Here is a 288,358-nt window from a genome sequence, read left to right on the forward strand (position 1 = left end):
AAATGAAAAGTTATTCCCTATTCATTGACATTGTTAAAATATCAATACTATCAAAAGCTATCTATAGATTCCATGAAATCCCTATCAAAATTCCAATGGCATTTTTTTAAACAGAAGTAGAAAAAACACTTCTAAAATTTATATGGAACCGAAAAGACCTTGAATAACCAAAGAAATCCTGAAAGAACAAAACCAGAGGCATCACACTTCCTAATTTCAAGCTATACTATAAAGCTACAGTCATCAAAACAGTAGACCAATGAAACAGATTTGAGGGCCAAAATATAAAACCAAGCATAGAGTCAACAGATATTTGACAAAGTAGCGAAGAGTACTCAATGAAGAAAATAGTCTCTTCAATAAATGGTACTGGGATAGTTGGATATTCACATGTAAAAGAATGAAACTGTACTCCTATCTTAACCATGCACCACAATTAACTTGAAGTGGACTAAAGACTTAAATGTAAGACCTAAAACCATAAAACCCCTGGAAGAAAACATAGGAATAAAGCTCCTCAATATGGGTCTTGGTAATGATTTTTTTTGGATATGACACAAAGCACAAACAACAAAATCAAATATAAACAAGTGGGACTACATCAAACTAAAAAGCTTCTGTACAAAAAAGGAAATAATCAACAACGTGAGAAGACAACCTACAGAATGAGAAAAAAATATTTGCAAACTATATATCCAATAAGGGGCTAATATTCAAAATATATTTAAAAACTCACATAACTCAATAACAAAAAAAAGCAAAAAACAAACAACCCAACTTAAAAATGGGCAAAGGATCTGAATAGACATTTTTCCAAAGAAGACATACAAATGGCAAACAGGTACATTAAAAGATGCTCAACATCCCTAGTCACTAGGGAAATGCACATTAAAACCACCACACCTGTTAGAATGGCCATCATCAAAAAGACAAAGATAGCAAATGGTGGCGTGAATGTGGAGAAAAGGGAACCCTGTGTACCACTGGTGGGAATATAAATTGGTACAGCCACTATGGAAAATAATATGAAGGATTCTCAAAAATGCCTAAACATCAATACTGTATAATTTAGCAATTCCACTTCTGGGTATATATCCAAAGAAAACAAAAACACTAACGTGAAAATATCTGCACCCCTCTGTTCATAGCAGCATTATATTTACAATAGCCAAGACATGAAAACTACCTAAGCATCCACCAATGGATGAATGGATAAAGTAGTTGTATATATACACAGTGGAATATAAAAATGAGGACATCCTACCATTTGTTACAGTGTGGACAGATCTTGATGGCATTATGCTAAGTGGAATAAATCAGAGAAAGAATACAAATAGTGTATGAACTCATATACAGAATCTTAAAAACATAAAAAACAAAACAAACTCATAGAAAAAGAGGTCAGACTTGGCATTACCAGAGGCTGAGGGTTGGGGGAGGGGAATTGGAGGAAGGTGGTCAAAAGGTAAACGTCCAGTTATAAGAAAAATAAGTACTAGGAATTTAATGTACAACATGATGACTATAGTTAACACTGCTGTATGATATAATACAGGAAGTTGTTAAGAGAGTCATCCTAACAATTATCACAGGAGAATTTTTTTTTTTCTTTATTCTTTCTCTTCTTTTTATTGTATCTACGTGAGATGACAGATGTTAGCTGAATCTATTGTGGTAATCATTTCACAATATATGTAAATCAAACCATGATGCCATGAACCTGGAACTTGTACAGTGGTGTGTGTCAATTAATTCTTAATAAAACTGGGGTAAAAAAGAACAAAACTGAGGTGTCCCTGAGTTAGAAGAAATTCCATCTATGGGCTGCAGTTAGCTCCTGCTTGAGAGTTGCCAGCCTGCTGGCCTGCCCTGCAGATCTCAGACTTTCCAGCCCTCCAATCATGGAAGCCAATTCCTTGATATCTCTCTCTCCCACCGGTTCAGGCAGAAAGAGGGACAAATGACAGCACCAGAATCAGTGAGCATGGCCGCTGTAATAGAAATCAAGTCCAGATTATTAATCAAAATGTTTTGATAATTAGGAATCATCCTCAGTGGCTTAAAATATTTGGGTAGAATATTGTTACCAAACAGAGTTTTGTATGAACCACTGTAAGGCCAGCAGGTCCGGGGAAGGGCCCAGGGAGTCAGACGGAACCCCCCGCCAGGGTGGTTGATGTAGCCGAACCCACGAGTGGCATCAGCCCGGGACCTTCCACCTGCTCAAGAAACAGACCCGGGACTTTCCACTCGGTCCCGGTCTTCCCTCTCCCCGACGGGCGGAACCAACGGCTCTGAGGCTGATGCAACCGACACCTGACATTGCCACGACACCCGAAAGATTACCAAAAAGGGGGGCTGCTTCACACAGCAAGCGCCTCCCCTGCGTCCACCCCTATAAATTTTGTTCGCGCCAGCACCTGGGCGCGACTTCTCTGGCCCCTTTCTCTCGGACCAGTGAACCTCGCCCTGGAGCGTTCCCAAATAAAGCTTGTTTAAGCTCTCCTCCGTTTTTGGTGCCGTTCCTTACATTTGGTGCCGAAACCCGGGAGGGGTACCCAGCCCCACAAATTACCACGGGGCCACCCCTCCCCACCCCCAGGGGACGACTAGGGACCTCTGCTCACCCACCCGATCCGGCAAAGCGGGGTAAGTTCCTCCTTCGTTCCCCTCGACCCCCGGGGTCCCTACCCACCGGACTCCCTGTCCTTAACCGCGGCTGTGTCAGGGACTCCATCCTCCCTCCGAGCCTCGGGCGATTGTGGAGACGTCCCAACCGCCTGACTGCTCTCCGATCCGCCGTGACCGACCAGAGATGTCTCTCTCTTTCTCTGTTCACCCGGGGAAAGACCGGAGGTCATGGGGACTTCAGAATCCAAACCAGATTCCAAGGCACCCCTGGGGTGTCTCCTGGCCAACTTTACAAAACTCGGCTTTTCTCAAGATCTCCGCCGCAGGCGGCTCATAGTTTATTCCACCGAGGCCTGGCCACAGTACGCTCTAGACAATCAATCTAAATGGTCTCCTGAAGGGACTTTCGACTTCAACATCCTTTGGGATTTAGATAACTACTGCCGCAGGACAGGTGAATGGTCCGAGGTCCCCTACGTCCAGGCCTTCTGGTATTTACACTCCCGCCCTTCCCTCTGCATCGATTGTTCCACTTCCCAGATCCTTCTTGCCAAACAGACATCTCCTATATCCAAGCCCCTAATTTCGTTTGACGATGACCCCTCTCCACTAGCCGACCCACCCGAATCTCTCGCCTCTCCCCCCTCCAGAGCTCCTCTCCAACCCCCACCCTATCCTGGACCGGCCCCTCTCCCTCCTGAGCCCACCCCAGTGCCCCCGACCGTTGCCCCGCTTCCCCCGGCAACCTCTCCCTTGGCTTCCCCTTTCCCTGCTTCCTCCCCCTCCACCTCTCTCTCCTGCCCCTCTCCTCGCCTATCAGCTCACACACCCGCTCTCACCACCATGACTCCCAAGACCCAAACCTTCTCTGTCCCTTAAGAGAGGTGGCCGGAGCGGAAGGATTAGTTAGGGTTCATGTTCCCTTTTCCCTCCAAGATCTCTCTCAATAGAAAAGTGATTAGGCTCCTTTTCTGCCGACTCCTCCCGCTACATCAAAGAATTTCCCTACCTCTCTCAAGCTTACAATCTAACCTGGCACGACATCTTTGTGATCCTATCTTCTACTCTGACCCCCGACGAGAGGGAAAGAATTCAAGCTGCTGCCCGAAACCACGCAGATCAGGTCCACCTCACTGATAACTCTTCGCCCGCCAGAGCCACTGCCGTTCCTGGCACTGATCCGGGCTGCAGTTATCAGGACGGCCAAGACGGTCACCGCAAACGCCATCTAATGATCCAATGCCTTTTGGCTGGTATGCAGGCTGCCTCCCACAAGATTGTCAACTTCGAAAAGCTAAAAGAGATAACCCAAGAGCCCAGTGAAAATCCAGCCGTCTTCCTCAACTGCCTTACAGAGGCCCTAACTCTCTACACCCGCTTGGACCCTGACAACCCCGCAGGCACAACGGTCTTGTCCACCCACTTTATCACCCAATCAGCCCCTGATATCAGAAAAAAACTTAAGCGGGCAGAGGACGGCCCCCAGACTCCTATCCGAGACCTGATAAAAATGGCTTTTAAAGTCTACAATGCCCGTGAAGATTTGGCAGTCCAGCCGACAGGCTCGGATGCACCAAAAGGTGGCCCTCCAGACCCAAGCCCTCGTAGCCGCCCTGCGGCCGGCCATCTCCCTTGGACAACATCCATGGGACCCGCCAAAGGCAACCCCACTAGGGGCCTGCTTCAAATGTGGAAAAGAAGGGCACTGGGCTCGCCAATGTCCCAATCCCCGGCCTCCTTCCAAGCCCTGCCCTGGCTGTGGGCTAACAGGCCATCGGAAGAGTGACTGCCCTATGGCCGGCGCTCCCTCAGCGCCTCCACGCGGAGGGCGAACTGACCCGACGGTTCTACCACTCGAACTCCTGGGATTGGCTGATGACTGACATCACCCAGACTCGAAGACTCCCATCACCCTCGCCGAGCCCAGGGTGGCGCTACAGGTAGCGGGTAAGTCCATCTCATTCCTGGTGGACACGGGGGCTACCTATTCAGTCTTGCCTACATATTCCGAGCCAGTTTTTCCTTCCCAGATCTCAGTTATGGGCATCGACAGTAAGCCGTCCTTCCCGCTCCAGACCGGCCCCCTCTCATGTTACATCGAGAGGTTCCCTTTCACTCATTCTTTCTTAGTCATACCGTCCTGCCCGGTTCCTCTGCTAGGTTGTGATGTTCTCTTCCAATTAGGGGCCTCTCTCCAACCTGCCAGACTTGATCCTAAGGCCTCCTCCTCTCAACTCCTGCTCCCCCTCCTCGGTCTGGCAGTGGAGCCCCCTCCCTCCGCTCTTCCTCCTCCCATCTCCCCCAACCAGATAGACCCCCAGGTCTGGGATACATGGAGACCCATAATAGCGACACACCACCCCCCTGTCCTAATCCGTCATAAAGACCCCTCCAAGTTTCCATCCAGGCCCCAATTCCCCATCTCTGAGACTCATCTAAGGGGCTTACAGCCTATTATCACCAGACTCTTAGACCAAGGGCTCCTCGTCCCCATGGACTCTCCCTGCAACACCCCCATCCTGCCTGTCTGCAAGGCCTCAGGAGATTACCGCCTGGTCCAGGACCTCCGACTGATCAATGAGGCAATAATTCCCCTCCACCCAGTTGTGCCAAACCCATACACTTTGCTCTCCCATATTCCCCCGTCCACCACCCATTTTATGGTCCTAGATCTCAAAGACGCCTTCTTTTCTATCCCTCTACACCCTGATTCCTACTTCCTTTTTGCTTTCACCTGGACAGATCCGGATACCCAGGCTTCCCGCCACCTTACATAGACGGTTCTTCCCCAGGGCTTCCGTGACAGCCCCCACCTCTTTGGCCAGGCTCTGGCGTGGGACCTCGCTTCCTGCCCTCTCACCCCCAGTATAGTCCTCCAATACGTGGATGACCTCCTCCTCTATAGCCCATCTCTCAGCCTCTCAAAACAACACACTGCTGACCTCCTCAGCTCTCGCGGCTATTGGGTCTCTCCAACCAAGGCCCAACTGTCTACACCCTCAGTAACCTACCTGGGAGTCCACCTTACCCCCACAACAAAGAGCCTGACAGCCGACCGCACCCAGGCCATCCGCGACCTCCAACCTCCAGAGACAGCTGACCAGATTCTCTCCTTCCTGGGCCTAATAGGATTTTTCCAACACTGGATCCCTAACTTTGCTCTTCTTGCTAAACCCCTATATTTAGCTGCTAAAGAAACCCCCCAAGGACCCCTTACCTCTCCCTCCACTGTTCGACGGGCCTTTCTCACCCTCAGAGACACCCTGATATCCTCCCCTCCCCTTTCTCTGCCTAACCCCAACCATCCTTTCCACCTCTTTGTAGATGAATGGACTGGAATAGCTACTGGACTCCTTGCCCAACCCATAGGGCCTTCCTATCGCTCCGTGGCCTACCTCTCCAAACAACTTGACCCAACCATTCAGGGATGGCAACCATGCCTCTGGGCTTTGGCAGCAGCAGCCGAGCTGACCAAACACTCAAACTGACCCTGGCCCGCCCACTGACTGTATTTTCCTCCCACCGACTGGCCAACCTCTTCGGCCATAAGTCTTTCTCTCTCTCTTGGGCCCCTCCTGCATCCAGGAATTCCACCTGCTATTCATTGAAAACCCTGCTATCTCCCTCGACCTCTCCCTGCCACCCCCCCCCCCAAACCCGGCCTCCCTCTTGCCTATCTCCGATACCGGGACCTCCCCTTCCCACTCCTGCCCCCAAGTCATAGAGGCCCTCAGCCCGCCGAGGGAGGGACTCTTTGATACACCACTGTTAAACCCGGACCGCACCCTCTTCGTAGATGGCAGCTCAATACTCGGCCCCGACAGACGCCGCTGGGCGGCCTACGCGGTAGTAACCATCTCAACCATTATCGAGGCCAACCGCCTCCCAGAATGGACAACCTCTCAAAGGGCTGAACTGATTGCACTCACATGGGCCCTCGATCTCTCTAAGGGCCGAAGGGTCAATATCTATATAGATTCTAAATATGCCTTCCTGATTGTGCACAGCCATTCAACTCTTTGGAGGGAGCGTGGATTTTTGACCAAGGGTTCCCCGGTGGTCAATGCTTCCCTCATTGCAAAACTCCTGGATGCCCTCCAGCTGCCTGAGGAGGTGGCAGTCATCCACTGCAGGGGCCACCAGTCTCCCTCTAACCCAATAGCACAAGGTAACTCAAAGGCCGACTCCGTGGCCCGCGAGCTCACCAAAGAGGCCCCTCCAGCTCTGATCTTGTTCCTCACCACCTCAATCCAACCCACATAAGACCCCCATGAAGATACAGCTCTACTATCCAAAGGGGACCACAAGGCCGAAAAAGGATGGATTTTTATGGACAACAAAGTTGCCCTCCCTTCAGCCCAAGCGGCCAGCCTCCTATCAGACGTCCACAAGTCCCTATACATTGGCCCGAAGGCAATGTTCCGTTTCCTAGATCCCCTCTTTTACATGCCTGGACTCAGAGATGCCATCTCAAAAACTCACGTGGCTTGCCAGACTTGCATGTCCGTCTCTCCACAAGGAGGCCTATGGTCCCGTATCCCTACTCACCAGATGGGCAGACACCAACCTGGCGAGGACTGGCAGATTGACTTCACCCACATGCCCCACTGTAAACGCTTCTGATATTTGCTCACTCTCGTTGACACCTTTCCAGGTTGGATTGAGGCCTTCCCAGTGGCCCGAGAAACGGCGGATATGGTCGCCACCATCCTTCTCCAACATATCATCCCCTGATTTGGCCTGCCGATCTCCATCCAGTCGGACAACGGACCCGCCTTCGTCTCTCAGGTGGTTCAACAGGTATCCGAGGCTCTTCAGATCACCTGCAGACTCCACATCCCCTACCACCCCCAGCCATCCGGTAAGATTGAGCGTGCCAACGGAATCTTGAAAGACCACCTCACCAAGCTGTCCCTTGAGGTCCATATCTCGTGGCCCAACCTGCTCCCCCTTGCCCTCACCCAAATCCAAGCCTCACCTCGGACCCCTACTGGTCTCAGTCCATTAGAACTGCTCTATGGCCGCCCTTTTCTCCTCCATAACCTACCAACCCAAAACCCACCCCTAGCTTCCTACCTCCCCTACCTGTCTCTGCTTTGCCACCTTCTCTGTGAACATGCTGACCACAACCTGCCGACGGTCACTGCCTCTGAAACTTCCTCTCTCCCTCTACAACCCGGTGATAGCATCCTCCTCAAAGAATTACACCCCCAATCTCTCAAGCCACGGTGGACAGGCCCCCATACGGTGATCCTCACCACTCCCACGGCAGCTAAACTCTTGGGACACCCCTCCTGGTACCATGTCTCCCGCCTTAAAATGGCCCCAACTTCAGAGACTTGGACAGCCCTACCGCTGGGTCCCACGAGACTACGGCTTGCCCGTCACCCTGTCTCTCCTCCTGCTGCTCCTCCTGCCACCCAGGACTCACCAGATGTCCCTATGGCACTTCCATGTCCACGGGACATGGCAAGCTAAAGGTCAGACCCACGCCCGAATCCTGGGCACGGGAGACTGCCAACCAGATGGGTGCCAGGCCCTGGTAACAGTCCAGATCCCCATCTCTAACATAGAAGGTGTTCCCCTGGGATGGTCCACCCCCACTGTCTGCTTCACTTACGATCAGAACTGAGACTACTGCCAATGGTGGGATGAGACCTATGGGGGGGTGCCCCTATCACTCATGTAACATCCATGTGGCAAAACTAGATACCAGGAGCTCGCTCCGACAATCCCACCTGCTCACCACAAATCGCAAGGGTCAATTATTCATCAACATCAAAGATCCCTGGGACACAAGATGGTAAAAGGGGTACAAGGAAAAATCTACCGGTGGGCAACTGATGCCTACCCCGTGGGCTCTATCAGGGTCTTCCGCCCATACGTCAGAGTGATCCCCGAAATTATCCAGCACTTGAGCGAGCAGGCCACCATGGTCCAGGAGATGGAACAGGCCCTAGAATGCCAACTACCCCACCCTGACCACAAGACGGACCCTTTTTCTTGGTTGGCCCTCATCTGCCAGGGGGTGCAAATGCTTAATCACACCAGGATAGGCAACATCTCTGACTGCTTTCTATGTGCCTCACTTGGCAGACCACCATTAACTGCTGTCCCACTCTACCAGCCCTTCACCTCTACCCTCCTCAATTCCTCCCAAAACTTACCTTTTCCCCCTTTAAGAGTCCCCATATTTCTTGATTTAGAAAAAAAGAACCTCACAATTTGCTATGGCAGCCGCCCAAACTTAACTAATGATGCACTCCCTTGCAATTCATCCCTCCCTGTAACCATGCCAATGGGGGCCCCACCAGGCTTGTTCTTTTGGTGTAATGGCTCGCTTACAAAAGAGGTCAACTCTTCCTCCCCCTTCCCATGTATCCCCATCACCCTTGTTCCACAACTCACATTATATGGCCAAGCCGAATTTCTCTCACTTACCACACAACTTTTTGGCCGACAAAAAAGGGCCATCTTTCTCCCTATGGTCGCAGTCATTTCCCTCACCTCCTCTCCCGTTGCTGCGGGCATCGGGGGAGGAGCCCTAACACACAGTGTCTCAACATCCCGCGACCTAGAACAGAAACTCCAGCTAGCCATCTAGGCTTCTGCCGCCTCCATCACCTCCCTCCAGTGCCAGATCACCTCAGTAGCCCGAGTTGCCCTCCAAAATCGATGCACCCTGGACCTTCTGACAGCCGACAAAGGAGGTACCTGCCTCTTCCTACAGGAAGAGTGCTGCTACTACATCAATGAGACAGGGGTCGTTGAAGACAATGTAGATGCTCTCCGATGCTTAAAAGAAGAACTCCAACGCAGGCAGCGACAATCCACCTCCCCCATCCCCGACTGGTGGCGGTCCACCCTCTATACCTGGCTGACACCAATCCTAGGCCCCTTAATCCTTATCTGCATCCTATTCATGCTTGCCCCGTTTCTTCAGGTTTCTCCGCAGTCGCATACAAGAAGTCTCTCGGGTGGCAGTGAATCAGATGCTCCTCCACCCATATACCTTACTACCCACAGAACCCCCCGCTGCCGCCCTCCCCTAACCTCCAGACCGTTGGCCACCCGACTCCCTTCCAGCGCCCCCGTACAGCAGGAAGTAGCCAGAGACCAAACGTCGCCCCATTACACCAAAGAAGTCGGGATGTAAGGCCAGCAGGTCCGGGGAAGGGCCCAGGGAGTCAGACGGAACCCCCGCCAGGGTGGTTGATGCAGCCGAACCCACGAGTGGCATCAGCCTGGGACTTTCCACCTGCTCAGGAAACAGACCCGGGACTTTCCACTCGGCCCCGGTCTTCCCTCTCCTCGAGGGGCGGAACCAACGGCTCTGAGGCTGATGCAAGCGACACCTGACATTGCCACGACACCTGAAAGATTATCAAAAAAGGGGGCTGCTTCACACAGCAAGCGCCTCCCCTGCGTCCACCCCTATAAATTTTGTTCGCGCCGCACCCGGGCACGACTTCTCTGGCCCCTTTCTCTCGGACAAGTGAACCTCGCCCGGGAGCGTTCCCAAATAAAGCTTGTTTAAGCTCTCCTCCGTTTTTGGTGCTGTTCCTTACAACCACCACCAAAAAACCTATCAAACTATAGGTCTGACCTGTGTACACCTAACTTGAATCACTATCATTATAATGAAGTGTCACTGCCTCTCACCCACTTCCCAGACCTGTTTTATCTAGACTGGCCTATCTAAGGCCTTTGACTCAAGAGATAATGTGTCCCTTTTCACACATACTTGTCACAAGGATGTAATATGAGGTTTCTTGGGCCTCCCTCCAAAGGTGCTGCACCTCTTTACTAGAGTTACAGTCAACTAGGAAAGGGCACTGGCTCTGGGAGTCTGAACACCAGCATGAGACAAGACAGGCTGAGGGCACGGGATCAGGAGATAAATGGAATTTCATTCTAAGTCCATATCAGAATAGGCTTAGTGAGTTTGCAGATACACTCTGAGTTTATTTTCCTTGTTTCTGAATGCACTGTTGGTATATACATAAACTGCAACTACATGCAATCCCACTATTGGCTCCCTGACCAATGGAGTGAAGGCTACTAAAATAGAAAGGGCATATTTGAAACCTCTGAAGTAATCCTTACCCATAAAACACAAGACTGAATCTTTGGAGAAATTTCAGAAATGAGTACCAACGTCAAGTCTTGAGAAGATACTGGGGTGCTGTTATGGGTTAAATTGTGCTCCCCTCCAAAAGTTATGTTGCCATCCCGGCCCACAGTATCTCAGAATGTGACCTTATTTGGGAATAGGGTTGCTGCAGAGGTAATCAGTTAAATTAAGATGAGATCAGACTGGTGTAGGGTGGGTCCTTAATCCAATATGACTGGTGTCTTTATAAGAAGAGAAGAGAGACAGAGAAGAGAATGCCATGTTAAGACACAGATACTCACAGAGGGATGTGATGAAGGGGTCAGGGACTGACATGATGTAGCTGCAAGCTAAGGAATGCCAAGGATTGATGGGCACCACCAGAAGCCAGGAAGAGGCAAAAAAGATTCTCCTCTCTGCAGATATCTGAGGAAGCATTGTCCTCCGACAACTTGATTTTGGACTCCTAGCCACGAAGACTGTGAGACAATAAATTTTCTGTTGTTTTTAGACATGCAGTTTATGGTACTTTGTTACAGCAGCCCTAGGAAACTCATATAGACGTTATCTGTTTCCCATCTTCATTTAACTTCCGTTTCATCACTGAAAAAGTTAGATGGGTGTTGAAGAATGACATCGCAATATGTTAACAGATCAGGTGGGAACCTTAATCAGAACTGACTAATCAGACATGCCTTGACTGAAGAAAATCAACAAAGCCTCTAGTAATTGGTATGAAGTTACTGAGAAGGCAGAAGATTTTTTTGAGTAATAATAAACCAAGTCTATCAGAATCAATTTTCTTTCACTTGGCAGAGCCGACAGTATTTTTTACAATTTTAGTTCATCTCTATGTTACCTTTCTAATTCTCTATCATATCTAGGTCCATAGGGATTTTCATCATCTCACATTTCCACAGAACATTACCTGTCCACTACATTAAAGACATCATATCTACTGGACCTGATGAGGATAATTCACGTAATATCAGGAAGGAAAATGCATGCAAGGTAATGGGCAATAAACCCCAAGAAAATTCAAGGACATGCCAGTTCAGGGAAATTTCTGGATGTCTGTTTTTCAGGCATGTTACAGCCTTAAAGGAATGACAATTGCTGCACTTTGTCCTACGAACCACAGAGAAAAAGTTAAACATTTAGTGAGCCTCTTTGATTTTTGGATGCAACATAAATCATATTTGGATGTGCTGCTCTGACCATTTACCAAGTAACCTGTACATCTTTAAATATAACCTAGAGAAGGCTCCGCAGCTGTCCGAGGTTGCGTTACAAGAGCTCTATCACCTGCGCCTTCACACCCAGCTGATCTAATGGTGCTTAAATTTCCCATGGGCTAGTTGAATGCTAAAGGGAGCCTGCCACAAACCTCCATGAGTGTTTCAGAGTTCTGAGCAATAAAATTCTCCCTTCAGCAACTACTCTCCATTTGAGACATAGCTCTGGATTGTTGTGGGTCCTAGTAGAGACTGAAGAAGTCAGTCACCATAGAGCCAGTAACCAGGAACTTGAACTACCCCTCTTACACTGAGCGTCATCCACTCCCCTAAGCCATATCTGGGCATGTGCAGCAGCACTGCACTAGCCACTGGAAGGGGTATATATGAGACTGGGCTTGAGTAGCTCCTAGTGGCCCAAGAAATTTGCATAAGCAGGTGATTGATACAGCACACTTCAACCTAATGCACTGATTTCTCTCCCTCAACCCACATTTTTGGTTTCATGAGAAAGCTCCCTGTGACAGGTTGACGGAAGAATAAAACGGCACCTGCTTTACTGATGTTCTCTTAAAAGATCTGGAAGATTTGTCCCTTTATTGTGATTTCCCCTGGCAGAGTTCTCCTGGCACGTGAGTTGTTTATGTTTGAAATACAGCAGAATCCCTTCTTTTTTTTTTTAAACCTGTATTTTTTTCTAATCTTTCTTGGAGTATAATTGCTTTACAATGGTGTATTAGTTTCTGCTTTATAACAAATTGAATCAGCTATACATATACATATATCCCCATATCTCCTCCCTCTTGCCTCTCCCTCCCACCCTCCCTAGAGCTCTAATTTGAGCCATAAAACACGCGTATTAACTGACTGGTAATTAACTTCTGCTCTAAAGATATTTTGATTTTGTTTTATTTCTTTAATCAAAGATGGGATAGCTGAAGTGGTGGTGCTGGGATTTGACAAATTCACAGGCAACTCTCAAGGCTGAAGGAGTCAGGGCCACATGGGAGAATACCAAGCTAAAAATAAAAGTCTAAAATCAAAATGTGAAACGAAAATCATTAATAGAAAATAGAGAAGGATGCAGAAGTCAAGATAAGTGCCACAGATGTTCTAACACATAAGGTCAGCAGAGCAGGTTTGTAGTTGTCTTGAGGGTACAATAAAGGGAGCTTTATGACAAGTAAAGTAGGTAGAGTTAATTGGGGGAGGGAGGGGGATATATGGAAAGAACCTATCAGGGAGATTTTTCAGAAGAGACCAGGCAGACAAGTATTTGAAATTTGGGGTTAGGTTGGATGTTATTGACAATGTTTTATCTAGTAAAGAGAATACACACACTAAGTATTTAAACCTTCACTAAACAACCGAGCTTTTAAACATTTTCTTTAAAAACTAGGAATTCTTATTTGGAATTCTAATATTTAAAATATATAAAAGCAAAGACACTGATTGGATGGGAGACATGCTGGAAGCTGACAGTTCCCTCGCCTTGGTCTCCTTCCTACCGTTAAGCTGCCACTGGTTTAAAAACCATCAGTGTTTATGCAAGTTTTTACTGAGAACAAAATCACTGCTGCACTTTTTTTAAAAACAGCAATTAATTAAAATGGAAGACAACCTAAGTTTTCCCCCAAAATGTATTTGAAAGTTATAAAAATGGTAGCTATAAATTCTTGTCCTATATCTTTGACAACTTTTACATTTATAGAAGTCTCATTTTCTTGCAGTCTCAAAATAGTCTCAGTGTGATTCTAGAAGCACAGGGTAATGTAAATGCTTGAAATAGGGATAAAATATTTGTTTACCAACTGTGTCTGGGCCCCATGGGGACTTAACAGTCTTATCCTACACCTACCTTGAAGTGGGAATTAACATTTCAGTAAAACCTATAGTAGTTTCTAAGGCTTTGTGAAATCAAATTTGCTTTGGGGGATTCAATAAAGATTTTGTAGAAAAAAGGAGGAGAGCGTTGTATTTGCATGCCACACAAAAATACTCAATATAATTCCCTTAGACATCTGAGTTCTATCTCCAAAGTTCTAATGCATCTAAAGTCATGTCATTTCCCTCTCACCATTCCAGAACCCAACGTTCACAGCTCTCTTCGCTTTGGTTTTTCCCCACCACTCCTATCCTCAGGTCTTGCTATAATCCTTCCCTTACTTCTTCCCCTAGGTACAGAGCAATTGAACAGCATTCCCAGCCTCACCATTTGCTCAGCAAAGAATACAATCTCCCCATACTCCATTCCTCTGAGAAGTCAGTAAATAGCTGATTATTTTTCTGTCATTTTTTCTTTCATATTTTTAACTCACTTAGCTTCAGATAACTGGTGGAATAAATCCCCCCCTGACAACCAGTTATATATTTTTCCTATCTCCTTCATTAATTCTATATTTCCTAGCCCTACCTCTACCTAGGGCCTCTCCATGGCATATTATGGCAAACTCTCTAATATTGTATAGGCTAGACTGGAAAGGCTAGATTAAGTTGTAGTAACAAAGAAATCCAAAATCTTGGTGACAGAAAAAAAAATCTAAATATATGTCTTGCTTTTTCTATTTACCTATCGTGCCTTTCCACCACACTCCAGAACCTAGTCTGATGAAGCAAACACCATCTCAAACATTGCTGGTCACAGTGACAGAGGGAAAGAGAGCTCTGGGGGGCAGGTGGCGGGTGGGGGGGGATGGTCTCGCAGCAATAATTGAATGCATAGGCTAAGATGGGATCTATTTCTTATAACTCATGGCCCACCCAACAAAGGAGCCAAAAAGCACGTTATTCTATACACCCAGAAGGTAGGAAGCCAGAAATAATTGCAGTCATCACTAATGATTACCACACTGTGTTAATAACATCTCAACCCACCTCTCATTTTTCTACCCCACAAATGCAGAGCTATAGTTCTAAGGTTTTGACACTATTTGTGCCCTGCCCACTTATTTTATTTCTTGCAAAAACAGCTCATTCTACTCTGCCATCTGTACTGCCTCCTTTTTCTCTTTTTAATCTCCACTTTCCTTTTTCTAAGTATTCTCAACAAAATATTTTGTCCATGCTATAGAGGAGCTGGAGGATGAAATGTGGAATTTTGCCAAATTCACTCTAAAATGTGGTTTGAAAGCTTTCCTGCGTGAGAACTGTCAGAAAATAATCAGCAGATTCTCAGTCTCTTCAATTATCCCAAGAAATGATAAAAGCTAGCCATAGATTTGTGGTGGATAGAAACCAAAATTAATTTTTGTCACTTGCATCATTTTAGTCTATATGTGAGGGGGCAGCAGTAATCCACGACTGGGTTATAACTGATTCTTAAAATTTTCTCCTATTTAGATTTGAGGTGATATGTGGCTGGTATTATAATTTATTCTTTTTCATCAGAATATCCAATACTGATTTGCACATAGTAGGTGGTTCCAAACTGTTACTTATATTGTACAATAAGACCCTGATTCCTGCTTAGGAATGTTTAAATAGGCCAGTAGAAGCAAGGACCACTTTTCTTTCTGCAAAGACCCCTTATTGATTATAATTACTGTTAATACTCTATATAATCCACTTTCATATACAATTTTACACTTAATTCTCACAACAATTTTACAAGTATCCATTATCTTCCCTAATTTGAAAGCGGAGGAACACGTCCTCAGAAAGATTAAATTACTTTCCCAGTTGTAAGTGACAACTTAGTTGTCAGGGAAATCTGCAACAGGAACTCATATTTTCTGAATATAAATCCATTTTTTTCCATTGATAATCTATTATAACTCTTGAAGCCAGATGTATTAGTTAGGATCAGGTTTGGCTGCATATACCAACAACAACAGAACGAGACCAAAGTTCTTTTCCTTTTGCCTCTACATGGAGGTGGGCAGACTAGAGCCGCTGTGGTGACCCTATGGAATCATCAGGGACCAGGCTTCAGTCTTTCTTCCTCACCGCCTAGCACATGGCTGCCACCCTCAGTATCAGTTTATGTTCCAAGAGGACAGTTGGTTTCCAGGGTTTCCAGCCATCACCTCCCTGTTGAGGGTTATGCAGAGAATTGCAGACGGTGCTAAAAATGAGTGTTTCCCAAACGAGTCAGCTCTTTTTAAGCAATGTTCTCTGAAGTCCCGCACAAAACTTCCATCTACGTGTCATTGGTCGGGACTTAGCATATGACCACATCTCACTCTAAGGGTGGCTGGGAAATCTGGGGAATATAGTCTTTAGTTCTGAGAGGCAATGAACTCAAGGTAAAACTCAGGGATCTGTCACCAAGGAGAAGGGGAAGAATGGATATTGTATAGAACAATGGCAATCTCAGCCAGTTCGGTACCTGATTTCAATCTGAATTATCTCTCCATCTCCAACCTCCAGTAAATAATTAACCAAGAGACTTACCATGAAATTGATAGTACTGTATTTTATCATTGTGAGGTGTACTCTTCCACCAACACCTTTTCACATGATGTGACTTACTATAATCAATAAAATCAGTGAGAATTTTGATTACCATTACTTGTCACCTGTCCTAACAGCCAGATTCTGTTTGCCTTAGTTTGTCAGAGATGCTGCAGAGATGCTGCCTACATATAGGCTTGCAAGAGTCCCAGGACCTGAGCCTCTCCTGAGGAAGGACAGTGCTCCATGCCCTGCCATGCTTGGACTCAACACATTTATTCATTAAGTTATTATTCTTTCATTTACTCAATAATTCAAAAATATTTCTTGAGTACCTAAAGCCAAGTATTGTACTGGGCCCTGAGGACACACCAGAGAACCATGCCTTTGTTTTAATGGGTATTGCACTCTTCTGGGGACAATGTGACAGAGACAACAAATTATACAAAAATATATATACCAGAAGTGCTAAGTGCAAAGAAAAATAGAACAGGGTATGGGATAAGGGGTGTGCCTGTGGGGAGTGGGGGACATTTTAGAATTTATAGTCAAAGAAAGTCCATGATAGGTGATACTTGAGTGGCTACTTAATTGAAGCAGAGTGCCGATGTGCATACCCAGAGGAAGGACATGCCAGGCAGTGTGGGATTTAGGATTAAGCTACTCTCTCAGACCCCATATTTGATCCAGTGACCCTGTGATTTAAAAAAAAAAAAAGAGCTATCAGACCATGAAAATACATGGAAGAAACTTACATGCATATAGCTAAGTAGCCAGTCTGAAAAGGCTATCCAATGTGTGATTTCAATATATGACGTTCTTGAGAAGGTAAAACTACAGAGACAGTAAAAGATCAACAGATAGATAACAGGGGTCTGTGAGGAAGGAGGGATGAATGAGTGGAACACAGGGGATTTTTAGGGCAGTGAAACCATTCTGTATGATACTGAAATGGTGAACACATAGTATTATGGATTTATCAAAACCCACAGAATGTACAACAGAATGAACCCTAATGTGAACTATGGACTTCAGGTAATAATAATGTGTTGATATTGGTTCATCAATGGTAACATACCACACTAATGCAAGATGTTAATAATAGGAGTGTGTGTGCATGCAAGATAGAGAGGGAGAGAGAAGTGGGTGGGAGAAAGGGAGTATATGGGGTATCTGTTCTTTCTGCAGTTTTTCTGTAAATTCAAAATTCTCTAACAAATAGTGTCTTTTTTAAAAAGGGAAGAATGCATAACGGGATGAGAAGAATTTGTGACTGCTTTTGCAATCTACCACAGCATCAAAGACCATCTGCCAAACCTTACCCTCCAGATTCACTTCCTAATTCATCTACCCAGCCTCCTGGTCCAACGACCTACCAACCCCCAACCCAGTCCCTGATACAACTGCATTTCTATACCCAGGTGCATTTTCTGATGTTCTTCCCTTAGCTGGGGGGGCTCTGAACTCCTCTTCTCTGTGTATTAAAGTTCTGTTCATTTCTTAACCAGACTCTCTTACTTTCTCCATGAATCTTGTCAGTATCCTTTAGTCAAAAAGAATCCATTCTTCCTTTGCATTCCAGCAACACCCTGCAAGTACCTTATTACTGATCCCGGTTGGCCTTATATTATGCTGTTTTTTAATCTGTTTTCCTTGAAAGCCAGTTCCTTGTCTTAATTTTCTTTGATTCAACTATAATGGTAAACACAGTGCAAGGCACATAACTGGAATGGAGTGAATGTTGACTGGAAACTGTAATTAAATGTAGAAGAGATGTGATAGTTTAGTCATGAAGGTCCTGTTTTCTTGGCTTTTTTCTTAGTTTGGATTTCCTGGTCCTCTTTCACTGCTAATGACCAAATGCCATTTTATTTGTAAAATATAAAGAACAGTATGGAGAGAAAGTTATTAAATTACACAAATGATAAAAATAGCAAATGATTTCATGTAAAGTATGTGGTGGAAAGGGAAATTGGATCTATTGCATATAAAGAATATCACATTTAACTTATGGGCTGTGGTGAAGGAAAATACATATAAATTATTAGCTATTACAGCCAGTAGATTCCTACTGTAATTGACAATGCTAACATTATAAACATAGACAGAGTTTCACAAGAATGAATTTGGTATTCAATACTGTACCATTTGGGGGTACATTTTTCTTTATTACTTTGACAGGCGGAAACAACAGGAATTTGAGTTGCTGATTTTAATTGATAAGCAGATTGCCTCTTGCCAACTATTGAGCTCTAATGGCCTAAGGTCTGTTCATTTTTTCAACATCATTTCTGTGCAATTGAAATAAAATGATCAATTTGTCTTTTAAGCACAGCATCTGTGTTTCGAGGGCATGTTGAGAATGGAAGTAAAAATTGATTTTGTGGACGAGTCTCAGAGGGGTACTGGCTCTTTCCCTTCAGGAAAGTTCTCATCTCTGAGTAGAAGGCAGCTGCTAGAATTAGGGCACAAGTGGCAGATATGGGTAGGTTTAGTACACAACCTATGGAGCAGTTTTAAACTGGTAACAACTGACATAAGTGAGAGCTAATCTAATGCTACATTAGCTGAGAAAAACAAGTGAGCAATACTTACTCAGTGTTACACACCTGGAAGGGAAAGAAGACCATGACCCGAACTATACGTGGGCTCTACCGCTGCCACTATGAGGGACAAGTAGGGCTGGGATAGGAACCAAGGAGGGAGAATCTCAATTGACAGGAAACTCTATCTTCTCCAAAACTAGATAATGGCTTCACATAATTCCCTAGGTTTTGTAATATACACTTATCAATACAAATGCTTGCATGGATGTGCTGAGTGCTGTTTATTTAGAAAATGGTGCTCAGAAATGTATGTATTCTAAAGTGTATATGTAGGACTAAGATAACACCTGAAGAAATAATCTTTAGTAGTCAGAAAGAATCTTAGGTTAATGCATGTAGCCCAGAATGGAGGGGAAAAAATAAGCAAGACCATGATATGCATAAACCCAACTGACCATCAATATCCTACATGACAAGCAAGACATGCCTAGTTGGAAAAGCTCCATAGATTCACCGACACCCCAAATTTTGATTAAAAAGATAGCCTCCTGTTGTTTAGTTTTCAGTGAGTGATGGAGCCTAGAGTTCATCAGATCCATTCCACTGCTGTGAACACTAGCCTAAGCAGTCATCTCTATCCCTCCCCCTTCCAACACACACACACACACACACACACACACACACACACACACACACACACACCTTCAGACTCAAAGGGGAGGAATGACAAAGTTCATTTATCAAATCATAATAAAAAATATTTAACTCATTTGGATGTTTTGATTATTAAATGAGCCAAACTTTATAAAATGCCTTGCACATGGAAATTTCATAAAAATTGCTACTGCTGTTACTACTGCTGCTGCTACTGTCTGGCTCTGAGGCAACACATAATCTAGGTATTAACAATTATGCATAATGAGTCAGTTGTGATATAACGTAAAGAGCTGATCTTGGAATCACATCAGCCTGGCTTTGAAACCACTTACTAACAACCGAGAGTTTGGCTTATTTACTCAACTTCCCTGAATCTCCACTTCTTCCTCTGTAAATGGAGCAGTAACATTTACCTCAGGATTGTTGTAAGGAATTAATGTATAATAACTAGGAAGTAGGTGGCGATTGATAAATGTCAACGTCTTCTGAGATTTCCTCCTAAACATTTCCTGTGAGAGTCTCCACTCCAGACATGAGGATGCAGCACGGGAATAAGTGGGTTGTACACCCGATATTCTTTCCAACACTGAGTGATTGATGGAAACCTGTTATCTCTTTCTGAGCAGCAGCTGCTGTTGACTGCCACACAAGTGCCCCCGGAAACATGCTGTTAGCAGATAGTGATGCTTTATTGCCCATAGTCAGCTGATCATTTCTCTGGAGGAGCGAAAATCCCAAATACAGTGTGTGAACCAATGTGGCCAAACTATTCAGAATTTGGTCCCGGATGGATACAAGAGTGATCACATCCTTAACTACCCCATTTCCAGCAACTTTGCATGCTTACAAAGCACTGAAAGCCCATTCATTATAAGTGCCCACCTACAATGCCCCAGTTTATATGTTTATCTTGAAAGCCAATTATATTCCTAAGTTTGTTTTGCAACTTTTCTCCCAGGAAATTTCTAGCCATTCTCTAGAATTAAGCTGTTGTATGACTTTTTAATCTCCTTCCAGAATCCTTCCCCGCTCTATTTGGCACCTAGAAGTTGGCCATGAGATTCGAAGTGAATACTAATGTGAATCCTGTACTAGCCCTTCTGCAAAGAGGCAGAGTAAACTTGGAGGCAAGGGCTTTACAGTATGATACAATCCTTATTATCTCCCTGTATGGGACCTCTATTAGTTAAGCCTCACTTCTCTCAATTGTGAAATGGAGAGAATGCATTCTGGTAAAGAATGGTTGATGCTTAAGTGAATGCATGAAAGGAAAATGCCTAGCAGGTAGTTGATACTCAACTTTTTAATGGGTCTTCCATTTTTATACAGATTTGTTCAATCTACCTTCTTAATCCCCCTTGTTAAAAACTTACTCTGAACCTCTTGCCCATTTCAACTCAGCCCTGTCACAACTTGAGAGAAGCAATCTGTGAGCAAGTAGCTGCAGCAATGCCTTAGTGCTTCAATCCCAAAGCTTCAGTGCTTGGTGATGGCTTGGGAAGGATGGTGCCTTCCTTGGAAGAAGTGACACTATGGTTCCACCTTCTGTGAGACCACAGGCAGCCTGACAGACAAGAACATTTCCTGGGCTCCCACTGGGCTCAAAGCACCTGATTAGGTTCAGTGAGGGATGACAAAGGAAGGAGAAGATGGGCCTCCTGCCTGGGTGCTCCCTCCACTAACTGCTTAGAAGCCTGAGAGAAGCCGGGGAGTCAAGGTTAGCTGGAAGATGTCACACCACAGTGCCCTCTACTCAAGGAGAGCTCATTTTGAGTTGGCAAGTATTCTATCTGTTAGCACAGAAAATATTCATTCCTGGCGTAAGGGAATTGGGAGTTAACCAGATCCAGGGCACCCAGGAGGCCTTGTAAATCACAGAGACGCTGAACAACCTCAAAACTCTGCTGAGAACACTGAGACCATGTATTCCAGTCACAAAGGAGCACAGAAAATTTTTGTAAACCAAGGGAAGGTAGATGCTGTGGGATTGCTTCGCAGAGAGGACAAAATCTAGGACAGCAGCTACAATAAAGCCACGGCTAAGCCACAGTCCTCCTGGTGTCTATCTTTACTCAGTCCTTCTTAAAATTTCTGATTTGTCTTTTGTGGATATTGCCTGATCAAAAGGAAAATCTCTTGTTTGACCAGAGAAGGGCTGGGAATGGCAGGGGAGGTGTGCAGAGGCCAGGCGGGAGCTTGTTTATCTCTATGGTGGATCCGTCCCTCCTTCGGAAGAGCGGGCTGCTCTACCCCGAGATAATGGGGAGCATAATGCCCCGCCATCTCATTTCTGAAATTCAAACTTGCAAGGGCGGATTCATGCGTTTGCGTTTAGGAGAAAACCCAAGGCCTCCCACATAGTCGTGGGCTTTGTTCACACGTTTTTCTTCTGAGAGTTTCACTCTCCCCCGGGATAACTAGATTCTCATAGAAACTAAACTGAAGTGCAAGATTAATCCAGGTTGGTTACGTGCCAGCTGTTTTCTACAAACCTTTGAAGGTGGATTTGTGACAGACATTTCTAATTATTTATAATGACACTTATTACTATGGCTCTTTTCTCCTAACGACTTTGTGATTTCAGCATGCTCTAGAAGGCCAGAGTTATTCATCACAGCTTATTTATTTAAAAATTGAGGTGAGGTGAATATGGAAATAAGCAATCTAAAACTTTCTTTTAAAATACATTTTATACATCTTTCCATTATTAACATTTTTATATTGCCAAGAGTGCTTATTTTCCTGTTCCAATTCAGTTATATATATATATTTTTTCAAGACAAATTTCAAAGTTGTAGCTTAAAACAATTTAAAACAATCAAAGTCAATAATGCTTAAAAGCAACTTTAGTATAGGAGAAAAACTCCAGATTTGAGACAAAACGCTACGTTTAGTTTAGCTGTACCACTTTAGAAAATGTTACTTAACCTTTCCAGCCTCAGTGTCTTTAGGTATAAAACAAGGATGAAGATGTCTACTTGACTGAAGTGTGGTTATGAGAGTTGAATGTGATTAATTAAGTGCACAAAAGCTACCAGGTGAAAGAGTTTGATAATTAGTGTTTTCCTGGGTAAATATCATATAGAGACCAATGTTCACAGAACTGAAGAATAGCTTTGAACAGAGGTTCATATTTGAGGATCATGGATAAAGGTTCAAAGATGGGCTTCTTCAGGAAGCCCATGAATACCCTGAAAACAATGTGCAAAACTTCTGGGCATCTGTGTATGTTAGGATTCTGGGTTGTGACAGAAACTGAACCCATACCAGCTTATTTTATCAAGAAAGTACAGGTAGAAGCCTGGGTAGCTTGGGAACAGGTGGAATCAGGGCTTGGAATACAGCCAAGGTGCTCCACCTAGTGGCTCTCTTTCTTCTGCAGATGGGCATTATCTGTAAGCAGATAGGGTGAGGGATCCTGGAGAAAGACAACCAGGCATGACTTTCTTGACACAAGCCATTTTGGCCTAAACTGTTTTGTGATCTAAGCCTGGCCATTATGCTTGCCCTAGAACAGGTCTCAGTAACTAATGTTCTTAAGGGAAGTAAGGGAATGCAGGAACGAGAGAAGTAAAAGCAGTCAAGAAACTATAGTTCAGCAATAAAAAAGAGTCCTAGTTCCTCCTTAAGGGATCTACATAACAATCTGATACAAGTCTGAGTTCTGCAGGAACTAAGCCCCCCACCCAGCTGGAGGATGGAATGATGATGTTGACTCTCCTGACTTCAATCAACTAAAGCCTGGACTCTGGCAACGGTTGCCCCAATGTTACGGTGAATTCTTCTCTGCTCAAGCCCCTTCATGAGTATGCATGTTCCCTTAGCTTAGAACTTCCCCAATTTTGCAGTTCGGGGAGACACTGCTTTGGGAAAGACCCCTGGTGTTCTCCTTACTCGCTGCAGGTAATGATAAATCCTTCCTTCTCCCCACCTTTGGCTTGGTTTTGTCTTTCAGCTCAACACCCACCAAGAGGCGAACCTAGTTTTGTTTAACATATTCACTTTTACACAGGTGACCAGCTTCTTGAAAACACATTGAGGGGCATGGATTCAGACGATTACATCACCCATACTACAGAGGAATTGGTTCTCTCTCTTCCCAAGTTAAGAAGTCTCAGGAAAGGACCCTGATCCTTCTGTCTTGATCGGAACATCACGGTGGCCAGGAGGCAGGGAATTTAAGATGCTAGTGGGGACCACTTGCATGACAGAGTAGGAAAAAAAAACATTTCCTATGAGAAAAGGGGGCTTGAGTGTGGCTCTAGGGAGACAAAATTCACATAAATGGACTATTTTGTGGGACTTCTTTATCAGATTTTCAAATGTTTTCATTCACCGTAGAAGAACCACACATCTGCAGATTTGAGAATTAGGAGGTTGTTTCTTTTTGTGGATATATGTCGTGGCAGATATTTCTTAAAGAAACCCAATGTTTCTGTGAATATGTAAAAAGTTTTCACTTAACTGCAGTCCTATGATTTAAAAATTAATGCAAAGTTATTTATTCATAACCTTCACATAAATTAATATTCCAACTGAAGTGCACAGAAGACTCCAATTAAGTTTAATAATTCTCAGTGGGCATCTTAGGTTCCATAAAAATGGCTAATATCTGTAACTTGCTGTCAATTTAACTCAACAAATATTTGAATACTTATTATGCATAAGATTTGAGCTTAGATAATGTTAAAAGAGAGCTGACCACTTGAGGAAAACATCCTTAGTATCTGTGATGATTAATTTTACGTGTCAACTTGTCTAGGCTATGGTGTCCAACTGTTTATCAAACGCCAGTCTTGACGTTGCTGTGAAGGTATTTTTAGATGTGATGAACACTGAAATCAGACGAGTAAAGCAGGTCAGTTTCCATACTGTGCGTGGAGACTAATCAGCTGAAGGCCTTAAAAGCAAAGACAGGTTTCCCAAAGTGGCAATTTGGCCTCAAGACCGCAGCATAAGAACCTTGCCTAAGTTTCCAGCCAGCAGACTTCCAGACTGCAGATTTTGGACTGAACAATGTAACAACAGCGCTGCCTGGAATATCCAGCCTGCTCTACAGATTTCAGACTTGCAAGTCCCCACAATCATGTGAACCAATTCCTTAAACTAAGGCAGAGTCTCTCTCTCTCCTATTGGTTTCGCTTCTCGAGACTCTTGGCTAATACAGTATCCCTAAAATATAAAGGGTATCTATAATTTAGAAGAAAAAGCCAACAACCCAAGAATAAAATGAGCAGAAGAAGCAGACCTTCCGCAAGTTCACCTACCTTGGCGTGAACCTCGACCACCTGCTTGGCCAAGTCCTACCAGCAGCTCGGGCGGCGGGGCGGCGGGGCGGCGGGGCGGCGGGGCTGCGGAACCAGCCTGCGGAGGAAGCCTACTCCCGCCTAAAGCGGCTGCGCAAGACCAAGACCAAGACCGAGACGCCGCCCACGAGAAGCCGGACGTGGTAGAGCTGCACCTGAGGATCATAATCGTCCTGCCTGAGATGGTGCGTAGCATGGGAGGGGCGTCTACAACCGCAAGAGCTTCAACCAGGTGGAAATCAAGCCTGAGATGATGGCACCTACTTGAGCCAGTTCTCCACCGCCTACAGGCCCGTGAAGTACAGTGGGCCCGGCATCAGGACCACCCACTTCCCGTGCTTCTTCCCCCTCAAGTAGCCTGACAGCCAATAAAGGAACAGCCTTCTCAAAAAAAAAAAAAAAAAAAAGTGTTCTGTGACTGTTTCACATAAAAAGAAATACAAAAGATACTTAATGTTGCTCAAAATTAGGGATGTCACATTAACAGTAAGTTAAAATATCTATCTTACATATCAGAATGACAAAACGTCAAATACTTTCTTATTAAAAAACAAATGAACTCAATTGTTGATTATGTAACCACACAGAGATGAAAGTTATTTCAGGTTAAAAAAATAACTTCAAGTGATTACTTTTAGTAGTAAATACATCGTTATTTTAAAACTACAAAAGGTGTGTTTAAGATAAAACTAGGTACTTACATTAAGGTAGTTAAGGGAGGGGTTTTCATCATGAGAAAACGGAGAAAGCATACACATGTAAAGTAAAACAAGTTAAATATAAACCTACAGTCTTAAATTTGAATTGGAAACATTTTTTTTTCTCTTAAAAAAACCCCTACATTTCCTGACTCTGTCCACAGAAAAGGCCTAGTAGCAATGAGAAGTTGTGTGGTTTGTAAATAATTTTCCACTAAAATATTCTAGGACTCTTGGTGAAACAACTGTTTATAGCCAGACCTGGGGTACTCATATCGAGAGAAAACAGAAACCAAACGGAAAGGACTCTCTCCCTAATGGTCTGAAATAAGATAATGTGAGCATCAAAAATAATAATAATAATAACGCCAACCATAGATTGAAACACACACAATATATAAAAACCCATTAGCTCATTAATAGTCTTAAGAAAAAAATATTCCTTGGTTACCATTTGGAGTTCATAAGACCCAATGTCATTTCTCTAAAAACTGACATCAGTTCTTCCTTTCCTGTACACACTTTATTTTAGGGTAACTAAGTAATTAATGTGTGAAGTTCTTTATAGAAGAATCTTTTCTAATATATGCTGAAAGAATTAGAAAATCATTATTTGCAACCTCTAGGTTATCAATGGAACTGGGAAAAGATCATTAATGGATATTCAACCATTTGCTAAAGGTTAATAGGGAACTTCATAAGAAGTACCCTGCATCCCCAACTGTAATCATCATTAAAGTGAGACTAACACTTAAGTGTTGGTGATGATGTGGAAAAGTTACTACCCTTGTGCACTACTGGTTGGCATGTAAAATGATACAACTGTTGTGGCAAACGGTGTGGCAGTTCCTCAAAAATTTAACAATAAAATTACCATATGGTGCAGCAATCGCACTTCTGGATATAAAGCCCCCCAAAATTGAAATCAGGGTCTTGAAGAGATATCTGTACACCCATGTTCATAGCAGCATTATTCACAATAGCTAAAATGTGGAAGCAACTTAAGTGTCCACTGAAGGATGAATGGATGAGCAAATTGCAGTGTATACACACAATGGAATACTATTCATGCTTAAAAAGGAAGGAATTCTGCTACAAGATGGATAAAACTTGAGGATATAATGCTAAGTGAAATAATCCATTCACAGAAAGACAAATATTGTATGATTCCTCTTGTACTTAGGATAGTCAAAATCATAAAGACAGAAAGTATAATGGTGGTAGCCAGGGGCTGGGGGAAGGGAGAGTGGGGAGTTATTTTTTAATAGTTTTAAAGTTTTAGTTTCACAAGATGAAAAAAGTTGCAGGGATGGATAGTGTTGATGGTTGCATAACAATGTGAGTGAATAAATACTACTGAACTGTACACTTAAAAATGGTTGTGCTGGTACATTTTATGTTATGTGCGTTTACCACAATATTTTTTTTAAAGTGAGACTACCAGGTGTGTGCGTCCTGACGTGATACAAAAGGAACTACGTATTACAACCTATAAGAGATGTTTGCCTAGATAACTGCAACTAAATCTCCTAAAGCATCCACATTTAACCACCTGCTTACACGGAGTACAGAGTGACAAATGAGTTGAATTTGGAATGGTAAGCAGAACTTTGAAGTTTGACAGGAGGCGGGAGGGTTGAGAGGAAAGCATTAAAAGTAGGGATCAAACCACAGGAACAAAGGAGCAGCAAGCAGTTCCTGTGGGAAATAGGCATTGAGCTGCTTTCTGAAGACCTTGAATGTCTGACTGAGAAGTGAGAAGACACAAACAAATAAAAATAATGGCAGTCACTTGTGAATGCTTTCTAGGGACCAGACACTGGGCTTCTTGTGCTCATTTATTTCTCACCACAATCTTTTATGAGAGGCATTATTTTCATTGGTTTACAAATGAAGAACCTGGGGCTTATGAAAGGTTAAATAACTTGCCCAAGGACACCCAACACTTACAAAGAAGGGTTCAAAGGTTCAACATGATCGCTTTCTTGACTGTAGAATACAAAATTCATTGAAGAAAGTATTGCTTATACCTCTCTAGCTAATGCAAATCACTCTTTGTGATTTGTCCTTGGCTTACTTATTTAGCACATACTATATTTAATTGATTCAAAATGCCATCAATTGCAAGACTCACAATTATTTCATGTACCAAGAAAAATGCCATCAATTAAAATAAAATACCGTGTTTTATCATTTACAATTTTTATTTGCTACCTATTGAAGGAATCCCTATGGTATTATTTAGACATTTATTTTGAATCATATATCACTTTTATCGTACATAAAATCAACAATATTAGCAAACTATGCTGGCTAAGAATTCCTAAAATTTCTTACCATTCATGACTTTTTCACATTGCTTTTCAATTCAGTCAGCAAGGTCTCTGTTCTTCCACATATTTTCCTTTGTGCCATCAAGACCCAAGATATAATCAAAGTCCACTGGTGTTGGGCTCTTAAGTCAGTTTTGCCATGATATAGAGGTAGTCTACTTTTGAGTTCCATTTGGAACTTAACCCATTTTTTTCATGTCCTTCCCTCCTCCTCCTGCAATTGTTTATATCCTACGGGTTAAAAGTGTTTTTGATTTTCCTCCAATGTACTGAAATTTAATTTTGCAAGTTTTGAGGCTGAAATTTTCATATTTTCTTATAAAATGACAACTATGTCATGATTGGTGCCAGGCAAAATAAGGCGTGCATTGGGCATAACTTGTATCTTGATTACAGAGGTGTTAAAATGTGACAAAGAAAAATGCAGGCCTTAGGATTGCTAAATATAGTAGTTAAAAATAACATATTTGCTTAAACATTATGAGATGTGGAGACAGAATTAGAGTAGCTAGCTGGGAGACTGCCTGGGTTTAAATTCTCTTCTTCAGTTACTTACTTCCTGTGGGTCCAGGGGCAGTCTCCCTCTCTCCCTACCTTCTCCCCGTCTTCCCTTCCTTCTTTCTTGCTCATATTTATTGAACGTCTGTCATGAACTAGACATTAGTATAGGTGTTTGGAAGTCATTAGAAAATAAAATAAGGATTACACCCTTATCCATTTTGATTCTAGTCTTAAGGAAGAGAAGTCTTAAGAAAAACATTTTAGATGTGGACTACCACAAGTAAGTCAACAAAGTCAAAATAAAAATGTGTTTTTTCCTACTATCAATTTAGACTCTTCAAAAATTACTTTTCTGATCTTCAAATTCTTTATTTGCATATTACATGAATAAATTGTGTATGTGTGCATATTTGTATGTGTACGTTACTCTTTAAAATCAAAATACGGATGGAGCTATTTCTACAGGATGTCATGTATTCTTCAAGGTGAAGAAGAAAAACTTCTGCCTAAAATGATGATCAGTGAAACGCAAAAAAGGTAACAGCATGGAAAATGAAACATAAATGAGGTTTATAAAATTATCTTGGTTATATTTCTCTACGGTGTTGTCTGCAGCCCAGATGACCCTCTCATTTAGCACATGAGTTCTTGGTTAACTAAGTTACCTCAGGAGTTACTTTACTGTTGTTCATGTGTGTTATGAATTCTATTTTTCCTCCCTTAAATCCATGGAGAATATATATCATCCCAAATGCACACTGTCATTTTGAATTTGAAATATTTCCTTGGACGCTTCATAAAGGAACAAATCTATTATTTTGTACAGGGAATATTTTTTCCTTTGCTTGACATCACAGGCTAAAGAGCAAGCATATCATCTTCAGCAATTTAAATTTAAGTGAATCAATGGGCTAACACTGATTTGTCTCTGTTCCTTCACAGCCACATACAGTAGTTTGCGTTCATTAAATTAGTAATAAAGGAATTAAAATTGCTAGCTTCTAAGGGAGGGACATGTCAGTGGTATTAAATGTTGCACTTGGAATGATTGTCCTTGCATGTTAATTATTAGCTGCCTGAGATGCAGAGGAAGCTCAAGGAAATGACACTCTAACCACGTGTTATCTTAATTTGGGAAAAGTTCCTTTAAAGGATGAATTGCATTGCAATGGGTTTTCTAATCAGACCATGCACTAATTTAGAATCAATGACCTCTAATCTTTTAAATCCACTATCACTGGCAGTAATTGGGCGGCTTCTTCTGTAAGGCTGTTTACAAGTTACCTATCTGGACACAACAAAAGATGGATTTGTTTACAAATTCGAATTTGTAATTGTGTGTGCTAGAAAGCTCATCTCTTTAGTTGCAGTGGTGATCAGATCATTTGTGGCATCGTGTTATTGGTGTATGCGCAGCCTTGCGAAAGAGGAGAAAGAGGAAGAAAGAATAAGAAAGAAATGACCACTAATGTGGTTCTTATCAATTGCCTAATTTCTTTCGGCAGCCTAACCGCTGCCACTTTTGGACTGCACCGTGCAGATGACCATTTTTCCTTTGTTAAGCCTAGGTATACAAGCAATAATGGGGCAAGATTAGCAAAATTGTTTGGTTGCTGTAGCGTCCATTCAATGACTTTCGGTCTAAAGGACAAGACACCTCAGCAGAAAAGTTTTCTTTTTGAGTTCCTTACCCCTGGTTGGAAACTTGGGCAGGACTTATGGCTTTTTGGTTCACTGAGAGATAATAGACAGTTTTGTAATTACTTGAAATCACAAAACACAGTCTCAATTCAATCTTCATTGTGAAGTAAGGCTTTCATTTTCCATTTTGCTCTAACTAAAGCTTGACCACAGAAGTGCAGTGTGAATGCTTTTTCCCCCATTCTCACCACACCCTTGCTTTGTATCTGTAGCTTCGACTCTGAACCTGGAGTATGGGAAAGGAGGTGGGAAAAGGCTTAGGGAGGTAGGCTTCAAGGTCTCTGGCCTTGGAGGATATTTAAACCTGTGTCTTCTGATTATTTAATTTTTTTCCCTCCAACATAGCATAGTGGGTCACAGTTGCAATAGACTAAGAAACAAAGGAAGCAGGTAACTAACCTGATTGAATTGGAAGACTTGATGTCACCCCAAACTTCACTCCATCAATCTTAGCTACACTGGGTCACCTAAGTCCATGTGGCTGTAAACTGCAGTAGACAAGGACAAAGTAAGATGAACACACATACAACATCCAATATCTCCTATACAGCAGGTGCTGCGGTCCTTTTGACTATGTCAAACCTTGACATTGCCATCGAGCCTGCTGACAGCGGCACAGACCTGACTTGAAGCTAGAATGAGGACAGTTCTGTATGTGTGGAGACCATTTCCAAGAGTAACTACAAACAGGTAGGCCAGCGTTTGCCCAAGAGCTAATCTATTGGACCAGATACCACCAGCAAGTCAGCAGTTCTCAGAGACTTTGTTTTCCCAATGTGGGAAAAGATACTGCTTGTTGTTTTCATATTTAACAAACATATCTATTTCTTTGCTTACTGCCTCCATCTCTGTAACCTATACTTGGTTGAACTGGGCTTCCCTGCCCTTCAGAAATCTCCAATTTGCACTCAATAGTCCACGTGGAGTCATTTTCTTCTTAACATGTGCATTTTATTCTTTAAAGGACAACAGGCTCCAATGTAATTAGTATTCCTGACATTTTACAAAGGAGGCAACTGAGGCTCAGGGGTTTGGTGTTGTGCTCCAGGCCTTACTGCTAATAAGTTACAGATCCACAGATCCTACATTCATTTAGGAGTCCATTCAAGGTCTGCTTGTTTTTAAAGACTATAATTTTTCCATTAAGCCAATAAGTACATCTGTCCCTCAAGAATGCCCTGTGCCATTTGGGGAACACAAAAAGCAAAGTAACCATCTCTCCCTTCACACCATCGCCACCATAACTTCATCTAGGATGTGGTGGATAGTCAGGTCTGCTGGATCTGTGAAGGATTTGGTGAGGGTACGTACATATGTACATATGTATATGTAGGTCTGTTTAATAACGCCCTCCCAATTATTTGTTATTTATATAGTCCTATCCATATTTTCCTCTCCTTACATTGAACCTTCCTGCTGAGCAGTTTTATGTCTTCAGAACTTGTGCCTGAAATGTGAAAACACGAGGAAAAGGTTAATGAAAGTAGTGAGAAAACTTTTTGGATATCTTTCAGGATGTTGCCTGTGATCTTTTAGATTCATATTCCGATTTACTGCCTGGATACCTGAGTGCTTACTGATCAGTATGATTGTCCAAATGACCAATGACATGAATTAATGAAAACTTAATTAGGCCTTCTGAGCTAAGAATATTTTTTAAGAGACTCTGACATTTGGTGAGAAATGTGGTGTCAGCAGAATATCTAGCCTGAATATAATTTCTAATTTGGGGAAAAGTATTGGCATGTAATTATGTGAGCATATAGAGAGAGCAATTATATGAACCTGCCTTGAGTGCTGAACTTTGGAACAATGAAAAGGGACAAATGTGGGCCAGAGACAGACAGAACACATAATGTGCCCAGTCTGCGCAGAAACTTGTATACAGGCTTAAAATTTATATGCTTAAGATCTCTAAATAGCTACCTGAATTATAAGAATTATAATAATTCTTATGTGTTGATGCCAAAGAGTATTTAGTACCATACAGAGGGATTCGAGGTCCTGGGGGAGGGGTGAATGTTGGTCCCAGAAAGGTCAGAGAGGAGGGAAGCATTTCAGAAGCATAAAAATCTAATCATTGGGGTTTTAATAAAATGTCTCTGATTTTTTGAGGAAGGAATCTTCTTGATATTATCCTGACCTAATAAGCCATCCAGGAACTCAGAGTTGCCTCTGAAGAGGTGTACCAGTTCGTTACTGTCACATAACAACAATCTCAAAGCTCAGTGGCTTAAAACAACCCTCATTTATTACTGTAACGCCTGTGTCTGTGGGTCACAGCTGATGTGGGCTGTGCTCAGGTGATCTTGGCTGGGCTTGCTCATGTGACTGTGGGCTGGGTAGGAGCTCTGCCCTGGCCTGGGCTTGTCTGAGGCACCTTACCTGGTGCAGATCTGCTCCATGGGTCCTCAACCTCCCCCTGGCATTAACAGGCTTGCCTTGGCTCATCCTTCTCATGGTGATGACAAGAGGGCAAGAAGAAACATGGTAGGCCACTTGAGATCTAGACTCAGAGCTAGAAAATGGTCGCTGGTCACTTCTACACAATCTTATGGGCCAAAGCAAACCATAGGGCTGAGTCTAGTGTCAAGGGGTGGGAAAATATGCTCTGACCCTTTTCTGGGAAGAGCTACAAAGTCACATGCAAAGGGTATGAAGACAGGGAAGGGTAAATAATCAGGATAATGCATATTATAATATAATATGCATTATATATATAATATATAATGCATATAATGCATATTAGCTACTAATGCAACAGATGGACCATAAAAGAAACAGAAACAGGATGCTTGCAAAAGCATTTAATTTTAGGAAACGTCTTCTGAAACATACAAAGGGGAATGGAAGGAAAGGACTTATCCTATCGTATAGCTGTAGTTGCTTCTTCTAAGAAGAAAATATGAACCAAGGACAAGATCAAAGGCTGTACAAACTGTTGTGATATGCTTCATCACACAAAGTCATCTTTTAGCAAAAGATCAGTTAACTGCAATTATAAATACAAGTGCTTTAAATCTGGAAACTCGAGCTGATCGGGAAACCAAATCATAACTGAACGCTCCCTGTGCTCATCAAAGTTTCCAAACGTCTGCTGCTCTGTTCTTCTCTTCCATGTCTAAATTGGAATATAAATTATTTTGGTAAAGCCCATTTGACTTTGCTCCCAACCACATGGTTTCCCCATTGGATCAAATGTCCAGAAAAATCATTTTAAAGAAGAAACTGAGAAGTTGATTTCCACCCCAGCCTATACACATACATATCCTACTTCCACTAGTAAGAGTGGGGAATAATGGAGCCGACCCAACAAGAAGTGTCTACTGCCAGTTTCTCTTTGGTGCAATGCAAGAGTCACGGGGCAACGATGCTGAGGGGATCAATGTAAATTTCACTTCACTGATGTTGCAGAAACACCATAAATACTACAGCATTACTATTTTTAAATCTGTACAACCCTTTGAATTGAACACTAATTTCATATATTGCTATTGTCATCAGGACAACAAAAAATATAGTGAGTCCTTGGTGATAACTATAAAGTACGTATTTCATATTTTAATGACTTTATTATATTCAAGAAAAATTAAACTTAAAAAATGAAAGTAATCACTACATGCAGCTTTTAAATTGCATTTCTCTGAAAACAGATTATCTGTTAGGAATATGGAGGAAGGTCTATTTGTTGTTTTTGTGGTGTTGCCAGTGTGACAAAAACCCATCATCTTTCAAGTAGCTTAATACGCAACTATTATATATGAAGAACAAAGCTCTCTAAATTAAGAAAAGTCACAGACGATTATTCCTGTAAATGAACCTGAAAATATTTGAAAAAATCATCTTTCCTTTTGGAATCAGACTCAACAATAGGTAATGTCTATTTGTCTGTCAATGCAAATACTATCTTAAAGCTTTTGGTGGCCATTCTAATCAAGGTAAGAAAAAGGAACTTAGTTGTTACTGCCAACAATGTAGAAGCCCAGAATTTCTGGGTAAATTGGGTTTTTACTAACAGTTTAGCATGTAAGGAACGACTCTGATGCTTAAACATAAAACTTTTCTTATCAGAACCATTCCATTTCCTTAATAAGCCATCCCAGGGAGAGTCCCATGAATCAATTTTCCAGCAGTAAATACATCTCATTTCACTAATAACATGATTTTTTCACCGATGAGAATTCAAAGAATTTTTCAGGGTTGCCCAAATTTCAACTATTATTTCTGTGGAAGTGAACATCTCGGTATATGAATCGAGCCATCAATTTAAACTTCTAACTGAAGCTCAATTTATGTTGGCCTAGCTGGGAAAACATAATCAGAAAGAAAATATGTATAGAAAAAGTTGAGATGACATTTTGATTATTTATCTCACAAATAGTCCAAATTGAGCTGCTGTCAGCTTCTGAAGGCATGTTTTGTCAAATGCTATACCTTCTGGAGACCATAGCCTGTGCTCTCTGATAATACACATTTTCTTAAAGAATGTAATAATTTATGTTGAGCCTCTAGATGTTGAGGACCTCATTTATTTCTTGGTAGTATAGAATTTATGTAATTAGGTTTACTCATACAAATTTCATTGCAACTATTGAGTCTAACATGTGCTATTATACATTTTGTTACAATTATGAATGCCTCCCATCAAAGTACCATGAATATTTTTACCCTGTAGCTGCTTCCTATTTGACAAATATTTTGTAGCTCTTCAAACAATTCCTTTTCTGATGAGCAAATCCTATATCCTCCCTTACAGGTTTATGGGGTAAAGTAGCCCATAATGTGTGTGTGTGTGTGTGTGTGTGTGTGTGTGTGGGGTGTGTGTGTGTGTCTGTGTGTGCATGTGTATGCATGTGTGCGTGTAAACACCTATAAATGTAATTGAATATCTTTGAATTCACTCAGCTGCTTGGCCATCACAAGGTAAAACCTTTTCCTGAGCTAGTTAATAAAAAGAGACAAGACAGGTAACTTGAGAATGCCATCTGCCTTTGCAGTCTTATGCTTGTGTGTTCATTTTCCAATGAATATTTGTGCATTTGAGGAGCATTTATAAGAAAAAATGAGAGATGGATATTTGCTGAAGAAAAAGAAATTGGATTGGAACAGGTAAAGAGGGGGAAAAAATGAACTCCAGTATTCTGACTTCATGTTTCTAGTGTTTTTAAAATACCTTTTATTCAGAAGCTTAGATAAGAAATATACATTCTATGTTTAACTGAAGTAATTTTTATTGTTAAAGTATGATACTTGTAAAGCCAAATCTACTGCATTTTTAAAAATAGTACACTTAATTCCTTAGACATGTAATAAAAAACTAACATTTATATAATTTATTGTTTTCAAAGCAGTTTTCACGTATTTCTTATCATAATACTCTGAATATGAATGGCATTAGTTACTAGGGGGAACAAGTAGGTTATTCAATGCAAATCTATCTTTTGGCACTTTCCCCAAGCATAGATTAGATGTATATTCAATACAACAGGGATGATAAACAATGTAGTGAATAGAACTTAAACTTGGTCATCTTGAGCACCGGTCCTAGGTTAGTCACTCCTGGTGTCTGTGATTGTAAACAAACTTATTTACATTGTCTTCATGTGTAAGATAGGGACAGCACCTCCTGTAGCAGAATGGTGGGTGGATTCAAACAAAGCAGTGTAAATAAAACACCAATATAGTCCAGGTCTCACAATAAGTGACTAGTATCTGAGAGCAGTATGTGTGTTTAACATGTAACGTGATATATATATATATATATATATAGTGTATGTGTGTGTGTGTGTGTGAGATTTATATATATATATGTGGGGGAGGTATTTAAGTGTGATGTGATTGATATATATATGTCACATCACATTTTTAAATACAGAAGTGTTTTAATCATATATATAATGCCTAATACTCCAAATACAGTTAAAATATTATAATATTTGCCTATTAAGTGATTTGAATATCTTGGAATAATCCTTTATAGATGGTATAACCAGTTCATGTATCAATTAATGTTTTTCAATTTTACATATTCTAAAAAGGAAGATTTCTTTATTAAAGAAGTGTGGGAATTATAGTAGACTGGGGTGAGCATGACCTTTAGAATCAGATCGGTTTGATACCTGACTTATCTTCTTAGAAGCTAAACGTACTTGGGAGTTATGGAATCTCTCTAAACCTTAATTTTCTGCTGTGAAACGGGGGATATTTAATACAATTTATAACCGTTCAGGATTAAAAAAGATAATGTATAGATGGCCCAAGCACACAGTATGAGCTCAATAAATATTAATTACTTTCTCTGACGCACGTAGCTGGCTTTACCTTACTTGGAGGGGGAAGCATTTCTAGGTTCATGCCTAGGTAACTCCAGATGGTATGCTGAACAGGCAAGGGTCCTCTTAAGTGAGTTCCCAGGACAGCCACGTGGGAGGCCCACAATAAGTGTGACTCTATGGCTGAAAAGGGAGATATACGCATTATAGAAATCACCCCTTGTGAAATCGGGGACTAGCTGAAGTGGCTTACCTGACATCATAGGAGGGCATGGACAATTTTATTTTGCTGAATTACTTCTCCAGGGAGATGGGGAGTCACAATGAGTTTTCCACTCTTTAATAAAGACAACTACTTTCTATGCATGAACATCCTAGTTTAGACAAGAGGCAGACAGCTGTGAGAGATATGTGAAGACATATTTCAGTTTTATTATCTTTTAGGCATAGACAGGTATGTTAATCCATTTCCACATACAAGTCCTGTAATCACAGATAGGGAGTGAACCTTGAACTGGCAAAACCTGTCTCCTGTTGCCAAAGAGTTAAGTTTGGAAAGATGAAACCTCAAAGGTTGAGGATTGTGCATTATATTCCTTCCCAGCCTTGCTGTGCTTATGGCTGCAGTTGCACACATAAGCTTTCCATTTTATCCAGGCATTGATTCACTGGTAACAATGTTGTCTCTTATTTCCCCAGGCAAACTTTCTGCTTTCAGTCCAAAGCTCAGAGTTTCCCATGTTCTGCTCTCTAGGTTCTGACAGCTGTTTTTGGACTTAGTTAACCATAGACGCCAAGAAATAATTGCAGTAAAAACCTCTCTTTCTATTGTTGCATTGCTTCTTTATGCAAATGTCTCTTAGGAATTAAACTTTGAACCTTTGATCTCTCACACCAAAAGATAAAAAGAAAAAATATTTATATGCAAATAAGTTCATTTTAGTGTTCATGGTTTATTGTGGAAAGCAGGTGTTTAAAAATTTTAGAATTTTTTTAACAAAATTCTAAAGATAAAAGAAAAAAAATCACAGTATTTACAGAGATAACAGAATGGCGTAGCCATGCAAAACAAATAACTTTGGTTTTTCCCCTTTCACTTTGGTTTAAATATTGACCAAGATTCAATTTTTTCCTGCCAAATAAAACTTCAATAAATCAAAGTTTAGAGGCAAAATAACATATTTTCTTTTTTCCCATAATATTTTATACAGCATCGAGTCTAATAGGATATTTTATGTATTTAATTCATACCAATACACTATAGGAAGCTTTTATTAAACTGAGTCACTATTGCTCAGACAGCAAATGGTTTACAAATGTACAACAACATGTGTTTCTAAATAATGCAGAAGTGGCAAAGTATTTATTCCTAATCTTCATCTGACTTTAATCTTCAATTTATTTTTCATTGCCTTCCTAGTTTTTTATTGCATCATTCTAAAAAACGAACACCAGTTTTCCTTTCCTCCAAAAGAACACAGTTCTATACCTGGAAATCTGATGTTCATTTTTCTTCAATAAAGTTATGTAAATCCATGACAAAAATGGCCATGCCGTGTTCTCCCAGAAACCAGGCTTCTGCTTGAAAGAGCAAAGTTTAAAAGTCTAGTCCCAAGTAGCTATTGGCCCATATCCAGCCTACTTCAAAAAGTTTCCATTTACACTACCACCCTATAAATTTCCTCCAGCATAAAACATGTTTATAAAGTTACAAATTTGAATGTAACTAAAGGTATATAGACATTTTATTATTATACTTTTTGATGTACTGCTTGATAAATTATGTACCAGTTAAAAACACTAAATGATCTCAAGGTGCATTCAATATCTGTAGCGTAGTTAACAAAAACACACGAAAAAAATATATATTCTATATTCTGTGGAAAATAACACAGCTTTGATAATGATCACTGTTAAAAATCTCCAATTCTGACTGACATCTTTTTTTTTTTTAAAGGAAATAGGTATAATTTTAAGGCAGTGGATAACCCAAAGGATTTAATTCCAATTTTCAATTACAGTGATTTACATAGTGACTTATGAAAATGGGAATGTTATCCATGATATTTTCAAACTGTCTCTCATTCATTGATTTGTTTTCTTATTTTGACAGAAAATAATTTACTAGCAGGTGTCTCTAAAGGTAAATGCTACCCAAATTCTACGTGATGTTTTTTTCAGAATAGGCAAAATTGTCAGTTTGGGAGCACCATTATTATGTGTGTGCCCGTATGTGCGTGTGATTTCCTTGAGAGTCAGCTGGTGGCACGTACACAGAAGTAGTTCATCTGGTGCTTATCAACCTCACTATTTGCCTCCTCTTCCCTAGTAATAAAAATCAGTTTTTGATTAGGGCAACGTGTGTCCCTAATCTTCACAAGCTGCCACCTTTGGGATTTAGGTGCTTGTGAGAGAGTCTGGGGGCATTACTGATAGCAATCAGAATCAGAAATGTACCTGCTCAGATTATCCATATAAACAATTGAAATAAAAGAATCACATTATACACCAGATTAACAGCAACTCCCAGAACAAAGCTTACAGTGTATAAAAATAGCTACGTAAAAAATTTACATAAAAGGCAAACCAAAAAGGAATTCTCAGTGCAGACATTTACAGAAAAGAAAATCAAACCAACACAACATATGACCTATTATCATGGCTGCCAAAACTTGTTGTTATTGTTTGTAATTTCATTTCATTGTTTTATTTGAGATAATTCTCTAAAATCCTGTGACAGCTTGGTAGAATGAACTGCTTAACACTTGAACCATGAATTGCCGTCAATGTCTTTGTATATGTCTTAAATACAATCCACGTTCATGCTTCAATTGGTCTATATAGTTTTCTTTTCTCTGAAATGATGGAAAAAACCACAATTCAGATAAGTTACCATAGCAATCACTTTTCACAATCAACATATGCTTTGTACTGAAAGTGATACTTCATAAGAGCTTTTTTTTTTTTCATAAGAGCTTTTTATAAAGCTCCACTGTCCCGGAACCTAACTGTTATCCCAGGTATTGCTGCAGCTCTTCAACTAATAATCTTTTTGAATTGTTGAAAGTATTTTTGTGAAAACTGCTTAATTCTTATGAAAATTATAAGGTTTTTCAGGAAAATATTTCATTCTGTTTCTCTTCAGGTTAACAAACTCACTTATCCCTTCAAATCACACTCCATTTTGTGGGCTTTGTCCTCAAGCTCAATTTTCCTTTGAGAATTTACTCTATCTGATTTTGAAGAAAAAAGACGGCAAACTACATTTACAGAGGATTGAGGAACGAATCCTAGAGAAGCAGAAATAAGAATCAGGTGGGAATGCTGTGTACTTGGTCTCCAGTGGAAGGCAGGATAAGGGAAGGAATTCAGATCTCACTCCTTTCACCCAATCATTTTGAGATTCTGGTTTCCAGATTATAAAAATGTCTTATTTCAATCATTCTTATTTTTCTTTCCTGTGTGCATTCTTCTAATTGCAATTCTTTCCCTTGCTCCCCATCTCCTCTATGGGATTAATTTAGGTGACCTACTCGAATCATAACTTGCGGTTTATTTATAATGAACCAAAGTTTTACTATGGCTGTTGGGGATTTTTATATATTTGAGTAAACTACAGTAACACTATTCTCAAGGACACAAAAAAGAATTTGTCCAAATGGCTTCTCTGTTTGACTGGCTCAAGAGAACATAAATAAAAAGTTCAAATTGAAAGTGGCAATACCATGGAAACATACCTCTTTTGGAGATTATCTTAAAAATCACACTCATATAGCTATTATATATTGATGTATGCAATATATATGCATGCATATATATTATATTGATATATATGTAATACACACATACATATATGCACATATAGATACATACACACATATATAATATATACACTATTTGGGAAAGTGTGTGTGTGTACGCACACACAAATTTGTTAGTCTGTTCATTAGAATGATTTGAGAGATGGCTGTATAAATATGCTGACACTTTTAAGTATATTAAATCCTTGGATTAAAATTTTTATATTTTAAAATTATTCTCATAATTGCTTTTAAAAATAAAGTATGAGAATTTCTTCTCATCTAATCAAAATATCAATTTATAAAATTAAGATTTTTGCACTCAGCAAAATTTTTGGCATTAGAATAAAAAATGCTCATTGAATGTTAAAATCTCAAAATTGGTTTCAATTATTCTGAGGATAATTATTTTTATTCAGAGGATGGGGAATCCGTTGAGATTCCATATTTCTGAGAATACCTTTCTGAGTAACCAAAGTTTCCTTTTGAAAAACTCTCTTCCTGTTTGAAAGCTGTAATTATAAGGTATCTTAATGTCAAGGCTTTCCCTTTCATCTCTAGGATGTTTCATACTTTCCTGGGAATTATTTCTATAAACCTCAAACAGCCTACCCACCTGGACAACAAGTGGAACAGTTTCTCTCTTAGGCTTCTGTTTTGTGATTGTTTTCTTCTAACTTTTTGTTTTCTTCCAGATTACCAAGATCCTTGTTTACATGTTTTGATGCAGTTCTATGAGAGAATTAAACATTATCACATTGACACACACATATTTAATCTTTCTTATTTTTAATTTTAGGGTTCACATTAATGTATCTTTGAAAAGCAAATGTTATACATCTAATACAGGTAAGCCCCTAGGACAAACAATTCCACATCTGTGAGCCTTGACTGGTAACAGAACACATTCCACTGAAATTACCTTGGTTGTAGGGTTGCATTAAATGTATGCTAAGAGAAAAAGAAGTCAGTTATTTTGAACACAGACTATACATACTTAGTTGCATCATGTTTTTGGCTGGGTTGATTTTCTTTCTACTTTCCGGGAAGTAATTATTATCATTTGATAGTCAAAATTTTCATTCTGGGAAAATACATCCTGCAAAAATTTTCTGAAGAAGTTTCATTAGGGGCTTTCAGTTTCTGCATTCCCTATTATGCATCCATGTTGAACCAATGTCCTGTATCCTAGCAGAAGATAAGGCAACTCCAGTGTCGTGGTTCTCAAACTGTGGCCCCAGACTAGCAGTATCAGCACCCCCTGGGAACGTGACAGAAGTGAAAATTCTGAGGCCCCACCATAGAAGCATGTAAAAGAAACTCTGGGGATGGGGCCCGCAATCTATGATAAACAAGACCTCCTAGTGGTCCGGCTGCATGTAGCTTGAGAACCACTGCCCTAGTGGCTTCCAGGGTTACACACGACTACTAGATTCTCTCTTTTAAGAGCTGAAATCAGGTTTTCTTAAACACACAGCTAAATTCCTTGGTTTTGTGACCACTTGAGAGAAATCATAACTATTTCCAAGAGTGTACTATTTCCTTACCTCCTTCCTCCCTCCCTCCCCTCTCTCTTCCTTCCTTCCATTCCTCCTTTATTCCCTCTCTCCTCGTTATAAGCACATCAGGGGAATCACAGTGATATGGTACTTCAAATTATTACTGCTATATAATTCCTAGTAATACTTCTACTTTTATATAAAAATTATATAGTACCAGACGTGTCTCTTGGTTAAGGAAGCTAGGGTAGAAAACTCCATTTTTCCCTAAAAGTATTTCTATGCTTTAAATAGAACTCCTTAACTCATTTGCTAAGAATCACAACTTAATAGTGCGATAGTGTTAAGAGTGTCATAGTGTTAATAGTGTGTAACTGTGTACGATTTATGTCCAAGTGAGATAAAGACATATGGCTCATTCATACTGAGACATTCATTATATTTAGCCTAAATTTAATTTAATTTGTGATTTTAAAATTCTTAATTTAGCTTAAACTACAGCCTTCTAAATTGATTCATAAGCAGGAGAGCAACCACAAACTCTGCCAATATGATTGAGTCCTATAATATGTGACAGTATATATATATATATATATATGAATTTACATGTATAAAATAAAGGTATATATGCCATCTACATTATATATATCACATTATATATATATATATATATATATATATATATATATATACATACCACAGATCTTTTGAGGTCTAGTCTCTTTTGCTAATAAGTTACTTAACTAGTAACGAATAAAATCTTAGTAACCTCAATAATATCCACACAAGATAATGTACCTATCATAAGAGTACAGTTCAATGAATTTTCAAAAACTGGGTGCATGAATGTAACTAGTACCTAGTTCAAGAAATAAAATAGTTGCAGATGAAGAAATCCCCAATTATACTCCCTTCCAGTCACTTCTACTTCTCCAAAGGTTACTATAATCCTGATATCTCACAGAATGGTTTTACCTGGTTTTATAATTTGTTATAAATGGAATCATACCACATGCATTCATTTGTCTGCCTTTTATTTAAACTCAACTTTATGTTTGTGACATTCATATATAATGCTGCATGTGGTTGTAGGTTGTTTATTTTCATTGCTGTATAGCTTGTTATTGGGCTTATTTATCTATTTTACTGGTGACAGACATTCTTGCTCTTTATTCTTTCTGGGATTTCATTTATACATAAATTAGATCTTTTGTGTGTGTCCCACATGTCTCTCATTTTCTTGTGTATCTTATCTATTCTTTTTCCTCTCTGTGCTTCAACTTGGATGTTTTCTATTGATCTGTATTCCAGTTTACTTCTCTTATGTTCTGCTGTGGCCAGTCTGCTTTTAAATTTATCCACCAAAGACCTATTTTTTTATTAAAAGGTCAAGTCTTTTATTTATATATTTATTTATGGCTGCATTGGGTCTTCGTTGCTGTGCACGGGCTTTCTCTAGCTGTGGCAAGCAGGGGCCACTCTTCGCTGCAGTGCACGGGCTCTAGGCGTGTGGGCCCTAGCAGCTGTGGCACGCGGGGGCTCAGTAGTTGTGGCTCGTGGGCTCTAGAATGCAGGCTCAGAAGCTGTGGCGCGTGGGCCCAGTTGCTCCGTGGCATGTGGGATGCTCCCAGACCAGGGCTCCAACCTGGCTCCCCTGCATTGGCAGGCAGATTCCTAACCACTGTGCCACCAGGGAAGTCCCCAAAGACCTATTTTTTAATATTATCTGAAGTCCCAATAGACCTATTTTTTAATAGTACCTTTTTCAAGTCTAAAATGTCAATTTGATTTTTAAATATTTTAAAGTACATTTCTATTTTCTATTCCATTCATCTCCTTTGGCCATCTTTTCTTCCCCTTTCAATATCTTATTTATAGTTATTTTAATATCCTTGCCTGTTAACTACAATACCCAAATAATGCATAGATCTGCTTGTCTATTTTTCCTCTTGATTATTGATTATATTTTCTTGACTCTTTGCATATCTAGTCCTTTTATTTTTGCATGACACCATATATAAAATAACAGAAGAGACTACATATGATGCTATTTTCCATCACATAAGGTCCCCCCTTTACTGCAGATAGGTGAACAGATAGGGTCTGAAGCTCAGTTGCAGTTTTAGTAAGACTCAGTCTACATCTGGTTTGTCCCTACTCCTAAGTTATGGACCTCTCAAGTTTCTGATTGAGACTCTGGCATGTTTTGTTTTCTTCAGATCTTAAACACAGAGAGATCCAGCTCTTCCATTCAGTGAGTCTCTACCTAGACCTCCAGCCATCTGTCCCATGACACTTCAAATGTGGCCAGTCTCTTTAGTCTCCCTGAGTTGAGTGTAAGCTCCTTGATAATAAGGACCATGTTTTATTATATCTTACTGTCTGATTATGGTAGGCATCCAAAAGATATTTTTTTTACTGCATGGAACTAACTGACTTTATTACAGTTTATATCTAATCCCTTTTACTGCTCCTGATGATATTAGTGTTCAGCAATATGAAGTCAATACTGACCCAGCTGCTTTTTTACAGATAGGTAAAATAGAGAAAATATTACATTGAAATGACAGAACTTGAGTGACGTCTTACTCCAATGTTTTCAGGTAAAACTGAACAAAATTATATGCATAAACATGTACCTTGATTATTCTAATAGCACCTTGCTATATATTCTAATATATACTAATAACTGTAATTTCTATAAATCAGTAAGATATCGTGGCAATCAAGGAAAACTACATGACTCTCGAAACCTTTTTCTTTTATTCTCCTTGCGTCCTCTCACCTCCCTGACTTTTCCTTCATTCCTTTTCTCTCTACTTTTCTTTTCACTCCCTCTCTTTCTCTTTTATTCTTTCAAAATCACTTCATTAAATAATATTCTTTCCTCCAAAGTAAAAATTCCAACTTGCAGGGAGCCAGTAGAGAGAGAGACAAATAAAAGAGTCAGTGTTGTATAAGTATAAAAATAAAATAAAATAAATTTAGCAATGTAATAAATCAATTTTGTAATTGTGGTTTTTTTCAACCTACTTTGACCAGTATGGGAAGAAGGAAGTTATAATAAGTTTGAGGATATAATATTTTCACAACTTAAAAATAAATCATGGACCAGTCCCTCCCATCAGGAAACATGCACAAGCCGCTTAGATAGCCTCATCCACCAGAGGGCAGACAGCAGAAGCAAGAACTACAATCCTGCAGCCTGTGGAACAAAAATGACATTCTCAGAAAGACAGACAAGATGAAAAGGCAGAGGGCTATTTACCAGATGAAGGAACAAGATAAAACCCCAGAAAAACAACTAAATGAAGTGGAGATAGGAAACTTTCCAGAAAAAGAATTCAGAATAATGATAGTGAAGATGATCCAGGACCTTGGAAAAAGAATGGAGGCAAAGATCAGGAAGATGCAGGAAATGCTTAACAAAGACCTAGAAGAATGAAAGAACAAACAGAGATGAACAATACAATAAATGAAATGAAAACTACACCAGAAGGACTCAATAGCAGAATAACTGAAGCAGAAGAACAGATAAGTGACCTGGAAGACAGAATGGTAGAATTCACTGCTGTGGAACAGAATAAAGAAAACAGAATGAAAAGAAATAAAGACAGCCTAAGTGACCTCTGACACAACATTAAACGCAACAACATTCGCATTATAGGGGTCCCAGAAGGAGAAGAGAGAGAGAAAGGACCAGAGAAAATATTTGAAGAGATTATAGTCGAAAACTTCCCTAACATGGGAAAGGAAATAGCGACCTAAGTCCAGGAAGCACAGAGAGTCCCATACAGGATAAACCCAAGGAGAAACACACCAAGACACATAGTAATCAAATTGGCAGAAATTAAAGACAAAAAAAATTATTGAAAGCAGCAAGGGAAAAACAACAAATAACATACAAGGGAACTCCCATAAGGTTAACAGCTGATTTCTCAGCAGAAACTCTACAAGCCAGAAGGGAGTGGCATGATATACTTAAAGTGATGAAAGGGAAGAACCTACAACCATGATTACTCTACCCAGCAAGGATCTCATTCAGATTCAATGGAGAAACCAAAAGCTTTACAGACAAGCAAAAGCTAAGAGAATTCAGTACCACCAAAACAGCTCTATAACAAATGCTAAAGGAACTTCTCTAAGTGGGAAACACTAGAGAAGAAAAGGACCTACAAAAACAAACCCAAAACAATTAAGAAAATGGTCATAGAAACATACATATCGATAATTACCTTAAACGTGAATGGATTAAATGCTCCAAGCAAAAGACACAGGCTTGCTGCATGGACACAAAAACCAGACCCATATATATGCTGTCTACAAGAGACCCACTTCAGACCTAGGGCCACATACAGACTGAAAGTGAGGGGATGGAAAAAGATATTCCATGCAAATGGAAATCAAAAGAAAGCTGGAGTAGCAATACTCATATCAGATAAAATAGACTTTAGAATAAAGAATGTTACAAGAGACAAGGAAGGACACTACAAAATGATCAAGGGATCAATCCAACAAAAAGATAACAATTATAAATATATATGCACCCAACATAGGAGCACCTCAATACATAAGGCAACTGCTAAGAGCTATAAAAGAGGAAATTGACAGCAACACAATAATAGTGGGGAACTTTAACACCTCACTTACACCAATGAACAGATCATCCAAAATGAAAATAAATAAGGAAACAGAGGTTTAAGTGACACAATAGACCAGATAGATTTAATTGATATTTATAGGACATTCCATCCAAAAATAGCAGATTACATTTCCTTCTCAAGTGCGCACAGAACATTCTCCAGGATAGATCACATCTTGGGTCACAAATCAAGCCTCAGTAAATTTAAGAAAATTAAAATCATATCAAGCATATTTTCTGACCACAATGCTATGAGATTAGAAATGAATTACAGAGAAAACAACATAAAAAACACAAACACATGGAGGCTAAACAATACATTACTAAATAACAAAGAGATCACTGAAGAAATCAAAGAGGAACTCAAAATATACCTAGAGACAAAAGACAATGAAAACACAATGATCCAAATCCTATGGAATGCAGCAACAGCAGTTCTAAGAGGGAAGTTTATAGCTATAAAAGCGTACCTCAAGAAACAAGAAAAATCTCGAATAAAATATCTAATCTTACACCTAAAGGAAGTAGAGAAAGAACAAACAAAACCCAAAGTTAGCAGAAGGAAAGAAACCATAAATATCAGAGCAGAAATAAATGAAATAGAAACAAAGAAAGCAATAGGAAAGATCAATAAAAGTAAAAGCTGCTTCTTTGAGAGGATAAACAAAAGTGATTAACCATTAGCCAGATGCATCAAGAAAAAGAGGGAGAGGACTTAAATCAATAAAATTAGAAATGAAAAAGGAGAAATTACAACAGACACTGCAGAAATACAAAGCATCCAAAGAGACTACTACAAGCAACTCTATGCCAATAAAATGGACAACTTGGAAGAAATGGACAAATTCTTAGAAAGGTGTAACCTTCCAGACTGAACCAGGAGGAAATAGAAAATATGAACAGACCAATCACAAGTAATGAAATTGACACTGTGATTAAAAATCTTCCAACAAACAGAAGTCCAGGACCAGATGGCTCCACAGGTGAATTCTATCAAACACTTAGTGAAGAGCTAACACTCATCCTTCTCAACTCTTCCAAAAAATTGCAGAGGAAGGAAAATTCTCAAACTCATTCTATGAGGCCACCATCACCCTGATACCAAAACCAGACGAAGGTACTACAAAAAAAGAAAATTACAGACCAATATCACTGATGAATATAGATGGAAAAATTCTCAACAAAATACTAGAAAACAGAATCCAACAACACATTAAAAAGATCATACACCATGATCAGGTGGGATTTATCCCAGGGATGCAAGGATTCTTCAATATATGCAAATCAATCAATGTGATACACCATATTCACAGATTGAAGAATAAAAACCATATGATCACCTCAATAGATGCAGGAAAAGCTTTTGACAAAATTCAACACCCATTTGTGATAAACAGTCTCCAGAAAGTGGGCATAGAGGGAACCTACCTCAACATAATAAAGGCCATGTACGACAAACCCACAGCAAACGTCACTCTCAATGGTGAAAAATTGAAAGCATTTCCTCTAAGATCAGGAACAAGACAAGGATGTCCACTCTCACCACTATTATTCAACATAGTTTTGGAAGTCCAAGCCATGGCAATCAGAGAAGAAAAAGAAATAAAATGAATAGAAATTGGAAAAGAAGAAGTAAAACTGTCACTGTTCACAGATGACATGATAATATACACAGAGAATCCTAAAGATGCCACCAGAAAAGTACTAGAGCTAATCAATGAAATTGGTAAAGTTGCAGGATACAAAATTAATGCACAGAAATCTCTTGCATTCCTATACACTAATGATGAAAAATCTGAAAGAGGAATTAAGGAAAAACTCCCATTTACCACTGCAACTAAAAGAATAAAATATCTAGGAATAAACCTACCCAGGGAGACAAAGACCTGTATGCAGAAAACTACAAGACACTGATGAAAGAAATTAAAGATGATACCAACAGACGGAGAGATATACCATATTCTTGGATTGGAAGAATCAATATTGTGAAAGTGACTATACTACCCAAAGCAATCTACAGATTCAATGCAATCCATATCAAATTACCAATGGCATTTTTTATGGAACTAGAACAAATAATCTTAAAATTTGTATGGAAACACAAAAGACCCTGAATAGCCAAAGCAGTCTTGAGAGAAAAAAATGGAGCTGGAGAAATCAGACTCCCTGACTTTGGACTATACTACAAAGCTACAGTAATCAAGACAATATGGTACTGGCACAAAAACAGAAACATAGATCAATGGAACAAGATAGGAAGCCCACAGATAAACCCACGCACCTATGGCCAACTAATCTATGACAACGGAGGCAAGGATATACAATGGAGAAAAGACAGTCTCTTCAATAAGTGGTGCTGGTAAAACTGGACAGTTACATGTAAGAGAATGAAATTAGAACACTCCCTAACACCGTACATAAAAAGAAACTCAAAATGGATTAGAGACCTAAATGTAAGACCAGACACTATAAAACTCTTAGAGGAAAACATAGGAAGAACACTCTTTGACATAAATCATGGCAAGATCTTTTTTGATCCACCTCCTAATGTAATGGAAATAAAAACAAAAATAAACAAATCAACGTAATGAATCTTCAAAGCTTTTGCACAGCAAAGGAAACCATAAACAAGAAGAAAAGACAACCCTCAGAATGGGAGAAAATATTTGCAAATGAATCATCGGACAAAGGATTAATCTCCAAAATATATATATAGCTCATGCAACTCAATATTAAAAACACAGACAACCCAATCCAAAAATGGGCAGAAGACCTAAATAGATATTTTTCCAAAGAAGACATACAGATGGCCTAGAAGCACATGAAAAGCTGCTCAATGTCACTAATTATTAGAGAATTGCAAATCAAAACTACAATGAGGTATCACCTCACACCAGTTAGAATGGACATCATCAGAAAATCTACAAACAACAAATGCTGGAGAGGGTGTGGAGAAAAGGGAACCCTCTTGCACTGTTGGTGGGAATGTAAATTGATACAGTCACTAAGGAGAACAGTATGGAGGTTCCTTAATAAACTAGAAATAGAATCACCATATGACCCAGTAATGCCACTACTGGGCATATATCCAGAGAAAACCATAATTCAAAAAGACACATGCACCCCAAATATTCACTGCAGCAGTATTTACAATAGCCAGGTCATGGAAGCAACCTAAATGCCCACCTACAGACGAATGGATAAAGAAGATGTGGTACATATATACAATGGAATATTACTCAGCCATAAAAGGTATGAAATTGGGTCATTTGTTGAGATGTGGATGGATCTACAGACTGTCATACAGAGTGAAGTAAGTCAGAAAGAGAAAAACAAATATCGTATATTAACGCATATATGTGGAACCTAGAGAAATGGTACAGATGAACCGGTTTGCAGGGCAGAAATTGAGACACAGATGTAGAGAACAAACCTATGGACACCAAGGGGGGAAAGTGGCGTGGGAGTGGGGGTGGGAGTGTGATGTATCGGGTGATTGGGATTGTCACGTATACACTGATGTGTATAAAATTGATGACTAATAAGAACCTGCTGTATAAAAATAAATAAAACAAAATTCAAAAATTATAAACAAACAAATAAATAAATAAAATAAAATAAAGCATGGACTATAAGAAGCTCTTGTAATAGTAATGATTAAAAAAGCAACCCACTTCTATTTTGTCAATCCTTACATTAACATAACTCTCAGGAAAATACAGAATAAGCTATATGGCTATACTTGAGAGTAACAAGAAGAAATTAGAAACTGAAGGAAAGTTGACCCCTATACTGGGTGACCTCTACTTTTGCATAAGCTTTCCTCTGAGGGCATCTCCCATTTGCAGAGGCATAGGCTAACTGGAACTAAACCTTGAAATCAAGGGTAATAAAATCTCAAAAAAGGAGAGAGCCAAAGAGTGGTGAGGAGCCCAGATTTGTGTGTAAACTACAAAAATGATCTCTAAACTGCATGTGTGGAAGAAATTTCATGTAGCCCAGAAGAAAGCAACACCTGGAAAGCTTAAAAACCTGACATAGATTTTAGCTGTTACCCATACAGAGGAAACAGAGTTTGTAGTTGAACCTCACCAAGCCAGGAGTTATTGGCAATCATGTCAATCTTTCTATTGAAATCCCAGAAAAACTTAGTAAAGACTATGTGTCAAGATTCAGCATTCACCCTAAGACAGATGTGAAATATAAAATGTAACAGTAACTGTGGCATGATCAAGGAAATCAGCCAGTAATCTAATTCTCTGCCAGGAAAAACAATCCATATCCTTTAGCCTATACAGTAGAACCTAGGATCTCTACAACATATCACCAAACAAAGCATAGTTATGAATAAGAAGTTACCACACATAAAAATGAAGAGTAAAATAATGTAACACAAAGTCCAGAGAATGTCCTTGGATAATAGAGACTGGAAATAACAGTTAAGAACTTTAAATCAGTATTACATAACATGTTCAATGACTTAAAGAAAAGTGTGGTAACAATGAGAGAACAGATAGAAATCTCAGTACTGAAAATGTAAACGAAAGTAATTCTACAACTTAAAACCACAATATTGGAAATTAACAATTCACTAAATTATCTTATCACCAGATTGGTGGTGCAGAATAAAGACTCAGTGAACGTAAGGACAAAAAATATAAATTATATATTCTAAAAAATTGAGAGAAAAATAATAGAAATAAAAGAAGCAGATCCTCAGTGACCTGTGGGACAATAGTGAGCAATCTAACAAATGTGTAATTGGAGTCCCAGTAGGAGAAGCAAAAGAGAATTGCGGCATAAAATATATTTGAAGAAACAATGAAAAATATTCCTAGATTTGTTGATGTCCATTAGCTTGCATCCAAAATGGTCAGCAGCTCCCAAGGAGGAATGATAAAAAGAAAAACACATCTAATTACATCATACTGAAAGTAATTGAAAGCAAATATAAAGACAATGATTTGAAAGTAGCCATAGAAAATTTGTTCAGGGGAACAATGACATGAAAAGCAGCTGATGTCTCATCAAGAAAACAATGCATAACAAAGTTAATTCAACATCTTTAAAATGCTGGAAAAAAACCCTCAAACTAGAATTTTATATCTAGTAAAAATATATTTTAATCAAAAGCAAAATAAAGACATGTTAAATTGAATAAAAGAAAACTAGGAAAAATTATCACTAGCAGACCTGTGCTAAAAGAAGTATTAAAGAAAGTTCTTTGGTTGAAGGAAAATGATACTAGATGGAAACTCAGATATATAAGAAAGAATGAATATAGATTGTATATGTGCTAAAATATAAAATACTATTAAAATTTTTTTACAAAGACAACCAACTATTTAATGCTATATATATAGTATTATATATGACCTTTGAAAAATTGTATTTTCATTTAACCTCTTCCATCTTTTTTGCTCTTGTTGTCATATCCATTACAACTGCATACATTATAATCCTCACACTACAATTATATGGAGGAGGATAAATGAAGTTATAATGTTTTGGGGTTTTAGACTATTACATAAGTTGACTGTTATAAACTGAGTTCTTATTGAAATTCCTAGAGCAACCACAATAAAAGAATACAAAGACAGAGAGTTAAAAGGCCAGTAGATAAATTAAAATGTAATACCAAAACTTATTGGAGTGTCTCAAAAGGAGGCAGGAAAAGAGAAACAGAGGACAACTAGAAAACAAATAGGGAGCTGGTGGTCTTAAATGTAAATATATCAATAATTAAGTAAAATGTGACTTGGCTAAATCCTCCAATTATAAAGTAAAAATTGTCAGACTATAATAAACAATCAAGACTCAACTACATGCTGTATACAAGGGGTTAAGATTTTTTCTGAAAGGTCCGGATAGTAAATATCTTAGTCTTGCAGGCCACATGGATTTGTTTCAACTCTTCTGGGTTTGCAGCGTAAAACAACACAGGTAACATGTAAAGAAATGGGCACGGCTGTGCTACCATAAAACTTTATGAAATTAAGCAGCGGCCTGGGAGTCATAGTTTGATCAGTCTCTCTGTACATGAGATGCACTTTAAATATTAAGAGATAACTGAAAATAAAAGGGTAGAAAAAGATACACATGTACACTGTAAGCATATGAAAACAGTATGGCTATATTAATATCTGGCAATGTAAAATTCAACACAAGGAATATTACAACCATAATGAGAGACATTTAATAATTATAACAGGTTCAATACATAAGCAGGTCACAACAATTGTTAGTGTATGTTCCTAATGAAAGCCTAAAACAAAAAGGGACAGAACTAAAGGGAGAAATAGCCAAATATACAATATTAGAGAATTTAACAGATCTTTCTCAGTAGCTGATAGGGTAAATGGACTAAAATTCAGTAAGCATGATCATAATGAAATAACTAGTACTGGGCTAGCTCTAGTACTGGAAGTGTATGCTTGTAACCTTCTTATCAATGCATTATATGTGAAGTGATTTCATATAATCTGAAAAAAATCTATAAGAATAAGGGGATTTAAACAAACTATTATCTACTTTAACATAATATACTATAGAACACTCTACCCATCAGCCACCATATAAGTATTTTCAAGTGTTGAGTAGCATCCACCTGGAAATACTGCATGCCTGCATGCTAGGCCAAAACAAAAACAAAAACAAAAACAAAAAAACCCTCAATGCATTCAAAAGACTAAAAGCATACAGACTAGGCTGTCTGAACAAAAGGGAATTAGATGAGAAACGTTTTGAAGTTAATAGAGTTCTAGTTACATGGCTCCAAAGTAGAAACCACAAGAGGAATATATTTTGAACTGAGTAAATATGAAAATATAACATACTGAAATTCGTGGAATGCAGCTAACCCGTTGCTGAGAGGGAGATTAAAATTTTAAAAGCTTAAGTTATAAAAAAAGAAATGCTAACATCAGTGATCTAAATTTTTCATTTACTTCATGAAATTAGAGAAAGAAGAGCAAGTCAAACCCTAAATAACTAGAAGAAAGAAAATAGTAATGACAAGAGCAAAAAAAAATTTAAATTGAAAATAAGCAATAGAAACAAAAACAAAGCAAAAAGTTAGTTATTTGAAATCATCAAGAAAATTGAAAGCTCCCTAAAAAGACGATACATGATATGTGATATATGATAAAGGAACAAAACATAAATTAAGAAAATTACAGAACAATATTCCTCATGAATGTAGACAAAAAAATCCTTAATGAAACATTGGCAAATAGTATCCATCAATATATATATAAATTATGATACATCATAATAGAGTGGGATTTTTTCCAGGAATGCAAGATTGGCTTAACATTCAATCATCAATCAATGTAACTTACCATTGTATCAGAATAAAAAATATGAGAAAACAATATGATTATTTTTAGAAATAATATAGATATAGATAGAATATAATATAGATGTAGATATAGAAATGGCATTTGAGAAAATTCAACAATGATTTGCGATAGAAACTCTTAGTAATCTAAGAATATTAAAAAATTTCTTCAACCTGTTAAAGGACATTGTGTTGGAAGGAATTTGGCCTTGCCCAAAGAGAGGTTTGGCCTTCGTGCTCAGTTCCTGAGAGATAATCTCTAAACAGTTAGAATTTTCTCAGTGATAGGAGTGGCTTTCTTATTTGTGGGGGGCTTCTTGGATCACACCTGATAGTTTATGCTGAGGAGATGTCTCAGGGCAGGGCCATCAACACCCAATCATATTGGGGTGGAGACTGGCCACACCTGAAAGAACAATCATACAGTTTAGGATGGGGGCTTTGGGCCATTTGATATCAGCCTGACATCTGGGGAAGGGAGAGGCTGGAGATTGAGTTCAACCACATGGATAATTAATCAATCAATCATGCCCATGTAATGAAGTCTCAACAAAAACTTTGGACACCAAAGTTCAGGTGAGCTTCTCAGATCAGCAATACTCCATGCTTTCGCCACTCATTGAGGCCAGTAGAGTAACAGGTCCCTGAGGACAAAGGAAACTTCACATTTAGAATCCTCCCAGACTCTGCCCTGCACTTCTCTTCTCTTAGTCAATTTTAATGTATCCTTTACTTGTAATGAATATAACCATGAGTTCTGTGAGTATTCTAGCAAATTATGAAACCTGAGGGTGGTTTTGCAAAACCCCAAGCTTGAGTTGATAGCAGAAATGAGGGTAGTCTTATGTGAACTCTTCTCTCTAACTATGTATTTGGACCCTAACTCCTTGCAGCTGGAGTCAGAAGTCTTGGGCAGACATGGCAGTCTGGAGGACACTACCCTTAACTAACTCTGAGTAGGCAAATATGAAAAACGTACAGCTAATATCATACATAATGGCAAATACTGAACAATTCAATCTCTAAGACTGAGAATATGTAAAGATGTCTGCTCTCCACATTTCTATTCAACATTGTATTGAAAGTCTCTATGAGGGCAAAATAAATAAATAAATAAAAAGCATATGAAATGGAAGAAAAGAAGTAACATTATTTCTGTTTGCAGATAAAATGATTGTTTACATAGAAATCTTAAGGAATTCACAGAACAACTAACAGAACAAGTGAATTTAGGAAGATGGTTGTATGCATTTCAACAGCAAAAATTAATTATATTTCTACATACTAATATAAAAATGGAAAATGAAACTCACAGAATAATTGCATGTATAATAGCTGCAAAGTACATAAAACGTAAGAATGAACTTTATAAGACATATCAAATGTCTACATTAAAATTTATAAAATATTGCTAAGAAAAAAAGGAAAATATTTAAGTAAATAGAGATATATAGGATGGTCATGTTTGGAAGACTAAATATTTTTAAGATGTTAAGTATACCCAAACTTATCTAGAAATTCAAAGCAACCATAGTCTCACGAAGCTTTAAAAATTGGTGGGGGGGAGGTAGAAAGCAACAAGTTGCTCAAGTTTATATGGAAACACAAAGATATAAAATTACTAGCAGAAGCAGAACATCAAAGTTGAAGGACTATTATGATGATGAGGATGAAGATGAGGATGACAAATATGCCAAGGCCAAAAGGAAGTTTTTTTAACCAATGGTGCTAGAATGACTTGATATGCTATATATATATATAGCATAAAACAAGCAAATAAACAAACTTTATCTTGCACCACACACAAAATAGCAGATATATACTCAAATGTAAAACTATAAAATTTCTAGAAAAAGACATAGAAAAATATCTTTGCCACTTTGGAATAAGCAAAGATTTTGTAGAGTGGACACGAAAAGCAGTAAATATAATGGGAAAAAATTGGTAAGTTGTTATTCACCAAAATTAAAAAGTGCTCGTCAAAAGACAGCATTAAGAAAAGAATAATCAAGCCACAGACTTCGACAACATATTTACAATATATAACAAAGGTTTTTGATATAGAATATGTAAAGAACCCTTACAGAGCAATTACATAAGAGAAATAACAATAAAATCATAGGCAAAAGATTTGAATAGTCGCTGTACAAAAGAAGCTCACCAATAAGTACATGGAGCTTAAAATCATTAGGTCTCAGGGAAATGCAAGTTAAACCCAAAATTAGTTATCATTTCACACCTCCTAGAATGGCTAAAATTAAACAGAACACCACCACCAAATTTATGCCAAGATGTAAAAGAACTGAAACTTTATATATTGCTGGTGGGGCTGCAAATAGGACAACTACTTTGAGAAAGCTATTTGGCAATTTCTCATGAACAAGTATCTACCCTACAGCCTAGCAGTTCCATTTCTAGGTACTTGCCCAAGAGAATGAAAACATATGCCCACGAAAAATGCTTATATAGAAAGTTGGTTTTAGCCATATTATTCATGACAGCCCATACTGGCTTGAAACTATCCAAGTGTCCATAGATAAGAGAATGGATTAAAATAATGTGATATATTCTAACAACGGACCACTACTCAGCAATTCTAAACAAGTAAATCATTAATACATGTATTGATATCTCAGAAACACTGCGTTAAATGAGAGAAGCCAGATACGAGTACGTTCTGTATAGTTCCATTTATATTAGGTTCCAGATTAAGAAAACGTAATCTCTGGTGATAACAATCAGCATAGTGGTTGCCTAAGGGAAAAAGGATGGCAGGGCTGGACAGGAAGGAATTCCAAGGGAACTTTCTGAGGTGATGGGATGCTCTATATCGTGACTGGAGTAATGGTTGCAAAGGTGTATAAATTTATCAAAATAGATTTAATTGCATATTTAACGTAAGCGAGTTTTACCTTAATATAAAAACATTATACCGCGAAAAGCTAAAGCATGATCCTTATGACCAGGGATTGAAAGAACCAGACAAAAAGTACAATGAGAATCTGGGTACCTTTTCCATTTCCAATACTATTTACTTTCTAGGTGGATTTAGTATTTGTCTAGGGATGAAAAGTTGTTTCTGTGATTTTACCAAATTCTATGAAATAAAAGAAGGAGGTATTCAGAGGAAGGGAGTGACTAGAATTCCCTCGAAGGAATTCTGTGGTATTCAGGGCAAATCATAATATCTCTCAGCATATCTGTCAGGGAAAATCAGGCTAAGAATCACGGCTCTCAGACTGGCATTACAAAAAAGCGTTTGTTAAGAGCAACATGAAACATATTTGTAGAATAAGAGCTGAGTAACTTCAAACTGATATTTTTCTTATTTTAAAGTTACAAAACAAAAGTAAAAACAATCTCCCTTCTTTTCTTAATCTCACTCTCCAAAATCATAACTGCTAACACTCTTATAATGCCTTAATGTGCCAGGCACTGTTCTAAGTGCTGCATAGGTATTAAATTATTTTAGCCTTAGGATATCTCTGTTTTACATTGAGACTAATAAACTTGCCTGTGGTCAAAGAGCTAGTAAGTAGCAAAACCAGGATTCAAGCTCCAGCAGTCTGGCTTCCCAGCGGGTGTGCCAAGTTATACAAATAAGCTAAGTGTTAACCACTGTGAAATGTACTAAATAGAAATAAGATAGTGTTGCTGCTGGGGGAAGGGGTATTCACTGAGTCTATGTATATAAGATTTACTTGGAATTTTTAATGAATTTCTCCATTTTTGTTACTGAGAGTCCACTCTCTCTTGCAGGGAAAAGCCTCTACAAATTATTCCGATTACTTTTGGGCTCAGTTTTGAGATTGATGTGGTAAAAATAATATAATTTTATGGAAGTGTCCTTTTTAATTTGGGGAAATTTCAGAGATTTGAAAGCAGGTTAGATTTCCATCTACTACTGGAAGAGAACAAAAACTTATTTAAAACATTCCCTTTAGCAATATTTTCAGTCAACATTTTTTTTTTCAGTCAACTGATTTGAGGTTAAGGCATTTATAAAGAACGAGCACTTGGGTTAAAATAAAAATTGTTATAGTTATTTGCCTTAAATGTTCTCAATCAGTCAGCTTTTTTTATAACTTTAAAATGAGATAAAATTTAAATAATAGAATCACAACAAATTAATATTGGAAGACTCTCTAATTAGTGAGGCAGAGAGAAGAGTCTTGACCTTGGGGTCAGTGAGTCTGGGTTCTCATCCTCATGTGTCAAGTCTTAGCTGCAAGTCCCTGGACAAGTCCCTCCTCTTAAGATGCTTGCTCTTCTGTAAATAGGGGACAATAGGATCTACTCACAGGGCTGGTGTGAGGATAAATGTATAGTGTATGTGAAAGCTCCCAGCAGGTGACAGGGACTCACAAAACTGATGGTGAGTAATGGACAGCTGCCCAGGCCACATAGCTACTGAGTGGCCAAAGGGAGTTCAGTCCTCCCTCTCAACTCCCCTTCTGTGTTATTTCTGTAAGTGCAGGGCTATTAAGGGTTCAAGTTGCTTTTAAATAACTTTTTAGAAGATTCTTAAACATTTTGGTGAGATTTTCCCCAGTACCACAAACTTGTTTCTAGATCTCCTTGAAAGGAAGTAGGGAACTAATCTAGTGGTGTCTTCTAAGTGTGCCTTTATTTTTTTTTATTTTTTATTTTTTTTCGGTACGCGGGCCTCTCACCGCTGCGGCCTCTCCCGTTACGGAGCACAGGCTCCGGACGCGCATGCTCAGCGGCCACGGCTCACGGGTCCAGCCGCTCCATGGCATGTGGGATCTTCCCGGACCGGGGCACGAACCCGTGCTCCCTGCATCGGCAGGCGGACTCTCAACCACTGCGCCACCAGGGAAGCCCAGTGTGCCTTTATTTTAATGCTTCAGAGTTGCTAAGAGACTGGATGGAGGTGTTACTAATGCTACAGTAGAAATCATATTGCAATATATAAATGTATCAAATCAACATGTGGTACACCTTAGATTTATACATTGTTATACATCAATTATATCTCAGCTAACAAATAGGTTAGAGGGGGATGAAGGAGATAGGAAAAGTGAAGGAGGATAGGAGTTGCACACATAACCAGTACATCACAATCTTGGAATGTGGTGTCATTTGAAAAGATACATAAAGTGTTATAACAGAAATGTATATTTGGAAAATAAAAACAATACCCATGTAAAATAATTCACACATGAAAGAGTTCATAAGACTTTAGGTTTCCCAAGTGTAAGCATATGTATAACAAATTTGAAAACTCAGAGGCAACATGAGGAATTATTATCACTTCCTTGTTTAGAGGGGCCTTTTCTGTGATTTCTAATTTGTAGCATGCCTGGGACACAGCACAGAAGGGCACCAGGACTATGGGTATTTAAGACTGGGACCCTGGCGATGTGGAATTGCCACTTTCAGCAAACCGGTCGTTGATACCTGTGCAGGTAATTAGGATCATACCCATGAGAATAGTTATTTTTCTTTCTTCCCTGGTCACAGCTCTCAGCAAAGTAAGTTTCCTCCTGGGCCAAGCTTAATAAAGAGCTACAGGAGGAGAGGAGGGCTCTAACCACTGCATCTTAGAAAGACAGTTGTCAGCAATTTCTGGGTTTGAAGAAGGAAACAAAGAAGAATAAATAGTTGAACTTATTACAAGTTTCAATTTGATATCCTTAGCATTTCTAAGACTCTCCAAAGAAACTCTCCATTAAAATAGATTTCCTAATGTCCTCAGTGAAAAACAGAAAATGGCTTTCACTTGGGCAATAGTAAATATGGGAACCACCATTATGTAAAGTATCAGTAGATCAAAATAAATGTAACAGTACTGAATATGCATGAAAGCAGGATGCCACTGGCATGTATTCAGCATCATCGTTCAAAGTGTTTCCTTTAGGTGGGTAATGTGCTAACACAGCCTGGGCAGAGGCAGATGCTTGAGGAACAGGATTTCCCTTCACCTTTGAAACAATAATTAAACCAAACACATGAAATTAAAAAAAAATAAAGTGAAATGCATACATACAGACAGCTAGAAGAGATAAAAATTGAAAACATTATGTTTTGATGCTATCTCTTTCCTCTGGAAATGTTTCAGTTCACATGTAGTAGGAGAGGGCAGGGCCATGAATGGTTCTGCCCTTTGGGTGGCCAATGACCTTGTGATTGACTAAAGGGGGACTCCAGCATTTCCACATTATCTTATTTCCCCTCTAGTCTCCCCTGTTATTTATGCTTTGATAGAATAATTTCTTCCTTCTTTTGGCTGCCTGCCAGGCTATGGGTAGGGAAGGAAAAAGAAACGAAAACTTGGATTAGCTTGACGTCTAATACAAGGTGAGAGGCCACATCAGCCCTGCACTTGAGAGCACACCCTTCCACCCCTAGCACTATATTAAATGCCAGCAGGCAATCAAAGTCAGAGACGAAGTTTCAATTCCAAAGAAGTCCTGGTGAGGCAGCAAAATATATTTCAAAGTTTATATGGGTTATGGAATAAGATATTGCATGTGTTATCTTAGGCAGATTACACTCACTGAGCCTTAGATACTATGAAATATGGTTACCTTATTAAATTTACCTCATAAAAATTTGAGGATTTGAGTAAAAGTACAAAAAGAGAAGAAGATGCTTACATAGTAATAAATGAGGAAAGTCACTCAAAATGTGCTATAAATGGTCCTTCAGCATTATATTTTCAACTTATTCAGCAGGGAGTCTGAATAAGTTCCCTCATGGGAACATATATTTGATTTTAGACAGAGTATTGATTGGAAATAGAATTCAGTTAAAATCAACTTTCTTGCAAGATCCTGTTCCATATATTAAGAGATACTAATAAGAAGGGTTTTAGAAAGCCTTAATTTAACAGTATTTCTTGAAGTTTGGGGGTTATAGGCAGTCTTCTTTAGTCTTTTGCCAATTTAGGACTTTTTTTTTTTTTTTTCTAAGACAGTAGTAGAATAGTAAAGCATTGTAAAAGGCAAAACTGACAAAAGATATTTGTGATTTTTAGACTTCCATATTGCCTACATATTGTACAAAAACTTCATGAAAATAGTCATGAGTTCCACAGTTGCAAAAGATAAATCTCTTGGTAAACTTCCAGTATTCACACAGTGTGCATTTTGAGATTACAAATGTCTGGTTACTGCTTACTTCCAGTTTAGTGATAAGAAGTATGGTGGTGGTCAAGGGTCTCTTAAATGCAACCAACCTGGAAATTATGGTTTTAATACAGTTCTGAATAAGTTTGTGGCTACATCATGCTACCTTACATTTTTCCTTTATCTTTGACTCTTAATTTTTCATTAGTTCTTGTAATATAAGATATGCAGGAGAGAATTTCGAACTCAAATAGTAACATTCAACTTCCTGCAGATATAAAAACAATGTTCAGAGAACAGGATGGAGAGAAAGGGAGTAAATAATTTAAAAAGTCATTGAATTATCTCTAGGTCTTTAATGTTTCCTATCTGTTAAACAACTAGATATGAACTGGGTTTAGTCAATTAATACCTTTTGCCTGGAACTGTCAGTTAATACCCTACATACACAGGAAATGATTGGAGTCCTCCATTCTCACTATCAAAATATCTCAAATTAAAAAAAAAAATTCCAGTGAGAAGTTATATGAATCAAAACAGCAGAGGAATCATGAACCCTTATTCTGCAATGAATATACCATATCACAGTGTCAAGCACAACTGCTAAGCATATCCTTTCCATATTTAAAATAGATATAAAAATATGTATCTCATATTAATGGAATGGGGAGTGCATGTTATTTGAGTAGCCACTAGGTATGTTAACAAATGTATTCTTAAATTCTACTTGGGTATAAAAGATTGTTTCCCTCATTTCTCTCTTCACTGGCTTTTTAAATTGCAAATGCAAAGAACTAATATAATTGTGGCTCAAAGTTGTTTGCAATAATGGGTGACTCACTAAGATTGTTGATGGTATTATTTTGCAGGATGGTAAACACAAGGGTATATTTCTTTAGGTATCTGCGGAAAAATTATGGACCATATCTTTATTAAAAATCTCTCATATCCACGTAAACTGGTGATGAATTAAGCTAAGACAGAAATGAAACTCTCATATTGATTTGTAAAGGTGAAGTTATCTAGAAGAAAAAAAAAGAGAGTATAGTAGACCCAAAAATAGACTTAGCAATTCTTACCCTGAAGCACTTACTCTGGACACAGATGTTAACAATAACTCATATAGCAAAAGTGCTTGCTTATCTCAGAGGGCAGTAGAAAGAATAACTAGTTAGAAATGTGAAGCACTTAGCAAATCTGAAAAGTTCTGCAAATTCTTAATAAAAACATTTTGATGCTTGGGGTGAGAATTGAAATTTATTATTTTGATTACCAATAATACTGACACTAGAAAAGTTGGTGCACTTTTCAATTAAATAACAGTTATTTAGACAAATGTTCATGTCAGATGGTAAAATAAGCACTTAATTTAATGAAGTACTTTAAAGGAAATGCATGAAGTCTTAACCCTTAACCTAAAGACACTATGAAGCTAAATGTCCAGCATTTTTTTACCCATGATTTTAATTTTGGGTTACCGTATGGTAATGACAAATGACATAACAAAAAAAACAAAACACACACACACACACACACACACACAATTTTTTTCTATTCATAGAAGGACAAACAGGGTATGATGAGACATTGGCAATCAGAATAGGATGATTAAGGACGCTGGGGGAGCTCCAAGAACTTAACATTCATTTGAACATAATGTAGAGGACTGCTGTTATTTTTCAACTCAATTCCAGGATACAGAGAAATTTTATTTTCATTCTTTTAAGAAATAAAATTACTTTGGAGTGCATCAGAAACCCTAAATAAATAAAACAAAATACCCTAGAGGCCAAGCTGTTAGATTTGTGAGCACCTCACTGTGGATTATAAAGGTAGGATAAGATTTTGATAGTCAGGAAACACACACTGAAGGAGAATTTCTGTAAGATAGATACGACCTCTGGGCAACTGTTTGCACTTCCTTTCTTTTACGTAGTACAGGCAATCTTCTAAATTTTCCATGGAAATCATGGGCACAAAGCAACATGAAGTGTTTGTAGGTAAAATTTTCGCTGAGAAAAAAACCCACATTTGTTATCAAGTGATAGTGCAGACTGTTCAAGATTGAGGACTGAAGTGCCAAGATTAGAACTGACTGTGCCCGAGTGTGAGTGGACATGTATATCAACTACAACACACAACAGCAATGTGTTTCTGCCTTATGTGACTGAAAAAGAGAAAAAGTAAGGCATAACAAGAGAAAATAAGAACTAGTAATTAAGCACAAAGATTCTAAAATATCACTGCCTTAAATCGAATATAATTATCCCTTACAACTGTGTAATATCAAGCAAGTCATTTAACCATTCTTTGCCTTAGTTTTTTCCAATGTAAAATATGTATAATAAGAGTACCTACTTCAGAGATGGATTGTGAGAACGAAATATAACTCAGTACATGCTCACATTATGTGACTTTAAAAATTCTGAGCCACTGCCTCCATTTGATGGCAGCTCCATTCAAATGTTACTTCACTGACATTTGTATCTTTACAGGGTGAGATCATGGATCTGATTGAGTCTGTTTTTTCTTTTGATTTTCTTTTAAGTTAACTTACCTGAGTTGTTGAAAGGGGTTATATCAAGACATCAAGAAAATATAAAATAAAGTCTAAAGTTGCCACTAGCTATACATATCCCCTTGCAAAATTCAATTTCCTCATTTATTAGATACAGGAGTTTGAAACCCATGTTTGAAACCAGGGGTACACCACATAATCACCAATGGAACTTTTAAAAACTGCAATGCTAGAATTGCATCTCTGACCAGTTGCATCTGAACCTAGGGTCAGAGCTGGGGCAATGAGGAATACTAGGTATGTGTGTATGTTAAGAATCTTCATTGGTCAACCGGATTTTCATTATAAACCACTGTTAGAAGATTTGTGAGGTTGATACCATATGTATTATTTCATGACTCTAATAATCTTTAAACATCATCTAAATCATTTTTAAAGTAATCTTGGTACTTTGTCTAATCATTGTTTTAAAACTCAAGACAACATAATGATGACTTTTTCCCTGAATTAGATTCTTCTACGGAACAAAGTGACCTAAGTAGCATAGAGAAGTAGTGACAACAAGATGGCTCTACCTCACCAACACTTGCACTGCTGGCCAGACCTGTCACTGCAAAGACACCCGGCTGTCCCTGCAGGATGTACTAACCGCTTTTACTTAATCTCCAGCAACCTCAGCCAAACAGTTTAGAATGGCTGACTTTTAGGCACTACGTGCTTTTTAAAAATCTACCTAAGCATTGAAAAAAAATCAGATAATTGAATTCAGACTACTGACGGAGAAAAATAAGGGGACACAGGTGAAATCACTCCAAGCCATGTCCCCAGTCTTGGTAATATAGTCACAGTGAGCTGAAGACAAAATATGATCAGCCTGATTTGGGGGATATGTCTTTCCTATTATAGAAATTACATGCCCAGCTGAAATGAGCATAATGAACACACTATTTTCTCCCAGTGAAAGTCAATGAACAATGAAGATCTTTTTTCTACAACTTACTTTGATTTCTTCATGTACAGCCAATAGACGACACCAGCAACTAGGGCAGCGAGGAGGAGACCAACAACGATTCCCACAATTAGTTTTGCCTGGTCATTCACCTTTTCTTTGTTTTCATCTACAACAAAAAAGAAAAGCCCATGCAATTACAGACAATGCCAAGCATTTGTGAAAATACATCAATCTAGTTATTCTTATTAAAAATGACTGAGGCTCACTACTAAGAGTAACATGCAAACTTGTGCTTTTAAAGGATTAAAATTTTAGCATTCTTACTCTCTTGTCTCATTTGCTATTTTAATTCAAGTCAAAATTGTGACAGCTAAGAAAATTACTTATACAATGACACTTCATAAATCTTGAGCAGATAGTCAAGGAAGAAGAGTCGGCAGCATAGTACCTACCACTTATCTCGTCTGCCTCATCGTGTTCTGGAATACTTACTGAAATGAAAAATGTTAATATGAAATTAAAAACAAAATTTGTTGATATATGAAAGTCACCTTTACCATTATAGTATGATGTAAAAATACTCAAAGATAAAATATCTACTCTACAGCTAAGGGTAGAAAAAAATTTACACTTAATAGAGTGTGAACTTCCCTACAAAGAAATTCATCTTGTTTTAAAGAAAGGCGAGTAGTTAAAACTGCAAAGGTATTAATCTACCACAGATAACTTCACAACTGACAAGCTATAGTATCGATCTGAAATCCATATTAATTTCCCCACTATCTACCACCTTTTAATAGGACTTCTTTTTTAAGAGAAACAAGTTGCAGTGTATGAAATCTTCAATGTAGTGTTTCTCAACTTTTTTCCAATTTTCTGACCTCAATGGAGGAGAATTCATTTTCATTCTCTAGTGTCAGGGATTTGCCACTAGAGACATTCTCAAAGTGGTAGGGGTGGAGGTTAAAACTGGGGACGTGGGCTTCCCTGGTGGCGCAGTGGTTGAGAGTCCACCTGCCGATGCAGGGGACACGGGTTCGTGCCCCGGTCTGGGAGGATCCCACATGTCGCGGAGCGGCTGGGCCTGTGAGCCATGGCCGCTAAGCCTGCGCGTCCGGAGCCTGTGCTCCGCAACGGGATAGGCCACAACAGTGAGAGGCCCGTGTACCGCAAAAAAAAAAAAAAAAAACACAAAAAAACAAAACTGGGGACGTCTCAGAGGTGAAGGGGCAATGTATGTGATGCTTGTAAAAGCCCTCCAAATGACTCTGATAGTGCCGTGCTCCTGGCCCATGTTAAGGATTGCCACTGTGGTGGATTATCATCTAATATTAGACTAAATAAATATCCTTCTATGCACATGGGCTTGCATCAGAACTTCCAGTGATGTTTGTTAAAATGCAGATTCCTAGACCCCTCCTCATACATACTATATTGGAATTTCTCGGTGCTCAGTGAACTTGAAAATGACGGTATTAGATGTTGATCAAACCACTGCAAGGTCTAGAAAACCACTATTCGATGGGTTAGAATAAAAAGAGAGACTTGTGTTCAGGAAGAAAGGATAAGTTCTCTTTGTAGGTAGGACAAATCAGTACTCACTGAATTGAATTCAGAGAAGTCAGTACTCCTATTTTAGAGTTATGTTCGTTTGGTTCTTTTCTCCTGTCAATCCAAAAGGCTTTTAAATTCCAGTCATATTCTGTTAAGGACCATTATCTTTAGATAATTATTTTCTCCTAGCTCCAGCTAATTCCTAGCTAGTATATCTCTATCCTGCTAATGTCACATACAGGATTCCAACTGACTGAAGAATGAAGGTTTGGAGGGTCAGTTAGCATCTTGTCCAGAACTGAGCCTCATTCTAAGCCAGCCCTGTTTTAAGACTGACATGGCAAAAAAAGAATTACAGAATTGAAGATGAGAGATAATTTCAAATTAAATAAAGAAGCTGCTACTGGTATGTTTCCATTACCTTGATTTCAGCATTGACAGATTTTTTTTTGTCACTTTCTCTGAGATAATCTCATTTGTTTGTTTTTGTAACCTATGATTCAAATATGATATTCAAAAGCATCAATTTTTGAAACTAGATTTCAGGAATTCTGATATCAGTTTTACTACCAACTTGCTGAATGACTTTAAGCATATGGCATCCCTGTGCAAAATAAGAATAGGATAAATACTACAAAGAATTGAAATGCAAAATAATAGATTAAGGGGAATTAAAAAATTACCAAAATTAAAATTGTTACAGAAATGTTTTCAGATAATCTTTGAATTATCTGTACTCTGAACACAGAACATGGATTAAGAGCAACTTAGTCCTTATCCTCTGTTGATCTTGGAAATATTCCTGTACAAGATAAAGTGTCTGACCCATAAAACATGAAATGATTTAACTGCCAAGACAAGGATTGTACAAGAATGGATACCAGGAAAAAAGAAAAAAGAAGAACCTTATGATGATGATATCAAATGCAAAATAAATAAATAAAACTTACCATAATGCAGCACAGGAAGATGGAATTGAAGATTTTAAACTAATGAAGAATAACTTCAAATTTTCTTACATTTTTAATGCCAGAAAGGAAATACTCACTAGCAGAGACATTCAAGGAGTTTACTGTTCTCTCCAGCTGGTTTTCTGCTGTGCAAGTTAATGTAACATTCTCTTCAGGGGAAATGATAATTTTACTATAATACCTGCCATTGATATAAGGAGATTCCTCTGTCTGGAAAAAGAAAAGGAAAATGGATTTAGAAATGGAAATGAATTAAAAACATGAGAAAGAGTAATACTGAATGAAATGGCATAGGTATGGTGTTCTGTCGTGTTATCCGGCATTCAAGGGTACATGTAAGGTCATAGATAAGACCAGTTTAGGTTTATAACCACAGAATGGAGGAAAAAGAGTAGCGAATCCATACCTGGATTTCTGTTTATGCTTCTATTATTAATTCTAATAATTAAATCAATTAAACTCTTCTTTTTCAATAGATGCTCAGGTTAGTCATTATTTTGACATGATAGTACCTGTCTCAAAATAATTAGTTAGAGATTAACTCATCACCAATTTTCTCCTAATAAACATGAATTTAATTCTATTTGTAAACTATGTCATTGTTCTTCACTACAGGGGTGAATCCCTTTACCTTAAGCCATGATATCTAAGTGCATATGTATGTATGGTTTTCTCATGGGAAAAAGACTATTTTTTTCCTCAATTTTCTTGAGCTAAATACAGAGGATAGGTTATTTTTTCAGTGACTGGTAAGTTCATTTGGTTTTTGTGAGGTATTAATGAGGATCATCACTGCCATTTAATTCCTTCAAACATAAGAGAAAATTCACTTTAATCTCTTCCCCAGGACATGACTCCTAAGTCCAACTCCACTAAAGCAAGCATGTACTTGTATTCTTTTCTGGGACATATTATACACACCACATCCTGTATTGTTCTCTATGTGCTTTCTCCTCAACTACATCTTAAAGGCCTTGAGGACAGGAGAGAGCTTCATGCTTAGAGACATCATGGAGCCCCTGGGGTAGGGTTGGGGCACAAGTACAGTAGTTGTAAAATAATAGATTCACCATGTGATTGAGGAGGGAACAAATAAAAAAATATGGATGTATCAGCACAAACCTAGGACAAGAAAAATAACATATCACCTAGTGGGTCAGAATCAGTCCTTCTTGACAATGAAGAATGGCATCATTATTTTTATCCTCATAGTAAGTTCATCTGCTTTTTTTCCATTTCCCACTAGTATTTTTCACATAACTTTCTCACTGAGTCTTTGTTTTTATTATGTTTATCTCTACAATACATTTGCTTATTTCTAGGATGGCCTTTTAAATCTTTGTATCTTTTTATTCATCAAATATTTACCAGATGCTTATTTTTCTATTTTCTTTGTTTGCATTACCCAGTACCAAAAGTTATTTTTGCTGTAATTATTACTAAATTGAACTAGAAAGAAAAAAGAATAGAAAAGAAACAGTCATTTTTTATGCCAAAAAATAGATGAGTACATTGTCAGCAATTCAGGTCTTTTTTCTGAAATCAAGAGCCTTTTTGTCCTCCTCAGGCATGTTCTCTTGCTTGTGTGTCCGCATCACACTTAACCAAATCAGGAGGCATCTGCTTGTGTCCACTCCTTTGGGGACCTTCCATACTTGAGCTATGCAAATTTATATCCATCACCCATAGGTGAAAGAGCCAAAATTCACCTTGCTCTGCAAAACTACATTGCATAAGCTGGACCAGCTGCCCAACTTCCCCAGACAGAGAAAGAATGGACATTTTAACTTTATATTGAAACTCTGGTTTATGCATGCCTTCTCAGATTTCAACTGGGTCTGAAGCTGGGAAGAAGGCAGCACAGAAGATTCAAACAATCAAATGGCACATCTGGGTATTCCTGAAGAGTCTTTAGGTGGCTGCACTGAGAAGACGGACATGAAGACTGTCTTAGAGAAAATGGAATTAACAAGTATGTCAGTAACTCAAGCTAACTGGCAATTTAATGGAATTACAGCTCTGAACTGTTAGTGATAGACCATGTTCTCATCTTGTGTGTGTGTGTGTGTGTGTGTGTGTGTGTGTGTGTGTGTGTCAAAGAAAATTAATGGTAGTGTTCATAAGTTCTTAGCCCTTTACTACTACCAACTAAAATGGTGTGACAAAGGTACAAATATTACTGTTTATTTTATGAATACTTTATGAATATTTTTGTTCAGCAGGAACCAACCTAGACACTATATATTTAGCTGGCCTTACTCTGGCCCTGGCACACGCAAATCAGACCATATGTTCACAGTATACTATGTTCTTCACCACAACCCAGGGCCCAGTTTCAAGAAGAAATAACACTTAATGTGTATAAGTAAGTAAAGTATTAAGTGAGGCCACTTATACTCAGATGTGGAAGTTCATGATGCAGGAAAGCATATACGTTAGTGCTTTAATCACCCAAGTTTCAGGAATTAATGATCATGGAACAACACTTAATTTATTTCCTTTTAAAAACAGATATTGACCACAACAAAATGATTCTTCCATTCTCCATGGCCCTATGATTTTAAATTTCTCTTTGAGTTATGGTCTTCCTTTGGGAAAATTAAGAAGTTAGCAAAAGCTTCTTCTGAAAATATACTGCAAATTTCATGTTGATAACAAGCTAGCCTACAGTTTAGGTACCTAAATAAAACCGCACATTGGGCCAAGTTCAGCACATAACAAGAAGACAAATACTTGCTTGGTTTATGACGCTTCCACTGCCAGTAATTGTCCACTGTATAGCTGGCTTCGGAAAACCTTCCACATGGCAGATTATTGTTTTAGACAGTCCACTGGGGTCAGTTTTCTTTGTCATTTTGATTTGAGGTTTTCCTAAAATGTCATTACACTTAAAATAAGATGTTGAACTGAGATCATAAAAGAAAGAGATATTAAATTCTCAAAGAAAAATTTAAATTGGTGCTCACGTATTTTATTACCTTCTACAATCAGAGTCAATGACTCTCTTTTCTTTAGTCCTTCAACCTCTTGCAGAGCAGTCTCACAGACATAGTTTCCAGCATCTTGATAATGGAGACTAGAAAATGATGGGCTAGATCGAAGCCTGATGTTATCCTGATTAAATAAAAAGTTAATTATGTCACATGGTACAATTATAACTCTCCATGTATTTATTACATAATAATGAAGCCCAAAATTATACTTCTGGGTCTAATGAAAATGAAAGCTTCTTTTTTTAACTTCAAATTCTTTCAAAAATAGATTTCCTTTTTCCTCTGTACTTTTAGAGTTAGACATATCAGAGTTTTATGTCAGACTCTTCTATTTACTGAATTTATAATTTGGAACAAGTTCATAAACTTCTGAGACTTGGTTTCCTTATTTGTAAAATGGGGTAGTAATCTTACCATATTGAATTGTTATGAGGACTTAATTATATGCATAATATAATGTGTTTACATTAAGGAGAATTCTCAGTTGATAGTAGCTACTCCTTATAGTAAATGTAGATGAATTTGAATTGACAGATATTGGAGACTTGTGCTACATCATCAATGATGGATATAAATACCTGAAAGTCATTTTATAGGAGACAGTTTTCAAGACAGGGGATCCATTACACAGCCATGGCAGTTATGACAAAAATGATTTTTAAAGAAACCTTTAATAACAGATTACTATCCTAATTCCTATGAACAAAGGAAATGCAACATTTAATTTTGAAAATCATTTTATAGACAGAAAATAATGCTATTTACCAGAAATTGAAATGCTCCTAAGAAGACAACTAAACACAATCTTAAGATTATGTGGTATTTGTTCACTACGAATTTTTTTCCATTTCCATCAACTAACCAATGGCCAGGCAATATTGATCGGCACTACTGACATGAGGTATTTAATCAACAGCAGTGACTGCAGCTGATGTGGAAACTGGTTTAGCCAAGTAAACTTAGTTTCTCCAGTCCTGTAGTAAAACACACACTGAGTGTTCATATGCCTAGAACTTCTCTAGTCCTTTGACCATTAACTACTACTAATACCTCATGCTAAATATGCATTTTAACTATCTGAGTAAATAAGAAGTTGTGATGAGGTTGTGTTTAAGAGAAAGTGAAATAAGAAACTGAGCTTTAAGAGTAAGATAAGAAGTAACAGAGGATCCAGCATGAAAAGAGATAAGAAAGCAATAGAAAATAATTAACATTTTCATCAAGAAGAAACTTGAGCAATAAATTTCCCACAATTTTTTTGACAAAGATAATTCTTGCCAACCCCTATTTTAAGTGGTTTGTATGTGTTTTGTCAACACATCACTGGTTAAGTGCTTCTGTTATATGCCATGTTCTAGTAATAAATGGACTGGGTGTTCAGATACACTAGCCAAGGATTCGAGTGGAGGGAACATAGTTACAACCTTTCCCTTTGGTGATAACCTTGTCTCAAATCACCAATTACCAATTCTACTTTCTCACTCTAAAAAGATAATACCAATGGTTGGGTCCCCAGGTAATGGCCTACATTTCAGACAATTACAAGAATATAACTACTCAGGAAATACAGACAAAGCTCCTAGTATGTTCCAGGTGTTCTACTATGGCCCAGGGGTGAAAAGAGATCTCTGCCTTCAAGGAGCTACTAATTCATGGAACCCACATTCAGACACTTAAGGTCAGTTTCAGCAGAAAGGCAGAAGGTTATGTGACTAGAGTGCAGTATTTATGCTGGGTAAGGCCTGAGCTCGTCTCCACTCTGTCACCTGTGGCTCTTTGATTTCTCCTGCTTCAACTTCTTTTGAATAATGTGGGCAAATAATCATTTTCCTACATATTTCACATGGTTGTTGTAAACACACTGTTTATAATGTTGTGGATTAAAACACATTGGAAGCTGTTAATCCCTAAAGTGTATAACTGTATATGTGTGTGTAACCATGTGCATGTGTGTATGTGTATAATTACTCAGTTGGTACACATAATTAAATTAATGCCCCAAACTAAGTTTCAGAGAATCAATTATGGATGCCATAGTGATGCTGAGTACCTCTAAAAAAGTTTATTGTGGTATGATTTGTATTATATAGAGAGAAACAGAGTATGAGTGTGGGTGTATAAACATATTGTATAAATATATAAGAGAAGCCTAAAAAGAAATCAGTTCAAACAGTGGAATATTACCAAGGAATATTACTTACTTTCATCCATACCACAGTTGCGTTCTTACTAGCAGATATTGTGCATGACACAGGCAGAGCATCGCCAATCTGCTTGGTCACTTCCCCACTTGGGTTTAAGGACAAATCCAAATCTGTGAAGCAGAAAGTATGCTTGAAATGCAACTCCAGAAAGATAGTCAAAATATTTTTTGAGAAAAAAATAGATGAAAGAAAAAGAAATCCTTCTAACTGCACTTGAAATTCAGAAGTGATTTATGTGACTGAAATAACTGAACTGTAGCATAATCAGTCTAGCTTTTCAAGCCAGCTTTGAGATCAGTTTGGACAAGTGAACGGTCAATCTAATTGATTATGCATTTATTTGCAGTTAACATGATTGATGTTTTGACTGCATGTAAGTGCTCACCTGGGGCCTATCACCTTTAGAAAAAAATTCTTAAATCACTTCTGGAAGAAAATAAAGAAAGATGATGACTAAGTAAATATTATAAAAAGAGTTGATAAGGCACACCATTGGAAAATCAAGTATATTTAGACAGCAGGTGATAAACTAAAAAACCATTAGGTGTCTACGTGTTTCTTCAGAGAGAATTGACTATAATGGTTAGATATTTTTCAAAAATGCTATCCCGTTTCTCATGTAGTTGAAATTTTAAATAAGATTTATTATTAGGTACACTGTCAGCAGATACCATTTTTTAAAAACAGAGTATAAATACATCTAAGGAAGTAAAATCTTTCAGATGGAAAGTAATTTCTATAAAAATCTTACTGTCATGGTATGATCTGTATGAGGAAAATCCAGTTCAAAAGAACATTTATTGTAGATACTATGCAGATACTATGTAGATACTATACTACAACTACTATGTTCCAAGCACTGACAGGAGATACTGAGATGAATAATGAGCTGACAATTTACAGTTTGAGGTAGAGGTAATATGCACTCAACTATGTGATGACACTACACGGCAGCATGAAATCAGCACCTAGTGGCAAACGTGCTATAGATTAGGAGCTCAAGAAATATTTGCTGAAAAACTAGAGTAAGGGCTACAGACAGAGGTACAAGCGAAGACTTATGGGAGTGGAGAACAGAACCAACTTGGCTTTCAAAGCAGTAGTAAAGGCATTGCATGGAGGCAGTATCTGTTTGTGGCCCCTGATGGTTGAGAAGGGCTTTGATAAGCAGAGATGTTGGGAAAACTTCTGCCACATAAGCAAAGGCAAAGAGGTGAGAGAGCTTGGCAGATTTTACAGTGGTGAGTAAACTGGTATGAATGGTTATAACACATGGAAGGTAAACCTATACAAGTAATTAAGGCCAGACTAAGGACTGTGCTTGCCATGCTAAGAGTTGGGACTTTATCCTATGGCAGTGGGATTTGCTATTGCATCCTGTGCTTCTCCTTGGTTTTACATGTTATAATTGTAATTTATTGACTGTTTACAGCATTATTTTCAACACTTGTTTCGCCTGCTAGGCTGTAAGCATCTTTGGGATAGGGACCGTGACTTGAGTTGTCACTGTGTATCTACAGTGTCTGCCACATTGTAGGCCCTCAAAAACTATTGTTGAATGAATGAAGGGAAGAAGCATGTTTCTCATTAATATTAAAATAGGCATTATCACATAGAAAAGTGGAGTTTCCTCAGAATATTTGGTTGAATTATATTTAGATGAAAATTCAATTCAGGGCAAGTTAAAGCTTTTTCTTAGCTGGACAGTTAACTTGCCAGTGAGAAGATAAAAGAAGTGATTTTAAAGGATGATGATGGACTTTGAAAGCTTGGATGAAGAATCTATATGTGCGTGAATTGGCAGAGGACTAGTAAGTGCTTCAACAGCAACTATAGATCTGTGGGCTAAAAGCCTGATGAGAGGTCTGTTCTGCTAATATGTGCAAGTACTGGTTGGTGCTTCTCTATCTACTCCCTTTAGTCATCTATGGAAAGGAAACAAATCTTTTTTGAAAGCAAACAATTTAGAATAAATGGGCAAAAATAAGATTTTTATGTTTTCATTTCATGTAATTTAGAGTAAAATCTTGATTTACTTGCAATGCTATTTTAGCTTTTTCTTTTTAATAGATTTTATTGGAGTATAATTGCTTCACGATACTGTGCTAGTTTCTGCTGTACAACAACGTGAATCAGCCATATAAATACATATATTCCCATATCCCCTCCCTCTTGCGTCTCCCTCCCACTCTCCCTATCCCACCCCTCTAGGTCGCAGCAAAACACCGAGCTGATCTCCCTGTGCTATGCTGCTGCTTCCCACTAGCTATCTATTTTACCCTTGGTAGTGTATATATGTTGATGCTACTCTCACTTCACCCCAGCTTCCCATGTCCTACCCCTCCCACATTCCTTGTCCTCAAGTCCATTTTCTATGTCTACGTCTTTATTCCTGCCCTGCCACTAGGTTCATCAGTACCATTTTTTTTTTTTTTAGCTTCCATATATATATGTTAGCATATGGTATTTTAGCTTTTCAGAGCAACACAGGCCTTAGAGCCCAGTGTTAAAGCCTACCTTCCAAAAGCAAAATGTATTTAAATCCAATTAAATGCACTGAAATTCAATTAAACTGTTACATGCTTTTGTTTACTTTCTTTTTAATCGCAGCTAATCATTGAGGTATTATGTAGCCGCAGCACAGCCTTTTGCCTAAACCTTCTGCCATCTATCCTTCTCTGCCTGATATACAGGTGATATAAATGAGAGATCTCTTTCTTTAGCGTCCTGAGTAGCTAGCATCTCTTAAACATAAGCAGGGAGCTCCCCCGGTGGCGCAATGGTTGAGAGTCCACCTGCCGATGCAGGGGGCACGGGTTCGTGCCCCAGTCCGGGAAGATCCCATGTGCCGCGGAGCGGCTGGGCCCGTGAGCCATGGCCGCTGAGCCTGCGCGTCCGGAGCCTGTGCTCCACAATGGGAGAGGCCACAGCAGTGAGAGGCCCACGTACCCAAAAAAAAAAAAAAAAAAAAAACCCAAAAAACACAAGCAGATTGTACCATCACTAAGCACTGGAGGTTATTGGTTATTGGCCCAAAGATTTCATGAACAATGATATCAGAAAGTTATTCCACAGGCAATTTTATCTGCTGGTTATATTCCCTCACTTCACTTCTTTTCCCCTATGGAAAAAACTGGATAAATGTCCTCAGAGAAAAAGTAGCACAGTTGTTATCCTGACAGGTCACTGTTTTCTCTCTAACTAGCCCCTGATGGCAGACACATTCAGATATGTTCAACATGAAAATGGAGCAAACAGAGAAGTAGCTTAGCTGTGAATATTTCTTAACAGTCCACTGTAACCACAGGGCTCCCCAGGGTGTGCTCCCAACATCAGACACTCAAAAGCAACCATCTGGTTACTCTATTCCCCGATGTACCTCCTTCAAACTTCTAGCTCCTATCCTGCGTGTTTTCCAAGCGTTATGGGTGGAGTAATAGATTTAGAACCATTTCCTCAGAACAGTTTCTAATATCTCTTTCAATTCTGAAACAAAGAAACACTCATATTCAGTGGGATTGTAGTGGATCATGTCTAGAGAAACCTTACTGTAATGGATCATGTCTAGAGGTGCTGTTGGGTGCAAAGGACTTATTAGAAAATTTGGCTTATATTTCCAAGCAAGACTGACATTTGCCCAAAGCACTCTGTGTATTCTAGTGTCACCAGGGAGCAGTTCAAATTAGTTTCCCATTTCTACAATGCATAGGGTACATCAATAATACAGACTGTCAGGAGTTACAAAATGAAGAACTCAAGTGAAGCACCTGTTTTCTATGCATATTTATTTTTTTCTATCTACTGGAGTAAATATAACTTTTGGAGTATCTGAAGTATAAAAGTGGGTTAAAAGTTCTGGGTGATTTCGAAGTGGTTCTGTCTCTAGAAAATTTCTGTTGCTTGGGCTTGGGTGTTAAGAGTACTCTGTAATTTTAAAAAGATACTTAACCTACACTTTTCTTGGCCAAATGCAAACCTTGTAAACTTCGAGAATATCCAAATATTTTCTTAAGATATAAAATAATTTATTTCTTTAAGATGCATGTGAATATTTTATTAATACCACAAACTGAAGACATTTAGAAAGAAGATGGAGGTTTATCACTGCCAAAAGTTGCAATTATTAGATCCATTCAAGATTTCAATATTGTAGGGCAAATCTGGACCAAAGTTGGGTTCACGCTGATGCTCTTTAGTAAGTCTATTGAAACCACATTATTTAAGAAAAATGTAGCTGCAATTTATTTGAAGAGGTAGCAAAGTTAGACTATGAGAGGCCTTTAAAGTGAAGCTGGTAATGAAGAATAAGGTGACTTACAGTGAACTGTGATGGCTGTTGAAGCAATCATGCTCTTTTTGTCTATCAGGGAGCATTTATAGTCTCCTGTTGCATTGCGCCTCACATCTGCCAATGTGTAAGTATTTGAACTTCGTATTCCTTCGGGCTGTCCCTTTTGATAGAGGCAAAATGTCAGATGATTACACTTGGTAGCTACAATAAGAACAGTTATATTTCTTGATTAAAATGACATTTTCTCAGATAAGAAAAAAAAAGGAATGTATTTCTTCGATTGGACAAATGAGAGTAGAGTTTGTATTATCTGAATCCTGGAAAAATAACTGGTCATTTCGTTCTAAGGAAATTGAGAAGCTAATTTACATTGTATTGATGACATCTATTTTATTGACAGCATGGCTTGTGTTTGTTAAGGCAGATTTTTAAAAAATGTCTAATACTTTATTTTTACATTTATCCCTTGCTTAATCTGACAAAAAGATCTGCAGCTTAAAAGAAAACATAACATATAATCCAAATTAGGAAGGAAGGAAGGGAGGGAGGGAGGGAGGAAGAAAGAGAGGGGGAAAAGAAATTTTAAAAAGAGAAAAGAAAAAGAAAAGAATTAATAACTAAGAATTTTAAAAATATATAGATGAATTAGGAGGATATAGTAACAAAAAAGATAATTGTTGTTAAAACTAAGACACAAATTTGGCTCTGTCATCCCTAAAAAATCAAGGTAAAAACATAATTAGTTTCAATTTTTCATTTGTGCTTTAGACAAAAACAATGTGTCAGTTTATTAAGATAAACAGAATTTTCCGTCAACATTTAAGTAGAAAGGAAATCACTTATACTTGTCTTCTGAGTAATATAGTAGATGATACTCTTAAACATTACTGAACAATGCAGTGGGTGACATTTGTGAACAGATCCCTGCAGTAAATGCAGTACAGAGTTGTATATGGCTTCTCCCAGTGGAAGATTATGTCAAACGCCAACTTGGGAAGGCTGTGGGAGAGCCAGCAAGTGTCCTCAGACAGAGCTCTCTCCTAGTCTGGCTCCATAGCATCTAGAACACATCCAAATTATCCTCTAGATATCATTTCTTTCAGCTGTGATACTGATAAGAGTTGAGAAAATGGCTGTATAAGACCACATACAGTGGCAAGATACAGCCCATTGCTTTATTCTATCAAGCTAAATATAACGTGCAACAGAAGTGTCCCTATATCAGAAATTCAGGGACGTGTTCATGAATGCACTGTGTATAGATTCAGAATCCACATCAGACCATTTGCTGTCATCATTCTTCATTTTATATTTGTTTGCTTCTGAAGAGCAGATTCGTATAGTTTATTTGGATAATGAGACCTTGAGTTTCTACCATTACAGTTTCCTATGATCAGATTTTTTCCTCTTTGTCCCTGATTTCCCTTAACAGTGAATTAAAAAAAGTCAAGAGCACTGGCAGATGCCAAAAAACCTTTTAAAGGACATTCCACAGGTGTCCCTTGACTCCAAGAATAACATCCTTGCCTCACTCACACTGCCCAAGAATATACAACTCTTAACGTCAGCCAGCTGCCAAACAACAGGACAGAATGATGGTGGTCTCACTCAAGTAATAATTCTGAAGCACTTACTGGTAAGTAAAACAAAAACTCCTCAGGAGGAGGGTTACCATTTCCCAAGCATTTAAGAGTGATGTTGTCCCCTTCTTTGATGGCATTTTTTGATGGAAGCACTTGTATTGTCACCTGCTCTGTAGGATCTGCAAGAGTCACAGACACAAGTTAACCATTTCATCAAGTACCAAATTACTCAGTACATACAATGAAAATGACTAAATTATACACAATTTTCTCAAGAAGCTAGTAATGGTAATTGCTTAAATGTATCTTTTTATAGAAGGATTGAAGTTAATAGCTACTTGACAAGTACTAATCTTGGTTAGAGCAAACTACAAAGAGACCCTGTTACATAAAAATCAATTTCTTCTTAGCAAAATGTCTTTACCTGAGGTAGGAATGACCATAATTATTTTATGTGTAAAAGACCAGTAGGAACAATCTCACTGTATAATCTCATTATAAGGACATATAACTATATTATATGTATCTTACAGTTTGGAAAGACTGGAGCAGCTAGCAAAGGAGCTAAAACTATTAGTCCCTCCCCCACACTTATTACACAATAATACCTTATATTAAATAAAAAGGGACATGAGCCAAACAATACCAGCAAGATTTTTGGCATGCCGGAGAGTAGATCTGCTTTCAAAAAGATAAATCCATGAACTGAGGGAGACCCTTAACACAATCAACAGAACTGTGAATGTATTGTAATTTTTTTCTGTTCATTGGAGCCAAGATGCAACTTTCATTCCATTTCGGTCATTTTTATGGTGAAAATAGGGCTAAAGCGTATTCTTTAGTTGAAGCTACTGCTCAACAGTAGAATGCTAAAGAAATTAAAAGCTGAATACACAGTGGACCATATCCAGCTAATAGGAAAGAAAAGGAGGTGGTGTTGGCAGTTATAAATGACCCACTTTCTAATGTATCCACTTGTTATGTAGCTGATGATACAATGAACAATGAATTTTGAAATCATATAATGCAAAGGTTTATTTTAGAGAACCTCTTCCACAAGGCTTAATAACTACTGAGGCATGTGTCTATATTTCCAAACCGGCAGCACCAGAAATTATCTATGGAGACTTATTTTGCTATTAGCTAATAAAATGAGACGAATAAGTGGTAGATTTTGAGGCTTTTTTCTATCTCTTGCAGTCATTTACTTACCTTTCTAAGATTAAAGTGCAGCAAAAACAACCTAGAAGGATTGTTATAGATTGCTTCTCTGACTTTTTCCCATGCTTGGGCATCTCTGAATATTTGCCCAGAATGTTCTGAGGCTAATCAAAGATTGGTTTAATATACTTGTTCATTTTTCTGAATTTGCCTGAGGTAGTTCCCTGACCAGCAGTTCTCAGTTAAGTCAGAAAGTAAATAAAGTTTGTCCTCCACTGGCCTTCCATTTCTAGGCCTCCCTCACTCGTTTTCATGGCCCTTCTCTGACTAGCTTGGTCTGTAGCACGTCACTGCAGCACATCTCTGACCAAAGCTGATGCCAGAACAGCTAGGAATCATAATCGGTCTGACTTCATGCTCTATTTTAAAACCCCCCTTCTCTGTGTCCCCTTTGCAATAGGCTCTGCTCTGTACTAGAGAGTTGAAGAACTACACTGAGATCAGAGGTTAATGTAACACATTTGAGTTTTAACAGTAGCCTTCTGGTTGCCCACTATTTTTGTTGCGTCCAACAAAATTAAAGCTCTCTTGCTCTCCCTTTGACTTTCAGTTTGACTCTATTAGTAAATCATCAGTCTGCCAGTTACTCTGGCTTTCTCCTTTGCCCTCTCTTATCCACTCAATCACCCATTCTTAATGATTAATCCTTATATTTTGCATCTGATTCTCCCCTTCTATTCCCACACTTCTCTAGCACAGGCTCTAATTAATCTACACCTGAAACATTGCCTTCAAATTCATTTGGTCCTTCACTGTGAGCCTTTCTCTTTTCTACATCTTTATATATATATTTTTTTCTCTAAATAAGTTTTTGAAGTAGTGCTTTGAATATTACAATGATATTTAAAATTCTTCACGCATTCCCAATATGTAAAAATTGAAATAAAAATGTCTTAAACTGGTATCCACAATTGCCTTGAACTTAGTTCAGGTAAGACTCTTATAGCTCACTACTCCATAAATACCCTTACGTAATGATCAAAAGAGTCTACTCAATTTTTCTTTCTCCCTTCTCCCCATTTATCCTCTGTCCACTCATTTATTCACTCATTTGGGTAATATTTGTTTTGTGCAGGCACTAAGTGCAAGAGTTACAAAGTCAAAAACAGCAATTCCCTGCCCTCAATGAAGTTTCAGTTTATTTATGATGACACCAAACTTATCCATTAAGACTGTAACAACACAAAAACTGCCTAAGATGTATAAACATAGTAATCACTGGTAGCTTACAGATCCGCCAGACTGGGAAGCTTCCTGTAGGAATTGACCCTGGAGCTGGGTTTTGAAGAATAAGGAGGTGTTTGCTGGATAACAAAGGTAAGATAGTGACAGCATATGGATAGGAATGTACATAGTATTCTACAGGAGGAATCCGGAAAATAGAACAGACTACAGAAAGTAGTTAAATGATGAAGGTTGAGACATGTCAGGACCATGGTTATAGGGGACTCAAGGCATTTTGAAATTGGGAGTTTAAAGATTAACCTGAGAGATCTGGGGAGTCGCTGAAGAGTTTTAACCACAGTAGTGACATGTTCACATTTGTGTTTTAGAAAGATATTTCTGGCAGGAGCTTGCAGGGCAGTTTGGCGTGAACAGACAGGAATACTATTTTAGAAGTTGTTACAAAAATACCAGCAATGAGGAATAGTGGCATAATCTTAGGCAGTGTCAGAAGGCAGAATCAGACATACAAAGATGAAAGAGCTAGATTCTATAAAACTTCTGACTGGATTCTATAAAAATTACTGACTGGATAGGGTAAAGGAGTGGACCAGCGCGTCTTTCTCAGGCTTCCTCAAGATGAACTGATCAAATTTCTTTTTCTTGAATGTACTCTTCTGTACTTTCCATTTAGCTCCTCCTTCACTTCTCTAAAGTCACCCTAGAGCAGTGGCTCTCCAGCTGTGGTCCTCAGATGATTACCATTAGCATCACCAAGGAACTTGTTAGAAATGCACAGTATTGGGCCCCTCTCCACAACTACTGGATGAGAAGCTATAAAGCCAGGTCCTGTAACTTGTTTACTAACAAGTCCTCCAGGTGATTCTGATGCATATCCTGAAGTTTTGGAATCACTATCCTTGGGCACCTGAGCTTTCAGGACTGTCCACTAAGTCCCTGTGGCACTTACCACTTGCAACTTTGCATTGACAATTTCCTTCTGATGTACATGTCTTACTTACCTATTGGAATAGTGAACTCCTTGAATGTCAGGACTATATATTAAACACTTTTGGGTCTTTGCCATGAAGCCCAGCACTGCATACATTGTGCCTTCTCAAAAGCTGTGCCCAGTGCTCCCCACACAGCCAGCCACAGTAAAATCATTTCCTTGTTCCTCATCCAAGGACTTTTCTGCCCATCTATCTGCCCATGCCTGACACTCACATACATTCTGTTGTTTCTTAAGCCAATTTCCCGATCCTTTTCACTCATCTTGCTGTTCTTTCCTATCTTGTACTCCTGTACTTACACCAAGATAGTTTATTTCCAACTGAATATCTTTGAACAGAGTTCTGCTTCCACATACAGAAACAATAGTTTGATTTTAGATAAGCTGTACAGGATGAAATCCTTTCAATCCTTGCTTTTAAATCAAGTTGAAGTTTATTTACAAAGTTTAAGGCAAAACAACCCATTATGTTTAGGGCATGTGGAACTTCAGTTCTGTTCTTCCATAAGGTTCTGCACTTCATGGAGCCAAAATAAAAATGTAGCTGAGATAAAACTCTTTGAAGGTTCAGTGGGCATTTCTACCCTTTCTCTCAAATAGACATAGAAGTACTAGGTTATTCTACAACATAAGGCAGTATTATGAGAATTTCTGATTCACTAAAAAGTAATAATAAAGTTTTCTTGCATCTTTCCCCAAAATCTATCTCTAGCCTATGCTTATGAAGTAATAATGATTATATCGTAATAATGAAGATAGTATTTAATAATGAGCATTTAATGTGCTATATATTGTGCTGTTTTAGGTTTTTGATTTTACTTAATCTCCATAATAACACCATGAGTTAAGTATTACATTAATATTTTTCCTATTTCAAAATAGGAAAACTGAGATCTAGAGTAGTTAAGCTTCTTTTCTAGAAATACAAACTAACAGCACTGGGACTGGATTGCCAGCATCTTTGCTCTTAATCATATTATCTTGGCTCCTGTCTTACAGGAAAGAGCACAGCATTGGAGAAAAGGATTCTAATCCACTTGCCACAGCTAAGTTAGGGCAAGTCTCTAGGTCTCACTTTACTGCTAGCTAAAATAATGGACTTACAGCAGATGATCAAGAAAGTTCCTTTGTAGTCTAATATTCAAATCTATTAAGTTAACCAAAACATGTTGGAATTCAAAATCCTATTTAACTTTTATGCAATTGATCTCATTATTAAAATAAATTTCTTTATTAAAATGGAAATTCCATATTAAAAAAAACCAATCAGTCATAAGCTTCTATTCATCTGCCATTCATTCAGAAAACCATCAGATGGCATTCTGAACTCCTCCAAAATCTAAGGCTGTGCGTCAGGGCTGAGGACTACCAGAAGAAATCAGACTAAGTTAGAGATCTTGTGTTTAAGGAACTTAGTGTCTAGTGGAATACAGAAGAGATGATTATAAATAACAAAGTAGAGAGTGAAAGATATCATAGATGGATAAGCATTTATTCTATAGGTCTTGCAAAGAGGAAGAGATTATTTGGGTACCATGGAATGGGGATGGGGGTTTGGAAGTAGATTCCAAAGAGCTTTTGGATTGGGACTTAAAATAGCATTGGAATATTTTTTCTAATACATAAAAATTGCATAATTTTATATTGAGTTACTTACAGTAAATATCAAAGACTGCTTGTTCAGAGTAAACTGTTTTCTGGCCAGATGGTCCATAATACGTCACAGAGCAGGTGAATGGCATTTGAATGTCAGCCTTGGTTGTCTTGTACTCCAGGGATGAAGTCATGATATAGAGCTGAGTCACTGGGTCCATTTGCTTTTTAAAAATTATGACCACCGCTGAAGAAAATAAAGAACATTAATGATAGGATCTTTCACCTGAAAATCACAGTCCTTAATTAACTGTCACAGCAACTTTAAGAAGTGGTTTTGTCCTTCTTACTGTATTTAACAGGAGGGAAAATTGACATGTAGTGAGGTAGATGTCTTTTCAAAAACATGAATCAGAGACATAGACAGAAATAGAATCCTGGAATTCTATCTCCCACTCACTTTAATTAACTTTTAGAACATGCCATATAGAGAAATAATTTTCTCTGCTCTTGATTCTTCTGCACAAGGCCTAAAATGATGTTTTAAAAATCCCTTCTGATTTAATGGATACTTAAAGTAACAAAGTATAGAGTAATAGATCAAAAGAGGGCAATGCACTTAGACTCAGGATAGTCTAAGGAATGCTTAGACAAGAGAAAGGCAAAACATGTCATCTGAATTTATTGCCCATTTCTTACCCACCTCCTTCAAGGGGTTGCAGAACTTTTCCATTCCTGTACCACGTGATGTTGCCATCCGGATAACTGTCTTTTGAAATGCACTCACCCAACTGCAAAATAAAGAGGAAATATTACAACCTTGGTTCCATCAGTGGTTGTCCATTTGAAAGCCCCTGACTCCTCAAGGGATGCAGAGCTACTCCAATGATTTCCTGACCAATTAATTTTCCAAGCCTTGACTAAGGACTGAATGAATGCACTCTTGTATAAAAACAATGTTTTGTGCTTAAAATTATGGTCTTGCCCATTTTAAAATGTGCAATAGATGCTGCCACCATTAATGAAATCACATTCATTTAAAAGCATTACCCAATTCATTTTGACAGTATTCAGTTTTAACATTAACTAAATAACATAACTATATGAACATTGGCTATTACCATGGTTCATAGATCTGTGTATTCAAGAATCATTAATGGTGTTAAAATGAGGCTGCCTCTCCAGCTTCATGCTACATTTATTTCAGATGACATATACTTACCACGATCTATAATCCCCACCACTTTATTTCACATGTGTTCTTAATATTTAGTGTTGTATTATGCAGTCAAATTCATTCTGATTCAAAGAATTCTGAACTTGCTTTTTCCCCCAGCCAAGGAAAATTTGGCTATTTTAGTTAGTGAAAATGAGATTATGAATCAAGTGATGTGTTCATATATGGAACTCCAGTTTTGTCCCTCCTTCAATACAGACTTCCTTCAAACCTCTGCTACAGTGATTGTTTAAATCTGATCTTATCCCTTAACTTCAACTTTTCAATAGTTTAATTTGTCAATAAGATAGAGACCAAGCACTATACATGACAGAAGGCTTGTCATAATCCAGCTTGTCTTTAACTCTCGAGATTTATCTCTTGTTGCACTCTCTCGCCCACTGGCTAAGCACCCAAAATTCCAGCAACGCAAATAATGTGTTTCCCAAACATGCCATTTTCTTTAACATGGTATTATTTCATATTGTTGGAAAGCCCTTTTTACCTTTGGTCTGGAGAAAATCTACTCATGTGTCATTACTTCATTAAACACCCATTTCGTTCAAACAAGAAAGACTTATGCCTCTTTTTATTCTCATCTCCCTCTCCTCCCTTCAGAAATGACCACGCCTTCCTCTGTGTCTCCTCTCTACGTTGTGTAGACTTTCTGCCTGGCACCTGGAACACTGTCAGCTGTCAGCTCCACTGAGCAAAGTCTATCTTATTTGTCCTGGCATCTGAGGCCAGGAGAAGGCATTCAACACTAGGCTAAGGAAAGGCAATTCATCAAAAACAAGTTCTTACCTTTTTAAGCTGCTCTGTTTCAAGAAATGGGGCTTTGCTTACAATTTCGGGTTTAGATGGTTGCTCTAAAGTTAAGTAGAGAAAGATTTTAAGTGCATGTGGGAGAAGAAAATGAACTTTTGTGGTTTGGTTTATAGAAAAATAATTCATTTACTCAAAGTAGAAAAATAAGCAACAAAATAAAAAATAGATTTCTCATATAATCTATAATTAAGAAATCTGGTTAATTTACCCCTTCCAACTATTTGCTTTATTATATTAAATATTATTTTAAGTGCTTATTATTCCTGTGAATAAAATATTGGTAATGTTTTCTGGATGCTTTATAAACAGTGAGTACGGTTTAGATTGTAAACAGAGGTTAATAAACTAAGGAGGATATGTTATCTGCAATTGGTTACCATGTGCACTTTCTACTTAATAATTTCCATCTCCTTAGATGAAAACCTGAGCCCACATGAATCTAAATCACAGGGGTGCCTATTTAAAATGCAGATTTCTAGGCTCTACCTGGCCAAATAAATCAGCGTATCTGGGGAAAATCTTATAAACCTACTTTTTAAACAAGTTCCATTGGGGATTCTTGGGCACAGTGGAGTTTAAGAATCACTGCTCTAAAATCATGGGAAATGCAAAGTGGCTAAGGGATGTAGAAGCCCAAGTTTCCTGTGTATCTCACACCTTGTCTTTTAAATGAAGTTATATTATGAAACTATAAATGTGAGAAAATCTTTCAAATTTGGAACCTGAGATAATGGACAGAAGCGTTTTAAATATAGGAAGCTCTGTAAGCATAAATTCTAATAGAGGCTTTGGGAAAAATTGATTACAAATTGCAGCAAGAAGGTATTATTTAAACTTATTTTATTCTTAGCTATCAGTTATCTATCATTGATGGATTTTTAGACTTTTTAATTAGCTAACAATTAGTCTATAGAAAATGGATATTGTCTCATTGTCATTGATTTTTGTGAGTCTCATGGAGAACTAACTATTCTATTTTCAAAGAAATAGACAAAAACAACCAGCTATTCTCTCTTCTATAGTCTTATTGTCTACCACCTCTATCCTTTTAATTTTGATTACCAAACTAAACTAAATTGCTTTTGTATAATTATTACTCAATTTGGAATTCAGTTATCGACATGTTACCTACGCAGACCATTATAGAAAACAAGGATGAAGACAAAAAGTCAGCAAGATGGGTATCACCAAGATTGTATGCAAAAATAATGTAGGCTTCTTCAGGTTAACATCCTGAGTTAATTTTCCCTTTGCATTTGTTTTATATTAGAAATTAGAATAATTAATAATAATGGTGAATCTGCCTATCTGTTGAGCTTACACTTTAATTATAAGAGGCTTATTTACTATTAATTCTAGAAGTATAATTCTCTTAATACAATTTTCTGAAGAGCGATTATCTATATTCTAAATGCACAGATTGGAAAGAAAATATAAGAAAGATAATAAAATGGAAAAAAGAAACATAGAAAAATAGGAAAGCATAACAGACAATTATATTAACACAAACAAGAAGTGGCACCTGGCTACCTGATTGTTAGGAATGTGACCAAAAATATAAAAAACTGACAAAATATAAAAAACTGATCCAGCAATTTCACTCCTGGCATATATTCAAAGAAAAGAAAAACTCTAATTCATAAAGATTCATGTACTCCTATGTTTTTAGCAGCATTATTTACAATACACAAGATACGGGAGAAACCTAAGTGTCCATCACACATAAAGAAGATGTTACATGTGTGTATACACACACACACACACACACACACACACACACACACACACACACCCCTAATGGAATACTAGTCAGCCATATAAAATACTGAAATTTTGCCATTTGCAACAACATGAATGGACCTGGAGGGTATTTATGTTTAGTGAAATAAGTCTGACAGAAAAAGAGAAATACTGTATGTTATCACTAATATGTGGAATACAAAAAATAAAACAAATGAATGAATATAACAAAACAGAAACACATTCACTGATATATAGAACAAACTAGTGGTTACCAGTGGGGAAAGGAAAAGGGGTAGGGACAAGATATGTGCAGGGGGTTAAGAGGTAAAAATCACCATGTATAAAATTAATAAGTAACAGGTATATATTGTGAAGCACAGGGAAATATAGGCATTATTTTGTAATAACTTTAAATGGAGTATAATCTATAAAAATATTGAATCACTATGTTGTACACCTGAAACTAATATAATATTGTAAATCAAGTATACTTCAATTTAAAAAATGTTTTTCAATTAGAAAAAATAAATTATAAAAATCAAAACGACATAAATAGCTGTTCCTGGGAAACGTGGTAGGGGATTAAAGCCTTCTCCAATACACATCAGTAAGTCTTGGTTTTACCATTATCTTAATGTAACATCATTAATGTTCATAATTACAACTCTGAGTTATTGATAAAACCTTAAATTATGTTCAGAATTCAATGTTTTATGGCAAATGTCTAATACCTTTGAGAGAGGGCTACATCCAAAATATTTAAACAGAACAAAAATCTTGGAGCTTGAGTAAATGTAAGTTCTCTGGGAACTAAAATCAGTTATTCAGTGACACCTCTCTGAAAGCTCAAGAGAGGTAAGATATTAAATTAATTTTTGTGGTTGATCAAGTGTCAAGATTAACAAGAAAAAAAGAGCAAATAGTTTTTTGTTTCCTCAGTACTATCTACACCTGGAATATATAGAGAGATTTGAAAAAATCTTCCAAAAAATTAGGCTCTTAATAGAAAATGAGGATGGGCAGTTTTGTTAAGTTGTGCTAATTTCTAGTTCACCAAAATCAGATACCATTTCAGTTGGAACATACTTCCTCTAATGTCAAATATATTCCTCTACTTTGACTTATAAACCCCATATAACCATAAATACTGATGTGTTACAATTGTTGGTCTTTTCCAACAATGGCCATGTGTGCTTTGTTTCCATAAACACTTTCTAAAATTTATTCTTATTTCAATAAAATAAAACTGCAGCAAACCCAGGAAAACCTGATGAAAGTATGCTTAAAATTTAGTCGTCTTTGTACTGTCATTCACTTTTCCATTTAGAAGAGAGAGTCACAGGGGGTATTGAGAAAGTAATGGTAATACCTATTGCATTTCTCTGAGTTATTTTCTCAAACTTTTGTTTCAGACCCTCTATATTAAATACATATTTTGTATGTAACTTTCTCTTATATTAGCTTGTAACAATCGATGAGTATTAGTTAGAAGACCATAAAAGAGGATGTGTACTATTTTAGCAAAATTGCATATTGATTCCGAAGTGTTTTAAAAAAACTTTATGTGAATTATGTCTTAATACGATTCAAGGATTCATAACTAAGTATAGAATTGAAAGAGAAAGTCATACCACAAATTTATTTGCATTAGTAAAATAATTTTGTCAAGAGTTTCACAGCCAGGTGAGGATGGAGTGATGAATGCAAAACTGCTCTATATCACCCAAATGCATGAGTGTTATTCTCAATAACCTCACACAGAGGATGTGGCTCAATTGGATATGGGAGGAGAGCAAGAAAAGGCAGGTGCACTGGTTACATTGAGTCAAGGGTGCTTCTCTCAGTACTTTGTCAGCAATCAACTCTTGATGTACTTTAAGTAAATCACTGTGAGCATGAAATCATAGTTTATTTTCCTTATGAGATGGGAAAAGGTATTTTTTATATTTAAAGAATCAAAATGAAATATACAGTGTAGATCTCATTTGTTAAAAAGGTATCTTTTGCTTCCTTCATTCTGAAAAAATAAAAATGACTTGCAGTTGAAAGTTGAATAACTTTCACAGGGAGGGTGGGAGGAGGGATGCTCAGTTTTGATAAAACATTGAGAACAGTGTCCCAATGAAAGCTCAAATAACTGTGATGTCAACCATCACTAGAAGAGCTGGTTGGTCCAGGTGGAAGTCGCGGGAACAATCTTCCTTTTAATACCACACACACCAGTGCAGAAGATTAGGCTGGATTGTGGTTTTCAAATGCTTTTTAGTACACAAGCCCTTCTCCCTTTTTTCCCCCTGAACAAAATATCATGAAAAAACTTTGAAATATTGAGTGGGCGAATTATAGCTGATCAAGTAGAAGCAGCTCCTCACCCACCTCAGCCCTATTCATTAGCACGTTAAGAGGATCCTAGGAACAGAGTGGGAAAACCACCTCCTAATCCAAAGTACTTATTTACTGATGATGAGGGAATCGAAGCCCCTGCCCTGACTGGTGAAGTCACTTGCCCAAGGTCAGAAATTAGCAGCACATCTAACAAAGCCAGATCTCCTGATGACCAGTTCAGTGATTTTTCCATTGTACCACTGACAGCCATTTGGCTCTCTGGGCAAGCATTCAACCTCTAAGATCTACTCTTGGTTTTATTACTACTCTTGGTTTTATTAACTTCAAATGTGCATTAAATGCAAACAGTTTGATTTTGATGCCATTCAACTACTAACCAACCAAACAAACAAAAATGCCTCATTAGTGGTGACAAAGCATGGGACTTACTTGGATCTGGTCTGCTTTATGGGCATGACTTCTTGCATCTGAGATATAGATTAAAACTGAATAAACAAACTTACATCAGAAGTAATAAAGTCATCAGTCATGGCCTCTAGTTTGAATAAAAACAGTTTGTGCTCATCAGGAAGACACCGCAGCAAACTGATCTGGGATTAGCTCACGTTAACCACACTCATTGTGTGGTACACAGTGCATGTTGCTAGGTGCTAGGTGACTCGACAGAAGGAAACAGAGGACTGATTGATGAGCCTAGTAACTCTTAAGTGATTGCAATATATACATGTGTAGAATGAAAGCCTCCATGTCACAGCTGCTATTTGCTTCACAAATAATGATCCAGTGTAAATTCATTATTTTTTAAAAAGCAAAGCCCTTATATGCTCTTGCAAACTCTTTCTTTATCATGAGCTGTGCTGTTTATTTAATTGGACTTGGAGGGTCCCACAGTTTCTAGTATAAAACCCCATTTTCAAAAGTGTGTAACTGGTCTATTTAAATTCTCTCTGGCCCAGAGCCTGGAATGCAAATTCTGTTTCTGAGAATCACTTTGTTTTCAACAACATTCAAAAGAGAAGCGGGTAGGGGGAGCTGATGGTATGCAGGGTGTAAGTTTGTTTTTATAGCCATAGAAATCCTCTGTATTCCAAAACAGCTTACAAATTTTATCAAATTAGGCCAAATGAACTTTTATGGCATTTAAAAAATTATATTCTGAAAATTGTCACAAATGTTTCTTCGAAATGGAACAACCTGAATTTTCTCAACTTTCTTGTAGACTGTCTTGATATTTGGTAATTTTAACATAATAACAAAGAAACATGTCAATGACAAATCAATACACATAACTTTAAAATGCTGTGACTTAATCTCTGTACCTACTGCAGTACATTCTTGTGTACTTATATTTACGATGTCATGGCCTAATAAAAAGATCTTGGTTGCTCTCTAGAAAAAGTGTTTTTAGCAGCACACCATCCATCTTCCTAATAACATCAAAGTGAAATAAAAGACAAGAAAGAAAAAATACATGGGACTTTGGCAAATACAGGATGGAGATTATCCGGGGTGTTTAATGGAAGGGGGCATAACTGGGAAACGCTTGGTACTTCGTTTGATCCATAAAATGATTGAGTTGAGTGGATGATTTCTGGAAAGTGCCTTCTAAGCTGAAAGGTAATAAACTGAAACATGTACCATGCTTTTACAAGGTTCTTCGGGAGAACAAAGGTCTCCTTGATAGTATAAGCACTCTTTGAATCCTTGTCATGAGTCCATAGGAGCACTGAAGTCCATATAAATGCTTAAGGGACAGTCCTACTTAGTTGTATAGGCTATTACGAGAGAAACAGGAAAAATCCACGGTTAATTGCTGTAGTAGCAAGGCCCTCTGGGTTTCTTTCTTCCCTGTTTATTTTAATAATTTCTAGGTGCTGTCAAGTTATCAGAAAGCAGAGGAAAAAACTGAAAAGTGAGACCTTCTTCCCTAATTAAAAAAGACTGGCATTCTGAAACTTTCGAGACCTATTTTTCTCCCTGTAATTTCTAAGATATTAGGATGTAATGAAGGTGGGATATTTTATTAGAATATTAAAAGATAAAAAGTTTTAATTAGAACTTCTCAAGTCATTCATTTGCATAGCTAGTTGTACACGCACATTAACTATATATTATCATGAGGAAAAGTAACCTCCAGGAATTATTCCAAGTTTCTTCTACAACCTTTTCTTGTTCCAACCCTCCTCTACTTTTTCCCCTTGGTGGATTCCATGTACACATTTAGAGTGGGGTGAGCTTCTTTATTTTAGGGCAATTTTCTAAACCGCTTGAACAGTCTCAAGAAGTAAATCAACAAGCATTAAGCATTAAAGGTCAAAATGTGTGTGTGTACACACACATGTATACACATATATAGAAAACTTAGGTCTCCTGTTTGTATTTTATTGTTTTTACATATCAAATGGCAACTTTTACATGGTTTAGCCAAATGCATATATATGTAAGCATGATATGCATGAATATGTGCATGTATTATATATCTATGTATCAATATTTATCACAGAACATTGATTTGTACGTCAGTGAAAGTAAAGGATCACATGTCAGTTTTCATTTAGCAGTACTTCCTATCACAGAAAATTTTACCCAACAAAACAACAGAATAGTCTTTTATTTCCTCATTGTAAAGCTCCTATTTGCATTTCAGGTTTTTTGTTTTCCTCACTGACAGCAGGCACGAGCAGAATGAAGATCTCTAGAAGTCCTCTTACATAGATGCCTACTGTGGAGACACTACAGAGAGTTCAGTCTTCTTTCTAAAGAACATTTTCTAGTACCAGCCATCAAGCCCACTTAGCAGTTACACTGTAGACTACTTACTGAACACCTTGACTACTGTAGGTGCCTCAAACACGTTGTCCTCAGTTACGAGCATGCACACAAATCTCTTTTCATCACTGATCTTTGCGTTACTGATAGAGAGAGTGTAGTTTTCTGAGAGGTTCAGTCTGTCTTTGTATTCTGGTACATCGTCGTACTGCACACTTTTCTTTGTAGAGGACCTGAAGGCAATAAATACTGGGGAGCCATCAGGCTTTTCCTAAAAATTGAAATAACAATACATTTTTTAAAAACAGGCATATTTAGATGTTTCAGGATTACAGCCAGAACAACAAAATTTTCTTGGCCGTATTATTCCACCAAAATTTGTAGTTTGGTCCAAGAAGAATAATTTTAGGTAAGTGCCTCATATAAATCTTTGGTTATAGAAAATTACTCTTCATAAGAAGAGAAGCTGTTAAGTTCTTTTACAGGTATCAATTTAAATATACAAAAATGAAAGGACAGAACTTTAGGAATCCAAGCTTTTCTTGCATCTGGAGGACAGAATTAGTAACTGTTTTGAAAATGACAAGGGTTGGCCTTATGTCTAATGTAAAAGAAAAAATATAGATGAAAACAAATATATAAGTATTATGTTACAAAAGGATTTTCAGCTAACTATCAGAGCAAGCATACACTTGAGCTGCAAACACTCATTTAGAAATCCTGGGCAATTATCTTTAGATGTTCATTACTTTAATCCACATACTTTCTGTGTCCACACTTTTCAGTTTCAGTCAGAACTGGCATAGCTAACCTTTACACCTAACATAGCTTAATGAGTCTTCATAGAGGAACAGTATTTGCCCTTGTGCAATGATCATGTCCATTAAGCAACAGAATTAGATTAATCACTAAAACCCATAGTTTTGCTATCTGAATCTTAAAACTTAGCTCGAAGGGTTTTCATATAAAATCTGGCATATACAATTATGCCAAGAGCACTGAGACATAATTCATTTCTTTCTCTGCTCCCACAAACATTCTCTTACCTACTAACAATAATCTAAAATAAGGGCCAATCCCTCTTCTACTTACCTCACAAGGCCTTTGAGAAAATAAAATATGATAAAACATTCTAAAATGCATGACAAATTTCAAGGTGCTATAAGGAGTAACATTTTAAAAATTATTAATATTTACTAATGTTATGGACTAAATTTATATGCCTAAGCAATGTGGGATTAGTGGAGGTGGACCCCTGAGAGGTGTTGAAGTTTAGATGAGGTCATGGGGATGGTACCCTCATGATGGGATTAGTGCCCTTATAAGAAGAGGAAGAAACATGAGAGCTCTCTCTCTCAATGAGAACACAAAGAAGAGGTTTTGTGAGCACATAGCAAGTGGCAGCTGTCAGCAAATCAGGAAGAGGGCCCTCTGCAAGAGGTGAATCAGCTGGCACCTTGATTTTGGACTGTCCAGCCTCCAGAACTGTGAGAAATAAAAAACTGTTGTTTAAACTATCCAGTCTGTGGTATTTTGTTATAACAGCCCAAGCTGACTAAGACAATTACTAAGCTAATCTTGGAGTCCAAAAGGTTTAGCTGGTTGAATATCTGAATACATCAGTAATATTCTCCTTAAATCTTTCAATTTTGCCACAGGCTTACAATGCAAATCCTTGTACTAAATCATTCCTTCATTAAGAAAAATATGTTAGACCAGTTAGACCAGTATCTTAAATTTCTATATTCACTTATGCAAGAAATAATAGTTATTAAATTTCGAGCACTTAACTGTATGCCAGTGTACTTCCTTTGGGCTTTCCATGCATTAATGGATTTAATATTCATAACAACCCTGTAAATTACACATAATATTGTCTTCATTTTTAGACAATGGAGACAGAGATTGGTTAAATAACTGGTCCGTTGCCCCAGCCAGTGTATCTCAGCAGGGCCAAGACTGGAGCTCCACAGCCTGGCTCCATTATAACTACACTATATCATTCTCGACAGCCGTTAGATGCCTCTTCTGTACCAGGCACAGAGGCAGATGCTGGTGAAGAGGTGGTGGGAGTGAGGTAAGGCAGGGTGCACAGGGAGCTATGATCTCCCTTCACAGGGAGATTACGGTGCAGTAAGAGAGAAACTAATCCATCTTTCCTCTGTGTTTGCTCCCTTTTACTCTTTCCAAATCTGCTCTTTGTCTTTTAGTTACATTAAATTAGAGGTTGTATAGTATGTCTGCGAATCAGGACTGCTTTTAGAGCATATGGTACTTCAAATGTATCTCATCAGTTTATTACTGAAGGTTTTTGTTTCATTAACAATTAGAAAATTGCCATTATTATTTGTTTTCATTGCTATTGTGCTATTTCCTGGGCATCAGAAATGTCTATAATCACAGAAGTTTTCACCACTGTATTCCATTTATTTTAGCATTAAGTTTGACTCAATGGTGAATGAGGTGGTAGTCTCCCAGACCCTTGGAATTTTAGGGGTGCTAATAGACTTTGTCCTCATAGGCCTTAACTTCATATTTCCATGTTTATAGGGAGCCAGAAATAGTTAAAAATTACCCAGTGTGAGCTGGATAACAGGAGGAGGGATCAGGGAAGTGCTATGCTGCCTCACCTCCTTCTTTTGCCTTCACCTGACCTTCACACAGTGTGTTTAGAGCTTAGTAGCCCCACACTCATAACAACTTACACTTTTCGTGCAATTACCATGTGCCAAGTACTAGGTAAGTATTCTGATATGAGTTACTTCATGTAACCTTCACAACACTATAAGGAATATTATTATTATTTCATTTTTTTTCTATGAGAAAATGGGGATTAATTCACTCATCCAGAATCCCACAGCCAACACATGGTAGAACATGTCAGTCTGACTTCACAACCATATTTTAAAAGATTGTGTTATACTACCCCTGGGGTGCAACTTACGTACATTTCTATTCTGCACAACATTTGTTCTTGCAGATATCTGAGAGGAAAAGTTGTGTGGTTCAATAAACTTAAGAAATGAATGAACTCAGACAATTCATCATGTATCTTAATATAGGAAAGGCTCTGAGAAGTACTGCAGTAAAAAAACTTTTCAAAAATTATTGGACCATCACAAGAACTAAAGTAATATAGAAGTGTGATTGGATTTGAAGTAATTCAGAAGCGTAAGATGCTTTCAGGAATATATCAACCAATTAATTCTGCTTTTTTTAATGTGTGTAAGAATAATACATAATAAAAATCTATGCCCAAAGTCAAAAAAAAAAAATTGGACCATCAAATCCTTTTCCTATTCAAATACCTTTTAACATTTCATGGACCTAGGGAAAATTTGCCAGTTGTGTTCAATGAAACATATGTCCTCTTTTTAAGCTTGCAAACCATTGTGAGTCTCATGTGATCTAGCCCTGGGAAATTGTGCCACACAGACACCTTTTGTTGGTCTTGGTAATTGAAATTGAGATATTTTACCAAAGTTACCTAGCCTTTCCACATCACCTACCAGGATGTCTACCCTTCATTTCCAGACCCATCGGTACCTTGATACCTGAGAAAATATGATTTTGCTACCTGCAAAAAATGAGTAAAATCAGCAATGTTAAATTTTAAAAGGACCTACCACTTCGACTGAGTTCTAAGACCAAGTACCAGTAACAGGCTTCTAATACTGATGACTAATTTTCAGTGAACATTTGAATGCTCTGGCTTCTGGTGCATCTTGCCTTTGCAGTAACCACACCAAACAAAACATGAGTGTGTAGAGAAAGGCTGCCATCTTCCACTAAGCTCTGTCCTATACTCCACTGATTTTACCCTGGAACTCTGCCTTTCCTTCTGCCTCAAACACTTCAGGGTGAATCTTTCAGACTAATTTGAGCCAAGAATTACCTGTTTATGGGCTTTATTTTAAAATAGCATTTGTTATGTAAGACTTAGGGATTATTCTTTTGAAATATTCGACACATTAATTTCACCTTTTTACATTTATATCCACAGTTGAATATTGTCATTACGTTAACTTGAAATTCACATCTACTCACAGAAGGAATTTTATTTCAAAATCTAGAGGCAATTAACCAAGTCCAAGGTAGGTCACACTTACATATTTCCATTTGCCAAACATGAGATTCTGAGGTACACTGAGTCGGCAAGGCATGACAATGGTATCTCCATATGCTGAGTTTACAGTATACCATCCAAGACCTTTAGAAAAAAAGGAACACAAGAGAAAGAAGAGTTTAAATGTTTTCTTGAAATAAAGTAAATAACTTCAGTTCAAGATGCATTTCTTTCCATGGCTCATAGGCCCAGCTGCTCCGCGGCATGTGGGATCTTCCCAGACCGGGGCACGAACCCGTGTCCCCTGCATCGGCAGGCGGACTCTCAACCACTGCGCCACCAGGGAAGCCCCAAGATGCATTTCTTAATGAAGGTTATGTATTATAATTTTATCTTAAATGACATACAACAAAGTATGTAGTTAGAACATATTTCCTATAAATATCAACAGCTCTTATTTAGCTACTAAGGCTTCAAATGTCACATAGTTCAAATCTATAAACCTCTCAGTTTAGCGAGGAATAGATAAGTAGTATATGCCCAAGGAACAGTGTGGAATCTGAGGGTTTATTTTCACCTTCACTATATTTCATAAGAAAAAACTTCACTATATTTCATAGAAATGTGGGACTATACAAAGAGATTAACATGCTTAAAATTCTCAAAACTAGCTTTAAATATGTTTGTGTTTTTCATTTGAAAATATTGTTAAGCTTAAATTTGGAAAAATTTAAAAACTATTAAAAACTAAGAACTAATACATATAAGACCACAACTGAATCTTAAATATAAGTGGCAAAATGAGCATGAAAATGGCCTGCTTTACAGTATTAATGGTTAAAATACTAGTTTTCATTCTAATTATACATAAAATATTAACAGGAAAAGAATTTGTAAGGAATTCCCTGGCACTCCAGTGGTTAGGACTCCACGCTTTCACTACTGAGGGTGCGGGTTCAATCCCTGGTCGGGGAATTAAGAACCTGAAAACTGGGGCTCCCCTGGTGGCGCAGTGGTTGAGAGTCCGCCTGCCGCTGCAGGGGACACGGGTTCGTGCCCCGGTCTGGGAAGATCCCACATGCCGCAGAGTGGCTAGGCCAGTGAGCCATGGCCACTGAGCCTGCGCTCTGGAGCCTGTGCTCCGCAACAGGAAAGGCCACAACGGTGAGAGGCCCGCGTACTGCAAAAGAAAAAGAAAAAAAGAACCTGCAAACTGCGTGGCAGCCAAAAAAAAAAGAAAAGTATTTGTAGTATGAAATTTCTTCATGAAGTGATTACACTGCTTTTTGGGTAGACAATCCAAAAGCAATAGTTTGCTACTAAGGTAAAGAAAACTTCCTGGTCTTATTTAATTCTTTATTGAAAAGAATGTGACGATCAATTATTAAATTATCAACAATACCCACGTTTTTGCATATGTATGTAACATACTATTCAAATCTGTATATATTTATGAAGTTTAAAGAAACATAGGCATTTAACTTGGCAATTGTATAGTACTTAGGAAATATATCAGATCCTTTTACCTTATTTTGTTTACAACTATCTTTAAAGTTAGATACATTTACAATTAAATACCTGTTAAGATATGTCATAGTTGGATACAGAGTGTTAAGGGGCTAACTTTATTTTAAACTGAAAAGAAAAAGAAATGATATTTTGTCCACCAGGTGGTGCTAAAGTGCAAAGCTAAGGCAATTTACAACACATGAATAAGACCATCTTATGACTTTCTGAAGAAACAAGATACGGTGGATACTATCTCTCTCTGTTACCCATCAACCACAACATATAAAAATTTCATATAGGGATAAAAATCATTAACCTTAGTAAAGAAAGAAAAGGTAATAAAATTCCTATTTTAAAATTCTGTCAATTGAGGAATCTACTTTCCTCTAAAGCAATTTTGCTCCAGTGAACAAAAGCATTACAAAGAACACAAATTTCATGTAAATATACTGCACAACTACTTTCCAGCATTTTTAACATTGTTAAAATAAAGAATACAAAGTATAAGCCATGAGAATGTGTTTTTAACTTGCTATTAGAGACAAAATTTTACTAAAATTTTTATTACATTCTGTTTTATAATGAAAAATTACCGGGTGGGAGGGAGGGGGACACAAGAGGGAAGAGATACGGGATGTGTGTATATGTATAACTGACTCACTTCGTTATAAAGCAGAAACTAACACACCATTGTAAAGTAATTATACTCCAATAAAGATGTTTTAAAAATTACAATTTTTCCATCAATAATGTTTAATTGTTTAGTGTCCACCATACTTTAAATTCCTTTTTACTATAAATCATTGAAGAGCATAAGACTATAAGGTCTCTTCAGCCTTGTTAAAATAAAACTTGTGAGGATTTAGATATGTGGTGGCAGACAGGCAAAGTGATGACAGTTAAGAAATTGCTTTATTTCACAATATAGTACTTGTTTTCTACAATACTTTGGATATTAAATGTGGAACTTATATCATGTATTTTAGGATCTGTTCATGCAGGTTTGCCAAACCATGGAAACCATTTTGTGATTTAATATTTTGTTTTTTTCATCAATATATAGCAAGACAATTGAATATGTAATGACTCTAAAATAATGTGAATCTCTTCTTAAATTATGGTAAGACATGCACCTTTAATTATCTACTATAATTATAAAAACACACCTTCTTTTGACAACTGACACTGCTCCCGTGGTTGGTCAAGGAGTGAAAACAGTTTACACAGCTTAGGTACCAATGAGGTGGATCCTTCTCTAGGCACAGGGAAATAAAAAATTCCTTTTCCAAAAAATGTAATGATTTGCTCTTTCTTACAGACCAGTTTTCTTTTCTCTTCTCTAAAGAACATTAATATACACCAAATTTTATAATTTTATATTTTATAATTGATTTAAAAAATTTATAATTGATTTTAAAGCTGTATGAATTTCAAGTATATAATGTATTAGCATGATGAAAGCACAATCACAGCAGGAAGAGAACCATATATATATATATTTTAACATCTTTATTGGAGTATAATTGCTTTACAATGGTGTGTTAGTTTCAAGTTATACATATGTTCCCACATATCATCCCTCTAGCGTCTCCCTGTCTCCCCCCCTCCCACCCTCCCTATCCCACCCCTCTAGGTGGTCACAAAGCACCAAGCTGATCTCCCTGTGCTATGCGGCTGCTTCCCACTAGCTATCTATTTTATGTTTAGTAGTGTATATAAGTCCATGCCACTCTCTCACTTTGTCAAAACTTACCCTTCCTCCTCCCAATATCCTCAAGTCCATTCTCTAGGAGGTCTGTGTCTTTATTCCTGTCTTGCCCCTAGGTTCTTCATGACCATTTTTTTTTCTTAGATTCCATATATATGTGTTAGCATATGGTATTTGTTTTTCTCTTTCTGACTTACTTCACTCTGTATGACAGACTCTAGGTCCATCCACCTCACTACAAATAACTCAATTTCGTTTCTTTTTATGGCTGAGTAATATTCCATTGTATATATGTGCCACATCTGCTTTATCCATTCATCTGCCGATGGACACTTAGCTTGCTTCCAGGTCCAGGCTATTGTAAATAGAGCCGCACTGAACATTTTGGTACATGACTCTTTGAATTATGGTTTTCTCAGGGTATATGCCCAGTAGTGGGATTGCTGGGTCGTATGGTAGTTCTATTTGTAGTTTTTTAAGGAACCTCCATACTGTTCTCCATAGTGGCTGTATCAATTTACATTCCCACCAACAGTGCAAGAGGGTTCCCTTTTCTCCACACCCTCTCCAGCATTTATTGTTTCTAGATTTTTTGATGATGACTGTTCTGACTGGTGTGAGGTGATATCTCATTGTAGTTTTGATTTGCATTTCTCTAATGATTAATGATGTTGAGCATTCTTTCATGTGTTTGTTGGCAATCTGTATATCTTCTTTGGATAAATATCTATTTAGGCCCATTTTTGGGTGGGTTGTTTGTTTTTTTGATATTGAGCTGCTTGTAAACTTTGGAGATTAATCCTTTGTCAGTTGCTTCATTTACAAATATTTTCTCCCATTCTGAGGGTTGTCTTTTGGTCTTGTTTATGGTTTCCTTTGCTGTGCAAAAGCTTTGAAGCTTCATTAGGTTCCATTTGTTTATTTTTGTTTTTATTTCCATTACTCCAGGAGGTGAATGAAAAAAGATATTGCTGGGATTTATGTCAAAGAGTGTTCTTCTTATGTTTTCCTATAAGAGTTTTATAATGTCTGGTCTTACATTTAGGTCTCTAATCCAGTTTTAGTTTATTTTTGTGTATGGTGTTCAGGAGTGTTCTAATTTCATACTTTTACATGTAGCTGTCCAGTTTTCCCAGCACCACTTATTGAAGTGGCTGTCTTTTCTCCACTGTATATTCTTGCCTCCTTTATCAAAGATAAGGTGACCATATGTGTGTGGGTTTATCTCTGGGTTTTCTATCCTGTTCCGTTGATCTATATTTCTGTTTTTGTGCCAGTACCAGACTGTCTTGATTACTGTAGCTTTGTAGTATAGTCTGAAGTCAGGGAGCCTGATTCCTCCAGCTCCATTTTTCTTTCTCAAGATTGCTTTGGCTATTTGGGGTCTTCTGTGTTTCCATACAAATTGTGAAATTTTTTGTTCTAGTTCTGTGAAAAATGCTGGTGGTAGTTTGATAGGGATTGCATTGAATCTGTAGATTGCTTTGGGTAGTAGAGTCATTTTCACAATGATGATTCTTCTAATCCAAGAACATGATATATCTCTCCATCTATTTGTATCATCTTTAATTTCTCTCATCAGTGTCTTATAATTTTCTGCATACAGGTCTTTCGTCTCCTTAGGTAGGTTTATTCCTAGATATTTTATTCTTTTTGTTGCAATGTTAAATGGGAGTGTTTTCTTAATTTTACTTTCAGATTTTTCATCATTAGTGTATAGGAATGCAAGAGATTTCTGTGCATTAATTTTGTATCGGGCTACTTTACCAAATTCATTAATTAGCTCTAGTAGTTTTCTGGTAGTAGCATCTTTAGGATTCTCTATGTATAGTATCATGTCATCTGCAAACAGTGACAGCTTTACTTCTTCTTTTCTGATTTGGATTCCTTTTATTTCTTTTTCTTCTCTGATTGCTGTGGCTAAAACTTCCAAAACTATGTTGAATAAGAGTGGTGTCTTGTTCCTGATCTTAGTGGAAATGCTTTCAGTTTTTCACCATTTAGGATGATGTTGGCTGTGGGTTTGTCATATATGGCCTTTATTATGTTGAGGAAAGTTCCCTCTATGCCTACTTTCTGGATGGTTTTTATCATAAATGGGTGTTGAATTTTGTCGAAAGCTTTCTCTGCATCGATTGAGATGATTGTATGGGTTTTTCTCCTTCAATCTGTTAATATGGTGTATCACATTGATTGATTTGCGTATATTGAAGAATCCTTGCATCCCTGGGATAAACCCCACTTGGTCATAGTGTATGATCCTTTGAATGTGCTGTTGGATTCTGTCTGCTAGTATTTTTTTGAGGATTTTTGCATCTATGTTCATCAGTGATATTGGCCTGTAGTTTTCTTTCTTTGTGACATCCTTGTCTGGTTTTGGTATCAGGGTGATGGTGGCCTCGTAGAAAGAGTTTGGGAGTGTTCCTCCCTCTGCTATATTTTGGAAGAGTTTGAGAAGGATAGGTGTTAGCTCTTCTCTAAATGTTTGATAGAATTCGCCTGTGAAGCCATCTGGTCCTGGGCTTTTGTTTGTTGGAAGATTTTTAATCACAGTTTCATTTCAGTGCTTGCAATTGGTCTGTTTGTATTTTCTATTTCTTCCTGGGTCAGTCTCAGAAGGCTGTGCATTTCTAAAAATTTAGAACCATATATTTTTAATCACTGTATCCCAGGGACAATGTCTGGCATTTACTGGGCATCTAATAAGATGAGTTTTCATTTGAATCTTGTGCCATCCTTTCCATTTTGGTTATCAAATTAGCATCCTTAAAAACCAGAGAGGAGTTGACCACACTGGAACTTTGAGAATTCTTTTTCCTACCAAATACTGCAAAGTCTGTCATACACTGTCTTCGATGTGTAAGGAACATGGATTCGGGCTTGGATGGCCCTCTCTTACTTGAAGAGAAACAAACACAAAGCCAACATTCTTACGAGTTTATGGATTAAACTACAGGAGAGGACATTTCTTCCTTCCCTTTCAAGAGAAATTAAGGATGGTTCGTGCTATGTGATCTGTAAATGACACTAAGAAGTGACTTTTTCCTTACTTGTGATGAGCACAAAGCAAAGAGTTGTTTTTAAAAAATATTTGAAAATTCATGGATTGAGTCTTGTAGTGACAGCTCGATATCCAAAATTATCCAGGACCGGACTCTTCAGAGCACAGCAAATGCAAGGGAAATAAGAGATCTGATAAGAATGAGGGCAGTGGGTAAAAAGGCAATAGTTACAGATAGAAGCCCTGGTCCACAGACTGAGGGCAGAATGCAGGATAATCATTTGCATTATCACTTGTGGCATTAGGAGCCACAGTCATGATGATTTTAGAAATAATTTTCAAGTTTGTTATAATCATCAACTTTCCTCTTCAGGTAAGAGTATAAGGGCTCCAGGTTCATCTGATAGAAAGACTAAGGCTTACACATGTGGGAGGGCTAATATCTCTAACCCCCTAGGGATAAAGTAGCTGCAAAGACTACTGTGATTTGGTGATGAATTAGCATCCTGGTTTCTAGAGACGTCTCAGTCTTTGAGATGAAGTGCCAGGGAGACCCAAAGCACCTGTCAACACAAATAATTCTGTTTATACTTTTCATAGAAACAAGAGATTTTTATCTTTGAATTGCCAAGTCTGAATTAAATTTAACCTACTAGAATTCCCCTGCAATTCTCTCCCTGTAATATCAGTTGGTTAAATTATTCATGGTTTTGTAGCATAGAGATTATTGGATACAATTGCAAATACAGAATGCCTATGATGTCCTTCCTCAAAGAGGCAAAATATAAAATATAGAAGGAAGTGTGTGTGTGCACAATGGTGTGTATTTCTGTGCTATACATGTTATGTCTATGTGTATATTGTATGTCATAAGATACTTTAACCTGGGCTAAATCACCTTTTGTATTAAATGTGTTTTAAAATTTTAACATAGTGTTATGAATTATTATCACTGTTGCTATCAAAATGTCCTGACATAAAGTAAAACATAAATATGTTTGGTAGTGTATATATGTCAATGCTACTCTCTCACTTTGTCCCAGCTTCCCCTTCCCCGTGCCCTGTAAAATAGATAGCTAGTGGGAAGCAGCTGCATAGCACAGAGATATGAGCTAGGTGCTTTGTGACCACCTAGAGGGGTGGGATAGGGAGTGGGGGAGGGAGATGCAAGAGGGAGGGCACATGGGGATATATGTATACATATAGCTGATTCACTTTGTTACACATCAGAAGCTAACACAACATTGTAAAGCAACTATACTCCAATAAAGATGTTTAAAAAAAAATACGTGTTATATTTGAGAAGCAGTGTGTAATAATTTAATGATTCTTATGAAGAGTTATTAGCTAAAGATAAAGAACAATAGAACCTAGAAAGGCTATACAGGAGAATTCAGTGGGAATAAAATGAGATAAGCACAGCATAAGAAAAATCTCTTGACCAAATAATTCTCACATGTAGAATTCTCAGGCAAGTGATCATAAAGTACAAGATAATTATTGTTACACATTTTACATAGCAAATAATTTAAAGAGGCACTGAAACAGACTGGCAACCTTTTGAAGTTAGGTGAACACTTTATATTTCTAATTAAAATAATAAAACTGTAATAATTTTGGCAATATTGATGAGAATTCCTTTTTCTGTATAAAGTAATTCTTAAGGACTATCAAGGTCAGAGTAATCATTCTCTTTGCATTGCTGACAGCTAGACATTTGAGTTGAGGTCACTTAAACATCAGAATCTGCTACCATGTTTCAAGCAGAAGTACAGCAAATAATATATAACAATATAGGACCAGAATTCATCAGAGTCTACTTTACATGCTGTAATTTAGCATGGTTAATTATTTTTTATTGCACTAATACTTTAAAAGCATCATCATCCTTGAAAGCTTTTTCTCTTTTTAGCTCTGTATCCCTGTTAGGTGCCATAGAAGGGTTAATCACATTATAATTGGCTCAGAGCTTACAAAATAAAAACTAAATTCCAGTTCTACAGAAATTTTAGAGATATATTTGTGCAAATGAATTGTTGTGGAGGAAGTGGGTAAAAATGAGAGTTATCCTTAGAAATTACGTTCATATTTACTTGACTGATTTTGACAGATAAACATGCTAGTGTCCTTGTTTGCTTTATTAATGAATTAAGATACGTATAACTCTAATTAAAACATGTAGTGTTTCTCAGTCTCATTACTATTGACATTTTGGGCTGAATAAATCTTGATTGTGGGGCACTGTCCTATGTACGTTTAGCAATATCCCTGTCTCTGCCCATTGGATGCCAGTAGCACCTTCTCCTCATTATGACAACAAGAAAATCCTCAGACATGACAAATATCCCCCGGGAGGAAAAATTGCCCCCTGAAATCCTATCTAGTTGAGAACTACTGATTTAGACCTTCACTCATTTAATAAAACTGTGGTTTCCAATAAAGGGATCATTGTTGTAAAATAGAATCTTAGTGTAGGACTAAATAATCACTGAATATGAATGAAGGGATGGAGGAAGCAATGGCACATAGTAACATTGGTTATTATCAAATTTGTTTTCCTCACAGAAACATATTATATTAAACTATAATAGGAGGATTGATTTCTAACTTTGAAATATTGGGATCCAATCCAATCTAAGAAATTACAAAAAATATACTGTTTTAGCAAATCTACTTCATATCCTATAATCAAGCACAAATTATACCTACTATATATGCTTTCTAAAGTGTACATATCATATATATTTTATTTGATATGATAAAATATCATAGTTCTACTGACAGAGAATAAAGCTGATGCCTTTAAAAAGTCTTCCAAACCTTATTTTATGATTCAATGACACAAAGTTATCTTATCTCATAATTCTTCCCATAAATTTATTATATGAAACAAGAGCTTAAAATTTTTGTCAAGGTCGTGTAATATATAACAAGTAAGATTTGTTTGTGTTTGTCTGTGTGCGTGTGTGTGGTACAAGGGTCTATAATTCCCAAGTAACTTGGACTGCATGGCAGGTGGGAGAAGACATCTGAGGGAATCGAATGTCATTTCGAGAAATACTGAAAACAGTTATTCTATTCCCTCCCCCCCCTTTTTTTTTTTTTTGTGGTATGCGGGCCTCTCACTGTTGTGGCCTCTCCCATTGTGGAGCACAGGCTCCGCACGCACAGGCTCAGCGGCCATGGCTCATGCGCCCAGCCGCTCCGTGACATGTGGGATCTTCCTGGACTGGGGCACAAACCCGTGTCCCCTGCATCAGCAGGCAGACTCTCAACCACTGTGCCACCAGAAAAGCCCCTCTATCCCCTTTTTCATTTTCAATTTCTCTTTATAAACTTGGGTACTTGGGGGTCAAGTTGGGTTTTTGCTGAATCAGAGGTAGGAATACATTTGTTCAAACTTTACTTTCTACCTTGCCTTTCACAAGTGTTATATATTATAATGTAGGTATAATTGTGTAATGCCTACATATAAGAAAAAGAGTAATTCTTCTTTTCTCTTTCTCTCATCAGTTCCTATAATTTTATAAATGCATTATATTATATCTTTTAGATAAATGTTATTCCACTGTGGAATAACATTTTGATGGAAAAAAACATCTTACCAAATTATTATTGCTAGTACTCAGGAATATGTTTTAATATATGTGTTCTTTATATTACTTCCAAGTTTGGCATGTTACTTGGAAGTGCTCAAAATATTTATCTTTTTTAGTGATGTATAGGTCAATGTAATAATCCATATTATGCCATAGAAGGGAGATCTATAAAAACAATACAATTTTTAAAATACAGTACCAGTATTTGCCGTGCTGAAAATTATCTTCTCAATTTACCACATGCCGCATTATACTCTAAGCATAGAATGATCTATGAGGCTGGATAAGTTACAATTCTTCTCAATTAGTTTAGGCTTTACCCCATCTCTGCTTCACTTTTTATCACTGTTCCTTGGGACCATCTGCTCTGGCTCAATTCCTACATTTCTTTCAAGGCCTATCTCAAAAATCATCTATTCATACATTCGAACATGCATCAAGTATTTACTGAACACCTATTATAGGCAGAGTGCTAGATGTTCTTTGTGAGGGAAATATATAAATAAGATACTGAGGCCTACTCCTGAAGGAACATGATGGAATTTGTATGAGCTGCTTATTAGGTAGAGAAAGTGGTATGGCAAAGCAGAGAAGGGAATCACAGCAAAAAGCTTGAGGGTATTGGTTTAGGATTCTTGGAGGAAATTTCATCTGCTCTGAACACTGAATTTCTATAAATGGGAAGATGAGAACTACTTCACCAGTCTGTCATAGCCAGGGACCAACCAGGCAGAGGCACTGAGTGATACTTGGTTTCCTCTCTTACGGCAAACTCCATTTTTTTTTTTTAAACATCTTTATTGGAGTATAATTGCTTTACAATGGTGTGTTCATTTCTGCTTTTTAACAAAGTGAATTAGCTATACATATACATATATCCCCATATCTCCTCCCTCTTGCATCCCCCTCTCACCCTCCCTATCCCACACCTCCAGGTGGTCACAAAGCACTGAGCTGATCTCCCTGTGCTATGCGGCTGCTTCCCACTAGCTACCTATTTTACATTTGGTAATGTATATATGTCCATGCCACTCTCTCACTTCGTCCCAGCTTCCCTTTCCCCTTCCCCATGTCAAGTCCATTCTCTATGTCTGCGTCTTTATTCCTGTCCTGCCCCTAGGTTCTTTAGAACCATTTTTTAGATTCCATATATATGTGTTAGCATATGGTATTTGTTTTCCTCTTTCTGACTTACTTCACTCTGTAGGACAGACTCTAGGTCTATCCACTTCACTACAAGTAACTCAATTTCGTTTCTTTTTATGGCTGAGTAATATTACATTGTATATGTGTGCCACATCTTTTTTATCCATTCATCTGTCAATATAGACACTTAGGCTGCATGTCCAGGCTATTGTAAATAGAGCTGCAATGAACACTGTGGTACATGACTCTTTGAATTATGGTTTTCTCAGGGTATATGCCCAATAGTGGGATTACTGGGTCGTATGGTAGTTCTATTTGTAGTTTTTTAAGGAATCTCCATACTGTTCTCCATAGTGGCTCTATCAACTTACATTCCCACCAACAGTGCAAGAGGGTTCCCTTTTCTCCACACCCTCTCCAGCATTTATTGTTTGTAGATTTTTTGATGATGGCCATTCTGACTGGTGTGAGGTGATATCTCATTGTGGTTTTGATTTGCATTTCTCTAATGATTAGTGATGTTGAGCATTCTTTCATGTGTTTGTTGGCAATGTGTATTTCTTCTTTGGAGAAATGCCTATTTAGGTCTTCTGCCCATTTTTGGATTGGGTGGTTTGTTTTTTTGATATTGAGCTGCATGAGCTGCTTGTAAACTTTGGAGATTAATCCTTTGTCAGTTGCTTCATTTGCAAATATTTTCTCCCATTCTGAGAGTTGTCTTTTGGTCTTGTTTATGGTTTCCTTTGCTGTGCAAAAGCTTTTAAGTTTCATTAGGTCCCATTTATTTTTGTTTTTATTTCCATTTCTCTAGGAGGTGGGTCAAAAAGGATCTTGCTGTGATTTATGTCATAGAGTGTTCTGCCTATGTTTTCCTCTAAGAGTTTGATAGCTTCTGGCCTTACATTTAGGTCTTTAATCCATTTTGAGTTTATTTTTGTGTATGGTGTTAGGGAGTGTTCTAATTTCATTCTTTTACATGTAGCTGTCCAGTTTTCCCAGCACCACTTATTGAAGAGGCTGTGTTTTTTCCATTGTATATTCTTGCCTCCTTTATCAAAAATAAGGTGACCATATGTGCATCGGTTTATCTCTGGGCTTTCTATCCTGTTCCATTGGTCTATATTTCTGTTTTTGTGCCAGTACCAGACTGTCTTGATTACTGTAGCTTTGTAGTATAGTCTGAAGTCAGGAAGCCTTATTCCTCCAGCTCCGTTTTTTTTTCTCAAGATTGCTGCGGCTATTCAGGGTCTTTTGTGTTTCCATACAAATTGTGAACATTTTTGTTCTAGTTCTGTGAAAAATGCCATTGGTAGTTTTCCATTTTTTATTATAGAAATTTCTACAGATTAGATCTTTTATCTTCATAAGGAACATGTCTTAAGACTGGCAGTTTTCCCAAATTCATAAATGCACATAAAATTTTCCTAATAAAATGCAATAAACTGTAACACCTTTTTACTTTTTCTTTACTTTCATCATCAACACTAGCATTGGATTCCATTTGGGGTCACTTTTTTTTTTTTTTTTTTTTGAGGTACACAGGCCTCTCACTGTGGCCTTTCCCATTGTGGAGCACAGGCTCCGGACACGCAGGCTCAGCAGCCATGGCTCACGGGCCCAGCCGCTCCGCGGCATGTGGGATCTTCCCAGATGGGGGCACGAAACCATGTCCCCTGCATCGGCAGGCGGACTCTCAACCACTGCGCCACCAGGGAAGCCCTGGGGTCACTTTTAAATTATAAGCAAAAACTTTATTTAGAGATGATTTAAAAGTAACAGAAATGATTTAATTTGTGGACCCTTATTTTTATTTTTTGAGAAATGCCTCGTGAATTTTACATCAGCAAATGTACAGATTTTACTGTGCTTGTTAGAATTGCTTAACTTAGGATCCATGAATGGACATTAGGGCATCTATGAATGCTCTAAGTTATTTTAAAAACTCCCATATTGTTGTACACTGAAACATCTGTTTTTAAAGAAAGAGAATTCAAAGCTTTCATCAGGTTGTCAAAGGTAACCTTGAATTAAAACATAAAATGTTTAAGTTTCATTCTAAATTGAAGAGAAGTTGTGGAAGTACAATTTGATGGTATCTATCAAATTTTAAAATGTTAATACCCTTTGATCCAGTAATTCTACCACTGAGATTCTATCCTACAATTAGTTTCTGCACAAGTGCAGGACTGTATATAAAGATAACGGCATTAATTTGAATACTAAAAAACTGGAGGAACCTAAATGTTCATTAATGCAAAAATATAAACTGGAGTGTGTATCCACACAATGCTCTACACAAACCCACTGAAGAGAAATGAAAGCCAAATACATTGTTTCCTTTTTTCTATATATATTTCAGTGTTTATAATTTTTTATCATTCATTCATTGGCTACTGAGTGCCCACTTTGTGCCTAGTGCTGTTCTAGGGTGGGCTATCCAAATTGATAAAAGGAAAAATCCCTGCTCTCATGGAGCTTAAATTCTAGACATTTATATTTATTCATGTATTTTAAAGTTTAATTTCTTTCCAAAAAGAGGGAAATTATCAGTTTAATTTATCCACTATGTTGCAACCTATTTGAAGGAAAAGCCTACATTTCGCTCATTTTGAAATTCACTGCAGCACCATGAAGGTTGCAGGTGCTCAACAACAATGCATAAAATAAAGTCCCACTGCAGTACACTGAAAGGAACTCTATCAGATCATATTCTCACGGCCCATATTCTTTAGTCTGCATTTAACATTCCAGAAAACCATATACTATTCTTCGAAATTCTAAGGAATCCAGGATGGTGGGGAGGGGTGGCACTGTGGTGATTAAAAATCAATACCTTAACATTGTTCCCTGCCAAGAAGCTATTTTTGCCTTAAAAATATTTTTAATGGAATATAACATAAATGCAAAATAGTGTACTGATCTAGATTTACATTTGAAATGTCACTAAAAGCATCAGGATTTAGGGTTTCTTTGGCAACTCTCCTCACATTCTTTGTTCTGAGGATGAGACTGGGATTTCCAAAAATTTGTCCCACAGGGGAGCTCTGTGTCACCAAGTCCTCATTCCTCAGTGATGAGTTTTTGACTGGGCTATGGGGTCTCTGTCAACAAGCCAAGACACTGGTCTTTTCTTAGGGATAAACTCAAATAAAAACACTTCATGCTCTGTGTGTGTGGGTGGCAGGGGGTGGGGCAGGGAGACTACACTGAACCAGAAATTTCAAATTTGTATATGAAAAGAACAGTATTCTACATTTTATTTTAAAATAGATTTTCATAGTGAAGGAGACTAAACAAGAGAATGTTTAAACATATTTTCCTTTATATTCTACAGTTTACTCATTGTAAAAATTAAAAACATTTATGTATTAATAATTTATGTAACTTGAAGTGCACAAAGTTGACTCTTTTCTACTATCATGCTTCTCTCCTAATTATCTAGGACTTGATGCTGTGTCTTTAAGGAGAGTCCACTCAGACAATTGATACAATGAAAAGAATCAGTAAAATATTATTTTCCTTTTGTTTCTCTCCCCCAATTCAATTTCTTGATTAGTTCTTGCATTGTCTCTAACCAGATCCTGAGGAACCTGGATCATTTGGAACCAGCTTAACCAAAGAGGTAGGTAGAAGAAACCCATATTTGAATACTCCCCCAGGTTAAAATACTGCAAAGGAAAGATGAATACATTTATGCTCCACATTTAATTAAGAGTATCAGTTCTATCTGAATGGTGAAAAATTACATTTTCCCCTGCATTTTGCCACAGAAGTTGTACTGAAATTGTGAATATGATTTAATTATTTTAGCAAAGACAATAGCTGTACTGTATTCATGAAACCACTATCAACAGGAAAGCAGGCGCAACGATTCACAAATGACTTTTAACTGCATCATCTGAACTAATGGAAACTTTTTGGAATTTAGCTAGAGTCTGTCTTCAGAAAGAGTTCATAGTTATTGTGACATTATTAAATTTGTTTTCTGCAAATAATTTAATGCCATGACAACGAAAAGACCTCTTGATTTGAGATAATCAAAGCTGTCCTTGAAAACACTCCCCAACCCCCAAACAACAAATTCCTAATAGCTTTGATATTCCTCAAAATGCCTTAGAAAAAATATATCACAAAGATTTTTAGCCAATAAGATCATCGTTGTTTTCACAGAGAGCTTCTGTTAATAACAGCTTGTGCTAAATTGTATTGCTTTAGCATTTAAAGTAATCAACAGCATTAGAGAATTTTATCTTATAATTGAGGTAGTGAATTACCAGGGATAGCAAATAAATTGTCAGGGCTCCTCAATGAGCAGAGTAGTAAACTCTTGCTTCTGAATTGGTTGAGTGATCTTGTCCAGTATGCCTGCTTCCGGAATATTCCCCGTTAAGTATTTAACTAGGTACCAAAAAATGTTTACATGGGTTGAAATAGCTTTTTGGTCTTTTCTTCACATGAATCCCAATTAGCATTGCCTATGTCTCCTGAGGATATAGATTTGTACAATAAAACATAGTAAGTAATAAAGGTTAAAAAGATATTTAGTAGGTTTTCCCACATATTTGGTGCAGATTGCTGGCTGATTTCCAAGACTTAGATTTGTGAAATTCCAGGCTTTTAATTGACAACTCCCCACAGGGGTTGTAATATAAGTTAAGGTCATAGGAAGAAAATGATGGCTTTCTATGGCATTTTCCCTTTTTTAAGAACCAAACTCAGCTTACTATGAAATCTAGTTTTCTAGTTCTGAGGGGGAAGGAGAAATAGAAACATTCGTCCAATATAATTTTTGAAAGAGATTAAGAACACAGGAAAGATAAACTTTTCCTTAAAAAATTTAAAAGTAAAACAAATAGTTGCATAACAGGAAACAGAATAACCTCTTATATGAAAATGAAATAATCTTCCAGCCTTAAGAGATTTTGTGTTGCCTCAAGGACCAGGTAAGCATAGAAACCGGTACCCATTGTAGCTTGTCCACAGTGGGAGCTCAATGGTGTTGCTCTGAAATGCATGAACTTAGACAATACTGTCATCTATTAATATTAACTTTTCATAGATGCCACTTTCCCTGGCAGTCATTATTTTTAATTGATGAGTGGGAGGAAAAGTGGGAAGGAGAACAAGATAATTTAGGAAGGCAGTGAGTAGGAATAAGAAATATAGGAAGCTGTATTGAAAGGTAGTTTTATCATTTCTAAGGATGTCAGAATGGAGGAATGCTTTTAAAGATCTTTTAAGATCTGGACCTGAATATGCTTCTAGCTTTGAAACTCTCCCTTACTCCCAAGGATTTTAACTTGCTGAATACTTTGTCTTACACCCTCAGAGGCCCATCGTAACTTTAAAATGTGCCATATCTTTGCTCTGATTTAGGAAATGGTTTAATAATCTGCAGGATTTCTGGAAGACTAGCCATCATGGACAAAGTGGCAAAAAATAAAAACCAAAAAGCAACAACAACAACAAAAAAACATCTAGAAAGGGAGAACAAGTTCTTAGAGCAGGAAAATGGCTCTTCTGCATTCAGTTGGTTTTCTGTGCTTGTTAAGGTTTGCATCATATCTCACCTGCCTGTTTCACATCTTCATATTCTTATATAAGCATCAACTAAATAAATGCTTTCTCTTTATTATTCAAGCAAAAAAATGTTTGTGAAGCGTGATGGACATTAAAATGTACCTCACAGACCCCCCAAATGCTGGGAATGTAACTTACAAGGACCCCAACTGCTGCACTCTAATCCATCACCAAGTTTGTTTTGAGGCCACACTTTCCAGGAGTTGTTCCCAGCTCAGGACTGAGCACAGCAGGGATACTAAGGCAGACAAGGTTCTTCCCTGAGGGCTGGCTATGGCTCAAGGACTCCCTGCCAAACCTTCTTTAGGCTGCAGGACAGTCTAGGACGTGTCCATCCAACCTTCCATCCCTTTCTCTTTTCCTCTGACCATTTTTGGGGGGGGCTGCACCATGCAATATGCAGGATCTTAGTTCCTCGACCAGGGATCGAACTCGCGCTCCCTGCAGTAGAAGAGCAGAGTCTTAAACACTGGACCGCCAGGGAAGTCCCTCTTTTCCTTTGAAAAGAATTATAATGCCATCTGACATTTCTTCCAGCCCACTAGCTCCTCCTCCATTGTTTTCTCACACTGATGTTTCCCCTAATACAATCCTGGCATGTTAATCCATTCTGGTATAATATCTGCTTCTCAGAAGATCCTAACACATGACTGAAATTAGAATATAACGATATTGACCCTCCAGCATCAGTAGACTACTGGATTCCAGAAAATCCAGATCGCAATAGAGATGTAGTGAAGAAAAGAAAAACCCTACAGCTTGATTTAGTAAGGGGTTAGCCAAATTAAAAGTAAAAATACACTAGAACAATAATAGTAATAATAATGGACATTTTATGGTGCTTATAGTTTGCAATACTCTTTTATGTACATTGTACATTTTTGCATTTGAGTCTCACAAAAGACCTGTATGATGAGCAAATAAATGTGTGCGGTGAACAGATATTATGATGCTTCCTTTGACTGATAGAACACTGTTCGCCCTGCAAAGCCAAGAGACTAAACTAACATCACCAAGCCAGTACGTAGTGGAGCCAGAGCTCAAAATTAATTCTCAACTCAAGTCCAATACTCAAAATGATGACATGTTCTTATTTCATTTTAAATTGTGGTTAAGTTAGGAATGTTGTTTGAAAAGTATTAAAATGTTTTCCATATTTAGTATTAAATAAAATTTCCATATTTAACATTAAAAAACCTATAGATCAGGAGGACTAGAAAGAAAATAAACTATTAAGTTTGATCACCTCTTTCTCAGTGGGATGTAATGTAGCAACTGAGCATTTATTGCCAGGAAATATACAAAGTCCTGTCTACGATAGCTCATCTGATTCTCAAAACACAGTAGAAAACTGCAAATATCTGAGGAGGTAGGCATCTTTCAGATAAGGAATCAGAGGTATAATAAGGCTCTTTAATGTAGACAAGGCACACAGTTGACAGGCAGAGTAGCACTTTATGCATTTCAAACACCCAGCACTGTAGAGATAATACAGTAGACTACCAAGAAAAAATTATTGGATGAATAAAATGAAGGTTAGGATTCAAATCAAGTCCTTCTAACTTCAAAACCTATACCTTTCCTCTCCATCAAAAATACTTTTCACAATTACAAGTTTTAGGTGAGTTGAAAATGTAAGTTCGCAAGAAAACCTGAACATGAATGTTTATAGTAGCTTTATTCATAATTGTCAAAATTTGGAAGCAACCAAGATGTCCTTCAGTATGTGAATGGATAAACCAACTGTGGTACAGCCATACAATGGAATATTCAGCAATAACAAGAAATGAGCTATCAAGCCATGAAAAGATAAAGGAAACTTAAATGCACACTAAGTGAAAGAAGCCAATCTGATTAATATTCTGTATCAATGAATCAATTCTGTATGACTCCAACTATAGGATAATATAGAAAAGGCAAAACTCTGGAGACAGTCAAAAGAGGGGTTGCCAGGGGTTTGATGGGAGGAAGGATGGGACAGATAGGCAGAGCACAGAGAATGTTTTGGGTAGTGAAATTATTCTGATACTATAATGGTGGATACAAATAATTATACATTTGTCAAAACCCATAAAATATATAACACAAAGAGAAAAACCTATATAACTTATAGATTTTACTTAATAATGTAGCAATATTGACTCCTCAATTGTAACAAATGTGCAACACTTATGCAAGATGTTAATAATAGGGAAACAGGGATGGCGAGTGTTGAAGGAGTATATGGGAACTCTCTACTTTCCATTCAACTTTCTTATAAACCTAAAACAGATAAAAAATATTCTATTAATTAAAAAAACTGATACACATGGTTTCTTCAGCCTATGGAATGCATTCTCTATTTAGACAATCTAATCTAAATTCTCTTGGTTAAGATGGAAGGAAGGACATAAAATCTTCAAGGGCAAAGCTTTGCATTTACCAGCAAAGGTAATCTCCCCAGGCAGATCTCTGCAGGTGCTGACAATTCCAAGACCTCTGCTGAACGGTGTCCTGGGTGGCCGTGCTGCAGTCCAGCAATTGCTGTTTTATGATTATGTTTCCCACATATTCCCAATCCTACTGAGGTGCTAATACATTGGTTCATCTTTCCATTTAAAAGAGACAATGTCTTTGACAATTTGTTCATGGTTACTGCTCAGGAAGATAATGACACTCAAAATTTCCCTAAACTGCATATTATAATATTACCTCTTTGGCTCTGCTATTTTTAACAGCTTTTAAAGACAATAGTGTCATTAAGGTTAAAAAAAGTTCACCATCCCTACACATTAAAAGAATTCCATGTTACAGAGATGAGCTGTAAGAGTGTTAGCAAGCCTTCAGATTGTATTATGCCTTTTGTTTATGAATCTCATTTAAGTTCTATAACTGAAAAACTCCTAAAGCTTCCCCCCACAGGAAGAAATTACTTAAAAAACAAACAAACCGAATAGAAAAGATTGAGATGCTTAGACTGTGTCCCTGTCTGAAAATCTAATGGCAATTTTCAAGTTAATTCCCCCTTAAGAGTTCTACCAAAACATGCTGTAAGTGTGCATTCTTCAGCCACAATTCTATCACTCTGTGTATATAGAATAGATGATAAACAAGTCTCTGGAATCAACTTTAAAACGTTTTCTTCTTTATCATTTTTGAATTTCCAGCAGCCTCAACATACAAATATGATTATTGGTGCATGTTCAATCTTTCTGTATATATTAAATACTTTCCAGGTAATCAGTATGATTTTAGAGTGTGTTATTCAGAAATCCATTGATTCTTAAACCTCTAATTTTAAAAACTGGAAGCTATACTACAGAGTAAATTTCCAACCCAACATTTTACTTAACAGTCACCTGGAAGTGTGCTATTTATTCTAAAACCTTTATAGCTAAGACAATTTATAATGATGTACATGGGAAAGCCAGTGCAATCTACTGAAAATGTAAAATTGCACGTGCCTGAAGAATAGTCGATAGTAAATATGGGTTAAACATTTATCCAATATTGTTGATGTAATTGAGAAACTGTAAAAGATATATGCTAAACTCCAAGAGCCATAGGATGTATCTCAGTATAAGTTTTTAATTACTGATCTGTGCTGTATTTTCCTTAATTTTTCTAAGAGTTTTTTTCTATAAGCTTTTGAAAATAAAATTTCCCTTAACCCAAAAGATTCTATTTCATAGTAATTTAAATACATTGTGCCATAAAGCAATCGGTTGGCTACAGTATGTCAGATACTATATTCCTGTTTGGCACACAAACATAAATAAGTTATCTACTCAAAGGAGATTAAAATCTAGAAGAAGAGGCAACAGATGAGACTGCATGGGTATGATTCCAGCCCTGCTACTAATAAGGTAAGTGACCTCCAGAGTTACTTGACCTTTACGTGCTCATGTTTCCCAACCATTAAATGGAAGATAACAGCAGTATCAACCTCAAAGGGCTATTGTGAATATTAAATACATTAATATGTATAAGCTGCTTAAAAGAATACTTTTCATACAACAAATGCTCAATAAATGTTAGCTATTATGAAAAGATGCTCAACGTCATTAATCGTTAGGGAAATACAAATCAAAACCACAAGATAGGGCTTCCCTGGTGGCGCAGTGGTTGAGAGTCCGCCTGCCGATGCAGGGGACACTGGTTCGTGCCCCGGTCTGGGAAGATCCCACATGCCGCGGAGCGACTAGGCCCGTGAGCCATGGCTGCTGAGCCTGCGCGTCTGGAGCCTGTGCTCCGCAACGGGAGAGGCCACGGCAGTGAGAGGCCCGCGTACCGCAAAAACAAAAAACAAAAACAAAAAAAAAACCCACACAAGGTATCACCTCACGCCTGTTAGGATGGCTCTTACTAAAACAGTCAAAAGGTAAGTGTTGGTGAGGATGTGGAGAAAAGGGAGTCCTTCCTTCTACACTGTTGAGGGGAATGTAGATTGGTACAGCCATCATGGTACAGTACAAATAAGAACAGAACTACCATATGATCCAGCAACCCCATTTCTGTGTATATACCCAAGGAAACAAAGTCACTATATCTAAGTTACATTACACTCTCATGGTCACTGCAGCATTATTCACAGTAGCCAAGATATGCAAACAACTTAAAGGTCCATCAACCAAGAAAATGTGATATAGGTACATGAACACACACACACGCACACATAATGGAATGTTATTCAACCTTAAAAAAGAAGAAAATAAGGAAATTCTGCCATTTGTGACAACATGGACGAACCTAGACATTACACTGAGTGAAATGACAGACGCAGAGAGACAAGTACTGCATAATCTCACTTGTATGTGGAATACATATACATATATATATATATATATATATATATATATATTTTTTTTTTTTAAAGCCCAACACATAGAAACGGAGAGTAGAATGTGGTTGTCAGGGCTTGGGGAAGGGGAGATGGGGAGATATTGGTCAAAGGGTACTAACTTTCAGTTAAAAGATGAGTAAGTTCTGGCAACCTAATGTACAGGTGAATATAATTAATAGTAATGTATTGTACGCCTGAAATTTGCTCAAAGAGTAGATCTCAAAGTTCTCATCATCCCCCCCCCACCAACACACAAAGGGAAACTATGTGAAGTGGTGGATACACTGATTAGCTTGAATGTGGTCATCACAATGCATATGTATATCAAAGCATCACATTGCACACTTTGAATATATACAATTTTTATCTGTCAATAGTATCTCAGTAAAACTCAAAAAATGTTAGCTATTATATCTCTCTTTTATTTAGTGGAATTAAAGAGATTATGTGCCATATGTTGTAGGAGCAGAGGAGAGATTAATGGATAGACTGAAGAAGGCTTTACCCCAAAAGGACATTCACAATGACCTTCACAGACATGGATTTCTTCAAGTGAAAAGGAGAATGAAGGAAAGTCCACGCAGATGAAAGGCTGGGAGCAAGAGGCATGATCTCGTTCAGGCAGTGTGGCTGAGACTTAGGGTATGTGAGAAGCAATGGAAGGAAACATAGCTGGGAAGGTAGCTTTGGGAGTGGTACTTGGAAAGCCCTTAAATAACCGCTTAAAGAATTTGGGTTTTATCCTGTAAGGAATGTGGAAGCAATGAAAGGTTTTTGGTGTATTTTAAGGATGGCAGTGAAGTGGTCAGATTTCTGCTGTTGAAAATTATCTTTAGCAGTAGTGTGGAGGATGACCAACTGGATAAGGGACTAGGGGAGAATAACCTTGTTAGAAAGTTAAAATGTTAGAAGGTCATGTAATCATAGCAAAATAGGGCCAGGGAATGAAGAAGAGAAAGCACAGTGAAGAGGAGACATTTCCAAAGTGGAGTCTACGTGAGCTCCAGTAAGTGTGACACATCATGAGACTACAAAGTTCACATTTCCCAACCTAGCTGAGTACACTGTTCACGGGAAGAAAAGCTAATACTTCGTCTCTGTAGAAGCACATCATGCACTGTGTGTGAAATCACACACTCACCAGGCAAATAGGAGAGCAGCCTTTTAGTGTTAACTCTTTGGAAAAAACTTGAGACTAAATAAGCAGAACAGTCCAAAGCAAATATTAACTCTGGTGGTGTTAGGTGCCTGGATTTCTAAACGCAAATTATTAATGTAACATGCATTTTGGTTTTAACACATGCAAGCCCTTTTTGGTTATCACTGCAAAATACAGAAAGAAAAAAGCCCAAGGTGCTGGAACTTAAATAGTCCTAAAGAAATCTTGCTGCTTTTTAAAGACTTTGTGCTTACCAATTAGCGCTTTGATGAAAAAAGCACAAAAATGGAACGTAAAAGAAAAAGACCTACACTATTGTGCTTTTTAGACACCACTAATTTTTCTCTTTTAGAGCAGTTTCTGAATTCATTTGGGACTCCAGAAGTGTTTCTGCAAGCACAGATGAGTGGATCAAGGACCTCATAAAGCTCTGATATGAAGTACAAAGCCATTGCCATTATACTATTATTGTTTAAACATTCCAATTCAAGTGATAGTGTGACCAAAGATGGTTACCAAAGACTCTTCCTGCTAACTTTAGTTAACAGTAAATTTCAGTCTTGACTTGATGTACAATGTCCCTCCCACAAAGGGAAAGGGTGGAAAATATTACTTATATATCTTTCAAATAGCTCTTTCCAAAGTCGCTGGTAGCTGGGAGTTAGCAGCCTCTGCTGTTGTCTTTCTTTCCCTGCTGTACAAAAGGGTAATTGAGCAATCTGTGCTCTGGTCTGCCGGGAAGTCAATCCATCCAACTAACCTGCACCTGCCTGGCTAATGTCCTTTCTCTTATTCAGGATTCAGTTGCTTTTGTGCGCTCTCCTTAAATGCCCTGACTTTAGGAAATGATTTCCAAAATTATGGCCTCAAGACCCCAGGATCATGGACTGTCAAGTCCATCCAGTGTTTCATTCTTAAAATGTCTGCCATTGACGTTATGTAGATGATAAGAAAACTTTATTAAAAATTCAGTATAAAATATCAGTTCTGCAACTCATAGTTGAAAGAACTCTGGCGTAGGAGTCTAGGAACGTGAGTTCTTGTCTCATACTTACCTCAAAATCACTGAGAACTTGCTTTCCTGGGCCTCCATTTATTCATGTATAATATGATATAAAACAAGGCTTAAATATTCTAGGATTAACATTCCCCTATATGGGAAAAGCATACAGTTAATTTTCAGCTGGGATTTGAAGCCATATTACTTTTGTGTCTGGACTGGCAAAATCTTAAAGAAAAAAGAGAACATGTCAGATTTCTTATTTTTGCTGCATAACTTAATTTGCTGTTGGAGTTTCCAATGAATATTTTGGGAACTTGACACTGAACAAAGTTTGGTTTTGGTTTCTAACTCTGTATGAATTGATGGGTGTTTTTAGATGTAGCTTGAGTTTGCTTTAGATTGGTTACCACTATCACTTAAGAATTATTAAAAACTTTTATTACATTGCCTCAGCACGTGATATGTTTTAAGTATTGACATATACCATGTTTTGTATCTCTCTAATAGTACTATCATAATAAGCTCATGAGGTTAGAAACAGTGTTTCAGAAAATTCTGAACTAAGCATAGAATAATTTTGTTTAAATATGGAGCGAAATGAATTAATATTATTTTATCTTAATTACTTCCATTATGGATAATAAAAAATTAACTGCCTTTCAAAATTAGAGTAGTACTTCATAGATTCAGTATTATTTAGATATAATTTTCTAGGTAATTGAAATCTAACACCTTATGTACCATACAGCTTTTAAAGTTTTAATTCTTTTAGATGGATAACATTTGTACAACATTGCATATTGTCTTGACTTCAAATCAAATTATATGATAATACCTAACATTTATACAGTGCTTAAAAATGCACTTTCCAAGAACATCATCTCTTAAACCAAATATCATTCAGAATATAAATGAACTTTCTTGTGATAATTCAGTTATTTCTACAAGCATATACTGTGCTATAATTCAGAGAGGATCTTGGGAACTACTGAAATGACTAAACCTATTTGCCAGTATACTAAAGAGCACAGCCCAACAGGATTTGGACATCACTATGTTTGTCTGAAATTATTTATCTTTTCTCTCACTATTCCTGTCAGTTGTCACTCTTGCTAATGATAACAGCTCACATTTGCACGGTACTTGAGAGCCTACAAAGCACTTTCCCATACATTGCTCCATTCTGTGATTGCCTCCTAGTCCCTTTCCAATTTGCCACCAAAGTGCCAGGCCTTTGAAAACAAGATAATCAGACTTAAAAAGAGATTCTATTTAAAGAGTAAACAACCTCTGAGTGAGGGTCCCAAGGAGTTTCCTAAAAAATAAGGTTTAGATCATGGACAACAGCATTTATTTTGGCTGCTCAGAACCTATGTGTTTCCCACAGATTCTTGGCTGGGCTCTGAATGGTTGAGGTTGGCGGATAAGAAGCCTCTGGCTCTACAAAATATTTCTGCTATTGCACTTTACAATGAATTGTCTAGTGATTTAAAAACACTGCATATTGGAATGAGAAATAACCTTGGAGATTACTTACTGCAGGTTACTCATCATATAACTAAGGAGGCTGAAGACCAGAGAATTTTTAGTGCTAAAGGCAGAACTGACTTAAGGAAACAATCCTTCTGACTCTCAATCAATGTCCTCTCTATTAACACGACACCATGCATTTGTTCTAAATGACCTTGGTATTTTTAAGATACTGAGTTTTTGGAAGTTTGGCACAATTGATATGATGAAGATAATATATTTTCAAGTGTATGTACTATGACATGCACTGAAGCATGTAATAGAAAGACTGCCTTTCCCGCTATTAAACTGTAAATATTTTATCAGTATTTTCTCCATAGTTTCAAAAGTTGAAGAGAAAACATTTTAAAAGAGATACTGATTTTTTAAAAATGTTATCTGACTACTCCCCCAACATACAAACCCTGTATCTTGAAAATACGAAATCCTAAAAGAAAAGAAAAAAAAAAGGAAGGAGAGAGGGAAGGAAGGAAAAAAGAAAGAAGGAAAGGAGGGAGGAAGGAGGAAAGGAAGGTGAAGAGCTGGGGAAACTGAAATCATTCTTTGCATATTAATATTAAGGAAGTTTAGCAATTTTTGTGTTTCAATAATTTTCTCCTATCCTAATATTAACTATAATTAGTTTGTGGTTAAATCAGCATAGGTATTTCAATTACCTTTGTGGCAGCAGGGCTAAATTGGTCACTTCTAAGTGATGGTGTGTGAAAAAACTTATTACTATTCCCCCTAAATTCTTCACTTTCAACTAACCAACACAATTAATACCAAACATTTTGGTGTTCAAGTGAATGACAGCTTTGACTTAATATGTAATTCTTCTTAGGGGTTGAGAGTAGGAGGAAAACAGTTGCCTAATACAAGCTAGTCCATGCTCTTGTTTGTCAAATGACCACACTGGAATAGAAGAAAAATGGAACAAGCACTTTTAAGATTATAGTATTTCATCTCAATAAAAAAATGCATAATGAAATAAAAGTAGTCTATATATCTCACTGTAGAAAAGCCAGATTTTTAGGTTTTTATTACCTAACAATTTTGCACCATGTTTATACTTAACGACAACAAAAAATGAAGTACACTTTTCCCCTTAGTTAGGAGAAATTGGCTTTGAATATTTGCAGATTTATTCTCATGACAAATTTATGATGATTCACATATTTAGCTTTGGGAGTAGAATTCTAGGGAAGAAATTCTACTATCAATTAATGTGGAAACTGTGCTGGTAAATCAAGTATAACATCTAAGAAATAAATTGGAGGATTTTAATTGGTCGATATGCGCCCTAAACAAAACCTATAATGAGGACCCTGAGTAGACTGTGTGAGTGAAGCCAATCCACAGCACCCTGACCTTCTTCAAAGAGGCTCTCAAAACAAAGTGGTTGTTAGGTAACATAATTTGAAATAAAAAACAGGAGATGCCATATTAATTTAAAGAACCAGTGTTCATCAGTACAGCAATTCTAAAATTCCTATTTTAAAAAGCAGCTCTCCTGGGGATTCCTAGAGTTAAGTGGAGATGCAGCAGTGAAGAATGTAGCCATATTTGAACTGAGATGATTTGGGTAAGCTGTTCTCTCGAGAAATCACATCAGCTTCCCACCAGAGGATCCTGAGGATATGTGTTTGCTTCTGCCTGCTATCCCTGCCAAAGTTTACCCTATTTAATCATGTGTTTACAGATGTAGAGAAGAAACATATGGACACCAAGGGGGGAAAGCGGGGGCAGGGGTTTGTGGTGGGATGAATTGGGAAATTGGGATTGACATATATACACTAATATGTATAAAATAGATAACTAATAAGAACCTGTTGTATATATGTATAAAAAAAGGTGCATTGTGAAAAAAAAATCGTGTTTAAACATGATAGGCTAATTACATCAAAAAACCACCTCACCACTCCCAATGGATTTTAACCAATGAATAGAAATTAATTGGTATGTAGAAGGATAGACATGAACTAATTTATAGAATACATATTTAAGGCAAAAAATATTTCTTTTCTCTAGAAAGATAGGAGGCTTTTCTGTGCATGGTTGGAAATCAAAACCATGTTAATGTTATATGAGTTTTTTTGGCTGGGAATTTGGGAAAGAATTAATAAAACATATCTTATCACTGGGCCTATTGACTAAACTGGTAATATTATAGTATGAAGAAAAAACTGCATAACTTCTAAATTCTTTTTTTAGCTATAATTTAACATTCTAGTCTGATCTTTTGTCTTAACTGGTAACTCACTTATCAATTTTTGGTTTCCTCTTACCTAAGGTCTTTTACTCTTAGAAGGTATGAAATACAAGCACATTTTAAATCATATTCTAGCTCTTAGATATTGAAGATATGAGATCTCCACTCTAAATGGCTATGAAAATTCTACTTTGCTCGGATATTTACAGTGATTTAAACATCATTTCTATTCAACTGGTACATTTTAACCACTTTCATGAACTCACAAATAATTTTGTGACAATATACTATTGTAATTTATTGCCATTCATTTGCTTTTAAAAAAGGTGAGATAGGTTGTGCCCTTCCTATTGCTAAACATATACATTATTTTGAATATATATCAATAAAATTTTAAAAACTCCAAAAAACATTAGTATTTATATAACATATTGAAGAAATTGTTTCACTTTGTTTTAGAGCAGTTTGTGATGAACCACACCTTCACTAATGGAACAAAGTTACCATCTAATGTCACATTGACCAGATGACAGCAAGACAGATAAACACATACTATATATTATACTAATAAGCAGATAGATAGTTAAGGCACCACACACACACACACACACACACACACACACACACACACACACACAGCAGGCTGATAAACATAACATGCTGGTAAAAAGGTTACCAAACTTAAGAGAAACTGCATTGTGATTCTTCTCTATTTAGTATGGAGACCTAAGACCAGAGTACACTATTCACACATTTAATATTTAGAAAACTTCTCAGTAATGCTGATGTTTCACATTTAGTCTGCCTGGTCAGAAAGTACAGAATAGTGAAGCAGAATATTACAGAGCATGGCGGAAAAGCCCAGAGGTTTGCTATTCAAATGTTCTAGTTTGAACCCTAGCACCATGACTTCCTAGATGTATAGTCTTTAATATATTGTTTATCCTCTATGCCGCTCTACTTCACAAACTGTAAAATGGGAATAATTGTACCTGTCTTCCAGCATTAAGTAGATAATGAATGTAAGACAACAATCACTCCACACATGGTGGGTGCTTCACAAAGGATAGCCCAATTTTCACTTTCAAACAATAAGAGCCAAGGAAATCCTGTTTGGCAACATATGAGTTCAGTGACCACATCTTCCAAGTGAAAAATTGAGACACAAGTCTGCCAAGAATGAATGCATTTTTGGTGACAGCAGGACAGAATATTTGAAACTGGAAATGTCACTGCAAAACCTTGATGGGTATTTATCATGCTATGAGAAATGTAGCCATCAGGACAGCATCCAAGAACATTCATTTTTAAAGGAATTTTATTTAACAAACTTTGGTGTTTTTACTTTAAAAAGAAAGGAGACTTACTAGAGCACAACACCCCAAAAGTCATTATCTCTGAAAAAAGATACCTGCATTATACTTTTCATGTTCTTATAAATTGTAGTGGTGTCCACTCCTGATATATTACATATAGGTTCAAATACAAAGACAAAGAGAACTTAAAGGAAGTTCCTTATCATTTAGGTTAGCTGGGGAATGCTCTTCCTCCTTCTCTACCTCCTCTATCTATTTAGTGTCTAGAGAGAAATCACTTCTTATCTTCAATACATTCTGTGACCTTTTAAAAGTCCCCCTTTCCTAGTGAGAATGAGTCAATGTTGCTTAAAGATAAATAAAAAGAAAACATTCTCATGGTTTTCTGGGTTTAGGTGGGAAGTACACTTTATTTGAATTTTTTCCTTAATGGATACCATAAAACTTTCAGTTCTTCATTGACTCAATTCAAAAATAGAGTAGAGGACTTTTCTTCTTTAGCTACTAAGAATAGTTAGAAGGAGGTAATAGGTGAAAGAGGAGACGTAAAAGGCCTATTCATTTCATATTTGAGGGCTAGTCTTTACTGCACTTCTTCACTGCTCCCTCTTGTCTCTTCCTTACACTTCTGTAATAAACACACACATGGACATTTTTTTTTTTTATAAAACCACATGGCAAACAAGCCAGAAAACTTTATTTTCAATTTACATAGCAAATAATTAAATATTTTAATATGTAAGAAGCTCTTACAAATTAATAAGGGAAAGACAAGGGCTAGACTAGGAAATTTACAAAAAAATAAATCCAAAGTCATTCAACATATAACACAGAACATAAATTAAAATAAAACACTATTTTTCACTTATAAGATAGGCAGAAATGAAATATATATACAGAATTCGACTTGGTATAGGGAAATAGCATTCTCAGATCTTTTCTGAAAGGCATTTATAAATATAGTATTTTCAAAACACCAAAATGAGCACATTTCCTTAACCAAGCAATTCCATGAAAGAAAATTTATCTTAAGGAAAAAATATGACAAGCTTGTAAAATGTTTGTACAATGATAGTCCATGTAGCACTGTTAAAAGCAACAAAATAAATTCATATAATAAATTACATATATATTTTAAAATAGCTACTATTTATGAAGCATATATGAGCTAATTATATTACCTCATTTAGTTTTCACAAGAATTCTGAGAACTATTATTCCCATTTTTATCTGCAGATGAGAAAATTGAAGTTCAGAAAAATAATGAGATTTGCTCAGCTCAACAATCTAGTAAGTGGCAGATACAGAATTAGAACAAAGTTGGTCAACTCCAAAAGTCAATGTTCTTTAATTTAGATTATATACCATATGACCCAGCAATCCCACTAGTAGGCATATACCCCGAGGAAACCATAATTCAAAAAACACATGCACCCCAATGTTCATTGCAGCACTATTTACAATAGACAGGTCATGGAGACAATCTAAATGTCCATCGACAGATGAATGGATAAAGAAGATGTGGTACATATATACAATGGAATATTAGCCATAAAAAGGAACAAAATTGGGACATTTGTAAAGATGTGGATGGACCTACAGACTGCCATACGGAGTAAAGTAAGTCAGAAAGAGAAAAACAAATATCGTATATTAACACATATATGTGGAATCTAAAAAAAATGGTATAGATGATCTTATTTGCAAAGCAGAAACAGAGACAGAGACACAGAGAACAAACATATGTATACCAAGGGGGAAGGAGGGGTGGAATGAATTGGGAGATGACATATATACACTACTGATACATGTATAAAATAGATAATTAATGAGAACCTACTGTAAAGCACAGGGAGCTCTACTCAATGCTCTGCGGTGACCTAAATGGGAAGGAAATCCAAAAAAGAGGGGATATATGTATACATAGAGCTGATTCACTTTTCTGTACAGTAGAAACTAACACAACATTGTAAAGCAACTATACTCCAGTAAAAATTTTTAAAAAAATAGAAGACTGATTACAAGAGTAACTGGTTTTGACCTTATTTAATTACAGTGATTCTAGAATCTCATAAGTATAATGCCAGTTATTACTTCTAGATATACTTTATCATGTTGATGATACAGTCATTCATGTCTAATTTGTCATGAAATGCTTAAATAAAGAATGTTTTAAAATATTTTCTTTCACACACACACATTTTAAATAATTGGACAACCAGAATATCTAACCTCACTGAGTACGGTGAAAAGTAATCTCTTCAGAAACAATCTCTTGTAGTAATAATAAATTACCCCACAACTTTACCTAAGATTGTCTTATCTACCTCAATCACCCTGTTCTACCTAAGATTGTCTTATCTACCTCAATCACCCTGTTCTGTTAATGTTCTTAACACCAAGAATGTCAAAAGACCTTGCAGAAAATGGAGAATGAGAGGGGGCATGCAGAATGATGTCTGCAAAGTCTAACAAAACTGAAGACAATCAGGTAGGTAGAAAATATATATTTCCTCTTCAGTGACTGAGGAGGACAGAAAGCTTTATTAAAAACTCTGTTTGGATGATAGTGTGTAAAACATTAATTTTTCATCTCCTTTCCCTCCATCCTTAGCCCATATTTCCTGCTTTCTTTGCACACACAAAATAAGAAGCAAAGCTCTTTGTAAATTCTTGGAACAGAATTGACTTTTTCTTAAAGGCTATCAATCCATATTGAATGACATTAAGACAATAATACGAAATGTTGTTAGGTAATGAAGATATACTAGCAGCGTCACGCCTCTATCTAAACTAAAAGAATAGGCTAAGAAATCATTCACCTGATTTGCAAAGTCTAGATATATCCCTCTATGTGACAAACATTATTTAATGTTAAAAAACGCATTGTATTGTTGCAATTTGTTGTCATGATGTGCAATGTTTCACATGTAGAAAAACTTTTCTGATCATATTTCTCTTTTCACAGTTCCCATAAGTTTTTCTTTTAAAAATTAATTAATTCGTTAATTAATTAACTTTTTGGTTGCATTGGGTCTTCATTGCTGCACGCAGGCTTTCTCTAGCTGCCCTGAGCAGGGGACTACTCTTTGTTGTGGTGAGCAGGCTTCTCATTGTGGTGGCTTCTCTTGCTGCAGAGCACGAGCTCTAGATGCGTGGGCTTCAGTAGTTGTGGTGCATAGGCTCAGTAGTTATGGCTTGCGGACTCTAGAGCGCAGGCTCAGTAGTTGTGGCGCACGGGCTTAGTTGCTCCGTGGCATGTGGGGTCTTCCCGGACCAGGGATTGAACCCGTGTCCCCTGCACTGGCAGGCGGATTCTTAACCACTGCACCACCAGGGAAGTCCCAAGTTTTTCTGATAGAAAAAGTAATTGGGTAATTTCAAAATCCACATATTTTAAAGAAAGATATTGCCATTTCTCATTTTTTACAGAACTAGAACAAAAAATCTTAAAATCTGTATGGAGACACAAAAGAGCCCGAAAAGCCAAAGCAGTCTTGAGGGAAAAAAACGGAGCTGGAAGAATCAGATTCCCTGACTTCAGACTATACTATAAATCAAGACAATATGGTACTGGCACAAAAACAGAAACATAGATCAATGGAACAAGATAGAAAGCCCAGAGATAAACCCACACATCTATGATCAACTAATCTATGACAAGGGAGGCAAGGATATACAATGGAGAAAAGACAGTCTCTTCAATAAGTGGTGCTGGGAAAACTGGAGAGCTACATGTAAAAGAATGAAATTAGAACACTCCCTAACACCATATACAAAAGTAAACTCAAAATGGATTAGAGACCTAAATGTAAGACCAGACACTATAAAACTCTTAGAGGAAAACATAGGAAGAACACTCTTTGACATAAATCACACAAGATCTTTTTTGATCCACCTCCTAGAGTAATGGAAATAAAAAAACAAAAATAAACAAATGGGACCTAACAAAACTTAAAAGCTTTTGCACAGCAAAGGAAACCATAAACAAGATGAAAAGACAACCCTCAGAATGGGAGAAAATATTTGCAAACAAATCAATGGACAAAGGATTAATCTCCAAAATATATAAACAGCTCATGCAGCTCAATATTAAAAAAACAAACAACCCAATCCAAAAATGGGCAGAAGACCTAAATAGACATTTCTCCAAAGAAGACATACAGATGGCCAAGAAGCACATGAAAAGCTGCTCAACATCACTAATTATTAGAGAAATGCAAATCAAAACTACAATGAGGTATCACCTCACACCAGTCAGAATGGGCATCATCAGAAAATCTACAAACAACAAATGCTGGAGAGGGTGTGGAGAAAAGGGAACCCTCTTGCACTGTTCGTGGGAATGTAAATTGATACAGCCACTATGGAGAACAGACAGTATGGAGGCTCCTTATAAAACTAAAAATAGAATTACCATATGATCCAGCATTCCCACCACTGGGCATATACCCAGAGAAAACCATAATTCAAAAAGACACATGCACCTCAATGTTCATTGCAGCACTATTTACAATAGCCAGGTCATGGAAGCAACCTATATGCCTATCGACAGACGAATAGATAAATAGATATAGATAATAGATAATAGATAAATAGATAATAGATAAATAGATATACAATGGGATATTAGATAAATAGATAAATAGATATACAATGGGATATTATTCAGCCATAAAGAGGAACGAAATTGGGTCATTTGTGGAGACGTGGATGGATCTAGAGACTGTCATATGGAGTAAAGTAAGTCAGAAAGAGAAAAACAAATATCGTATATTAACGCATATATGTGGAGCGTAGAAAAATGGTACAGATGAACCGGTTTGCAGGGCAGAAATAGAGACACAGATGTAGAGAACAAACGTACGGACACCAAAGGGGGAAAGCCGCGGGGGGGTGGGGATGGTGGTGGGATGAATTGGGCGATTGGGACTGACATGTATACACTGATGTGTATAAAATTGATGACTAATAAGAACCTGCTGTATAAAAAAATAAATAAAATTAAATTAAAAAAAAAAGATATTGCCGTTTCTAATAAGCATTTTAAACCTACCACGAATGGAAGTATTTAGGCTTTGAGAACAGTCAGTTGTTGAAAGTTAACAAAAAGCAAGAGCAAGAAAGCAGAAATAATTTAGTTCTCATTTGTAAAAAGTTTATATGCATTGCTCATAAAACGTACTCTGTAAATCTATGATTTTCCATGCCCTTAACAGTTTATTTATCTTTAGGTAGAATCATCAACCCATTCTCAGCTAATCATTTGTTTGCTGTCAAAGGTAGTCAATGGCACTTTGATCTTGTTTGCTAATTTTAGACATAAACTGATCCTAAGCTCTTGCTGGACTATGTAAAATGTATCCCACCCTGCTTGCATACTTTGACTACAACCTCAGGTTCTACAAAAACAAATTTTTATTCATGTTGCTTTTTTCTTTTTTACAAGTTTGGCACCTCACTCTTCCATTGCCAAAGTTTGAGTCTGTCATTTTTTTTTTTTTTTAACCAGGACTCTATCTTTCACAGATTCTCTTTCTGTCTACACCCATCATCATGTTTTTCTTTTCCTTGGTAAAACAAAACAAGTTTCATTCTCCCCCTCTTCACACCAAAATGTCCTTCTTGTACTGCAGTTCATATCAAAGGATTCTTCTTACAGAGAGTCTGAGATAACTGCCAACCCCTAAGTGGCCTCAAGGGCTTGCAGAACCAAAGAAGAAGAAACCAAAGGGCTAAGATACCTTTGGTTCTCCAGCTTCCTGATGTGGAATGCCGTGGTGCAGTGCCAAAGAGACCTCATACCTCTCAGGAGTTTGAGCTCATCACATCAGATGTCACTCAGACACAGAAGAAGTGGTATTTCGGTGAAGAACATATAGAATGTTCAAAGTTGCCAGGCAAAATAATCTCTCCCAACTTGAATGAGTAAGGAGGGAGTTTGGAAAGCTTTTGAAAGAAGGGGGAAAGAAGCATTAATGCATCAAAGAGAAGAGGGGCATCTGGGAGTAGCAATAAGAATAAAAGAGAAGATAAATAGATGGGGGGGCATCATAAAAGTGAAGAGAAAGTGTTGCTTCCTGGCAAACTGACATGGAACATATTTTTTTAAATAGAGACCTAACCTTTTTTCCTTTTTCTCAGATAAATGAGTTTAGCTGCTTAGGGTGAAAAGGAAAAAAGAAAGAAGGAAAGAAGGAAGGAATGAAGGAAGGAAGGCAGGAAGAAAGGAAGGAAGGAAGGAAGGGAGGGAGGGAGGGAGGGAGGGAGGGAGGGAGGAGGGAGGGGGAGGGAGGGAGAAGGGAGTAAGGAAGCTCCATCATTAAATAAAAGATTCTTTGCTACATTCTAGAATATGTCAGACTAGTGATGATATGCTTTATTCTTCCCTTATAAAATACTATCAAAATCATTCTGATTACAAGAAAAGTAAAGTTAATGACTTTAGAAAGAGAAATGAAACTAATTTTACACAATGAACACAGTGATTTTTTTCTAAAGGACCCCAAATCCTCACAGAGGTATCCTCACTGGCCCATTTTTCCAGCAGGCAACTGGTAAAGAAAAACTGGTTTCATTCTACAGTAGGAGAAATAAAACAGGAAACCATTACTTGGTTTTATATATAAAGGCATTTTAAATACATCATCTTTAGTTGAACAAAATAGTCCTGGGGTCAAATGCTGGCTTCAACATTTATAAGCTTTAAGCTTGAGAAGATATTCAAACACCTTAAACCTCAATTTCCTCATGTATAAACTGAGGATAATGATAGTCTTTATTTCTTAGGGTTGTGAGGCCAGGATGAATTAATTTAAATTACTGTAGCAGAGAGCCTCATACATCAGAATTTTTTTTTATTGCTGCTGTAACAAATTATCACAAACATAGTGGCTAAAAAATAAGAATTTATTATCTTACAGTTTCTGGAGGTCAGAAGTCTGACCCGGGTCTCACTGGGCTAATATCAAGGTGTCAGCAGGGTTATGTTCCCTTCTGGAGGCTCTGTGGGAGCATCCATTTCCTTGCCTTCTGTTGCCTTGTAGAAGATGTGTGCAACACATTCCTCGTCTTATAGCCCCATTCCTCCATCCTCAAAGCCAGCAACATTGCATGTTTTTCTCACTGCAGCAGCAAAGCTTTTCTGCTTTTAAGAACTCATGTAATTAGGTTGGGATACCTGGACAATCCAGGATAATCTCCTCCTCATCTAAGTGTTCTTAACATTAATTACATCAGCAGTGTCCCTTCTGCTATGTAAAGAAATATATTCATGGCTTCCAGGGAACAGAAGGTGGACATGTTTGGTTGGGGTCAGGTCATTATCCTGCTTACCACAGCCTGGTACTTCAGAATGTGCTCCATAAATGTAATTAGTTTATTATTTTTATCATTATCATTACTATTTTATTGGCATTATCATGATCATACGCCTATAGATTCTCGTAACTTAGGTATCATGAGTGACACTGACCTCCCACACACATCCACACCACTCATTTCTCAGTTGAAGAATTAGAGACCAAGAGAGAGGAAATGATTTACCCAAGGCCATCCAGCCAGTTGATGCTGATTTTCCTCAGTTCATAGTCCCTGACTCAACATAGTGCTTCCCCCGTATTACCCTGCTGAGAACAGTAATCTAAAATATACACTTAATATTTATGCCTAATTTGAAGTTTATTTGCATAGAATAAAATGTCAAAAATGTCAAATTAAATTCTTAATTTGCATAACCAAGAACATAAATCAAAACAATAATTATTCTACTTTTCATAGAATGCTCTTAAGAAATATTAGGGAGAATGCTTATAATTGCTAAACTTCACTGAAGTCAGGTTAGAATTTCGATTTGGAAAAAGTGACTTTTTAGAGCACATATATTCTATCTCGAAGACTCTCCTCTTCCTTGTTTGTTTTTTCTTGTATCTTTCTTTCCTTTCCCCTTTTTGTTCCCATAGTTCTGAATGAATATGCTGTTTGTTCAGCAGAAAAAATTAACACCTCAAGAAGACAACAAATTATTTCATTTCTAATTACAGTGACACCTCTTTTATATATCTTTCTCTGGAGAATAAAATGTTCTGGATGAGAAAATTTTCAAGATAACTAAAATATACCCATTTAATTATAAAATTATATTAACAAAACAGGCTTTGACATTTTGGGTGGCAACTTCTCTAAAATGCACTGAACACTCCACTGATTTATCCATCAAACTTGGTAGCAGGCTGAGCATAACCTATCCTATTTTAGATGACATGAGGATCAAAACTATTGTCCTGTATTTAAGAGAATGAATTCCCTGGGAGGTACCATGTAGTCTGAGTGTGTTGGACCATCAACTAAATGCCTTCTGGATTGCTGTGTTTTTCTAGATTCTGATTCTTCAATCTCCTTCATCACTGTCAACCATCAATTCTTTAGTGTGTCTGGTTTAAGGATTTTCCCTTCCTTTTCTTGCTTCTTCTAAACTATCTTCCACTAGCATGAACTAAATCATAAGAGAGAATCAGACAACTGAGATATAAAATCCAGCAGCCTTAAATATTCACACAAGAACCTACACAGTTGACTCCTAGTTTTTTTCATTAGCTAAGTCCTGGCAGCAATTTCTTCTTCTTGCGTCAGGATAGATACAGAGCTAGTTCTAGATGAATATTACTGTAATAATTGCCAAAATATGACGTATGAATAAATATGGTATACATGGATTTGCCTTCTTTCACCTCAAACCATCAGAATATAACATGTACTGGGATATGAAAAAAAATGTGCTACTTATTGATATCACATGGGAGTTGGCTAGGAATAAGAAGCTCAGCATCATCCCCACCTTCAAGAGCTACTGAATCAGGGGCTTCCCTGGTGGCTCAGTGGTTGAGAGTCCGCCTGCCGATGCAGGGGACATGGGTTCGTGCCCTGGTCCGGGAAAATCCCACATGCCGCGGAGTGGCTGGGCCCGTGAGCCATGGCCGCTGAGCCTGCGCGTCCGGAGCCTGTGCTCCGCAATGGGAGAGGCCACAATAGTGAGAGGCCCGCGTACCGAAAAGATCTACTGAATCAGAATTTTGACAATATCCCCATGAGATCTTTATGCACATTAAATTTGAGAAGCACTGATTTAGAACATAATACTCTCCAACAATAGGCTCTCCAATGATGGAGTTTCATTACTACCACCTGAGAAATTAGGATTTTCTGTTCTTAGAACTCAATTTTTCCCTTTGATACTCTTCAGTCTACCTTCATGAAGTATTTTCATTATTTAACATACCCTTAGCAAAATGTTATCTTCAAGAAAAAAATCTGAGTTCAAATAAATTTGTTGCAGATAAATAAATACATTATTCAATTCATTTAGAGCCATGAATCTTAGATTTTTAGATCCTTGAGGAACATTATAGATTACCAGGTTCAATCTAATCCCCTCAATTTGCACAAAAGAAAACTGAAGTCCAGAGAGATGAAGTGAGTTGGTTTAACATGTTTTCAAGTATTAACATGCTTTTTACTCTGCTTTTTACTCTATCTTAATCACAGATCCACTCATTCAATTATGTCCACTCAATTCCCTTTTGCTTCTCTGTTTTTTAAATTTGCTTTCTGTTGAAATTCACGTACTCACTCTTTTTCCACACATCAGTGTCAAAGCTGTTTAATGGGTTTATCCTCCCTTAGATTCCTCTCTACATATCTTTATCAAGACTTATAGTAGGAGTCCCACTTATTTATGGAACACACTTAGTTCAATTATTGCTACCGGGCCTGTGCCTAAATTAAAGCTTTATTCATTTTCTGCTGGAGTTCTCCTGGTCTCCATTTCTGCCTGGATTGACCTTTGCATTCAGGTCGGTGGCATTCTCTGCAAGCTCCTTAAATTTTGCTGGCTCAGCCTAGGAACTCTTCTTAAAGTAGTAATTTAATCTTCCCCCACAACATCATCAGTTCTCAGGAGCAAGTCTTGCTCTCTACCCTGTAAAGTCTTTAGTCTGGGGTTAGGATAAAAAACTCAACTCCACCTCCCTCTCTGACCTCATAACTCTTAACAATAAGTACTAAAGTTAGTCATGGCAAAGGCATGATTGTGGGAGATTATGATCTCTGGTGAAAGAAACTATTATTAAGAGCTCTTTTATTTCCGGCCTCCCTTTCTTGGGATCTGTTATAGCTCTTGGATTACTTGTCCTCTTTGCGTTATTTTTCTCTTATTCTTTCTGTGTAGCTAATAGGGGAACATGGGACAGGAACACTTCATTTTCTTCTCACAAGCCTATGACATAAACCAGAAAAAAGGGAAGAGGAGTTGACCTCAAAATTAGATTTTAATCTAGGTCTTACTTAGATATACACTCCATTAGGTAGAAGTTCAGCCCAGCTAGCCAAGAGCACAGATTACACATGGCTTCAAGTTTAGACCCTAATGGGTAATAAAAAGATATAATTTACCTAGAATCTCCCCTCACACATAAATCTCCATGAGGATCTGGGAGATGGATGCAAGGGGAAGAAAAGAATGGGAGGAGACCTTCTGATTAAAAATGTCAATGGGCCCCAGACAATTTTGTATAGTTAGATTTTTTAAAAAATAGTTATTCTACCTCTAAAATGTATGCTTTTGAATCTTAGCTGATTTCCCCAAATGAACGCTTTCCTTTTTATAGGGCTTACAGATAAAACTCTTGCAAAACTAGGCAAAAATCCTCTTCCTTCATTGGTAACCTATTTTGAATCTGAGCCTAGTACAGCAACTAACTAAATAAATACGTTAGTACTCTGCTCAGAGAGATAGCATAAGAATAATTCACTGTTAAAAATAACCTAATTTTTAATTCAGGTGTTTATTTTAAAAATATAATTCATCCATTTTAAAGTTAGACCTCATGCTAACCAATCTAAAAATTAATGTTGAAAGATAAATGAAGCTATTTCCTAAAGTATTTCTCATCTATATTTTTAGGAATGCCTTTGGATTGGTTAACTATCAGAAGCTGACCTTCCTAAATGCCCATATCTAGCAAATTAATTTAACAGTCTGTATATGCATCCTGTTTTGTAGTAAATTACTAGTAAACAACCACTGTAATTATAACAGGTACATACTCACTAAGATGCATAAGATGAGAATTCAAAATGATGTAGAACACATTCTCTCCTTATTAAAAACAAATGCTAATTCCCCATAATATGGACTTTGTCATGCAATTTGCTCTCTTTCTACTGGCCTCTCCCTTAAAGAAGAATTACTGAGTTACAGTTAAGTATAATATAAAGACACAATTGAAGTTTGTTGAATGCCTACTTGGAACATTTAACAACAGACTATTATTAACTGATATAACAGTCTTACTCATAAAATTGCACTTTATGTGAAAATTCAGTAAGTGCCACAACATCTCAAATAACTTGAGTACAGTAAGCATCCTCTATGCATGAAAGCATTTTTAAAGAATCAAGCTGAGCTTTAGAAGTATCTATCACAGTTTTAAGATCTTCATTCAATAAATTGGACTGGTGTCTCTCCTAGTAGGGCTATCGTTGTAATGACACTGCCCAGCAGAATGCTGTTTTCTAATGCATAGGAAGATCAATGCTTTCATCTAAAAACATTAAATTTAGAAAGGTTCAAAGTTGCTACATATAGATTAACTCTTTTAATGCTTTAGTTAAAGGTTATTGAAACAACTGTTTAATGCAAAAAGTATTGTAAGCAGTAACTTTCTAATAAGAAATCTGATCTTGCTATTTTGGTAGCTGGTAAAACATCAAGAGGAACAAGGCCTTGCTTGACACAGATTGTAAGAATTATTCTTTTTAGTAAATTGGTATAATTTGCGCTAATCTGTCTAACAGAGTCAAAGCTTAAATTTGCATGTCATTTTTTGGATTCATATAAATTTGTGCTTTTCTTAAATTGTCTTTACAAGTTGTTAATTAACATTTACCATTAGAGTACTCAGTGATAAATCAAATACTAGGTTCAAAATATGAATTAGCCCTTTTTGAGGTTAAAAATGACCACAGGTAGGTAATTTCATATTGTTTAACCTAAAACTAAGGTTGGTAGATACATAATTTCATTAATACCATGATTATTATTCAATAACCCAGATGGTTGGTCTACACTACATATTTATTGAATGAGTAAATAAATAGTGAATAGTTGACATAACTCCTTCATCTATCAGTCATCTTATAGACCTAATACTTAAATCCAACTTTCTGGGTTAAACCATATTGATTTAATGGGTCTTCTGCATTCCAGGAAGCATAGAAGCAGGTGAATTTCTTCTATATTTTTTTGTTTATAGGCAATGCTTTTATCTCTACCTCTCTCTTCTCTTCTTCTCTTTCTTCTTCCTCTCCTTCCCTACCTCCCTCTCTCTCTCTCTCACACACACACACACACACACACACACACACACACACACACACACACACACTGTAGTCCTGCTGTCTGGCATCTCCAAAACAATCCTAGACTATCTACCAGGATTCCTTTCAGGACTGTAACTGCAAGATTTCTTTCAAATATAAATCAGTGAAGTACTCAAGGCAAAACGCAAGGGCATTTTTGGACCAGAAGCAGTCAAAAAATGTGTCAGCATTGATGCCAGCAATTTGGATGGACCATTCACAGGTTTCTTTTCATACTGCATTAGATATGCAATATTCGATTTTGCAAGAATATCTACTTTTATTTTTGTCTTCATATGTAAAGCAGAGTTTATTTTTGTAACTCAACATTTGATCATTAAACACTGGACAATGAATAACATATTGTTATACATTTTAATTTTTGAGCAAATATTTATGGGACATTTGGTAAATACTGAGCATGCTTTTGAGATTTCTACTATTTTCCAAAGAAATCCTTCCTGATTTTAAGTTTGTTTATGGGCTTAGTGAAAAGTATTTGCTTTCCTAAAGTATGAGCATGTACTGGGTCACTAGCTTCCAAACTGTTTCTGTAGTTGAGTGAAGTTTTCATTTTGGTGGCACATTTCCATGACAGCTGTTTATCCCACATGTTTATATTGAAAGAATATTAATCTGAGCACCTGGGGGTAATTAGCATCAGGTACAAATGTCTTTGGATGTTGATGATTCCTCTTCTCCCCTCTCTCTATTGTCTGAAACCTGATGTTATTAGGTACTAATATCTTTGGGTCTTTGTGGTACTGATAACACCCTAAAAGTCATCCACATTGACTTTGGTTAAGAAAGCTTGAGTTTTGGTAAAAAATTCTTCAGTTAACTGTGTATAACTCAACAAATAGATCTTTCTTTTTTTCCGCATGGAGGTATGTATTAATATTGACTTGGTAATAATAATGTGACTCACTGATCTTTGTTCATCTGGAATCATTTAGATTTAACAACTTTTTCTTTGAGGCCTGGGTGTGACAATCATATAAGATGTCATTTGGATTAAGCTTGTGAGGGAAAACATTGCCAATGCCCTGATTATTGATATTCTCGATTTGGTCTCCCAATTGGTATATAATGAAAGTAATTCATCCAGTAGAGCAAACACAGCAAAAGTTGCTCTTGAACTGTCCTATTTGTACGACTTCAACATTTTCTTCCATCATTGATCTTCTGATATATGATATGAATTTGACATATGATGGCTCTATTTGTCTACTTTTATCCCCTGGGAAATAGCTTCTGGTCAAGAATGCTTACCTGCTTATTTCCAATACTGAATGTAAAATATTGGCTCCAGAAGGATCATTTTATTGAGTTTCTAAATTTTACAAATAAAGGAAAAAGATATATAGACACATTGAGACTTGTTTAAGAACCCTCAGCTTGTTAGAAAGCACTTGTAACTTAATTGGGTTTTGTAAAACCCCAGACAGCCTAAGCTCTGATGTTCAGAGTAAAGCAAACTATAAATCTGATAAAAATTGTTATCACATGTACTTCATTTCACCCCCTTTCACCCCAGTGTAACTTGTGGTCACGTGTGTCCTATAATACATATTCTTTGTTTGGCGTCCATGGTATCTTGCTCTCCTGCTACTCTTCTATCCTCTCTGAGTAATTCTTCTTTCTCTGCCTGCCTGGCTGTTTAAGTTATATCAACTGCATCCAGTTGCCGGGATTTCTCGGTTTGTATATTCAGCCCTGACCATACTTCTGTGATCCAGACCCATCTTTGCAATTGCTCACAAGTCTTCTTCAACTGAATGTTTTACATCTTATTAAACTTAATATGGCCCAAACGGAACCAATTATTTTCTTACTCTCCTCACTCTATCATTCAAAGGCAAGAAATTTTTCTCCTGTATTTTCTACTTGGTTACTAATTCAACAATCTATACAGGCAATCAAATTGGGCAGGTGGGTGTCACTCTAGATTTCTCTACCACCCTGAGTTCCCCACACCTAATCAAACACAAAGCCCCCCTAACATCTTATATGGATGTCTGTCATCTGTCTCCTCTTCACTCTCCCCGTTCTACCGCAATTCACTGTAAGGCCTAACACACAGTAGGTGCTCTATAAATTTTTATGGATGAATGAATAGAACAAGAATGAGCAAATGAATGATGACTTGGACATAGTTTCTATCCTCATTTAGCTCACTGTCTAGCAAATGGAGAGAAACAAAGAGACATGTATGTGATGCATGCTATGTTCCAAGGAAAGTCATACATAAGAGGTACTTTACCTAAGCTGGGGCTCGAGGAAGTCTTTCTGAAGAATGAAAACCTAGGTAATGAATAAATTTATTTACTCATTTATAATCTACTTAGTTTTCCACTAATCTCTTCAGATTGAGTAGCAGGAGAAATTCGGATGGTGACAAAGGGAAACTCAGTGGTTTCCATAAAGACCAGTTTAGCTTTTCTACTCCCCAGGTAGCCATGACCGCTTAGATGTTCTTGGGTACAATTTTTCCTTAAAGACCTCCTATCTCTGTTTTACAAAATTAATGACTCACAGAGAAAGACTTGGCCCCTGATTTTAGTCACAAATCATGAAACATGAGGCTCTGATTAACTAGCAGATTATATTGTTCTGTAAACTTAAATGAATTCTTATATTTTAATATAAAGTATAGGTTAAATAAATATACTGATAAAGCTATAGGATAAGATTCAGTCTCAACCTTCTTGTGAGGTGAGCTCCATGGGTTGGTCTCAGCTATGTGGTGACACTCCAAATTAACAGGTATTTCTAGTGCTCTTTACTAGATTTATTTGCTCTGAGGTGGACAAACTATGTATTAATAATAATAATAGTAATAATTCAAATTTTCCTAATATATTCTCTAGAAAAAATTCTCCTTGAAAATTTAGAAAATTTCTTCCCATATAATATGGATTAATATTAGTAGTAAATGGTCAAGTTTCAAGCAGTATTTCCTGGCTCTACTTTAAAATTTGTTTTCCATTAAATTTTCTTTTCAGGGTTAATTAGTCTACAGTTATGAAACTTATCAAATAATAGCCTTGTTTACTCTCTAACCAGACATGATGCAGTAAATAGTGAAGAGGCCAATAGATTTAATTCTCATTTTGAATTTAAACATACAAATTATCTTCAATGAATTGGTCAAGCAGCTCAAAGAACACCCTTACAATTTTATAAAGAAAAGACTAAGAATACCTAAACAACAAAGGGAAAACATAGCTTTATTTTATTTTTTTCCATCAAGAAAACCTCTCATTCCTAAATTTGTGGAAGTCTATCTCTTAATTCACTTTATAAAATATGTAGAGAAATTTAACAAACAAAATATTCCCCTATTTGGTTCCTTTTGGTAAAGGCACCATTTAAAACCTGTATTTAATGCCACATAGCCAAAAGAATCTTCTGAAAGAAAAACACTGGAGGTTATCATGCTCCCTGATTTAAAACTGTAAAATACAAAATTATAGTAATCAAAACAGTATAGTATTACTAGAAAAACAGACACATAGATTAATGGAACAAAATAAAGAGCTCATAAATAAACTCACACATATATATTGAATTAATTTAAAACAAAGGAGGCAAGAACATATAATGGGGAAAGGACAGTCTCTTCAATAAATGATGTTGGGAAAACTAGAAAGATTCATGCAAAAAATAAAAATGGACCACCATCTTATACCATATACAAAAATTAACTCAAAATGGATTAAAGACTTAAATGAAGACCTGAAACCATAAAACTCCTAGAAGAAAACAAAGGTGGTAAGCTCTTTGATGTCAGTCTTAGCAATGTTTTTTGGGATCCAACTCCAAAAGGCAAGGGAAACAAAAACAAAAATAAACAAATGGGACTACATCAAACAAAAAAACTTCTGCATGGTGAGGGAAACCATCAACAAAATGAAAAGGAGAGCCTACTGAATGGGAGAAGATGTTTGCAAATCATAATCTGATAAGGGGTTAATATCTAAAATATATATAGAACTCATACAACTCAATAACAACAACAACAAAAAAACCAAATAATCCAATTAAAAATGAGTAGAGGATCTGAATAGGCATTTTTCCAAAGAAGACATACAGATGACCAAGAGGTGCATGAAAAACATCACTCATTGCCAGGGAAACGCAAATCAAAACCACAGTGAGATATAACCTCAGACCTGTCAGAATGGCTATTATCAAAAAGACAAGATATAACAAGTGTTGGCAACAATGTAGAGAAAAGGGAACCCTTATACACTGTTGGTAGGATTATAAATTGGTGCAGTAACTATGGAAAACAGTATAGTGGTTCCTCAAACAATTAAAAATAGAACTACCATATGGTCCAGCAATTCCACTTCTGGGTATTTTTCCAAAGAAAACAACAAAATAAACAATTTGAAAAGATATAGCATCCCCATATTTTCATTGCAGCATTATTTACAGTAGGCAAGATATGGAAGCAACCTAAATGTCTGTGTATAGATGAATGGATAAAAAAGATGTGGTGTATACATTCAATGGAATACTAGCCATAAAGAAGAATGAAATCTTGCCATCTGTGACAACATGGAAGGAACTTGAGGGTATTATGCTAGGCGAAACAAGTCAGAGAAAGACAAATACTGCATGATTTCACTAATATGTGGAATCTAAAAAACAAAACAAACAAACACAACAAAACAGAAACAGACTCATAGATACAGAGAACAGATTGGTGATTGCCAGAGGGGAAAGGGGTGGAGGAGGCAAAATAGGTGAAGGGGATTAAGAAGTACAAACTTCCAGTTATAAAATAAATAAGTCATGGGCATATAATGTACAGCATAGGAAATATAGTCAATAATATTGTGTTAATTTTGTAAGGTGACATATGGCTACTAGACTTATTGTGGTGACCACTTCACAATGTATACAAATGTTGAATTACTATGCTGTACACCTGAAACTAATTAATATTGTGTGTCAACCATACCTCAAGGGAAGACCAAAGCATTTTACATTAAGTCAACTGAAAAGGGAAAAATAATAAAATAAAATAAAATCTGTATTTAGTCTGGACTACTTGTAGAATTAGCTCTTGAAAAAGATAAAAAAAACTACTGATGCAGAATTACACACCACATTTTACCATCATTTCCCTCACTTTTTCTTTCTTTTAATGCCAAACATTACATTTTAACTTAGTGACTTATATAACCTGTGCTATGAACATTCTGGCTTTTAGAAAGTAAAGGCATCACTTTCATCAGTGAAAAATGAAATTTGCATTGTTTCCCAGTATGGGAAGACGAATAGCACTAAGCTATGCATAATGTAAGTCGGCCCTGGTTCCCCTTGCAGTCACTGAATAACATTGAAAAGGTGGATTATGGACTACAGTTATGTGCTCAGATTTTGGTTTGAGAAAACAAAATATTTTTATATGTCTTACATAAGTGCCAAGTCTGATGGCATTTGCTTTATTAGTCCCATTAAACAACCTGAGCTCACCAATTTTCTCTTAGCTTTCTGGTTAAAAAATACATTCTGCTTTCCACTATCATGACTGCTGATGGTTCTGTTCTTATAAATAGTGTTCGAAAAAAAAATCAAAACTTCTTATCTCCCAAGGTTGTGCTACTTTCAGCCTCTCTGGGGGTCAACAGATAGGGCAGTGAGAGAAGTTATGCACTGTCACAGGCTGAACAAAATCTCATCAATCAGAGAACAGGATTTCACTCTCTGGTGCCTTCTTTTCACTAGAGTGGAAGCAAAGGAAAGAATCCCCAAGCAAGCAATTCTGTTGAATTACTGTGTAAGACTAGGGGAATGAATGACAGTGCTTGTATCTTGAGTAAGCAGTTTCTAACATGAATAAATTGTTCTCAGAAAATACATTGTATCTGAAATTTTATTTCATAAACACAAGAGGCTCAAAGTAATAGCACATAAAAGTTTAAAAAATCTGAAGTCAAGCTTTATTCTATGTACGGAGAAAAGTTCTCATTCTAACAACAACCTTTTTTGCTACATGTTAGTCTAGCATGCCCCTTCAAAAACCTCAGATGTCTGGTCATGCTGAAGCCATGCTTTGGAGGGATTTGGATCTGAGCTCTATGATTTTCTGTTAAGTCAATGGCTCTGAATTCTGCTCCCTTCTCAAACCACCTCTTAGGAACTATTTCAAAAACTTCACAGTATGCACACACACACACACACACACACACACACACACACACACACACACACTCTCCAGCAACACGAGGTTTAAAAAACACTAGCTAGACCAGAAATTGGAGGCCAATGAATGAATAAACTTTTAAATTATTCTCACTTCCACTATTTTTCCCAGATATCTTTGTTTGCTAATGGATTATGCCAAAATGTGTATTTCATACTGTTAGGATAGGTAGTAAGGAATACAGAGATGCTACATTCCAGATTGTGCCTGGTATGGGGTAGGAGTAGATTAGCCACAACTGAGTGTAATCTCCATATTATATGATCTGTTCAAAACTTTGCAAATACAGACATTAGGTGTAATTACATTTTATGGGACTAATTCACACTACCTAAATTCATAAAGAATGGCTACTTAATTCAAGTACAAAGAAATAGTTTCAAAACAGATATATGTAAAAAAAGATTGACCATGCTAATAGTAAACATAAGAAACATATAACATGGATATTTTATATCAGATAAAATAGATCCAAACAAAGAGTATTACTAATATAAAAGAAGCTTTTCAGAATGATAAAAGAATTAGGAAGATACAGCCATCATAAATGTATATGAACCTAATAACAGAAGTACATGAAAGCAAAAACATATAGAAGTAAAGGGGAAAATAAATAATTCTACAATCATAGTTGGAGATTTTTAACATCCTCTCAGCAACTGATAGAACAAGTAGTCACAAAAACACAGTACAAATGTAGATAATCTAAACAACATGATCAAGCACCTTTAACCTGTTGATATTTATATAATATAACCCAGTAAATGCAAAGTACATGATCTTTTCAAGTACACATAGTATGTACTCAAGATAGACATATGTTGGGCCATAAAACAGCTCTCTCACATATGAAAGGATTAAAATCATAAAAATATTTTCTCTGATCATTATGGAATTAAATTAGAATCAACAACAAAATATCTAGAAAAAAAATTTGTTACTTAAAGTGCCAAGCTTTTGTTACTTATGAAATATAATTATGAAGACAATAACCTTCCAAAACAATAGATATGATGTATTACTCTAGTATACTCAGTTGTTCATAGAACTGAAGAGATGAAAAAGTGCTCAGAGGTAAGCAAAAGTCTGGGATCTTACTTCTAAATGTCTTCAAAATATTTAGATACATGTTGTCAGTGAGCTAGTTAGTGAAAGTTTTTCAGAACTTACGTGTTTTTGTTTAAGACCTTAAAAGGAAGGAATATGAATGTAAAAAATAATTATGAAATTGGGTATTTTTTTTGCTACACTTCCAAAAGCACTTTAATTTTGCAAAACTCATTAATCAGTCTTTTTTATTCAGTACTTTTCACTGATTGTATCTATTTGTTATTATACAGTTAACCTGGAAAATAAACCTCTGTTAAATATGTATAGTATGTTTACAATAAAAGAAGAAAATGTTTGTAAAATATTGATTCCACAATTTAAAATACAGTAATGGAAAAATCTGCAACCTGAACAAACAACAGGAAAAGTTTTAATTCAATTCTTTGTGAATAACAGAAAACTTTAAAAAATCTTAATAAAGCTCTAAACATTTATTTTTATTTGACTTATATAATCAAACATTTATTTTGTATTGTTTTAGTTTTTAAAGCACTTACGTTTTCAAATCTAATTAGAGAAGAAAATTTTCACTCATTACGTATTTATTAACTTGATAATTATTTTTAAAATACCCTCTGTACATGTGAAGCATCATGCCAAAAGTTAGGCATGTAATCATATTCTCTGTCCTAATAAAGTTTATATTCTAGTGGGGAAGTTAGAAAGCAAATAAGAATACAAAAATAGCTAACTAATTATAATTGTGCTATGAAATTAAAGCAAATAGTGATATCAAAGCATGTAGTAGATATCCTCAAGTGACAGAAAATGGAACTGAGCTTTGAAGAATGAACAAAAGTTAATTAATCAATGGAGAGAGTTTTAGATAGAGGGAGGAATAAGTGAGGCTTGAATCAGAAAGGGGAAAATGTGTTTGAAGGACCCTAGGAAAAGCCTGTTAGTGAAGCACAGAGAGAAAGGAAGATGGTCTCCAGGTAAGGCAGGCAAGGTTAGCTGAGCCTGGCAGACCAAGTAAATTACTTTTTTCTCATGTTGCAATGGATAGCCATTTAATGCACTTTAGACGGGGGATTTAAAATGGAAAGGGATAGCAGATATTCTGAATTTGGAGAGTCAAAAGAGAATAGTAAACAACAGTTCTTAGGTTTCTAGCCTAAGCAACTAAGCAGATGGTGATGCCACTTGCTGAGATGGGAAAGACAGAAAAGGTAGAAATCTGTGGAAGAATTATAGAGTACTTGTTGGGACAGACTGAATTTTAGTGGAGGTGCTGTAAGATATTCAGAGGAAGAATTCACGTATACAGCTCAACATAGAATGGACATCAGAGAAGTGTTTTGGTTTAGAGGTGTAAATTTGAGGATCATTAGCACAGAGATGACAATGAATGCTATGATTATAAATGAGAACATTTAGAGAAAGAGAAGAGAATTACTACAGAAATATGCCATCAGAGGCTCATGGAGCTCCACCATTTAAAGGTTAGGTAGATGAGAATGAGCGATCAAAGGAAAGAACGAGTGTTGTGTAGTGCGGTGAAGGGCAAGAAAATAGTGTCTGGAGGAAGGAATCATGATTAGCTTGTGGTGTACCAGAGAAGCCATATAAAATAAAGAATCAAAAATCCCATCACTTTAGCAACATGGGCCACTGTTGATCTTACAAGGAATCACTTTTTTGCTAGAGGGCTGAAGCCTGAAGGAAAATTAGACCCTGAGGAGAAAGTCATGCGTTGTTAAAAAGGAAGTTTGGTTGTTAAAAAAGAAGAAAGAGAAAGAAGGTGGTGGTTTGAAGAATGAAGAAAACGGGGGATATAGAAATACATTTTTTAACATGGCAAAATTTTGAGCATGGTAATGATGGCAAGGATCCAGTTCACTGGGAGAGAGTATAGACAAAAGAGAGTGTGAAGGCTTCCCTGGTGGCGCGGTGGTTGAGAGTCCGCCTGCCGATGCAGGGGACACGGGTTCGTGCCCCAGTCCGGGAAGATCCCACGTGCCGCGGAGCGGCTGGGCCCGTGAGCCATGGCCGCTGAGCCTGCGCGTCCGGAGCCTGTGCTCCGCAACGGGAGAGGCCACAACAGTGAGAGGCCCGCGTACCGCAAAAAAAAAAAAAAAAAAAATAGAGAGTGTGAAGTTCCTGAGAAACTGGGAGAAGCTATGACAGATATGGGTTAAGTTTTCAGAGTTAGTCCAATAATCAGAGACAACATTTTAGAAGAGTTTTCTCTTAGACTTATTCAAATAATCTGATATTTTACTGAGCATAAAATTTATAACATAGTTATATTTGATGCTGAGAAACTTTACTGCCAAATTATGTGTGTGATTGTCTTCTTTATTTAAAACTTATGCCCCAGTTAATGAAAAGTTATAGATATGTCTTATCTACTCAGTAAAGACTATTTTAAAGGGAAATGCTAACTTAACCAGCAAATTAGTTTCAGGAAAGTACACTACTGAAACAGATGAACAGAACACATACTGCAAGTTAGTGTTTTATTTCTATAGATTTACCTGAGTGATTTCCCCTCAGAGCAACCAGAGTGTTTTTAAAATCTCATTTAAAATTTTTCTAGCATACAGGCCAACCTCACATGAAAGATGTTATATAGTTATCTGTACCATTTTAAAATGTATTCATTGGGCTTCCCTAGTGGCGCAGTGGTTCAGAGTCCGCCTGCCTGCGTGTCCAGAGCCTGTGCTCCGCAACGGGAGAGGCCACAGCAGTGAGAGGCCCACGTACCGCAAAAAAAAAAAAAGTATTCATTGAGGAAACTATAAACTTAAAACTTTCTGCGTTAATAGACTTTGCTTAATGGTTTAAATTCAAAATCCAGGCTTCAAAACAAATGCCCTCTGCCTACTGACAATGTAAGCAAACACCATCAAGAGAAAATAGGTTAGAAAGTTCACTGCCAGATATTTAGCCACAGCAGGGGGATAAGTAGATGAGTTTGGCTGTATCTACAAGAACATGGCAGTTGTTAGATAATCAGATATTATTTGCTCTAATTGAGCTATTGTGGGGATGATCTTCAATGGGCCAGTTGAATCAATGCACTGGCTGGAACCTGTAAAGCATTTTATATGTGACACAAATAAAAACTGGGAAGGCAAAGGAGACTGAAAAACAATAATTCTTATAAATATATTATAATGGTAAGTGAAACATTATTGTTTATAATTAAAAATTATAGTATGTCTACTGCCAATGATATCAATGTTCTTCATTGTCAAGGTAGCAGATCGGTATCACTTACTCCCAGATATGAAGAGAAAGTGACTAACTTTTGAATATAAATGATAAAGCTCCTTTTACCCCTTTTTTTAAAATAAGGAGAGGCTTAAATCTGAATATTTTTCATTTGTCATTGAAAGCAGAGCTACCTATAAAATTAGACCAATTATGAATGAAGGTACATATGGTTGCTATAAGTCTCTTAGGTATTAATCTTATGTTTTGGGACAACTTAAACTGAACACCCTCTCACAGAACAAGAGAAAATATACTGTCATAAAATTTTCCAAATAATACTTCAATCTAGTCTAAGAATTGCAGTATGGAACAAACTGGAGCACATACATAAACACACGAAGCTGCTTCATGAACACCACAGAGAGAAACTGACATGCAGATTGCATTCCAACAGTTCTATTTAGTGTCTAATTACATCTTTAATTCAAAAACATGGGAGGGCAAGCAACAGAACAGCATCAAAATTTTGTAACAAGGTCTACATAATTTATTTGACATTGTTGGAAAAATAGCATATGTTTTGGGTAATTGCCAAAACCTCAAAGGATACTTTTCCAACTTCTGACAGTGAAACAGAATGCTACAAACTCTAACCATTACCTGTGGTACTGATAGAATCACAGGTACATAACCACTGCGATGGATTTGATAGTTAAGTTGTCATTGACCCTTAAAAGCATGGTTTCAAACTTGAATGTAACTTTTTGAATAACTGAGTATAATAGACATTTGAAGACAACCACTTTCGCTTTTTAAAGAAAAATTGTCTTGTTCCTCATTGTTATCAGGAGCCCACATTGGCTAGTGGCTTTATTAACCTAAATACCTCTCCAGGACTTCAGAGGGAGAGGATGGGGTAGGAGATGGAATGTGCCATGAAACTGTGGGTAGGAGTAATATACATATATTCCTTAGTCATAGTGCTTTTTGGTGAGAAAATGTAAGCATATAAGAAAGAAATCTGCTAACCTTTTAACAAGACAGTAATCAAGCTTTTTCAGCCAAGATGTTCTTAGAAAAGACATTGTTTCTTCCCATAAGTTTCTTTTTCATATAAGTTTTTTCCTTTTCTCAACAGTTTGGCCAGAGTAAATTTAAATTCTGGCTTCCAAAAGAGAATGATTTAATCATCAAACAGAAAAGAATCTTATTCCCCAGGCTATCAAATTTAATCTCTCCCACACTAATAAAATCTTCCAAGCAATACTCAAATTAAATGAAGATAAACCAATAAATTAACCTACATGTATAAGAATAAATGGGCCTCCTATTTCTCCTATTTTCTTCCTTCTCCTTTCCCCAGCCTCATTCTTTTTGGGGAGGTGATATTGAGAAGAAGGACAGGAAATTAGTGTAAAGGTAAATGTAGCATTTCACAGAGCAGCTTGGAGATTTGAAATATTCCTTATACGCTAACAGTACAAAGCTCGGAAAATGGGACATTCTGACTAATTAGATTTTCTCATGAACTTAAAGTAAACTAGGGTGGAAAAACATGTTTTTAAAATTTCAATCCTTCTTTAAAATCTTTTGAAAGTGATTTAATCCCCTTCTTGGCTTATTAAGTATAATCTATGGAGGAGAATGAACATATTTGATGAGTTAGATTGTATGAATCAGAATCATCATTATGAATAATAATTCTCATTGTATATTTCTGGGATGATGTAGGAGTTTGGATAGATTATACAAAATCTTCAAGAAATGCCATAGAAGGTTCTCTTCTGAATAAATCCTGTTTATCACTTTCTCTTTTTTTCTCTTTTCTCTTTCATTCAAATCTGAGTGTTATAAAATTCTGAAAAAGTGACAACTATAGTTAACCGTATTTATAAAAACTTTAACTTTAAATGTACAAATAATTTTCAATTGTCAAAATATGAATTATTTTAATTATATTTTAACCCCTATGCACTTGCTTTCTAACTTCCACTGACATGGTTGATTGACTAATTTTTTGACACAAATACATTCATTATTTACTGTGGCAAAGAAGAACCTGGAATAATGGTTCTTTTTAGTTATAAATTAATTGTGTAAGTTCTTTCTCATCCTGGTAAAGATATGAAGAACTTTTAAGGTGGGAGAGATTATATACCTTCTTAATATGGAGTGCACAGAAGATAGAATGTTAATCCAAAGGAGAGGACAGGAAACTGCATAGTAATCCAGGTTTTTTTAAGAATAATTTTCAGTTTATCTATTTATTAAATAATATTATGAACCTACTATGTAAAAAGCACCCTTGAATTTTGCTACCTAGTTCCCACCTTATAAGACTTTAGAGAACAATTGATAAAAGGATGACTTTCAATTTGGGTAAAAATTGTAGGCAGAAATTAAATCTATAATTTGCTGAGTACTTACCACATTAAAGTGTCAGCCACATTAAAATACTATATATATATATATATGTATATATAATGTTATACATAGTATAATATACATATATATAACACAAAACCACACACATACAACATATCATAGTGTCCCTGGGGTTAAGAGTTATTATTTCTGTGTTTATAGATGTAAAAACCTAGGCTCAGTGAGGTTAAGTAAGCCAGAGAGTTTATGAATTTATGTTTCAATATGAGATGGAAATCACACTGTCAGCTGGAACAGTAATGGTATATATTTTCTGCACACACCTTATTTATTTGGTCTGCAGGCAAAATCCTATAAAACCAGGAAACTTATCTGAATTTACCCAGTGCCATTCTCTATTTCTAAGTTCAACTGTCAACTACTCTCTGCTTTCTGCTTACTTTTGGTCTCTCTTCAGTGTCTTCAAGTTATATAAATAACAGTAAGACCCATAGTCTCACTGGCTTAACAAAACCAGAGTTTGGAGCTAATAGCATCTGAAGAGTGAGGGGGGAAATCTTGGAAAAGAAAGAGCTGGAGAGAGGCAGGGGAAAAATACTGTAGATAAACCCTGCCTAATATCTAGCAGAGTCCTGAACTACATATGAGCAGTGAAGATTCTAAGAAACCCAATTAAGGCTAAAAGATCTGAAAAAAATGTCAACTACTTCCCCAAGCTTGGAACAAAACTTGGAATTCATTGCCTCACAAAACAAACAAACAAACAATGAAACAAAAATCACTCTTTGGGAGAATATAACAGAACCCAGAGTCTCCACAACATATTATTCACAAGTCCAGTACACAATCCAGAATTATCACACATATAAAGAAATAGAATGGAAATAAAAACAAAAATAAACAAATGGGACCTAATGAAACTTCAAAGCTTATGCACAGCAAAGGAAACCATAAACCAGATGAAAAGACAACCCTCAGAATGGAAGAAAATATTTGCAAGTGAAGCAACCGAAAAAGGATTAATCTCCAAAATTTACAAGCAGCTCATGCAGCTCAATATTAAAAAAAAAAACAACCCAATCCAAAAATGGGCAGAAGACCTAAATAGATATTTCTCCAAAGAAGATATTCAGATTGCCAACAAATACATGAAAGAACGCTCAACATCATTAATCATTAGAGAAATGCAAATCAAAACTACAATGAGATATCATCTCACACCGGTCAGAATGGCCATCATCAAAAAATCTAGAAACAGTAAATGCTGGAGAGGGTGTGGAGAAAAGGGAACCCTCTTGCACTGTTGGTGGGAATGTAAATTGATAGAGCCACTATGGAGAACAGTATGGAGGTTCCTTAAGAAACTAAAAATAGAACTACCATACGACCCAGCAATCCCACTACTGGGCATATACCCTGAGAAAACCATAATTCAAAAAGAGTCATGTACCACAATGTTCATTGCAGCTCTATTTACAATAGCCCGGACATGCAACCTAAGTGTCTCTCGACAGATGAATGGGTAAAGAAGATGTGGCACATGTATACAATGGAATATTACTCAGCCATAAAAATAAATGAAATTGAGTTATTTGTAGTGAAGTGGATGGACCTAGAGTCTGTCATACAGAGTGAAGTAAGTCAGAAAGAGAAAAACAAATACCATATGCTAACACATATATATGGAATCTAAGAAAAAAAAAAAAGGTCATGAAGAATCTAGGGGCAAGACAGGAATAAAGACACAGACCTACTAGAGAATGGACTTGCAGATATGGGGAAGGGTAAGGGTAAGCTGTGACAAAGTGAGAGAGTGGCATGGACATATATACACTACCAAACGTAAAACAGATAGCTAGTGGGAAGCAGCCGCATAGCACAGGGAGATCAGCTTGGTGTTTTGTGACCACCTATAGGGGTGGGATAGGGAGGGAAGAGATATGGGAACATATGTATATGTATAACTGATTCACTTTGTTATAAAGCACAAACTAACACACCATTGTAAAGCAATTATATTCCAATAAAGATGTTAAAAAAAATAGGATAATGTGATTCACATGTACTGAAATGACAATCAAAGAGAACTGGCCATTGTGTGACCCAGATGCTCAAATTAGCAGGCAAGGACTTTAAAGCAGCTATTATAAGTACACTCAAAGACATTTACTAAAAAAAAAAAAAAAAAAAAATCAGTAAACAAATAGGAAATGACACCAAGAAATAAAAAGAAACCAGATAAAATTTTAGAACTGAATGCAATATCTGAAAATGCAATATCTGAAATAAGAGGTTGGAGTGGACATATAGCATTCATTTAGATAAATAACAATGTTTTCAGACATGCCAGCTTCACATTCTAAGTATGAACTCACAATAAAACTGAACTGAATATTATTTTATGTGCTCTTGGTCACTGTCTATGGCTCTGTTCAGCCCTGTTAGTAAGAAATTCTTTTTCAGAAAAGGAATAGAGATGGCAGAGTAAATTATATCAGCAACCTGTCACATGCATTGCCCACCACAGACATGGAACCACAGCCTTCTTCCAGTGGACATGCCTGTTCATGGATTGATTTTCCTGCAATGCTGACAGGATGCAAAAAACATTCATATTTTCTATTACTCTATAAAAAATAACATAAAGAAATGGTTTCTGGTCAAGTTTACAGATATAGTCTGTAAAAAATAAAGAGTTCACTATATGATATTGCTTAGGAAGGGTATACAGTAGTCAAAGCTATGTCATTAGATCTCTTAGCATTACTATCTAACTAACCAACAGTTGATCAACGAAACTTCTTACTAACTTGCTTTTATTAAGTGGAAATTAGCAAGGTATTTTATTACATATTTTATAGTTATCCTAGTCTGTAGCAGTGTCAGAGAAAGAGAGCAGTAAAGCCAAGAGTTTAGTAAAAGGCTGTCTTACTATTCCTTGGACAAACTTCAGGTACATGTTCAGTTTGAACCAGACACTTTCCTTCTCCTAAAACAAATTTGTTCTCCTATTACACCATATACATGGCTCAATGATGAAATTAGCCCATTCTATTTTAATTGTCCTTTTCTTGCCTATATCTTCATCATAGTCAAACTTCTTGAGAGAGGGTATAAATTACTGCTACTTTCTCATGTGGCAATAGGCAACCACATGGAAAGAGTCACAAAAACTTGATTCCTACTTCCAGACCTCAACAAAACTGAAAGATTTAAAGTGAGAGATGAAAAAATGATAAAAAAAAGTTTTACAAGTTGTCTGAGGCAGTGGTGGACAGATGTATAAGATTACAAGAAGCACAGTGCTATTTTGCAAAATGAGATCCCTCATTTTTATTGTTCATAAGTGTAATTTTTACTGGGTATACTGCAGGCACCAAATAAGTTTTCTCACTTCAAACTCAGGGTTTGAAAATCATCTGATATTTAAGCTGATAAGAACCAACATAAATCTATAGAAATGACAACCTAATCACTCCTGATAAATTTAAGGTATCTCCAAACCTCACTAAAGATCCTGAAGTATTTTCCTAATCAAAAATGCATCATAAAAGATTAGGAGTTAAATTAGCTAAGAAAGTCATCTTCTAGGAAAGACCATACTATTGGAAGTATGCAACTAATAAGGAATATTGAAGAATGAGAGGTTTATAGTAAAATGTTTTCTGTATGTCTCTTATACTCTCTACAGAAGAGGTTTTTTAAGGCTAAAGTCCAATATTAGTTATCTACCCAGAAATATTCCTAGGTTGAAGAAGATCAATTCATTAAGCCTGTACTAGATGAAAATGTCACTCTCTGTATAATTCTATGTTTATAAAATAGCTATTTAATCTGTAGATTGACTTTCTGAAGGAATCTACCTACTAGTGCACCAAACTTTCATTAGATAAACATTTCTTTGCTCAACAGGAATGAAGAAAAATAAAGTAATATTTATTTAGCCCATAATACATTCCAGAGAAGTTCCTACACACTTTTCATGTATAGACTATGTAATTCTCAGCAGAGTCCTGAATAAGTATTATATTCATTTTACAAATAGGAAAATTAAATTCAGAGGGATTAAATTATATATCCAAAGTTACACAGCTGTTAAATGGTGAGGTTGAGAATTAAACCCCATTATACATGGTTCCAAAGTCCATGCTCTTTCTTTTCCACTGTGAATTGATAAAATGCCATTTTGCTCCATAAATCAGTTTCTGATGAGCTTGCTTAGTGCAAATCACTTCTGCACAGCCTACTCACTTACCCTATGCGGTACTGATAAAATCAAAAGTCATATATTCAGCGGAATATTACTCAGCCATAAAAAGGAATGAAACTGAGTTATTTGTAGTGAGGTGGATGGACCTAGAGTCTGTCATACAGAGTGAAGTAAGTCAGAAAGAGAAAAACAAATACCGTATGCTAACACATATATATGGAATCTAAAAAAAAAGAAAATGGTCGGAAAAACCTAGGGGAAGGATGGGAATAAAGATGCAAACCTACTAGAGAATGGACTTGAGGATATGGGGAGGGGGAAGGGTAAGCTGGGACAAAGTGAGAGAGTGGCATGGACATATATACATTACCAAATGTAAAATAGGTAGCTAGTGGGAAGCAGCCGCATAGCACAGGGAGATCAGCTTGGTGCTTTGTGACCACCTAGAGGGGTGGGATAGGGAGGGTGGGAGGGAGGGAGATGCAAGAGGAAAGAGATATGGGGACATATGTATATGTATAACTGATTCACTTTGTTATAAAGCAGAAACCAACACACCGTTGTAAAGCAATTATACTCTAATTAAGATGTTAAAAAAATACAAAAAAAAAAAAAGTGTAACTCATTTAAACAGTTGAGACTAGACCCTGGGTCTCCTGGTGGAAAAATCCAACAGCCAGGTTTGTAGCATCTGAGACTAGAAGTCAAATACCTGCTTGCTCATTTGACCTGGATCTAGATAGAATCAATTCAGCTCATTTGTCACTAATTAATATGTGCTGAAACAATGTTCTAAACATTCAGAGTTTATAACCTTTCCATTCTGCATGTCTCAGAGATACCAAAGTACAGTAACCTCTTTTTTTTTTTTTTTTTTTTTTTGCGGTACGCGGGCTTCTCACTGCTGTGGCCTCTTCCGTTGCGGAGCACAGGCTCCGGACGCGCAGGCTCAGCGGCCATGGCTCACGGGCCCAGCCGCTCCGCGGCACGTGGGATCCTCCCGGACCGGGGCACGAACCCATGTCCCCTGCATCGGCAGGCGGACTCTCAACCACTGCGCCACCAGGGAAGCCCTACAGTAACCTCTTGATTAAGCTGGATGGACAAGTTAACCTTTGAGCTACATCCTGGCACATGAAAAGAAAAAGAATGGCTTTGATAACTAATGAAGTTGGGAAGAGAAGGATTTTTTTAAATAAAAAAAGAACAAATGGATATAAGAAGAGGACTTAAACCTTCATATACAGGAGCAGAATCTTCAGAACATATGCAGCCTTAATAAATGAGTAACCAAACCATAAACAAGATGAAAAGACAACTCTCAGAATGGGAGAAGCTATTTGCAAATGAAACAACTAACAAAGGACTAATCTCCAAAATTTACAAGCAGCTCATGTAGCTCAATATCAAAAAAGCAAACAACCCAATCCAAAAATGGGCAGAAGACCTAAATAGATATTTCTCCAAAGAAGATATACAGATTGCCAAAAAACACATGAAAGAATGCTCAATATCATTAATCATTAGAGAAATGCAAATCAAAACTACAATGAGGTATCACCTCACACCAGTCAGAACGGCCATCACCAAAAAATCTGCAAACAATAAATGCTGGAGAGGGTGTGGAGAAAAGGGAGCCCTCTTGCACTGTTGGTGGGAATGTAAATTGATAGAGCCACTATGGAGAACAGTATGGACATTCCTTAAAAAACTAAAAATAGAACTACCATACTACCCAGTAATCCCACTACTGGGTATATACCCTGCGAAAACCATAATTCAAAAAGAGTGATGTACCACAGTGTTCGTTGCAACTTTACAATAGCCAGGACATGGAAGCAACCTAAGTGTCCATCGACAGATGAAGGGATAAAGAAGATGTGGCACATATATACAATGGAATATTACTCAGCCATAAAAAGAAACGAAATTGAGTTATTTGCAGTGAGGTGGATGGACCTAGAGTCTGTCATAGAGAGTGATTTAAGTCAGAAAGAGAAAAACAAATACTGTATTCTAACACATATATATGGAATCAAAAAAAAAAAAAAAGCTTCTGAAGAACCTGGGGGCAGGACAGGAATAATGATAGAGATGTAGAGAATGGACTTGAGGACACAGGGAGGGGGAAGGGTAAGCTGGGACGAAGTGAGAGAGTAACATTGACACATATACACTACCAAATGTAAGACAGATAGCTAGTGGGAAGCAGCGCATAGCACAGGGAGATCAGCACCGTGTTTTGTGACCTCCTAGAGGGGTGGGATAGGGAGGGTGGGAAGGAGATGCAAGAGGGAGGAGATGTGGGGATATATGTATATGTATAGCTGATTCACTTTGTTATAAAGCAGAAACTAACACACCATTGTAAAGCAATTATACTCCAATAAAAATGTTTAAAAATAAATTAAAATGAATAACCATTAAATAAAAAGGTGAAGATGCTTTAAAGCATTAAAGAATGCTTTTGCCTGATCTCTGGCCCCTGACTGCTGAAATGGCTGTGATTTGCACTTAAGAGCATCATCACCCTGGCCTACTCATCCATGCTTTCTTGGAGAACATTCAAGATGACCAGAAAGGTACTTATTAGGTGTAGATAGCACTGGAAATTATGGGAATCTGGACCTACAAGGGCATGAGCTCCCTGCCAAATATTAAAGAGTTAAGAAAGTATAATCACAAAGCATGGATAGGGGAATTCCCTGGCAGTTCAGTGGTTAGGACTCTGTGCTTCCACTGCAGGCGGCCTGGATTCAATGTCTGGTCCAGGGACTAAATCCCAAAAGCCGTGTGGGGTGGCCAAAAAATTTTTAAAAATTAAATAAATAAATAAAGCAGGGATAATGAAACAGTTATCGTCACATTCTTTGAGTTAGAAATCAAGGACCAAAAAATAAATGGTGGAAGAAATTTTTAAAAAGTAGATATTAGGGACTATTTTCAATAAAAGATGAATGCAAAATTAATGTTGTGGCATTGATTTGATTGTTAGAGAAACCATTGTAGAGTTGGGGTTTGAAGGACAACAACTGTCCTTGCGGTATTTTTCCTGGTGTTTAAAGTCAAAACCTATTTACCTCTTTGGTAATAAGCACTGGTCTAACTCTAGTCCAGTTTAACCTGAGACACAGATTTTTTTTGAAAGATTAAAAGGTACAAAAATTCCATGTTTGGAGTAAGGATTTCATTAACAAATGCGTTTTAATGCTTACCTATAATAACAAAATGAAAAATCTCCTACATCTGCTAAAGGATTATCAACCATGTTGTGTTTAAATAAACACATTGTCTCTTTAAAGCTGGAAAAAGAAATCAGGTATAAACTGGAGATAGTTACTTTCAGATATTATGCTAAAAGTGGTCACAAGCTCTTCAAACCACAAACCACAAATAACCAGCGGGTGTAAGTGCCTTACTCATAATAACTGCATTCTCTTCATTTTCTTTTTGTTTTACCAATTTTTTTCTCTATGTATTTTTTACTACGCTCTAATTATCATTACACTTTTGATCATCTGCTGAACCCATCTTGCCCATAATCAATCTTGGCTAAATTATGTCTTCTGATTCCCCTGAACCTACTCCAGCTCAGAATTTGCTGGAAAAAGTCATGTAACAGTGTTGACTGACATCATTATGAATTTATGTTTACATATCTTGTTACCTCCAGTTCAGAAAAGATATGTTTTTACTCTTTCAAAATCACGTCATTACTTATGCCCTCTCTCTTGAATCCTCTAGCTCTTTCTCTACACAAGGTCTTTCCCTGAGCCCATGAACAATGTAAACAAGTCTCTTCTATCTTGACAAAAACCTTCCTTGCCCCTTCTAACTATTAAGTGTTACTATTTTTTTCATTATCAAAATTTCTAAGTATATATCATATAATTTCATTTATAAGAAACTCAAGAACAGACAAAACTAATCTATGATGATAGAAATTGTAACTGATTGTCTCTGGGCAGGGGTAGGGGAGATTGACTGGAAAGGGTCATGAGGGAATTAGCTGGGGTAACAGAGATGTTCTATTTGGTTACGTTAGCTGAATGCATTGTCAAAACTCATTGAACTGTACAATTAAGATCTAAATTCAAATTACATCTCAAAAACATGTTCAGAAAGTGTAGCATGTATTATCATATTTCCTCCACCAAACTAGTCACATACTTTCATCTCTTATTAGCTATTTCTATCACAATATTATTTTGTAGCTACTTTTCCAATGACAACCACAGTCAGTCCTCATATTAAAACCCCATTAATCAGCAAATGTAGTCACCTATCTGGGAAGGATTATTTCTTGATAAGACTATTTTCTTTCTTTTGATGATAAAATACATTTTCCTATAAAACAGAAAATATACTACATTATTCCATGGGCATCCAATGCAATAAAATTTATTTGTCCCAGTGTGCTTACAGTTAAGAAGGAGAAAATATAGAGAAAAAACTAGGCACCTCACCTGAAGACCCTTGAAATCTCTTTGTAGACTGAGATTTGCCTGTCTTGAATAATCAAAAGTAACAACAATTTAGAAAAATTTCCTTTCTAAAATGCTCACTACTTTTTTTTTACTAACTAAAAACTCTGTATACAGAAACTTTATGTTTGGGAACCAGGATTATGAATAATATAAACAATGCAAACTTACTAATTATTTTCAATTATTGTTCTATTACGTTGCATTTCATGAGTCAAATATTCCTCTAAGTAGAAGCTTTCAGTGAAAATTTTGGTGAAAACTTCTGAATTTACCAACACTCTATAATGCACTTGGACAAGAAAATAAACATACTTAACTGTCTAAGACATAACTGTCTGTCTCTGTTCTATGCATTACCTTGCACTGACATGGAGGTTGACAGATTGGCTCTTTGAGAGCAGCAGATATTTTACAGGCACTAACTATGGCAAAAGAAACTGCACATTTTGTTAGCTTACTTTAGTCTTGCTTGTGGTGAACAAATATCTGTGCATTATAAAAAACCTTCCTTAGGAAGGATGCAAATTTTATAAATTGCCAATCATCCAGATAAAGTAATCTGCAGTCCCTGGGAAACTGCTATTCCTTCTATTGACTAAGTGACTTCAGGGAAAATACTTCAGTAACAGAACAAAATCTCCCCAATTCCTAAATAGCTTCATCTCTTCTCTGAATCCATGGCCTCAATATTCCACAGTTATATATTATAACACATTCACTATGAAAAATGTAGTCAACAAAGGATTTTTTTAGAGTAATTGCAAATTTTAAAATTTCAAGAGAATTAGTTTAGCCTTGTGATGCAGGTGGTACTCATTGAGTAATCCTCTTTTTCTCAAAACCCTCCAAACTCCCAATTCTTGTAAATAGCAAATCAAAAAACTTAACAAGAAATTTTAATTTTTTTATCAAAATGCCTTAAGAAAGTGTGTCAAGTTGTTCATTGTTAGAAAATTCTGTTTTTAAAGCTATGTCACTTAAAGGTTGCTGCACATTTACCTTCTCAGCATATAGACTTACTGGACACAGAAATAGACAAATTAGGAAATATATTTGTGAAGATAAAAATTCCATCAGAGCAGGCAGTAAAAGGTACACAAGAGAGCCACCATTAAAGACACAACCACCCTAATAGCTGCTGCCCGAGATAATGTTGTGCTGACACAGTAGAAACAGGACTGAGGAAGGTGAAATATTACTGAAATTCAAATGCTGGGATGTTCCTTTTGGGTATATAGTTTTTAATCAAAATTATTAAGCGATATTGATTTGTATCCCTTTTCATGATTGAAATATGGTTTTCTGAAAGGTATGCAACAAAATAAGGTTAAACTGCATGTAGTATGTCAGCTATGAAGGAGTAGCTTTTAAAAATAATATCCAAGATACAGATTTAAGATGGCCATGCTGACACTTTATTTTTCTTGTACATATGGATCTGATCTCTCTCAATTTTCAAGTTAAATTTAGAGAGTGCACAGCTAATATTCTGTGTGTCTTGGAAGAGTGCCAGGATAAGAAGACTGTGAGAAACGGATAGAGAGGTTAGGCCAGCAATATAGCATTTTTGAGCTGAATGTCACTATGCAATACAAGCTTTGTAAGTACATATTTTATATTAAACTACCTAGACTTTCATGCTTTTGGAATGGTTTCCAACTGTTTGATCGTGTTTTAAGAGTAATACTGAGTTTGAAACATCAACATAGACTTTTGCTTTAGCTTTATGTTCTGCAATTTATTTTGCTATGGGCAATGAACAATTGAATAAAGCTTTCCCCGGCCCAGTACTTACTCATATTCATTGATTAACAATGTAATTACTCTTTAAACACATTACATTTTACACTGTTAAATATGGGTCTTTTGATATATATGTCAATCTATAAAATTAATATATATGTCAATCTATATTTTAGAAAGTACAAAGGTATTTGCTGAAGCTAGAAAGCCAAGTATCTTTATATTTATACATGTATATTGTTTTTTCATAAAATGAAATGTTATATATAATGAAAGATTTTTGGGGGGACATACCAGTATTGCTCCCACCCTCCAAAATAGTTGTTCTTTCTCTTTTAGGCTCTCTACCTATCTCTCTGCAAATCTATGTGGCACCTTCTCAAAGTGCATGAGAGGTGAGGAAGCAAAGTATAAAAATATCACTTATACTGATTTTAATATTTGTCCCGATGATAAATATTCATTTTGATGGCTGTCGAATGGAATTTATTCATTAACTGACCAAACTGTTGTTTTAGTTTGACTATCCACTTCTAATTTTTTATAAACTTTTGATGAACATGATATTGTTTTATACCCATTTGCTTCTAGAAATATTTGACATACTATAGAATTTCATATTCAAAATATTATTTTTGATTATATTTTCACAGGATTATGAAAATTCTCAAATAATTCCACTTTCTTCTAGAATAATTAAAGTGTATCTAGTGTGACTGTCCATGTAATCAATTTGTAATAAGGTTGGTTTGACCTGTGTCCATACATATGGGAGAGCATGTATTAACAGGAACTGTCATCTAGAGCCTGAACTAGTGCTTGGCACAGAGTAGGTATTCAATAAATATTTAGTTTCTTAATGAATACCTCTATTTCATCCTAAATCAAGATAGGCGGTGACAGAGCATGGAGGAGAAAACAATGGACTAGGGGTTAGAAGAAATGGTTTTAGTCCTTTCTTTGTTCTCACTTAGTATAAGCTATTCACTGTCTTCCCAAATTATCATCTCTAGGCTTCATACTACTTTTGTTTGGAATGCTTGCCTCCCCTGCTTACTGTGACAAATAGCCACTCATTATTTAAGTTTCAGATAACATCACACTCCTTCACATAATTCTGGTTTAACCACAGCCAACATTGAGCTCTCCCCTTCTACACTTATAAATTTGTCAACTGACGCCTCATTTTATTTAATTTAACATCTAATTATGTAATGGCTTATACTTCTTTTGAATTTCTTAACACGTTGTGAGTCTTACTTCCCCAGTAAGACTCAAATCCAGAGGTCTCAAACTTGTAGCTCAATTGTCCCATATACGTGTTTTATTTGACCATCACAAAATTTCAGTGTTTAGCTAGTTGCAGATATTCATTTGAGAATGCATGACAAAAAAATAGTTTTCTAGTTTCTCTTGGAAAAATACAAAGTATGGTCCCACTGGGCCTGCTTTCTCGTTTGGCAGTGACCAACCAGAGCTGAATAGCTATTGCCCATTTAGTGCAGGCACATATTCCCATTAATCCCCACGTAACTTGAACCTGTGGGATATATGAGATTTTAACCCCTGATGATACTTCATCCTAATGTACCCACTCCAACACCCCCACAAACAGCTCCCCCTACCACACTCCAAACTTACTTGAAGTCTCTACCTAGGTATCTCTTAGGCATTTCATATTCAAAATGTTTAAATTTTTAAAAATTATCTAAATTGTCAAGTTATCTTCCTGTTTTCTATGTATCCATACAGCAAGATTCAATTAAAAAATGGTGTTAAACCTACTTCTTATTTCCCATCTTCACTAACGGCACGTTGAGCAACTAGAAATCGAAAAGCCATTTTGACTTCTACATTTCGTTATCCAGTGATTTCCCAAGTTCTGTCAGATTTACTGGCAGAGAGAGCAGTTAGGGTGGTGGAGGGGGACTCATTTTCTTCTCTCCACTCCTATTGCCTCTGCCCTCAGAGTCTGCATTTAGTGAAATGATGCTCCTTGCTCTGTGAGCGTACCTGTCCTTAAACTTAACAGAGCCACACTAAGAGACTCCATTTAGCTTTGATTTCAGATTCCAGAAACCAAAGTCAACTTATAGTCAATAGTAAAAGAGTTGTTTTAGAGCTCAAATTTACTTTCATGGAGCTTGCAAAATGGCACTTCGAAACATTTACAATGATCTAAGAGACGATTGGTGAAATGTTTTGGCACCAGCAAGTCTGGCATGCAGCTCTCAAGACAAGTGGCATTTCAACCTATATCCTACTTGACTTTATTAGAAGCACTGTATGTGAGAGAAACAGGAAATCTGCACAGCACTTTTAAAGCAATGCAGTGAATTATAAATTAATGAAGGTTTAGTATGGGAAGGGAATAACATCTGCAGAGGAGCGGATTTCATAAAGACAAAAGGGAAGAACGTTTCCCTTAATAAAACATACCCTTTCTGCATGTACAATCAATTCTCAATTAGTCATACCAGAGAGAGTATCCACCACAGACTGTCAAACTACCTCACTTTAACTGCTTCCTTCCCCCCACACTGTTTTCTGATTCTGCCTCCTCTCACCCACGATACTCCTTGAATTAATATTTCCAACAGTTTTCTTCAATCTGTTTCTGCCATCAAAAAATCCAATTTTCTTTTTATTTTGATGGAGTCTCTATTGCATGATATAGCTTTTCCTCCCACAGTTTCCTGGCCCTTCTCTGCCCAAGCCTAATGCTTAGTCAATCAGAGTGGTAGCAAGCCAGAAGAGAACAGGAACTCAGAGAAGAAATGATTTCCCTAGGAAGTTCTCCAATTCCTTCTTTATACCCCTTTAATGAGCATACAGCAATGAAGTCATCATTTTGGAAGTTCAAACAGACTACAGAGAAATATGTTGGAGTGCTTTCAAAATTCAATTCAACAATTATGGATTGAGTACTTACTTACTATGTGCAAAGGCTTTTACTAAGTACATGGGAGAAAAGAACTCACTGCCCTACAGGGCCTTACTGTCTAACTGGAAGGGAAAGCAGAAGATAATTTTACAAATAACCAAGACATACAACAGGGCTTGTATCACAGTAGCACCATCAATGTATTGCCCATCTGAAGCAGGGAGGTGGCCATTCAGTAACTTCTTCAGTAGACATTAACCAAACATTCACTATTTGTTAGATGTCCTGTAAAGCTCTGGGAATACCAAGATGAACAAGATAATACCCGTCTTTACAGTCTATTAGGAAAGTAATGCAAGGAAACAGTTACAAACTTCAAGATTAAAATGTTCACTTAAGTGCTAGCTAGAAAAACATGGCTATATGGGCACCAAAGAGAAAGTTTCTATCCCTGCCCAGTAATGGGCAGGAGTGCCAAGAAGGTTTTCACAGAGAAGGAGATGCGTCTTGAAGGGTGAAGAGAGAAAGGAACTTCACACTGAAGCACCAGGATGTGCAGAAGCTTGGAAGTGTGAGAGAACGTTCTGCATTCTAGAAGAGTTCATAGTTCTGAATGGTGAGTGTACTCACAGGATCTGACCAGGGGGTGCTAGGAGATGAATCAAGGAAGAAATACGATCCTGGAAAGCTTTTACATGTAAAGCACCCAGTACAGTGCATAGTGTGTCAAAATTTTGTGTGAATGAATAAGTGAATAAGGAGTTTGGCTTTTATTCTAAGGATGTTGCATATGTATAGAAGGATTTGCATTTGGGAAAAGTCTCCAAAAGGTGAATGTGATGGTTGGAATGGAGGGGCTAAGATGAAAGGTACAGAGACCAGACAGGACATTCCTGCAGTCATCCTTATAAGATGATATGAGCCCCCAATAAAGGGAGAGTTGACAAACTGGAGCAGAGCTATTTCAGAAGTTAAATGGCATAGCTTGTGGAATAACTGGATATGAAGAGGTAAGAGAGAGCTCAAACATGAAAATGTTTTTCACATTTGTAGTTTGGATAATTGAATAGCCTTTGGTGACCTTCGTATAGATAGGGAATCTGAAAGAAAAGCAGGTTTAGTATCCACCTAAGCTACTACATGCTTAGCGGAAATTCCTCAGGTACCTATTTGAGGTTCATCTTATTTTATTTAGATAAGTTAAAAATAAGCCTAGGGAATTCCCTGGTGGTCCAGTGGTTAAGACTCACCGCTTCCACTGCAGGGGGGCACGGGCTCAATCCCTGTCAACCCCTGGTCAGGGAAGATGCCGCAAGGCGCAGCCAAAAAAAATTAAAAAATTAAAAAAATTAAGCCTACATATCTAGTTTACCAATTCATCTTAAGCTAGAAACTGAAATTTTTGAGTAGGTAGGTTTCAAAGAGCAGTAAGAAGTGATAGCCAATAGCTTAATTAGAGAAAGAGACAAAAAAACAAAAAACCTTAAAAACAAACAAACAAACAAAAAACCACACCAACTAGAGCAGTCTTTATTTCTGGCATGCTTAATGACATTTAACATTTCTCTACATGCTGAAGTAGAATTCTGCCTTGGCCCACATATGCCTGGGTTTCTGTACAAAAGACAATGGTACACCCAGTTTCACTAACTGGTGAAGCACACAGCTCCTCATTTAAAGGAGCAGCATAGGACCACTGCTTTCAAGGTACTTTCCAGGGAGAGTAACCTTGAACTTAATACTGCTTAATACATAGTAGTCCTGCCTTATCTTCAGTTTTGACTTCCTTGGTTCAGTTACTCTTGGTCAAGGGCAGTCCAAAAATCTTAAATGGAAAATTCCAGAAATAATTCATACATTTTTTAAATTGCCGGCTGTTCTGAGTAGAATGATGAAATCTCGTGCCGTCGGCTCCATCCCAAGTGGGACGTGAATCATCTTGTTGTCCAGTGCATCCAGCCCGTTAGTCACTTAGTAGTTGGTCCCTTAGTAGTCATCTGAGTTATCAGATCAACTGCTGAGCTATCACAGTGCTTGTGTTCAAGTAACCCTTATTTTACCTAATAATAGCCCCAAAGTATAACAGTAGTAATGCTGGCAATTCAGATATGCCAAAGAGAAGCCACAAAGTGCTTCCTTTAAGCAAAAAGGTGAATTGATAGGAAAGAAAAAAATTGTATGTTGTGGTTGCTAAGATCTATGATAAGAAGGAACCTTCTATCCGTGAAATCGTAAAGAATGAAAGAGAAATGCATGCTAGTTTTGCTGTAGCACCTCAGCCTGTAAAAGTTGCAGTCACAGTGCAGGATACGTGCTTAGTTGAGATGGAAAAAACATTCAATCTGTACAATAAGATATTTTCAGAGAGAGAGAGAGAGAGACCACATTCACATAACTTTTATTACAGTAAATGGTTATAATTGTTCTATTTTATTATTGTTGTTAATCTCTTACTATCCCTAATTTATACATTAAACTATCATATGCATGTATGTATAGGAAAAAACATAGTATATACAGGGTGCTGTATATTGGCGGTTTCAGGCATCCACTGAGGGACTACTGTATATCAAGCATTTGGGTGAAATAACTTCTTAAGATTGTATAATGATTCTTAATCCAACCATTCCTCTAAAATTTATCTCCAAGTTGAGTCCCCTAATTGCAGATGTGTTGGTTCAGCTATAAAGTTGTTGTTGTTTTTCTGAACTGCATGTACAATAAGGAAGATTAAAAGAAATAGCTCTAAGAAAGTAGCCTTTTATCTTTATAATGAGTATATTGTTTAGGAAGTTCTTTAGTACAATACCAGTACCCTTTCATTCATTCAAGATATAGTTATTGATTATCTGTAATTTTCCAGACACTGCTAGGTTTTGTATAAAATATAATGAATAACACAGAGCCACTGCTATTAAGAAGCTTTCAAAACCATGGTGCAGAAAGATGATTAAACAAATAATTATAATACACTGTTTTAAGTGCAATGATACTGATATGTCTCAAATGACCGTATTACAAAGGAGGGGTACCTAACAATGTCATTCTAGGAATGCATCACGGATTTCTGAGCAGTGTTTTGAGTAAGTCAGTGAGGAGTGGTAAGACACGCCAGGTAGAATTAGAGAGCATATGGGAACACATGGAAACACCAGAAAGTTTTTCTCAGTACCAGAAATAGTTCTGATTCTTCTGCACATCTGAACATGAGAACTTGCAGTACATGTGACATATCCCTGTTTTTGGTGGCTGTTACTCACTTGTGCCTTCCTCTAACAAATAAACAGCACTTCCTAACACACACTTTGTACTAATATCATCCCCAGCCTCACTTTATTGGTTTTACTTAATTCATTTGTGTCTTGATTGCCTCGTTTTCTTAAAATTATTTAAGACCTTAAAAATGTATTATTTTGTAAGGACCATTAAGCCCTTTAGCATAAGATGGGGTATAGATAAATAAATAACTCTAATGGGGGTCATGATAATAGTAACGTCATTTAGAACAAAGGCAAATAATCCCAAACACCTGAGTGCATCGGTGTGTAACTGATATTCATGATGTTCACCTCTAAATCATTAAGAAAGGTTTAAACTTTATATGTTCTATATAATAAGGCACATTAGTTTTGAATACTCAGATCATTTAAAAATGGTTAATTTTACATATTTGTGTGAATATTTGTGTAAATATTTGTGTGAATACACTTACAAACCTTTAGATTTGTAAACTTACAAACTTACAAACCTTTAGATTTAGAGAGAAAACATGCCTAACTGGAATCGTTTTTCCCTGAAGTCTATATTAAGCAGAAGCTTTCATATGTTTGACTTAGAAACACTTTTAATATAATGTAGCTAAAAATCTACCTATGGACTCTGCTGTACTCATTTAAGAAGAAGCATATCACCTTTCTGTACTTGAATGAGTTTGAGCTGACTATATATCCACATGTAAAATACAAACAGGAGTCCAGGGAAAACCCATTTAGTTGCTTTATAAGTCTCATTCAAGCTTGGATAAACACTTATTACACAAGCTATGAATATGCTTTTGCTGAAAATGCATAGAAAAACAGCAGGTAATGATGCTTTGTACCTAATATAACACTGAAATTGTTTGTAAGGGCTCAATTTAGTGAATAACTTACCAGTACCTATTTGCATTTTGCCATTGGCAATTTATAACTTTTTAAGTCATTCAATTTACACTTTCATGTTTTTTATGTGTATCATATCTACATTGCCTTTTCTATATTTTGAACTTATCATCTCTAATACATGTTTTCTTACAGAAATCAAAACTTGGGTAAAATATCACTGTACAGCTAACAAAGCTTATGAATAACATTTAACTTAAATATCTTAAAAAACAGGGGTCTGCCTTAACCTCTTACAGTAACTGAACAAGTGTTTGTTATTACATGGTGTCATTCATTCAACAAATTTTAATGAGCACCTACTGTGTGCCAGCACCATTCCAGGTGCTATCTAGCAGTAAACAATGAGGAAGAGTGTATTCAGAATTTCTCTTTCTAATGGGATATCACTGGAAATTACTAGTTAATAAATGAAGGAGCCAGGACGGAAATACAAGCTGACTCATGGTCCACCTTCCAAGCCTTTGGGATACTCAGCTTCCCATGTTAAAAAATGAAGTTAATACAGAGGAAAGCATGTAGAGAGATAAGGAGAGACAATATCCTATGACATGTTTTAGTACCTGAATCCAGCCAGACCTAAAGTCATCTGTACCCTGTACTTCCTAGCACTCCAAGCCAATAAATTCTCTTTTTAGCTTAAAATAGTTTGTTTACTGTTAGTTGCCACTAAATGAAACCTAGCTAATAGATAATTTCTTGGATAATTCTGTGATTAGTCTCTATGAATATGAATAAGAAACGTATTATTTGATTATAGAATTAGTTGATGAAAGCAAGACACTTGTCCTGATCCTGATAGAATTTTCAGAATTACATTAAAAATATTATAAATATAATGTTATCTCCCTTTCAATAGGGCAGGTGTGTGCTCTTGAGCAAGTCATTTAATCTTCCAGTGCCTCAGTTTTCTCATGTGTATAATGGGTAAGATAATAGCACATAGGAATGATTTGAAGATAAGATTAAATGAAATAATACACGTTTTATATAAAAATTAAAATTGTACCTGACAAATGAAAAAGTACTGAAGTATAATACAAATATTATTATTACTATTAATCTTCTCAAAGGGGCTTATGGCACCCACACAATTAAAGAATCACTACCCTATACTTTCATGACTATTTTATTTTAGAAGTTATGTGGGATAACCATGATTGAGTCAAAGTATTTTAAATCCTTTTTGTAATGCTAAATGGGTCTATGTGAGGTGGTGTTGGGAGACGACAGTTGGCCCTGGGCATTGAGAAGATGAAGAGGAATGATATGAAATCTGCATACCAATTTTGGTAGAACTTCTACCAAAATGCCTCTGCTTCTGCAGGGCAAAAAGGAATGACGCTGAGGGATAATATGGAGTCTCAGTCAATATCAGGAAGGAAAGAATGAAAGATAAGAGAGATTCCAAGCATGGAAAACAGATAAGGAGATGAAAATACTGTGACCCTGTGATTTAATTGGTGGAGTATCTCAACCACTACTTGGAGTGGCTACTCTATGTTGTATGTGAAGCACCTTCAAACTAGTAAATTTGTTGTAAATATTCATGGTACTGTAATTGGAACTATTAGTAGCATTTAGGAAGCGATAACTAGTGCCCAGAAGGCAGTAAACATGTGGAACACTTTCTTCTTCAAAGACACAAGGACCTATCATACTTTATTTGTTAATATCAGATGTGGTAGTGTAGCATAATAGACTAGTTTGGGTTCAACCAGCAGCATTTTTAAATTCATCGTTTGGAAAAAAAAAATGAGAAAACAATCCCTTTGATAAAAGTAGTATACTTCCATCGAGGTATACAAACAATGCCATCATTCTTTTGGTGATTTTCTTCCTCTATTTCTCATTAGTTTCATCCAATTAAAATTTTTGACAAACGTAAATCTTATAAGGATGATTGGTTTGATTAACCTAATAAAGAAAAAAAGTCAGCCACTTATCAACTTTCACCTGACATTGACATAAAGTCTTTACATGGCACAGTTCCTGGGTTTTGTCATTTGAAATGGGGCGAGGGATAGCTAGAAGAATGAATAGAGTTGCAGTGCAACAGATTAATTAAGCAGCTCTCAGGAACGATATTGAGACGTAACTGATTAATTGAACACTGAAACCATCTAATCAAATAGCAGACACAATAAATATGTTTCTTCAGAGATAAATTATGCCCTGATTATCATATTCATTTATAGAGTTGAATTAACTCTTTATGTACTTTTTAAGCTTTGCTTAGCTGGAAATATTCACCTGCTGCAGATTCCCTTTCAGGTTACTCTAAAAACGCCTGGTGAACATGCCTGTATTCCTTCAAGATGTGAGCAGTTTATTCATTAAATATTCAGGCTTTCTGTTCACAAAAAAGGTAAAAAAAATCCACTGAGTCATTATTATTATTCCACACAACCTGCAGTCAGACAAAGCATACAATAGTATTGAAGATGAGTCAGTAAGAACCTATTTTATGCTGAGCCCAGTGCTTAATAAGGGAGAACATAGTTGTGAAAACATTAAAGCCAAAGATCCACCAAGCCATTTACATATGAAAATATATCTTTTGAGATGTGAAAACAGGATTATTATTTTTTTTATATGCACCTATGGAAGAGACGGTCACTTTACAGCTATGAAGTTTCAGTAAAATAAAGCATGGGTCTTAAATCAGGGCAACTGGGGAAAGATAAATTCACAGAGCGTAAAGCAGTTCATTTGTATTTAAACTGTCTTCCCTTTTGCTTATACTGAAGCCCTGCCCCCTATTTTTGGCCCCCCGGGCAGGATCCAGTTGTCACAGCTGTGCAGCTCAATGAATAGCAAGAGTCTGCTCCCTGTGCTTGTGGATGCTCCTCATCAAAGGGGGTCTGTCACCCTCTAGTCCAGAGGCGAGTTCCCTGCCAGCCTGGAGGAACCGAGCTTCATGGGGGAAGGGCAGAAAATCCCAGAGATAAGAAACATGGCCTTGTCAGTGTCTGAGCCCTGGCAGCATCTAGTCCTAAAGCAAAGTCCTGTTTGAATTCCTGTGTCAATGATTTTCTAACAGAAATTCAAGCTCCACCCAAGGGAGAGCTCTCCAGGAGAGAGGTCTTGTGAATGCCTCTGCTGCCACAGATGTCATGTGGAAAATTGGATGGAGCCATGGTTACTCATCTCTCTGAGTTGGAATTGGCTAAGAAGGCAGTATCACGTGTAGAGGCAAGATGTCACAGAGCTGTTGGCTGAAAAGGGATTCAGAAGATTACTGGAATTGTTTATTTTAATGAAACTAAAGAAGTACAAGTGACATTTTTCCTTTAGCTTAAAAGAATTTCATTGTATCAGTGGTGAATAATCTTATACTGCCTAATATTTTATGCATATATATGTATTTTATGCATATACAGATGAAGATTGCTTAAAATTGATCAGAAAGAGCAGGTCTCTCTCTGTGTATGTCTCACTTCCTCTCTATTTTTTATTATTTATTTACCACATTTCTACTGTTTATAAAATCCTAAAGTTCAGAGTTCTGTAAACAGAAAGAAATAATATGTAAAATATACTTCATATATATGATAATTATTTTGAATTGATCAGAAAAAGAAAGTCTCTAAATTGGAACTGAAATGCTTTCAGGAAGTTACTGAAATACTTACAGTTCAGCTTCAGATGACCTTTAAATAACTAACCTCTCCTCTAAAATTAAAGTGTCTCCTATACCATTAGAACTTCACAATCACAACTCCTTTTTGTTAGTGGTAGTGGTGTCTATATACCAAGAGTTCATGTAAAACACATCCAATTGCAGAAATCTAGAAATCTATATGAAAAATAATAATCAGGACAATCAAACATCTTTCTCATGTTTTTGGTCTTCTCCTTAGAACATTATAAAGAGAAAAAGAAGTACATCTTTTCATTCTATTCATGTGTTTATTGGTAACAATGCTATGAAGGAAGACTGAACCCCATTCCACTGCCAAACACCAGCATTATCTGATAACAAAAGCAGAACACTTGTCGTAAACATGCTAGAGCTTAGAGGATTATATGTTTTAAAATTATAAACATAAACTTGTCTTCCTTTTAATAAGACAGGTGGTGATTTACCTTTAAAAATATATTCAACCTCTTTAAATTCTGAAATTCACTCCTGCACTGAAATTGCAACCCTTTTACATCTTTCCCTCTTAGCTAATCCTTCCAAATTTTATTTTTTAATTTTTTTAGGATGAAAAATATTTTATTCAATAACTTAGCTGAAGAAGCATTAATCCTTCCAAATTTTAAAGGTAAAAAAAATTACCTGTTCATGTATTACTTAACATTTATTGTATTTAAATATGTGGCAATTGTGTGATGAGTGACTTAATTTATATATATCTTCAGTGTTAATTTCTCCAATTATTTTTGTTGTTGTTGCTCTTTAAGTTCATTATAAATATTATTATTGTCTTACAGACTAAGATGAATGACGGTCGCAAAAATAATTTGTTACATATATCATACATCAAATAAACTGTTAGCTGTTTCCTAGATGTACTTGCAATGTATGAGTTATATATATGTATATATGTATACATACATATATATATATATATATATATATAAAAACTTCTTTCTAGGGTAGCTTTCAATATTCTCAAAGGAAAGGTCATTGTTCATATTTGTTAAGATCTGCATCAGTGATTACTTACCTGACTACTTGTCTTTAAAAAAAAAAAAAAGATAAAAGAGCAGAAAGATAAAAAGCATAATGAATACTTTTTAAAAGTATGTGTAAACAAAAATAATATTACCAAGCATTTTGGTTCTAATTATGAAGATGAATACCTTGCACACTGGAGGGACCTGATTTAGATAGTCACTGCATTTTTAATTATTTTTTCATCTTCAGAACAAATTTTAAGATGTGTTTTGTGGCTTTTTGAATTTACTTTATTATATTTGGTCAATATTGTTGTTTACTTAAAGAAAAATCCCAAATAAACAATCTAACGTAACTATTAAGGGAAGAAATTGAAATCTGAACAGACCAATCACTAGTAATGAAATTGAATCAGTAATCAATAAACTCCCACCAAACAAAAGTCCAGAACAAGATGGCTTCACAGGTGAATTGTACCAAACATTTAAAGAAGAGATAATACCTATCCTCAAACCATTCCCAAAAAGTCGAAAAGGAAGGAATGTTTCCAAACACATTCTATGAGGGCAGATTTACCTTGATACCATAACCAGATAAAGACACTACAAAAAAAGAAAATTACAGTCCAATATCCCTGATGAACATACACGTAAAAATCCTCAACAAAATATTAGCCAATCGAATTCAACAATACATTAAAAGGATTATATAACATTATCAAGTGGGATTTATTCCAGGGATGGTTCAATATTTGCAAATCAATCACATGATAGACCACATTAACAAAATGAAGGATTAAAAATCATATGATCATCTCAATAAGTGGAGACAAAGCATTTGAGAAAATTCAACATCCATTTATGATAAAAATTGAACAAAGTGTGACATACACCACTTTATTATGTTGGACATACACCAACATAATAAAGACCATGTATGATGAACCCTCTAAGATGAGGAACAAGACAAGAAGGTCCATTATCACCAGTTTTAATCAAGATAGTACTGGAAATCCTAGCCACAGCAATCAAACACACACACACACACACACACACAAGAAAGAAAAAAAGAAAGAAAAAAGAAAAATAAAGAGATAAAAGCCATCCAAATTGGAAAGAAAGAACAAAACTGTCACTATTTGCAGATGACATTATGCTATATTTAGAAAACCCTAAAGATTTTACCAAAAACCTATTAGAGCTAATAAATGAATTCAGTAAAGTTGCAGGATAAAAAATCAATATACAGGAATATGCTGCATTCCTCCACATTAATAATGAACTATCAGACAGAGAAGTTAAGAAAACAATTGCATAAGAAAATAAAATACCCATGAATAAATTTAACCAAGGAGGTGAAAGACCTACTCTGAAAAATATAAGACATTGTAGAAAAAATTGAAGCTGACACAAATAAATGGAAAGATATACCATGCTTATGAATCAGAAGAATTAATATCATTAAAATGTCCATACTACCCAAAGAAATCTACAGATTCAATTTAGTCCCTATCAAAATACTCATGACATTTTTACATAGAACTAGAACAAATAATCATAAAATTGTATGAAACTCCAAGATCCCTAAGAGCCAAAGCAATCTTAAGAAAGAACAAACCTGGATGTATTATGCTCCCTGATTTCAAAGTATACTACAAAGCTAAGTAACCAAAACTATGGTACTGGCATAAAAACAGGCACAAAGACCAATGTAACAGAATAGAGAGCCCAGAAGTAAACCTACACTTATGTATTCAATTAATTTATGACAAAGGAGCAAAGAATATACCATCAGGAAGAGAGAGTCTCTTCAATCAATGGTATTGGGAAAACTGGACAGCTACATGCAAAAGAACGAAATTGGACAACTTTCTCACTTGTAAAATATGTAAAAATAAACTCAAAATGGATTAAAGACTTAAATGTAAGACCTGAAACCATAAAACTCCTCCAAAAAGACATAGACAGTGTACTCTTTGACACTGGCATTACCAATATCTTTTTGGATCTGCCTCCTAAGGCAAGGGCAACAAAAGCAAAAATAAACAAATGGGACCACATCAAATTAAAAAGCTTTTGCACAGCAAAGGAAACCATCAACAAAATGAAAAGGCAGCCTACTGAATGGGAGACGATGTTTCAAATCATATATCTGATAAGGGGTTAATGTCCAAAATATATAAGAACTCACACAGCTCAATATCAAAAAAACAAACAATCCAAATAAAAAATGGACAGAAGACCTGAATAGACATTTTTCTAAGGAAGACATAACAATAGCCAACAGACACATGAAAAGATGCTCAACATCAGTAATCATCAGGGAAATGCAAATCAATACCACAGTGAGCTATCACCTCATACCTGTCAGAATGGCTATTACCAAAAAAACAAAAATCAAGTGTTGGCTAGGATATGTGTTGTTGGTAGGATTGAATATTGGTATACCTACTATGGAAAACAGCATGGAGGTTCCTCAAAAAATTAAAAATAACACTACCATATGATCCAGCAATTCCACTTCTGGATATTTTCCCAAAGGAAAAAACCACTAATTCAAAAAGGTATCTGCATCACTAGTTTCACTACAGCATTATTTACAATACCCAAGATATGAAAACAAAATGGAATATTACTCAGCCATAAAAAAGAGTGAAATCTTACCATCTGCAACAACATGGATAGACCTAGAAAATACTACACTGAGTGATATATGTCAGACAGAGAAAGACAAATACTGTATAATTTCACTTATATGTGGAATCTAACAAACAAAACAAAAAATGAGCAAAACATAAGCAGACTCATAGATACAAAGAACAAACTGGTGTTCGCCAGAGGAGAGGGAGGTGGGGAGTTGGGTGAAATAGATGATGAGGAATTGAGGAACAAATTTCTAGTTATAAAATAAATAAGTCACGAGGATGTAATGTACAGTATTGGGAATACAGTAAATAGTACTGCAATAACTTGTATGGTGACAGAATGTTACTAGACTTGTAGTGATCAATTAATAATGTATATAAATGTTGAATCACTATGTTCTACACCTGAAACTAATATAATGTTGTATGTCAACTTATACTTCAATTAAGATAAATTGCAATAACATTGTAAAAGTAAATATAACTACCTTTTATTTTCGAATGCATTCTAAAAAGCAGCATTCCTTGCTCTGTGATGAACAAATCATGCTGTTCTTACAATCATTTTCTTTAAAGGCCCTTTAAGAAACGAGTAGTGGTTTCATTTTATTTAAAAGGGATAAAATTAGTTCAGCACTTAGACTGTACTATACAATTATCCCAGATTCTTTTTATCATATTGGGAGCTTTATTAAAAGTTCAGTCTGTTTTTGGCATCATGACAGCAGTCCTCCAAAACTGGGTATAGATTGAATGAAAGTAGGCATTAAAGAAACATTTGATTTATCTTTCTAATACTGTGAAAGTAGGAGTTTTGAATTCAGTTCAGAGTATGAAAGCTATAACTGGCCTGATTTGAAATTATGTATGTCAGCAAGTTTATATGCAGAACCGTTTGAAACTTGTCTAAGCCTATTTTAATAACAAAGATGTTTCATTCTACATTTGTCCAGTGTTTAAGATCCAAGCCTCCATATATATATTATATATATATATATATATATATATATATAAAATTATAGTTTCAAGAGAAATCATTTTAAATTAGATATATCATATATTTTCTAGTTTAAAAAGCTTATTATTTTTGAAAAACCTCAGCTATGGTTTTAATTAATGAATTATTGAATTTTATTGTATACCTCTTACTATTATTCAATGTCTTTTAGATAGCCATGATTTAATTAATGGTTCTCAACATTTTTTCAGATTTTAGGAAGCTCATTTGCACAATATCCTTTACCCAGAAACACTGCAAGTCGACAGAATAATTTTCATCACAGTAGAAATGGGGGAAACAGGGAGGAGGCATTTCAAATCTAGAGAAAGCTGGGGAGGTAGGGATGCAGTTTGAAAAAAATACCTCTAAGGATCATGATTTAAACCCCATGAAATTATGTTTGTCCTCATACAAAAATTAATGATTAAATGAATAATCTTTTGATTTCATTTTCCAAATAATACATACTAACATTTTAATAGTATACTTGATATCTTAGAAAGGGTGCATTCAAAAGAGAAATAAGAAAAAAAATCTTTAAGTTGAAATAACTCTTTTTATGAAAAAGAAGTATTCTACTTCTTTTAATAATGTTTTGATATATTAAATGCTTCTTCCATCTGAGAACTTAGAATTTACTCATTTTCACAAAAGTATCTCTTTCTTTAAAAAAAAAATCTTTTTTCCCCTTCAGACATTTGATATTTTTCTTATTTATCCTACGGAGCAAAGTGAAAAGATATTTTCATTATTCCCTTGCAGTGGAAATAAGTTTCAATTTAAAATAAATTTTAAAAGTTACTTGGCTCACATCATTCAATGTTTTAACACACTTTGAAACCAATAAATATCATTAAGCTCATGGTATCTCTGAGAGTTAGGATGGCCCTATGTGTACCCTGGTACCTTAAACCCAGGAGACAAAAGGAGGTATAAAGGCCAAAGATAGGTTGGTTCTGGTCATAATCTAGTCCTAATTAACAATATAAAATCTCACTCAGTCTCAAATCCAGTATCGACCCATTTTCAATCTTCTATTCTTCCCAATACTTTCACAAATATATACAGAGAAAAAGAACATACATTGGTGTATATTAAATCCCCTTGGTTATTTTTAAAAGCGGATAATAAAAAATCTTCACCTGTAGTAAATAATGAAAATTGAGGCTTGACTATGAAGTATCGAAGCTTGAAAATACTGAATAGGTTCTAAATGCCATCCCAAAAGAACAACAGCAATAACCTTCATGTAATGGCAACACCCTTGGAATAAAAGTATTGCCACTCAGGGTGACTCCTTAGAAATATGCAGTATTCATTTAGATATTTAAGTAGAGCTGGATTTCTTTAAATACCAATCTTGTTAACTCATTATTTTATAGTCATACCTCAAAATTGAAAAGAAATGCTAAGCCCTTCTTTTATGAAACTTACAATATAATAAGGATTGGAGCCTGTTACAGGGAAAAGAAAGAAGTTTTACAGAAGCTTAGATAACGTGTAGGAAAAACAGATATTTGAAGGTGAGTTGTGAAGGGGCTGGAATACTATGTCATTTATTGATCACAGGATTTATAAGAGGCAACTCGGGAAGGATGCATATTCAAGGTCAGCTGCACCTTTATATATAAGTTCACACATTAACTGATGAGCTACAACTCCGTATGTTTCCTACTGAAAATCTGTGAAGGCTTTCTCTTTCAATTGATTAAAAGCAAAGGAAAGTTGACAGGGGAACTAATGAGCTATACATAATGAATAAGGTAGCAATGTTCTCTTCTAGTCAATCTTTTTATAAAAATGGGAACAGAAACTTGATTCTATGCATTTCCATAGAGGCTGATCTGTGAACTTCGGCCACTGTAGCTACTATTAGTTACCATAATTAAACGATATGTATAAACATGAAAAACAAAACCAATTATCTGGTTCTGGGCTAAAAAATGGTGAGCCCACAAGAAAAGTCAGATTTAGAACTTACATTTTCTTTGTTTGGTCACAAAGTACATTGGGCCATTGGCAAATGGTCAAATGATATTTGGGCTTCTATTCATAATCCAGTGATTATGGTTGATGTACAGAACAAAGTCATAAATTCAGGTCTTATTATTTTACATTAGCTCAGGCCTCAGCAGCTTAGAACAAATGCTCTTGAAAGGATTTTCTAACTCACACAAAGACCCTAAGTGAAATTTTTAAAAAGAGGAAGTTTCTTTTCCATGCCCTCATTCTATTCCTCCAAGCAGATTAGAAACTCACACCTCTCCTCTACTGCCTGAAATAATATCCTGGGGCAGAAGATCTGAGATAGCATAAACAGAAAAGCAATTTGTTTGCTTATCTGATGGAGGTAATTTATGTAGAAGTGTGAATCGACTTAAATTTCCTGCCTGACTTGCTTTTAAAAAAGGGATTATTAACATAAATGAATCTTGATTACTGACAGGAGGTGGTAGGCTCAGTGCTCTTTGCTAACGTCTTCCCTAGGGCATGTTGGAGATAAGAGGTCAGTAACTTGGCAGTCCTTTAAAGACTGCACCAACTTTTATTTTAGTTGAAAGTCTCTTATTTGATGGCCTCTGAACGAAGTACTGAAAGCAAGGACATAAATGAGACACTCCAGTCCCCGACCTTGAGAAGTTCTAACTTGAGGAAGTTGTCTCCCAGCACCATCTCTCCTCCTCTCATTCCATCACAACCACAAAAAATTAAGCAAAATAAAATAGGTATGAAAAGACTCTGTGCTACTCCAGAATAGGCAGCAGGATAATCAATAAATATTTTGCTTTTTAGTTTTAGAATTGTTCAACAAATGGTTTATTTATTTTTCCTATCAAAAGTGCTACCTCTTAGAAGGAGTTTCCCTTTCCTGTTTCATGTTCTCTTGACTTTCCTGCCCCAAGGTTGACTTAGGAGTTGATTTAGGTGCTATTCCTTGTGCATCCACAGCTAAACTACTCCAAGATGTTTTCTCTCATTCTGAATTTGTTTTCTCCTTGATCACTTTAATCTGCATCGATAAGTAGAGTTCCTTGCAAACACTAAATGGCCTTTACATATTTTGAATGAATGATATACAACTAATATTTTTCCCATAGGAAGGAAATAATACTGTGTATCTAAACCATCTTTAGAATGAAAGTTTACCCAGTGTGAGACCATAACTTCATATTCTTTCAGATGCAAGATAATAAGTCAAATGCTGCAGTCTAACAAAGAAATTGTCTTAATTTGTATTAAGTTGGAAGTAGGAAGAATTTAAAATAACCATTAGTGAAAGAAAATTATTCAAGTTTTACTGAAACTTTGACTCAGTAAACTGATGAAAATTGACTCTGAGGCATTGACGTTTGATATTATCTTCACAAAGGCACCACCAGAGGAAAAGTACATCTTCTAAATTTTGTCATTCTTACCTGTTTTTTTAAAAAAAAATTTACAAATGAAACTGAAGGACAGCACTTCAATCAACCATGACAGTATTTTCTGACAGAATTTATTTTAAAAATTTCTCCTATTAAGATTAAATATTCTAGAATGATTTTACATTGTTTACAGTGCCAATGACCAATTATTAAAAAATGACTTATAAATTATTTATCGTTATAAATCATAAGGTAAAAGAAAATTACAGTGTGTCTCACTTGGTATTTTGAACTTTTAAAGTTAAACAGGGGGAATAACTACCATCTTTATGATTAACAGTGCTATAGGTTGAGGGCTTTCATTCAAAATATTGATTTATGCCCTGAACTAAATAAGTAATGAAGTGAGAGAAGAGAAATAGCATGCACATTCAGAAATTATTCAATATAATGCACAGTTTTGAAAACAAAACTGCAAAGATGCTGAAATAAAATAATTTTCTTTTCTAGAATACAGAATAGTGTCACACAAAAATTTATTTTTAAGTTTTCCCAAAAAGCCTTGAATGTTAATGCTAAAAAGTAAAATGAAATTCACTTTTATTCATTTCTTTCCATCATTTAAAAAAAAGAATTAGAAAAAAATGATATTATCTATATAAACTTTATCTAGTTTTTCTTTTATTTATATTACTTTCATCATCATTTAATCCTGGAAACCTTACATTTCTTATTTACTTTTTAGACAGTAATAATTAATATGCATTTTTCTTATGATGATATAGCAGAGCAAGGAAAAGTAAAGAATACAAACAAAAAGAGAGTGGAAATGTTCTACAAATTCTGCTAGGGACTTTCACATGCCTAGTTTTATTTTAAGATAAATTCAAAATCAAGAAGGAGAATTGCTGTCATGCACAAAAACAGGACCTATGATTTAAGATAAAATAAAGTTATAATATTAGAATAATTATTTATTAACACTTTAAATTTTATTTTTGATGATATTCACAGAGCAGAACTGAACTGTAAAAATATTCCTTTAACCACACTTTTCCTCCTATGTTATAGCCAATAACAACAATGACAACAACAACAAAATGGCAAGTTTTGCAGCCACAGGGATTCTGCTCTCTATGAAGCAACTATACTTATTACTTTGACCTTCAGCCAGGAAGACTCCTTCAGGAAATATAAAATAGACCACAGAAATTACTCACTCAGCCTTGGGATTTGGATTCATTCTATGCTCTGAATACTTGTATCCTGATCTTACTGCACCTGACCTTTTAGATTCTAGATTAACCCTTGCTCCAACTTTCCATCTTAAAATACAACAAGCTCAGATTCTGCACTGAACCCAGATTCTTCACAACCCCAATTCCTATTCATTTGTGTTACTTATTTTATGTCTTTCTTTCCAACAGAATCACAAACTCATTTTAGAAAGAGACTGTTTCTTTACCCAGATCATAGTAAGTATAATTTGTTGAGTGCTTACCATGTGGAAGGTGAATTTCATAATTTTCTATATATATAACAAAAAAAAAAAAACCAAAAAGATCCCAAGCATATAAGGTGTTTTTGTTTAGTTTCATTTTACAGTTGACCCTTGAACAACATGGGTTTGAACTGCATGGATCCACTTACACACAGATATTTTTCAGCAATAAATACTACCATACTATATGGTCCGTGGTTGGTTGAATCCAAGGATGCTGAGGAACCTCGGATATGGAGAGCAGACTATAAATTACAGGCAGATTAACCACTGCATTATCCAAGGGTAAATTGTGTTTTGTTTTGCCATTTTTATCAATAATGAAACTGAAGCACATGTCAATTGCATAAGGCTCTCAGATAATCTAAATGACTGATCTGGGATTCCATTCCAGTCTGCATCATCACCATTACAGGACTTTGCATTCAGTACATGTTTATAATTTAAATAATTAAATAAAATCTCTGAGACCTATTTACTCTGAGCTAATGATTCTAAAATTCTTTGACTTCTGACTCTTAGTATAATCCTCTACCTTTTAGCCTAATTCCCTTACTTGTTACCGTAGGTACTAACAACCACAGAGACATAGTTTCTGCTTTCAATCTTTGGTTACTCACTGTCTAGGACCCTCCATTCATCTCACCCTTGCCTGAAGAGCAAACACTTTCACCTATTTTGTAATTGTCGTATAACATCCCAATCCCATATACCTTGGTCAGGAGTATAACATTATTTCTATATATTTTTCTATACAGTATCTTTAACAACATGAATGGTTCATTGTAGGAACAGCAATTTGACATTTTTCTCTTTAATCTACACTTGCCAGATAGTTAAGGATTGATGGAAAATCCAAGTACTGAGAATTTCAAGAAAATAATAATGCCTATTATATTTAATGAAATGTTTATGTAATAATTAAAATTTATCGTCATATAATTTTGATATCTATTCCACAATGAAATTTTTTTGTTGTTGTTACGCGGTCCTCTCACTGTTGTGGCCTCTCCCGTTGTGGAGAACAGGCTCCAGACGCGCAGGCCCAGTGGCCATGGCTCACGGGCCCAGCCACTCCGCGGCATGTGGGATCTTTCCGGACTGGAGCACGAACCCGTGTCCCTTGCATCGGCAGGCGGACTCTCAACCACTGCGCCACCAGGGAAGCCCCCACAATGAAATATTTTTTTAACGTTTATATATTAAATACTCCCTAGTATATACTGAATAAATGTTATTGAATTATAGATTTTTTTCATGTTTTTCTAAGAAATTCAAAATTTGATTAACATTTTAAAATTACATGTGCCCATCACATATAAAAATAAAAAAATAAAATGCCAAAGAGTCATAATGTTGAATAAACACACTACGTCAAAAATAAGTAAGAGTTATGTAAAAAGCAAGCATGATAAATTAATCCTAAATTAGTATATAGTCTCCGAAAAATTAGGGGTTCTCTATCAGGCCCAAGAGCAAAAGACCATTAACTGGAATATCAAGCTTCATACCATAAGGAGGATCACATTCTCTTTAAAGAATATGACAGGGGCTTCCCTGGTGGCGCAGTGGCTGAGAGTCCGCCTGCCGATGCAGGGGACACGGCTTTGTGCCCCGGTCCGGGAAGATTCCACATGCTGCAGAGCAGCTGGGCCCGTGAGCCATGGCCTTTGGGCCTAAGTGTCCGGAGCCTGTGCTCCACAACGGGAGAGGCCACAATAGTGAGAGGCCCGCATACCGCAAAAAAAAAAGAATATGACAGAGTAAATATTTAGAAAACATGTTAGGAATGGGCAACAGACGCCAAATTCATGTCTTAAAGATGACTTTGCGTTATATAAGGAGTTGTGCAGAATCATGTATTCACAAATAGGGTTTGAGTTTAGGCTACAACTTTTCTTTTAATATTGAAATGTGGCCTAAATTTAAAATTGATAAAAATATAAATTTTCCAGCTCTGAGAGCTTAGGAATCTCTTCACATGCATGGCTGTAAAAATAGGCTGCTTCCAATTTATATACAATGGTTTAAGTACGGCATTTTGTATTCATTTGTAATTTGAAAAGGAATTCATAACATTGTAATGAATTTTGGGGTAGATTTTAAAAGGAAAACTTTTCACGCTAACTTACATCCTTTTTCCTCTTTCGGAGGAAAAAAAGTGTTAAATCAGATTCAGGAAGAGCCTCTTATCCCAGGAAGATGGTTTACTATTAGGACAGTTGTTTCTTTAATATTATAGCTAACTAGAGTTTCCTACCAGATACATACCAAAGGTTCATGTAGTAGAGTTGAATTAATTTAAATGTCCTTATGCATTAAACTTTTCTTTCTTATTAACTGTTGTGGATGAAGTGTTCTAATATTTTAACACATAAGAACCAGCTAGCACTTCTTTTGCAAAACACCTAGGAGTTTTAAAAATCATTTTGCTTTTATTACTTTAGAAAAGAAAAAAAAAGAATCCTTGAAAAGAAAAGAAAAAAGAGAATCCTTCCAGGTAATATCAAGAATGCTAAGGAATAGTCTTTAAAAATTTTCCTTGCCTCAAGATATCTGGGGAGGCTGAGGGGTAGAAGGGATAGGAAAATAAAAACTAATTTTATCTTTGCCATGAAGTCATATATTATCATGGAAACAGGAGTCAGAAATTGGAAAAAGCTTTCTAAAGGACAGCTAATGAGCTCCCCAAAAGGTATATGAAAAAGAATCTTTTTACGAATGAAATTAAGTAAAGATTACTATAATGTATGACATATTGCAGGTTTAAAAATCCTGTTGTTAAGTTTTCAGAGGTTTGTTTCTATTATAGGCAATAATCAACTGTAAGGAGAATAAAACAAAATCCTTAGCATTTGTCCTCAAAATTACAGTGGGTGGAAGTGAGAAATGAATTAATCATGCAAACCCCATCTTGAACCAAACTTGAATCCAAATAGTTCCCATACCATGAAGTATATTGCACCAGTTACTATGGACTAAATGTTTATGTTCCCCTGAATTTACATGTTGAAGTCCTAACCCCAATATGATGGTATTAGGAGGTGGGGCCTTTGGGAGGTGATTAGGTCATGAGGGTAGAGCACTCATGAATGAGATTAGTGTCCTTATAAAAGAAACCCCAGAGAATTCCCTTGTCCCTTCCACCATGTGAGGACCTGAGAAAATGACCATTTATAAACCAGGAAGTGGGCTCTCATCTGACACTAAACCTGCTGGTGCCTTGATCTAGGACTTCCCAGTCTCCAGAACTATGAGTAATATATTTCTATTGTTTTTAAGCCACCCAGCCTATGTTATTCTGTTATAGGAGCCAGAACAGACTGAAACACAATATTTTGCTAGAGGTCAACACATATTCTGTCTCTCCCACCAGAGTAAATAACATAAGAATAAGGATTTTTGTTTGCTTTGTCCATTTCTGTGTTCTAAGTATATGGGACACGTAGCAACACTCAAAATATAGTTGTTGAAAGAGTGGTACTTTACTTTCTGACTTTGCTTCCTTTCTGATTCCTTATTGGAGTGGCTATCTATTGCTTGAGCCTGCCCAGCAGTCATTCTCTCTTCTGAGAACAGCACCCTGATTGCCATTACATCATCACTCCTCCCCAGATCCTAGCCTATGCAATTCAGGCAGGTTGACATTGTTTCCACCTCCACCCCTGGCAAGTTCCAGGTATGAGAACACACTTAATTTGGACAATAGGGAGAGTCCATCCCATTGAGCCAAATATATGGTTCAGATGGCATGTGACCTCTAGGTGGTGACTCAGGCCAAGGTAACTCAGGTGAAGAACTTTTACTGGGACAATTAAGGAAGAGAAGCTTTTTACATTGAAGTTGCTGAGTGGAAGAATTGTGATACTGGCCATCCTAACCACACACACCATGGCAAGAAGTTGTTCAAATGAAGTCAAGACAAAAGAAAACCATGCCAAGAGATGGTAAGATGTGTATGTTGGCATCATACAAGCTCTGGATTCTAGGCCTGAAGCCAGTACTATCCCACTATTTTGAAGTTATGTGACCCAGTAAATTTCATTTTTATAAATGTAGTTTGAGATAGATTCCTACTTGCTACTGAGTCATAACCTCCAACACCATTGTATTAATTACTTAAAGCTTTATACATGGAAGAAATGAACAGCACCATGCTGATGCTAGATCATATAATAACCATGGGAGGAAAATAGTGATAGTCATATGGTGTATTCTTAGAAATGTCTAGCAGTGCTTGTGTTCTTTTTTTAATTTACTCATATTAAATTTTGGAAGGAGAAAGAATAGCATTTATTTTTCCATCAACAGCTCTAGATGGTGTGTTTTTCCTTGTGTGACTTGCCACTGGTTGCTTCAGCTCGGCTGACTACAGAACTGAAGTAAGATAATTAATCTTTTTTTTTTGTCAATAGCACACAACCATAAGCATGGTTTAAAAACAGAGAAAGAACAGTCCATATTTTAGAAGGAGTTACAATTTACTAAATCATATAGAGGCCTAAAATGGCTTGAGGAATCAACATACATGCCCTCATTTCACAGTTGAAGAAAGGGGTTGGCCTAATGTCGTATCATTGCCTTGTAGCAGAGGCAACAACTATACCACAGCAAACCATACTAAGATTTTACTTATTTTCACACTGTAATTTCTTTCCAGAGACTTGCTTTTAAATCACAAAACATAAAGAGTTTAAAATATTTAGTTAGGCTTAGAATTCTATTCACACGTAGAAAACTTGTTCACAATTTCTACATACATGTATTATCATTGGGCAGAATTTCATACTGTACACTACTAAATAAGAGCTCATTAAACAGTAATTTCATTAGCACCCTCAAAATTCCAATATAAACTTATATGAGTTAAGAAATAAACAGTTTCATTTCTAGAGAATTAGTTATCTTATAGGTCAATGGATCTTAATTTACCTAATGCTACTTTAGTGTCCTGACAAATTTAATTCATCTCTACTTACCAATAAGAACAGGTCTATGAATTACTTTAGTAATTGCCCAAGAGGATAAAAAGGCCAACGTAGAATATGTTTACATATATTAAGATATGAAATTTTTTCGTGAAAGAAACTCAAAATCTGAGACAAAATATTCTCCATATTATATTTTCAAAATAAGGACAAACCATTTAAAATTAAAATCCAATTTAAAATAAATAGACCCTTTATGTAACATCCTAAATGGGAAAAGAATTTGAAAAAGAATAGATACATGTATATGTAAAATTGAATCACTTTGCTGTACATTTGAAACTAACACAACATTGTTAACTATACTCCAGTATAAAATTTAAAAAAATAAACAAATAAACAGTTATTAACAAAGCTAACTTTCCACATTTCAGTCTCATTTACCATGAACTATAGAAAACTAAGACAATTGGTTAAGATAAAATCTTATGCATTTGAAATTTTTCCCAAAATCGTACTGTTTTTCTTAACGTTTTCTCACTTCAATATCAATCATGAAAGCAATTTATAGTCATATAAAATTAACCATAGTATGTGACAAATAAAAAGTGCTTTGAAGTTCCTGGATGAAAGGCTTTGTGTTAATGCAACACATTATTAATCCCATAAATACCAAAGAATTTAAAAGAGAAAGTCATTTCACAGGGAAAATAGGTTTTGAAGTTGATATGAATCATAAGGAATTCTTAATATCAACAGCACCTTAGTCTTATATTTTAAGATCAGTTGATTGATAATTATTGAGACCCTCCATATATCCCCGTTGGTGGGACAATGAAGTAAGTGACTTTAGGGGAAGGAAATATGAGTACAAAGAAACACCTCTATCGCTCTTAATTAATCACCCAGTCTTCTTCCCGGCAACAGCCCCAGGAGCACTTTTCTGCAGTGGGATAAAGAGTAATTGGTAGATTCACTCTGACCATCTCATCATATGTCTATCATGAAACTTAAAGACACTGTTTATAATCCAGTTACAGGGTGTCAGCTTGTCTCAGAGTGTGCATACATTTCTTACTGTGATGGAAGTAATAAGCTCTGTTTAGAAACCTCCTCAGCACCCTCCAAAGAAGGTAGACGAGGAATTTGGTAGCTTAGACATAACTTATTCACAGATTCTATGCAAAACAATATTCAGGATCGTGCAGTGAAAAACTGCTTTGCTGGAACATCAGAATGTTTCATTGAACCAGGGGAAGCTCTGATTTGAAAACTGCACATGGAACATCTATTTATTGACTGAGCCTGTATCCTTCACTGACACTGGCATTGAGGACCTGGCATCAACTAGGATATCCTGTGACAAGCATCTGGCAATAGCAGAAGAATCAAACTAAGAACAGTTCTTAGAAATGTATCTAAAATACTAGCCTGATTATTATAGCTATAAGCAAGAGTTTTCATTGTCTCTGGAAGGAGGAAAAATTGATACTTAAACTGAAGTTTAATATTTACAATCCTGTTTACTTTCCTATATGGCCATTTCTCAAAGCTCAAAGTGTTCTGAACAAAGTTCTCCAGTTTAATTTATGTGTGTGTGTGTGTGTATATTAGTGGGGCAAATTGGTTACATTAAACTGGTTAATGCACATGTTCCTGTTAAGTTTCAGAGAATGTGATTAGAATGACAGTGTATATATAAAACCTTGTAACATACTGGTTTATACCGTTGATTTGTTTTGCTCAGACTCTGCAGGAGGATTTTCTTTCTAGCATGCATTTTCCAATGCCTACTTTTGAACGAGGTTTGGTACATGTCAGATAATCTAAACCTGAGAATAATAAATGCATGTACCCCGGCAAGTGACTGAAAACTTTTTTTAAAGGTAGTATTGGGAAGTAAGGTATTAAATAAATGTAGGAGTGTATACCAGTGATATCCAAATATTACTAATGATCTTATGTGTAAAGCACTGTACTAAGTTTGACATTTTATATATCATTAAATTTTCATTGAAAAACATGATAGACACTATACTTCCTTTTTACAAATAAGGAAACTGAGGCTCGCAGAGGTTAAAAACCCCAGCTAAACCAATTTTTCAAAACAAAAAATCAAGATTTCAATGCAGATCTCCTTGGATCTGAAACTTTTATCTTTTTCTCTATAAAGGGCTACCTCAAACATAAGCAGCTTTCTAAGAGAAGTGTAATAGAAACTGCTTCTTTTAGGATTGTCTTTAGCATATAAGATGTAAACATAAAAGTTAATGTTTAATTACATCTCACACATTATTTTCACATGTTCTGAGAAAAAAGATACTTATTTCAGTTTGTTTCAATTTTCCTACAGAAAAAAATAGGATTTGATATGCATGAATCTTAAAGGCATATTTTATTTCAAACAAACCCTAAAACAACAAATATTCAAGTTATATATTTTGCAGTTGTCAATAACTCTATTTGAAAGAGCATTTCCATGGAGACCTCTTTAGAAGTATCAGTTTATCCTTTCCTGAATATTCACTAAGAATAGATTATTCATATGTCTAATTCTAGCATAAATATATATGGAGGAGATTTATAGGCTTAGCTAATTCTTTCATTTTGCAGACCTGTTCATTATTACACTTCAAATTTTGCTGCATGAACTTCTCATTCATATTGAAAATACATCCCTATTAAAAAGCTTTTGTTCAGTAAGATTTTATTATAATCCAAGATGTGTGCAGAATTGAAAAGTAAATTACTATCTTATACTTTTAAATGATTTGGTCCTCAGTTTTGGAAAGAACAGCTTTTCAAATATGACAGTTCATGATAATGCTGCACTTCCATTTACTGTCATAATTTATAACAAAAACAGGGTGGAAACATTTCAAAAACAATCAACACACAGCTCGGAGAGCTTAGACACTTTCCCTTACATAGTTAGGCATGGTAGATTGATTGCTTTAATGGCCCTATTCTTTACCCCTTCTTGTATATGCCATATTTGCCATGTGACCGTTTAGTTCCTCTTGCTAAGGAAGCACAACCTCTTTCCCCTCTTCTTAAATTTGGGGTCACCTTGTGTCTTGCTTTGGCCACCATAATGATAGCAAATGTGATGCAAGCAGAGTCTTCAGAAAAGTACTTACACATTTCTGCTCACTCTTGCCCAGAACATGCTCAGGCTGGCCTCCTTCATGAAGAGAGACGATCTTGGACTGGAGCTAATTTGCCCCAGTTATGCTACCTGAGGCATAACTAGCGCTAGCTGATTCCCCCTGACCACTCTCCCACCCTCTGACACCTACAAATACATGTAACAGAGAACCCAGCCAAAATCAGCCAAACTCAGCCCAGATAGGCTGAACCCCACAGACTCACAAACTATATAAATGTTTATTGTTGTCTGCTGCTATGTTTTGGTGGTTGTTTATAATGCCACATTAAGGCAGCAATATCTAAATTATATACTCTGTCTACTCTCATTTTTTTTTCTTTCTAAGGGTATAAGTGGGTAACTGCAATTAAGGATTAAGTTTACCTTAATAAAGTACATTTTCTATTTCTTAATCAGGAAATAGCCCATGAGCATATTTCTACATTTAGATTTGCATTAAATTACCATTCATTGAGTATCTACTATGTTTCTGGCACTGTGCTAAGAACTCCAAATATAAATAAATAGTTCAAAAGATATGTCTGGAACAGTTAGAGCAACAAAATAAGCAAAGTAGTAAAGGAATATAATTGAAAGCATAAAATAAATATCCATGAGCACATACTGATATAAATGATTAAATAAATAAATAAGGGAGAATAGATAAATATCCCATGCAGAATAATTCCAAGTTATTTAGGTAGATACTTCACCCTTAAGGAGGCAGAGCATAAATACCCACTCCTTAAGTGAGGCTTGCACAGTGACTTCGTTCCAAAAGCAATGGTATAGAAAGAGGGAAAAAGAGTAACTTTACTGGGCAGAAACCTGACAAACACCAACTCAGCCAGGTGTTCAAGATTAACGACAGCAGTTGTTAATCACGTTGATAGTATGGACCTCTGATATAATGGGATGAGAATTGCATTTTGCCTCTGTGGTTTCCCTCCTCAGAGCCTAATACTCCAATCCCAAAATTATCATAAGCAAAACATCAGACAAATCCCAATAAGGAATATTCTACTAAATACCTGACCACAGTACTCCTCAAAACTGTTAAGATGAATCAAAAGGAGAGGGTGGGATCTGAGCAACTGTCATAGTCTAGAAGACCTTAAAGAGGCATGATGAATGAATGGAGGGTGGTATTCTAATAATATTAGGTAAAAACTAAGAAATACTGAATAAAGTATGAATTTTAATTGATAATTATTATTGGTTTAATTATGACAAATGTACCATACTATTGGTAAGATGTTAAGAATAGGGGAAACTGGGGGCTTCCCTGGTGGCACAGTGGTTGAGAGTCCGCCTGCCGATGCAGGGGACACAGGTTTATGCCCCGGTCCGGGAAGATCCCATATGCCGTGGAGCGGCTGGGCCCGTGAGCCATGGCCGCTAAGCCTGCGCGTCCTGAGCCTGTGCTCCACAATGGAAGAGGCCACAACACTGAGAGGACCGCGTACCGAAAAAAAAAAAAAAAAAAAAGAAATGGGGGAAACTGGTTATGGAGTATATGGGAACTCTGTGCTATTTTCACAACTTTTCTATAAATCCAAAATAGTCTGAAATTAAACTTTTATTAAAACTATAGTGTCCCTGAAAACAATTAGTATATTTTTAATTAATTATTTATTTATTTATTTTTGCGGTACGCGGGCCTCTCACTGTTGTGGCCTCTCCCGTTGCGGAGCACAGGCTCCGGACGCGCAGGCTCAGCGGCCATGGCTCACGGGCCCAGCCGCTCCGCGGCATGTGGGATCTTCCCGGACCAGGACACGAACCCATGTTCCCTGCATCGGCAGGCGGACTCTCAACCACTGCGTCACCAGGGAAGCCCAGTATGTTTTTTATTTTTAATGAATCATTCACTGCTCTACTGTACAGACTGAAAGTTTTGATTGATTATATACAATGTTTTTACTTATGTATTACTGATTTGTTTTCTCTTTTATTACCTAGTTAGGTTCTGTCGAAATTTCAGGCATAGTTTCTTTTAAAAATCTCAAAAATTGTAATTTCCCAAACGGTGCTATAGAGATATGAATTTTAACAGATTGCTAATTTACTATAAATTATTAGTAAACAAATAGTATCTCATTCTGAAAGATAAATTTTGTAAGTTAAAATAATTTTAATTCCAAAATGAATTTAAATTAACAGATTGCACATTATTTTAACATAATTTTGAAAGTTAAATGTAAATTGCATAATCAATTAATTTTCACTATCATTTTCTAAAATTATTGTCAAATATCACTTCTTGTCACAGTCTTTCTGGAGAAGATTAATGGTAGGATCACAGAGATACCAGCTGTTTAAATATTCTTTTTATTTACAATGCTAGCTTAATAAGTAACCAACCTGCTTAGCAACTATAACCTTTTTTCAGCTGGAGAACTTTCATGGAGATCCCCTACATATATGGAACATTATTATTTTTTAATGCTAGGCCATTATCCTTAATAATTTAATGGTATGAGACAAATGTCCAGTGCAGTGACAAAAATAACGACTAGCTCATATCTTTGGTGGCTTTAAAGAAATGAAGGATATCCAATGGGCTTTGGTAAACAGGTCTAAAAGATAGAGGAAGCAAGTGTAGAAGACATTTAATAAAACATGCCTCTCATTTTTAGTTGTTTTGTTTGGTTTCTTGGGAATGTCTGTTTGACAGTGAACTGCAGTGTATTTGCTTCAGGCAGATGCTTTTGTTCTTTTCATCTACTGACATGGCAACCAAGAGAAGGATGGTGGGAAGAATGGTTGACACCTAATATTAAGTTTTAAAGAGCAAAATAGACTTTTTGCAGACAGGATTATAGTGTGAAACAATTTAAGATGTTGGTGTTTTTTTTGGTTTTTTTGGCTGTGCCACATGGGGCACCTCAGTTCCCTGATGAGGGATAGAACTCGCGCTCCCTGCATTGGAAGCAAGGAGTCTTAACCACTGGACCACCAGGGAAGTCCCAAGATGTTGGTTTAATGTTTATTATCTGAAGTTGGGCATGAAATGGAAGCATAGATTCAGATTCCAACCAAAGGTTAGAATGCAATCATATTATGTTTGATTTTTTTCTGTAACTAAAAATATCAACATAAATGCATTGAGAATGTTTCGCTTTTGTCCAGTGTGAAGGTTATATTGAGGATAAATGGAGAAATGTAAGTCACTAAGTCATAAAGATTAAAGATTCATTTCTTCCTTTCTTAAGGGTCTTGTCATGCCAATTCCCTTCTGGAGGCCAACTCCAGAGCACTCTGGCACTGGCTTGTTTTTTTTTGCATGCCCTCACAAACACACTTTAGTTTTAATAAATACTTTTGGTTAACTGTTTCAGAAACTAATAGTATTAATCTACCTTTGCTTTGTATAATGGTCCACACAACAACTACCATGTCTCCACAGGAAAGAGAAATAGTGGAATTATTAAGAGACATATAAATGCAGTGTTTTATGAATTACCTTTTAAAAGTAGCAATTCTGAAATATTTATTAAAAGTCAGGACTGTAATATCTACTCCTTGTAATTTGCTCAATATCCAATTCCATCATTAATGAGATTAGCAGAAAATTTTAAATGGTGTTTGTGTATACATTCCTAGTATTTATAATACATGCATTGTATGTAGTATTCCAAAAATTATGTGTAGAGTACTCAATCTCTTCCAGTGCCAGAAAACATGAATATCACAATATTTTGGAAAGAAGAACCTTTAGAGAAATTTTTTCCTTTCAAATCAAGAAAAGAAAGTGGCTCAAGAATATAAGGGTGAAAAATCGATAGAAAAATACTCTGATGTCCCTGGTTTTCTTTTTAGAGTTTATTGTTTCCAGGTTCATTAAACCTTAAGAGAAACATTGTGTGAAAAGGGCCTTTTAGCCCTGGAAATCTTTTGGTCAAAAAAGTTAAGCATCTAATTCTAAGGTTGTCTGATAATATTTATACAGTCATGGGGAGTTTACAAAGGATATGAGTAGAGTGATCCCAAGAGCACATAGCAACCCATGGCCTTTCTAGGCATTCAAATATTTAGTTCAGATGCTTCAAGATTACAAATGAAGGATTTAAAAATATTTTTCTTTCTTTTTCAAAATTCTTTTGTGTATGGGGCAGGGGAGATAAAGTATATCTTACCTCAATCCAGCTTTTGATTTGTCTATCATTTTATTTTAATATATATTATAGGTTGTCTCTAATCTTAAAATTCTTTGTCTGGAAACTTCCTTTGTTTATCATTTGTAAACATTTTCCAAAGGAAAGAACTTTGTACACATGGTGGTTAAATTTTCAGGAGAACCCACAGAAGCAAAATAAGGGTTGACAAAGAGCTGGAGAGAAGACAAGGAAAAGAGTTAAAAAGCACACGTGAGTTAGGTTACACTGAACCAAATTGAAGTCCAGGCTATATCTAAGAATCTAGTCAATTCTATGCACTCTCTCTGTCCAAACCCTCAAAGACACCCCAAACTAATAATTTCATGGAGTAAAGAACATTGTGAAGCTCATTTAAGGAACCTCCCTCCCAGAAGCTTAGGATTTAAGAGGCTTTGCTCTAAGTAAGGTGTCAGACAAGGCAGGGAAATAGAAGAAGAATGGTGGATACTGAGGGAGACCAGAGTTTTCCTGTCTCCAGGTTCCTCTTTCTTTCCTTCACCACTTAAAGTCAATCTTCAGCCTACGATGATGAAACAGTAGGGACAGAGGGCAAGAAGTGGCAGCAATGGAAGTTTTAAGACAATCTAAATTTGAGTTTGCCCTTCTCCCCGCACACCCTCTTTTTTTTTTTCTGCCTCCCAGCTTTTCCTCTCCCTTCTCCTCTAGCTCTTTATTACAGATGAAAGAAAGACACAATAACAACAAGGGCAGTGGAAGTTTATCAGGAAAAGGAGAAGCATAGCCAATGGGAGTCCTCTGGTAAAAGAGTGAGAAAGATTACCTTGGCCAGCCATTCTGCTCTCCTAGTTACCCTGGCTCCCCTCTCTCCACATATTCTATCCCTCCTGTGTTTACTTTCTTTCCATTTCCATACTGTATAAGGAACTACTAAGAACTAGAGATGGTTCTTTTGGAAAGTATGGGCAGTGGTGAAGGAAAGAGAATGATTTCCTTTTTTTCTCCTTCCTTTCCCACTCCTTAAGGATTTCTTCTAAGACAGGACAATCCCACCTGGCATTGAGGAAGGCAGCAGAATCTCCATGTCTCTCCAGAAGGAATGACTGTTCAAATGTAAGAGAAATATCTCAATAGTATATAAATACAAAACTACCCATATTGCTAAATTGTGATTTGTTTAAATCAATAATGGAAACATTAAAAAAATAAGTTTACAAAAGTCTTTCTAGTGATTCTTTTTTGTTGTAAATTCTAGCCATGTTTATAATATCCAGGAAGAATACATATATATGCAAATTTACATTTTGCATTTGAAGCAAGTAGTAAGTCTACATTGGCTAGACCTCCTTTAACATATCCAAGGTCAGCTACATTCTTGAGAGAAACCCTTTTCAAAAACAGACAATGCTATACACTCTTAAACTTTGTTTGCCAAACTATAACTTTGTTATAGTCTTTCCTCCATTTTGTGTTAATCCTAAAAGTAACCAAAAGGATAGAAATCATCATCTTCATCCCAGCAGAGATGTCTGGAGATTGAATCTAAGTCTTACTGAATTCTGGCTTAAGAATTTTATGGTATTTTGCCCAATGAGATCCAAAGTCTAATTCAGAAGAATCCTAGTTGCTTAAGCAGTAACAATCTGCGTAACTGGAAAGCAACTGAACCTTTTTCTTCATGTCAGAATACTGAGGGGTTGCTTTTTAAAAAATACTTTTAAGTATTTTTGACTTCTAAGATAATATTGAAAGAACTTAGGTGCCAAGAACCTTCAAAATTAGAATGGATATAGAAATATTATTTTGATTTGACACCAACCCTAAAATGAGGAACAAGTGTGTAACCTAAAATAAGCAAGAAAGCTCCTACAAAAATAGCAAAGTAGAGTTTAGTTTTGCTATGATCATAAGGCCAACATTCCCTTCTACTGGAGGAATAGGTCTCCTATGAAAATAAATAAGTGAAATCTTCCAAGGATCTCATTTTTGAAAGAAAGACTTCTCATTTTCTAAGAAATGAACAAATCGGCAACCACGTAGCAACTAGGTAAAGTCTATTGCTCACGTTCTGAAAGAATATTTTGCCACTCCAATAATCATGTGATGGATACTCCCACTCTACAGAATCCACCCCACTTTACAGTAAAATGTATCAAAACTATGACAGCAAAAATGCCTACTAGTTGCAGTATTAATCTTTTTACCATGTACCTACCAGTGGCTATTTAATTTACGCCTAATTATAAGGTACTGAATGGTACATTTAAAATATAAGCTTACAGCTAATCAGAAGCTACTTAAAAACTTTACACTATAATTTTCTGTGCTTGCTCTCCTCTACAGTTTTACAGGAATAATTTGTGATTTTTACAGTGTAATCTATTTAATTTTTATGATAAATTATTCTTTAAATCATTTCTGGAGAACAAAGATCAGTTCTCTAGAATCAAAAGTGTTCAGCAGAAGCCCTAAAAGAACAAGATTCCTCTAAAGGAGGCTCCTCCTTTGACAACTTGAGAGGGTCGCCTCTGGAAGAAGAGAAAATTCCTCAAGCCTAGCTAGATAATTATATACCAGGAAAAAAAAAAGAAAGGCAAAGCAAATGGAACAATTGTGTCACCAAACATACAGCACAGCCTTTACGCAAGTAGACAGTAATCTTTCCAGAGAGATTAGCCCTTACACTGAAAAAATTATAGAAGTATTTAATAGTCATGAAGCACAGAACAAGACTGCAAAGGTTCTGAATTTTAGCACTCATTCTTCTACTTATGGTTAAAATAACTTGAGGCATCTTTGAGCCCCATTCTCCCTATCTCTAGAATGAGACTCAAAATAGCTGAACATGGTGCCACCCACAGGTTGGAGGCAGTACAGTGAAATTAAGAGTAAAGACCATGTGAAACACCCGAGTTCAAGTTCTAGTTCTTCCACTTTACTTTATGGTACTTAACACCATGGAAGATACATAGGAGGTGCTCAGTTTTGATTTGTTCATCCTAAGTGAATGAAGCCAGACTCCCAGGTTAGAAAGTAAGCTGCTTTTTCCTCTTCTTCACCTATCATGGTCAGTCTATCACAAAGCATTTGTTTCTTTGAAATAACTATAGTGTTCTGAACATGATTTCATTGTTTTGATGTCACTTTAGTCTGGCTGGGACTTCACATCAAGATTCCTGCAAGGTCATCCTCACTTCTCTTGCTAATCTTGTCTTTTTCCAAAGAAATTTGTCTTTTCTGTCACCTATAGACATTTCCAAATGTTCTCAGTGCCTTTAAATACCTGCGTTTAAAAAAATCCCAAATTACAATGGCTCTCATTTAAGATATTCTCTAAACTGGCCTCACAACTATTTAATATTATTATTTAATGTTATTTACCTATAACTCTAAAATAAGCAAAGTTAATTCTTCAGCATAATCATAAAAATTCTCATTCCTATACCAACATGTTCTGCTCTGAAATTCCCTCTCATCCTCAGCATAGTAAAAATAACATGATTTTTTAATTCAAAAAATTCTAAGTGTTAATGTGAATTCTGATACTTGACTAGATGGCTCCTTGTAAAATGGGATAAAGTACTCAATAGGCTTTTGTGAGGATTAAATGAGATAATAATAGCTAATAATAGATATAATTTATTGAGATCATACTGTGGCTCATGCCCCATTCTATACCTTTTACATGTATTTATACATTTGATACTTGCAATAACCCTATGAAGTAGATAAGACACTATTTCTCATACATAAGGAAATTGTAGCATGGAAAACTAAAGCAATTTTCTAGTAAAGAGTGTGTGGCTTCTGAGCTGGCATGTTTAACTTCTAAAAAACATGTGTATCCATAGTAGTAGTGTACCTGGTATATGCACCAAAAATGTTAGTAAATGAATAATCTGAAATTTTAATAAAAATGTATTTCTTCGAAAAATACTAGTTGTATTTCCCCCAAACTATTCAAATAAGGGTAGCTTATTTGACTCAAGATAAAATAGTTGCCATGAATCAAAGTTACTGTATATATAATTAGACCCTTATAAACTCTATTTTTCCTCTATGAAAAGTGCATGAACTCTTACCTACAGGATCAAGGTTTATTAAAGTGTTGATTGCTTTAGACTTAAATACTAAGAGACATTTTCTTTATATTATACAATTAGAACAGTATTAATTTATAGAATAAAATGACATGTGTGTATATAATTTTCTAGTTAAATGTGTGAAAATACTACTACCAACTAATTTGGCTAATACCGAACTAATACAAATCTTAGCCATTAGTGAAACAAGCATAGTCCTGGAAAGCGTTAGAATTAGTACAGAACTTAAGAATACCTGATTGTATGTTGCTGTTTTTTTTTTTTCTTCTGAAAGAAAAGATGTAAAAAAATGCCCAGCAAATGTGATTATCACCCACACCTACAAAAATAATTCCATATTGAAATCCTAGGATAACTGATTCAGCTTAATGTCTTTATTAAATCTTTAGTCCTGTTTGTCCTCCCCTGAAAGAATCTGTATGCAAGTGAGACTCCACAAACAACGCTAACAGTTACTTGTTGCAATATTTATTTTTTTATAGGCCGTGAAGAAAGTACATCACATATTTTTATTGCATAGTGGGGAGGGGGTAGATTTAGTAAAGAACCAAGGATATTAAAGAACTGAGGATATTACAATGTTTGTAATACATTATTGCAATAAAGTTGTTACTCTAAAGACTTTCTGATTCCCTGTCTATAATACAGAAATGAAGGTCTTGTACAAAATTTCCATTTTATCTAGCTTTATCAAAAATGCACTAGTGGCCAGTTGTTTCATTGCTAACAGTACAAACTTACATTGGAAGATTACAGTAAAATTATATGACTTACTTATATCCTATGTTCCAAAATGGGATGGCTACCATATTTTCAAACAAAACTAGTATAACTGTTAGTTATGAGTCTAATAATTTCTGAAAAGTATGTTCAGTTGTTGAACTATGTCATTCCCTAGAGTCATGACTACACTTGTTCTTTCTATTAGTGCTTTCTGCACTTGAGCATTTTGTTTCCCACTGACTCTTTACGAAGTGGCTAGAGAAAAAAAAAGTTTATCTGGCAAAATTTCGTAATTATCAATGACTAACACTGGTTGTTTGAAAAGCTGTCTATCTTATTATTGTTCAATATTCTGCTCTATAATATACCAAAGAAATCCAATACTGTATCATGATGATAACACCCAGCATGTTGCACACACTAAGTGACTGCCGCAGTATGCAACAATACTGGAAAAAAAGGCACTATTTTCTCCATTTATAACTTGTGGTCTGGAAGAGCACATGTTTTTGCCCAATGCTACAAAATATCTCAGAGGAATGCAAAATTTTAGAAACATTAATTCATTAACTGGTGTCCATAAGGTGCATTGATTCAAATGAAAGGAGGAAAGTCAACAAATTTTCTGCCAGAGTGTATTACCAGTACCACTGAAAAAATCACAGAATTACTAGTTGTCTTAAAGTACTGTCACCTTGGAGAGGCCAAAATTATTCAAAACTAAGTAGAAGTGGAGTAAAATGTTTTTAACTTCATGAAGGTTTTGACTCAAGAGTGAACAAAGATCTCCTAGGAATTTTTTCAACTAGATCACTTCTTTGGAGCTCTAATTAATTGCCACAGATTGGGTAAAGTTGTGAACCTAGGATTTCTATCGATGACAAGTCTTAATCCATGTTTTAGGGTGGCACTTTTCTGTCAGAAACCATCTCCTTCTTGATCCTTCATTAGGATAGGGGAGGCTAAGGAAAAGAACAGATACTATTAAAAGTGATCTATTTGTTCTTCTATTTTAAAAATAGTGAGAAGTAATTCTTCAAGTTACCAATTTGATTGGCTTCTTATGATAAAAATTTATTATTGAGATCTGATATTTTCAATGTTATACTCAACACAGAGACTCAATTTTTATGGACCTGAAAAAGAAACATAGCACAGATATTATTCTTTTTTTCTATCAATTCCATAATTTGTTTCCTCATCATGGATTCTCTTCTTACATTTAATTCAATCAGCCATAACGTTAGCAGTGATTCGTAACTGTGTAAACAGAGCCATTTGCTCACTCTCTCTGAAGCTATTTCTTCCTCTCTGAAATAAAGCTAACAACTCACCTCAGAGGGTTATTGCTACTATTAAGGGAGATACTATAAGCAGAACACCTCTTATCTAAAATTGTTTTAACTTGAGTCTGAGGATTATAACCAAAGATTTTCTAAATCATTTGCTCACAGGTTGCCAATCCTGAAAAAATTGCTCCAGATTAAAGTTACTACTAATTCATCATTCATTTCCTAGCTTAAAATGCAACCAAATTGTGTATGAAACCCCTGAATCTTTTACTCCATACTCCCACAGAGATGACAAATCTCTGTCCTTTTTCCTTCCTCTCTTCTGCACAGACACCTTCCACACCTCCACCAAAATATATTGCTCACTCATTTATGTTCCCATAGCAATATCTCCATTACAGTCCCCATCCCAGTGCATTATAGCTAGTTATGAATATGCTTGTCATTTTGGCTGCACTGTGAGTACATCTAGGGAAAGTACCTGGTACCTGCTGGAACATGATCGCTGAACTGAATGGCCCAGGAGCAGCATTAAGAAATAAATACTCTATGAGCTAAGGAAGATAGTACTAAAATTATTATTTGATGGGACACATAAGTTTTAAAAGTCAAATATATAATTCCAAATACTCTCATCTATCAAATCAATTCATTCAGCTCCCTGAAAGTTCAGTCTCTAGTTAGTTGATTTTGGCTGATGTTTAGCTGCAATATTTCTTCAAAGCAAACATTCTTAGAGCTAAATTTGGATTCTTTTATAGTGGAGAGCAGCGTGTGGAAACTGTCCTTGAATTTCGCAAAGTTAAAATGGTCTTCTCAACGTTTTGCAATATAGAACTCTGAGACTATAATAAAGGGCATCACATGTCTAGGCACTGAACACTTTTGGAGCACCTTTTTTTTTTTTTTTTTTTTTAAGAAAAGCAAGTTTTGTCTAAGCTGCTGCAAGTGTTCTATACATGGCAAGTTGGAAAGGAGAAAGCTGCTCCTTCTCGAGCAAAAAAAGGGCGGGCTTCTCATTTTTCACATTCGGGTCCTGAGTATCTTCGCTCCTTGTAACTATTTTCTAGGCTGTGTGCTACTTGTGGAATGAAGGAACTTCAGGGACTCTTACCAAGCACAACCCTGAATCAACTCCTATCCAGTTCTTCCTAAAGTACAATTCAGAGGTCTGGAATTTGGGAGAGGCTACACAGAGATGTGTGAACTCTCCCTTTCTCTTGGCTTTTTAGGCTTTCTCTCTATTATACTGGTTTTCATCCTTTCAGAGGTAAATGCCTTTTTGAGAAACCAAGAAAAGCAATGAAAATTCTCCTCAGAAGAATGCATGTGAGCAGATACTGCAGCCTGTCTGTGGAATCCACATCAAGAACCCCTGTACTTATGTTGAGTCATTATCACCAGAACAACATGTATGCATCATATCAGTTTAGGCGTCCACAAGCATGACTTAAATTGAGTTACATGTCAAGGAATTGTTCTGAACTTTTATTATTGAGAACCAATATAAAAATGACCACTTGAAGATCGTGTGTGTGTGTGTGTGTGTGTGTGTGTGTGTGTGCGTGTGTGTATGAAGAAGAAGAGAGTAAGAGAGGAGAACGTCTAACAGTGACTCTACAATGTTAGGTAAGTCAACTGTCTATGGTAAAATTGGAGCACATACACTTTAGGGAATTTTTTAAAGTAGTTAATATTTGCTAATCTTTCTCACTTTAAAATATGAAGTAATATTTGTGATTCTTCAAAAATTCCAAAAAATTTTTTGTATTTGTGCTTATATATGTAAGCCCCATCCACCTTCCATATACATATTCAGATGGCTAAAACAGTAAACCTACATCTGTGCCAGCCACACAGTAGGCATGCAACAAATGCTCATTTGGGGAAATAAAGTTGAATTCTACCTTCACTATGTGACCATCACAATGTGAACTATGTGATACTACATTTACTTGCATGTCATTATTATTTATTCATTCTGCAGGGAAATTAAATTTTTCATAACCACCTGTTTATGTGGACCACCACATACTGTTAAATCTCAGATCAGTAGCAGGTACTTCAACTGGAAAAATAAGACTCCTTTGGGACCACTCATAATTTCTAGTATGCTACATTTTAAGACATTCCCTATAGGAAATTTTATTACCATCTACTTTAAGGCCTAACAAAATTTGGCACTTTATATTCATTTTCATTCTTTATCTCTGGACCCTCCCTGTCAAAATTACCTTTAAAACATCACAGAGTTACTGCATTCACTGTGATGTGGTTTGGGGCACCACTTTTATCATTTCTCAAAGCGAATGTAATATAGCTCTCTTGACTTATTACCTCATTTTTCCATTAGTGCTCTAGAACCATTAGTATTTTCCCTGACTCCTGTTTTTTGTTTTCATTTTTATTAGTTTTGTCTTTAATAGTCCAAACTTAACTGTTAGACACTACTTTCTCAAATGCAGCAATGAAAAGAAGTGGTACCAATCTGAATGTGACTCAGAAATCAAGTTGCCTCCTGAACTTAAACACTTTCCAGATTTCTTCCCTAAGTTAAGTTTCTTTGGCCTCACTGTATCCTTTAAGGAAGTAAATGACAATTCAAAATGTGATTTTGTAATGTAATTAATTCTTTTACATTATTGAGAAAAAGGAGGACAATTTACTATTCTGTATGTATAAGAAGTATATAATGATTTTCTACCTTATAGCATCCTCTTTTAGAGGACTATAAAAATCAGAGGTCCTGTAGATGCACGGGAATTGGGGGGAAAGAGAAATGATCTTAAAATAAAGCAGAATGTATCAACTGTTCAAGGAAACACAGAAATGGAAATTGATAAGGAACTTTATTTGTAAGCAGGCAAGAAGATGGTATTAATGAGCAGGTAGACGATGATACATAAGAAAGGAATGGAAATGTTTTAGGATTTGGTATAAAAAAAAACAGAACTCAGGAAAAATTCCATTTGTAACAAGTTGCACTTTTTTTCTGGAGTGAATATTTGGGAGACTCAAGAAGCTAAAGATATAATCGAATACCTAAAATATCAAACGCTAGCTTTTGTCCTATATGCACTTTTTGTAACACTGCACTCCTTGTTTGTATTTTGGTTATAGCTTTTTAATGCTAAAACCCTCCAAATTCTGAGGCAGATGAACCTTAATACATCAAATTAACTTAGTAGCAAAACCAGACCAAACCAACCAAACAACAAAAAACACACATACGTCAGAAGAAAAACAATCCAGTTCTCAACCATCACAATCCATGGTTTTAGAAAAGTTTACTCTATGAAGTGAATCTGAACTGTCATTACTGTTTTAAATCTCATCGTAGTGCAGACTGATTTAATGAAGCACATTTGCTTGACTGCAGAATCAAGGAGAAACGGTGTCATACTCAACCTCTCAGATGTTTCTTAGTGGAGAATTAGCTTCAAAGCTTTTTGAGCATTTAAATTCTGGCTCTAAAGATAACCAACACACACAGTGCCCCATGTGAGAAAAGGAAATCTAATTTCTAAATGGACAGCTGGTGAAGATTGTATTTTAATGTTCTTAAAACTGAAGGAGTCACTTCTTCAACCCCTTTATTCTGTTTTACCTTTAAAAACCAAGTAAGAGACATTTTCAAAACACACAAGATTTGCATTAAAGCTTATACTTGAAGAATTTAAAGACCTCTGTAAGAAGAATGAGCCCAGCCATATATCATAGGAGGAAATGAAAATGAAATACATTTATTCACTCAGGGTGAGTCAGCACCAATGCACCACATAATCAGACCACTCAAATTAATCAGCAAAAGGACAATTCCTTTTCTTCTGGTAGTTCTAACCATAGCATCATGTCCTCAACTTACAGCAAAGAAAATAATACTCACTCCTGAAGAAAAAAAGGGGGGAATAATAATTCCTCCATTCCCAAAGACACAAAAATGGCTCATCATCAATCATTTAAAGAATACTGACAAAAAGAAGGAACGAATTTTGCTCTGCATGTCCTAGGAGAATATACAATAAAAGGGCATGAATGCTTCACACTAATCAAAATTACTGCTACTACTTCAAAAAGAAAAGAAAAAGAAAAAACTCTAAACATAAATGGAAAAAAAGAAGTAACATTTATAGAAAATACACTATATTAAGTGCTTTACATATGTTACCTTATTTAACTTTCCTAATCATCATGAGGAGAGTATAATTATCTCCCATCTTCCTGATTTAAAACAAACAAAAAACCCCACAAAACCTGAGACTAAACAATTTGTTCAAGGTAATAGAGTCAGCAAGTGGTCAAGCTGGGATTTGAGTCCAAGTCTGAATGGTTAGCCAAAGACTATTATCTTCTCACTATAGTTCATTTCTTTCAAGTATTCACTAAATATCTATTCATCTATGTTATGTACTTGGGCCAAAATGGTGAAAAAATGGAATTGCCATGGTCCTCAAGGAGCTTAAGAATTAGCTGGAGAACACCTTGCCTGGAATGAGTAAACACAATGCAATGAATGTAGTGTAAAATCTAGAGGATTTAATAATAGATCAGCAGGGGGTGGAGTGGGGAGGGAGGGAAACATCAGGAAAGCTTTGGGGAAAAGTTCCCAGAACTAAAGGGTAAGCGTTAAGCAGGAGAAGCAGGAGCTTTAGATGCAGAGGAAGTGGTGTGTGTAAAGGCCTTGGGTGGGAGTAAGGCAGGGGGACTCTTGGGGAATAAAAGAAGTTCAGTAAAGCTGAAGCTTGGGGACAGAGGAGATGAATGTCACTAGCCCATTGTGTTGTACTTTTCCCATAGTTCATATCAAGGATTTTGGATCTTTTATAAGAGGTTATAAGGTGCCACTGAAATATTTTAAGCAGGGGATGACACGATCGGATTTGGATTTTCTAAAAATCTCTCCAGCAGTAATATGAGAATAGACTGTAGAGTTTACAAAAGGAATGTGGGGAAATTAGTTAGAAAGCTATTGTAGTAGCTCAAGGAAGAAATGAACTACGAATAAAAAATTTCTTTCTTATAGAAGTGGAGAAAAGTTATTGAGACAGATATCTAGAAGTAAAATCAACAGAATTTGTTGATTGACTGTGGCATATGACAGATGGAGAGGTGCCAAGGATAATTCAGAATACTGGTCTAAAAATTGGTTGAATGGTGGTGCTGCTTATCAAGACTGGGAACACAGAACAAGGGGCAATAAGGAGCAATTTCATAAAAATAACATTATTACTATATCAATAATAGGAATGATGATAACCAACGGTTGAACTTTTAACTGCACAGCAGAAACTGTGCTAAGTGCCTTATATGTACTTTCTATTTTCTCCAACTCTGCCCCTGAAGTTGTTATTCTTATTATCTCAATTTTATAAGTGAAAAAATTAAGAACTAAAAAGTTTGGTAACTTACCCAGCTAGTATGCAACAATGCCAACTGGATAGGGTGTAAGAAAAAAGTGTTAAAGAGGGATTAAATGCTATATTTGGAAAAAGATAACTTAAGACATTGTTGAAGTCTCCTCTTAGTTGTCTAAATGTCCTAAGGGGATGTCCTAATGAATTTATTCTCCAATGGAAATCATTGGTCAGAAAAATCTATACTACATGCTTGAAAGAGAGAGAGCAAGGTCAAGATGAGAATGACAGATGGAGCAAAGAATCAGGAGCCACATAGAAGCTAATAGAAAGGGCCAAATTTGGAAACAAGCAGGATTGTTGGGAGACTACCCCAAATAGCGTTACCCAGCACATCTGCCTTTTCTGTTGGCAGGAAGATAGTGCATGAGAGTGCCTAGTTGTCACAGAGATGCAATAAAGAATATCAATAGAAGGGCTCCCCTGGTGGCGCAGTGGTTGAGAGTCCGCTTGCCGATGCAGGGGGCACGGGTTCGTGCCCCGGTCCGGGAAGATCCCACATGCTGCAGAGCGGCTGGGCCCGTGAGCCATGGCCGCTGAGCCTGCGCGTCCGGAGCCTGTGCTCCACAGCAGGAGAGGCCACAACAGTGAGAGGCCCGCGTACCACAAAAAAAAAAAAATCAATAGGAAAATATACTAAAAACAAAATAAAATATACTTACTTTAGGCTCCTAAATCTGAGTTATTTTCACTATATTCTAACTATACAACCTACCGAAAAACAGTAAAACCTATGGAATGAATGTTCTCTGATGTTCATTTGTGGTGGCATCAAGGAAAAGTTGGTAAAAGTATAATACTTTTACCATTGGTAAAAGTATAATGCTTTTACCATTGGTAAAAGTATAATGAAGCTATATCTTTTGACATAAAATTGTAGGGATGATTTAAGAAGAAAGAGAGCAAAGACAAAAATCTTGGTGGAAAAAATACAACACATAACTCTATCAGTAATAACTAAAAGGTTTGACACTCAAGTAAAAGTAATTTATATATGGCCACTTTGATTCAACATACTCGCTTATTCATGTTGTTTCCAGAAGAGAACCAATAAATGTTTCCATGGTTGGCATTTATGTGGCCGTGGGACTGATCAGCAGGTTGTTTTCTGAAGGGACTATCTATAAGCTGTCATACGTCGGTGGGCAGAAATGTTCACTTCCTTGCAAAAGCTGGTCTTGGGTGATCACTTATTTGGAGATTTCTACTAACCTTTCACTTTACAAAATTTCTGCCTTTTAAAAATGTACTTCGAAAGCATAGGCCTAGAGACACCTATAAGATTTATTTGTTTCGGGAAAACCATATGTTCCATAGTTCTTCTTTCTAAAGAACTTTATCTCAACTAATCAGTCCTTAAAACCTCTCTGAGACCAAAGTGATGAAGGCAAGTAATTCATGTTTACTGAGAAATAGCAAATTTAGGCATCTTGCCCAGAGTAAATGGGCATCCATCAACTATTCCGACACACTCTCTAAAGAGGACTCTGCAACATTTTCAGGCTACTAGCCTGACAATGCATGCAAAACAGTACTCTACAGAGAAGCCAAAGCTTTCTAAGCTGGCACGGATCTTGCTTGTGCTTTGTCTAATATATCTCTTGAGTCAGCTCTATCAGTTCTGCTCTTACTGCTGTGGATCAGATCCAGTTTGTCTCTTGCTCTTACCTGCATCATAGCTTCCTAAATGCTCTCCCTCTTTTCAAACTCTCTCTCTCTGCAAACATATCTTAAATACTATCATCAGACTTGCCTTTCTCAAATGCAAATTGGGTCTTTTCATTCCCCCAGTCAAAAAAGCTTTTAATGTGTTTACAAAATAAGCTCCACAACCCTTAGCTTAGAATTCAAATCCTTCTTCAGTTTAATTACAACTTTAGTTTTTGAACTTTATCTCCCATTACACTCTGACTCTTAGTCCATGTCTTACAAATAAACACACACACACACACACACACACACACACACACACACACGCTCACCCTATATTCCCTGAACATGCTCTGAGCTTCCTCAAATTTGAGTTTCTTTGCTCAAGCTGTTTTCAAAAGACTCAGACTTCATAGCAGCCTTCCCCCCGCTTTGTAGGTCAGCTACATAAAGAAGATACCCAATTCATCCCAGTTTGAACAAATCTATATTTCTCTTCCAAATTCATAGTACTCTGAAAGTGCATCTCTTCAAACACTTTCACTGCTTATCTTAAACTCTGCATTTTTGTGCATCACTGGATTTTAAATAGCAGAGCTTTATCTAGCTACTTACATGTATTCCCCGCTATCAGCATTGGGCATGATGTTTTACATATAGTGGGCATTGCATTTGCTAACTGAACTGAATTATGTTTGATAAATGACATCATAGCACATGTCCATTTTAGGCCTAAGTAAAGAAAACTATGTTCTAAACCATTTTCTTCCATTCAGTGAGTGCAAAACTTCATTCAAAATATTCCACATTCTATTTCTAATTACTTTTCATTTGTGTTTCTTTAATAAAAAGAGATTGTAACTAAAAGGAAGCCTACAATGATCAAACACATGTTGCAATAAAAAGGAGCTGTGGACACATTACTCATCCAGTATTAAGCCTGCTGTATATAAAACATAGAGATTCTTGACATGGTTATATCAATAATTCCAAACAACTTATATCAGTCCTCTCATTTTACATATGAGAAGGTCAGAGATGGAATAGGTGACTTATGCTGTGCCTAGCCATTAGGTTCCAGAGCAGGAAATAGAAGTCAGGTATATTTTACTATAGAGTCTAGACATGTTCTAGGCTACAGTACAAATTCCCACGTCTACAAGATTGAAATTATGTGCAAACATGTATAGTGGAGATGGAGAAACTATTTTTCATCCTGGTTTGTACAGCAAATTTATACAGAAATTCAACACCAGAAAGAACTACTAAGCAAATATACCTTTTCTCTAAATGTCCAACCTGTAATACTTAACCTAAAATATATGGTGTTATTATCAGATATATTTTAAATCATATGATAATTTAAAAATATAATCTTCATGGACATATTAAATACCAGTTACTGTGCCATGCATTTAATTCACTAATTAATTTAATCTTCACAAGAACACTAAGGTAAATACTATCATTATACACATCTTACAGATGAAGAAACAGAAACTCGGAGATGGTATTAATCTATCCAAGGTCACAATGCTAGCTAGTGGTAGGACATTGATTTAGAACCAGACCTGCTGGAATAGCAAAATGTATTTCCTAACTATATTCACAAGTTTATATAATCCAGGCAAAACGTAAGCCTCTGAAAATGTTAAATTTAGATAAACTTTTCATTATTGTTTATCATATGATAAGGAGTTTACATGCACGAGATTTATGATCATTTACTTCAAAATGTTTCCTTAGAGAAATTCTAATTAATATCCTAGTTAATACACCCCTTGGTTCTTATTGAGTATTTAATATAAAATATCAAACAGTGGATCAACATTAACTTATATTTCATATTTTTATTCACATGTTCTTGTAGTATTTTCCAAAATTAGTAGGCTAGGGAAATTTTTTCTTAAACTAGACAAAACCATCATTTGTTTTCTGTTCATGTTGACTTGTGGTGCTATATCTAAGTCATTTTTCTTCTGAAGAACATATCACTTAGATTGTAAATCATCTCATGTGTAAAAGAAACAGTATGGCAATTAAAAAAATATGATTCTGAATTAAAATTTGAGCATTTCCCAAACACAAAAGTGCAATACAAGATTAATAACTTGCATGAAAAGAAGTGTCTATGGATCACTAATTTTACTGCTTTTAAGTACAAAATCACTCTACTTTGTTTTACCTCTAACAGTGTTACTGTGAGAGGGATATATTTGTTTAAATTTTGTGTACCACATTACAAATTAATTATAATTATACAATTTAAACATCATCTACCATTTCAGTTAACAACGAGAATAAAGCATACTTGTTTCTAATGCTTTTTGACCTTTTTTTTTTAAACTATATTCTTCAAGGTTGTTAAAGTGGAAATGCTGAAGAAAACTGATGTCCTAATTATTTGGATACATTGATCTCTTTCTCCCCTTATGAGTACTATTCTGAGATACCAAAAATTTAAGAATTACTTTATAAAATCAGAGGTCTGAAAAGGACTCTAGAAGTTTATCCCTTCTTTCTCCAAGTTTTATTCATGTCATTCTATACTTATGCTATTAGTCCTGACATTAAATATCTCCAAGGGAAAAGATTTCATTTCCTCCTTCAGCAATTTGCTTCAGCTCATAAAATGCCCTAACCACTATGAGATTTTTTTTCCCTTTTTCCAATTTACAATATAAATTTTTATATGCGATTGAATCATTTCTTATACTTTTCATCTTTAGGATAAACACATTCTGCTGCTTCACTTTAAGTTATATTTCGCTCCTAGGTTCTGAGACCCCAAGCACACAGGACTGTAGAGCTTTCTATATATTCTGCTCTCTAGCATCAGAAACTGTCCATGTCAGTAGTCACCTGAGGACTTCTGTTGCTTTAAAGGCAGCATTGCTAAGAAGCTCCTGTTCTGCTCTGTTCAGATGATAACCAGCATCTCTAAGCTTTGAACACTGCGTACCAATTTGCCCTTAGTCCCTTTGCTGATTTTGATGAATAATGTTCTCATAGATAATATCCTGTAAAATGGGAATAGCTCATGTTTTAAGGGCTATTTTGAGAATTAAATGAGTTAAAACACATGAAGAGCTTAGAACAGTGCTTGGCACATAGTTAATAAATGTCAGTTGTTGCTCCTGATACCACTGATACTGTTTTAATTACTCCTATTACTTACTATTGCTGCTGTTGCTACTACTACTACTGCTACCACTACTATTATTATAATTATACTAATAATTATTACTAAGTAATAATACTATTACTCTTTTACTACTACTACTATTGCTACTACTATTACTTCTTTGATACTGCTTCTACTGCTATTATACCCTGACAGATGTACTTTCTTCTACCATGTGGGGCATCCAGAGTGAGCTTTAGGAGGCTAGACATCACCTCCTCCCAACTCCCAGCTCCTCTTAATTGTACAGTTGAGCTGGGCTCTCCCTGATCACATGGCTTCTAACACAATTATTATCCACAGGTGACAAAGACACTACAGCAAATTTATAGAGATCAGGGCCTCTAGGTTTTCTGGCCCTTCATCCTTCCTGAGAGCTTTCTGAAAGTCTGTCATTTTGTAAGATCTGCATTAATGTTCTTCTATTAACATGAATAACTGAGAGTTTGCCTAACAGAAATATCTTTCAATATTATATGATGTTTATCAACTCCATTAATGGGTTATGACGTTTTGCACACGAGTATGTAGAAAATTATAAGGATAAACCAAAAATTAAATTTCTTAAAAAGATCTATAATGGGAAATATTACTTCTTCTCATAAGTTGATGTCAAAGGGAATTTTGAAAATAATTAAAAATAATGGGCTTCCCTGGTGGCGCAGTGGTTGAGAGTCCGCCTGCCCATGCAGGGGACACGGGTTCGTGCCCCGGTCTGGGAGGATCCCACATGCCGCGGAGCGGCTGGGCCCGTGAGCCATGGCCGCTGAGCCTGCGCGTCCGGAGCCTGTCCTCCGCAACGGGAGAGGCCACAACAGTGAGAGGCCCGCGTAACGCATAAAAAAAAAAAAAAATAAAATAAAATAATTTTTTCAAAACAATTTGTATTTTCAAAATGCCACACAATCATTTTTAGTGTTCATTCCTCAAACAACTCCCCATGTGGAAGTATGGCATCATCAAACATATTTTCACAGATGAAGAGTCTAAACTGTGGATATGAAGCCATTTAAGGATGCATCAAAATGTGATTAGATTTCACAATCTCTGAGTTGCTAGCATGCTGTTAAGTCTATTGAAGCACAGCCTGCCTCAGAAAGGTAACAGAATAAATGAGTTAGCATTTAGATTTTCAAGTAAACCAACAAAGATCATCAACCAAGTAAATGAAGCCTATTTCCATGGAGTTAAAAATAAGATTGGGGTACACAAACACATATACACCATAAACAAACACACAGACACACACAGACACACACAAAGAAGAAATGGACATTAACTCCTCTGCCCTGATTTGCTTTAAACCCACTCTAATTCTCTGATAGATTTAAGGAAGCCATCACAGCAGACACTACCTCCTTCCCTCCAACGTAAGACAACTTGTCTTTGTGACTTCTAACACAGCCTGTCCAACCTGACTTTCCCATTGTGCTAATTCTGGGTGACCCAGATTGGTGATCTTGGAGACTGAAACTGCAAATGGATGGTTGTTCAGATGGCCCTGTTATAGCATCAAAGGTGACTGTGAGGATAAAATAAAGCCAGTAGTTTAAAGTTACAAGTAGCAAATTCAAATTCATGTAGGTGTTATTATATTAAATATAGACCAATCTGGCCTATATTCATTGTAATCATATAGCTCCTGTTGGCAAGGTATAGCACAGTAAACCATTTATTTGGGGGACAAGAAATTCCTATTACTATGACAAAGTGTCTAGAATTGGCACATTTCTTGACAGAAATTTCCATTGAGTATAAATGAAACCACTAGATTATCTAAGAGTAAATTGTTTCACTTGTTTTCTGTATAAGCCACATACTTGAAGTATTATTTAAGTACTTCAGAAATATTATTTTTATTATTCTCTTTGCTTGGTGTTTGTCATTATTGATTATCCCAAAATTACATAGTCGTTGCTGTTTCTCTTCTCTGTTTTTCTCTCTCAAGCAGTGGTTCTCAATCATGGCTGCACATTAGAATCAATTCCGAAGTTTTTTTACTTAATTGCCTGTGGTGAGACTCAGTTATTGGTATTTTTTAAAACTCCCAAGATGATCCTATGGTGCAGTCAGGGTTGAAAACCACCGATCTTGGTGCATTTACTTTGTTTCAGAGCATCGAATCATTATCTAATAATGATTAAAGGCAGGGGTCACTGAAAGGATAATAGTATGGGAATGGCAACTTTACATAACTTCTTCTACAGAGTACCCTGTGAAAGAACTGAAATTATTAGTTTTTTAGACACACTTTTTAAGTTCTATGAAAGCAGGGACTATATCTATCTTGGCTACTACTGTATTTACAGGTGTAGTTCCTTATTAATAACATAATAAACACTTGATAAAAACTTACTGAATAAATGAATGAACAAACAATCATACTGATAAAACCATGAATTTACTGGGAAGGAAAACATATTTCTTATGACAAAATTCTCTGAATATGATCTCTGGAAGATTCTGTCTAGCTCCTCTACTGTGTTGCTCCTGCATCACAGTTCCTTAAAAAGCTTCTCAAGTAGCTGTATATAGAACTCAGCAGGGTTTACATGTCTCAATGGCGCTCCATCAAATACAAGATATAAATTCCAGGGAGACAGCTATTATGCTTTTAACGTCAATTGTTTGAAAACAGAAGTAGTGACAACATATAAAATTTGTATATAAGAATAAAGGTGTTTGTTAATAAGTCAGAGACAGAAAGTAGGCAATGGTAGTGAGGGATGCAGTAAGGGAATTTAAAACAATGTTTGCTACTTTTTAAGAACAGTTTTTATACAAAGAGATGCAGGCTGTCTACTAAACAAGTTAATTTTAGCCAGCGGGTAAAAATACTCTGTATTCTCAGGCCAATGGCAACTCTGCTGAAAGAGAGCCAAAGTTTTCCAAACAGAGTGACCCTTGTTGTCTTTGTGTGAACTGACCAGCTTTTTTGGATTTTCCAGGGAGGGCAGGTTTTCACAGTTTGGGTGGTCAGAAAATTCCAACCTGCAAGACTGGACCGAAAAACACAAAACTATCATGATAGATAGAACCTTAAACAATTATGAGATAGAGACATTAACATTAATAACAATAACTAGGCATAGCCTTTTGCTTATTTCATTTACTGTTTTTCATTATATTGAAATTTGATAAGGAAATCTAAAGAGTTGCAGACAATAATTCTACTTAGGTCTAATATGTGTATATATGTGCAATACTATGTTTATTGAGCTAAATATTTAAAATATAGCTAAATATTTCTTGTTAGATATTCTGAATTGTTTTAACTAGTTATTAGGCACATGGATAATAATTAAATTAATATTCTTACACAGTGTTATATATTAGTTATCTTTTCAAATTTATAAAATTTAAAAGGGAAGATGAGTCTTGTAAATGTAGCAACGACTATCCTAAGCCTCAGAAAAATAACAGATATGCAATTTCCTCTGAAGTTAAAATGTATATAACAAAAATAGTCAGGTTAGCAAGTATTTACTAAAATGTGTTAGGCACTATAATGGATACAGAAATAAGGCGACCAGTATCCATACTTTATCTGAATAATTCCTATAAAATCTGAGGTGCATTTATTTTTGAAATGGAAAAGACCACCAAATTCAAGTAACATTTTTAAAATATAAAAGTTTATTGCTATCCGTATTTTAAGGTAGTTTCAAATATACCTTATAAGAAATTCACATTTGGGGCTGTGCTTCTATGTACTTTGGGTAAACTGCCCCAACTCACTTAAGATTCCCAAGGGAAAGGGCTGAGACTCAGAACAAAATAAAGGAAGTGTAAAGGTAATCAAAAAAAAAAAAAAAAAAAAGGCTTATGAGGGCTAGAGGCCCTTTTCTTTTGCTGCTCTTGGCAGAAGGAACAAAGTGAAAGGCAATCTTCAGTGCTAAGAAAAATGCAGACATGAATTAATGGTGATTAAAAATTAGTAAATACTACCAGCTTCTTTATAAATATCTCTCCTAAATGTGCTATATTTAATGGTTTAGGATACAAAAGATATGACCAAAGCAAAAGCCATAAAAAAGGCTTTCATACTAGGAAAATAATTTATACAACAAACACAAGTGTAGTCATTCCAGCTGGCATGTGCTATCCATCTTAATTGCAATAAATGAACCACTGGCCATCACTTTTAAAAGACTATGGAAATCTGGAAGCTTACCAAAAGATCAGAAAGAAAAGCTTTATGTTAAAATAAAGTGATGATTAAATTGGAAATCAAGCCATAATGCTGATGATACATTTTTATTGGGATAAACTAGGTAGCTTTGTCTTTGAAAACTGTATCTATCTGACCTTGTAAATTTCTTGATTATTTGATAAGCAACTATACAATCTGTGGGCTATCCAAACACCAGACTGCATTTACAGAAAGCATATTTACTACTGAAAATAACTACAAAGTGGGTCCTGCAGTGGGCGTGGGTCAGCAGAAGGTAGGCTAATTGGAGACTGGGTAGATAGACAACATTGCCTTCCTCTGGCACAGCCATTCTCAAAATGTGGTTCCAGGACCAGCAGTATCAGCAACATAAGGGAACTTAGAAATGCAAATTCTGGACCCCACATCAGAAGTGCTGAATTGGAAACTCTAGGCACTGGACCCAACAATCTATGTTTTAGCAAGCTAACCAGGTCACTCTGATGCATGTCCAAGTTTGAGAACCACAGTTCCAATGAAATGAAAGCTCCATGGGACCATATTGTGTTTGCTGCTGTATCCCCACTGCCCAACCTAGCACAATGGCTAGCCCATGGCCAGCACTCAAATGTTTGTTGATTGAATTCATTAAAAATAGAAACCTTTTTTCTGAAAGAAAGTAGATTTTAAAAGATATCCCAAACTATCATTTTAGGTATTTCTAGTGCTAGCAAATACATAATTTCATTTATAGAACAGAAGTTAAGCTTTTTTAAAAGCTTCATTAAAATGGATATGTTCTTATTCAAATTTAGTCAATAGTAGTTGGAAAACAAAATGTTCTTTAAAAAGTTATTGTGACAATCATTACATAAATAGTTTTGAATTTGTGAATGGGTAGTTAGTTGGTTTTTTGTTGGTGTTGTTGGGGGGAGGATTATTTGAGGAGGGATTGGTCTTGAAAAATAAATCTATTACCTATTATTCTCCATAACTGGCAAAAATTATTTTTTAAATTTAGTCATCCATTTAAACTTTTAGCTATCACTTCTTGTTACTCAACATAACAATATATTAACTCTAGCACTTTGGATAGGTTCAGTTCATATATACATGTGTAAAATTTGCAAAAATTATCCTTTATTTTTCAAATTAGTGTTTACAGAGAATGAACAAAAATAAAAACTTGAAAATAATAGTAAGGATTGCATCTGTAAACTCTAAACTTATATTGCCAGTTAAATAAAGGAACAGATACCAAGAGGATAATTTATGAGCCTCAAGGGGCAGAATAATGGCCATCATCATTTCACAAGGTACAATTTTAGGACGCATTTTTATTGTATTTTTGTTTGAATTATAAACTTTACTAGAAAGTGGGAAATTGGGCAAAGTAATACATTTTAACTCTAGCACACCATTTGATATAGCCTCACAAAAATATGTTACTTCAAAAAATTGATTCAATCCATCTGCAATAGGAAATCTGTCACCATGATCTGAAAACTTGCTGAAAGCCAACAAATAGAAAGTCAACAAACAATTTAATGCCTAAAGATATACATTCCCTTTTTATAAAAATTACTATTTCACATGCTGGTGTATAACAAGAGAACTATAGAACTGCTACAAAATGAATCCAGAGGCCATGACCTTTGGAAAGGAATGATAACCTGTAAGGGAACAATCTCTTCTGAATTTCTTCTGCGGGGTTAGCTATTCCAATAACTGCTGACAACAGGAGCATCCAGGACAGGGGAAAAGAACAAAAGAAACAGAGGACCAGGCAGTGAAGAAAGCAATGGTTCTATCATATTTTAACTCGTAGGGAGTAGATATCACTGTAGAATGTCAAAAACTTTATTAAGTCCACTACAGATCTACTTTTAAAATTCAACTGGTATTAACGCCTTTATCCATATTTTGTTTTCACCTTTGAGGAAGAAGCCCAAGTTCCTAAGTACTCTTCTCCCATTTCTTGGCTTCTCCTCCTCCAACTTTAACAGTTTGCTCAATCAATCCCCATTTGCTTCCCAGTTTAGTTCTGCCCCTTTGGCTTGCTCCTTCTTTTCTGTTGACCCACATACATATTTAGAACTCTTCTTTTCCAAATATTCTCAAGAGGATCAAACCTCTTATCTCCTTGACCTCCTATTTCTCTCCATTCTCTGTCTGCATTGTACTCCAATGATTTGTGTAGCTGCTCTGTCCTGTTACATCTTTTGATACAGAAACTGTATCTTATTCATCTTTATTCAACACAATAGCTATATGCAATGGCATGCTCATAATGGATGTCCAATAAACATTAGGTTAGTTAAATTAAATTAAAAGTGCTGTAGTAAGCAAGTATTATTTTGCCTGCCCAGTCCCTTCTGTTACCACATGCCCAGTTTTCACGAAACTGCACAGAAACCTGTCAACTTCCCCTCCTCCAACCTTAGTTGACTGATCCAAAGTCAGTATCTGATCCAAGCTGAGCCAAAAAGAATCCTTTCCATGCTAATTTGGAACTGAAACTAGGCAAACCATGATGGTTAGTTTATTGAGTAGAGGAGAACTAAATCCAGGAGATAGACTAGCCTTCAGCATTAGAATCAAAACAGGATAGTCTGTAGAAAGAGAGAAGGCACACAAAGATAAACAAGAACTGAGAAATGAAGACCGAGAACTGACAGCATTCATGCCCTTGATTCTATTTAGTTCCCACGTTCTAAGTCCTAGTTGTATCATCTCCCTTTGTTATAGAGGTTTTTTTTTTTTTGTACCCTCATTATAAATCCCCTTTTTTGCTTAAGCTAGATCAAGTAGACCACTGTCACTACCATAAAAGATCCTAAGCAACACAGGTACCAGAATCAGGTCATATTTAGTTAATTACTTTTGACTTAGTAAGAGAAAGCATATTTTCAGGGTAAATAATCTAAAATAGAAATCCAATGTGGAAAAGTCACTTGAAATCAGATAGAATATATAACATGAGTATACAGAGTAAGAAAGTAAGAAAAAACATCTACATGTGAGAAGTAGGAGTCTATTTGTTGTTTTGGATATCTACATTTCTGTATTTTCTCCAAGGACAAAAAGCTCTAGATACCTATTTTACTATACAGGATGAAGGTGACAATATGTGGAACATCACTATGAAAAAGTTCCATTGAATATGATTCAACATAAAATGTAAAAGCATACTCTGTTGTGGTCACTAAATATTTTTTTTAATGGAGAGCTATAAAAGAGTCCAAAGTAATTGTTAAAAAATTTCAATAGCACAAATCCCTTGTCAGTAAGTTGGTAGGAAGGTCACTTGATTAAAATTTAAATCACAGATACTGATTGTTAACTTATGATAAGCTTTAGGTGCAATTCTGTGGCATGAGATGCATGCTTTATTTACCACACTTCCAGTTTATAACCTTATGAAAAACTCTATATGAACCTGGTTATTATTACCTACCCTGCGTTTTTTCACCAATTATAAAACTACTCCTACTTTCCATATTAATGGAAAGGATAACAACATAAAGCAAAACCTTATAAGGCCACTATGATGGATTCAGAAAAAGTAAAGGCAATCTCTGTAAGCTACTGAATTATTAAATAATTTTCCAAAATATAGTTATTGGCCTGCCACACTTTATGTATGGCTGCAGTTAATCTTAAAATGAAAAAAAAAATCATTTTCCAGACTAAATAAGTTTGCTCATGACAATAAATTCATGAGACCCATAGGCCATAGAGCTGCGTAGTTCTAAGTGCAAACAATGTAACTCTGAAATAAGGAAAATAATAATTTTCTGGAGTACTTTGTGGAATATGCTTCATATCTTGCATTTTCTTAAAAAACAGTGATAACTTAGTAAAAATCGTCTGGGACAAAGGTCTGTTTTACAAAGTCAGCCTAGGTTGAAGGAGTTAATGGAAACCTTTGAGGCTTAGTAAATATAAATGGTAGCAAGGAAGCAAAGAAATGTTGATTGACAGGCCATGTGCCTCTTCAAGATGGAAAAGCCCAAGCATCCGGGAGTGAGAGTGGTAGCTGGCTGGCCAGGCCTGTGGTGTCTACAGCAGCCAACTGGAAATGTCTCAAGATGCCTGTGTTTCCCTCCTTGCTCATATGTCCAATTTAGGTACTGTCATCTCAGACAGATGCATACAGGCAGTGAGTCAGGTGTTGGACTACACGGAAAAGGAAAAGAGGAACTAAATACACTCAACCCACTGCCCCAAACTATTCTGTACTTTCTTAGTGGTTCAGTGATCTAAGAATTAATTTTAATTCTTTCAGCTTTAGGTGTTTTACACGCTGTTACCATACTCAGGGAAAGTGCTGTAGGACTCTGGCTACTGATGTGGCATTCTTGAGGAAATGGACTAGAACTATATTTTAAAAACACACAAAGCCTTTTTGTTTGTTCCTGTAGCTATGGGATTATTATGGCAATTTGAGGGGATTCATAATGCCTTTCATATACTATTCATTCCAGCTCATAAATTGAAAGCACCTTTACTTAAATCAGCCTCGCTTCAATACTTGACAAGTGAGGTCAGTTATAGTAGTCCGGAATTGTTGATTACCTACAGGCAGGTGTTCATTATATTTTTCAATTAAAAAAACAAGAACCTTTTACTACCTGTCTTAATTTTAGTATCTTATTCTTTCAGTTGTTTCTTTTAAAACATGTTTACATGTGTTTTAAAGTCTAATCTCTTTTGAATTAGCTCTTGACTAGCTGTGAAATAAATGTCAGATACAAAGGAGGGCCTAGAAATCAGACCAATTTGGATTTCTAAATACCAGAATACAATCTAAAAGTAAAACACCATTATTAGACTGCCAGTATGGAAAAGAATCATTTTATGAGTGATGTTTCTGAAAAATGCCAGAGATAACAGCTATAGGGAGATTGTGGCCAAGTGGTGTCTCTTTGATTCAAGTGAGTTATAAACATGTTTTGTATTAATCTATACTTGAAAAGAATCATCCTTTATTGTTGCAAAGATTGCTAGGAGGGTTAACTCTACCTCACAGAATTTAGCCCTGCTAAATTCCTCCAATGAAGAGATAAGATTTAATATTCTTCCATTCCTCTAAGTAGTCCTTAAATTAGAATAACAAAAATGTTTTACTTGCAGATATTTATGCTTCGAAATTTTCTATGATTGATAAAATTAGTTTGGCAATACAAATTTTCTCTATTCTGTGTAGTAAAGTTATATCTTTGATAATCCCTGAGGCCTCTAGCTTCCATTTATGAGATGCTAAGTATTCAGCATACCAGGCAAAAAATAATAAAAAAATACAATTATAACTGGCTACTTCCCCAAATTTAAAATTAGTCATAATTTAAGTAAGCTTAAAATTAAAAACTGGATGATATAAATTCCAAATTATGAAGAAATCTTATATGCAGCTTCAAAGAAATGAACTGTAGCCTTCCTTTGCAGGCTGTTTTGCTCTTCTGTTGTTGTATTTTTATTTTTAATGCAGAAATATAGTTCTAGATGATGCCAGAAATCAAATAATCCTAAATTTGGAAAATATGTTTCATTTGCATAATATATTTAATGTAATATATTTTATTTGTCAATGTGATTAAAGTAATGTTTCCTAAGCACTGCTTCTCCAAGTGTAAAGTCACACACCAGATTAAACAATGTTAAACAAATTTCTTTACATCAGGCATTAGCAAAGTTTATTCATATTCTGAATTTTAAGAGTGCGTATAAATGTGCACCATTTCACAAATGAATTTGATCATGGCCTAATTGTTGGCATCATTAAGAGTCTGAGAAACATTTCTCCAGGACTACGATGCCACAAGCTTCTAAAGTTATCCATTTCATAAAACATGGTTCAACAACGTTGGTGTCAGAAAATTATTACTGATACAAAATTTAAATTCTTCTTGTATGTTTTCTTCTCATGCTTACTTTCTTGTCTACACAGGTGTGAATTCGTTAACTATATGTCTGAACAATCTTTTAGTAGGCATCATTTAGGCTTACATTTGTATTTGCAAATCACTTCAAAATGCCAGTCAACAAGCAAACTCTGCAATCTTGTCTTAAATTGATTTAAACTTAAATGTGGACTACTATTTTGTAAAATGTGAATAAAAATGAAGGGTCATTTTAATTCCAATATATTTGTAGGTTTACTGTAATAAATCAGAAAACTTTCATGGGCCTAAAGAAGAGAAAGAGAAGCAAGAAACATGCAAAAATGAGTATAACTGTTATTCTAAAATTTTATAATCATGGATAGCACTATATGCAATGAAATGTTCTAATTTCTCAATTCAAAATAAATACATTACTACTTGAGTAGATGTATCTCTTCTACAGTTTTGGTAGTAGCACTATTGTTATAATGATCTTTGTGCTAGTAGTTTATTTAAAAATAATACACAAATTATAAATATTCAAATCACATAAAAGAATATGCACTTAAAAAAAATGGCTTCCCTTCTATCTCATATCCCCAGCCCTCTCTTTCAGAGACAGTCATTACTAAATGTTCTTGTATATTTTTCAGAAAAAAATAGCTATGTGTATACAGGCATGTTAAATTTTTGTCTGTTTAAAGACATATTCCACTTTCATGCAAACAAGCATATCATATACATTGTTCTGTCACCACATTTTTCTTACTATCCTTATATTTTTAATAAAAAAGGATAAATAAAATTATAGTGGGATAATTTTCCACTTTACATGAAAATTTTTTCCTCTTATCTGTTATATTTGAATATGTGTCATATTTAAACTTTTTCATGGAAGGTACGGTATATTAAAACATTATTTAAGATGTTGATAATAATGGCAGTATTAACAGTAATAGCTAACATTTCTGAAGCCTGTACTCCTTGCCATTCAATTTGCTAATTACTTTACAAAGATTATCTCATTTAGTTCTTTCAACAAAACTCTGATATAATTATTATTATTCCTTTCAATTTACAGATAAGTAAACTGACCTAGAGACATTACATAACTTGCCCACTTGAGTAGCTTGTTTCAGTTATTCATTCTTTCTCTTTTCTTTCACAAAACCCTTAATATAACCATTCAATTTATAGTCTTTATATCTTGATTGTAAAGTCTCAGGATTTTGAGCCTCCAAGAGCTAAAAGATCCACAGGGTGTGGCTAGACTCATTTGGAATCTATTGCAATAATTATTAAGTTCAAAATCTACCCATTTTATCTTTTAAAAGAAAAAGAAAGAAAAGTCTGGTCTCTTAAACTAAGTTTCCTAGAAGGATATTTCTACAATCAAATATTAAGCTAAGGTGTAGATCCAACATCCCAACACTCAAAAATCATAGACAATTTGAACCAGAAGGGATCTTAAATTACAGTTTATATCACTTTACAGATAAGAAAAATGAAGTATTTATCACCAAATTTATTATCCTTTCATAGTGATGTCTACATTGAAAGAGATATCAGAAACATCTCTGCCTTGAGTATGGAATACATATAAAACATTCCAGACAGACAATTGGCTATAACATTTTCTAACACTATCAGCGATAGCGGTCTCTCAGTAGTTCTCAAAAGCAGCAAATTCAAAGTCAAGGAACTAGCTTTTTCTTTCAGCTGCTGAATCCTGTTTTGTGATTATTGGTGTGGAACAGCTGTCTGTGAAGACAGGAAATCATGGATCAGTGTTTTCACAACAGCTATTAATTCACAATTTACACCTTCCTTCTCCAGACGTTAACTCTTCCTCACAGAACCTGTATTGTATAAGGTTTAATCAAGTTTATTGTTTTTCTCTGAACCAAATCCAATTTCTCTAAATCTTTATTTAAAATATTGAGACCAAAATGAAATATAATAGTGTATTCTCATGAAGTATGTTCAGTGTTGAACAGGGGAGAAGTTGTATCCCTCCTTGTCTATCATAATTTCACACACTGTTAATGCTTGTCTGTACTGTATTCTTTATTTCTATGACTTGTTATTTTATTTATGGTCCACTGTGACTGGGAATCTCAATCTGCAAAATGTTACATGTCTAGCCCTTAATTGAGCATGCTGGTGAGAACAAAAGAAGAACAAATAATACCAAAAGATACAATGCAAAGATCCTTTTTATTTGGCAATGGAATTAAATCACACAACACATAATCACATGGAAGGAAATCCACCCAGTTCTGGCCTAATATCATCATTGAACAAGCAAAGAAATAAAGAACAAATATATGAAGTGACTAACCAAAATCCCAGGGCTGCTGACAAAGGCAGAACCAAAACTTGGGGCTCATATTCCCGCTCCAATCTTCTACATCACTCTGCCATTGACCATGGGCAGTCAAGCCCCACAGAGTAGGAAAGCTCCTGGTCACTGTTATTAATGCCACAATGATCCTGGTTACTGTTATTGATTCAACAATGATAAACCAACACTCACTATTAAATGTTTTCTAGCTTAATTACTAAATAATAAAGTTAGTGGAGTGTATGAACTGTTTGCATGGGGCCTGTTTTCTTCTTTTTCATTTTATTTTATTATTTGTGAAGCAACTATGTTTAACAGTGTACTTATGTGGTTAACAAGTACACACTGGTTCTGCTGTGAGAATCAATGTTATTTTTTTTAAACTTAGTAGTACATTCCGTATCCTGCAAACATCTAAAGAGAAAAAGCTAACAGGTTGTGCAATATTTCCAGAGGGCAAAGTAAATAACCAACAAAAAAGTAAAGGATGATCTTATGTTTGATGCGTTTCTGGGCTTTGTTTGACGGTTTCTTAGGGTTTTTTGAGGGAGGTGGGGAGGATCATTTATTATTTTTATTTCCTCCTACCATTCCTATAGCAAACTCATTTGGAAGCTCAGCCTGTCTGACTACTAAATACTGCTGTGGAAAATGTAATTACTCCTCAGCTATTCTATTTCTCTTATGGAGAAATCTCTAAATTTCTATCTAGAAAATGATCTGAGGTGAAAAAAGAAGATAAAACTCAAAACTTATCAATTTGAAATAGCATTAACACTTAATATGATATTAACCAGAGTGAGATTAAAACTACTGGGAAAATAATGTTTATTAGATAACTTCTTCATACTACCTTTGATATTTGTTTTCATGTTCAAGGATTAAGCTCAGAAAGATAGCATTTTAAACATTGTAGACCGTGCTTGAAAAAGGCATACAGTGATACCAGTTATTTGGTAGTTCCTGAATTGGGCTTTGTGTCCCAACAGGTATGCTTCTCATAAATACGCCTAACTCGATAGGAAATAATAAACACCTTCCACATAGTTTTAATTTTAAAAAATCCACAACTCACTAAGAAAGAAACTAAACATATATATTTACTTTAATATGATGATAGGCCAAGTTTAGGCTCTCAGGAAGTGGGGTCTGATGTCCAGGGGTAAAGGTCACAGGGAAAAGGGGTAGGAAGGTAGGATGTAGGGAAAAGTCGTGCAAAATCTAAGCATGGGTAATAATGTCCCTAGCCAATGAGAATGGATTTGTTTGGGCTCTCTCTTTATGAATAAACCAAGACAGGGAAGCTGTAAGTAGAACCAAATCTTCAGTTTATTATGACCTTGAATATTTCTATTCAGTTGGCCCACGCATGAACCATTGCGTAGTTGATTCCAAACAGATGTAGAGGCACCTGTTCTAACCAAACACGTTTCACTGGTTCAGTTTTGTCTTCCCAACTCTGGTTTTCTAAAATCCATTTCTTCTTCCTTCAGATTTGTTCACCCATCAGACTCCCCTGTCCAGAACTTGACTAGTCACCCACTCATCTCTCTGTTATACTCATTTCTCTAATTTTAACTTCCTCTGCACACTTGGGAAGTAAACTCTTTATTCCAGCCCAGCCCCACTCTTTGAAATAGAATCCCAATGCTCAAGTCTTATCTCAGGCCCACTGATCTCTAGGTTTGGAGCAGATCATTCAATACTATATTAATAGTATACGTTCCATCCATCTCTTGGGGGGAGTAGTTTCAAAAACACTGTCTTACTAGATTCTCACTGGTTCAGGGAACTGAATCTGTACAGATAAGCCTTTAGCACTCACCAAAAATCTGAGTATACACAAATACGCTCAGTTGGAAACTGACAGATGTATATTTGTATAATTTCACTATTAAATGATATGCCTTAGACTGTTCAGAATTACTCAACTTTGATAAAGAATGATGAATTCACATTCTGCTATTGTAGAATTTGATAAGCACTGATAAATTTGGTCAATAAGTATCTGGATTTCAATAGAGATTTACATCAAAATTTCTCTGTAAGAAGTTTCTTTCCAGCCATTGTTCTCCCCTCTCCAAGGTAAAAAATTAAGTGATTTTTAGTTATTGAGAAGAGAGATTCAAATTTGGAATTATTAGAGTGTATTATCAACTCCATGCAGAGCCAAAAATAAAAATTATTTTATAGTATGATGTTACTGGTCCATGTAAGCAATCTGTGGTTATCTCTTTTTAAACAGCAATTTCTCTTTCATGCTAGCATTCAGGTTTTGTCTTTCATTTCTCTCTGTAGAGAGGTCCACTCATTCCCTCCTGTACCTTCCTCAGTAGTACAAGCTGCCCACTTAGGTATCACATGTCCTCTACAGCATATACAGAACACTCAACGTTTCCTGTAATTACACCCATTATAGTAAAATTTAACTTTTTAAACCTATTCACATAGAATAAAATAAGGCTCGTTGATGAAGAAAATTATTTCATTGTATTAACCTTAGATTCTGCTTCCATGGAAAAGTGAAATCGCTATTATTTTTATATTGTCTGACATGTCTGTGGGAAGATTATTTTGTTGGATCACAATATCATTAATGTGAAATCTGTATTAGAACCCAAGAATCCATGCAGTATTTGTCATAGAAATGGGTAACATTTTTTCAAGTAGAAGAGATAAAAAATAATAATTTTCATGTAGACTACTTGATTAATCCAGACTCTTAACAGGTCACTGGTATGGCCCAACCAGTTTTGTATATTTAAAGAAAGAGAAAGTCTCATTTACTTGGCTTTATTTGATAATACCTTTGCTCTGATTACTTTTTGATACATATGCTATACTGCATTCAAAGTCTTATATTGTAAAGGCTGAAAGTGAGAGTATTTTGTAATTCAAAAAATAGAATAAAAAGTACAGTTTTTACATTTAAAATTGATTATACAAATATATTGGTCATTCTTTTGTAAAGTACTACTGTGCATAGAGCACAGCAGGTATACAATACATGGGAGCTATTAGTGACAACATGTTGCATTTATATTGGCTTATCTGGACAAGTAACTTTTACAACATATTAGAAAAATATTAGAATTTCTCTGTGGGAATTCAGGACTTGACCATCAGACCATAGAAGTGAAAATTTACTAACAATGTTTTCTATGGGGAATAAAACCATAGGGAAGTTAAAATTCAGAACAACTGGGAAGGATCCAAAGTAAAGTAAAAATAAAATAAAATAAAATAAAGGCTTATTTAAAAAAAGACTTTAATTAAAAAGATTATAAGGATTTAGATTATTTTGCCCAGAGAAAAGATGTCAGTTTCAAGAGCACAAGGTTTATTTTTCAGTAAAAACAAAATCTTTCAATTTTTTCTTAGGTTTGTGTCTGAATTCTTTTAATTCGTCAATAAAAAAATCCTTCTGCAAAAGTAACACTAGATTTTCTCTGAATTATCTCTGATATTTTACTGTTAACAGCATTCAAGGCATGGTCCACAATACACACATATTTTCTGTGGTACAAATATATTCAATATTGCCTGTGTGATTGATCAACTTCTCATGAAATCTTTTCTATACTATTTTTGCCATATTCAGGAAAATGCCCTGATCCAAAGGTTTAATCTAAGAATTAAAAACAGGAGAAATAAAAATATTACCAGTCATTTACTGCCTACTGAGAATGTGTTCCTAGAATTATCCTAGAAAAACTTAGTTAAATAAATCAGTTTAAATAAATTTTTGTATTTCTCCGGATGATCTTACATTTAATGTTCAATGTCTATGAAAACTCAAAGAAGACAGTTATTAAGGTTTTTATTTTATGTTAATCTGGATTGACACCTGGAAGAAAAATTAGTCTAACTTTATTTCATTTCTTTTTATACTTCATTGCGTAGCTTGGGTAGAATACGGCAAATACTGTTTTGTTTATTTTTTTAAAGAACCATAATTCAGGATATTAGTCATTCTCTAACTAACTTTTTAAAAGCAATTGAAAAATTGTCTCAATACAGATATTTCTAATTCATATGTGAATATACGTAGGCTTTATTAATAATCGATATTTCTAATATTGACTGTGTTTATTCAATCATCATATATGTACTGGGGATATACTGTATATCAGTAGACACTGAGCAGAAAAAAGACTAAGACATAGCCCCTGCCTCTAGAACACAAAAATATTCTAAAGTAGAGAGAAATGAATAAACAGGTAATAGGCAATAAGTGAAATTAGCTCTGGAACTACACTGAACGGACACTTTAGGACGATCAACGAAGAATTTCTGGAGAAGATGGAATCTAAACTGTGTTCTGAAGGACGGAGATGCTAGCTATTTTTCAGACAAAGGGAGGGTGATGGGGGAGGGTGCAGAGAGAGTTCTGGAAGAAGACAGTGACATGAATAACAACACAGGAAACAAGAAGGCCATGGCACACTTAGAAGTATGGCTGGAGCATGGACTTCCAAGAAAGACTGTGTTGAGAAATGCATGAAGAACCTTAAATGCTATGCTAATAAGTTTGCAGTTTATCCTTACTGCAACAGGGAGCCATTGAAGTATTTTAAGCAGAGCAGTTACAAGATTCTATTCATATCTCACTCATTTTAATGGCAGAGGGGAGAAGAGATTGGAGGGGAGCTAGACTGAAGTTAGGGAAAACTTTAGACTGTTTATTTTGTTCACTTCCTTAAAACTTCTTATGATCACTACTCTATTTTACTCAGAATCTAGAGTCTACATAAATCTGTTATAAGCACACACACATTTTCTTACTCCTAAGTTACCTCTGGGCAACTTACAGAAATGACCTAAAACAGCAATATGCTCTCAGACATTGTGAACTACAATCTGCAAGGTGTCTCTTTTTTAGCCTTAATTTTACCTCTAAGTTTAGATTTCAACCACAGGATCACAATGCAATGATGATTTATTATCAGATAAGAATTGTGTCATCATGAATATGATACTAATAATTAATGGATAAAGTCTAGGCATTTGTAAATGATTTATTTATTTTATATAGTGAATAGATTCAAGGTTATGCCCAATAAATAATATGACATCACTCTCATTAATATTCCACTTCTTGAGTAGGGAAAAAAGGTGGAGTGGGGAGGAGCTACAGCTATCAATTTTATGATTTTGAACAACCTGAGACCTCTCTTCTTTATGTACTCATCGGAGTAAGCTGGGTTTATATTTGTATTTGCGGGAAGGTGGAAAGATTAACTGAAATTAAATATTTCAATAATACTAACAATTTATTGAGAGCGTATTATTTGACAGTCATACGATTGGATGAGTTTGTCCCTACTGCACAAATTAGGACAGAAGACGGGTTAAGCAATTTGACCAGCGTCACCTGGCTGGGAGGGTGGAGGATGGAGATACAGGTCTCAGAACCACACAGTCTGGCTCCAGAAGCCACATTCTCAAACTCTAATCTATCACAGAAAGAAAACTAAATAAAACCAGCACTTACTTGAAAGAACGCTTAAAACCTTAATGCATAAACTACAGGCCTCAATCCCAGGCTTCCCTACCAGCACCGCCACAAGAGCACATATCTAATTTTAATATGAAATGTTTAAAATCTGTCTCTGTTTTGGAGATTCTTACATGTACCAGACAACTGGGCTGTTTCTTTAACTGATGGCATTTTTGAAATAAATTAGGAGGTCTATGTGTGAGATTATGCAATTTTCTGCAGAACTCAAAAAAATAATTTCCATTTTGAATAAAGAGTAAATGGGGATCGTCATTTAAAACCTTTTTTTCCTTAATTGGACCTCCAGTAAAAAATTATTGCTTACCATTGATTCAAACCTATATAAAATATTCTAAATCAATGTATAATTTTGAATCTTAGAATTTTTAAGCTGCAAAGATCTTAGAAATCATATGAGACAATACTTCCTTGACAAAAGTGAACCTCATAAAGGGTAAATGAATTGTCAGGGTCACACAGGTGATGGATATCAACTTAGATTGAAAATATAGTTGGAGTTATCTAAATCAAGGGGATATTGGGGAAAATAAAAAAGAGGGAAAGATATGAGTATAGGCCATTTCCACATAGAAATCTATAGTCACTTGATTAAAAATCTAGGCAGAGTGAGAAAAATACTATTTTTCTTCTCCTGTTCTAATATATAACTGTTTTCACTTAATAGATACCACAAAAGTATTATCAAAATATTCATTATTTTATTGGAAATAAACTTTGTTCTCCTTTGATGCTTTGCTATATTAAAGTATGCTTCTCAAGAGTACACCTACTTTAATTTCTTCTAGTGATTTATTATCCAAAGGGTATAGGGAACTAAGAACTAGGGTTTTAAAACAATTATTTGTAGAAGCATTTTTTGAATTCCATTAGCAAGAGGAAGATATTACTCAATTTCAAAAAAACATTAATATTAAAATTACAGATTTTTAATAATTTCACCATTAAATTAGAGGTCACCAGAAAATCATAATTAATAAAGCACCCTACAGTGCTCACAAAAAAAAAGTAGTGGAGCTCCCTCTATTGAATTATGGTTGAGAAAATATGCCTTGTATTTAAAATCACAACTTTATCTTCAAAACAATTCTATTATAATAATTGTAAATTTTTTCTCTTTCTAAGTTCTAGTACCTTTCAAATTTTAGAAGCACATATGCAATATCAATTTCTAAGAATAATATTGTAAATTACATATGTCTTTATAATTTTAGAATGTGTTCTTTCTCTTTCATGGTTTTTGTTTGCAGGAAATTACATTTTAAGACTGCAATTTTCAATTTGCGTTTTTCTTTTGTTTTCCTTGAGTTGGTAAAACTAAAAAGTTATTTGACAGATACTGGGACTATGATACATCCTAATAAGAATATGAATTCTAATTTTGTTATGGAAACTCAAAAATGTAGTTTAATGGAACTAAATATATCTTCCAACCAGTAAAATGCGGTATTTCACATATTTTTCTGATATGAATAAACTGGCATTTATTATAATATTGTGATTACTTAAAAATGTGATTCATAATGATTATTATTGGTTGAGAGTCCACTGTGTGCCAGGCACTGAGACATGTGCCATACACTCATTATCTTTTTGAATATTCATATCAAATGAACTTGATAGTACTGTAATCCTCATTTTACAAAACAGTAAAAAAGACAAGAGACAGTAATCAAACTAATGCTCTGATACAGAGCCCAAGCTCTTGAGCTCTTGTGCAATGGAATATATGCTATGTATTGACAGTCTGTGAAATCTGTAAGCCTTGACAGTCTATAAAAATTAAGCAATTAGTTTTTAATACCACTGAGGTATAGCCACACTGTACACAAAAACTCACTACTCAGGTAGTTCAAATCCTTTCTAGCTGAACGTTTAGGATCAATTCTAAAAAATGATCACCTCTAAACTATACCTGGAAACTCTATTCTTTTTACTGTTTTACCATTTATTTTAGAAAGAAGACATACTTCTTATCAGCAAAGAGAAAAAAAGCTGAACAGATGCAGGTTTTGTTTTAATAAACAGATACTTATTTGCCATTCTACTATGATAAGAAAAGCAATTTTATCATATGCTAATAGATCATTTCTAAAGGAAAATTTCTATTTGAGAACTAAATTACCATATACTGGGGTTGGGTTGAGTAGGGGATTAATCCAACAGGGTAAATCCAAATATGTATTGCATTTTACTCTTAGATCTGACATCAAAAGCATTATTCATATTTAGAGTCATGCTCATCTCTGCAAAAATATAAAACCTATGCCTTATGACCAACATAAACACTTTTCTTGGGAAGTGTCATACCTATCACCACATAGAGAAAATGCTTGCAGAATGGAGTATAAATGCCACAAGTTTGGACATTTAAAACTAAATGCTAAGCAGAAACTGCTTTAATTTCATAAAATTACAGTATGTACATACTAATATTAAATCCATTATGAGTGTTTGTTGCCTTGTTTTAAAAATATATCTTCAGCATATGCTTGTTGAAAACTCTTCATGTACATATTTTATGTTTTTTTAAATAAAAGTAACTATAAAAATATATTTTACTCCTTTTCACAATAGGTCCAAAAATTACAGGGTGAAACATTTAGTAGCACTGATTTTTAAAATAAATTTACAGAAGATGGTATTTTTATCAGCTCATAAACAATTTTGACAAGCCTGTTAAAACAAACTTGTTGGAAGAAATGTTCAAAATATGATTTACTTAAAAATAACTGAAGTCTGTTTAGTAAAACTATTAAACTGGGTTTACAAAATGGCATTAGTTAGACGTATATTGCATCTACAATGAACAAACACGAATATTTGGAAACCATTTGTGTAATGAAAAACATTATCAACTACTCTTAAGGTTCACATCTTGTTGCCTGTTAATCCACTGCTTCAGTTAATCTCACATCACAGAGTATGAATCTTCTAAAATGGAAGAAAATATGGCTTACAATTACATGGTTTATGTTCTAAAAGTTACCCGTCTTATATGGAAAGGGCAATGATAATAATTCATAATAAATGCACTTCTTTCCTGCATTTGTGGTTCCATCTCATGTATTAAAATTTAGGCACAAATCTGTCTATAGCTTTTGCCTTACATATGAGTGTGTGTGCCTATTACTCCTATAATTCTCACTTTTTCCATAAACTTTAAATAAATAAGAACCAACATATCCTGGTTTTTAAGAAGTTATAGTAATAGTACAGAGTTATGGAGGAAGTATGGGGAAGGTACATCCCCATATACTTTAGCTGGGACTAAAGATACTCTTTTTTAAATAGAGATATATTTGACATATATTTGTTTTAGGTGTACAGTATAATGATTTGATAGATGTATATATTGCAAAAATGATCACCACAATAAGTTTAGTTAACATTCATCACCACACATAGTTACAATCATTTCTTGTGATGAGAACTTTTAAGATCTACTTTCTCAGCAACTTTCAAGTATACAATATAGTATATACTCTTTGAACCGTAATTTTAGAATTTCTTTCTAAACAAAAAATACACATATTCTTTGACTCAGCAATTTCACTTCTAAGACATTTTCCTGCCAACATAATTGTTCATATGGACAAGAACAAGTATTAAGATGTCCACTGCCGTATTGTTTGTAACAAATAGATTAGAAACAATCTACATTTCCAAGAGCTGGGGAAATGGTTAATTATGGTGTGTACAATAAACTCCAATACACCATGTTAAAAAATGATGTAGAGCTATATGTGCTGATATTAGATATTCTCTTAATCTCCAACATGTGCTGCAAAGTGAAAAAGGAAAGGTACGGTACGTTCTCACTAGATATGTTTAAAGGGTGGGAAGTTTATATGCAAATATGTGCTAGTATATAAGCATTTGAATAAAATCAAAGAGATCCTCTTCTGAACCCCGTAACTGGTAAGTAAATTAGGGAAATTAAAAAACAAGTATTTGAACAACTTCAAGGACTTCCTGGTCACCTCCAGGAGTTACAGCCATGTTCCTCCTTAGTGTCTTCACTCATTCCATTCTCTCAGCCCATATCTTTTGTTTGATTATTTCTCATCTCGTACTTCAGATATCACTTCCTGAAAGAACTTTTCTGAGTTTTTCCTAAACTCCAGACCAAATTTGGCCACACTGATGTAAAATGCTCTTTATGTGCCCTTGCCGTACTTAGCCAAAGTTCTAGCAAATAATTATATAATTAGTTGACTGATGTCTGTTTCCCAGAGAGGACATAATTTCTTGGAGAGACAGTGGACCTTGGCTATTTAGTAACTAGTTCATGGAAGTATCCCCAGCACCAAGCCCAGTGCTTTGCACATATTGAGCACAATAAATATTTATTGAATGCTATTATTAAACGTTGAATGGTTAATTGACAAGAGTTTTAATTTTGGATTGGTTAACAATATGACCTTAGGCAAGTAGCTAAGTAATTTTAAGGCTCTTCATAGCTCCAAAACCTTGAACCTATGGGTCTAAACATACATCAAACTAAGAACATTGTTGTCTCTAAAAATGGTGGTTAATCTTCTACTGAATTTTAGGTAATCTCTTTACCTGTATCTTCATCTATCTCAGCTGTCAAATAAGAGAACTGAACAAGATAGACATCTAAGGCACCTTCTCATTTTTCCAATAACCCCTCTTCTACCACATTTTAGCTTCTGATCATGAATTGCATGCCTTTAACCCTTCAATTTCTCTCTCTCTCTCTCCCTCCACACACACACACACACACACACACACACACTTTCCATAATTTTATTCCCTCTCTCTCCCTCCACACACACACACACACACACACACACACACACACACACACACACACACTTTCCATAATTTTATTCCTGGGGAAGATAAAGTTTGAGCAGTAGGAAACAGTACTCTTACTGGACACTGCTCTATAATATATGAGCCTCTATAATATTTCTTGCCCAATAATCTGAAAGAAGAGGGTGTAGACTGTGAATATGGGGCTGAGGATCTGCAGTAAGGATCCCTGCTGTTGCCACACCCCTCACTACTATCCTGAGAGGTAGACTTCCATCAAGAGAACTAGCCTAGGGAAGCCTATTAGAAAATGAAAGACATGGAGAAGAATTAATTTTTCCTGAACAACAACCAGCCAAATCCCAGAAGCAAAGCTTCATAGGTTGACTCACACAGCAGACTACAGTAGAATGGCATGGAGCTAAAATCAGAAAAGCACCCAACTGTCCAGCTTAAATTGCCAAACTGCAAAATAATGAACTACATAAAATGGTTGCTGTTTTAAACCACTTTATTTTGGAGTACTTTATTATGTGGCATAGTTAACTGATATACTGTGGTTCAAAATTTTAATAAGAGTAGCAAGACTTATTTTTCTGTTTTTTGCTTGATTTGGAGCTAGGCAAATTTTATAGCCAGAAACCTCCCTACTATTAGGGAAAGTACTTGGGAATATGCTGACAAGAGTTTTAGCCACAGTGTCCAATGCCCGCTCCCTTCAATCCGTCTTATTAAGGACAAATCTATGGCATCCTTTACCCGTGTGCTTAGAAAATACCCTCTCACCATTCCTACCTCCATTTGCTTTTGGAGTTTTCTGAATATCTGGGACACTCAGAGATATTTGAACCAAATAACATGTGGGTGATCAATTAGGAATAGTCAGTCTTGGCACCAACTGTTCTGGCTATATTGTTGGCTGTCCCAAGTCAGGTCACCGTACCTAACTGATACAACTGTAGTTCACATGTACAAAAAGACTTGAGACCCTCCTTCAATTTTATAGACATCCTTGGTAATTTATTTTTAGATCTAAATTGATAGTGGAGCTACTGAGAAACCTCACAGAAGAACAGAATGGGAATTGTGCAGTTGGCTAAGAAAGGATTTCAGTATCAAATTGAAACAGGCCTTCCCTAGATAACTGCATGGCTAAGTATAGCTCCCAGGTGAATTTCAAACATAATTATTCTCTTGGCATCTCAGGTCAATTCGGTTTCCACTCCAATCCACGGAATCCTTAATGTTCCACACGTACTACAATATTCTGGGGTTCCAGCCATAACCTTATATCTCTCTTATACTTGACATTAAAGAGGCATATAACCCCTTATTGATACTTCACTATTGCTGATACTTAAAAAAAAAAGGTTAGAAATATTCAGTTTGTCAGGTTGAGGAATGTCTTATAGTTAAGTATTCTATGACAGACACATAGTCAAGTCATTAACAATTATTGTGATCATCTAATTTGCCATCCAAACTGCACTTTTGAGAGTAAAAAGGGTACCATTAATAATCAAATAAACCAGGCATAAACCAGGAGTGTCTTGGATATACCAGGATGTATGGATCATGGAGTGACAGAGAACAGAGCTTTAGGGGAAAAAAGGCAAGGAAGCAAGCCAGGGAAACTGGACAGCTGTCTAATTTCTGATTAGTCTATTCTCCCACAATTTTGTTTCATTTTATTGCAATGCTAGAAGATCAGACACAGTCATGTTCATTGAAGAACCTCAACTCAAAGTTGAATTATGTAATCCTTTGATTAGAAACTATTTTGGATTTTGCACAACTCTGATTGCCCCTTGAATGGAATGGATAATTGAAAACTGGCTGGATAAATAAGAGAGGAAGCAGTCAAAGCTAATTTCATTCTTGGAACATATACTACAATAATGGGCCATGATAATAGATTACCATAAAACAATTACTGAATATCATAGCACAATTGGAACTAGTCCTAGCTGAAATATATATGGTATTCTGTCTAATAAGGTTGGGGGGAAAGAACATAAATTTTGTTATTTAAACAGAGAAATTAGCTGGATGAAAATATCAGTAACTCCAAATATACGATAACATTTTGTACACTATAGGGATACTTGTAATAATTGTAGGATTTAACCTTATCAAAGAGCCTATAATATCCTCTTCTTAAACATAGAAGATATATTTTAGTCTTGGCTTTGTTCTCCACAGGGAAAGGAAACTTCTGCCCTAATAAAAAAAAGCAATGAGAAATATAAATGGACATTTTTCTGGACATTTTATTGAAAATAAAAAGGAGCTGATATCCAAAAGTCATAACCAAATAAATATTAATTCATCACGCAGCACTCCCAAGAAATTTTTCTTTAGTATTCCAGTGAGTTAGCTCATCTTAATATGCCACATACACTCATGTGTGAGAAATAAAATGGGCCTTTTGAAAACCTAACAGTGAAGAATAAAATTAACAAAGTTTCCATGTATACACACAGGTACAGAGATACTCTTTTATCATATCTGTACCTATGTTGCTCTCCTGCGTATTTGGTATAACATGTTGCATGTGTCAGAGAGTTAGAACTCTTTGATGATGTTTTATGTGAAATAGATGGCCAGAACAAAAAGAGGTGTGTTTGGGAATATAAAACAAGGTGATTATAAAGCATTTAAAATACTATATGACAAAATGCTGCCATCTTACACTAAGTAATGCTGACAACTTAGTGCTCAGTTTTACAAAGGCCTATATTTAGTGTCATGAAAACTTGAGGGAGAAAAAAAAGAAAAGAAACATTTTTGCCTGCTTTTAATAAAATGGTCAAAGTGATAATTAAGTGGAATAAATTAAAGAGTGTTATTCTATTAAGAATATAATAAAAGTCTTAATATAGCATGTTTTACTTGAAAAATTCAAAATGCTGAGCAAGGGAGTTACTAATCTCACCAAAATCAGAACAATGTACTACATAGGGAGATAATTTTACAGATGGGAAATAAAAAGGAGTATAAAAATAACTTCCCCCAAGTTTACAACATTCTTATGCAGCACAGCTAAAAACTGAACACATGGGCTTCCCTGGTGGCGCAGTGGTTGAGAATCTGCCTGCCAATGCAGGGGACGCGGGTTCGAGCCCTGGTCTGGGAAGATCCCACATGCCGCGGAGCAACTAAGCCCGTGCACCACAGCTACTGAGCCTGCGCGTCTGGAGCCTGTGCTCCGCAACAAGAGAAGTTCGCGACTGTGAGAGACCCGCGCACCGCGATGAAGAGTGGCCCCTGCTCGCCGCAACCAGAGAAACCCCACGCACAGAAACGAAGACCCAACACAGCAAAAATAAATAAATAAATTTATAAAAAAAAAAAAAAAAAAAACTGAACACATGAGTACTGACTCCATTATAAAGAATTTTTTGTTGACACTTAGGAGTCTTAAAGTAGGTTTTTATTGATTTTCTTCTTTTTAATAAGTCCACAGTAGACAAGCATTTTCTTCTAAATTTCTATTTTAAAAGATATGCTAGTTTGAATTTTTTAAAAAGTCAGAAAAATTTGGAATCTAGTCATAAAAATATTTTGGATTTCTATAGATTTGAAAACAATGGGAAAGCATTATTATTTTCTATTTCCTTCTATATTGTACTTACAACCATGGAGCAAATCAACTTCCTTGTTTAGGAGCCTTTTTAGGGTGTACATATAAGGCTTTGTCACATAAACATATTAGTATCAACCATCACTTAACATTTTATTCTAGGAACTATATATGAAGTTTAAATAGAGCCAGTCTTCCAGAAGGGATGGGTTGCATATATATATATATATATATATATATATATATATATATATATATTTTTTTTTATTAACTAAAGCCCTTTCTGACTGTTGGGGTCTCTTTTCCCAGGAGAATGGGAGACTAATTCTCTCCAGTATAAATTTTTTTAATAGCCTTATTCAGGCTTGGAGGAGTAATCACAAGATACGAGTTTATAAAAGTAGGAAAAAAGACAGAAAGCTAGCAATTGGGAGCCACTGTCATTTTTCTAGTAATACAACTTATATGAATCGTGTCTGTCCAGGCTGTTTGAAAGCATTAGAAAAATACAGTTGGAAAATGACTCTGCCTTGGCTAAATGGGCTTTTTACCCTAGATCATTAGAAACAAAAGGTTGAGCTGGCACAGCTCTCAGAGAGCAGAGCCTTAGTCCACCCTTTTCCTTACACATGAGAATACTGAAAGCCAAAATGGTGAAATGACTTGCTCAAGTGCCTGAAGGTAAGTGGTCCCAAAACAAACCTAGGAAAGCAGTCTACTGAAAATAGTGCCCCATTAAATCATAAATTGCTATTGGATTAAATAAATCATCAAAGAAAAAGCAGTATTACTGCCTACTAAGCAGTTTGCAGTTTTGAAATTATAAATTTTAATAGTCCCACATCAGTTAGTCTGAAAGGACATTATTTGAATTGATGCTCTTCCCAAGGCCTACTGAGATAAACAGATACATTCCAAACATGATAACCCACTGAAAAAAAAGCTTTAAGTGTGCTTACATCTTGGAATGAACTTTTTATCAGTGAGCAATTAAGAAACATTCCAGAGGGGGTGCACACAGATGATCCAAGAGAAGAAACAGTTCAGGGCCCATCTCCTTGTTGTAAATAATCAAGGAAAGCCTTTTTTTTTTTTTTTTTTTTTAAAGCAATACAAAATGTTACCACAGGCTGACGCTCTTTCTACGAGAATAATAAAATTCTTGCTCCCTCGGATGCTGAGCTCATACTTCATTGCCTTCATCTCCGAATTCAGTTTCCGTGGTTCATAGATAATTCTCCTGCTGCCTTCAAAACAGGTAACATGCCATGCCTAAAATATATCCATGGCTACGTAATGACTACAGACCTACAGACCTGCAGAGGCAGTTTCACAAACTCTAGTTTTTGTTCTCTAGGTCTGGACACACTATCAAAACCGCTCCGGAAATGAAGGGCTGCAGGCGGGCCAGCCCTTCATTCAGTCCCTTTGCCTAAGCCAGCTATTGGTGCTGCATCACCCCCGGGCTCAACAGTGCAGAAGGCTCTGGAGGAGGGGCACTTGCCGTCCAGGACTTGCACCCTGAGTCTGGACGTGGCGCTTTTAGTGCCATAATTCTTTCCTTTAAAACACACTGACGCCGCATCGAAAATCTGGCGCATTTGCCAACCGGGTAATTTCAAGGAAAGCGCTGATCTGAGGGTCTCAGTCTCCTGACCCGCTGATCAGCAGAGGGTAGGCAGCGGTGAGAGAGCCCGCCCCGCTAGCTGAAAGCGCGCAGCTGGGTGCCGGCTAGAAACGCGCGAGCTTGCTGCGTCAAAAGAATCCCCGCGAAGATCAGAAAGAGGAACCTCTCCCTTTTTAGCAGTTACATGTGCGGAAAACCTGTCCTCTGAGGTGGCCCAACTGAAAATAAATTCCGGCACGGAAAAGGAAACTGGGCGTGTGCTTGTGGTCCGAGCGTAGTGGTGTAGGTGAGACTACGCTCTCCAAGTGGCGAGGGGGTTAAACCGAAAACCAGCTGTGGGACTGTGGGTGTGTGGATCTTCGCACTGAACAAACTACAGAAGCCTCATCATCCCTCCTCTCTCCCCTCGGCTCCAGAGTGAGTGCCCCTCCATCCCACACCAGCCACTGGTATCAGGAAAAAGTGAAATCCGTACAGTACCAAAGCCAAGGGCGTCTCTCCTTCCCACCTCCCGGGGGGTTCTCACCCTCCTCCCGCTGCTTTTAAATCCTGTTCGACTCTCGATTCACAGTCCCAGCCCCAGAGCCGGCGATTTGTCACAGACGCCTCTTGCTCTAGCCTCAAAACAGCAGGTGAGCTCATTACCTCGACTCGAAATGGAACTTTAAAAATGAGAGCAGAACGGGAGGGGGCACGCACCTCGCGCGTACACCACCACTAACACACACCGCGGCGGCAGTTCACGAACACTAGGGATCTGCAGTCTCTAACCCCAAGCCCCACTCTCCTCCCTTTTCTGGGAGAGCTCCAGAGGCCTTCAAACCCCTTCTTTGACCTCAGCATGCCAACAACTGAAGGGATGTGCAGAAATTAAAGACGCGAAAAGGAAGTGAGTTTTTCTTTGATAAAAACTAAAGAGAGGGGCAAGAGTACAAACAGAAGCCGAAATAACAAGAAGTAGGAGGTTTTTTTGCAATTGTCTACGAGGGGCTAGAGATCAAAACTTCAAGGGGAGAAAAAAATTTCCCCCCAAATCTTCATGTCTATCGAAAAATTAACCTGCTGCTCTGTCAAGCGACGGCGAGCACACAGAATTTCCTGTTAGGGTCAGCTCACTTCAGCCACCCGGCGGGTCTCAGGATGACAGTGCCAGGGGACGTCCCTAAGGGCAAGGAAAGAGATTTCCAGGCGAGATATATTCATAGTTGGGGCTTTTGCTTTTTTTTTTTTTTTTTTTTCTTATGAGGCTCAATACAGAACTGAGAACTGAGGTTAGGTCACAGGTCCTGAACAATCCACAACCCCCTCACTAAGGGCTCACAAACCTGGCTGCGAATTCCAGTCCAGGCTGCGTTCCTTGCCCGCCATCACCCCTACTCTTACCACCCACCCAGACAATGGGGGAGACGACGTCCAAACCACGGTCGGAGCTTTAGGAGGTTTTAAAAGGGAGTGATTGAAAGTCCTCCCTTCCTCCTCTACCCCTCCCCCTCCCTTCGCCTCTCACCACGGGAAGTTACCAGGGGATTTATAACGAAAAAGTGCGAGCTATTGCCTCCAAGAGCTAAGCGAAAGGAAAACTGCCCAGAGCGCAGTGACGTGGACTTTGATATCCAGAGACTGGAGGGGTGGTCAGAGGGCGAGAGCTCGCCGCCCAGGCTGGAGCCGCAGGGGGGAAGGGGAGAGAGCCAGATGAATCTTGCCCGTGGGCCCCACGGAGCCCCGGCCCCGGCCGCACCCAAACTTCCTGGAGATTTATCAAGTCCCCCCAGTCGCTGCCCCAACTTCAGCCAACCGGTCGAGTCCAAATTTGCGGCACAGGTGAGGGTACCCAGGGCCAGCTCTGTGCCCGCACCGCCGTCCCCTTACCTCCCCCACGCGCCCCGGCGCGCCTCCCCGGGGGTGCGAGGCCCGGGCCGGGGACCTAGGAAACTGCCCTCCCTGCCCAGGTTGGCCTGGGGCTGCTCTGAGGCCCCTGCTCTTACCTGGCCGAAGGACAGCAGCGGAGATCAAGAGGCAGAATACCAGACGGCAGGAGGAGGCCGCCTTCGATGCCATATTCCTCCTCCTCCTCGGGGACCACCGACAGAGTCCGCGCCGCAGGAGGGGGCGTCCTCCCCGGCCCCGCGCTGCCCGCGCGCTCGCGGGTCCGGACGCAGCGGGCAGCGGCTTGTCCCAGACACACCGCCCCCTGGGCTGTGGCGCTGCACCTTCGGGTGTCCGCTGCTCGCAACTTTCCACCACGCAGTGCCCCAACTCCTCCTGTCTCCCCGTCAACACCCGCCCTTGGCCCCTTCGGCTGCTCCTCCCGGGACCGGCGACCCTCTCTTCCCGGGAGACACTTGAGTAATTCGGAAAGGTATACGTGGTTCTTTTTAGCTGGTCTGCTATTTTCCTTCTCTTGGAATAATAATAATAATGGTAGTGGCAGTGCGCATAAAAAGCCTGGTGCTAGGAAAGAATTGCCGGGAGGGGCAACAGTGGGGCGACAGGTCCAGGCGGTCTCCTCAGGTGGTAGCGGCGGTGGCAGCGATAGCAGCGGCGCCAGCAGCGGTCTCTGGGCTGCTCTGAGTGGAGGGACTGGAAGGCGTGTGTAAGCTGCCGCTTGCCTCCTCCCTTCGCCTCCTCCCTCTCTCCTCTCTCCTCCCAGCTTCGCGGGACGTGGAGCCAAGCGCAGGTGGTAGGAGCTGGATCTGCAGCCTAGAGGCGCTGCAGGACCGAGTCCAAGGCGAAGTCCGCCTCAGGAACTCCACTGGGCTGTCATGCTCACCGAGTCCCGGAGACCAAGTGGGCGGGGCTTTCTAGTGGCTCCGCCCCTGGGGCACGCCCGCCAATAGGGAGCCCGCCCAAGAGCTGCGCGCTCCTGGGTGGGCCCCCAGTACTGCCACTTCCCTGTGGCGTTATCTTTGCCATCGTCCTACGGATTCTCACTTCACGCTGCCCACGCAGCTTCGCCATGGTTCAAATTGCCCTTTTCTTGCCCCCAGGCGCCTATCCACTGGCTCACTCCTCAGGGACTTTTCGGCCGTGATATCTCAGCCTCCTTCTCCTATAAGGAGAGTAGTGGGGCAGGGAGGTGGGGGTCGGGACCTCCCCGGGGACTCGCACTTCGGGTCCTAGGGTGAGAGCGAAGGAGGGAGGAAGGGGCTGGAGGAGGTGGCAAATCGGGGAACTTGCCTCCTGGGAGTTAACAGGAACAGCTACTGGTTGGCGGGGGGCGGGGGGGGGGTAACTCACTAGGCTGATTCCTCCGCCCAACTCCCGCCACGTGCCCTTCTCGCACGCACCTTGTTTTGCAGGCAGATTACTTGAGTCGACTGCCCACTAGCAAATAGAAAATATTCACTCTTTCCCGGGGGAAATTAAATCAGGAATTTCTAGATCATACTTCGTTACACGGATTTTCCCAATGTCTACAAAAGCCAGAGCGAGTGTCTCTTTTATTTTGAATGAAGCGGCGATTTTAAGTTGCAAACAGAAATCCTCAAATTACTCAGATTAAAAGCCAAGCTTCTCCTTGTCCGTTCCAGAAAGTCAGGCATCCCAGCAGATGGACAGGCTTCTCTGGCAATTTCTAAAGATTGAACCACCTCCCAGGCGGAACGTCAGGAAGCTGTGTCGTTTTCCCATCAGGCAGAGAGCATGAAGGAATTTTTCCCTCTAGAACACCGGGGTGGAGCTGTCGGAGCCCTAAGTGGCTCTAAATCAGGGATGTGGGATCACAAGGCACATCCACGAAGCATAATAAAATCTTGGTCCCAGAACCACTTCGCCGGGGCATTAAATAGCCTTCCGTGCATCACAGGGACACCCCTGTGTGAGACTAGTCTCCAGCAGAGAATGCCAACTAGTAATCGTCACATACTGCGCTTTCATCAGAAGACTTGAGTCACCAGCTAGATGGGGATGAGGGAAGTTGGTGGCAGGAGAAATAATAAAACAAGCGGGAGTGCGCGCGCGCGCCCACACACGCCTTTGAATTCTTTCTCTTTTCCTGCTCCAAACTATTAAGCTCCATCTTCCGCTGTGATTTTTATCGAAAGCCTGCCAGCCTTGTCCTCCCGGTTCCCCTTACATTACATCCGCAGTATTCTAGAGTACAGCTCTTATATTTTTCCTCTCAGAATAAGTAGTTTCTCCCTTTTGGTTTTAACGTTAGCATTTCATTTGCATCTTATGAACCTACAAGAAGGCTAATGCTATGAGGCAGATGCCTTTTAATTCAGTATTCCATGAGCTAAGTATGGCTGTATTGCTAGCATTCCCATGGGATCCTGTAGAATTCCTTTAGGGAATGGTTTCCCCTTTAACAGCAGCTCTAAGTAGCTCTTACTCGAACAAATCATCCTAACTATATATTTAACCTGGATCCCTCCCAACCCACCCTCTGTCTATCTGACCCCCTTTATTTTGGAGTGGGAGTTAATACAGCTTAATTGTTAAAAAGTTGATCTGCAAAGGCAGACTGTCTGATTTGGGCTTTGACATTCCCAGGGGCATGATCTTGGTGAACTCAACCCCTCTAAGCCTCAGTTTCCTTACTTGTAAAAAGTGATAACAATAGTGCTAGCCTTTGAGATTTTTATGATGATTAAATGAGATCACACAAATAACTGGCTAGATACGGTAGAAGGAGTGTGGGCTTTGGGGAGCAATCAGAGCCTAGGTAGAGCCCCTGTTCTGCACAAGCGAGTGACCTTGAGCAAAAGTCAGTCTCTTATAATCAAAGTATGATAAGTATGATGACACATCAGAGTACCAAATTCAAAGGTGAGCAGCTAAGTCGGATCAAAATACATTCTATAAATTAAGTATATTATACTTACCCACATTTATGACAAGTATGATTGTACGTAGTACAGTCAGTTGGTCCAGAATTCCTTTTAGAGAGGAATTTGTCCTAGTGTAGGAAAATGCCTTAACAAGCCGCTTGGAGCAGTAACTTCAAAAGCTATTAGTCTTATATAGCTAAGGCCACAAAGTGATGGTGAAACTACTCTATATTAACTAACATAATAAAAATAAAATGAGGAATTACAAAATAATAAAAATAAGAATTTGGCAGGGGAGTGAAGACAGGGATGCTAGAAAAGAAGAAGGGACAAAGACTAAGCCATACAATTATAAATTAAAATGGTGGAAGACCTTTAAATATATTATAAAAAATTAGTTAATGGCAGTTATTGAACACTTACTATATGTTAGGTTATTCTAAGCAATTTATATGAACTACTGGAATAATTCCCCCTCCAAAAAAATCCTGCGAGGGAGATGTTAATGTTATCTTCATTTTACTCATGAAGAAACTGAAGCCCAGAGATATGAAGTAACTTTTCCAAGTTCACACAGTGATTCGTGATTCATAGTAATAGTAATGCCACCATTCTACCAAAGGCACTTTGATATTAGAGCTTCATTTCTATCTACTTGCTCATCGCTATCCACTTCACTTATCAGATATGTGCAAAAATAAATTTATGACTTTCTTTTTGGTTGAGGGGGGCTTGATTGAAACATAAATTCCTAAAACATTAATAAAGCCTCCTACTCTCAAATACATTGTCCTTGAGGAAATTAATAAGGCAGTGCACCCTATCTGCATGAGACAGATACAGTGCATATGAGATGACAAGACCATTTCTAGTAATTTAGCATAAGTAAGAGCTCAGAAGTGGAAATAAACTTGAGATGTAAGCTCCACAAAATAATGTAGTAGAGAGAGTATTTGTCTGTCAAGATTTGGGGAATGGGGGGTTGGATCCGCCTTACCTAGTTCTTAACAGGAAGAGCTTTTCCAGCTGCATCTGGACCACAAGTGCTTTTGTTACAACCAAGAAAACATAGTATTCCAATGATATTTACCAGTTTAATCATGCCTCAGAGCATCATAATGGGGACTGCTTATTGCAAGGAATAAAATGAATAATGTTCAGCCAGAGGAAAACGCATTTCTTGTTACCTGAAACATGAGAAGCATTTTGCATCTCCAGTATAAAAGAATTCATCATCAGTCAGGACAGTATGCTCAAAGCAGTGACTGCACAGTAGGCAGCTTTCCTGCTTAGAATCTGTTGAGGTCAGATCTCAGGATTCCAGAGGCTCAGGCCAGGAACCTTTGCCCCATCTGTACTACTTCATCAGTATGTGACAACATAGCTAGGTGGGGCATGTGAGCATTTGAAGAGTTGAGGTGATTTTTTTCTTCTGATCAACGTAAACAATTTCCCACTGGAGATGAAATTTCCAAAAGATAGCTTTGGAGGCTGGTGGCATTTGTTCTTTACCACATTTATCATAGTGTTTTGTGTGCCCTCCTAGTTTTTGAACAAAACATGCATGCAATTCAAGAGCATGCAACAAATCTGACTCACTTTCTCCCCAACCCCACCTCTCCATCAATGATTACACATTTCTAGCCAATACTTTGCAAATACATTGGGTACTCTGTAAGTATTTATGTATGAATGATAAATAGTGAGGAAAATTTTTCATAGAACATAGACCCTGAAACAAACGTAACAGGGAGAATGAAATAAGGAGATGAAAGCTGTTTCCACTGAGCCTTCAATGATTGGACTAGTATGATTCTGGTACCAGTTCCAACGTGTGGGTTTTTTTATTTTTGCATACCACCAAAGCAATTCTTGGACACTAGGTTGATGTTCTACAATTCAACTAAATTCTTACAGTATCAGCCTGGTTATAGTGTCAACCAGATAGAAGAGATACCTAGGGCAAGGCCTGTGGGAAGGAGAACAGGGCATCCATGCTCTCTGAGCCTGCCACTCTCCCCAAAAAACCACGTGTTTATCAACGGGGAAGCTCTTGGAGCACAGACCTTTCAAGTTTTTATGGAGGCTTCATTACATAGGCACTGTTGATTACATTCTAGGCCATTGGTGATTGAACTCAATCTCCAGCCCCACTGCTTTCCCAGGAGGTCCAGAGTTGAGACTAAAAGTTTCACCCTCTAATCACAGAGTCAGATTGGATCTCCTGGCAACCAGGCCCCATCCTTAGGTGACCTAGGGACTTTCCAAAGTTACCTCATTAACACAGCAAAACGCACCATTATGTTACCACTCTACTCACTTAGGAAATTACAAGGGTTTTAGCAGCTCTTACCAGGGATGGAGTCAAGACCAAATATTAAATTTCTTAGTATAACACACAGTATCACAACTAGGCAGAACTAAGGTTTAGGGAAAGCAAAGAGAATGAGTCAAGACCTAGTCACCATAGTGAAAAACTTTGAAATATAAACTGAGGAAACCTAATCTACATGAAGAAGAGAGTGAAAAAAAAAACGATTTGCTATCAGTGAGAAGAAAACAGAGCCACAGGAGAATAGAATCCTGACTAGTAAAGATTTCAAGTGACCAGGAAGGGAATGGGCAAGGGCCTTGCCTAATGCACTGATGAGAAAATTGAAATAGACGGCTAAGTGGCATTTATATTAAGTCTAAGAAGATATAACTATTTAAAGAGGCACAGAGATTACACAGGTATAAGATAAAGCTCTGTTTTATTTCTGGACCCTAAGGATTTTAAGTCAATGATTCCTAAAATGACTCTATATAAGGCCTGGGGAACAGATGGGTATCTGTCCTCCTAAGAAATATTCCCTTGAACTTTATTTTTTAATTTTGATTAATAGTAATATCAGTCATGGTTTTGAATAAAATTTTGCAACTCACATCTTCAATAACATCAGCTAATAAAGCTGTATCACTGGAGCTCAGGAGCGCAAAAACTTTCAAAGCCTATGGTAAACATTATGTTCTTATTTCAGACTGTAGCTCGCTCAATGTCTGGGTACAAAAAGAAATTCATAGCTATTTCAGTCGAAGTAGAAATCCACTTAGTCGTTTTCCTTCCTGTCTTAGACATGAGGAATGGAGAAAGAATCTAGCTAAGCCCTTTGACCGTGAAACATACACCATAACTATAAAATAGATTCCCAAAACTCTTAGTGTATTAAACACTCATAATTCATTAGTGCTTTCGGTAGGTGCATAAAATTTACTCAAAAATTATAACAGTCTAAGTTCCTCCTACAACTTGAGAGTTTCTCCTTAGAGTTCTCTATGTGTTTTCAAATTTTAACTGAAATATACGGTTCTTTCAGTTTGGGGTAAGTAAAAGTGATTCAGAGCGTAGTTATTCAAATGTTTGATACCTCAAAAGAAGTTTCAACTTGATTACCCCTCAAAAAGTTCTCCAGAGTTATCGCTACTTGCTTTGTCATATATCTGCTAGCCATTCTGATCTATGATAATTTTATTCAGGAATTTGAAGTGGACATGCAATGACTATAGAAGTTGAAAACAATGTATTTTTGATTTCCTAAAACAGATCACCATGGATTTAATGGACTTCTGGAAAACCAAAATGAAGTATTAACTAAGCCCATGTTATCTATACTAGTTTTCCTTAAAATAAGCAAGATAGTTGCAAGAGTTTACAGGAAAGTATTAAGAAGAAATTCTTACGTAAATGCATAATCCCTAAGGAGTGATATTAATTAGCAAAAAAAAAGATGAATAACACTGAATGAAGTCTCATTGATTATGTAATATATGACAGAATCTTATAATTTTAATGTTTCTTAGGGCCTTACAATAATTTAGATGAAGAGTTTTCAATCTTTATTTAAATACAAACCTTTTTCTTCTAATGAAGGCTCACTCTGAAGTCAAATTTCCTATTTCCCCGTTTGACCCATTCAAACCATACAGGTCTCCTCATTATTCCTAAATATACCTACCATATTCCCACATCAGGGCCTTTGCATTTGCTGTTTCTAATCCTCGGAATTCTTTAACCCAGTTATTAGTGTAGCTTACTTCATCACCTCTTTCAAGGTACTTGCACAAATATTACCTTCTCACTGAAGCTTTCCATGAACAACTATTTAAATTTTCAACCCCCATCCCCAGTACTCCTTATCTCCCTTTTGTTCTTCATTTTTTTCTCTGTTGTCTCTATCCCCATGGAGCATAATAGATTGAAAGCTCAATGAGGGCAGAAATGTGTGTCTGTGTTACTCTCTGCTATATGCCTAGAATAGACAGACACATTAGTAGACACATAATACTACTTGACCAATGAGTTCATCAATTCTTGAATACTTGATGAATAATAAATTATAGTGCAAGGTAATTAATAAACTGATACAGGTGAGGCTGCTTTGACTGAAGTTTGATAAGTAGCCTGAAGTTTCACTTCCCCCTTTAGATACTTCAAAGCTTTTTAGCATAATTAGAAAACCCACCAGGTCAGTATCATACGACAGATGAGGTCATTGAGGTCCCAGGATCCAGAAGTCTTAACCAAAATTTACACAGGTATGGGTACCACTCTTGCTTAAATGAAAATGGACCACTTTCTGGTAGAGTAAATACACAAGATACTCTGTAAATTTTTAGTCAAATTCTCAGAACAATAAAAAAATTTGGATGCATATAAGACATTATTAATCAATTTTAAATACAGTATATTTGCCCAAACTCTTTTCAGAACAGACATTCTGAATAGTGTTCTGTATAAACTTTCTCTAAGGCATGATTATGGATGCAGTATCAATATTGCAAAGTCTACAGAGGTGGTTCAGTATTCAGGATTTTAAGCCTCAGTGTTCTTTATACTTTGTTCTTTTCTGGTGGATTTGGCAACATTATAATTCAAAGCAATGTATTCCACAAACATAGATGATTCATAACCTATTCAGCTAACAGTGCTATGGGACAAATATTTGATTTAATTTGATGTCCAACATTTTAATGTTACATGGAGGTGTTTAATGTGTTTACTTTTCTTTGTAAGGGCAAGAAATTCACTTAATAATTGTACCTCAATGTGAAAAACTTATGAGAAAACACAATACATTTAAAAGCAGCTATAAAATCCAGTGCACAAAAAGATTTATAGACATGTATATGCTTTCATTGAAATCACCAGAATCTGTGATGTGTCAGAGCCAGCAGGGAAGTAGATTAAATTATTTTTGGCTATTGCTTCCAGTTTTGAAATTCTATTAAAACCAGTTAATTGATACATCTCTTAAGGAAAATGATTTGCCTTTTTATAAAGAATGACATCCAAGTTATAGAGTGAAGCATACTGTCCATGTGTTATTAACATATCAAGTTTAGAAGAGAATCCCCAAAGAACATAACTCTCGATTATTTTTCCTAGACTCAAGGACATTTCAAAAGAGGGCAAGGTCCATGGTGATTTCTCAGGTTTTTTTCAGGGCTGAGACAAATCTTGAGTTCAGGATTAAATGAACTCTGAATTCAACCTTTAAAGGCAAAGACACGTCAAAAGGCAGCTTGAGAAGTGTGACTAGAGGGGGAATCATACACATTTAGCCTGACTGAGAAGATGAGCCTTGGTTACTCAGGTCTTTCTTCCACACCAGCATCATCTATTCTCACTTCACCTTCTGAGATCTTCCCGGAAAGTCTAAGAAAAACTCCCAAGTTACTCTATCTTGAGGTGATTTTTCACCATCTGCTCGAATTCCTGCCATGAAACTTAAGATGTGAAGACCTTTTTTCTAGTGCTGATTTGTCCTTCCAGTTCTAAAATGATCAGCATTTCCTTCTCCTTTCTTTTCCTCTCAACTTAGTACCTTGTCTTTTGCCTATTCAGTGAAAGCTCAGCATTTTGAATCAAATAATAAAGACGTGATAATTTATGAAAGGAGAAATGAAAGTATTGTGGCCTGTGTGCCAGTGAAAGAAAGAGACGTTTAAAGAGAGATGAATCATAGGTCAGGAAAACACAAAATTAAATAAGCATATCTTAGAATATAGGCCCAAAAGGGAATTTAGTTCTTGGTACTTCCCCACCCCCTTTACTCTGCTAGTTTTTTTGTTTGTTTGTTTTTAGCTAGAAAGACATTATTTTCATAATCTCAGTCAGCCAAAAGGAATTTGTCATCAGGTCAGGAAATTTTTACTAAAGTTTTTTAATGGTCAGGATACTTTCAACTGAAAGTGACAAAAACCCAGTCCAAAGAGTTTAACCAAAAAACAAAAAAAAGAAAGAAAGAAAGAAAGAAAAGAAAAGAAGAGGGTTTAAATGATTTACTTACTAGTTTAAATTTTTGGGAATCCCCAAAGTATGTATATTTTTAGGCATATCACGATCAAAGCATTTGAGCAAAGTTGTCAAGGTTCTTTGTCCTTTTTTCCATATTCCAGCTCTACATGCCTTTGCTTGTCTTGGACTGTTTTCTCAGTTTCTCTACTGCAGCCCAACTTCCTTCATACCAAAAAGGTACCTTCAAACCTACTTTTGACCAAAAAGATACTTTCAAACCTAAGCCTATATCCACAGAGATTGAAATCTTAGAGGTAGCCTCTCACTCTTAGAAAAGATATGATTGGCTTTGTCCGTCTCTTGAGATGGACATGACTGGCCAGGCCTGAGTCATATGTCCACCCCTGAAGCCAGAGGGCAAGTGGGCATCATGCTTGACAGTACCTCAGAATCACAGAGATGGGTGCCATTCCCCAAGGAGCAGACAAAAACAGTAGACAACCATTTCATTTCCTTTATGTCATTTTTTAATTGATTCTTAGGACCAATATGCTTTCTGTCCAGATTGTGTACAACAAGAGCTTTGATTATGGAGGGGAAAAATAGAAATATTCTGCAGCATAGGAAACCTAAACTTATTTTCGTCCTTGCTTCTTTCAAAGGGCTAGATTATTGACACAAAGGGAAAACAGGCATTATTTGCAGGTACTTGCTAATGTTTTTTCTCCTCACTGTCCTATGCACTCTCTGATTCTGTGGGGAAGGAAGGAAGCATTAGTGTTTTCTATGCTTAGAAGGATGTGAAATAAAGTGACAAAATAAATATTCTAAAGTATTTGCAAATATGTTTATTTCCCCTGAATACAGGTCAATATAAATTACATTCAGAAAGTCTGCCAAACAAGCAAGTATTTCCTCAGGTACTTCTTTTGAAAGTGAGCACTGAGTAATTCTTTTCAACTTTATTGTCCATATGTTTGCTAAAGCTCATTTTCCATCGATTTATCACCTTCATCAGTCTGCTGTTGTCCTTACATAAAGAAAGAGAAAAGTAGATAAATAGCCAGACATTCATATTGGCCAATCTTTATAATTCATCTAGCCCCAGTTTCAGTCTTTTAAGTATAGTTTCAGTTTTAGCAGTGATTAAGACAAGTGCCTGTAGAAAGTTTTGGATGAAATAAGTCAACATTTTGGTCTTTTATTTTCAAGCAAATTGCCACCCTTCAGGAATGGTGATTTTAAGCAAGAAGCTGTCCGCAGCCAATCCTCAATCACACTTTCTACTTGATCCAACTACAGTTAGCTCAATCTATCTACCTTCTTTGAATGTAACTAAACTAATCCCCATTCCAGCCTTCATGCATTACTCCTTCTTTCTCCAAGAATTACCCCAAATCTTTCCCACTTCTCCTCTAACACACTGCCCGAGCATCTCCTCCTCTGTGGTACGGTTGTAGACTGCAGGCTCTCCAGAGCTGCTTGTGCCCATCGCTTCCAAATACCACCTTCAGTGATGTCACGCTGGTAGCTTGGAGTTGCCATTGTGGAATTATTTACATACTGTGGGAATCGGAAATTGGCAAACACAATCCAGACTGTTTTTGGTTTAGTTTTTGAGACGTGGTTCTTAAACTACTAGCATACCATACTGTCCATGGAACTGACTTCATTCTTCACTAACCACTCTAATAGTGTTTGGTGTCGGATAAACTGGAGCTTGAGTTCTGGCTCATTGATCTAGTATTTATGTGACACTGAGCAAGTTATCTCACCTGTCTACATCGGTTTTCTTAAGTAAAATAATACATGTGAAGCCCCTGGCACAGGAAAGTGCTGAATAAAAGTAGCTATTTTTCAATAGCCCTTGATCCTTCATGTGTATTCCATGTGTATTCCATTCATAGTTTTGATTAGCTATGTTTCTGGCTGTATGTTGATGTCATTTGTATTTGCTCTTTCTTTTATCATAAAACCCCGAGTCTTAAAAAGGATCATCAGAGTGTCTTGCCTCGTGTGTTTGGTAGATAGTGAGTGCACAATAAATGCTACTTCAGGGCACAGTCATACAGAAGACAATCAAACAGTCGAAAATGTGTGGCCAGTGATGCCTGAGAGCACTAGATTAAGAGTAAGGATGCCTAATGGCAGAACGCAGCATACAAAACTGTAAGAAATCCTGGATCAAATATCTCTAGTTTTGAATCCCAGTTCTGCCTCTAATTATTTGTGCAGACTTCATCAGGTTACTGACCTCAGCTTCCTTATCTGTTAAATGTACAAAAGAGCAGCTTTGCACTTAGCTTCATAGTTTAGGAGGGTTGCTTGTATTGAAGGATGCTAAATGTGTGGGCAGTCTTCTCTTAATAAAAAGTGGCTATTATTCTTCCACTAGTTGATCGTGTGGTTTAATCTTCCAAAGCTTCATAGACTTTAACTATATCTATGAAAGTAAGAAGGCTAATTTGGTGCTCTCTCAAGAGGCCTTTTTTATTTTGAATAAAATTCTTTGTGCCTAAAGCCCTTTATTCTAGAAACAGATAAAGTCCTAATGCCAATTTTCTTTGGTGAACAAAACCTCTCCTTTCCAGTCTCAATACTCCTAGCCCAGGTCCCCATCACCTGTACAGCAAGTTTCCAACCAGTCTCCCATCACCTGGATGGCTCTAAGCTACTTTCTCTAGACTTCCCTGTGGTCATCTTAGACAGACAGACAGACAGACAGACACACACACACACACACACACACACACAGAAATTTGATTATGTCACTCCCTTTCTTTAAAATCTCTGCTGGAGTCATTTTACCTACAAATGAAAGTTAATCTTCCTAGCAAGACCTCTAAAGTCCTTGACATTCTCATCCCAGTTTCATATTTCCCCATCTTAGTTTCATTTCACAACCCTCCCTCATGAATACTATGCTTCAATCAGGTTGAACTCACTGTTTCCTAAACATACCCTGGCAGTCTTTCTCAACTTGTGTCAGTACATATATGTTTCCCTCTGCCTGAAATGCACCTACTACATCTATCCCTTTGTTTTCCTGGGATACTGTTCCTCATATTTCAAGACCCACATCACATGTCAAGTTGTCTTTTAAAAAGCCTTTCCTGATTCCCCTAGGCAGTGTTAGTCATGCTGTCTCTGTATTTCTACAGTGCTAGCACTTACCTCTTTGAATTATATTTATCTGTTTACAAGTCTGGCTCCTCCACTGGAACAGTGACTTACTAGTGATGTGCCACAAGTCTGGAGTCAGACTGTCTGGTTTATAAACCCCTGCACCAACACATACTAGATGAATGAGCTTGAGAAAACTACTTAGCTTCTTTAATCGCCAGTCTTCTCACCCATAAAATAGAATGTTCCATTATCAGCGTCCTTATAATAATTAAAAGAGAAAATGTGTGTAGAGCTCCTACCCATATGCCTGGCATAAATTAAGGGCTCAATAGCTCAATAACTCTCAATGTTGATGGAGATGACAGAGGAGATAGGACAGCAGGAGAGGGAGAGAAAGTGATGGAAAAAAAACCACATCATTTATCTTTTCAGTCCCTGGACCAGTTCCCAGAGTCTGGCATCTAGTAAGTACTCAATGCGTGTTTGTAGAATGAATGGTTGTGCTACTTTACAGTGCAGCTAAAATGACAGATACCAGCTCTTTTCTCATATCTAAGTCCACGATGTTGAATTAGGTTTTGAGATGCCAACAACTGAGGTGCTGATAGAGAGGGAGAGGAGTGGAGAAAAAGGATGGTAGGAGAGGGAGAAAGGAAGTACTGTGTTGGGCGTGCAGAGAACAGCTCTTCAGAGCCTGTCTAAGCATTTCTATTATTGTTATTATCGAGAACTGAAACAGTTTTTTTTTTTTTTTTCTTTTCTTTTTTAAGGAGTTAAATGGTGAGGATTCCCAGTCTAGGGAGCAGCCCCACCAGTAGGCATCACTTGGGTTGTAAGGGCAGTCAAAGCAAACTCCTTTGATGTGCTCTGAGAGCCTGAGGGCAAAACAGCAACGCAGCGAGGGGTTGGAATGCAAGGAGCTTAGAATGAAAATGTGTTCCTGCAAGGAAGCGGGTAGGGAGGGACAGAGCTCACTTCATGATGAAACCCCTGGACTAGAAAGGACTGGAACATTGAGAGTGGAAGTCCAGCTTAGCGGAATAGTAAACTCTGGAGGCATTTACACAGATTAAAACAAAAACAAAAATCGAAACAAACCCTGATACACAGGACGTAAAAACCGAGACAAGTTCGTTCAATTGGTCCCAAAGACACCTGGTAATTAGACCAGAGATGCTGTGGGAATGGTATACCAGAAAATAAACTGGGGAAGAAGAAAAACCGAGGTGGTGAAGAGAGAAGCAGTGCTGCTGAATTTATTTCAAAGAAGAAAAAAATGCTCTTGTTTTCGTCAAATGTTGGGTGCTCCCCAGGCCAGAGAAGCGGCTGATTCCCTTTTGCGCTCGGTAGAGAAAACACACAAGCAAAAACAGAAATAAAAACAGGAAAAAAGAGGCGTGATTTCGTCTTCTCTTCCTCCTCCCTTCTTCCAACCTAGTCCTTCCTTCAGGCCCAGAGCCCGCGCGCGAAGGTTCGCCTTTGCTGTCCACCGCCGCGTCCTGCCGGACCCCCAGAAACTGGCCGTGGTTTCCATTCTCCAGACCCGAGTTGGGTTTGGTCCTGAGAACTCAGGCCAGGAAGCAGATCCAGTTCTCCCTCCTTCTCGTTTTCTCTCCTCTCCTCCCGCTTCTTCCCTTCGCTTTCCTCTGGTCCCTCCGCTCCTCTGCTCGGCTGTCACCCGCTCCCCTCCCTCCCCACACCTACGTCCCCGAACCCGCGGCTGGGAGGAGGGCCCGCTGACACTCCGGGAGAGTTGGCAGGGTCCCAAGGGGAACCCCCGCTCTTCCTCTTTAGCAAAGCACTGTCTTTCTGAGAAGAAACTGATTTCCGTGGCCGAGGACTGTCCTGTCTACATCCCTTGGGACAGACACCGTGGGCGGTTCTTGGCTCCTGACTCGGGACCCGAGAGAGCCCGGCTGGCGGCGCCCTGGCCGCGGAAGTGCTCGTGCTCCGCTGCCCCAACCGGCTGGGGCATCGCCACCCGCCAGGGGCGGATCGCTTGCTTCCAGCCTCGCACAGAAGAGATCACGGTCAAGGTGTGGTCCGCTGCAATCGTCCGGGGATTCTGTTCCTCTAGATGAAGGGCCGCAGCCTGCCTCCTGGGTCAGAAGCCGCTAATCCACCGTTTCCGGGAAGTGGATGGACTGATATACATAGAGGAACAAAGGCCACAAATACGTTAAACAAAATAAGCAAGTGCGTGCCTCTGTCTTGTCATTATCACTGGCCAACAGAAGTCCAAGATTTTCCCAAGTAAAATCTTAGTAGCTCCACTCCCCCACAAACTTTCATTTTAAATGACTCTATATCCCATAAAATGTTTAGAAATGATGATTGCACTTAAATCAACACCTGACCCTACTCAGAATAATACAACTACTTTTACTGGAAGGAATTCCTTACCAAGGAAGAATGTGTGACTTCTGGAAGGCTACTACTTGAATTCTCCTCTGGAAGCCCAAGACAGGATTGTGAAATAGCTGACAGTACAGCTGAGTTGGTTGCAGGAAGTGAAAGCCCCGCTCAGGTTTTAGGAGTTCTGGGGGACTGTTTTATATTTAGGTGAGAATGCTGATCTGGGCATAATTGACACATAGGAAGTTATTGAATTGAGGCAGGAAAAAAAATCATAAGAAATCCTTGGGCAATATCTGAAAGAGCATTTAATTCTCTGTCACTCAAGAAAAAGGAACAGTTCAACTTTCAAAATGTATCTACATTATACAGTCAGTCAATAAAACATAATCTCCACTCAAGCAATTAGAGGAGAGCGGGAGATTGCAGTTGGGATTTTTAGCTTGGTTAAAGCAAATAAAATACTATAGAAGGAATGAAATCAAACTTGTTGAAACTTGAATTTGCAGAAATATAAGGTAGCTTGGAGAAGATGAATTCAGGTGGAAAATGACCTTTCTATTATGTTCAGGAAGGCATTAGAATGTCAGGAGAAATGCTGGAAAGGAGATTTATTACCATAAACACAGTTGACAAGTTCCATTTTGTTGAGTATCTTGAATGGAGGAAGGAAACCAGCTTTTCAGGCGGTGATTTAAAAAGCTCTGAAAAGAGTGTTCAGTAATCCAAGGAGAACTGAGTGGAAGAGGAATGTGATGCTCTTGGTCTGCTGAGAGGCTCCCGGGAGCCTCAGAGTCCCCCGGATTTGCTTATTCCTTGTCTGAATATTTGTAGTAGATGAATTACATGCGATACGAGATGAGTTGGATACAACATGTGTGTGTGTATGTGTGTATCCTTCTCATTCTCTACAAAAATTTCTCCCCCCTCCCCTCCCTCTCTATGTGTGTATTTGTGTGTATGTGTGTACATGTGTGTATTTGTGTGTGTGTGTGAATATATCTATCTCTCTCTATATTCAGAGATGAGGAGGGGATACTCAAAAATAGAAATAATATTTTTGTAGTAAAGTCATACAATATATTGTTTTACATTTTGAAGGCCACGTTCATTTGAGACATACACACACCTTATGTAGCCTATAGGGCTAATATTAGGATTCCATTTGAACGATGAGGAAATGAGGATAAGTAAAGGGAAGTCATGTATATATTGTTTTACATTGTGAAGCCCACGTCCATTTGAGACATACACATGCCTGCCTCATGTGGCCTAGATGGCTAATGTTAGGAGTCCCATTTTAAAGATGAGGAAATGAAGATAAAAGAAGGGAAATGATTTTCTCAATGTCCTTTTCACTTTGACATGAAATCTTTCACAGTACTTGTGATTCATAAGCACGAACTTAAAACCCACACTGGACCTCAACACATCCTCTTTTCTTGAGCATTTTCCCTCTCTCCTTTTTAGTTTGAATAAGCAGTTAAAATCTGATCAAAAACTTCAACAGTTCTCCATATGTGCTCACTTCCTATTCTTTTTCCTTGCTTTGTTTTTCTCCTTAGCACTTCTGACTCTTTAACACACCTTACATTTATATATTCATCTTGTTTTTTTGCATGTGGTTTTCTGCTCCAGAGAATACACTCAGTGGAGACAGGGAATTATTTTTCGGGGTGAGATGGTGACTACTCTTTTTCTGCTGGATCCTCAGTGCCAAGAAAAGTGACTAGCAAATAGGAGGCACTCAAAAAATATCTGTTAAATGAATTCCCACATGCATGAATGAATGAAGGCTTGAAAATAGTCCATGTAAATCTAACTAGCATCTATCTGCCACTGCTTTTTTGTAAGGGAGGGGTGCTAATTAATTATCTACAAGAAGAGTAATGAAAGGAAGCTCGCTGCAGGTCTCTGGACACTTGATGTAAAGATGATATCTCTTATTTGTTTGTCTTAGTTCTTTCTGACTATCAGCAAAATGCGGTGTTTGGAACCTCACTTCTGATGTCCAGATGATGCCTCTGCTATGGCTGAGAAAGTTTTTTGTATGTCTTTGCTGTCCTACTCTCCCTTCACCTTTCTATCACATGTGCACAGCACACAGGAAATGCCCCTTGCCTACACTCAGCCAGGAAAATATTTTTCCTGGACCAGTGCCTTTTACTTAGGATCTTTCCAGGCCTTTTCCTCCCTCATTAAATTTTACCTACCCTTTTTCCCATTCCCTCTGGTGTCTACTTTCCATACTGGTTTATGCTTCGTAGTTAATACATTTGTATTTTGTTAGAATCAAGTAGTAGTATTTCAAGACCACATAGTACAGCTTCTCTTCTGATGAACCAAATCTTTCTATAGTATTGACATGTAAGAATCAGTGTGAGTGAAAATTCAGTCTTTGGACATAAGACAGATGTGCTTTCTGCCTTTCATGAATTATGTGACTTTGGGCAAATTACTTAACTTCTCTAAGCTTCAGCCCCTTCATTTAAGAATGATGACAAAATAGATTTCATCTCCCAGGGCCACTGTATTAAATAGAATTCGTGGAACAGTGCATCGAATAAATCCTTGCCAGTAGTAACCACTAATAAATATTAGCTATTCCTAGTAATGTCCTTGATAAATGGCCTTCCAGATTCCATTTCAATGCCAACAGGGTTGGGAAAGAGATCACTACTTTCTTGAGTCAATCAGTTCTTTTTGAAGATCCACTGTCCACCTCCTGTAAAGATCCTTTTCAATCAGCCCAAACCTGCTCCCTAATAGCTTCTACCCATTGGTCCCCAGTGTTTACTTGGAGAAACATGGACTAGGAATGTGCTGCTATGGTCTGAATGTTTGTATCCCACTCCCCCCAAATTCATATGCTGAAGCCCTAACCCTTAATGTGATGGTATTTGGAGATAAGGCTTTGGGGAGGTAATTAAATGTCGATGAGGTCAGGAGAGTGGTTCTCTCATGATGGATTAGTGCCCTAAAAAGGAGAGCAAGAGACAAGAGAACTCTCTCTCCATGAGCATGCACTGAGGAAAGAACATGTGAACATAGAGCAAAATGGCAGTCATTGCAAACCAGGAAGACAGCCCTCACCAAGAACCAAATCTACTGGCACCTTGGGCTTGGGCTTTCCAGCCTCTGGAATTGTAAAAAATAAACATCTGTTGTTTAAGTCACCCAGTCTATGGTATTTTGTTGTAGTAGTCTGAGATAAGACATGTGACTTCTCTTTCATAAAATTTTTTTTAAGTTTCTAAAACAGTTTTTATAGCCTAGCTACATCTTCTCCGTTTTAAGCTAAGATTTTCCAATTCCTTCAAGTGCTGTTCATCTGTAGTGATTTCTCACCCCATCACCAACGGACTGCTCATGATGATGTCTAGTTTACCTATGTACCTCTTCAAGAGCTGCACCAGAAAGATATGCAATAGCCTAATTATTGTCTAACTAATACAAATTACAGGGGAGATAATTATCTCGCGTTGTCTGTACATTCTATTCTTGACGATGGCCGAGATCTCATTAGGTTCTTTTGCAACCATGTCACGCAGTTGCAGGCATGTCTATCTTGCCAAACACAAGTTAGAAACAGGGTAAGAACTCCAGGTCTTTTTCACATGAAGCACTGATAAACCAGATCTAGCCTGGTCTGTACCTGAGTATCTAGGAGTGTGTCTAACAGCAGAGTTTATTATTTGTTCCTATTAAGTCACACTGAAGGAACTTCTGGAAACAATGTCTTCAACCTGTTGTTCCCAATCTTTTTTTCCCTCTCAGTACACATTAATGATGGTATTCACATGAAATACAAATGCCCATGGGCACACCCATGATTATCTGAAATTTCCATCTGCCAGTTTTAACTCCACCCTTATTCTTCTGTGCAAAAGAGCATATTGGAACTTGAGTGAGTAAACCAAAGAACTAAATGTGAAAAACAATAACCTAAAGCTTTTGGAAGATTACATTGGTTAATATCTTCACGATATTAGGAAAAAAAGAATTTCTTACACAATGTCATAAAGAAAGAAAGCAAAAATAATAAAGGAAGATGTTGAGACATTTGGTTTTATTAAAACAAACAAACAAACAAAAAATCACCAATCCCCATAAACAGAATGAAAGTATTCGTAACACATATATTTGACAAAGGGCCAGTATGTTCCCTTCAATTATAAAGAATTCTGACAAATTATTAAGAAAAAAGGCAATCAATAGAAAAATTGGTAAAAGACTTAAATATGTACTTCACAGAAGAAGATACCTGATTGAACAAAAATCATATAAAAAAATTAGCAATAGTAATTAGGGAAATATAACTTAAATCTCAGCAAGCTAGCATTTGATTCCAGCTAGAGTTGTAAAAGTTAAAATGATTGACAATACCAAATGTGGGGAGGAATTATGGTAATGAGAACTCATACTCTACTGGTGGAAGTGCCAATTGATACAACCAGTTTAGAAAAAAACATTTTGGCATAACCTAGTCAAATCAAATATGCGCATATGTTATATATTACACAGGTTAGAGGTCAAGATGCTGTAAAATAAAATCTCAGTGTTATTTGCCTGTCATATAACAGTCCCAAGTGACTTTGGAGGATTCTCCTATCTCATTAGTTTATCCTTTCTTAGGTCACTGTCCATGTTTGCATGGTCTGTAAGCTGGATTGCAGGCACATCAAAGTCCCAGAGTGTGCGTGGGAAGGGGAATGAGAGCATAGAGAAGTACACATCTATGTTTTAGGCCTAGACTAGGAAGCATCTTACTTTCGTTTCACTTAGACTCCATTGGCAAGGACTTAGCCACATAGCCACAAATGGCTGCAAGAAAGCTGGGAAATGTCTTCTCTAGTTCTCTATTTTTGTGGAGTAAGAATAGGGTAGATAGTAATGAACAATCTCCACCACACCCTATGACACAGAAATTCTACTCCTAGGTATGCACCTAGAGATTTGTTTCTAAATACACACCAGGAGACATTGTACAAGAATATTCAGAGCAATGTTGTTTTAGGGACAAAAATTCTGGAGTTTTTGGATTATCTATCTGGACTATCCATCAACAATACACAAAATAAATGAATTGAGGTGTACAATGGAATACAAGCTAAGGCTACACATCAACATAGATAAATGTCAAATCATTGCTAAAAACATAAGCAAGTCATAGAATATACATAGGATGGTGCATGAAGTTAAAAAAGGGAGAAACTGAAAAATGTAATGTTTGGGGATACCTAACATGGGTGGTAAATTGATGAAAAATAAGAGAATGAAATCTCAAAAGTCAGGATAGTAAGTAGCTGTCTTTCGTGCAAAAGGAAGTTGATGAGTTTGGGAAAAAGCACTCAACAGTACAGGCACTGCTCTATTTCTTAACGAGGTGGTGATTACAAAAATTGCCCCTTTTCTGTGTGTATATGTTGAGCAACAAAGCCTGTCCTGAAAAAGCAAATTTAAAAAGTAAATACTTTTTTAAATTCTGTACTTTAAGTATATAAGTAACTAATTATTTGTGACATGTAGTTTACAACACATGTGTCAAGATGACACAATCATCATTTTGCCCAGAGGACGGATTTGGAAAGGGAATTTCAGCCATCCTGGGACCAGACTTTGGGGAAGATACTGTGGGGATGTTGGGGAATGAGAGCTTCTTCTATAGTATAATGCAGGCTCCATGTTTCTCTCTTCTGTCCTCTGGAGGTCAACTAGTTTGGTGCCCACCTGTATGCAAATCATACAACAGAACACAAACTCCATACTAACCACAGTTCTGATTTTAGCAAGTAACAAACCTATGTCAGTGTTCTCATCAACTTCTTCAATGCAACGTAGTGATGAGAACATGGTTCTAGAATCAGAGTGTCTAGGTTAAAAGTCTGATTTTTCCCAGTAACCATAGACAATCTTCTTAACAGCACAGTCTGTCTGTTTTTTCATCTATAAAATGCAAACTTTAATAGTACCTACTTTACAGGGTAATTGTGGGGGTTAAATAATATAATGAATAATAATTTTACACATGCTCATTATATAGTAGGTGCTTAAAAATGTTAAGTTAAAAAATACAATGATAAAAACATTTTTTTCAGTTAGCAATTAGTTAATACCAAGGGATATAGAAATGTAACACACTGCCTGGCCAAGTATAGAGTATTTTACAATTTGTTACATATGTGCAAAAACTAGTTCTAACATGTGATAGTCCTGGCATGTAATGGGTACTCAATAAACCTTAGATTCCTTTCGTTTTTTGGATATTTGGAAGCTTTGTCCTGTTTCTTTCAATGTGTTATTATCCATGAATCTACTAATCAGAGTCGTGAGCTGTAATTAGGACGTAGAATATCCTACAATCTCTCTGAAGTGTTGAAAATTTTTGTTTCAAAATTTTTGCTTGTGTCTGGAGGTCAGAATCTCAAGGGGTCAATGATATAAAAGAGATAACTATATGTAAGCTTCTAGAACTGTAATGGTATATAATAGGAACTTAATACACTTGAATTTTCTTTTCCCCACTTGGACTTGCTTTAGATGCTGTATAAAACACTAAAATAAATCCTTAATATACCTTTGTCTTTGGAATTTGAGTCTGATTTTTGAAAATAGCTCAGAGCCACTCAGAGCCAACTGTCATGAATAATAAAAGTGAACAAGTTGTATAATACCATTTTTGGTCAAAAATGAGTTGTGATAAAATTAATGAGACTTTTTTTTACTTGTACAAGTTTGTAAACGGGCTCTGAAGTCCATTCCAAAAAGGAGTTCCACACGTGGCTTAGGCAATGACAATATCTTTGGAATACATTTTGACTCCTATTCATCTCATCAAGTCATGTTGATTTCACCCATGTATACTACAGTCATATCAGTTTTAAAAACATTGAAATAATTCTGTAACTACTACTAATAGCCCCTGACCTAAATTCCCTTGAATACAGTTCTCCCCACTTCCCAGCAGCCACTGCCCATACACTAGGTTAACTCATGGTATAGCAAGGGGTCTCGAATCCTGCTTAAGCACTACAACCGGTATAAATTCTGATTGGCTGATGCCTGTGCCATTCACTCTGCTAATTATTTTGAATGTCACTACTGCTTGTCATGCTGTCCGACCAGCAATTTCATGGTCCTGGCAATGCTCATTTCGGCGTTAATCTTGGGTATGTATGACATCAACAGCAATATCTTTCTGAGATGACTAGAACAGAAAATTAGTAGTTCTTCTTTGGAATAACTAATCACCCAGAAAATTCTTTCCTTAATAAAGTGCTACAGGCATCAGATTAAGACTTCAGATGTATTTACCTTCAACAAATAAATGCTTTATTGCTTTACTGCAAAAATCTGTTTGCAGTACAGACAGAAAAAGATCCTAAATAGATCTGGTTAATTCCAACGCTCTTACAGATGTTAAGGCATAATTAATTCTGCCAATGATAATTCCATGGAATTCCTGTGTATGATAAAAATAAGTAGAATAAAATCCTAGATGCTTATAAAGCAAATAGTACAGATCAATCAAATCTGGAGACATGGTAGGAAAAAAATCTTTGAAAATCCATTTAGGTTTTTATGGTCCATTTATTTTCACAATTTTCAGTTGTTCCTCATTGAACTCACCTCATCGATATTGTTACTGGTCACAGAATGGTGATTCTTTCATTTTTGTCATAAATAACCCCACCTTATTGGCAATTTTCTATTACGTTTTAATTTGGCATTAATTGTAATTGCCAGCTATTGACATCATGTGATCATACATTCATGTGATCATACTGCTGTGGCTGCAGTTTACATCAACTAATCCCAAAGAAGCTGTATGATGAAGTGAGCTCTGTTTATAAATGTAATAAATAAAATATGTTATAAAAAGTTTATCCCATTTTTTAGTATATACATTTGAAAGTAATTCTGCTTTCCTTTTCTGTTCCTTATATTTTACAAGAAAGAGAAAAAAGAAAAAACAAGGAAAAATAAAACTAAAGAATCTGAAGATTGCCAGGATCTCCAGCACCCAACACAGTGCCTGGCACATAGGTGTTCAATCAATGGTGAGTGAATGGAGAACTATCGAAGCATAGAAATCAAGTGTCATAAGTACTTTCATCAGTTATTGGCTGCAGCCCTGTGGTAGCCAAGAGTGGAGTCTGGAGCAGTCAAGGCCCTTGACCCTCCCCCAGTTAATTTTTAACTTGAGAGAACTTCCTGGTAGATGGTATGTGGGAGGTTTCTGGGCTCTGTTGTCAAAAGCTTTCTCATTTTGAAAAAATGAGACACTTTGCAAGCTATGGAATGAAACAGTATGATAAAGATGTCCAATTCGAGACCAATAGACTGATTTTCCTATAGTGCTGTGTTTGGAATAGCTAGAGTAGGCTAATGAAACAAGAGGAAAATGGAAACTGGAAGATGATTTTATGTTTATTACCAAAGGGGATAATACCTTGAGTTCTTTGTTACAGAGTGACAAACTGTAGGGAGTAAATGGTTCTCAACACAGCAGTGTGTTGATATACTATGAAGCATTGTATAATTTCTTTCACCTCCTCTCTGAGGATACAAACTTAGTGTTTATTTTAATAGTTGGCTATGGTTTTATTACTTGGAAAAAATCAAACTAGAATGGTGTATTAGTTATTTATTGCTATATAACAAATTACCCCAATACTTAGTAAAAGCAAACATTTGTTATCACTGTTTTTGCAGGTCAATAACTGGAGAGTGGATCAGCTCAGCAATTCTGGCTCAGAGTTTCTCATGAGACCAAGTGAAAATGTTGGCTGGGGCTACCATCATGTGAAGGCTTGACTGGGCCTGGAGGATCCACTTCCAGGATGACTCATTCACATAGTTAGCAAGTTGGTGCTTGTTGTTAGGAAGAGGCCTCAGTTCCTCCCCATGTTAGCCTCTCCTCAGTGTTGCTTGAGTGTTCACATGACATGGCTGCTGGCTTTCCTCACACTGAGAGACAGGAGAGTTGGAAGCAGTGATGTCTATAACTCAGCCTCAGAAGTCACATATTGTCACTTCAATATTCTGTCAAGCAGATCAGCCTTAATCACTGTGGGAGGGAACTACATAAGGATGTGAATACCACAAAGAGAACATAATTTGGGGATCATCTTGGAGGCAACCAGAAATGCTAAAAACTTAAATGTAAATACTGTGCACTGGAGGACTAGGAAACGGTTGTATCCTATCCTCAGTTCCCCATCTCTCTAAAAGTTTTTATTAATTTTTTGTCTACTAAGACTATCTCATTTAATTCACAACATAAAATTGCAAATGAGATATATTATTGGTCCCATTTTTAGGTGAGAAAATGGAGGTCTAGAGTGATTAACTAAGTTATACTATGTTATACAACTAGTACATAATTGAGTTAGCATTTCAATGCTAACTCAAAACCAACAAATAGATGGGAATACTGTAGCTATTTAACTAATAAAAATAAATAAAAGATTAGATGAGAATTTGCCTGAATTTCTATCAAAACTAGATAACCTCTCTTAATCATTAAGCTAGAATGTCTTTGCATGCTGCAAACGTGATTTCACCTGATTCTTTCACTCGTTATTTAAGTGTAGGAACAACGGATTTATACATTAAAATTCTAGGTAATTCACTTATAATATGAAATTTAATTGCCAGATTAGGTGTTTACTTTGATCTGATTGGCATATTCTCCCTCTGTAGGGAGTTAATTAGTTAATTGTATCAGATGTGATAATCTAGATTATGTTGCTGTAACAACCTCACAATTTCAGTGTTCTGAAACAACAAAGATTTATTCTGTGCTCAGGCTTCTCCAACCTTTGTCAGCAGGGTGATCTCATTGTAGTGCATCAGGGAACTAGACTGATGCAGGCTCTGTGTCACATGCTTCCAGGGCAGATCCAGGATATGTGGGGTCTGAGGCCTATACTGTTTTGGGTGCCCTTCTTAAGAAATATAATACAAAATCACAAATACAGAATTAGATACGGAGCTTTGAAGTGGGCCTATGCAAATGCGGGGCCCTAAAACTTAAGTTTTTTTTAATTAGCTTCACAATAGATCAGCTTCATCCTTCAACAATTTCCAGGGCAGGGAAAAACAATGCAGTGAATCACACAGTGTTTAAGTTTCAATCTGGAAGTGACATAGGCCAAGTTCAAAGTGGGTTGGGAAGCATAATTCTACCAGGTGTCCCCAAGGAGGAGAGCTGGGAATATTTGGTAAACAGCAGTAATAATTACTACAATAACCAAGGAACAGAGGCAGGAGAGAGACATGATTTGAATGCATGGTCATATTACTTTTAAACTTGACGCATCTGCTTGTCCACTTGTACAAAATGTCGTTACCTATCTCTCAAACAGAGTGGAACCACAGGTTAGCTTTCTTGGGTCTCCATCCCAAGGATAGCACAGAGAAGGGTACAGGCAATGTTTGTTTCATACATTTCTATTTTTTTTCCTTTTCTTTTTCTTTTTTTTTTTGTGGTACACGGGCCTCTCACTGTTGTGTCCTCTCCCGTTGCAGAGCACAGGCTCCGGACGCACAGGCTCAGTGGCCATGGCTCACGGGCCTAGCCGCTCCGCGGCATGTGGGATCTTCCCAGACCGGGGCATGAACCTGTGTCCCCTGCATCGGCAGGCGGACTCTCAACCACTGCGCCACCAGGGAAGCCCCTCCCTTTTCTTTTAAAAGTGATCAGTTCCTTTTCATATTGATACATTCTTTCTTAAATATAATATTATCTTTTGTCAAGTTAAATGATATGATATCTATAGATACATATACAGATATAGTACTATAGATATAATACTACAGTATACTATATATATGTATATATATAGTAATATATTCTCTCTATATTACAGTAGACCCTTGAACAATGTGACGATTAGGGGCTCCCATCCTCTGCACAGTTGAAAATCTGGATAACACTTATAGTTAGCTCTCTGTATTCATGGTTCCATACCCGTGTGGAACCAACTGTGGATCATGTAGTAATGCAATATTTAGTATTGAAAAAAAATCTGTATATGAATGGACCCGTGCAATTCAAACTCGTGTTGTTCAAGGGTCAAGCGTATACTATACATATATAGTATGTAAATAGATATATGTATAGTTTAGACAGTATATATAGATTTGTGTATATATATACACACAGTAGAGCTATATATAGTATGCTATATAATGGCATATATACTATAGATAGATGCTAGGGGCTTATATAGTATTCAATAGATATGTGCTATATATTATAGATATATAAATATATAGGTATACTATATTTTACCAAGGTTTTTTGGTCTCTTTAATGTGGTTTTACATATAATCTGTGTTACTATATATTGATTTTCTAGTTTGTTGCAGAATCACTTTACTTTCAAATTCTTGGAAATGTACTGCCTAAAATATCTTCTAGCCTTTTTATAATGATGCCCATACCCCAAATTAGCAAGTATGATTGCTCCGAGTAATAGCTGCAAATGTGAGGATCTGAAATAATCAGCAGAATAAGATTTAGTACAAAGAGAAGAGAAATATGTTCATCAAAAGTCTGAATTTTTTGGTTTTTATTGGGTATTCTGGGAAAGTAGAGTACAGAGAGAGAATTCACAGTTAACTACTGTTTTTGAAATATGGATGAATTGGTGTCCTGTTTTATATTTGTGTATTGATAATTCCTATAACATTATCTGGAAGACAAATCATTGTGTTCACTTGCTGTTAATCTGGAAATATGCCAAAAATTCATGTATATACACATGTACATGTTAATCAATCGAAACAATCATAATACGCCATTTGCTTTCTCTAATGTGATTTCTTATACTCAGCTCTTAACCATTTACCTTAACAAAAAGGAGGCTGTGGCTTAAATAATTTTTAAAATAATGACAACAAAAATCTTAAAATGTATTGAGTTCCTATTAATATACTAAGAAATGATTTAAATTCATGCTACTTAACTATGATATTTCACTGCATTTTATTTAAAAAAATATATTCTCTCTATTGTTTGAGTTGAATTGTACTAAACTTTCAAAGTCCACTATAATAAAAAGGAGCATTGGCATAAATAATATTTGAAAAAAATAATGACAATGTTTAAAACGTATTAAATGTGCTTTAAGTGAGGCATGATGCTACTTAATGAGTGTAATCTCATTTCATCCGCTCACAGTGACTCTATGAGGTAGATCTGATTTTCCCCATTTTACGGACGAAGCTGAGGCTCTGTGAGGTTAATGAATTTGGGATCACCCAGCTAATGAGTGATAGAGTAGGCCAGCTTAATTCAGAACTGCAATATATGGTTTCACTAATTGTATTATCCTTGCACTATTCAAATCCTGAATAAATGAGTTGTCAGTAAGAAAGAGGTAATTAAGAGACTTTATAAAAAGAAAATGGTTCATGTCTAGATAATCTACAAACGGGGGTTGATTTTGTGTTTTTGTAAAAAAGCAGAAAAAAAGAAAAGAAGGAAAATAGAACAAACAAGTAAATAAAGATCAGTCAAATATAGTAATTTGTGGATGTTAGAGGAGGTCATCAAGAGGACATGACCACTGGTTGACCAGAGGTCTGGACTTTCACAAACAGAGGCACTTCACTTCCTCCTCTGTCCTCAGAATGTATGCTCTGCCCACCCTGTTCCCACAGTGGGAGCTGCTCCAAGGACATATCCTTGAGAGGATAAGATGTCATTGAAACCCTCTGGACTGAATACGTCACTGAACTCAGGTAAGGTCTCTGCATAAATTCTTAAGATTCTGGTAGGCAGGTGAGGAGATCTACAAGTCTCATGTGTAAGTTCCCTTGGTTATTAAAAGTGCCACCTACCAATCTGAAGTAGTCTGTTTCTTTCTTTGGTCTCTCCTTGGCCTCCATGTGCCCCTGCCAGATTGTGAAGCAACAACTGGCAAGCCAGCCAGGAAATTGAAGAGATGGGTCTTTGGAAAGAGGCATCCGAGGGGAAATCCTGGGTTGGCCATTGACTTCTGTGTAGAGAGGGATGACGCCTATGTTAGGTGCTTGTGGACTGCTGTGTGAGTGTGGTGAAGCTCTGAAGACACAGGCTGGTTTAATGCACTTGGGTGAGGAACTGTACATAGTACACTGTGGCAAAGAAGAGAAACGAACAGCTGCCACAGTATGCTAGCCTCCGATGCCCAACTAGACACTGAAGCTCGAGTTAGAAAGTTGGAAGGAGAGCTGAGGTTAGAGAAGGACATGCAGTGTCCACTGCTCTGCTAGCTCGGGGCTGGCAGACAAGGTGGGAGAGCAGGATAAGAAGTTGGAGAACTTAGTGTGCATTTTGCAAAGCTAGGAGGGTGGAAACTGCCACAGGTTAAGGCCACAGTGCTTGTGAAGAAGGCTGATTGGGATGATAAGAGGTGGAACCCCTGGGAAAGTGAGGAGAGTGAAGAGGAGGTTACCATGATTGACAGTGAAAGGGAAAAAATACCCCCTGCCATCTGACTCCTAATACACAGAAAAGGCAAAGTACAGCAACCATAACCCCAGCGAGCAGGGCAGACCCCCATGAGAGGATTTACTCCCGCTGAGCTTATTGATGTAGCTGCCAAGTTCCAGGGACAGGCCAGGAGAAGTATCTAGGCATAGTTGGTGCAGTGGTGGGACATGGGGTGTGATGGCATTTCCCTGACTGGGCAAGAGGCAGAGAAAATGAGCAACGTCACCACACTCCCTGCCCTCTGGCAGTGCCTGTGTGGTGATCAGGCGGTTCAAGGAGCTCACTCACTTATAGGTTGGATTATTCTAGCTGCAGGGAGGCTTGGCCCAATGAGGGGGATCTCCCTGGGCATGTGAGGCCCTGGAAATCTACAGAGGAGATATAACAAATTCTTAGGGACTTGAGAATGAGACAGGCCATATACACTCCTGTCTTTGAAGGTTCTGATCCAGTCACATTCACTGCAGGAATGAAAGCCAAGATACTCTAGTCCTCCCCCAGCACCTGGTATGGGATGGTGATATCCATGCTGAGCCCAGTCGTGGGATAAGACATTTATGAGGTTGGGCAACCCGCTGCTGATTTGGGGGAAATTGACAAATCTAGGGAATGGCTTGTGGGAAAGGCCCTAGACAGAGTGGGAACTCAAAAAGCCAAAAGGCTATCCCAATAGAGTCTGAAAGATTCAATAGAAATAACCTGGAAGCAAATGTGGTTTGATTTCAAGGCTGCTAGGACCCTACCTGAACAGGTAAACTGATAATCCAACACTATGTTGGTTGAACCTTGACCAGTCCTTTCAGAGGATTGAAATTGCCTCATGTTGTGATCCTAAAGTTTATGTTCACCATATTCCCTAAAGTATAGCTTAATGAATATTTTATGACCAGAAAAAAAAATTAAAAAACAAAACAACACAAAAAAAACTGCATCATTCTTAGAATGGTGAGGTTCATCACTCTCTCTTGACTCTGTGTTGATTTAGCTGTGGAAAGCCTTAAAAACTGAGCAGTGGTTCAGAGCTGCCCCACCCGCCCCTACCATTTCCTACTCGGGGTGGGCGCCTCCACAGTCCAGGAATAGGATGCAGGCCAAGATAGCCTCCAGGGAGGCTGTTGGAGGTGATTGAAGGACTCCTGTTGAGCCCACTATTCACTGGTCCCCCAGAAATAAGCAAAAGGTGATGACTCTGTTGATACTGGAGCTGAATGTACTCTAATACCTGGTCACCCCCAGAAGTTTTCTGGCCCCCTCAGTGCCATCAGTAATTACAAACAGCAAAAGGTTATAGTCAGAAAGGTCCCTTTGACACTGCAAATTGGGCGTTCTCCCTGATGAGAACACCAGGTTTTTATCTCTTCAATACCAGAGGATATACTGGGCAATGATATCCTGCAAGGTCACACTCTGCAAACCTCTGTCAGTGAATTCTGCCTCCGGTGAGTAATCAAACCAGCACTGAGGAGAAACACCAACTGGGAACCAGTAATTGTACCACTCCCATGAAGAATGGTATCTGTCAAACAATATAAATTGCCTGGGGGCCATAAGGAAATAGGAGAAACTATCCAAGAACTGCACCGAGTGGGCTTTGTACATCCTGCCCATAGCGCTTTCAAGAGCTCAGTGGAGCCGGTAAAAAAGCCAGATGGCTCATGGCAGATGACTATGAACTACAGAGAACTGAACAAGGTAGTGGCCCCATCCATGTGGCTGTGTTCAACATTGCCACCATCTTAGACGCCTTGGTCCTGGTCCTAGGAGTGTATCCTACTGTACTGGACTTAGCAAATGCTTTTTTTCAGTATATCCCTTGTCGCTGAGTCACAAGATCAATTTGCCTTCACATTGGAGAGACAACAATGGACCTTTCAAGTGTTCCCTGAGGCTACCCGCCTAACCCCACCATAGGTCATGGAATGGTAGCCTGAGGTGTATCTCTGTTCTCCTTCCCCACCTTAGTAAAATGGGCTCATTGTGTTAATGATAAACTGTTAACACATAAAGGCTTGGCTCTGCTGCAGGACACTCTGCAGATTTTGCTGGAAAATCTTTGAGGGAGAGAATGGAAGGAGGTGAATTCATAGAATTATCAAGGCCCAGAAACTGCTGTAAAATTTTTTGGAGTCATTTGGTTGGGTAAGATGCCTGTTGTTCCAGGAGCTGTAAATGATAAGAGGTAAACTTATCCAACCCCTAAGAACATGAAAGAGATGCAAGCCTCTGTGGGGATTTTGGGGCTTTGGAAGACTTTTATTCCTCACTTGGCACAGTGCCTCTGTCCCTTATACCACCTGGTTAAGAAAGGGCATGTGAGGGGCTGAGGATCAGAGCATCAATTCACCTTCCAGAAAGCAAAAATACCAGTGAAGCAGACTAAAGCTCTGGGCATCTCCCAAGCAGGGTACCATCTGGGTAGATGTGTCTGTGGCTCTGGAAGGGATGGGCTGGGCATTGTGGCAGAGACAACAGAAGGAGTGAGCAGCCCTAGGGTTTTGGTCCCAGCTCTGGAAGGGGAAAGATACCCCATATACCCCATAGAGCACCAGCTCCTAGCAGGGTACACAGAGCTCCTCCAGATAGAGCCTCTCATGAAGGAACAGCGTATTATGGTAAGAACTTCCTTTCTTATGAAGGGCTGGGTTGAGAATACATTCCGTCCACCCACCTCTGCCATGGCTCACACTCCCAGGTTGACTGAGTGGCCTACTTGCAGCAGACAAGCACCCTGTCCATCAGCCACTGTCTCTGGAATTGTGAGTGCTATTAGACCCTGTGGAGTGTGTGGATCCTCCAAATGCCCCTGCCCCTGTTCTTGCAGAGGCCCCTGCAGCCTGTAGAGAGGGAGTGAAGAAATTCCCCCTAACACCTGCTATACAGATGGTCCTAGTAGGGGCAACACTTTCACACGGACTAGCCGCCATTCAGCCCAACACTGACACCATCTGGATGGAAAAAGGAACAAACTGCAGCAGCCAGTGGGTTCAACTTAGAGGGGTTTGGCTAAAGATCACTTTAGACGCCTAGCTGTTAACTCTTTGCACTGACAACTGAGCTGTTCTAAAGGCATTAACTCTATGGCTTAGACAATGGGAAGCCAAGGGGTGACTGATCATGAATAAACCATTGCAGGGTCAGCATATGTGGGAAGATGTTTGGGTTGCTCTGCAAAAGCCTGAGGCAGTCCTCACTGTCTTCCATGTCCCAGCTCATAGGATGCTGACACCTCCTGGCAATCAGGAAGCTGATGCTGTAGCTCAGGTACAAACCCTAGCAACTGTATTGCCAAGGATGACAGATTGTTCTAGAAATACAGTAACTCGGTTTAACACAGTCCAGCATGCCCTGTGGTGTTCTAAGTAATGCCCAAGGCAAATTCGCAAGGATGCCAAAGGCCATTCCCTGGAGTCCCCAACTGGTGAGGGATTGGCCCCCTCCCGCTGAGTGAGGGTTCTAAGTTTGCCTTTGTTTCTGTGGACACTGCATCTGGCTTAAGCCAAGCTTGTCAGCAGGCAAGCCTGGCTGCCATCGTTAAAGGATTAGAGAAGCTGAGTACCAGGTACAGATACCTTTGCTGAATAGACAGTGATTATGGGTCACATATCAAAGGTCATGGTGTGCAAGAACATGACATTAAATGGAGGTTTTATCTCTCCTGTAACCTGTAAGCAGCAGTTAATAGAAAGGAAGAATGGAATATTAAAACAGCAGATTAATTACTAATAGGTAACCCCGCGCTGGCCTGGTGGACTAAAGTACTGTCTCAGGCTATCGTATATTTAAATGATTGACCAGCAGGGCCTGTTGCTTCCTACACCAGACTAAGAGTGCTCTGTTGCTGCTGGGACTCCAGCGCAGCCAGATAGCTGCCAAATGAGCCATCTCCAGGCTAGTGACCCCCTCAGGGCACATTGTGGAAGAGGAAGGGCATGTGAGCTTGTAAGAGCCGGCGTGAGGGTGGAGTGTTGGAGGAGGTCATCGAGAGGACATGACTGCCGGTTTACTCCAGAGCTGGATCCGGGCAACTGGAGGCTCCTCTCCCTCTCCATTGTCCTTGGAATGTATACCTCTACCCACCTTTCCTACGGCTGGAGCCATTTTCAAGGATGCAGCCTTGGGAGAGCAAGGTGTAGTTGAGACCATCTGGATTGCATACGTGACTGAACCCCGGTAAGGTGTCTGTGTAATCTTTTAAGATTCTGGAGGGCAGGTGGGTGCGGGAATCTTTTGCAGCAGCTGCTGCCAAGCCTCTCAAGTAAGTTCCGTTGCTTATTAGATCTGCCACCTACCAGTCTGGAGTGGGCTGCCTCTTTTTTCCGTCTCTCCTTGCCCTCCGTGTACAGGGCCAATTTGGGAACCGACAGTGAAATATTTAGAACTTAACTTTCGTAGGAATTAAAATCGTGTTTGAATTCTTTCCTAACTTTACCAAGCTACGTTTACAGAAGCCTGATATTATAACATGGGAGTAAACATGGCAACTGTGTTTTTGAGGTATTGCTTGTAATTACTGGTAAAGATAGGGATATTAGAAAAAACAGCTGCAAGATTTATTGCTGTTTCACCATGCATGGAGAAACTAAGTACAGATTACATAAAGTTTGCCGAAAAGATCTATGAATTAATGTTATTGTATATTATTTTTCCTGTGTTCCTTATATTAATATGATGAAAAATATTCAAAGGAGTAGGGAAATAAGAGGAGAAAGATAAATTCAAAACTACAGGATATGTCTTATAAAATTAATTTCTCTCCCACCAGCTCTCCTATCTTATTTACCTAAGTGCCTGCTACTTGGTTTTCCATAACCTCAGATACCTAATAGTAGAATATATACAGACTGTAGGTTACACAAATATTTAGTTTACAGGAATGTGCTTAATACTATTACCAATTCACTTATACATATTCTCAGTGTGTTTGAGATTAAAGCATGAACATTTATAAAAAATAGTATCAGCCTATTACTGTTTCAGGACCTATAATCATGTGACAGATTATTTGGACTCCCAACTTGCAGTTAGAATGTCTTTTCAACTGTGTTTATGCTATTCACACTTCATGTATCATCTTCCTTCACTTCAGTCCATAGTCGTATCTTACTCTAAACTTTTAAAGCATGCTTATTTGTAACATTCATTTGTGTCACATCCTGCTTTTTATTTAAATTCCCTAAATGGGTTTCCACAGTTCCAGTCATCAGAAGTTAATTGATGTAGCGAAATGTATACTTTTTTAAAAAAAACTTCACTGAGCCTAACAATTAATATTTGTTGAATGAAGTTATAGAACACCAGTTATTCAACCAATAAAAAGCAATTAATATTTGTTGAATGAAGTAATAGAACACCAGTTATTCAACCAATAAGAAGCCTCTTTAGAACTTGTGTTGACATTATGCACTTTAGTAGAAAAGAATAAGTACATATGTTAATTTATTTAAAATATTTTTATTATACTCCAATAAAGATGTAAAAAAAAATGCAGGTGAAATAGCATTTCAACCTGGAATATATATCTTACTTATGTCATTATTTTAAAATTTTATAGAGCACCTACTATGTACCAAGCACTTGCTGCGTACCCTTACATTTAAATCAACTCTATTCTTGTCAAGTAAATTATCCCCATTTGGCAAGGCTAGGAAAATAAAATAAATAAATAAATAAAATATTTTTAACCAGAAAAACTATAGATTAAAAAACAAAATACTTCTTTGGCACTTCCACCTCTTACAAAGCAAATGAAAAACAATACGTGGTAAAATAATTTCAGAAAACTAATTATTAAAAGAAGACAGCATAGAGTTGCAGCAGTGGTAATTTCTGTTCAGTGTTCCATAAAGCACAAATATAGATTCTTTTAATATAAAAGTAAAAGTGGAAAAACACAAATGTCAAAAACAATTATTTATGTCAAGGTTGAGATTTGATAGCTAGATGACTTCCTGCATATTATTAAATTAAGTCACTTGTTCATTTTCGAAAATCCATTTTCTAGGTGGTTCAACAGATGTTTACCAGTCAGTTTTAAATGGAAATGAATATTAAAATAGTGCAAATTATTAACATGCAACACAATTTGTCCGAAGATGGAAAAGATTCAATGGAATGGCGATCTCAGTGTATTTCTTTGAAAATAGGATTTTAAAAGTGTATAAGGCACTCAAGGAAGTTGTGAGGGCGGTCTTACTATTTGCCGGACACTTTTCTAAGTGCTGTTTCATGTATTCCCTCATTTATTCTAGATAATACTATGGGGTAGACATTATTATGGCCCTCATTTTAGAGCTAACGAGAGTGAGGTCTATAGAAAGATATTTTAATCAAGCACCTTGCAGTGTGTGAGGACACAATAAGCTCTTCTAGGTGCTGTTTCCTGCTAACACTTCTGTGCTTTTGTTTACCGTCACTATTTTCTTTGCTTACAATATACTTAACCTGCTGGTACTTTGTAAACACTTTTTCATTCTTCAAATCTTACTGATCTTGCTTTGGGCCTAGTTCTGGTTCATGAGGGCTCACAGAGTACTTACTGCCCCCTCACTGAATTATCTACTGAATTTACCTGGGGCAGCTTTCACTTGGCTGTTAAACTGCTGAGGGCAGGGACCTCGGCTTACCTTTAGTCTTAGCTGCAGCTCCCTGCAAAACCGAACCTGTTATGTGCTATACTTTATAGAAAGATGCAATTTCAGGGCAGAAAGAATGTGTGAAAGGGGAAGTGCGACAGGGAAGGGGGGAAAGAAAACATAAGGCCATTGTTCTGAGCTGGTCACAGCTTCACAGGACAATGCAGCTGGTTGCTCAGCCACATGGGATGTCTTCCAGGGCGGCCATGTGGAAACACTACACCTTGAAGAGTCACATAGGAGGAAGAAGGATTGAGTTTGTCTACTTCCTCCTTCCTGTCTCTTGTCTTTCACTGGTTAAAGTTAGACCCCTTGGATGTTACCACACTCTGCACTTCTGAATTGTTCTCTGGCACCCATAGGGCAGTACTTCACCTGATCTTCAAAGTAGTGGCCATCATTTAACATTTTGATTTTTTTGTTCATTGTGGACCTTGCATTAATTTGATTTTTAAAAAATATTGCCTTAAACTGTACTTTTTCTTGATTACTGAATTTTTTGCAACCACTTAAATTTTGCTTCATCCTAGTCCCAAACCTTCTACATAAGCATATATTCCCACAGGTCTAGGCTGTTCAACACGGCACTAGTTTAAAGTGGACAATTTTCAAATCACCAACCAGATGCAGGAACTCAAAGATCCCCAGGCTCCAGACAAAGCCAGAAACACCTTAAGTCACTTTCATCAATTAATAAATCAATTCATTAATTCAACAAATATGTATTAATATTAAGGTTCTACGTGCCAGTAAAGGTGTTAGCAGGCACCTGTGAAAATGACACTGAAACTATCATATCTAAAAGCTTGATTTCTATTGTGGTAACCTTTAATTATTCTTCTGGAAATTTGCATTGGTACATAACTAGTCTGTTTGCCTTATGTAATTAAAATATATGACACATCCAGCACTTTTCAAGGTGAACAAATGCATCATGCTCCATTGTTTGCTTTCACATCAAAATTACTGTTTTATGGAAAACCATTGAAAACAAAGTCTATAAGCATGCCCGACTCAAAAGCACATACTCAAATAACTTTCAATTAAAAACATTTTTTTGGTGGACAGGAACTTCATATTCAATTATATATACTATTGCAGGATCTTGAGTGCTGACGTTCTAAATTTTCCTTTATACTTCAGATATGACTTCTATTAAAATTTACATTTTGTTGAGTTTGGATATTTGTATAATCCTTCACTTTTTTCTTACTGCTTATGTTACATGACAGAAAACAGGAAAAATATATTTATATACTGTTATATTTATATTTCAAGGAGAGATAATGATCAAATAGTATAGAGTTCAGAGAAGGGAATGGTAATGAATTTCCTTGTAGCTGAACTTCCGAGGTTGAAACACTATGTCCCAACTCGCTAATATACTGCTTATGCACTAATATACTAATATAACTCACTAGTATACCAAGTATACTGCTGTCATTCTCTTTAAGGAAAAGAAATAATTTGAAGCAGAAACTGATTCATTACTGCAACACGTAATTACATAAACAGAACTCCAACTGTTTTGGAGTTGATATTGACGACAAGCTATACTAGATAATGAGCAGATGCAGACTTGAATGAATGACTAAGAACATACGGTAAGAAGAAATACAGAAAGATGAGCTAGATAACATTGGGAATTTTAAATGAGTTGAGGGAAAAAAAAACTGAAAAAAAATAACTGAATTTTTACAACAAAGAATATATCAAGAAGGTATTGTGATGAGATAAATAGGAATACCTGCAACAGCAAGCTGCTTTCCCTTTTGTTAATTGAGGCCTCGGGCTCCTATGGTTTTGAAGACCAGTAAATAAACCTGCAAGACTGGGGTAGCTGACGATGTAGAGGACACAAAAGGCAACTTTTTTCTACCTATTTTATTTTCAGGGCAATAAAACAAAAATTGAGGCGTTAGAAAAAAAGGCAGTAAAAGGATCCATTCCAAGCTGGCCTACCACTTTGGCCTTATGAAGGAGAAATATATTAAGGTGTTAAAATAGGAGATTGAGTATAAATCCCCACAACATGATGAACACAATTAGAAAATAGATTATGACCATGGCAAAAAGGTAGCAGTAATAGTGTTTGCTCTGTTACAGACACTGTGACCTAAGGAAATCTAGGATAAAAATGTGCAAGAGATGTTGTTGATAACCTGTATCTCCTGAGTATGTTGCATGTTTCCTAATTTTCTTTTATTTTTAAGATTTTTTTGATTTGGACCATTTTTAAAATCTTTATTGAATTTGTTACAAGATTGCTTCTGTTTTATGTTGTGGTTTTTTTGGCTGCAAGGCATGTGGGATCTTAGCTTCGTGACAAGGGATGGAACCCGTACCCCCTGCATTGGAAGGCAAAGTCTTAACCACTGGACCACCAAGGAGGTCCCTCTAATTTTCTTTTGATGAGTCACTTTGTGTTATAAACTATTATTTATTCTAACAAGACAATGCATGACAATTACCTGTATATTTTCTCACGCTATTAACATTCTTTGAACATTGTTGATAATCAATCCTGATTAATCAGAATAAATTAGTGAAGTTAAATTTGCTCACATATATCACCTCCTGTTTTCATATTCATATTGACAGGAATCAGGGCACAAAATAAGCCTTTAAGTAATCTTCCATTCAGTTGCTCTTTTAAAAATAGGACTCTAGTCAAGTTAGTGGATAGGTAAAGCCTCATCAATTTTTCTATAGAAATACATCCAGTTTTTATGGACTATTTTAAATATTTATTAAAGACAGTAACATTTAGTAAAAATTCCAGACTTCTTGAGGATTTCTCATTTTTCAATGTATTTATGTCTAGTGTATTATAAAACAAGGGCATGTAAGATACTCACACTGTAGTAAGTAGCAATGAATATAAGTCTATATTACTTCATTAGCAGGATATTTGTATTAATTGCAAACATTGTTAAGGGGAATACTCAGAATATGTATCATTGTGACTAAAAATTCCATGATTGTTATTTTATTTTTTTAAGTGAGTTAAACTGTTTAGGAAACAACATTAATTATGATTATTTCTTTAGTCGCCTTCATTTAAAAAACAATTTAGGTAGAACATTTTTTTCTTTAACTGTTGTGAGTTATTTCAATTTCCCCCTACCATCATTACAGCAAAACACTTGGAAGTTAGCATTACTATACCACTGATGAGTTTGTGTCCCTGCTGTACACACTATAGTACATCTCACCCACAAGATTAGTGATAGCTTGTAAATGAAATGCCATCCATGCTTCTTGGTATCTGTGTAGTAATGCTAAGGAGTCTGAAAAATTCTTTTAGACAATATTTTACAGTTATTTCCGTTTAAATCCCAGGTATCTTACCATGGCTTCAAAGGACTCCTTTTTAAAATATAAATTTTGAAAACTATTAACATCAAACCAGAAGAAATTTATAAAAAAGTAAATTAATAATCATCCCAGGGACATAATCTTAGAAGCAGTTTTGTGGTTACTCAGGAGTAATAGTGTGATAGACACTATCTTGGACACTTGGAATCTTATTGTAATTTCCAAAACTCAAAAATGGGAAAAATCTAGCATAATAGAAAAACTAGCACTGCAGATATGAGATGATCACTGCGCTGTGCTTGGATAGGACCTGGAAGTGAAAGCTTAGTTCATGTGGCTCAGGGAAGCAATAGATAATGGAGTTTGGCATGACCTGCGGAGCTAAGGATTACTGCCTTTGAAAAGCAGAATATTGACCTAATTATTACAGGCCAAAAAAAAAAAAAGGCATGTTATGTTACCGGTTTCACATACAGGAATTTCCCGTCTCAGGTAGACAAGAGGATGACATTTGAAACAGAGGCTTGTAAAGACTGTTATAACACCCATCTCTATTTTGTTGAAGATTGTTTTTGCGTGTGTGTGTGTGTGTGTGTGTGTGTGTGTAGGTGGAGGTGATGGTACAGAGGCAGAATTCCCCTTTTCTTACTGGTGAGAAGATTTACATGGCTCTCACAGCTCACTCAGATAAGAAGGAAAAGGCCCATTCTTTCTGTCACACACAATATCCTTATCTGTCTCTCTGAATGATCTGTCTAGTCCAGTGGGTTTGTGTTCTCACTGTCGGATGAGCTGCTGTATCAACGTTGAAGAGGAACTCTAATTAGCCAGCCTGGGGCCAGGGAGACCACCACTTAATTACTCCCTGAACCACAGAGGTTTAGAAAAAGTAGTTTCCCAAAGGAAAGGATAAAGAGAAAATTAAAAAGTAAAAGGTAGGTCTTCCAAGGATGACCAAAAACTCCTCTGAAAGCAGCTAAAATTTAATGATTGAGTTGTGAGAATAGAATTATTTTTCTCTTTCATGCGGACAGCCTGTTTTTTTCAAATATTATTCCTTACCAAATATTGCTCTGTAGAACTATTGTACAGTTTTTCATTCAGAAAAGATGAAATATTGTCATCTGTCTTACTTTCTTCACCCTAAGGATAAGAAGCTGCACCATTCGGTGGGGTAAAAACAACTCAGAGCAAGAGGTTTGAAAGGCAGCCCTGGCTGATTAGTAACCTGTGGAGGGTAAACCTGGGTAAATCACCTCCAGTTAATATCTTCTCCAGTATCTGCAGCCTAGTCAAAGTTGTATTTGATGCCAGGAACTTGTGGACAGATTGTATGGATCGATGCAGGAAGTAGTGTTAGAGTCTTGGGAAGAACAGAGATATATAAATTATCCATGAGCAAGGAATAGTTTGAATGGTGTACTTAAATTTCAGTTCTGAGCTTTCATGAAAGATTTGCAAAAGAGCTCCTCTATACAGGTCACTTCTCTTAGAAACACACTCATCCTTATCTGTTCCCATCTTAACTTTCTTAAACTGGACTTCAGTTGTCAACAATCTACTGAAACTGTTGTAGTTTCCTTCTTGCCAAACCTAAGAACGTTTCCTCTGTTTTCTTTGTCTTGACCCCTTCGATCTCTTCAGATTATTATTTCTTATGAAAACTCTTCCTCCTTTTCCTTTAGTATCACTAATGCTTTCTTGCTTTATTTCTACAACTTTGAGCCAATTCTTACCCTCCTTTTGTGGCTCATTATTCCTCATTCTCTAGTTAGGGGTATTAACAAAGACCTAACTTTTAGACTTACGGTTTCTTCTTTCTTTCTGTACATTTCTAAGACAGCTGATTCCTTCCACCCTCTCCCTCCCTCTCTCCGTCTCTCTCTTTCATTCTCTCTCTCTCTCCTTCCCAGCTCCCTTCCTTCCTCTCTTTCTTTCCTTTTTCCTCTAGCTCCTTCTCATCCAACCTCCCTGTGACTCTAATGTTTTTTTCCTTTGTTTTGTTTCTCCTGGGAGAGTGATCTTTCTTTAAACTAATGTCCTTGTGTTGACCATGGCTCACACATGTTTAAGTATTTCCAAATTACATTATTGGCTCTACCTTCTTACCTATTGGCCAATCCCATTTGAATGTTTTATTATTACTTTAGTATAAACATGCTTAAAACTAACATCACTGTCACCATCAGTCTTCATTTTTGTCATAGTCACTTACCTCCAATCAGATTCTCAGCTCTAAAGAAGTCTTCTATTCTATTCTAATATATATTATTTTGCAAAACAAGTGAGCAAACAAACAAACCCATTGGGCTAATCCTTTGAAATGTCTCTCAGATATGTTGCTATCACCTTTCTCTGATACTTAACACCTCAGCATGGTACTAACTGCTACAGTTTCCTGTTCTTCCTGACTTTAGTTTCTCTTTTTTTCCCACCTTACATACATTATAGGATTTGTATAACATCTAAATGTAAAAACTGACCATCTGACAATACTGAATTAATCATGCTATTTTCAATTGTTATATATTCCAGTAATTTCTCTTTGAATCCACCTTTCTCAAGTGGGTCATTAAAGGCGGTCCACAATCTGATCTCAGATTGTAATTTGCTTCTATAGGTTGGCCCTGTCTTAGTGTCAAATTCTATTCTGGATTTAAAGTCCAGTAATAATATTAGCTTTTAATGATATTTTTCTCATTAATTCTGGCCTATTTGGTCTCTGTTTCTCTCAAATCCTAGAATTTGTGCCACACATTTAGTAGCTCTCTCTCTCTCTTCATGTCTGTCTCTATCTTTCCATCTATCATCTATTGTATAGTATCAATTTCATGTTTATTATAGTATACTAAATTATACTAAATTTAGTATACTAAATTATACATGTATAATTATATGCACATCTCACCTAATCCTCAAAATATCCCTATTATTATTCCTATTCTAAATAATAGAAAACTAAGCCTTAAAATTTTAAACTATTTCCCCAAATCACATGTTGAGACAGATCTAATATTCAAGTCTAAGACTCCTAAATGGATGATAAGCAGCTTAAAGCCTGGGTTCATGACTTATACTAATGTGAATGTCCCTAATGTCACTGTAACTGTAGACTCTATAAATACTAGTGCTTGTTAAAACTTCACCATCAGCCATACTGTACATACATTTTCTTATTTAATCATCAGAAAAACGTAATTAGATAGTAGTTTTTCTAGCTTACCCATTGGAAGAAACAGAAGTTCAGACAAGTTAAATAAGTTGCCAAGGACACACAGCAAGTGCCAGAATGAAGAACAATATGCAGGGACCTTCACTTCATATTCTTGTTTACTTCACTATGCAGCCTCCCAGTCAATACTTGGTATTAAAATACATGTATCTTCCTGAGCTCTCTATGGGGCTTGAAAGAGCAGAGTCAAAACAAGCGTGGGCATACTCTTTGCCATGTACACTGAGGCTGCTGGCTCCAGTGCTATGACAGTGCCATCTTGCATCCGGAGGTGTACCCCAGGTAGTGCTTCAAGGTCTCTTTTTCCAAGTGTGTTTGTCTGAGTGGCCAATTAGACTTTTCTAGGTTTTCTTCTTGGAAGAATCTGAAGACATTATTATTCTGCAGTGCTCTGAGTCTAGAGTGAGTTGATAATCGCAGGAAAACATGTGCATCCAGAATCAGATTGAGAACATTTTGGATAAATGGATGAAATGAGTACCTATTTATATATTTATATATATAGACCATACTTGTTACAATCAAATTGAAAACATAACCTACATTTGTGAAACTTTTACTTTGTCGTAAGTTATTACCATTTAGTATTCTTTTGAAAAGAATATAGACTTCCATTGGCTTTTGTTTTAAAATGTGCATGATAGATTAGGATGTTGAGAAGAAATAGAAAATGTTATAAATTATTTGTAATATTACAAAGCTTCATATAGAATCTTAAGAACATTACAAAGTTCTGGGATGCAACTTGCTACCCTGTTACTGATTCAGGGACATTTTAGATAATGAATGGGGCCAAGTTATTGACCAAAAATAGGGATTTTCTAAACATGAAAAAAAAATCATTTAAGAGAATGATGAGGGCTTCCCTGGTGGCGCAGTGGTTAAGAATCTGCCTGCCAATTCAGGGGACATGGGTTTGAGCCCTGGTCTGGGAAGATCCCACATACCGCGGACAAACTAAGCCCATGTGCCGCAACTACTGATCCTGTGCTCTAGAGCCTGTGAGCCACAACTACTGATCCTGTGTGCCACAACTACTGAAGCCTGCATGCCTAGGTGCCATGCTCCACAACGGGAGAAGCCACCGCAATGAGAAGCCTGCACACTGCAACGAAGAGTAGCCCCCGCTCACTGTAACTAGAGAAAAGCCCGAACGCAGCAACAAAGATCCAATGCAGCCAAAAATAAATAAATAAAATTTATATATAAAAAAAGAGAATGATGATTGAGTGGAAGATAAATAATATTGTCCTTAGCAAAATAATTTATTGAAATTTTTGGCAAATTGTATGTCAGCAGGTAATGTTTTGTATTCAAGACATTTTTCCCTACCTTAAGCACAGTAAGTATATATTTTTCTTTTTATTATCACATAGTTACTGATATTTAATATTAAAAAGATCATAACTATTATATCATCACTTTCACATCTCTATTTCTAGTTCAGTGAGTAATGAAAGTAAATAACACTGTGCTCAGTTAAATGTTAAAATTCAAAAGAAGTATGAAACATGCAAAATAGTAGCACATCCAGTATTTATGAGCAAAAGTGTTTGGCTGGTCTACATGGCATTAGCATTTTTCAATGATCACATAATCTCAAGCCAAAAGAAACAAACAAAAACTGTTTAATGCAAATCAAAGGATTTCAGTCAAATTTAATAAACTTAATATTGGCAGGCAGGTTGGGGAAGTTGTGAAGTATACTTGAGGGCATGGTAGGTTAAGAAATGCAACTGTTTTGAAATAGTATGGTTTCTTATCAGTTTATTTCAACTCTACCTCTACAGTTAATGTTCTGTGTTTCATTTCATGAGTCTACATTGTAAGGAGTATGCCAGAGCTTGTTTTCAGATAACTGATGCCAGTAAAAGCTGTGTTAAAGGGACACACAGTGAAAATCTATATGATAACAGATTTGTAAATGGATGAAATATTTTGGTATACGTTATGTTTAATTTCAATACAAATGTTGTTCAGGGGTCTTCTGTGGCATAAAGATGACACACTTTTAAAGACTTATTGCATTTCAGGAAAATGCTAAATGTTTCAAGTATGCAGTTCTGCAAGTCCAGATCACTGTGGTGAAAGGAAATATAAGGGGGGATATGTCTACGCAGTTAGGGCACCAGGGTAAAGAGATGTTGATTGAGTCCAACACAATTAACTATCTCTCCTTAGCAAGAGGTCAAGCTGTTCTTTATCCCAGGATTGTATAATGGCAACAAAAGGTTTTTATCAATTATATAAAACTGGAGTGTTACCATAAACAAAAATATATGAAATAGATTATAAATACAGTTATAAAAAATAAGGTATATCTAGAGATGTCTGGTTATTAATACAAATATTTAATGATGAAATAACATCTTAATATGTGCCAGGACCTTTCCAAATATTACTTTTTACAGATAGAGTAGCTAAAGTTCAAGGGCAAAAAGAACGTTGCCAGAGATCACACCACTGATTGGCCTGAATCAAATTTTGATCCTACGCCTGTTTCAGGATTAAGGCAACCTTATGTTCAGTTTTTTATACTGATTTGCGTAAAAAATCATTCCCACTTACTTGGTTAATCTAGTAGTGTTTCTGTGCAGCTCTGTCACCTCATATATTTTTTGGTCCTTTTATTTCTGCAGTCCATGCTGTTCCTGCTATATCTCATGTTCTCTATTCTGGTTTAATCCAAGTCAATACGTTCACTGTAATGAACTTATTTTCTCTATTTACTAATGCTTAGAATTCATTTCCTAGAATATTAGACTTTTGACTTTAGCAATTGAGGCCATGGTGCTATTGCTATTTTTCCTTCTTTTTCTTATGTTTTTACTTAAATCACAGCAAACAAAGAGAAGGAATATATATTCCATATCCCTGAAAGTTTTCTTCTGGACTGAGCACTGGTTGCGTTGGAAGGGTTCGGTAGCAAGATGACTGCTGATTTGGTTCTTTTTTCTCTTTGTTTCATTTTTCTCTCTCATCCCCTCATCCGAACATGTCCTCTCTTGTACTGTCCTCCTTTTATTACGCAGGGAACTACAGCTCTTGTTGCCTAGGCACCCTCATTTTTCTCACCTTGAAAGGCCCATCATGGCTCATCAAGGGTTTTTCCTCAACAAAAGTGTCTGCCATCATTCTTTTCACTTTTTCCTTTCTGCTATGCTGTGAAAGCAGTATGTCAACCAACTTCTCTTTGTTTTCAAGCTGAACAACTGCAGAGCCTTGCCCTGGAAAGAACGAGAGTCCCCAATGGCTTCAGCAGTGTTTAGGTTGTGTCTGTGAAAAAGACTGGTTCGAAATGAAAGAGCTAGAAGTTAATGAACGTAAAATAATTTTGAGAAATACAGTAAGTGGCTCAACATCTTATGTGTCCCTAGTCCTGTTACAAGGCTGAGAAAAGAGTCTATGACTCGATGATTCACACAGATATATAAAAGGAGGAAGGTAGTTTAAAGGATTAGTGACAGTGAAAGAGAAGTGGAAAACTTTTCATTATACTGACTCAGTTCTTGTATTCTTTTCTAGATCTTCCACAGTTTATATTCCTTTTGAGGGTTTTGTAAACCACAGGGAGAAAAATTAAAATGGAATACACGTTATAGCTTTTGGCTTGCTCACGATGAAGGAAGCAGGGATTGGGGCTAGCAATAAAGTCACCTTCCTTGAGCACATGGCTGCATGGTAGGAGGTTGAAATTCAATGAATCTGGATCGCTGAAGTGAGGAAGGTGGTGTTGGTGAGTTAGGAGTTGGGGCTTAGATGATGAATTACCAGCATGTACTGAAAATTGTACCTCCCCAACACGTGGTCTACAGGATAAATCAAAGGGCAACATCTTTATTGGGGTATAATTGCTTTACAATGGTGTGTTAGTTTCTGCTTTATAACAAAGTGAATCAGCTATACATATACATATGTTCCCATATGTCTTCCCTCTTGCGTCTCCCTCCCTCCCACTCTCCCCATCCCACCCTTCCAGGCTGTCACAAAGCACCGAGCTAATATCCCTGTGCCTTGCGGCTGCTTCCCCCCAGCTATCTACCTTACTACGTTTGTTAGTGTGTATATGTCCATGACTCTCTCTCGCCCTGTCAAAACTCACCCTTCCCCCTCCCCATATCCTCAAGTCTGTTCTCCAGTAGGTCTGCGTCTTTATTCCTGTCTTACCCCTAGGTTCTTCATGACATTTTTTTCCCTTAAATTCCATATATATGTGTTAGCATACGGTATTTGTCCTTTTCTTTCTGACTTACTTCACTCTGTATGACAGACTCTAGGTCTATCCACCTCATTACAAATAGCTCAATTTCATTTCTTTTTAAGGCTGAGTAATATTCCATTGTGTATATGTGCCACATCTTCTTTATCCATTCATCCGATGATGGGCGCTTAGGTTGTTTCCATCTCCGGGCTACTGTAAATAGAGCTGCAATGATCATTTTGGTACATGACTCTTTTTGAATTTTGGTTTTCTCAGGGTATATGCCCAGTAGTGGGATTGCTGGGTCATATGGTAATTCTATTTGTAGTTTTTTAAGGAACCTCCATACTGTTCTCCATAGTGGCTGATCCATTTCACATTCCCACCAGCAGTGCAAGAGTGTCCCCTTTTCTCCACACCCTCTCCAGCATTTATTGTTTCTAGATTTTTTGATGATGGCCATTCTGACTGGTGTGAGATGATATCTCATTGTAGTTTTGATTTGCATTTCTCTAATGATTAATGATGTTGAGCATTCTTTCATGTGTTTGTTGGCATTCTGTATATCTTCTTTGGAGAAATGTCTATTTAGGTCTTCTGCCCATTTTTGGATGGGGTTGTTTGTTTTTTTGTTATTGAGCTGCATGAGCTGCTTGTAAATTTTGGAGATTAATCCTTTGTCAGTTGCTTCATTTGCAAATGTTTTCTCCCATTCTGAGGGTTGTCTTTTGGTCTTGGTTATGGTTTCCTTTGCTGTGCAAAAGCTTTGAAGTTTCATTAGGTCCCATTTGTTTATTTTTGTTTTTATTTCCATTACTCTAGGAGGTGGGTCAGAAAGGATCTTGCTGTGATTTATGTCATAGAGTGTTCTTCCTATGTTTTCTTCTAAGAGTTTGATAGTTTCTGGCCTTACATTTAGGTCTTTAATCCATTTTGAGCTTATTTTTGTGTATGGTGTTAGGGAGTGATCTAATCTCATACTTTTACATGTACCTGTCCAGTTTTCCCAGCACCATTTATTGAAGAGGCTGTCCTTTCTCCACTGTACATTCCTGTCTCCTTTATCAAAGATAAGGTGTCCATATGTGCGTGGGTTTATCTCTGGGCTTTCTATCCTGTTCCACTGATCTATCTTTCTGTTTTTGTGCCAGTACCATACTGTCTTGATTACTGTTGCTTTGTAATATAGTCTGAAGTCAGGGAGCCTGATTCCTCCAGCTCCTTTTTTCGTTCTCAAGATTGCTTTGGCTATTCGGGGTCTTTTGTGTTTCCATACAAATTGTGAAATTTTTTGTTCTAGTTCTGTGAAAAATGCCAGTGGTAGTTTGATAGGGATTGCATTGAATCTGTAGATTGCTTTGGGTAGTAGAGTCATTTTCACAATGTTGATTCTTCCCATCCAAGAACATGGTATATCTCTCCATCTATTTGTATCATCTTTAATTTCTTTCATCAGTGTCTTATAATTTTCTGCATACAGGTCTTTCGTATCCTTAGGTAGGTTTATTCCTAGATATTTTATTCTTTTTGTTGCAATGGTAAATGGGAGTGTTTTCTTGATTTCACTTTCAGATTTTTCATCATTAGTATATAGGAATGCCAGAGATTTCTGTGCATTAATTTTGTATCCTGCTACTTTACCAAATTCATTGATTAGCTCTAGTAGTTTTCTGGTAGCATCTTTAGGATTCTCTATGTATAGTATCATGTCATCTGCAAACAGTGACAGCTTTACTTCTTCTTTTCCGATTTGGATTCCTTTTATTTCCTTTTCTTCTCTGATTGCTGTGGCTAAAACTTCCAAAACTATGTTGAATAATAGTGGTGAGAGTGGGCAACCTTGTCTTGTTCCTGATCTTAGTGGAAATGCTTTCAGTTTTTCACCATTGAGGATGATGTTTGCTGTGGGCTTGTCATATATGGCCTTTATTATGTTGAGGAAAGTTCCCTCTATGCCTACTTTCTGGAGGGTTTTTATCATAAATGGGTGTTGAATTTTGTCGAAAGCTTTCTCTGCATCTATTGAGGTGATCATATGGTTTTTCTCCTTCAGTTTGTTAATATGGTTTATCACATTGATAGATTTGCGTATATTGAAGAATCCTTGCATTCCTGGAATAAACCCCACTTGATCATGGTGTATGATCCTTTTAATGTGCTGTTGGATTCTGTTTGTTAGTATTTTGTTGAGGATTTTTGCATCTATGTTCATCAGTGATATTGGCCTGTAGTTTTCTTTCTTTGTGACATCCTTGTCTGGTTTTGGTATCAAGGTGATGGTGGCCTCGTAGAAGGAATTTGGGAGTGTTCCTCCCTCTGCTATATTTTGGAAGAGTTCGAGAAGGATAGGTGTTAACTCTTCTCTAAACGTTTGATAGAATTCACCTGTGAAGCCATCTGGTCCTGGGCTTTTGTTTGTTGGAAGGTTTTTAATCACAGTTTCAATTTCAGTGCTTGTGATTGGTCTGTTCATATTTTCTATTTCTTCCTGATTCAGTCTTGGCAGGTTGTGCATTTCTAAGAATTTGTCCATTTCTTCCAGATTGTCCATTTTATTGGCATAGAGTTGCTTGTAGTAATCTCTCATGATTTTTTTTATTTCTGCAGTGTCAGTTGTTACTTCTCCTTTTTCATTTCTAATTCTATTGATTTGAGTCTTCTCCCTTTTTTTCTTGATGAGTCTGGCTAGCGGTTTATCTATTTTGTTTATCTTCTCAAAGAACCAGCTTTTAGTTTTATTGATCTTTGCTATCGTCTCCTTCATTTCTTTTTCATTTATTTCTGATCTGATTTTTATGATTTCTTTCCTTCTGCTAGCTTTGGGGTTTTTTTGTTCTTCTTTCTCTAATTGCTTGAGGTGCAAGGTTAGGTTGTTTATTCGAGATGGTTCCTGCTTCTTAAGGTGGGCTTGTATTGCTATAAACTTCCCCCTTAGAACCGCTTTTGCTGCATCCCATAGGTTTTGGGTCGTTGTGTCTCCATTGTCATTTGTTTCTAGGTATTTTTTTATTTCCTCTTTGATTTCTTCAGTGATCACTTCATTATTAAGTAGTGTATTGTTTAGCCTCCATGTGTTTGTATTTTTTACAGATCTTTTCCTGTAATTGATATCTAGTCTCATGGCATTGTGGTCAGAAAAGATACTTGATACAATTTCAGTTTTCTTAAATTTACCAAGGCTTGATTTGTGACCCAAGATATGATCTCTCCTGGAGAATGTTCCATGAGCACTTGAGAAAAATGTGTATTCTGTTGTTTTTGGATGGAGTGTCCTATAAATATCAATTAAGTCCATCTTGTTTAATGTATCATTTAAAGCTTGTGTTTCCTTATTTATTTTCATTTTGGATGATCTGTCCATGGGTGAAAGTGGGGTGTTAAAGTCCCCTACTATGAATGTGTTACTGTTGATCTCCCCTTTTATGGTTGTTAGTATTTGCCTTATGTATTGAGGTGCTCCTATGTTGGGTGCATAAATATTTACAATTGTTATATCTTCTTCTTGGATCGATCCCTTGATCATTATGTAGTGTCCTTCTTTGTCCCTTTTAATAGTCCTTATTTTAAAGTCTATTTTGTCTGATATGAGAATTGCTACTCCAGCTTTCTTTTGGTTTCCATTTGCATGGAATATCTTTTTCCATCCCCTTACTTTCAGTCTGTATGTGTCTCTAGGTCTGAAGTGGGTCTCTTGTAGACAGCATATATAAGGGTCTTGTTTTTGTATCCATTCAGCCAATCTGTGTCTTTTGGTGGGAGCATTTAGGCCATTTACATTTAAGGTAATTATCAATATGTATGTTCCTATTTCCATTTTCTATATTGTTTTGGGTTCGCTACTATAGGTCGTTTCCTTCTCTTGTGTTTCGTGTCTAGAGAAGTTCCTTTAGCATTTGTTGTAAAGCTGGTTTGGTGGTGCTGAACTCTCTCAGCTTTTGCTTGTCTGTAAATGTTTTAATTTCTCCATCAAATGTGAATGAGATCCTTGCTGGGTAGAGTAGTCTTGTTTGCAGGCTTTTCTCCTTCATCACTTTCAGTATGTCCTGCCACTCCCTTCTGGCTTGTAGGGTTTCTGCTGAGAGATCAGCTGTTAACCTTATGGGGATTCACTTGTGTGTTATTTGTTGTTTTTCCCTTGCTGCTTTTAATATGCTTTCTTTGTATTTAATTTTTGACAGTTTGATTAATATGTGTCTTGGCGTGTTTCTCCTTGTATTTATCCTGTATGGGACTCTCTGTGCTTCCTGGACT

The 288,358-nt window shown here is 36.8% G+C and overlaps 1 protein-coding gene and 1 pseudogene across 4 annotated transcripts; one reads left to right on the forward strand and one right to left on the reverse strand.

Moving 5' to 3' along the window:
* Positions 1–18,724: 18,724 nt before the first annotated feature.
* Positions 18,725–25,237, forward strand: LOC116752663 (annotated as a pseudogene).
* Positions 25,238–36,793: 11,556 nt separating this feature from the next.
* Positions 36,794–239,453, reverse strand: ALCAM (activated leukocyte cell adhesion molecule). 4 transcript variants are annotated; one of them, XM_032631259.1, is made up of 16 exons: positions 238,694–239,453; positions 95,824–95,924; positions 91,766–91,985; positions 84,833–84,897; positions 83,516–83,603; positions 82,877–83,059; positions 77,874–78,001; positions 76,267–76,399; positions 71,946–72,058; positions 69,730–69,865; positions 69,489–69,622; positions 66,829–66,961; positions 64,679–64,717; positions 64,275–64,392; positions 40,802–40,917; positions 36,794–39,240 (listed from the first exon to the last, which is right to left on the reverse strand). In XM_032631259.1, the coding sequence occupies exons 1-15, from the start codon at positions 238,764–238,766 to the stop codon at positions 40,830–40,832; spliced, it is 1,752 nt and encodes a 583-aa protein (XP_032487150.1). In that variant the 5' UTR covers positions 238,767–239,453; the 3' UTR covers positions 36,794–39,240; positions 40,802–40,829. The 4 variants fall into 4 exon arrangements, with proteins under 4 accessions (XP_032487150.1, XP_032487151.1, XP_032487152.1 ...); XM_032631260.1 differs by having other exon boundaries at positions 66,829–66,957; positions 69,485–69,622; XM_032631261.1 differs by lacking the exon at positions 64,679–64,717.
* Positions 239,454–288,358: the final 48,905 nt, after the last annotated feature.

This window comes from Phocoena sinus, chromosome 4 (assembly GCF_008692025.1).
Source record: "Phocoena sinus isolate mPhoSin1 chromosome 4, mPhoSin1.pri, whole genome shotgun sequence".
In the NCBI taxonomy this organism is placed as follows: domain Eukaryota; kingdom Metazoa; phylum Chordata; class Mammalia; order Artiodactyla; family Phocoenidae; genus Phocoena; species Phocoena sinus.

Bases quoted from the DNA above. Each gene is read 5' to 3' on its own strand.
- ALCAM (XM_032631259.1), bottom strand. From the start codon at position 238,766: ATGGCATCGAAGGCGGCCTCCTCCTGCCGTCTGGTATTCTGCCTCTTG. The intron at 78,002-82,876 runs GTAAGTAACTCA...TGACTCTTGCAG, and splicing joins AGCAGTCTTTGATATTTACT to ATCCTACAGAGCAGGTGACA. The intron at 64,718-66,828 runs GTGAGTATTTCC...TTTTCATTTCAG, and splicing joins CTCCTTGAATGTCTCTGCTA to TAAGTATTCCAGAACACGAT.